Source organism: Ranitomeya variabilis, chromosome 6 (assembly GCF_051348905.1).
Source record: "Ranitomeya variabilis isolate aRanVar5 chromosome 6, aRanVar5.hap1, whole genome shotgun sequence".
NCBI lineage: Eukaryota > Metazoa > Chordata > Amphibia > Anura > Dendrobatidae > Ranitomeya > Ranitomeya variabilis.
This window is the reverse complement of record NC_135237.1, coordinates 543,903,668-544,192,025: the sequence shown is the minus strand read 5'-3', so window position 1 is coordinate 544,192,025 and position 288,358 is coordinate 543,903,668. Positions and strand designations below refer to the sequence as shown.

The 288,358-nt window shown below is 45.0% G+C and overlaps 1 long non-coding RNA gene across 1 annotated transcript; it reads left to right on the top strand.

The window, feature by feature from the left end:
* Positions 1-141,695: 141,695 nt before the first annotated feature.
* LOC143781585 (uncharacterized) lies at positions 141,696-142,453 on the top strand. Its single transcript, XR_013216769.1, has 3 exons — positions 141,696-141,998; positions 142,082-142,226; positions 142,313-142,453. It is a non-coding gene; the product is annotated as an uncharacterized LOC143781585 (long non-coding RNA).
* The last annotated feature ends 145,905 nt before the right edge of the window (positions 142,454-288,358 follow it).

Here is a 288,358-nt window from a genome sequence, read left to right as displayed (position 1 = left end):
CGCCTGTCCCTCATCTCCTTCCGCCTTCCTCAGACTGTGCGGCTTCATGGCCGCGGCATGCGATAAGGGATCAGCTGACGCCGCACAGTCTGAAGCGGGTGTAAGGACCCGAGTGTGAGAGGCGAACATATGTACTGCGCCAGGCCATGAATCCCAGCCCCGCAGTGTTTTAACAATGTTAACACACTGGGGGGCTGGGATGTATGGTCATCGCAAACCGCAACAGCCGACATAACATGATGTCAGAGGATGGTCAGCGCTAACAGCCCAAGGCCAAGGGATAACACAAAAGCGCAGACTCCTGTGCAACAAATGACGATGCTCAGGAGGCCGCGCAAAGCACCAAGGTGGCATTTTTGCCAGCTGTACTGCGTCTCTTTATGAAGGGAACTCACGCCTCAAAATCAGTTTGACTGTGTAAGGGCCTAAATGTTATACGTGTTCCTTTCAGCGTGTGCAAGGAGCAAAATTCAAAGAGCAACCTTTGACTTGTGCAGCATTACTGCTGCATAAGCTGTGGCTCTTCTACTTTGTAACCCCTGAGGGGGGGTTAAAGGTTACCTTTGAAATTGGTTCAATTAGGCTTCGGCCTACACTCTGCTCCCCCTGCAGAGCCCGGGCTCCAACACCGCCAGTTGGGGCCCGGTACTGCTAGCTGCACAGAGAAAAACACCAGCCAATGTGTCAGTGGGGTTCAGCACCGCCAGCTGTTCCCCTGCTGTGCAGCCGGCAACGTGTCCTGCAACAGCCACGCAGGCACAACAGACCCAAAGCTGCCGCCAGTGCAGGCTTCGGCCTACACTCTGCTCCATCTCCTCCTCCTGCTGACCCCGGGCTCTAACACCGCCAGTTGGGGCCCGGTACTGCTAGCTGCACAGAGAAAAACACCAGCCAATGTGTCAGTGGGGTTCAGCACCGCCAGCTGTTCCCCTGCTGTGCAGCCGGCATCGTGTCCTGCAAAAGCCACGCAGACACAAGAACTGAAATTGAAGGGAACCTGTCCCCCCTCCCCCAGGCGTTTGTACGTTTTACAGCCACCTTGTACAGCGGTAATGCTGCATGTGTGCAAGGTGGCTCATAAACGTATTCTCCTCGCACATGTGGAACTGAAAACACGTCTGAAATGTGTCCTCTGTGTGACCATTTAACCATCCCGGTGGTGTGACTTTCCTTTGTAATGACACGCTGCAACCCCCTTGGTAGCGCTGCCCGTCTTCTGGCATCATTGTTTGGCTGCCTGCGCCTCTGCGGCCGCCCTGACCCACACAACGCCCCTCGATGTCTTATTTATTGGGACTGCGAGGGTGTGATTGATGGGCATGAGCAGTGCATCAGTTCACCTGTCCCTCATCTCCTTCCGCCTTCTTCAGACTGTGCGGCTTCATGGCCGTGGCATGCGATAAGGGATCAGCTGACGCCGCACAGTCTGCAGCGGGTGTAAGGACCCGAGTGCGAGAGGCGAACATATGTGCTGCGCCAGGCCATGAATCACAGCCCCGCAGTGTTTTAACAATGTTAAGACACCGCGGGGCTGGGATTCATGGTCATCGCGAACCGCAGCGGCCGACATTAAATGAGGTCAGAAGATGGGCAGCGCTAACAGCGCTAGGCCAGGGGATAACACGACAGCGCAGACTCCTGTACAGCAAATAACAACGCTCAGGAGGCTGCACCCAGCACCAAGGTGGGATTCTTGACATCTGTGCTGCGTCTCATTACAAAGGGAACTCGCGCCTCCAACACAGTTTGACTGTATAAAGGGCTAAATGTTATACGTGTTTCATTCAGCGTGTGCAAGGAGCAAAATTAAAAGAGCAACCTTTGACTTGTGCAGCACTACTGCTGCATAAGCTGTGGCTCTTCTACTTTGTAACCCCTGAGGGGGGGTTAAAGGTTACCTTTGAAATTGGTTCAATTAGGCTTCGGCCTACACCCTGCTCCCCCTGCAGAGCCCGGGCTCCAACACCGCCAGTTGGGGCCCGGTACTGCTAGCTGCACAGAGAAAAACACCAGCCAATGTGTCAGTGGGGTTCAGCACCGCCAGCTGTTCCCCTGCTGTGCAGCCGGCAACGTGTCCTGCAACAGCCACGCAGGCACAACAGACCCAAAGCTGCCGCCAGTGCAGGCTTCGGCCTACACTCTGCTCTATCTCCTCCTCCTGCTGACCCCGGGCTCTAACACCGCCAGTTGGGGCCCGGTACTGCTAGCTGCACAGAGAAAAACACCAGCCAATGTGTCAGTGGGGTTCAGCACCGCCAGCTGTTCCCCTGCTGTGCAGCCGGCAACGTGTCCTGCAACTGCCACGCAGGCACAACAGACCCAAAGCTGCCGCCAGTGCAGGCTTCGGCCTACACTCTGCTCCATCTCCTCCTCCTGCTGACCCCGGGCTCCAACACCGCCAGTTGGGGCCCGGTACTGCTAGCTGCACAGAGAAAAACACCAGCCAATGTGTCAGTGGGGTTCAGCACCGCCAGCTGTTCCCCTGCTGTGCAGCCGGCATCGTGTCCTGCAAAAGCCACGCAGACACAAGAACTGAAATTGAAGGGAACCTGTCCCCCCTCCCCCAGGCGTTTGTACGTTTTACAGCCACCTTGTACAGCGGTAATGCTGCATGTGTGCAAGGTGGCTCATAAACGTATTCTCCTCGCACATGTGGAACTGAAAACACGTCTGAAATGTGTCCTCTGTGTGACCATTTAACCGTCCCGGTGGTGTGACTTTCCTTTGTAATGACACGCTGCAACCCCCTTGGTAGCGCTGCCCGTCTTCTGGCATCATTGTTTGGCTGCCTGCGCCTCTGCGGCCGCCCTGACCCACACAACGCCCCTCGGTGTCTTATTTCTTGGGACTGCGAGGGTGTGATTGACGGGCATGAGCAGTGCATCAGTTCGCCTGTCCCTCATCTCCTTCCGCCTTCTTCAGACTGTGCGGCTTCATGGCCGTGGCATGCGATAAGGGATCAGCTGACGCCGCACAGTCTGAAGCGGGTGTAAGGACCCGAGTGCGAGAGGCGAACATATGTGCTGCGCCAGGCCATGAATCACAGCCCCGCAGTGTTTTAACAATGTTAAGACACCGCGGGGCTGGGATTCATGGTCATCGCGAACCGCACCGGCCGACATTAAATGAGGTCAGAAGATGGGCAGCGCTAACAGCGCTAGGCCAGGGGATAACACGACAGCGCAGACTCCTGTACAGCAAATAACAACGCTCAGGAGGCTGCACCCAGCACCAAGGTGGGATTCTTGACATCTGTGCTGCGTCTCATTACAAAGGGAACTCGCGCCTCCAACACAGTTTGACTGTATAAAGGGCTAAATGTTATACGTGTTTCATTCAGCGTGTGCAAGGAGCAAAATTAAAAGAGCAACCTTTGACTTGTGCAGCACTACTGCTGCATAAGCTGTGGCTCTTCTACTTTGTAACCCCTGAGGGGGGGTTAAAGGTTACCTTTGAAATTGGTTCAATTAGGCTTCGGCCTACACTCTGCTCCCCCTGCAGAGCCCGGGCTCCAACACCGCCAGTTGGGGCCCGGTACTGCTAGCTGCACAGAGAAAAACACCAGCCAATGTGTCAGTGGGGTTCAGCACCGCCAGCTGTTCCCCTGCTGTGCAGCCGGCATCGTGTCCTGCAAAAGCCACGCAGACACTTGCTTTTGTACCTTCTGCTCCCCATCCTGGTTCCAGTACCGTCAGCTGGTTCCGGGCAGAGCCTTTGGCTTAGGTGCCTCCCTCTGGGTATCCGAGTCCCACCAACGTCAGGTGGTCCTTGGTAGTGCTTTCAGGCACGGGTACCTCCTGCTTAGTAACCGGGTTCCAGTAACGTCAGCTGGTCTTCGGTAGTTCCATTGGCTCTTGGACCTTCGGCTACCCATCCGGGTTCCAGCACCGTCAGCTGGTTCTCGGCAGTGTCTTTTGCTCTTGTACCTTCTGCTCCCCATCCTGGTTCCAGTACCGTCAGCTGGTTCCGGGCAGAGCCTTTGGCTTAGGTGCCTCCCTCTGGGTATCCGAGTTCCACCAACGTCAGGTGGTCCTTGGTAGTGCTTTCAGGCACGGGTACCTCCTGCTTAGTAACCGGGTTCCAGTAACGTCAGCTGGTCCTCGGTAGTTCCATTGGCTCTTGGACCTTCGGGTAGCCATCCGAGTTCCAGTTCCATCAGCTGGTTCTCGGCATTTTCTCAGCCTTCTTGTACCTTCTGCTACATTTCCAAGTTCAAGAGACTAAACACGATGACCCGGAAGACCACCCCTAAGATGACGACGACACCAGAGACGACAACCACCGTGATGACGACGACCCTGGAGACGATGACCCTGAAGACCACCCCGATGACGACGACCCCGGAGACGACGACCCTGAAGACCACCCCGATGACGACGACCCCGGAGACGACGACGCTGGAGACGACGACGACCTGGAAGACCGAGAAGCAGAAGAACAAGAGGCTGCAGAACAAAGAGCAGAAGAACATTAAGCATAACACTAAATATCAGAGCAAAAAATATTATCTAAATTATAAGCAGAAGAAGACTAAGCAGTGTATGGGGGTGAGTCCGTTCCTCCTCGTGGTGCCCCTGGATAAAGCCTGATGCTGCAGGCCAAACTGAACGCGGACAAATGTAACTCTTTTGTGACAGGCAGAACGGAAGGTGTAATCTTCAAACTTTTATAGATAACAACTACGGGAATGCCTGTCACAAATAAGAATATGATGAAGAAGTAGAATATGATGAAGATAATAGTAAAATAAAAAGAATATGAACTATGTAACCAAAAAAATAATAGGTAGAAGATGAAGAAGAAGATGAATAAGGTGAAGAAGTTGATGTCAAAGAAGCTGATGATGAGGATAATGAAGAAGAAAGTGTGGGAGAAGTAAAAAAGAAGGTGAAGGGCGTGGAAGTAGTGAAACATCAATATCTGACAAAATAAAAAAAAAATTAACATAGTCAAAATCTTTCTACCGCCGAACGTCATAAAAAAAAACAAAATCCTGCTATTCTATTACATTGGGCTAAACCTCTGTGCCTTTAATGTCTCCGCCACGTCCCCCAATACATCCTACATTATTCTTAGTTGTTTTCCTTCATGTAGAATGAACCTACAAGTTTATAAAGGGTTTATTTTAATTCCGATATTTTCGTCCCATTGACTTGCATTGGGATCGGGTATCGGTATCGGATTAGATCCGATATTTTGACGGTATCGGCCGATACTTTCCGATACCGATACTTTCCGATATCGGAAAGTATCGCTCAACACTAGTCATGAGGTCTCTTAGACCTGGTTGGCTTTCCTTAAAAAAATCAGTGTAAGCATGATTGTATAATCCTGATTGAGATGAGTGCCTCTATGGAAACAATGAAGTGCTAGTGTATTCAGTCTCCACCGACTTTGCCTAACTAACAGCTGCAGCTTGTACTGAGCAGTGTGAGATCACAGCAGTAGCAGGGAGGAGGGACATTGAGGAGCTATCAATCAGGATAGGAGAGCGGAGATTGAGTTTTTCTTAGATGAAGGATAAAGATGATTGAGTTGTTTCTCAAGACCCTGGACCATCGAACATGTCAGGATTTTGTGACTGTGAACCATCTCCTCCCTGCTGGCATGAATGGCTACACTTTTAGTTAGCTGGCCAGGTGCAATGTTGTCTGTGCATCACGGCGCTAACAAATGATGTTGTACAAGGCTAGCTAATCAAAAGTGGAGTTGCAGATGCTGGCAAATTGACAGGGCTTCCATCTGGTAGTTATGGAATACTGACCTGGCCATTAGACCAGAATATCAAATTGGTGGGGGTCCAACCCCCTTTACCTATAATGATCAGCAGTCTGATGTAAACCCATTGAACAGAGCTACACTGCACAGCTCCATTCAATGTGTAGTTGCCGCTGCAGTGTGCAGCAGAACAGTTTCTATTCTTTTTGAATTAGTAGGAGCTGTTCTATAGTGCTATGAATAGATTCTGCCCGGACAACCCTATTGATATCAATTGGAATTTACTTCTTCAGTGATCTGTACATGATGAGTTTTTTTTCTCCCCACATGTTTTTTTTCAGTGTGTAAAAAGATGCAAAATGTCAATTTTTCTGGCATTTCTGCAGTTAAAAATGAAAATTTGACTACTGATTAAAAAAAAGCTGAAAAAAGCCTACTTAAACAGAAAAATCCGCACCCCCCAAAAAATGGTCTTGATTTATCAAACAGTTTTTGTTGGAACTCTGGCCTAAAACTGTTTGAAATTCTAAACAATTATGGAAATGTTGCAATTTTTAGTCATTTTTTTGTATGGATTTTTCAGCCTGAAACATCCATGTTAAAAAATTCTGTGTGAACATAGCCTTACATAGCCTGTATAGTGTGAAGTTGGGGGAGATTGTAGCTTGTGAGCCCTCGCGGGCAGGGTCCTCTCTCCTCCTGTACCAGTCGTGACTTATATTGTTTAAGATTATTGTACTTGTTTTTATTATGTATACCCCTCCTCACATGTAAAGCGCCATGGAATAAATAGCGCTGTAATAATAATAATAATAATAATAATAATAATAATCTGGTGTTGTAAAATCCTTTAAATCGGATTGGATTCGATGGGACAAGGCATTGCATCCCTTACAAAAAAGTCTCATATTTACGAGTCCTGTTAAAACGATTTTGATTTTGCAGAAACCCCTTTTAGTTATTGTTTTGTTTTTTTATAAATAAATCCAAGTATGTGATAGAAAAGTGTCTGGCAATAAAGCATTGCTGTGCTAATTAATTGCCCCCTCTCTGTTTGTAACTTTGACAGCTTTAAAACAGGACAAACATCACTGTGTGATTCCAGCCTGGAGCTAATCCGTTCTTCCCCTCCGCTGGAATGTCCTAGATTGCAGAGATATTTCCCTCCAAGTGCATGAGTATCCGGGTCAATAAATTGATTGTTCCTCTATTGACCTGTTTTGTAAGCTTTTATCTGTTATACTGTAGCCCAGCCATCACCTCTGCAGCAGCCAGCACGCTCCAGGAGATTACACGCCAGTATGACCATTACTGGTATTTCGAGTCACGGAAGATCTTTATGTTATGTTTGTTTATTGCTTGCTTGTTATCTATATCTAGTTTCTTATTTATATTGTGTGATATTATGTTAATTGTATGTAATATACAGAATGCTATAACCTGCTGACAAAGGGCAGATGGATGTGGATGGCAAAACAACAGATGTATCTCACTTTTTCTTGACTTGATCAAGGTTAATGAGAATCTGTCAGTAGGATTAACCTTCCTATGACATCTATATGGGAATGTAGGTCATGAAAAGATAAATAAAATCATACCTTGATACAGTGCAATCTGATGTCTTATTCCAGAGAAATCCACATTTTTTCTTAATATGTAAATGAGCAGTTAAGATCTTTGGGCAGGACATAGATCTCCCTGAGAATCGGCCCCCATAGCTTATTGTAAGTTACAGGGGGTGTTACCAATGTGAGACATGTAGATTAGGATATCCGATTGGCAGTTATTATATGTCTCACACTGGTAACAGATCTTTTTGTATAATTATATACAGTGCCTACAAGTAGTATTCAACCCCCTGCAGATTTAGCAGGTTTACACATTTGGAATTAACTTGGCATTGTGACATTTGGACTGTAGATCAGCCTGGAAGTGTGAAATGCACTGCAGCAAAAAAGAATGTTATTTCTTTGTTTATTTTTTTTTAAATTGTGAAAAGTCTTTTCAGAGGGTCATTTATTATTCAACCCTTCAACCCACCAGAATTCTGTTTGGCTCCCCTAAAGTATTAAGAAGTAGTTCAGGCACAAAGAACAATGAGCTTCACATGTTTGGATTAATTATCTCTTTTTCCAGCCTTTTCTGACTATTTAAGACCCTCCCCAAACTTGTGAACAGCACTCAAACATGGTCAACATGGGAAAGACAAAGGAGCATTCCAAGGTCATCAGAGACAAGATCGTGGAGGGTCACAAGGCTGGCAAGTGGTACAAAACCCTTTCCAAGGAGTTGGGCCTACCTGTCTCCACTGTTGGGAGCATCATCCGGAACTGGAAGGCTTATGGAACTACTGTTAGCCTTCCACGGCCTGGACAGCCTTGGAAAGTTTCCTCCCGTGCCGAGGCCAGGCTTGTCCGAAGAGTCAAGGCTAACCCAAGGACAACAAGGAAGGAGCTCCGGGAAGATCTCATGGCAGTGGGGACATTGGTTTCAGTCAATACCATAAGTAACGTACTCCACCGCAATGGTCTCCGTTCCAGACGAGCCCGTAAGGTACCTTTACTTTCAAAGCGTCATGTCAAGGCTCGTCTACAGTTTGCTCATGATCACTTGGAGGACTCTGAGACTGACTGGTTCAAGGTTCTCTGGTCTGATGAGACCAAGATCGATATCTTTGGTGCCAACCACACACGTGACGTTTGGAGACTGGATGGCACTGCATACGACCCCAAGAATACCATCCCTACAGTCAAGCATGGTGGTGGCAGCATCATGCTGTGGGGCTGTTTCTCAGCCAAGGGGCCTGGCCATCTGGTCCGCATCCATGGGAAGATGGATAGCACGGCCTACCTGGAGATTTTGGCCAAGAACCTCCGCTCCTCCATCAAGGATCTTAAGATGGGTCGTCATTTCATCTTCCAACAAGACAACGACCCAAAGCACACAGCCAAGAAAACCAAGGCCTGGTTCAAGAGGCAAAAAATCAAGGTATTGCAGTGGCCTAGTCAGTCTCCTGACCTTAACACAATTGAAAACTTGTGGAAGGAGCTCAAGATTAAAGTCCACATGAGACACCCAAAGAACCTAGATAACTTGGAGAAGATCTGCATGGAGGAGTGGGCCAAGATAACTCCAGAGACCTGTGCCGGCCTGATCAGGTCTTATAAAAGACGATTATTAGCTGTAATTGCAAACAAAGGTTATTCCACAAAATATTAAACCTAGGGGTTGAATAATAATTGACCCACACTTTTATGTTTAAAATTTATAAAAATTTAACTGAGCAACAAAACTTTTTGGTTTGTAAGATTTATGCATCTGTTAATAAATCCTGCTCTTGTTTGAAGTTTGAAGGCTCTAACTTATTTGCATCTTATTAAACCTGCTAAATCTGCAGGGGGTTGAATACTACTTTTAGGCACTGTAAGCTCTGGAGGCAGATTCGCAGGAAGATCTATATCCGGCCCATAGATCATAACAACTCATTTGCATATTAAGGCAAACATGCATTTCTGCAACTTCTATTTGTTTCTTCTTTATCTGAATTTCTTTTCTGGCTCAGACCTGCCGCTAACCATTCATCTGCTGTAAGCAAAACAAACTGTTATCTGTTCACATTACAAACTCTACTGCAATAGACTATATCTACATCTCCACCATCATCATCACTGCTGCCATAGGTTTTCCATTTGTTTACTGATTATCCTTTCATTGTAAGCATCGTTAACTCTTATCTGGACTTGTTCACACTACAAATGCTGCTGCAAGTCCTAGACCGTCCATATATTTTCAGTTCCTCTGTGTGTCTACACTCCTGGCTCTGTGTCTTGTGCTGTTTCTTGTGTAAGGTTCAGCCAGAACTGTAGTCATGGCCGAGGACACCGGGGCCTTTGTGTCCTGGCCTCCCCTCACAGAAAAATAACATTCTTCCATCAGCATACCAGTGTCTTCTCTTACTACGCCGTCAGGGACTCCTCTGCAGTGCTGGGGACTTTCTGTAGTCGACTTCACAAGAATTGAGACACAGTTTGGTTTATATGCAAAATGAAGAACTTTACTTGACATGCTTTGCAGCACATTCTTATCAGAAACAGCATAAACATCAGGTTCCATACAGTTCACATCCTGTAATCTCCCTGTACTCCACTTCATGTCCTCACATACATTATGGGATAATAGTGCCTTAGGTGGTACCACAGCATCATTTTGGTGCAGACTCACTACGTTTGAGGATTCACTCGTCTGTTTCGTGCCGGACCTTAGAGCTTCAGCCCAAGCAATGACCTGCCACATGGTGAACAATCTGCGCCCTGTACGTCTTCCGGACCACTTCCTCTCCTCAGCTTCCCACTGCTGAAATGCTGCTACTGAAGACTGTCCTTCTGTCCCCATAGGACTCTGGGTTCTCTTCTGTTAATATTACGTGGTTGCTGCTGTGTCCTGGGCCTAAAGCCCATATGGACTATTCGGGCGCCCGGGCCTTCTAAGGGAACATTCCTATCTTACCACACAGCAGTCCCGCCTACAGTTAACCATTTACTATACTACACCCTAGCTGGAAGCTCTGTACGCTATAATGCCCCCATCTAGTGGCCATTTCAATAACTACACTTACCCTATACACTATACCTAGCAGCATTACAACAGTATATCAATTGCACCTTATATGCAGTTTACAAAGTGGTAATACACAGATTTGTGTAGCAGTACCAATGAGGAATAATGGTAATACACATGTTCGTGTAGCAGTACCAATCTCTAGCATTAAGTGACATATTAAAGAACAAAATTATCTATTTCTCATACAGTATCTTGTACGCAAGTGGATATAACCATAACATAATGGTACCGACAGCAGGTACATCATGCATAGCCCATCCCCCTACACTTGCTCTGTTTGTTTGCCTGCTGTTATAGTCCCCCCTGTTCCATGTGCCAAACAGCTTCGCTGTGCTATTATGTTGTCATGATCCATGTTTGAATCTGTGGCAGATCTGGTTTCCCTCTGATTAAAACCTTTTTCCTTTCTGGTCATAGGGGGTTAATGCAGTTTTCCTCCCCTGGTGGCCGCTGGTGTTATTGCATTGCATTGCTGCTGGGTCAGCTGATATGGGTGGTGACCACTCCTATCATCCTTCAAAAGGTCACCTGATGCATCAGCTGACTATTGGTTATACAGGTCCTTGAGTAGGAGCTTGCTGAGTGCTGCATTTCTTCAGCTGAATTCTTATCTGGTGCCTTAATCTGCTGTGCTGTGCATTGCAGCAGAGAAAGCTAAGTGTTGTTTTCTTTTACCTTGTCTGTGTAACCTTCCCGTGATGTTTTATTAGTGCAGCGATGGGACCAGTGTTCTCACTTGCCAATTCCCTACCCAGAGATAGGTGCAAAGCGAGTGAGGGCTGAGGTATCCGGCTCCCTTGTTCACTCATATTCAGACATGCTGACATGCGCTGCCAACAGAAAAGTTAAGAGAGGACACATCTACAAAACAGGAAAGCAACAAAAAGTTGGTAACAAAATGGTCATATTTCAAAAGCCATTCCCTAGTATCCCATATGCTTTCTTTACATTGATATATTTTACTGGAAAATTGGGGAAATGTCCTGACTCTGCTGTTAGGTGACCCGGGACCAGAGGCTCCTTCCATGTCCCTAACACTAGGGGCATCCTAGCTCGCCTTGTTCCCTGGATTACTTCTGATGGTGAAGATGCCTGGGCCATGTACCTTACCTTAGCTCCTGAATTCATCCTCAGCCTGTACTCTTCCCCTACCCAGGAGGGAAGAGGGCAGTAGTAGTGAACACAATACACCAACCAGACTAACAAGGTAATAGGAACAGGGGTAAAAAAAAGTACCAAACATACAAATATACTCACACGTACAACAGAGAAATGCACCAGGGAGTGGAGGATGGTGTTAAACCAAAGTAGGAAAAGAAGGGAAATTAGCAAACACCTAAAATCAAGCAACAATCACAGATAAATCCACCAAGTGCCTTCTCCAATAACAACCTCTAGCCATTCAGCATAAGCTAGCTCTGACAATGAGAGCTAGTCAGGGCAGATATTATATAGGAGATGGGAGTGGCTAACAGTGTACAGCTGGGCCTTAGTGCAGGAAAGCTTCCAGGAGCTCTCAACTGAGCAGATTAACCTCTGCACTACTAAAAGAAACTTGCACCGTTTAATATGAAGGTGAAATGCTTCTACTCAGTGAAGGAGTAGAAGAAATCAGATGCTGCGGTCTTCTGGTTCCTCTCTGTCACGGTAAGCCTAGGACACTAGATATGTTTTGGATCTACAGCTTTGCTCTCCATAACACTGTAGTAGCTGTCTTGGATACAGAGATACAGAACATCGAACTGAGCAGAGGTGGCATCAGGATGCAAATGGAGGCCACCAACTAGATTGACTATACATGAGAGATGTATATTCACTTTTTCACTTTTCGGTCCCTGGATGAAGGGTCACTTTAACTTTTCAAAATTCAGGCTGTCTGCAGCCACAGCTAGGGATCACTGCATATTATTTTACTATCTCTATGTCTATGCAATTTATTTAAAGACATAATTTATTAAGTAAGTTGTCCAAATTTTTTGACCTTTTTAGAAAAAAAAATATTATGAAGGTGGCATTGAATTTTTAAGATGTTTTACCATCCACCAAGTAAGTGTCTGTCCAACTGAATGGTAGAACTCGCATTTTAGCATATTGGACTTAGTCGCTATAAAAATCATGCGAGCTCTGTGCATTTTAGCTCTTGAGAAAATAACTTTTAATTTGAATGCAAACGATGGGGGCTTGAGAGCACCAGTGGTGTGGCCAAGATCTTAGCGCACTGTTATGCCCTCTCGATTTGCATGTTCAGGACTTCTCCCGCTACTGCATGAATTCAGCCCACGTGTGTGAGCATGTGCACTGACACTGCTGGAACCAGACAAAGCACGCACTAAGAGTAATTTCGCCATGGACATTGTCATTGCGGGTGTGCACACAGTGTGCGGGCGCTTTCTTCTCCCTAGTTCCTCTCTGCAGATTTCTTTACTGATACAGCTGAATGTGGGATGAGCAGTAGCACATTGTGGGTGCACACAAAGTGAGTGGGAGCATTCTTCTTGGTTCGTGCGCACCCACAATGACACTGTCTGTGCACGTGTGTAGGCTAAGGCAGATCTGTCAATCAGAAACACGGACTTTTCCTAATGGCCTCCACTATTCTTCTGCTCGTAGGCAGAGACAGACTGCTGTATAATTCATGTGATGATCCCATTGCACTGCACGGACTCGCCCGCCACCTCTTCTGACCTGTTCTTGACAGCATAATCTTTTTTATGCAGCCGTCAAGCTCAGGTCAGGAGAGCAGACAGCCAGTACGAGGCTTACGTGAAGTCTTCACAAGATTTATACGGCAGTCTGTCTCTGCCCTTACTCTGCCTTTCATTTGTTGTGAGATGGACTAGTGCCGATAGTGACTGTGCTGTGTTCCTCCTGGGTTGGAGAAAGGCAGAAGAGGTTTAGACTTACCACCAGTCTTCCCATGCCTCTGGGAGGCACACACAGTGCCTTTAGCTCCATATTTGCAGTCATGTGGGCATCAAACGCATGTGACGCAAGTTAGGACTTTATTCTTGAAAATCCTTGTGCTCGACGGGTAATATCTCCCAATCAGGCGCAGAATGAGACTAGATCTGAGGCAAAGCAGAATGAATTACCTGGAAACCTAAAGATGATAATAACCTCGAGGGAGAGGAGCGTCCAATTCATCTAATTATCAGAACTAATTATGTGCTATTCCAAAGTGAATGGATTTAAGCTCCGCTCCGCAGCCCCACAGTTAATAACGGGTTATTGAATAATACCATATTATGCCGAATGGATCAGCAAAGTAATCTGACTTGATTGGCAAAGATGACGCTGAGAGGGGAATGCATAACGAGGTGGAGACGATTAAACCGGTCATTACGTATTCCCCACCAGTGCTGCTTGTGTGTTAATTCCTACCCGTCTAGAGAATAGATTGACTTACGGAAAAGTACGAAAACGCTGATCCGCGTGCTGCTGCTATCTGACCGCTATGGTAATAACCACGGTAAACAGCGAAGTATCAGCACTCTGGTTCTGAAGATTATTACTTAGTCCTCCTTTGTACATCTGTATAAAACATGCACATGAAAAACTGGTACCGGTGTTGTGCGTGTTTCCCGTCTGTGTGTCCGTGTGGCATCCGTGTGTCCATTTTTATCATCAGGGTTTTTCCGGTATGAATCAAGAAATAAATAAATTACAAAGTTTCTCCTATACTTTGCAATGTTAAACACAGGCAGCACACATACAACGCACGGACGGTACACTGATCCATGTGCTGTACGTGTTTTTCATTGGCTCTTGTAATGGACATGTCTCAGTGTGTTTTGCACAGACGCATGTTCAATTTAAAAGCACAGAAATATGCATAGCAACATAGGTTATAATAACGGGTACATGTGGTATCCATGGAAAAAATGAATACAACGCGTACTGGAAACACAGACATGTGAACGGGGCATTAATATAAGGTTTATGGAATGGACTTTTTTTGCATTTGTACAAGGGATGATACTAATGTGTTATAGTTCTGCACCTTCTCACTCTGCACTTTAATGAACTGCGCTGGTATCCTTTAGGAATCTATTGCAAAATTTGGGGTCACTGAGCCACCAACATGTCTTCACGCAGCTGGGGACTATTGTTCCAAATATGCCCATGTCAAAAACAGCATTAGGTACTAAATAGATTTCCACTTTACCAGAGACATGAGTCCAACAGCAGCCGACACATGGAGGTATTGTAAATGAAGTGAAGAGCAGTACATCTGTGCATGCACGGTGAAGAAAGGTGTACTGTCCACCGCTTCATCTACACTATGCGCATGCGTTCTCTGTTGCTGCTGGACCCTTCTCTAGTACTCATATCAATCAATTATGAATTTTTTACTACCTTAAGCCAAAATGGCCAGCTTTGGGATAGGTATGTCTGGAACACTAAATCCAGCCTGCTTAATGATATTCTGGCTGTTTAGTAGCCCCAAACTTACTGACCGCGTACCTTTAAATCTCAGCACTGTACCTTGATGGTGCGGTAATCATGTTAATTCGATGGTGGTGCCCTCTTATACCTAAGGAGAAAAGTCCATGATTGGCACCCACCACTCCCAGGAGCAGCCGAGATCAGATGATACTCTATTAACGGCTGTTTAAGATGATGCCTTAATAAACAGCGATTGGGACAGCATGACAAGAAAAGAAAGCTCTCCTTATATCCCCATAGTTGAACATTTTAGAAAAGGGCCAAAGGTCTAACATTTGGTAGCCTCTGTAGGGGTTCGCACACTGAGTACGCACTAGAATTCACACCGGCATCGTACTCTAGCGTCCAAACAGTGTGAGGTTTATTAAACTCCATAAGTTTTCACAGTTCTCAACTGAAAAACAGCCTTTTCCTGGCACAAATTATGTAGTAAAAAATAACAGTCGTTTCTCAGGGAAGGCAAAGTAACAAGAAGTTCTGACCCACACAGTAATACAGGTCCTATTTCAGGCTCAGTGTGATCATCATTATTGGTTACACTCCAACATCAACATGTCACAACCCAGCTGCCTTTAATAGGACGTGCAAGCCCTGGACTGGAATGCACAGGAGCAACTATTCCCACTCAAGCTCTTTTGGTCGCTCCTAAATCCTGGATCTAAAATCCTGTCAACTTATTGTTAACGGAGTTGTTGCGCAATATGGGGACAACCACTAGGGGTAGCGGAAGGGAGATAGCAGGAGCTCACCTGAAGTGAAGATCTGAAGAGCTGGGCAAAACTCCGCTAAGGGGCAGTAGAGAGGTTGGACAAGCCTAATCAGCAACAGCCAGGAACGCAGTATCAGAGGAGAAGACAGAAGCAAGGTCTGAACTAAGCCAGGGGTCAGAAGCCAGTAAGAGAAGGAGACGAAAACACAGCCAGAAAACACGCCAAAGATCAGAGCCAAACGGGACAATCCAAAACAGGAACGCAAGATGGCAGGGCATGTTAGAAGTCAAGCTAGGTCTGTGGGGAACAGACACACAGGATGCACTAAGTCAGAGGTCAGGTATGGGGCAAATACAAACACGGGCAGACGGGTAGCAAAGGACACACTCAGGGTATGCTAGGTCAGCTGCTCTAGCTGAAGACATGAACTATCACTGACATAAGCTGCCAGCAACAGAGCAGGGAAATAGCCACCCATAAACTAGAGAGAGGCAGGAAAGTTTAAACCGCGCATGACCAGGTCAGAAAAGAGATAGCCTGAAGTAAAACCTGACCTGGATCATGACAGGAACCCTCTTTCCAGGACTCTCAAAATTGAGGCCAGCCACCTCATTAACACATACCTGCCATATAGGACTTTACCTCCTGCTTTCCAACACCACCCTAGAGAAGATTTGAGGGGAAAACCAATAAGGCTTTGTTCAAAGGTGGCAAAATTGATGCAAAAAATTCTGAGTTTAAAATACTTTGATTGCAATTAAGGCCCCACAGTTGATTCTGAAATCTGCATCTAGTGCAAAAGGTTATAAAACAAAAACATCTCCAAAAAGTGTAAATGTTCTTATATTTACACACCTCAGACAAGAAATATACACACAAGCAACAAAATTGTTAGTTAGAAAAACATTTTGGATCTTTTGCTGCTAAGAAATGTTTTTGAGAGTTTAAAGTTTTCAAATTGAGTATTTTAAATTGTACATCCAGTAGTCACATTCCTCTCATGTGTTTCAGTTCCACAGTCTCACTGCTCATAGGAGAGTCCTTTTGGCCTACCAGGCCCAACTTAGGCATAAGCATTGCAACTAAAGGTAACCCAATAAATTTGCACGACCCTGATCCAGTAGTGAGGTTAGTACTTAACATTCGCCCTCCGAGGTGTATCTAGGTTTTCTGGCACCCGGGTCAAGAATTCAGTTTGGCGTCCCACCCTACAAACTCCCAGCACATATGCGATTTTCACACTTAGTCACGTGCCGACAAACAGCGTCGGACTGGAGCACCTTGGGCCCACCAGAGAAAATCATTCTTGGGGCACGCTATGTAGCTAGTATAGAAATAAATACAAGACGACCAATTGTGCGGTACAACGCGCTAATATCAGGGTATTATATAAAGTAGATTAAATGAATATCACAGTACATCCACAGTTGATCATACATCCCCCATCTCACATATCAATATATAGAAAAATATATATAAAAATAATATAGAATTGACCACCGGGGTGCGCTGTGCAAAACTGCAGTGGAAACCACTGCATAAGATGAGTTAGAACCGATGCAATACAGTATGGATCAAAATCCAAAAAAGCTATATATATATATATATATATATATATATATAAACATACAAATTTTATGCAACATAGGATTATAAAATAGTATATAATTCCCAGCAAAATCCCCGCCACAATATCAGGATTTTCAAATTTATGCTGTACGTAAAAAGACTGCACTAAAAAATAAAAAAAAGGGGGGGAAGGTATTATATATATAAAAAAATAGTGCAAAAAATATGTAAAAACAAATAACTTTAGTGCACAATTATAGCCGTATCACACAATAAAGTGACCAAGTGCATAATATCAGAAGATAACTGATTTAGATGTATGCCACTCAACATATAACGTGCAAGAACCTATCAAAAGGTTAACGGATAATGTGTCAGCGCATGCTGAAAACAAGTGACTCAATGTAAAATAGTGCAGCAAGACTACGTTGCATATATACCTGGGGGGGCCGAATCCTGTGCCTGCGTACCCGACGCGCGTTTCGGAAAGTATTTATCCTTCGTCAGGGGCCTTGTTGCATACAATTTGTATGTTTTTTATATATATATATATATATATATATATATATATATATATATATATATATTGTAATCATTGCCATTCCTATTAATAAAGTTATATATTCTAATATTCCCATGCTTATATAGCTTTTTTGGATTTTGATCCGTACTGTATTGCACCGGTTCTAACTTATTATATAAAGTAGTACATGTATTAATTATGTGGCAGGGATTGGGTTAGCCCCCTCATAAAATATAAAGTAGCCCCCTCATAGTATATAAAATAGCCCCCTCATATAGTATAATGCAGCCCCCCTCACAGAATATAATGCAGGACTCATAAAGAACATAATGTAGCCCCCTCATATAATGCAACCAGCCTCATAGAGTATAATGCAGCCCCCATAGGGTATAATGTAGCCCCCTTAGAGTATAGTGCAACCCCCTCATAAAGTATAATGCAGCCTCCTCACAGAATATAATGTAGCACCCTCATAGGGTATAATGCAGCCCCCCATAGGGTATAATGTAGCCCCTCATAGGGTATAATGCAGCCCCCTTCAAATAGTATAATACAGCCCCCCACAGAATAAATTTTAGCCCCCTCAGAGTATAATGCAGCCCCTCATAAGGTGTAATGCAGCCCCTCCATAGAATGCAGCCCCCACAGAATATAATGTAGCCCCCTCATAGGGTATCATGCTGCCCCCCTCATAGGGTATCATGCTGCCCCCCTCCAAAAGCATATCATGCTGCCCCCTCATAGGGTATCATGCAGCTCCCCTCATAGGATATCCTGCAATTCCCTCCCCCATAGGGTATGATGCAGCTCCCTCCCCATAGGGTATCATAAAACTCCCCCATAGGGTATGATGCAGCTCCCTCCCCCATAGGGTATCACGCAGCTCCCTCATAGGGTATGATGCAGCTCCCTCCCCATAGGGTATCATGCAGCTCCCCCTAAAGAGTATCATGCAGCTCACTCCCCATAGGGTATCATGCAACTCCCCCATAGGTATCATGCAGCTCTCGCCCCCCTACAGGGTATCATGCAGCTCCAACCCATAGGGTATCATGCAGCTCCCCCCATAGGCTATGTTGCAGCTCCCCCGCATAGGGTATCATGCAGCTCCCTCCCCATATGGTATGATGTTGCTCCCCTCATTGGGTATGGTGCAGCTCCCCCCATTGGGTATGATGCAGCTCCCCCATAGGGTACGATGCAGCTCCTCCCATAGGGTATGATGCAACTCCCCCCATTAGGTATGATGCAGTTCCCCCTATAGGGTATGATGCAGCTCCCCCATAGGGTATGATGCAACTCCCTCATAGGGTATGATGCAGCTTCCCCCATAGGGTATCATGCAATTCCCTCCCCCCATAGGGTATGATGCAGCTCCCTCCCCCATAGGGTATCATGCAGCTCCCCCATAGGGTATGATGCAGCTCCCTCCCCATAGGGTATCATGCAGCTCCCCCTAAAGAGTATCATGCAGCTCACTCCCCATAGGGTATCATGCAACTCCCCCATAGGTATCATGCAGCTCTCGCCCCCCTACAGGGTATCATGCAGCTCCAACCCATAGGGTATCATGCAGCTCCCCCCATAGGCTATGTTTCAGCTCCCCCGCATAGGGTATCATGCAGCTCCCTCCCCATATGGTATGATGTTGCTCCCCTCATTGGGTATGGTGCAGCTCCCCCATTGGGTATGATGCAGCTCCCCCATAGGGTACGATGCAGCTCCTCCCATAGGGTATGATGCAACTCCCCCCATTAGGTATGATGCAGTTCCCCCTATAGGGTATGATGCAACTCCCTCATAGGGTATGATGCAGCTTCCCCCATAGGGTATCATGCAATTCCCTCCCCCCATAGGGTATGATGCAGCTCCCTCCCCCATAGGGTATCATGCAGCTCCCCCATAGGGTATGATGCAGCTCCCTCCCCATAGGGTATCATGCAGCTCCCCCTAAAGAGTATCATGCAGCTCACTCCCCATAGGGTATCATGCAACTCCCCCATAGGTATCATGCAGCTCTCGCCCCCCTACAGGGTATCATGCAGCTCCAACCCATAGGGTATCATGCAGCTCCCCCCATAGGCTATGTTGCAGCTCCCCCGCATAGGGTATCATGCAGCTCCCTCCCCATATGGTATGATGTTGCTCCCCTCATTGGGTATGATGCAGCTCCCCCCATTGGGTATGATGCAGCTCCCCCATAGGGTACGATGCAGCTCCTCCCATAGGGTATGATGCAACTCCCCCCATTAGGTATGATGCAGTTCCCCCTATAGGGTATGATAAAGCTCCCCCATAGGGTATGATGCAACTCCCTCATAGGGTATGATGCAGCTTCCCCCATAGGGTATGAAGCAGCCCCCCATAGGGTATCATGCAGCTCCGTCCCCATAGGGTATCATGCAGCTCCGTCCCCATAGGGTATCATGCAGCTCCCCTCATAGGATATCCTGCAATTCCCTCCCCCATAGGGTATGATGCAGCTCCCTCCCCATAGGGTATCATGCAACTCCCCCATAGGGTATGATGCAGCTCCCTCCCCCATAGGGTATCACGCAGCTCCCCCATAGGGTATGATGCAGCTCCCTCCCCATAGGGTATCATGCAGCTCCCCCTAAAGAGTATCATGCAGCTCACTCCCCATAGGGTATCATGCAACTCCCCCATAGGTATCATGCAGCTCTCGCCCCCCTACAGGGTATCATGCAGCTCCAACCCATAGGGTATCATGCAGCTCCCCCCATAGGCTATGTTGCAGCTCCCCCGCATAGGGTATCATGCAGCTCCCTCCCCATATGGTATGATGTTGCTCCCCTCATTGGGTATGATGCAGCTCCCCCCATTGGGTATGATGCAGCTCCCCCATAGGGTACGATGCATCTCCTCCCATAGGGTATGATGCAACTCCCCCCATTAGGTATGATGCAGTTCCCCCTATAGGGTATGATGCAGCTCCCCCATAGGGTATGATTCAACTCACTCATAGGGTATGATGCAGCTTCCCCCATAGGGTATGAAGCAGCCCCCCATAGGGTATCATGCAGCTCCGTCCCCATAGGGTATCATGCAGCTCTGTCCCCATAGGGTATCATGCAGCTCCCCTCATAGGGTATCATGCAATTCCCTCCCCCATAGGGTATGATGCAGCTCCCTCCCCATAGGGTATCATGCAACTCCCCCATAGGGTATGATGCAGCTCCCTCCCCATAGGGTATCATGCAGCTCCCCCTATAGGGTACCATGCAGCTCCAACCCATAGGGTACCATGTAGCCGACTCATAGGGTATCTTGCTGCTTCCACCATAGGGTATCATGCAGCTCCTACCCCCTATAAGGTATCAAGCAGCTCCAACCCATAGGGTATCATGCAGCCCCCCATAGGGAGGGTATCATGTAGCTCCCCCATAGGGTATGATGCAGCTCCCTCCCCATAGGGTATGATACTGCTGCCCCTGTAGGGTATCATGCAGCTCCCCCATAGGGTATCATGCAGCTCACTCTCCATAGGGTATAATGCAGCTGCCTTACAGGGTTTCATGCAGCTCCCGCCCCCTAGAGGGTATCATGCAGCTCCAACCCATAAGGTATCATGCAGCTCCCCCTAGGGTATGTTGCAGCTCCCTCCCCCATAGGGTATCATACAGCTCCATCCCCATAGGGTATCATGCTGCTCCCTCCATAGGGTATCATGCAGCTCCCCCATAGGGTATCATGCAGCTCACTCCCCATAGGGTATCATGCAGCTCCCCCATAGGGTATGATTCAGCTCCCCCATAGGGTATGATGCAGCTCCCCCCATAGGGTATCATGCAGCTCTGTCATGATTCTCAATGGCGAGAGAACATAGCCCAGCATATATGAGAACTAGCTCTTGGAAGATGGAAACTATACTGACCATGAACTAAACCTGCCGCACAACTAGAAGTGGCCGGGTAGCATGCCTACGTTTTTTTTATCCCTAGATGCCCAGCGCCAGCCGGAGAACTACCTAATCCTAGCAGAGGAAAAGACAGTCCTGGCTCACCTCTAGAGAAATTTTCCCAAAAGGCAGACAGAGGCCCCCACATATATTGGCGGTGATTTTAGATGAAATGACAAACGTAGTATGAAAATAGGTTTAGCAAAAATCGAGGTCCGCTTACTAGATAGCAAGAAGACAGAAAGGGCACTTTCATGGTCAGCAGAAAACCCTATCAAAACACCATCCAGAAATTACTTTAAGACTCTAGCATTAACTCATAACACCAGAGTGGCAATTTCCGCTCACAAGAGCTTTCCAGACACAGTAACGAAACAGCAGCTGTGAACAGGAACAAAATGCAAAAACACACAAGGACAAAAGTCCAACTTAGCTGGGAGTTGTCTAGTAGCAGGAACATGCACAGAAAGGCTTCTGATTACATTGTTGACCGGCATGAAACTGACAGAGGAGCAAGGTTATATAGCGACTCCCACATCCTGATAGGAGCAGGTGAACAGAGGGGATGATGCACACAAGTACAATTCCACAAGTGGCCACCGGGGGAGCCCAGAATCCAATTTCACAACACAGCTCCCTCCTGTCCATTACAACAAGGTCAAACAGCAGACATTGAAGCCGACAAAGCTATAGACCGGCAGAGGGCGAAAACGACTCTCCACTGACCAGAATGACCGGTCACTCATTCTAATGTCACTCAGCAACCATAGGATGACATCAAGTGACCTACAAAAGGAATGACAAATGGCAGTTGGGGTGAAGAGCATGGCAAGAGCAGTTTGTAACAGGCTCCTAGAGGCAGGACTCAAGTCATATATAGCTGGGAAAAAGCCTTTCATCAATGAGAAGCAAAGGAGAGCCAGGCTGAAGTTTGCCAAAGACCATAAGAATTGGACCATAGAGGACTGGAGTAAGGTAATCTTCTCTGATGAGTCTAATTTTCAGCTTTGCCCAACACCAGGTCGTCTATTGGTTAGATGGAGACCTGGAGAAGCGTACAAGCCACAGTGTCTTGCACCCACTGTGAAATTTGGTGGAGGATCGGTGATGATCTGGGGATGCTTCAGCAAGGCTGGAGTTGGGCAGGTTAATCTTTGCGAAGGGCGTATGAATGAAGCCGCATACAAGGTTATCCTGGAAAAACAGTTGATTCCTTCTGCTCAGGCAATGTTCCCCAACTCTGAGGACTGTTTTTTCCAGCAGGACAATGCGTCATGCCACACGGCTAGGTCAATCAATGTGTGGATGAAGAACCACCACATCAAATCCCTGTCATGGCCAGCCCAATCTCCAGACCTGAACCCCATTGAAAACCTCTGGAATGTAAGCAAGAGGATGATGGATAGTCACAAGCCATGAAACAAAGAAGAACTGCTTACATTTTTGTACCAGGAGTGGCATAAGGTCACCAAAAAGCAGTGTGAAAGACTGGTGGAAAGCATGCCAAGACGCAGGAAAGTTGTGATTAAAAATCATGGTTATTCCACAAAATATTGATTTCTGAACTCTTCCTGAGTTAAAACATTAGTATTGTTGTTTCTAAATGATTATTTACTTGTTGTTGTTTTTTTTGCATTATTTGAGGTCTTCAAGCAATGCATATTTTTGTTATTTTGACCATTTCTCATTTTCAGAAAATGCAAAATGTACTGCTTGGAACTTCAGAGACATGTTGTCAGTAGTTTATAGAATAAAAGAGCAATTTACATTTTACTCAAAAATATACCTATAAAGAGAAAAATCAGACAAACTGAACATTTTGCAGTGGTCTCTTCATTTTTGCCAGAGCTGTGTGTCACTTCTTCATCCCCTTACAAAGCCACGACTAGAGGGAGCTAACACTATGAATGTTGGGTGTTGTCCACCTTTGGAGACATTTTTTTTTAACTTTATCGCATGTCATTTGTTTCTAAAAATCAATGATTTTTCAATAAGGTTTCATTAAAAATGTTGTAGTTTGCCTTCTATGGCGCCTGTATTGCATTGTCAATTGCGAGCTGCAGAATCAGTTAACTGAGAATCTATCAGTCAGCCCGATACGGTGGACAGAAGGGGAGTGCATTTGTTTTATCTGTCTTTTTCTGAGCTATTCTCATCTGATTTAGGACCACAAATGACAGCAGAGTTGAATGTGCAGATAAATAAGGAGCCTGTAAAAGCTAAATGGTGTAAAATTGTTAGTGAAGGTCAAATGCAAAAATGATTTTTTTTAAGCTCCAAATACATGGATATAAGTAAAAAAAAAAAAGTATGTATAGTAGCGGCTTTGTCAGGCAGTTTTGATACAGTTTGTTCAAGGAGACACAATGAAAACTTGTCACCGGCCTTGGGATTGCGGAGCACAAAAGTTACATACAAGTCAGTAACAAATAATCCTGATGAAATATTACCATAAAGATGCCTTTGTGTTTTCTCCTTTCTTCCAGTAGATGCCATTGTGGCTGCAGTGTGCGTATTTTTTTGCCAGGAGAATGTAACATGTGGGAGTGGGGGGTTTGCGCTTTGTAAAACCTTTAAATTAACGTCTTTGAATCCGGCGTGCCGCACGCTGTGCTTTTATATTTGATTTTGAAGATTAAACTAAGATTATTTTTAGCATGTGATTCTTGTGAGGAACATTTCGTCTCTCGAGGCTTTACAAATATAACAGATGCAGGTAACCGCAAACAAAGGCACGACGACCTTCCACCGGCCAGTTGATATCACTGCCTGAACGGAAAACCAAGCGACAAATTCTGGGGCAGATTTGGAGAAAAAGTTGAAAAATACAATAATTCGGAACTAATTAGCAACAAGTTAATACACCGAAAAAAAATATATATATTATGGTTTTACAAACTCAATGTAATGAAACAAAGTTTTACAAGCTCAAAGTAATGAAAAGTTCTGAAACTTTCTATTGGGCTGTACGACCACTATGAGCTTTTGGTGCGTTTTTGACTTTACATATTTTTTCTAAAAATGCAGCATCTTACAGTTCCAGCAAAATGGAGGAGAAATATAGAAATCTCCTGCCCATTGTGCTTTTTCTTCACAAGTTTCAAATCCACAACATGTCAATTTCTCTTGAGGGTACGAGTTTTATGTGCGGACTTTTCCCATAAATTTGCATTAGAAGCGGAAAATCCGCAGGTTAAAAATTCATCACGTGGGTTTTACTCGTAAGTAAATTTCCTTACCAGACTATGTCCACACACTACGTTTCTGTTGTGTTTTTTTTTCTACAGCCAAAAACTGATCTCTTGGCAATAAAAAAAAAACTGTGGCCAAAAGGTTGGCTTTGCTGCGTTTTTTGTTACATTTTTTGCTGAGTTTTTCAGAATTCCGAAGTTCAGCTTTGATTCCACCTATTTTCTGACTAATGTGAAGCCATAAATCATTTTTTTGAGAAAAGAGAAAAGTTGATCAAAAGTTTTAGAGGAAAGGTTTTTTTACGTGTATTAGGTAGGACATTGTTTACTTTTAACACATATCATTCATTTACTTATCGCAAATTCAATCAAACGATGCTTCGAGTGGGGAGAAAAAAGAATTGCTTTAAAACAAAAAAAAGTCTGACAAAATAGGGACTAATTCTGAATGAAAAATCTGGATTCATGCAGTGAACTAAGTTTATACGAGTGCATGAAAAAATACACAATTGCAAATGTAAAAGTAGTGGGGGAAGTTGAATTGGTCGGGCATTGTTTACTTTAACACATATCTCTAATTTAACTAAACTGTGCTTGGAACAAAAGGATGACTTTATGAAAATTAAGTGCAAATTACATGAAATAAAAAATACTTTAACCTAGAACATCAATGCTCATACCAAGACATAGCTTTCTATGGGTGGAAAAACGCTGCAAAAACGCAAATAATTGACACATTACATATTTTAAAAAAACACACAGCTGTTTTCCAAGGCAGTAAAAAAAACAAGTGTGTGATTGAAATTTCCAAAATCTCATAGGTTTTGCTGATACTGCTCAGAGTAGTCAATGGCTTCCTGACAGTGATTCGACTACTCTTCATCAACAGAGCTGCTCTTCCTCTTCCATGCTGCTCTGTCAAGGGGGCGTGACTGCCGATGTCACGCTGATTGACAGCCGATGTCACGCTGATTGACAGCCGATGTCACGCTGATTGACAGCCAACTCTTCACAGTTGTGCAGCAGGGAGCCAGTTGTCAATCAGCATGACAACGGCAATCACTCCCAGTCAACAGAACAGAGCAGAAGAGAAGCTACTGCTATGTCGGCATGACACCACAGAATCGCCAGCAGAAACGGTCAGTGACTGCTCTGTGCTGGCAGAGATCTGCTCTGGGCAGAACAGGTAGGTAATTAGCAACTACCTGCCTGATAGTTCCTAGATCCACAGTAAAAAAAAATAATATAGTCCTAGTTAACCCCTTTTATTATGATGGAAGCAGTAAGGGTGTAATTAATTTTTCAGACATTGCTATTACATTTTTGCCCAATTTTTGGTAGATAAATAATAACAAAGTGGAGTGTATCTTGCATTGTTCACTTGAAGTTCTATTTGCTTGATTTTAAAACCTTCTGAGAAGTGGATTTTGTTTTCTTATTATGATCTGCTTTGTACAGTACAAACTAGGAACACATCTACAACCAGAATGAATATAACGGGCCTGGTAACATCAAATATACCAACAATGAAATTGACCAAAGACCAAGTAGGCAACAAAAAAATAATCTTTATTGAAACAAATATAAGAAATGTAAAAATATGCCCAAAAAAAAATGAGGCAGCAAAGTGAGGTGGGAATACCTGGATATCTATTTGAATATCACCTATATTACCGCAAAATATATCATATATTGTATGTGATAATGTGAAACATATAGTGACATCCAGCTGGATAATAAAATGTGCAAAGAGCAATAATGGTAATAAGTTATTGTCATTATTGCTTTTTGCACATACAAGTGCTTGTCACAAAATTAGAATATCATCAAAAAGTTAATTAGTTTCAGTTCTTCAATACAAAAAGTTAAACATATATATTTTATAGAGTCATTACAAACAGAGTGATTTCTTTCAAGTGTTTATTTCTGTTAATGTTGATGATTATGGCTTACAGCCAATGAAAACCCAAAAGTCATTATCTCAGTAAATTAGAATAATTAACAAGAAACACCTGCAAAGGCTTCCTAAGCATTTAAAAAGGTCCCTTAGTCTGTTTCAGTAGCTCCACAATCATGGGGAAGACTGCTGACTTGACAGATGTCCAGAAGGCAGTCACTGACACACTCCACAAGGAGGGGAAGCCACAAAAGATCATTGCTAAAAAAGCTGGCTGTTCTCAGAGTGCTATATCCAAGCATATTAATGGAAAGTGGAGTGGAAGGAAAAAGTGTGGTAGAAAAAGGTGCAAAAGTAACCAGGATAATTGCAGCCTTGAAAGGATTGTTAAGAAAAGGCCAATAAAATTTGGGGGAGATTCACAAGGAGTGGACTGCTGCTGGAGTCATTGCTTCAAGAGCCACCACACACAGACGTATCCAGGACATGGACTATAAGTGTCACATTCCTTGTGTCAGGCCACTCATGAGCAATAGAGAGTGATAAAGAAACAAAAACAAAAGACGTTTCGGTCCCAGTTCAGGACCTTCATCAATCACTGTAAGATGTATACAAACATATACAGTATATAAATAACAAAAGTGGGATAACAACGAAAAAAAGAAAAGAGAAAAACAAAGTATATACAAAATATATATAAACAATAAGCTCATACAAGTATATGGTGGCTTCATACCAGATCAATAGGGGGGAGAACCATAAAGAGGAAGGGCACATCTTAGGGCACAATATAACACATATTAGTTGAAAAAAAAGAGAAACAATTCCTCAGCACTGGTTTATATGCAGATAAGGATCGCAGCTGCACATATGCATATTACCAACATTTACAAAGTCAAGGCTCCAGGACAGGCAATCTGCTGACCCGATGATCACTCCAAAGTCTGATCTGAAACATCTCCAAGGCTTTGTCTGAAAGAAATGGAAAATGTTTTGCAATAATCAAATGCCATTATTCAGAACAGAAATCCATAGGGAGGGGGAAGAGTCAGCCATCATATTTGGGCCTTAGTATCCCAATAGGCCAAAAAGCTCCCTGTCTCATCAGAAGACACAGGTACTAACTAAAGGGTTTTTCTACTTTCAACAACGTAGCTCCCAAACAATTGCAGTCATTAGTGTTGAGCATTCCGATACCGCAAGTATCGGGTATCGGCCGATACTTAGCGGTATCGGAATTCCGATACCGAGATCCGATACTTGCCGCGTATCGGATACCGGAATCGGAAGTTCCCAGATTCAAACTGCACAAATTCAGCCAATGAGAATGATTCTAAGTGTGGGCACATCCTGTTCAGCATGGAGGGCATGAAACTACTGGCAAGGCTGTGATTGGCTGCTGAAATGATGTCATGATGCAGTTTAAAAGTCGCTGGCGCCATTTTGCGCTCACTCTGCTGTGAATTCAGTTAGTGACAGGACGCTGTTTGCTGACTGAGGGCCAGTTTAGAGATAGCGATTTGCTTCTTTGTGCTTTTCAAAGGCTAATTTAGCAACCGCTGTGTTCACCTACTATTCAACTTGCTTTTGCCTTGTAGCGCTGTTTTCACAGCGATCTGCAAGGTCTGTGTGTGTGTGTGTGTGTGTGTGTGTGTGAGTGCAGCCCACTCTCTAGTCTGAGTGCAGCCATAGGCCATCCATAGCTGGTTGTATTCAGTTCAGGGAGGGTGGTTCATTGCCTCATGAACTTGTGGAAAAACACTACATAGGATAAAGTAGAGGAGGGTTTTTGGGCCTTGCAGCGCCGTTTACGGCTGTCTGCACGGTCTCCGTGTGACTGCAGCTCGCCCTGTAGTCTGTGAGCAGCCATAGCCTGGTTGTCTCCAGCTCAGGGTTCTTCACTGCGTCATACCGTAAAATCAATTTTCCTTTTGTTTTAAGTAGTGTAGTCTGCTGCACATTTTTTCAAAAAATTCCTATTAGTGTCTTTCCACCCGTCTCCAGCTAACTTGTGGAAAAACACTACATACGATAACGTAGAGGAGGGTTTTTGGGCCTTGCAGCGCCGTTTACGGCTGTCTGCACGGTCTCCGTGTGACTGCAGCTCTCTCTGTTGTCAGTTCAGTCCCCAAAAAATAAATAAATAATAAAGTTCACCAAACACACCAGTGACACCACTTAACATTTGTGTAGGCCACATTAGCGCATATTAAAGTCTAGTCCACACTTTAGAAAATTAGTGTTTCTTATACCTGTTAGGAGTTGTTCAGGAATAAGCACACAAAGCCGTTAGTACTTTTCTGCTTATCTTTATCAGTCAACCAAGATGAAGAAGGCAGTGAGTAAGGCACGTGGGTGTGGGCGCGGAGCAGGGAGAGGACGTGGGGATTCTGTGCCTGCTGCAGGCACCGGTGACTCATCAGTACCCACTTTCACCAGGGAACAGTCCTTCATGCGCAGCTTTGTCGCAGAGCGCCGTACACCGCTGCTGCGTGAAGAACAAATTGAAGCCGTTGTCGGATGGATGGCAGCTAATGCATCAACTGCAATTAGTGCCACATCCTCTCAGACACAGAGCACTGGAGAGCAGCCATCTGTCTCTTCACCACCTGCCAAATTGCCCAGGCAGACAGAGAGCCCAGGACAGGAGCCGTCTCTACTTCTGTTCTCTGAATCTCTTGGCTTGGAAACAGGGGGCCAGCCAAGCAGCATTGGAGAAATGGAAGAAGAGGCAGGGTGCAGTGATGCCCAACAGCTTTTTCTCTCTTCCTCTGAAGAGGCGGGTGGGCCAGTGCTTCCGGTCACCACATCGCAGGCCGCATCCGCTGATGATGACACTCAGGTGCCACTTTCTGGTGCGTGCTCTGCTGCTGAGACTACCCAGGAGGAGCAGTTGGGGGCAGAGGGTAGTGTAGATGATGAGGTCCTTGACCCATCTTGGCGTGAGGGACAGGAAGGTGGTGGGAGCAGCTCTGAGGAAGAGATTCCCCGTACGGCCCAAAGAGGGAGAGGGAGGGGGAAGACTGCGGATCCTGCAGCCTCCGCTTTGGCACCCGTTAGGAGCATGTTTCTTCCAAAAGCCAAAAAGGGCGCTCCCAAGACTTGCAGTGCCTGGTCCTTTTTTGACACAGTTGCAGATGACATTTGCTATGTCAAATGCAAGGTGTGTCATCACAAAGTCAAAAGAGGTCGAAATGTCAGCAACCTCAATACCTCCAACATGTGGAAACATGTGCGCACCAGGCATGCGGCGGAGTTAGAAAGACACACTGAAGAGCTAGGCCAACCAACAGCGGCAGCTACCACCTCTTCAGCTCGTGTTGCCTCTTCCTCCAGCTCACACGCAGCTGGTTCGGCTTCCTCCCAGGATCGCCATGGAAGAACCTCTGGCCCTGTTGTCCAGAGACCCGCTGTAATTCCACCCGCAGCACCACTTTCCCAGTCATCCACACACTCCCAGCCCAGTCTACAGCCATCGGTAGTACAGGCATGGGAGAAAAGGCGGCCTTTCTCGTCAAACCACCCACGAGCACAGGCTCTGACTGCAGGCATTGCCAAACTTCTGTCACTGGAAATGCTGTCATTCAGGCTGGTGGAGACTGACAGCTTCCGTGACTTGATGTCATTGGCAGTCCCACAGTACAATGTGCCCAGCCGCTTTTACTTCAGCAGGCAAGCCGTCCCTGCCCTGCACAAGCATGTGGAGGGACACATAAAACATGCGCTACTGAATGCCGTCAGTAGCAAGGTCCACCTCACCACCGATGCGTGGACCAGTCAACATGGACAAGGGCGATACCTTTCCCTCACTGCCCATTGGGTTAATGTCGTTGAGCCGGGTACAGATCGTGCGAGTGGCGCAGGACGTGTCCTGCCCACTCCAAGGATTGCAGGAATCCATTCTGTACGCATTGACTCCTCCTCTTACACCAGTTCCTCAGAATCATCGCTGCAGGAGCCGTCACAGTCCACCTCCACATGGACCCAAGATGAACGTTTACCTGTTACGACCGACATGAGCACAGCCGTGGCCAAACGTCAACAGGCCGTCTTGAAATTAATTTCTTTGGGGAATCGAAGCCACACAGCGCAGGAGCTCTGGAATGCCATCAAGCAGGAGAGCGATGTGTGGTTTGTGCCAGCGAATCTCCAGCCAGGCATGGTAGTGTGTGATAATGGCCGAAATCTGGTGGCAGCTCTGGGCCTCGGCAACCTCACTCACATCCCATGTCTGGCACATGTGCTCAATTTGGTCGTGCAGAGTTTTTTGAGGGACTATCCGGATCTTGATGCACTGCTGCACAAGGTCCGCCTAGAGTGTGCTCACTTGCGGCGTTCCAGCACGGCAAAAGCGCGCATTGCGGCTCTGCAGCGCCGACACCACCTGCCGGAACATCGCATCATATGTGACCTACCTTCCAGGTGGAATTCCACGTTACATATGTTGGAGCGGTTGTGTGAGCAGCAGCAAGCTGTAATGGAGTACCAGCTGCATCAGGCGCAAAGAAGTCGCACTCCGCGCCGTTCAGACTTCACAACCACAGAGTGGGCCACTATGAATGACTTCTGCCAGGTTTTGCGTCCCTTCGATTATTCCACGCGGATGGCGAGTGCAGATGATGCACTAGTCAGCATGACTGTCCCCCTTATCTGCCTGCTTGAAAAATCACTGCAAGCGCTAAGGGATGATGTTGTGGAAGAGGTGGAGGATGAGGATTCAACATTTCCATCATCTTCTGGACAGTCAGCGCCACGTGGTTCCTCACAAACGCGTAGGCAGGGGACAGTTTGTGAGGAGGATGAGGAGGAGTCAATGGAGGAGGAAGACATCCGTCCAGAGGAGGGAGTTACACAATTGTCCAGTACTCAGTGTGTACAGCGAGGGTGGGGTGATGATGAGCGGGCAGAGATCACGCCTCCAGCAGGGGACAGCGTTTCTTGGGCAGTTGGCAGTCTGCAGCACATGCTGGATTACATGCTGCAGTGCCTGAGAAACGACCGCCGCATCGCCCACATTCTCAACATGTCTGAATATTGGGTGTTCACCCTCCTCGATCCTCGCTACCGGGACAACGTAGAAAGCCTCATCACACCGTTGAACCGGGAGCGAAAAATGCGGGAGTACCAAGACACACTGGTGAATTCCATCATCTTCTCCATTCCAAGTGAGAGAAGTGCTGCTAGTGCATTACAAAGCAGCTCAGTGCGTCCAGGCAGTGGTGGAGGCTCTGCACAAAGAGGGAGCAGAAGCAGTGCCTCTGCCCAAGGCAAGACCAGTATGGCCCAACTGTGGCACAGTTTTCTGTGCCCACCACAAAAGTCTACACCATCACAGACGGCTCCAGTCAGCAGGAGGCAACGGTTCCGTCAGATGGTGACAGACTACATGTCTTGCCCTCTTGCTGTACTCCCAGACGGCTCTTCCCCTTTCAAGTTTTGGGTCTCAAAGCTGGATACATGGCCAGAGCTAAGCCAGTATGCATTGGAGGTGCTGGCTTGCCCTGCGGCTAGTGTATTATCGGAACGCGTCTTTAGTGCTGCAGGTGGTGTACTAACTGACCGTCGCATGCGACTATCCTCCGATAACGTTGACCGGCTTACTTTCCTGAAAATGAACAAGGCCTGGATCTCACAGGAATTTGCCACTCCTCTTCCTGATTAAATAATTAGGTGACTGTCTACGTTATCCAGGTCTCCTGTTGTGTTCATCTTTCTACCATCTGAACTTAAATTCCTGGGCTCCAACACCGCCAGTTGAGGCTCAGAAGTGCCGTCTGCACAGTCAAAACATACGACCCAGTGTTATTGGGTTTCAGTAACGTCAGCTGATCCCCAGCTGTGTAGCCGGCAATGTGTCCTGCGACCGCCACGCTGACACAACAACTGAAATGTAAGGGAACCTGTCCCCCCCCCCCAAGGCGTTTGTTACTGAAAGAGCCACCTTGTGCAGCAGTAATGCTGCACAAGGAAAAGGTAGCTATTTTTGTTTAGCTCCTTGCACACGCAGAACTTAACACTTATAAAATGTGTCCACTGATACCGTAAAACCGTCCCGGAGGTGGGACTTTCCTTCGTAATATGACGCAGCACAGCTGTCATTCCTACCCCCTTGGCGCCGTGCCCCGGCTCCTCAGCGTTGTTTAAATCTGTCCCGGAGCCTGCGCTGTTATGTTATCCCTTGGCCAGGCACACTTAGCGCTGCCCATCTTCTGACATCAATTGGTGTCAGGCTGGCTGCGCCTGTGCGGCCGCGCTGGCCGAGAGCCCGCCTCGCATTGTCTTCTGATTTAATCCCACTGGGAGCCTGAGATCCATGGACATGCGCAGTGCATATCTGAACCTCCGCCTCTCACTCATCTCCCTACGCCTTCTTCAGACTGTGCGCCGTCAGCTGATCCCTAATAGCATGCCACGGCCGTGACGCCGCACAGTCTGAAGAAGCCGTAGGGAGGGGAGTGAGAGGCGAGGATATGCACTGCGCATGGCCACGGATCCCAGGCCCGCGGTGGGATTACATTAGACAACACTGCGAGGCGGGAACTCGTCCAGCGCGGCCGCACAGGCGCAGCTAGCCTGACACCAAATGATGTCAGAAGATGGGCAGCGCTAAGTGTGCCTGGCCAAGGGATAACATAACAGCGCAGGCTCCGTGACAGATTCAAACAACGCTGAGGAGCCGGGGCACGGCGCCAAGGGTGTAGGAATGACAGCTGTGCTGCGTCATATTACGAAGGAAAGTCCCACCTCCGGGACGGTCTCACGGTTTCAGGGGACACATTTTATAAGTGTTTAGTTCTGTGTTTGCAAGGAGCATAATGAAAAGAGCCACCTTTTCCTTTTGCATCTTTTGTGCTGCACAAGCTGGCTCTTTCAGCTACAAACGCCTTGGGGGGGGGGGGTTAAAGGTTCCCTTTCGACTTTCTCCAATCAGGCTTCGGCCTACATTGTGTTCCTCTGCTTCTCCTGCTGTCCCTGGGCTACAACACCGCTAGTTGTTGCCTGGTAGTGCTGTACGCACAGTCCCAACAGTCCCTCCTCTGTTATTGGGGTTCAGTAACGTCAGCTGTTCCCCAGCTGTGTGTGTGGCAATCCCTCCTATCTCCTCCACCTCCTCCTCCTCCTCCTGTCCCTGGGCTCCAACACCGCTAGTTGCTGTCCAGAAGTGTTGTACGCACAGTCAACAGTCCCTCCTCTGTTATTGGGGTTCAGTAACGTCAGCTGTTCCCCAGCTGTGTGTGTGGCAATCCCTCCTATCTCCTCCACCTCCTCCTCCTCCTCCTGTCCCTGGGCTCCAACACCGCTAGTTGCTGTCCAGAAGTGCTGTCCGCACAGAGCCAAACACCTCGCCAATGTGTTAGTGGGGTTCAGCACCGCCAGCTGTTCCCCTGCTGTGTATACGGCAATGTGTACTGCGACCGCCACGCAGGCACAACAAGTTAAATTTAAGGGAACCTGTCCCCCCCCCAGGCGTTTGTTACTGAAGGAGCCACCTTGTGCAGCAGTAATGATGCGAAGGGAAAAAGTGCCTCTTTTCGTGGTGCTCCTTGCACATGCTGAACCTAACACTTATGAAATGTGTCCCCTCCTACCGTGATACCGTCCGGTAGGTGGAACTTTCCTTTGTGATGTGAAGCAGCACAGCCGTGATTCTTACCCCCTTGGCGCCGTGCGCCGCCTCCTCAGCGTTGTTTGAATCAGTCCCGGAGCCTGCGCTGTTAGGTTAGCCCTTGGCCATGCACACATTTTGCGCTGCCCGTCTTCTGACATCATTTGGTGTCAGGCTGGCTGAGCCTGTGCGGCCGCGCTGGACGAGATCCCGCCTCGTAGTGTCTTCTGATTTAATCCCACTGGGAGCCTGAGATCCATGGACATGCGCAGTGCATATCTGAACCTCCACCTCTCACTCATCTCCCTACGGCTTCTTCAGACTGTGCGGTGTCAGCTGATCCCTAATAGCATGCCACGGCCGTGACACCGCACAGTCTGAAGAAGCCGTAGGGAGGGGAGTGAGAGGTGAGGATATGCACTACGCATGGCCACAGATCTCAGGCCCGCGGTGGGATTACATTAGACGACACTGCGAGGCGGGATCTCGGCCAGCGCAGCCGCACAGGCGCAGCCAGTCTGACACCAAATGATGTCAGAAGACGGGCAGCGCAAAATGTGTGCATCGCCAAGGGCTAACCTAACAGCGCAGGCTCCGGGACTGATTCAAACAACGCTGAGGAGGCGGCGCACGGCGCCAAGGGGGTAAGAATGGCGGCTGTGCTGCTTCACATCACAAAGGAAAGTTCCACATACCGGACGGTATCACGGTAGGAAGGGACACTTTTCATAAGTGTTAGGTTCAGCATGTGCAAGGACCATAATTAAAAGAGCTAAGTTTACCTTTTCCAGCATTAGTGCTGTACACGATGGCTCTTTCAGCTACAAACGCCTGGGGGGGGGGGTTAAAGGTTCCCTTTCAACTTGCTCCAGTGCAGGCTTCGGCCTACACTCTGCTCCCTCTCCTCCTCCTGCTGACCCTGGGCTCTAACACCGCCAGTTGGGGCCCAGATGTGCTAGCTGCACAGAGAAAAACACCAGCCAATGTGTCAGTGGGGTTCAGCACCGCCAGCTGTTCCCCTGCTGTGTAGCCGGCAACGTGTCCTGCAACAGCCACGCAGACACAAAGCTGCCGCCAGTGCAGGCTTCGGCCTACACTCTGCTCCCTCTCCTCCTGCTGACCCTGGGCTCTAACACCGCCAGTTGGTGCCCGGTACTGCTAGCTGCACAGAGAAAAACACCAGCCAATGTGTCAGTGGGGTTCAGCACCGCCAGCTGTTCCCCTGCTGTGTAGCCGGCATCGTGTCCTGCAAAAGCCACGCAGACACAAGAACTGAAATTGAAGGGATCCTGTCGCCCCTCCCCCAGGTGTTTGTATGTTTTACTGCCACCTTGTACAGCAGTAATGCTGCATGTGTGCAAGGTGGCTCATAAACTTATTCTCCTCGCACATGTGGAACTGAAAACACGTCTAAAATGTGTCCTCTGTGTGACCATTTAACCGTCCCAGAGGTGTGACTTTCCTTTGTAATGACACGCTGCAAACCCCTTGGTAGCGCTGCCCGTCTTCTGACATCATTGTTTGGCTGGCTGCGCCTCTGCGGCCACCCTGCCCGACACAATGCCCCTCGGTGTCTCATTTATTTTGACTGCGAGGGTGTGATTGATGGGCATGAGCAGTGCATATCTTCGCCAGGCTGTCACTCAGCTCCTTCCGCCTTCTTCAGACTGTGCGGCTTCATGGCCGTGGCATGCGATAAGGGATCAGCTGACGCCACACAGTCTGTAGAAGGTGTAAGGACACGAGCGAGAGGCGAACATATGTACTGCGCCAGGCCATGAATCCCAGCCCCGCAGTGTGAAACACTGTAAAGACACTGCGGGGCTGGGATTCATGGGCATCGCGAACCGCACCAGCCGACATGAAATGATGTCAGAAGACGGGCAGTGCATGGCCAAGGGATAACGCAACAACGCAGACTCCTGTACATCAAAATGCGATGCTCAGGAGGCCGCACCAAGCACCAAGGTGGTATTTTTGCCAGCTGTGCTGCGTCTCATTACGAAGGGAACTCCCGCCTCCAAGACAGATTGACTGTATAAGGGCCAAAATGTTGTACGTGTTTCATTCAGCTTGTGCAAGGAACAAAATTAAAAGAGCAACCTTTGACTTGTGCAGCACTACTGCTGCATAAGGCGTGGCTCTTCTAGTTTGTAACACCTGAAGGGGGGGGGTTAAAGGTTACCTTTAAAATTGGTTCAATTAGGCTTCGGCCTACACTCTGCTCCCCCTGCAGAGCCTGGGCTCTAACACCGCCAGTTGGTGCCCCGAAGTGCTGGCTGCACAGAGAAAAACACCCGCCAATGTGTCAGTGGGGTTCAGCACTGCCAGCTGTTCCCCTGCTGTGTAGCCGGCAATGTGTCCTGCAACAGCCACGCAGACACAAAGCTGCCGCCAGTGCAGGCTTCGGCCTACACTCTGCTCCCTCTCCTCCTGCTGACCCTGGGCTCTAACACCGCCAGTTGGTGCCCGGTACTGCTAGCTGCACAGAGAAAAACACCAGCCAATGTGTCAGTGGGGTTCAGCACCGCCAGCTGTTCCCCTGCTGTGTAGCCGGCATCGTGTCCTGCAAAAGCCACGCAGACACAAGAACTGAAATTGAAGGGATCCTGTGGCCCCACCCCCAGGTGTTTGTATGTTTTACTGCCACCTTGTACAGCAGTAATGCTGCATGTGTGCAAGGTGGCTCATAAACTTATTCTCCTCGCACATGTGGAACTGAAAACACGTCTAAAATGTGTCCTCTGTGTGACCATTTAACCGTCCCAGAGGTGTGACTTTCCTTTGTAATGACACGCTGCAACCCCCTTGGTAGCGCTGCCCGTCTTCTGACATCATTGTTTGGCTGGCTGCGCCTCTGCGGCCGCCTTGCCCCACACAACGCCCCTCGGTGTCTTATTTATTTTGACTGCGAGGGTGTGATTGACGGGCATGAGCAGTGCATATCTTCGCCAGGCTGTCACTCAGCTCCTTCCGCCTTCTTCAGACTGTGCGGCTTCATGGCCGTGGCATGCGATAAGGGATCAGCTGACGCCGCACAGTCTGTAGCAGGTGTAAGGACACGAGCGAGAGGCGAACATATGTACTGCGCCAGGCCATGAATCCCAGCCCCGCAGTGTGAAACACTGTAAAGACACTGCGGGGCTGGGATTCATGGGCATCGCGAACCGCACCAGCCGACATGAAATGATGTCAGAAGACGGGCAGTGCATGGCCAAGGGATAACGCAACAACGCAGACTCCTGTACATCAAAATGCGATGCTCAGGAGGCCGCACCAAGCACCAAGGTGGTATTTTTGCCAGCTGTGCTGCGTCTCATTACGAAGGGAACTCCCGCCTCCAAGACAGATTGACTGTATAAGGGCCAAAATGTTGTACGTGTTTCATTCAGCTTGTGCAAGGAACAAAATTAAAAGAGCAACCTTTGACTTGTGCAGCACTACTGCTGCATAAGGCGTGGCTCTTCTAGTTTGTAACACCTGAGGGGGGGTTAAAGGTTACCTTTAAAATTGGTTCAATTAGGCTTCGGCCTACACTCTGCTCCCCCTGCAGAGCCTGGGCTCTAACACCGCCAGTTGGTGCCCCGAAGTGCTGGCTGCACAGAGAAAAACACCAGCCAATGTGTCAGTGGGGTTCAGCACCGCCAGCTGTTCCCCTGCTGTGTAGCCGGCATCGTGTCCTGCAAAAGCCACGCAGACACAAGAACTGAAATTGAAGGGATCCTGTCGCCCCACCCCCAGGTGTTTGTGTGTTTTACAGCCACCTTGTACAGCAGTAATGCTGCATGTGTGCAAGGTGGCTCATAAACTTATTCTCCTTGCACACGTGGAACGGAACACGTCTACAATGTGTCCCCTGAGACCATTAAAACGTCCCTGAGGTGTGACTTTCCTTTGTAATGACACGCAGCAACCCCCTTGGTAGCGCTGCCCGTCTTCTGACATCATTGTTTGGCTGGCTGCGCCTCTGCGGCCGCCCTGCCCGACACAACGCCCCTCGGTGTCTTATTTATTTTGACTGCGAGGGTGTGATTGACGGGCATGAGCAGTGCATATCTTCGCCTGTTGTCACTCATCTCCTTCCGCCTTCTTCAGACTGTGCGGCTTCATGGCCGTGGCATGCGATAAGGGATCAGCTGACGCCGCACAGTCTGTAGCAGGTGTAAGGACACGAGCGAGAGGCGAACATATGTACCGCGCCAGGCCATGAATCCCAGCCCCGCAGTGTGAAACACTGTAAAGGCACTGCGGGGCTGGGATTCATGGTCATCGCGAACCGCACCGGCCGACATTAAATGATGTCAGGAGACGGGCAGCGCTAACAGCGCAAGGCCAAGGGATAACACGACAGCGCAGACTCCTGTACAGCAAATAACGACGCTCAGGAGGCCGCGCCCAGCACCAAGGTGGGATTCTTGACATCTGTGCTGCGTCTCATTAAGAAGGAAACTCCCGCCTCCAAGACAGTTTTGATTGTTTAAGGGGCTAAATGTCATACGTGTTTCATTCAGCGTGTGCAAGGAACAGAATTTAAAAGAGCAAACCTTTGACTTGTGCAGCATTACTGCTGCCCAAGGCGTGGCTCTTCTAGTTTGTAACCCCTGAGGGGGGGTTAAAGGTTACCTTTAAAATTGGTTCAATTAGGCTTCGGCCTACACTCTGCTCCTCCCGCAGATCCTGGGCTCTAACGCCGCCAGTTGGTGCCCCGAAGTGCTGGCTGCACAGAGAAAAACACCTCGCCAATGTGTCAGTGGGGTTCAGCACCGCCAGCTGTTCCCCTGCTGTGTAGCCGGCAACGTGTCCTGCAACAGCCACGCAGACACAAAGCTGCCGCCAGTGCAGGCTTCAGCCTACACTCTGCTCCCCCTGCTGACCCTTTGCTCCAACACCGCTAGTTGGAGCTCTAGGAAGATAACCTTGAATAGGTCCCCATCCTGGTTCCAGCACCGTCAGCTGGTTCCGGGCAGAGCCTTTGGCTTAGGTGCCTCCTTCTGGGTATCCGAGTTCCACCAACGTCAGGTGGTCCTTGGTAGTGCTTTCAGGCACGGGTACCTCCTGCTTAGTAACCGGGTTCCAGTAACGTCAGCTGGTCCTCGGTAGTTCCATTGGCTCTTGGACCTTCGGCTACCCATCCGGGTTCCAGTACCGTCAGCTGGTTCTCGGCAGTGTTTTTTGCTCTTGTACCTTCTGCTCCCCATCCTGGTTCCAGTACCGTCAGCTGCTTCCGGGCAGAGCCTTTGGCTTAGGTGCCTCCTTCTGGGTATCCGAGTTCCACCAACGTCAGGTGGTCCTTGGTAGTGCTTTCAGGCACGGGTACCTCCTGCTTAGTAACCGGGTTCCAGTAACGTCAGCTGGTCCTCGGTAGTTCCATTGGCTCTTGGACCTTCGGCTACCCATCCGGGTTCCAGTACCGTCAGCTGGTTCTCGGCAGTGTCTTTTGCTCTTGTACCTTCTGCTCCCCAACCTGGTTCCAGTACCGTCAGCTGGTTCCGGGCAGAGCCTTTGGCTTAGGTGCCTCCTTCTGGGTATCCGAGTTCCACCAACGTCAGGTGGTCCTTGGTAGTGCTTTCAGGCACGGGTACCTCCTGCTTAGTAACCGGGTTCCAGTAACGTCAGCTGGTCCTCGGTAGTTCCATTGGCTCTTGGACCTTCGGGTAGCCATCCGAGTTCCAGTTCCATCAGCTGTTTCTCGGCATTTTCTCAGCCTTCTTGTACCTTCTGCTACATTTCCAAGTTCAAGACCCTAAAGACGACGACCCGGAAGACCACCCCTAAGATGACGTCGACACCAGAGACGACGACCACTGAGATGACGACGACCCTGGAGACGATGACCCTGAAGACCACCCCGATGACGACGACCCCGGAGACGACGACCCTGGAGACGACGACGCTGGAGACGACGACGACATGGGAGACCGAGAAGCAGAAGAACAAGAGGCTGCAGAACAAAGAGCAGAAGAACATTAAGCATAACACTAAATATCAGAGCAAAAGATATTATCTAAATTATAAGCAGAAGAAGACTAAGCAGTGTATGGGGGTGAGTCCGTTCCTCCTCGTGGTGCCCCTGGATAAAGCCTGATGCTGCAGGCCAAACTGAACGCGGACAAATGTAACTCTTTTGTGACAGGCAGAACGGAAGGTGTAATCTTCAAACTTTTATAGATAACAACTACGGGAATGCCTGTCACAAATAAGAATATGATGAAGAAGTTGAATATGAAGAAGATAATAGTTAAATAAAAAGAATATGAACAATGTAAAAAAAAAAATTATAGGTAGAAGAAGAAGAAGATGAATAAGGTGAAGATAGTTGATGTCAAAGAAGCTGATGATGAGGATAATGAAGAAGAAAGTGTGGGAGAAGTAAAAAAGAAGGTGAAGGGCGTGGAAGTAGTGAAACATCAATATCTGACAAAATAAAAAAAAAAAATAACATAGTCAAAATCTTTCTAACGCCGAACGTCATAAAAAAAAAACAAAAAAACCTGCTATTCTATTTGTTTGGGCTAAACCTCTGTGCCTTTAATGTCTCCGCCACCTCCCCCAATACATCCTACATTATTCTTAGTTGTTTTCCTTCATGTAGAATTAACCTACAAGGAAAGAAAGGGTTTATTTTAATTCCGAAATTTTCGTCCCATTGACTTGCATTGGGATCGGGTATCGGTATCGGATTAGATCCGATACTTTGACGGTATCGGCCGATACTTTCCGATACCGATACTTTCCGATATCGGAAGGTATCGCTCAACACTAGCAGTCATGTAAAACAACAAACACAGATAGTACTCACCGTCTCCGGGTCTAGTGCCAACTCTGACATCACTGCTGCAGTCAATCACTGAGTTCAGTAGCTGTACTAATGTAGAAAGAACAAGCTTCTAAGCTCAGTGATTGGTTGCAGTGGTGATATGAGCTGTAATTATGATGTCATTACTGCAAGAAATACACAGGCACCAGAGCAGCATTGAGTGCTGGACTCAGGGAGGGCGAATACTATCTGTGTTTGTTGTTTTCAACAATCATTTGGGGACAACCAATTTAGCCAATTTTGCACCACAGCCTTGAAACAGTCTACCCACATGGATCTACTTTGAGAGCTTTACTTTTGGTATACCTAAAAATCACTCCCTCTGTCTACACCTTCTTACCTTAGTTTATTTTTGTGATTTTTCTGCTACCTTTTGTAGGATTTTGTATTTTGTATTTTGAACTTACTTGGGTAGTATGATAGGATGTTTTAAAGATGAGGTTGTACCTTAGGATGCTTTATTCTAGAAGGTTGCTGCTCTAATTATATCATAGAATCCTAGAATGTTAGAGTTGGAAGGGACCTCGAGGGTCATCGTGTCCAACCCCCGGCTCAATGCAAGATTCACTAAACCAACAGACAGATGTCTGTCCAGCCTCTGTTTGAAGACTTCCATTGAAGGAGAACTCACCACGTCTCGTGGCAGTCTGTTCAACTAATTGATCACCATCACTGTCAAAAAGTTTTTTCTAATATCTAATCTGTATCTTCTCCCTTTCAGTTTCATTCTATTGCTTTTCGTGTGTCCATGTGCAAATGAGAATAATGATGATCCCTCTACACTGTGACAGCCCTTCAGTTATTTATAGACATCTATTAAGTCTCCTCTTTGCCTTCTTTTTTGCAAGCTAAACATTCCCAGATCCTTTAACTGTTCCTCGTAGGACATACTTTGCAGTCAGCTTACCATCCTGGTAAAACTTACTCCAGTTTTTCAATGTTATTTTTAAAATGTGGTGCCCAGAACTGGACACAGTATTCCAGATGAGGCCTGACTAAGGAGGAGTAGATATCATAGAAAAGGAATAAACCTGAAAGGGACAGATAGTGCAATGGGGTTTTATCTGGATAGACAGTGTGGAGGAGAATACATGCTGTCGCGCTCACCTGATGAGGTTGTGTGCATACAACTGAAATAAGTTTAGGCTGCTGCACACCCAAGAGGAAGGAATCAAAGGTGCTGGAATGGGGTGGGTTCACCTACATTGCAGTCAGTAGAAGATAAGAAGGCAGGATTCTGAAAATCAATTGAACCGGTTTATTTGTCAACGCATTTTCAAGTTTCAAACTTCTTCATCAGGACCCACAGCATTCTAGAGTAAGCAGGTTGCGAGATGCAGTGATGGACAGGAGGCAGAGCAAGGGTTAACAAGTTTACTTAACAGGGGAATACTTAATAGGAGAACAAAAACAGTTCAGATGCAAAAAGATGTGCAGAGTCAATGAAAACAAGGGAAAATATAGTGGCAGTTCATGTTTGATCAACTTAGCCAGTCAGTCATCTTCCAGGCCGTGGCAGTTACGGAGCAGGCGATGACACCAACAACGGCTGGCACGATGCTGTTCCAATGGGGTCCTGAAAACAATGGTCCGTCTTTTGGCGGCAGTGGTCGGCGTCCGGTACCTTCCACTGAACCCCTAGTCCATGACATATGCGGCCGGAGCAAACAAGGCTGCAGCACAATCAGGATCTCCCGTGGGTGGGAAAGTATATGCTGGTAAGGTGGGTTACAAAAGTCTATGCAGTTCTCTGTTCTCTCTTTGCGGCACATGCGCTGTACTCGCATTCACGAAGCACATGGCACCTCGCTCTCTGCCAGCTGCCGGGCACGCTTCACTTTTCTCTCTATGCTGCGTGCTGCCTGCTCCCGACAAGACTTATGCGGCCGGAGTAAACAAGGCCGCAGCACAGTCAGTGTCTCCCGTGGGCGGGAAAGTATATGCTGGTAAGGTGGGTTACAAAAGTCTATCCAGTACTCAGTTCTCTCTGTGCGGCACGTCCGCTGTACTCATGGTCACAAAGCACACGGCACCTCGCTCTCTGCCAGCTTCTGGGCACGCTTCACTTCTCTCTCTATGCTGCGCGCTCACTGTTTCAGCCAAGACTGAAGCACCAACAACCACTGGCGCGCTGCTTCTCCAGCGACTTCCTGCGGACCATGGTCGACAACGAGGGCAACAGCGAACAGTCCTGAACTCTGCCCTGGCTCTTAGGCTGGCGTTCGGCGCTTAGCTGAAACGGGCTCCCGACTCTCTTTATTACTGCGGTGGGCTCCTGCACTGTCTGAGCCCAACATGGCCCAGCAGATATACCCTGGTGAATCAGGGCGCAGATGGCAGTCCTGCACCCGATCTCTCTCTACACCACACGTCTGTGTGTTGCAGTTCTTCGCAGCGCCGGCAGTTCGGGTGCAAAGCGCGCTGCCTGCCCTGCTGCTCGTACACTGACGGCGGGGGCCTCTCTGCAGTTTCGCATGCTTACTCCCTCAGCTTCCGGCTGGTTCTCTCTCTAAACATGCCCCCTCTTCCTGGGTCATGGGGCCAGTCCCCTATTTCTTCCCCCAGGAAACAGAGGTTGCAGCCTTAGCGGTTCCGGACCCGGCTCAATACAGGTACTTGCAGCCTGGTCTTCCTCCTTACACTAGCACCTCTAATTATATCATAGTTATCCGTGTGGTGGCATGTCAACTTTATTACAAGTCATGGCTTTGAAATTTGACATATGCAAGTTAATGAATTATTTAGATGGTTTTAAAATCATTCGTGTCTGATTTTAGTTGCATGTAAATCATGTGTCACTAATAAAACATATTTTTTGTATAATTGCAAGTTTATCACCCTGCCTTGACGCAGGGGTTGGCAACCTAAATGTGACAAATGAATGGTGCCTCTGTAACGGTGCCCAGGGTTGTAGCCATGTTCACTTGTCCTGAGTCCGACACCCTGGCACGCTACAGAAAACAGGGGTCTTCTTCGTGTGTGTGTGCTGCTGTTGTGACTGTGGACACCTCTGAGTCCTGACTGATCTGGTTCGTCACACTTAGCGTGGCCGTTATTCCCTGCGACCCCCAAGGACGGGAGACCACAACAGTGTATATTAAAACAAGTTCAACTTTGCTGTTCGTTTTAGTCATCAACAAAGCACAGCAGGAGATTGATACATCTTTCTTTGGGTGAAAGGGCAGTGCCATGTCTTCAACAAACATTTTTGGCGCACAGTTGACACTTTAGCTGCTCTTTCCCTGTTCTCACTATTTTCAGCCCATTTTTCAGGAGCCACGTTAATGAAGATCCTGTGATGAACTTCTTTACTGTATGTGCCCCCAGCCTCGCTGCATTGTCTCTTCTCAGACCCACAGCTCTCAGGACTTGGCTAACACTTTCCATTGCTGGAGTCCCATACAGACTCTCACAAAGTTGCTGGACCAATGTTCCCTTCACTAACTCACCTGCTAGAGGTATTTCAAGGTCACCACTCGAGCTCCTTTCTTTGGAAGTTTTCCTTCTCTGCTTCTCTGTTCTACTCTCTTTCACACACACACACACTCCAGTGGGCATCACTTAGACCAAAGGGATGTCCTTGCTTCTCTCTTTGTCCAAACCATTTACTAACTGATCACTACTTCCAGCTCTTGACATTAACCTGAGATTCCCAAACCTCCTCCCCACAATGGGCTGGCCTTAACTCTTGCACTGTCTCTGTGCCTGCTGTGTTGCTGGCAGACTTCACCTTTCACCTACATTCTAAACAGTGACATCTTGTGACCGTGAGTTAGCACTGCAGCCTCCAGGACAATTAACAATTGTTTTCATAAGGAAACATGTCAGGAACAAAACATTTTCGCTCTATACCACAGCAGCATTGATTTCTTCAGGGGAAATACAGCAGATGGTCCATCTCCTTAAACCTTTACTCCTTCTCGTTTGATCCTGTTATAGTCCCTTATTGACCCTATACAATAGCAGTCCAAATTGTAGGTAAACAGAATTGAGTACAGGAGGAAAATATGTAATGATGCAAAAATGTCCTCTTTCTCCTTAACAGATTTGGGTAAAGCTTCTTGTTTCTTCACTATCAGGGTGCCAATTCCTGAGGCAAGGTAGGGTGAGACAGATTAGGGATAAGAGGGTCAGAAATACCACCCATATCTCTCGCTACCTTCCACCATACAATCTTTATTCACTATATTTTTTTCTATCCACCACTAATTTTGTGTGTTGTTCATAGTTATAGGAATAATAATACATTTTATAGGGGGTTTTATGTTTTGTTCGAACGATGGAGCCCCGAAGAATCATATCTTGCTTGAGTATATTGCAGATGCCTTTACTGGTATACCTTTTTCTCTCCACTTGTTGGCCATAAATATCCTTGCACCAGTCTCTGGAGTACTCTTCCTTTGTAAATGTATGGTGCCCACCATAGCACATTGGTTGAACCAGTTCTCTAGGATGGCACATTCATTCATTCCATCAAAGGAAGATTTGCTGTGTCCCACAACACAGTCTCAAGAGCAAGGATCCCCAACCTGTGGCTCAGGAGCTACATGTGGCTTTCAGGACCATGGTGTGTTGCTCACGAGTCACGACTGTTTGCCAGCTTAGTGCAATAGCACAAGGTCTAGCAAACAGCTATGAAAATAAGTCTCCTCATGGTGACTTTTGTGAGTTGACCTGCATAGAAGAGCACTGCTGGATATACATAGGCGGCGGGATAAGTAAAGTTGGAGATAGGATAATACTATTAGTGAAAGAGACATTGCAGATGTATGCTACAATTTGGTGTGAGTGTTTCCATGAAAGAAGTTCTAAATGGGGTCAAGTTGAAACCTCTAGATGTACGTATGCTGCCTACAATAGACGGGGCACAAGGTGCTTTCTGTTGGAAAGCTTTAGCTTTTATTATACTGGAAATGGGGGATTTGGGTGAGACAGTGGTTGGAGAGGATGGGAACATTGGATGTGGCTCGCAACCATCTCTCAAAACTTAATGTGGCTCTCAAAGTAAGAAATGTTGGGGACCATTGTTCAAGAGCATGGAGCAGATGCAAGCGCATGGGCTATTGCAAAAGGAGAACCTGTAGGCTGTAGAAGGGCATCAACCCAACAGCAGGACTGGTATATGCTACTTCACACAAGGAGGAACATTAAGAGCACTGCCAGGACCCTACAAAATGACCTCCTCTGGCTACTGGTGTGCACGTGTCTGGCCAAAATGACTCCATGAAGGTGACATGGGGGTCTGATGTCCTGTTTTGAGAACTGTGCTCACAGGGTGGATTTTCAATTTTATAAATACAATGCTAGGGAAAGAAGTTGATTGCCCTCCACTTGCAGAGAATTCTCTTCCTTTTAACACTTGCGACGCTGTCGGACAGCAGGTGGACAAAAGCCGATTCCAGAATGAAGTTGTGTTTGTCCATTAAACATATGCTTGTCTGTGGGCCAGATAGATGGCGTTGTCTGGTGGGATACAGAATAATGAAACATTGGCAGGCATGACTGTAATCAAAATCATTATTCTGTTCTAATGCCCAAAACTATTTGGACGACATGGATGTTTCTCAGTAATCATGATCAAGCTTGTCTGGAATCTATTAGTCAGATGTGTAAATGTGCAATGTGTTTAATACAAATAGGATTAGTCATTACCGTTTTTTGTATGTTATGGAAAAATGAACGATGTGATGTTGGCTCTGCTGCTAAGTGTCCCAAAAGTCCCCATACACATTAGATAAAAGTCCGCTGAACCCTCCATTCCTCTAATGTGTGTGGCGGCCTCCTCCAGCTGTCCCCCCAATACACTAAGTCTGGACACTTAGGGATCAGGCAGTTGGAATTCAATTACTCGATTCTTTTGTTCTCCAAGCAGATAAGTCATCTCTAGATGATTCAGGCCACGATTTACTCCATTCTCCCCATAGAGAATACAGGAGTGGTCAGCCGAGCCGAGTGTTACATCACATGAGGGAGTCAATGGGAGAGAATGCTGTCGGCTGAACTACCGCGCGTACAGGACTCATGCATTTTTTATGCATTTTCGCAATGTTTTTTCCATGCAGAAATGGGCCAAAAACGGTATGGAAACCTTATGCAAGCTAATTCAATGACAATCCTGAAGTGTTGTGCACATGATCAGTAAATTTCCTTTGCAGTGCGTTTTTCTCTGCAGCATGTCAATTCTTTGTGCGTTTCTTCATTTTCCACACATTGACTTCAGTCACATCCGCAGCAAAAACGCAGGTATTAAAATGTGGATTTGCTGAGTTTTTGTTTGCGTTTATACTGGCTTCCCATGGTGTTTCCCACATTGTCATCTGTGAGACAGCGTGGGAAACACTGGTGCGGTGGTTCTTATTGGCGGTAATGCTACTGCCGGAAAGACTGTTGGTCAGAGTGCTGCGGGGTCATGCTGTCAGATGTCAGCATGACCCCGCAGCTGTGACTGTGAACCACAGCGGTGACCCATGGTAAAATGCATACCGCAGGTCAGCAGGCATAGGCTGATGAGACTCCTCCTCTCATCAGCCTACATCTGCTGTCACTGTTAACAGTGATGGCAGGAGCCGCTGATGGGATACGTAGTCTCTCATCAGCCGGCACCTGTGCTCACACTTAAAAGAAAAAACACAACATGTAAAATGATTACATACATATTCACATAAAAATAAAAAACATATTATAGTCACCTAACACCCTTGAAAAATGTAAAATAAAAAAACAACATATACTAACCTTAACGCCCAATCTCCAATGCCCGTGTCTACTAGAAAAAATAAAAAATAAAAAATAAATAAACCACTATATACTCACCTGTCCGCCATAGTCCACGTAATCCCCAGTGTTCCACAGTGATCTCACATGTAGAACAGTCACATCGGGAGATGTGACTGCTCTATCCAGCTGCCAGCGATACACTGACAGGAGGTAATCGCTCCCACAGTGTATCACTGAGCTGCCATGAGAGAGTTCACTGGAGTTCATCAACTGATCAGCTCTGGTGATCTCCCTTACGGCACCACTGCTGCGTGAGAAAATTCTCAAGCAGAGGTGGTGCCGTAAGTGAGATCACTGGAGCTGATCAGCTGATGAACTCCGGTGAACTCTCTCATGGCAGCTCATTGCTATACACTGTGGGAGCGATTACCTCCTGTCAGTGTATCGCTATTGGACGGGTAGAACAGTCACATCAGTGACTGCTATCAAAGTCATCAGGATTGTTGTGGGACATTATGGATTATCTTCTCTGCGGACAGGTGAGGAATTGGCTTCAGTGGATTAGGCGATTGGTGAGTATTGTTTAAATTAGATTCAATAAAGGAGTCGGTGTTATTATTTCAAATCAATGACTTTATTCTGGGTGGGTGGGTGTTTTTATAATATCATTATGAAGTAAGTAATGGGGGCGTCTAACCTGTGGGCTTGATGTCACCTGATAATGCAAAGGTGACATCAACCCCTGCCAACCATTACCTCACTTGCCACCAATACAGGGCTAGTGAGAAGAATGAATCTAAGCACCAGATTTGCCTTTTCTGGGGCGGCTGAGATCTGATGTTTTTAGCCTGAGGGGGCAATATCCATGGCCACTTCCTAGGCTATTAATATCAGCTCTCAGCTGTCTACTTAAGCTTTGCTGGTTACATTTTATAGGGGGAACCTATGTCAATTTTTTTCTGGAGTCTCCTGTAAAGTAGCCAGATGATATTAAAAGCCCGTGAACCTTTATGGCTATTGGCTCCTTCCCAGAATATTAACATCAACCCTCAGCGGTCGACTTTCCCTTTGCTGGTTATGAAAATTATGAGGGAGCCCATGCAATTTTTTTTCATTTTTGTTTTTTTTTAATTAAGAGTTGCTGTTTGGTTACAGCCTATGTAGGTTCATTCTGTTAACGCTCCTACATAGGCTGCTGACATTGTGTGTGTGTGTATGTTTGTGTGTGTTTGTGTGTGTGTTTGTGTTTACTTACCAGTTTAGTAATGAGGGTGTCGAGCTGACACCTTTTCATCACTAAGCCTAGGGCTTGGTGTCAATTACAGCTGTTGACATCAAGCCATAATCTCATTACTCTGATGTTACTGCATCAGAATGAAAAAAGGTGGTGTTGAACCAAGAAATTGCATCACAAAACTTATTTTTTAATATATCTATTTATTTAGCTCAAAAAAGCCTTCATTGCTGTACAAAAATGTGTGGGAAAAAAACAATACAAAACTGTGGCAAAAATGCACCAAAAATTGTGGCAAAACGCACGTTTTTGCTGCAGTGTTTTTGCTGCCAAGAGATGCAGCAGCCTTGCAGAAATTTCTGCAAGCAAATACTCAATGTGCGCATATTGCCTTAATGTATTGGTCTTTGTGTACAAAGAGTTTTTAAGAAGTCCTTTGGAGTGAATCTGCTCAAAAAAAAATCTGTAAAATCACTAAAATACTTGAAAAAGTCTTTCTATTCATTTTTACTTGCTAGTCATACATTCAGCTTTCTGACCAAGCTTTTATTACCTTCAGGTTTCCAAAAACATCAAGCATTTAAAAGAAATAACCTGACCATTCTGGAGGTATTTTCTGCCATGAAACTGTAGGTGGAATGATATATTAAGTTTATACTCTTGCCTTTCTCTTTTGTTCCGGTGCCGTATATTATCAGTGTTTGTATATTTGTTACCATATGATAATACTGCTACACGATTTAGTGTATTACCACTCCTATACAATGGTACTGCTACACTGTTATGTGTATTACCATGTCTGGCTACTTGTATATATGTGTAATGTTATACTGTTGTAATGCTGCTGTGTATTGTCACGGGGAGCCAAGGGAAGTTAAGGCTGATTACCCAGGACCCTGCGATAACCCTCAGACTAGGGGAAAACCCTGTCTGTCCCTCTCCCAGAATTTACACTAATGGTGTGCTTGTCTGGGCCACAAGACCTGGCCCTAACTCCTGTTTCAACCCTATGCTGAAACCGCCACCCGCCACCCAGTGAAGAGATAACACACCAAGTACCACAGAAAGCACTGACAGGGAAAACTTAAAACGCAACACGCCGCTGACGAACTGGAAAACACAATAATGTGCTCAGGGTTAAACAAATAGAAATATAGGAAGGAGAAATAAAACAAAGGAAAATACACCACAGATACTATACTCTTACTGCAAGACCACCACTCCAGACCGGAAACACTAGGCACGAGGCACAAGCTATAATCGGCAACGCCCAAAATCCAGCATGACTATTTAAAGGCCGTGGGATTGACCCAGTCTCCAACCCGAGTACCAGCCAGATTAACCCCGGACAACCTGGATAAAGTCTAGCCAGCGCCACTGAGCGTATAGTGGACGTATGTGGAATTACTGCTGTCTGTCGGATGCCCTAGTGTGAATAGCATCCGACATGACATGTATAGTGTACAGGGTAAGTGCAGTTATTGAATAGGCCATTAGATTGGGGCATTATAGTGTACAGAGCCTCCAGCTAGGGTGTAGTGTATGAAATGGTTAACATAGGAGGGGCTGCTGTGTGATAAGGTTAGGAACATTTCCTGGTACAGGGAGAAGGGCCTGGGCACCCGAATAGTCCACATGGGCTCTAGGCCATGGACACCACAGCAGTCACGCAACGTTAAAGAAGAAGAAGAGAGGTATAGCCATTTGGAGTCTATAGGACAGAAGTATGGTGTCAAGCAACAGGATTGCAGCAGTTCATAGCTGGAGGAAGGAAGCGGTCCGGAATAGTACAGGGCGCAGATTGTTCAACATATGGCAGATTATTGCATGGGTCGATGCTCTCAGAACCAGGGCAAAACGGACTAGAAAATCCCCAGTGCAGTGAGTCTGAACAGGGAGAACACTGCAGTACCGCCTAAGGCACTTTTACCCCGTAATGTACTGGAGGACGTGGAACTAAGTGTAGGGAAAGAGCAGAATGAGAACTGCATGGGACTTGTTGTTGATGTTGTTACTGACAAGAAAGTGCTGCCAAGTTGTTCAAGTAAAGTTTCAAATGTTGCATTTGAACCGGACTGTGTCTCCATTCTTGTGAAGTCAGTTGCAGAAAGGCCTCAGCGCCACAGTGGTATCCCTGATGGCACAGCGGGAGAAGACACATGTATGCTGGTGAAAGAATGTTGTTTTCATGTAAACGGAGGCCAGGGCAAAGATACACCGGAGTGTTCGGCCATAACTATGGCCCTGGCACTTCCTTACAAAACTACGCCATACTTTATGACAGAAGTCAATGGGAAAGCTACAAACACGGCTGAAAGATGCCTGGGCGCCTTTTTTGAACTCCTTGTAAGAATTTTTTTCTGTGTTTTTGCATAAAAAAAACAAACATTTTATTCATTCGTTAATTGATTTCCAAAGACTTGAAATAATTGCCTCCAAAAATTATTGAAAAAAAAGTTTACATACAAGACCAAAGGAAGTGTTAACAAAATGTTTCACAGAACGTTAACAGCAACGATTCAAGATAACAAAAAAATGGTCAAGAAACTTCAAGTCTTTCCTTTTGATTTACCCTCTTCATTTTTGACCACCTCATAAAAACATTGTGTGAATGTACCCTTATATGTTTGTACAATCTAGACCATACTGGGCTTATATGGCAAACGTTTTGTGTCGTATTTGTCTGCCCATGCCTATATTATGATTATGGTTTATGACTATCACTATATCACAGATTCTGTATAGAAAAAACGTGTGAGCCCCAGCCACACAGATTGACAATGTGGACAATCCTCGTGCAAATTTGCAGAAAATCAGCAGCTCATTCATGGTAGAAATCCAATCGTCACCATCCAATTTCTGCAGTCCATCCTCTTGAAAAATACACATTGAGTTTGCCATTGTCACATCTGCGACTCGTGAGCATAGCCTCACCTTCTCATGGGCTTGTAGACATATTTTCTTCTTATTAGAGATGTCAGCATCCACAAGAGTATGTTTTCCTGAGGCTTCGATGGCAGCTTTGCTGTTCTTGCTGCATTTTTGAAGTCAGCAACTTTCACTCCATGTTGGGAAGTATAGAGAGCGGGCGGCTTCCTAGCAGAGTTTTTTAATCTAATTGCATTTGTTCAATCTTTTGAGCCTTCCCAATAGGGGATGTGTGCATGACGTCTTTAAAAAAAATGGTGCACCCACTGAGGTTTTCCTAGCCCAAGCCATTTTAGGAAAAAAAAACACCTCTTTTTTTCCTGAAGCAGCTTTGTGAACAAAAATTTTAGCGGCTGCTCCGGCATTTAAAAGATGCCATGTGTGCATAACCACTTTCCGCTCTGCAATTTCAGCAAAAAGATTCCCAGTGCCCATAAATTTAGGCTATGCATGACATGGCGTCGGGTAGATTCCACCTAAAATCCAGAACAAGTGGAACTAAAGTGCTGTACAGAATGAGCATAGTGCACAGCAATGTAAAAACAACATTGCCATGCACGTATTCCGTTTTATTTTACTTCTTTTAATTGCTTCAAAGTTTGGAAAGCATGAAACTGCAAGAAAGCCACCAGCAAGGTCGCCTCAGGAAAGCAGCCGCCAGTGTTTTGCTCAAGCGGCTTTACCTGGAAAAACTCGGCAGCTTTGAGAGCATCTTAGAGACGCTGAATACACATATTCATTGGGAAGTTTTTGGAGAAGTTTTTATTTCCTGAAGTGTTTTTGCAGCCTTCTGATTGGACAATAATTAGTTTGGAGTGTCTTGAACTTTTTTTTCATTGTTACCGAGTAATCTTTCTAAATCGGAAGCTGAAAAAAATGCTCTAAAGACTAATCATATAACCGGTGGTTTTACAATAGCAATAGGTAAAAATGGAGTATGTGTACATGATGTCTTTAGCCCCTTTCCGACATGTGGCATAATAGTACGCACATGTCGGTCTCCCCCTGTTTGGTGCGGGGCTCCGGCGCTGAGCTCACACCTCGTGGTCGGCGCTCTTAGCAAGTGAGCATTTCTGCTACACACAGGCAATCTGATCATGACCTGTGTGTAGCAGAGGTGATCGAAGTAGTGCAGCTTTTAATCTCCCTTGGAGACTATTGAGGCATGCAAAAAGTAAAAAATTTATGTTTTTAAAAATACTAAAAAAAAAAAAATTCAAACCGCCCCCCTTTTGCCCCATTCAAAATAAAACAATAAAAAAATCAAATATACACATATTTGGTATCGCTGCGTTCAGAATCGCCCGATCTATCAATATTAAAAAAGAATGAACCCGGTTGCTAAATGGAAAAACGAGAAAAAAAATCAAAGTGCCAGAATTGTTTTTTTGGACGCCGCTACATTGCAATAAAATGCAATAACGGGCGATCAAAAGAACGTATCTACACCAAAGTGGTATCAATAAAAACGTCAGCTCGGTGCACAAAAAATAAGCCCTCACCCAACCCGAGATCACGAAAAATGGAGACGCTACAGGTATCGGAAAATGGCGCAATAAGTTTATTTTTTGTGACAGTTTTGCAGCAGAATCCAGATGAAAATGACGTCATGTGCACACACCCTTAGGATTTCCACATAATTAAGTGTCAGATTGAAAGATATCTCCTGTACGGTGAATATAATTTTAGGATTCGCTAAGGTAAATCTACGGTTTCCCAAAATGTGACCAACATCTCTCATTTTCTTCCACTTGACTCTTGATTTTTCTCCGTCGTTTGGCCAAGATAAATATTTTTTCCTATGAATTTATGAGGATTATCAAGCATTTGGTGGACAGCTCATAACCTGATGACTGAGCCACGAGAAATCCTTCATCTGTATAACAATGAGTTGTATACACAGGGAGTCGAGAAAGGTTTTTGTTTTTTCTTTTGTTGCCTGTGACGCTATCTGCTGTATAGACTGATATCAGAATTGATGGTGTGCCATGAAGAAAACCCATTACAAAGTGCTATTTGTATCAGACACTTATTATTTCGAGGCAATGAAAAATAGCTGCAAGAATCCTCTCAAGGAAAGAAGTTAATCAGATTAAATCAGAACTTTAATACAGAGTTTAAAAATGATACTGATAAAAAATACATTATGCTAAGACCTGCAAAAACGTTATCGGAAACACCTGTCAAAGAGCGCCGACCGGAAATGTGTATAAAGAGCTTGTCGCTGCTGTCCGGGAACTTAGTCATATCATTAACCCCTTATTTTATGGTCTCAATTTATATCATAGGATTAGAAAATGTTTTTCTTTTTTTTCCCAACAGCTCCACGCCTGTCCACAGGTTGCGTGTTGTATTGCAGCACAGCACAAAACAGGGGGTACTCTGAAAAACAGCCTCTGTGGGGGTATTCAGCCTCTGTGGGGGTACTCTGCAAAACAGCCAGGGCTGGCATCAATCACCACCTGGCGGACCCGGGCAAGTGCCGGGGCCCTGGACGAATGTGGAGGGTACACATTGTCGTGGACGCTGGCACACTATGGGGTCTCTTAAGTTGGGGGAGCCCAGTGCCAGTGCCGGTACTAGGCTCCCGCCTCAAATAGTCACCTCTCCCTATTCCAAGCTGCTCAGGTCTCGTCAGCATCTTCTAAACAATACAAAACCCGGCACTCAACTTAATGGTGAGAAGAAATTACAAATTTATTGTATCCCAAATCCAACAAAACGTTTCGGTCTCACAACGGGACCTTCATCAGTAACATAAATTGGGATAATGTTGGGAGCAAGTGACTATATGACCTGTCAGGAGAGCTCTAATCAATATAGTGTAGAATGTCCAGCAAAGGAAGAGAGGTTACAGCCTATACGCAGGCTGTCATCGCGGCGTCCACCGCTGAATGGTCGGTGACAGCCTGCTGTAACCTCTCTTCCTTTGCTGGACATTCTACACTATATTGACTAGAGCTCTCCTGACAGGTCATATAGTTACTTGCGCCCAACATTATCCCAATTTACGTTACTGATGAAGGTCCCGTTGTGAGACCGAAACGTTTTGTTGGATTTGGGATACAATAAATTTGTCATTTCTTCTCACCATTAAGTTGAGTGCCGGGTTTTGTATTGTTTATCGATTACGGTTTGGGAACCTACCTGTGCACCAGATTTGGTTGTGCACACGTTAACCTAACCATATCGTCAGCATCTTCTGACGCTCTGTGACATCTCAGGTCAGAGGGCGTGATGATGTCACTACAGAGCGCCCTCTGCCGAGCAGTGCAGAGAGTCAGAAGACGCTGTTGTGACCACAGCAGCTGGGAATGAGGAAAGGTGAGTATCTATGAGGCCATTATACTGTATGGAGCACTATATGGGGCCATTATACTGTATGAATAACTATATGGGTCCATTATATACTATATGGAGCAATATGTGGGGCCATTATATGCTGTATACAGAACTATATGGGTCCATTATATACTATATGGAGCAATATGTGGGGCCATTATATGCTGTGTACAGAACTATATGGGTCCATTATATACTATATGGAGCAATATGTGGGGCCATTATATGCTGTGTACAGAACTATATGGGTCCATTATATACTATATGGAGCAATATGTGGGGCCATTATATACTGTATACAGAACTATATGGCTCCATTATATACTATATAGAGCAATATATGGGGCTCAGTATACTGTATGAAACATTATATTCAGCCCATTACACTGTATAGAGCACTATATGGAGCCATTATCTACTACTGTATATAGAGCCATATATGGGGCCCATTATACTGTATGGAATCATCATTAGGCTAGGTCTAGATCAAGCTGTGCAATACTGAGATCACAGCGTTACATTGCAACAGCGCATCTAATGATCTCCTATCATGTCACATTACAACCCGTGAATGTATGTGTCTGCAACACTGGATCACAAATACTTCCAAATCTGCTAACATTTCTGTAACTGGTTCAAAGCGTATGCGATTTCCTTACCATAGACTTCAATAAAAGTCACAGACATCTGAGATTTGGCTTATTTTATTACAGCCGAACTGCACCTTTAAAATAGTCACACGACAGCAAGTCACAGATAAGTTTCACAAGTGTTTTTGGTGGCATGACTTGTCTGAGAATTGCTGCTGAGTGACACGTGCCGTTGCGATGTATCTACTAGAAGGGAGTAAATCTGATACAATTCGAGTTTGGGAGATTTGTTCTAATTCAACCAGGAAATTCAATTTGCATGAAATCTATTCAGAGTGAATCGATTCTGATGAGAAATGGGTTAAAATAAATCCTTTTCCACACACCTCTATTTGGTGCTCCCCATACCACTCCTGCTGCTGCCAGTCCTCTATCTTCTTCTGTCTCCATGAACCCAGCACTTTTTCCCTAGAATCCACATTGTCATCTGGAGAACAAAACACATAATGTTGTGTGTTGTGCCACAGGTCACTGACATTGGAGAATTGGAGAAATGCATTGTGCTGCACATCATTGACATTGGAGAAGTATGTTGTGCCACAGGTCATTGACATTGGAGAAATGCATTGTGCTGTACGTCATTGACATTGGATAAGTGCGTTGTGCCACAGGTCACTGACATTGGAGAAGTGCGTTGTGTCGCACTTCATTGACATTGGAGAAGTGCGTTGTGTCGCAAATCACTGACATTGGAGAAGTGCGTTGTGTCGCACTTCATTGACATTGGAGAAGTGCGTTGTGTCGCAAATCACTGACATTGGAGAAGTGCGTTGTGTCGCACTTCATTGACATTGGAGAAGTGCGTTGTGTCGCACATCATTAACAATCGAGAAGTGTGTTGTGCCACACGTCGTTGACATTGGAGTAGTGCATTGTGCTGCACGTCTTTGACATTGGAGAAGTGCGTTGTGCCACACGTCGTTGACATTGGAGAAGTGCGTTGTGCCACACGTGTTTGACATTGGAGTAGTGCATTGTGCTGCATGTCTTTGACATTGGAGAAGTACATTGTGCTGCACATCATTGACATTGGAGAAGTGCGTTGTGCCACAGGTATTTGACATTGGAGAAGTATATTGTGTCGCACATCGTTGACAATCGAGAAGTGCATTGTGCCGCACGTCATTGACATTGGAGAAGTGCGTTGTGCCGCATGACATTGGAAAAGTGTGTTGTATCGCATGACATTGACATTGGAGAAGTGTGTTGTGCCGCACGTCATTGACATTGGAGAAGTGCGTTGTGCCGCATGACATTGACATTGAAGAAGTGCATTGTGTCATACATCATTGACATTGGAGAAGTGCATTGTGTAACACATCATTGACATTGGAGACGTGCGTTGTGTCACACATCATTGACAATCAAGAAGTGTGTTGTGCCGCACGTCATTGACATTGGAGAAGTGCGTTGTGCTGCATGACATTGACATTGGAGAAGTGCATTGTGTCATACATCATTGACATTGGAGAAGTGTGTTGTGTCGCACATCATTGACAATCGAGAAGTGTGTTGTGCCGCACGTCATTGACATTGAAGAAGTGCATTGCATTGTGCTGTACGTCATTAACATTGGAGTAGTGTATCGTGCCCCACGTCGTTGACATTGGGAAAGTGTGCTGTGCTGCCGTCATTGATATTGAAGAAGTGTATTTTACTGTACGTCATTCACATTGGGGATGTGCGTCATGCAGCATGTCATTGACATTAGTGAAGTGTGTAGCACTGAAAATCATTGGCATTGGATAACAGCACTGCGCTACATGTCATTGTCTTCAAAGATGGGTGTTGTGCCCCACATGACTACATACCTCGTGCCCCACATGAGAGAAAGAAGAGAAAAGTCAGAGGAGCTGAATAGAGGACTGGAGGTGGAAGAGGTATGATGAGGGCCAAGGAGAAGTATAAGTATGAATGTAAGTTGGAGTATAAGTTGTGGGAGTTTTTTTTAACATCTTTCCGGCATTCAGAATCCAGCATTTCGCTGTAGTTCACACCAATGGAAGGTTGTGGAATGTTGTGGAAGGTTAGGGTCAGCTATTCATTACTATTGAAGTATCAGGCCCCCTGTATTATAGTATGACTTAGTCCTATATTTTATTATTGCAGCACATTGTTGGAAGGGTTTTGTGCTCATTTAAGGTGTAGGATTACCTGGTGACGTACAAAGAGGCACGCCACATATTGTTCATTAATGTAGAAGCACCGATTTAATCACCGACATCAGGATGTATCATCAAAGCTCTGTTTTCTATGTTGGTAAGTTCTGTCCTTTTCTCCGACTGATGATGTCTCTAGGAGATGGCATCTGAAATCTTGTGATATTTAGAAGTGGAAGGAAATTGATCCGTGAATTTTCTGTCGCTTTGAATGATGCATTTTATTGTGTATTAATCATGCAGATCTGCGAGGAGTGTACCGAGAACGAATGTAATGTCTCACGCTGGATTACAGTGTTACATTATTTATCACTGTTATGACTTCTTGAGAAATTCAGAGACTGTACTTAAAGAGCCGTTCCGGGAGGTCCCCATAGACTGCAGTTACCGATGCGGCATTGCTTACCCATGATAATAATACATTTTATTACAAAAATTATTTGATTTATCATTGAATCTTGCATCATCTACTGAGATATTCATCGTATAATTCCTGGTTTGAGCATAGAATAGAAAGTGAAACACTGGAGAGGGAGGAAAGAGAGAATGTAGTCAGATGGGGTGACAGAGGAAGCCCCCTCCCTCTGTCGAAACACTCAGCCAGAGTTATCTCTAACCCAGGGTATCGAAGAAGGAGACAGAGAATACAGCCTGCTCATGATTACCATTAATGCACCCTACATATGCAGACTTTTAAGAGAAATTCTTCTCGACATCACAGTATAAACACTGCTAAAACAAATTAATGAAAAACTCAGGTTGAAAATCTCTTCTGATACAAATTTTCTGATTTGATTTTTTAAATGGTGTACCAACAATAATTAGAGGAAACCAAAATCATAAACTAACAGAGGGATGGATTCCAAATTCCAAAAAGCAAAGTAGAAAACTGAAATCACAGACAGATTCAGCGATGTGAATTTTATCAGGACAATTCCTAATGTGACCCAGTAGTGTATTTCCCCCCATATATTTGTGTGCACTACCGACAACGTCAGTGTTATTGATGAGAAGTTGGATGTCCTGGGTGATCTCCTTCCAGACCTGTATCAGTGGTTCCTGAACAGTCTGGGGCCCTACTTGGTGACATCGAATGCACTGATACATAATGTCCCATCCTGGAACTTCCCACAAGCTAAGGTTTTGTCTGTTAAGTGGCCAGTGTGAACATTCGCCTAAACATTGCATGCATGCCAACTTATATTCGAGTTCATTTCTTTAAGTTTTTGTTCTGTCAAATAAGGGTATGACCTCCCTTTTTCTTTGACTTGGACATTACACATATATAGCACCCCATGGTTGGGTGGCCATTATTTGGGGTCTCAGTCCTGCTCGGCCCTTATTCACATTTATGTCATTTGACATATAGTAAGGTTTTAATACTACAGGTTAGGACCATCCCAAGTAGGGTCAATGTGATGTGGTGGTATGGCCTTTTATGATTTTTTTAATCAAAATTATGCCAACTAAGTGCCCTATGCTATTTTCATGCACCATTTCTATTCATTTATTAACTGCAGAGTATTTGCTCACTTTGTTTTTATCGTAGGTTTTGTACTACTACAGAATATTGGGCCATCATTACAGCAGTATCTGCTGAAGGTCAATTTGTACAGCTCTGGCGGTGCTCCATATAAAGAAGAGGATACCAGTCCTGAAGTTAGGTTAATGCCCTTCTATGTTCTCACATAACGACCCATGTCCTGATATCTGCTTCTTGTTCGTGAAACTATGCTGGCATGACGACACCTAAATCCTGTAAAGACAAAGATACACTCCAATTTTCTGTAGAGACAAAGATCTGTCCCACTTCTTGCATAAAGACAAAAACTCATCCTCTACTTCCTGTACAGAAAAAGATCAAATGCAAATTCCTGTAACAAAGATCTTTCCCACTTCGTGTAGAAATACAAAGTCTCGCTCCCCTACTTCCTGTAGAAACAAAGATCCATCTCAACTTTCTGTAGAGACAAAGATGTGTCCCACTTCTTTTAGAGAGAAAACAAGTTAAGATATCATAGGATCTTTAATCAATATAGAAAAACAAAAACAATAAAAGACCTAATAAATGACTTTAATAATATATTTAAAAGTTAAAAAAAAAAAACCAAACAGAGAAAAGAGAAAAATGGAGGGTCCAATCTGATGCTAATTAAGCATAATTATCTCCACAAGCAATATTGTTCAAACATATACTTGTTCAAGTAAAAAAAGGTCAGAATTCTGTTATTTCACAAATTAAGGAAATGAGCTAGGGAGGATAGACAGTGCCTTCCCCTATCAGTGTCCCTTCCTTGCAGCGGAGGTTGGCACCCTGGGAAACGATATGGTGCCCCCCGCTCAACATAGACTGACCCTGAGAGATCTTCCAAAGGAATCCATGTCAAAGCCACCACCAAATACACAAAATATAAAGTGCCGTTAGTGCTAGTATTGTTGATCTGTATGTGCTCTAAGAAAAACCTCTTGAGCCACTATAATAGAGACTCCATCATATTTGGAAATACCTTTCCTCAACAAGATATTTCGTAATGGTGTCTGATAGAAGAGGATATATTTTGTGTAATATCTTTTGGCAGTTGATCTGTACTATTTGATATCCTCTTCTATAAAACACCAGTACGAGATATCTATCTTTTAGATCTTATTTTGTTTTTGTTTTTCCCACTTCTTTTAGAGAGACAAAGACCCATCCCACTTCCTGTAGACTCGAGAGACAAAGACCAAACCCCACATCTTGTAGAGACATAGACCTAGCCTATTTCCTGTAGAGATAAAGAAGTGCCATAACAACCACGTCCCAGGATGTGCACGCTTATCCACCCATATTTTGCAAAAAGGTTTCATTACATGTTAAGCTTGGTTCCTAACTCTCCCCCATTTTCATTTCAGGCCTGTCTGGGGACATGGAAAGGTGAGTCACTAGACTTAGGCACCATCCATATTGAGGTATACCTTGCCTTGATTGGATGGCTTTATGCTTTTTGATAAAAAAAAATGTTTAATAAGTACCTCCTGTTTTTTACATGCATAGCAATAATGGAATTCTTGTATTCATTACTGTACTGTATATATTTCCTGTAATCCATCTTTGCATCTTTGTTGCAAGAGACGGATTGTACTTGACAACAGGCATTGGACAGCAAGTTATACTGAAGGAAGATTGCTAGTGACTAACACTTTGAAGGGATTACCAGGAGGTAAGAAAATATCATTTTTAAATTAGATAAAGTTGTCTGAAATTATAGGGACCATTATTCATGGTGCATTCGTCCCAGCCATTCATAGTAATCCCCTACTCTACATATACAGTATCTATAGAATGTTAGGGTACTGCACCATTGATAGAATGAGACATTGATGCCAGACCTAAAACATTGCCTGCGTGGATCGGAGACCAAACTGTAGCTGAACTGTAATTGAGCAGTCTCATTTTTCTCACAGCGAGGACCGATTCCATTCCGTCACGCTGTGAGTCTTTTATTGCTATTGTCACATCAATAAATTGCTCCTAATGGATAGAGTTGTGTGCGCCTGCATTCTGCGCCTCCGATTGTCAGTCTTTATTACCGTGCCTGAGTCGTCCTAATGTGAAATGCATCATTCTTCCATTATTCTTCATCATTTGCAAATGTGTATCTAACAGGATTTTTACCTTCTTAGTCTCCTACCTTCTCATTGGCCGCTCCTCGGACAAGACGGGAAGGGGTAAGTGCCCAGGAAGCTAGACGGTCTAATTGGGATTCTTGAGTTTCCTGTCGACCTGATGAAGACTAAGGACAACATAATTGAGGTTGAGTGGAGTTATACGGCTGGATTTTGCTTGTTGGGTAAGATCATTGAAGGTAAAAAATGACTTGTGCAGCTGGTGTCCCCATCAGAAATGCTCCGGAGAGAGAGGCCCCCAATGGTGTAAGTTAAGATGAAACTTTAAAGCAAATGTTGACCCTTAACCACCATTTTTTACCCTACAAAAAAATTACAAAATTCTGTGCAGACTTAGTGATATCTGTTTGAGGTCTATTTTTCTCACACAGACGCCAAAGTCTCATAAGGTTTCATCTCTTTCTTGGTTTTCCCATCCCTCTAACCACACATTTAGTGTCTCATTTGTATTTTTATTGTATCTGTATAAATAAAGATTATTATTTTTATCATATCATTATTTCTAACCCCTTCACACCACGGCCATTTTTCATTTTTTAGTTTTTTGGGTTTTTTTTCTTCTTCCAAGAGCCATACGTTTTTTATTTTTCCATCAATATAACCGTATGAGGGCTTTTTGTCTTGCGGGACAAGTTATACTTTTGAATGACACCATTCTTTTTCCCACATACTAAATTTAGGAAATTTTGGAATTTCCGTAATTCGACAATCATGTTGTTAGTTCATTTTTACCATACAATGAGTAATGTACAAATAACAGCCAAAAAATAATGTGACTTTTTTTAACCTCTTCATAGCTCTTGGAATTTGTTTCCCTCTTTTCAGTAGGCTACATAGTCAAGTTAATAATGTCATTCAAAATTACGACTCGTCCAACAACAAAAAATAAGACCTTGAAGCCCAGACATATGGCTATGCCAGCAAAAAATGACAAAGGGGCAGGAAAAAAAAAAAAAAAAAAAAAAAATATATATATATATATATATATATATATATATATATATATATATATTTTACATCTACCCAGGAATTCAGACTTCAGTCTTAGAGAGGTATTCACATTGGACACGTTAGGACCCAGCAGTTTTGAGACCACCTTGTCGTTGGTTGTTTTGCATGCATGAATTGGCCAAATTATGTGCTAAGCGTCTCATTTTTTCCTAGTATCCAGAAGAAGTATTGTTATTCATATTTCATATTGATATGCTTCAGCACTACAGTGTGCAACTCTTTATGTTTAATGCATTCAAGGATAGGGATGGGCCCATGCATACAAGGATAGGGACAGAGCCATGCATACAAGGATAGGGACGGAGCCATGCATACATGGATAGGGACGGAGCCATGCATACATGGATAAGGATGGAGCCATGCATATGGAGTGCCCGCTAGGAACTCGGGGTACTCGTGCCGGGTCCAGTGGTCATTAAAGGGGAAGTCACGGTGGCGGTGACCCAGTCCGTGGCCCTGGGCGTCCAAATTAAAAGGAAGGTTTTTAAAGGGGTTGTTGTGAATAAAGAATGTTCATGACGCCACTTGTAGTATTCGGTCAGGGATGACCAACGCTGCTTAAAGGGGTCGACTGGGGGTGATGTTATTGCAGCAAGGATGGTATGGCTTCCCACAGGTGAAGCTTAGTCCCCAAGGCTCCTGGTGTAGTAGGGAAAGATGACAGATGGTGTAGTGCTGGAAAGAATTGGAGGACACAAGGTTGCAGTCTCTTTAACTTTTACTGGTAGTATGCAGCCACAGTCCAGGGTACGGATCACAGATGATGGCGAAGTCCGGGCAGCCTGGAAGCGATTCGGAATCCCCTTAACCAAGTGGGGTTGGAAGCCTTCCTTACTGCGCTGTGTTGTAGACCCTTGCTGCCTAGGGCTTCACACAAGGTCCTCATTTTCTCTCTGTTCTATTAATAGGACAATATCCATATGGCAGACAATTCGAGCCTTTTTACAGGTGTCCTTACTTGCGGCGACTCCGGGCTCTATATGCGGCTGTGCCTTCGGATGTAATGGTGGACAGGTAACTTGAAATCTCCTGCCCGCCGATTTCTGCTGTGGGGCATACAGTTACCCCCACAACCTCGGAATTCCGGTATTCTGCACTGATTCTGGAGTGAGCCCACTCACAGCTCCACTTCCAGTATCTTCCCTCTCCTTTGTTTCTTCTCCCCTCACAGTCTCTTACAGACAGCTCTGTCTCTCTCTTCTCTTTCCAGGAGCTGCAGAACCTCGTGCCCCAGCTTTTCACTCCTCACTCCTCTACTAACTCCTCCAGCCAGAATATATAGGAAAGTTCCCCTGAATTCGGGTCTCGCGCTCCCCCTTCTGGCCTGGAGTCAGAACAGTCTTGTATGTACTTGTTACCTGTTAAAGGGATCCTCCTCTCTTCCAAGCATGGCATCACCCTCCCCATGAGGAAGGCAATACCTCTGTAACAACCGGTTACCTGGGGTGTTACACATACAAGGGTAGGGTTGGGCCATGCATACATGGATAACGATGGGGCCATGCAAACCAGGATGGGGATGGGGCCATGCATACCAGGATAGGGATGAGGAGACAATGCATACCAGGCTTATACTCGAGTCAATAAGTTTTCCCATTTTTTTGTGGTAAAATTAGGTGCCTCAGCTTATACTCGGGTATATACGGTATACATGTTTTGGATTGTTTTGCCTAAAATACGAAGAAAATGTAACTTTAAGCCTTTTAGAGATAATTCCATCTTCAACTTAACTGTTTACAATAACAGTAATTTTGACCAGGGGTGCCCAAACTTTTACATGCCACTGTATATAATATCTGAACCTTGAATGGGCCATATACAGAAAAGCATCAAAGTCATGGTCAGTGGCATAACTTCAGACTCCAGGCCTCTCCATTCTGCACGGCCCTACATCTACTCCATTTTGTCTATTACACTGCCTGGGTTCTCATTATCCAAATCTCTCAATCCTGTTTCCAAGACTTTTCTCAAGCTGCACCAGTTCACTGGAATAAGCTACCATTGACCACCATCATTTTAATAGAGTGTAAGTAAAACTCAGTTCTCCAGCTTCTCCACCCAAAGCCACTGACATCAGCCTTGCAGAAAATAATGGACCCTGGGAGCAGCAGCGGAGACTTGATGCTGGACCTGGGAAGGATGAGTTAAGCTTAATTTGTGTGTTTATACAAATGAACTGCAGGTGCGGGAGAGGGACTTTCTGAAACTGGAAAGCCTCTTTAAGTGTGCTTTTGGGTGCAATGCAGAATATGTATCAGAGGTAATTATAGGTTTTCCAGTGACCTCTTATGTGTGATGATATACACAAACTTCATATAAACAGAATTTCCAAGATTTTTACTTGTTTATTTCATAGATTTGCAGACATAAAATATCAAACTCAGTTATCCTCAGCCTGTGCAAGCCAAGCGCTGCCTCTCCACTGCTGTTCTGGTCTTTATTGACAAGCTGCAGTGTTGAACTCGTGACTACAGGTCACACAATTGCTGCACCCAAGCACTAGACTCAGCCTTTTTGGACTACCTCGACATTACCGCTGCGCTCAGTGATTGGCTGCAGCACTGATGTGAACTGTTGTTGTGATTTTACTGGAGCGGGTCAGTAAATAAGTGGAAAGGCAGCGCTGGATCTGCGGACCGGTGGGCATAGCTGAAACAAAGATTGGAGAATCCTTTCACGGGTCTGTACATGCAGCAAAAACATTTACATTTACCAATATACACTCCCTGACAGAAGTTATGTCGCCTATCCATGCTATGTAAATAAAAGCTTATAACCTGACGTTAAATTCATCCATTGGTTGTATAAATTATTCTTTTGAAAGCTGAAACCCTCCGAACTGTGGTTTAGGTTAAAGGCCACTGTCACCCCCCCAGCCGTTATAACTAAAAGAGCCACCTTGTGCAGCAATAATGCTGCAGTCTAACAAGGTGGCTCTTTTAGTTTTTGCTTCTGTTATTCCCTCAATAAAGCGTTTTATAATTTTCCCCAAATACCTGTCTTTGTACCTGGAGGCGGGTCTGAAGCCTCCTCTGTGAAGCGCCCAACTGCCGTCACTCATCTCTTCTGGGGCGATGGTCGCCGCCCCCTGAGCGCTGTTATCTTCTGAAATCCGGCGACTGCGCTGTGCGTGCCTGCCTGGGGCAGGCGCATTGAGAATTGCCCGTCATAGCTCAGATGCCGGGTTCCGTTCTGCGCCTGTGCGGGCAGTGCGGCCAGCCTGTTGCTGAATTCCCGCCCCGCACTGTGTTATGCATTATGCACAGTGCGGGGCTGGGATACCTGGGCATGCGCACTGCGCTGTTCAGACGCTCCCCCAGGTCCCCCGCCTTCCAGCGTTGTTCTGTGCGGCTGTTCCAAACGCCGGCAAGGATACCTGTATATTACGGCAACGCAGGAAGGTGGGGGACCGGGGGAGCGTCTGAACAGCGCAGTGCGCATGCCCAGGTATCCCAGCCCCGCACTGTGCATAATGCATAACACAGTGCGGGGCGGGAATTCAGCAACAGGCTGGCCGCACTGCCCGCACAGGCGCAGAACGGAACCCGGCATCTGAGCTATGACGGGCAATTCTCAATGCGCCTGCCCCAGGCAGGCACGCACAGCGCAGTCGCCGGATTTCAGAAGATAACAGCGCTCAGGGGGCGGCGACCATCGCCCCAGAAGAGATGAGTGACGGCAGTTGGGCGCTTCACAGAGGAGGCTTCAGACCCGCCTCCAGGTACAAAGACAGGTATTTGGGGAAAATTATAAAACGCTTTATTGAGGGAATAACAGAAGCAAAAACTAAAAGAGCCACCTTGTTAGAATGCAGCATTATTGCTGCACAAGGTGGCTCTTTTAGTTTATAACGGCTGGAGGGGGTGACAGTGGCCCTTTAAGAAAATAAATTGGCATCAATGCAGAAATATTGATCAGTTAATGGACCCAGAATGGTCAGACTTTTTTGCAAGACAAAAGTTTTGTCGCCTGGTCATATAATGCACCCAATCCTAGTTTACATCCTCACCTGTGTTCAGTAAATGATCAGTTAATTAGTGTGTGTATAAAAAGAAACCCAGCACCCCAGGCCTTCACTTAAACTGCAACTTGAGCTCTGACAACATGCCAAACATCCACCCTGCGGCCAAAGCCTGGATTATCAAAAGGCTGAAGACGAGATCCACTGCAGAAGTGGCTGGCATCTTTAATGTGTCTCAGCGTCAAGTACAAAAAATTAAAAAAAGATTTGAAGAGACTGGAGATGTGTTTGACAAGCCCAGGTTCGGTAGACCCCACAAGACAACTGCTCAGGAGGAAGGTTTGTTTGTTAGAAAATCCACAGCAAGCCCCTCTTCCACTGCAGCAGAGCTCCAACAGGCCTGGTCACCTCAAGTACCTGTGTCAACTAGAACAGTTTGTAGGATTCTGTCTCGAAATGGCCTCCATGGTCGAATCAGGGCCCAGAAACCAGCACTAAACAAAAGGCAAATAAAAAACCGTGTGGCATTTGCAAAGTCCCAAAGCCTGCTAAACAGATGGACACTGGAAAAGTGGCAGAAGGTGGAAATCTCTGATAAATCTTCAGTAGAATTACACCACAGCTGCCGCAAATACTCCAGGAGACCTACTGGAGCCCGTATGGATCCAAAATACACCCAGAAAACAGTTGGTGGTAGAAAGATCATGGTCTGGGGTTACATTCAGTATGGGGGTGTGCGAAACATATCCAAGGTGGAAGGCAAGAAATATTAGCTACACTCTTATATTCCAAATCATTAAAGGGGTCAAATTCTGCAGAAGGATGGTGCTCCATCTCATACATCCATCTCTACAACTAAGTCCCTCCAGGCAAAAAAGATCAGGGTGATCAAGGACTGGCCAGCCCAGTCACCAGACATGAACATCATTGAGCATGTTTGGGGTAAGATGAAAGAGGAAGCTTGGAAGACAAAACCAAAGAATCTAGATGAACTCTTGGAGGCATGTAAGACTGCATTCTTTGCTATTCCTGATGACTTCATTAATAAATTGTATGAATCATTGTTGAACCGCATGGATGCAGTTCTTTAAGCGCATGGAAGTCGCACAAAATATTAAATATGACTCTACACCGTGTTCCAAGTTATTATGCAAATTGGATTTAAGTGTCATAAAGATTTATTTGTTTTGTTTTTCAAATATAGTCATTGATGGTATTGTGTCTCAGGGCTCAATGGATCACTGAAATCAATCTTAAACACATGTGATAATTAGTTTTCCAGATGATTCTAATTAAAGGAAAACTACTTAAAAATGATGTTCCACATTATCAAGCAGGCCACAGTTTTCAAGTAATATGGGAAAGAAAAAGGCTCTCTCTGCTGCCGAAAAGCATCAAATAGTGCAATGCCTTGGACAAGGTATGAAAACATTACATATTTCCCAAAAACTTAAGCGTGATCATCGTACTGTTAAGAGATTTGTGGCTGAACCTGAGCACAGACGTGTTCGTGCTGATAAAGGCATAATGAGGAAGGTTTTTGCCAGGCAAGTTCATCGGATTAAGAGAGCCATTAAAACCAGCAAACATATATTTGAAACTGCTGCTGCGTCTGGAGTCCCTCGAACCTCAAGATGTAGGATCCTTCAAAGGCTTGCTCTGGTTCATAAACCTACTATTCGGCCACCCCTAAACAGTGTTCACAAGCAGAAATGGTTGCAGTGGGCCCAGACATACATGAAGACTAATTTTCAAACAGTCTTGTTCACTGATGAGTGTCGATGTTCCAGATGGATGGAGTAGTGGATGGTTGGTGGATGGCCACCATGTCCCAAAAAGGCTGCGACGTCAGCAAGGAGGTGGAGGAGTCATGTTTTGGGCCGGAATCATGGGGAAACAGCTGGTAGGGCCCTTTAAGGTTCCTGAAGGTGTGAAAATGACCTCTGCAAAGTATATAGCGTTTCTGACTGACAACTTTCTTCCATGGTATAAAAAGCAGAAGCATGCCTTCAGGAGCAAAATCATCTTCATGCTGACAATGCACCATCTCATGCTGCAAAGGATACCTCTGAGTCATTGGCTGCTATGGGCATAAAAGGAGATAAACTCATGGTGTGGCCACCATCTTCCCCTGACCTCAACCCTATAGAGAACCTTTGGAGTATCATCAAGCAAAAGATCTATGAGGGTGGGAGGCAGTTCACATCAAAAGAGCAGCTCTGGGAGGCTATTCTGACTTCATGCAAAGAAATACAAGCAGAAACTCTCCAAAAACTCACAAGTTCAATGAATGCAAGAATTGTGAAGGTGGTATCAAAGAAGGGTTCATATGTTAACATGTAACTTGGCCTGTTAGGATGTTTTGGAGTTAAACAGCTTTTTTGTTCAGTGAATGTGACCTCCTAATGCTGCAAATTCAACATATGAGATTTTTAAGTTCTTTAAAACATATCAAATGTTTAGAAATTCTACTGTGCCTAATAATTTGGAACAGTGCATTTTCAGTTTTTATTCATTTTGGAGAGTAAACTATTGTCATTGGGAGGTTTCTTCAATAAAATTCGATGTATACTCTAACGGGTGATGACTTTTATGTTATGCAACATATATTTGTATTTTAAGTTAATTATTTGTTTGAATATCATATTACTTTCTGTGGGCGACAAAACTTTTGTCTTGCCAAAATCTGACCATTCTGTGTCCATTAACTGATCGATATTTCTGCATTGATGCCAATTTATTTTCTTACCCTAAACCACACTTCAGAGGGTTTCAGCTTTCAAAAGAATAATTTATACAACCAACAGATGGTGGCCCGATTCTGACGCATCGGGTATACTAGAATATGTATGTAGTTTATTTATGAAGTTTTCAGAATAATGCAATTTATACACAGGATTCGGCCAGTCGGGCATGACCAATTAGCGAAGCGTGGTTCAATTTCCACGCCAATTCGCAGCCGGACTGCACCTGTCGCTGATTGTTCGCGGCCGGCCAGGCGTGACCAATCAGTGAAGCCAGGGCCGGCTCCAGGTTTTTGAGGGCCCCGGGCGAAAGAGTCTCAGTGGGCCCCCCTCTTTAACACATACCACGATTCATGATGCACAGATACAGCAGAGAAATATACCACAGCCAAGTAGCATATAACAGCCCACATAGCATACAACACAGCCCACATAGAATATAGCACAGCCACGTAGCATATAGCACAGGCCACATAGTATATAGCACAGGCCATGTAGTAGATAACACAGCCCACGTAGTATATAGTACAGCCGACAAAGTATATAGCACAGCCTAAACAGTATATAGCACAGCCCACGCAGTATATAGCACAGCCCACGCATTGTATAACACAGCCCACGTAGTATATAGCACAGCCCACGTAGTATATAGCACAGCCCATGTAGTATATAACACAGCCCACGCAGTGTATAACAGCCCACGTAGTATATATCACAGCCCACGCAGTGTATAACACAGCCCACGCAGTATATAGCACAGCCCATGTAGTATATAACACAGGCCACATAGTATATAACACAGCCACGTAGTATATAGCACAGCCACGTAGTATATTGCCCAGCCTTGTATATTGCACAGCTATGTAGTATATAGCACAGCCCACGTAGTATATAACACAGCCACGTAGTATATAGCACAGCTCACATAGTATATAGCACAGTTCATGCAGTATATAACACAGCCACATAGTATATTGCCCAGCCACGTAATATATTGCACAGCTACGTAGTATATAGCACAGCTCACATAGTATATAACACAGCCACATAGTATATTGCCCAGCCACATAATATATTGCACAGCCCACATAGTATATAGCACAGAGAAGCAGTATATAACACAGCTCATGCATTATGTAACACAGCCCACGTAGTATATAGCACAGTGATGTACTATATAGCACAGCCCACATAGTATATAGCACTGAGACGTAGTATATAACACAGCCCACGCAGTATATAACACAGCCCACATAGTATATAACACAGCCCACGCAGTATATAGCAATGTGGGCACCATATTTCTGTTAAAAAAAATAATAAAAATAAAAAATAGTAATATACTCACCTTCCGTCGGCCCCCGGATCCAGGCGAGGCGTTTAGCGATGCTCCTCGCGATGCTCCGGTCCCAAGAATGTATTGTAGTTTTGCGAGATGATGACGTAGCGGTCTCACAAGACCGCTACGTCATAATCTCGCGAGACCGCAATACATGGCCCGGAGCATCGCGAGGAGCGGGAAAGGCGATGGAAGGTGAGTATATAATGATTTTTTAATTTTTTTTTATTATTTTTAACATTAGATCTTTTTACTATTGATGCTGCATAGGCAGCATCAATAGTAAAAAGTTGGTCACACAGGGTTAATAGCAGCGTTAACGGACTGCGCTACACTGCGGCATAACGCGGTGTAACACAGCCATTAACCCTGTGTGAGCGCTGACTGGAGGGGAGTATGGAGGGGCACTGACAGAAAGTAGGAAGGGGCGAATTCGCGGCCGGACCGTGCCCGTCGCTGATTGGTCGCGGCCAGACGGCTGTGACCAATCAGCGACGCGGTATTTCTGTGACAGACAGACAAACAGACTGACAGACACACAAACAGACGGAAGTGCCCCTTAGACGATTATATATATAGATGGATGAATTTAGCGTCAGGTATAAGCTTTTATTTACATAACATGGATAAGCGACATAACTTCTGTCAGAGAGTGTATTTAAACACATATACACACTAATAGACTCTAATATAACACCAAAACACTGATATATAGAAACAGACAGATTATATGTTGTTTATTCAGTAGAAGTATGCCTGAGATGGATAGCATGACTTATGAGCTCCAGTCTCGCATCTGTGTTCCTTGAGACCTTGCCACTCCGTTATTTATAGCCAGATTGATATTTCTGTGCTTGAAAAAATAAAAGCTGCAAGACAAGCAAATGAAATAAACAGGACTGATATAAAAACCTATTTCAGACAATCTCCCACACTTACAGTGAAAATTGTTATTATAAAGGGGTATAAGGACAAAGAGCAAAGTATACAAGATGCTAGATGATGTGTAATCATAAAAGATATATACTCCATGAAGACTGTCTTTGATCCTATACTACATCCACTATTATATTATACTATTGTGTAGCATTACCTATGGTTTTCCAGAGATTATAAAGCTCTAACTACAGCATATTTCATCAGCCAGAGACTTACAGAATGCTGAAAATTGTAGTTTCACAACTGTTGTGCCCTATTAAAATATCACCAGAACCATCATCAGTACATGAATGCCACACCGGAACCACTATAAGTATACTACTATAGCATCAAAACCATTATTAGTACATGCATACTTCACCAAAACCACCATTAGTACATGAATTCAGCAGCAAAACCACCATCAGTTCATGAATACAGCACTTGAACCAACATAACTACATGAAGGCAGTATAGAACCACCATCAGCACATGAATACAGCACCTGAACCAACATCAGCACATGAATACACTACCATAACCAGCATAAGTACATGAATTCAGCACCAGAACCACCATCAGTGCATGAATACAGCAGCAAAACCACCATCAGTTCATGAATACAGCACTTGAACCAACATAAATACATGAAAGCAGTATAGAACCACCATCAGTATATGAATACAGAACCTGAACCAACATCAGTACATGAATACATCATCACAACCAACATCAGTGCATTAATTCAGAACCAGAACCACCATCAGTGCATGAATACAGCCCCACAACAACAATCAGTTCATGAATAAAGCAGCAAACTTAATACAGTGATTAATTGCAATGACAGGTCAGCCACATATACATTTGTTTTGAATCAACCTACATCTTCCATTATGTCCTTGACAATGGTAAGAAGATACTTGGAGTTGTTTTTTACCAGCTCTCATCAGTCAGCGGACCATACAGGTACCAAAATACTGATTAGATGCAGATGGTATCAGAAATAAGCATTTACATTATGTACCTTATAGGTACTTTCTTCTCTGATTGGAGTCTTTTCTTTCTTTTCTTCTTCATCTTTTCTGCCATGATGACTTTGGACATCCACATCACATCTCTGCAGACTTCCGCCTTCTCTTGTCTTTAACAGACTTGGTTCTTCAAGTTTTAGTCCTCTTAATATTTAGCAACCATCAGATTATTTAGCACTGTGTACTTACAATTGCTCATATTGCCTTTCTACCCAGATAATTCTTCTTTTTTCTTTGCTCTATGTAGAAACAGGAAGTTTCTTACCCCTGCAATTATCATTGACCTCATCAACTCCTGATCCAGATGCTTCCTTCTCGTCCTGCCACGGACTTTTGCAGTGACTCATGACTCATACAGGGAAAATTAACTTCTTGTTTATACATAAAGCTACATTCAGCTCGTCAGTTATTAATCACGTGATGTCATAGACCTAATGGAAGAGAGAGTAATCAGCTGGGTAGAAAGGCAAAATGAGCAATTGTAAGTGCACAGTGCTATATAATATGATGACTGTAATATATTAATAGGATAAAAATTTGGATGGGAGGAGGAGGAGCAGGAAGAGGATGAGGAGAAGGAGCAGGAGGAGCAGGTGTGCTCCTTTAAAAATAACCCTGTCATTATAATGTCACTGAATAAAATCTATGTGTCCTATTGTGGGCCCCTGAATCATAATTGCTCCTTACTTTGCTCCCTGCTCAAAATATGTATCTGCCACACACTAACTCAGCTCGGCTACCTAAACACTCATACTCAGCTCGGCTACACATTCAGCTCTGCCACACACAGCTTTGTCCCACACACACTCACTCAGCTCTGCTACACACTCACTCAGCTATGTCACACACACTCAACTCTGCCACACACACTCAGCTCTGCTACACACTCACTCAGCTATGTCACACACACTCAACTCTGCCACACACACTCAGCTCTGCTGTACACTCACTCAGCTTTGTCACACTTACTCAGCTTTGTCACTCACACACTCAGCTCTGACACACTCAGACTCAGCTCTGCTGTACACACACTCAGCTTTGCTATTCATGCACATAGCTTTGCCACACACACACACACTCAGCTCTGCTATACACATACTCAGCTCTAATGTACATGCACTCAGCTCTCCTACAAATACACTCATACAAACACTCGCGTGTGTCCTGCTCCTCTTCCTTCTCCGATGCCAGTTATGTGATCTTAAGTCTTTTCATAGTCTGGTCAGTGGAGGAAGGACCTGTCGGCTCCGTGCTCCACCCTTATATTCAGCTGCCTTTGGAGCACAGATGCAGCTGAAGTTAGGACATAGGACATACCTCAGACTGCTGGGAGATGCTTGTCAGCCTCCTTGCTGACTGCGCCTGCAACAAAAGCCCTCCGCCACTTTTGTTACTCCTCCGGTCTATTTAGTACTGGTCTATACATATGTAAGGCAAGCAATCATTAGCTGGATCTCTCATTCCTGTCTCATAAGACTTTTCTCAAGCTGCGCCAGTTTTCTGAAATGTGCTACCCCAGACTACCATAGACCACACCCTACATCCAGTCATCTGGTCTGATCACTATCTCCATTTACCATACAAATTGGAAGCATACAGTGGTGAAAAAAGTATTTAGTCAGCCACCAATTGTGCAAGTTCTCTCACTTATAAAGATGAGAGAGGCCTGTAAGTGACTTCATAGGTCGACCACAACTATGAGAGTCAAAATGAGAAAACAAATCCAGAAAATCACCTTGTCTGATTTGGTAAGATTTATTTTGCAAATTATGATGGAATATAAGTATTTGGTCATTAACAAAAGTTCATCTCAATATTTTGTTATATATCCTTTGTTGGCAATGACAGAGGTCAAACGTTTTCTGTAAGTCTTCACAAGGTTGCCACACACTGTTGGTGGTATGTTGGCCCATTCCTCCATGCAGATCTCCTCTAGAGCAGTGATGTTTTGGGCCTATCCCTGGGCAACACGGACTTTCAACTTCCTCCAAAGGTTTTCTATGGGGTTGAGTTCTGGAGACTGGTTAGGCCACTCCAGGACCTTCATATGCTTCTTGCGAACCCACTCTTTTGTTGCCCTATCGGTGTGCTTGGGATCATTATCATGCTGAAAGACCCATCCATGTTTCATCTTCAATGCCCTTGCTGATGGAAGGAGGTTTGCACTCAAAATCTCATGATACATGGTCCCATTCATTCTTTCATGTACATGAATCAGTCATCCTGGTCCCTTTGCACAGAAAAAGCCCCAAAGCATGATGTTGTCACCCCCATGCTTCACAGTAGGTATGGTGTTCTTTGGATGCAACTCAGAATTCTGTCTCCTCAAAACACAATGAGTTTTGTTTCTACCAAACAGTTCTACTTTGGCTTCATCAGACCATATGACATTCTCCCAATACTCTTTTGGATAATCCAAATGCTCTCTAGTAAACTTCAGATGGGCCAGGACATGTACTGGCTTAAGCAGGGGGACACATCTGGCACTGCAGGATCTGAGTCCCTGGCTGCGTAGTGTGTTACTGATGGTAGCCTTTGTTACGGTGGTCCCCGCTCTATGCAGGTCATTCACTAGGTCCCCCCGTGTAGTTCTGGGATTTTTGCACACCGTCCTTGTGATCATTTTGACCCCACGGGGTGAGATCTTGCGTGGAGCCCCAGATTGAGGGAGATTATCAGTGGTCTTGTATGTCTTCCATTTTCTTACTAATGCTCCTACAGTTGATTTTATCACACCGAGCTGCTTGCCTATTGCAGATTCATAACCCTTAAAAAATTTCATCAGACCAAAGAATCATTTCATAAAAATAATATTTTTATTCGAATACAGTCACAATAATATCACCAAAAACGTATATATATACAGAAATCTTTATTAAAAACAGGACCAATTAAAATAAATAACTATATTTATTAAAAACACATAAAGTATACATATCCATATCAGTCTATCTCTCTCCTCAATTGAGGTTTTCTGGGGATTTAATATTTTAACATTTTAACAAAACCCTGTATGTGCAGGACAGGGCAAACCCAAACTGATTGGCATACGATATATACAAAAATAAATATATTCTATTGTGTAAATATAACATCAATATAATTTGACTAGCAGCAAATAAATTGAATTGAATTGAATAAAGAGTGAAAAAAATATAATTATATTTATATAAATAAATAATGTAATAAAAAATATACGTAACGTGTATATAACAAAAAAATATTTAATTACAATAAAGTGCCAATGTGCTATAAGTTAAAAAATATAAGTTGTATACAAAACGCAATACGTGATAAATTCAATCAACAAGTGTATGAAAAATCCATCACCATAGTATAATCATATTTTGAATCACAAATGCTGCCAATTGTGCCATAAGCTGTAGTGCAAAATAATATACCAACCAGTATAGGGATGCCACTGCCCCGCACACACCACTCCAACGCACGTTTCGCTCGCCGCCGCATCACAGGGAGTGATGTGAGTGGGGCAGGAGGGCTCATATATAGCTAGATAACAGCTGCAAAATATATATAATTAGGAGACGCCATAGTTACATGGCGCCGAGATACCGCATACAGCCGCCGCCATCACCGCGACCAGGACCCGGAAGTGTGTCATCGAGGGCGTCACCTGACACAATCGACAACACACACTCCGGGAATCCAGTCACAGGACGGGAGCGGCGCATGCGCACATCGGCGCACAGCATCCCCGCAGCCATTTTAGGAAAGGGCAAAGAAAGATCATCTCAAAACATATAATAACTTTAGAACCATACAAAAATAATCATGCGAAATGCTACCCATTAGTGTTACTGCAATATAATAATTACAAATAAAAATAAATGACATTACTATATAAATAGATAAATACCGTATATACTCGAGTATAAGCCGACCCGAGTATAAGCCGACCCCCCCCTAATTTTGCCACAAAAAACTGGGAAAACTTATTGACTCGAGTATAAGCCTAGGGGGGAAAATGCAGCAGCTACCGGTAAATGTCAAAAGTAATAATAGATACCAATAAAAGTAAAATTAATTGAGACATCAGTAGGTTAAGTGTCTTTGAATATCCATATTGAATCAGGAGCCCCATATAATGCTCCATACTGTTCATTATGGCCCCATAAGATGTTCCATATTAAAATATGCCCCATATAATCCTGCATAAAGGTTAATAAAGGCCCCATAAGATGCTCCATAGACACATCTGCCCAATATAATGCTGCACAAATGCTGATTATGGCCCCATAAGATGCTCTATAAAGATATTTGCCCCTTATAGTGCTGCACAAACGTTATGGCCCTATAAGATGCTCCATACAGACACTTGCCCCATATGCCGTAGTGCCCTACAAACGTTAATTATGGCCCCATACAGACACTTGCCCCATATAGTGCTGCACAAACATTATGCCCCTATATAGTGCTGCAGAAACGTTATGGCCCCATATAGTGCTGCAGAAACGTTATGGCCCCATATAGTGCTGCAGGAATGTTATGGCCCCATATAGTGCTGCAGGAACGTTATGGCCCCATATAGTGCTGCAGGAATGTTATGGCCCCCATATAGTGCCACAGGAATGTTATGGCCCCCATATAGTGCTGCAGGAATGTTATGGCCCCATATAGTGCTGCAGGAATGTTATGGCCCCATACAGTGCTGCAGGAATGTTATGGCTCCATATAGTACTGCAGGAATGTTATGGCCCCATATAGTGCTCCAGGAATGTTATGGCCCCATATAGTGCTGCAGGAACGTTATGGCCCCATATAGTGCTGCAGGAATGTTATGGCCCCATATAGTGCTGCAGGAATGTTATGGCCCCATATAGTGCTGCAGGAACGTTATGGCCCCATATAGTGCTGCAGGAACGTTATGGCCCCCATATAGTGCTGCAGGAACGTTATGGCCCCATATAGTGCTGCAGGAATGTTATGGCCCCATATAGTGCTCCAGGAATGTTATGGCCCCATATAGTGCTGCAGGAATGTTATGGCCCCATATAGTGCTGCAGGAATGTTATGGCCCCATATAGTGCTGCAGGAACGTTATGGCCCCATATAGTGCTGCAGGAACGTTATGGCCCCCATATAGTGCTGCAGGAACGTTATGGCCCCATATAGTGCTGCAGGAATGTTATGGCCCCATATAGTGCTGCAGGAACGTTATGGCCCCATATAGTGCTGCAGGAATGTTATAGCCCTCATATAGTGCTGCAGGAACGTTATGTCCCCATATAGTGCTGCAGGAACGTTATGTCCCCATATAGTGCTGCAGGAACGTTATGGCCCCATAGATGCTCCATACAGACACTTGCCCCATTTGCTGCAATAAAAAAAATAAATCACATACTCACCTCTCCGTCGCTCAGGCCCCCGGCACTTTCAATAGTCACCTGCTCCTCGTTCCGGGCGCCGATCTGTCTCCAGCACTGACGTTCAGCAGAGGGCGCGCACTGAGCACGTCACCGCGCCCTCTGACCACAGCGTCACTGCTGGAGACAGATCGGCGCCCGGAACGAGGAGCAGGTGACTATCGCGCAGCGCTGCGCTCCCCTCCCCGTATACTCACCTGGTCCTGCCGCTGTGTAGATCCTGCTTCCCTGACGCCACAGCGCTTCATCCTGTACTCAGCGGTCACATGGTACCGCTGATTACAGTAATGAATAGGCGGCTCCACCCGTATGGGAGGTGGAGCCGAATATTCATTTACTGTAATGAGCGGGACCATGTGACCGCTGAGTACAGGAAGAAGCTGAAGCTGCTGCTGCCGGCGCCGGGGAAGCAGGGACTGCGCCTGGACTAGGTGAGTATTTTTAGACAGCCCCCGCTCCCCCTCCCCTGCCGACCCCCGGTATGACTCGAGTATAAGCCGAGAGGGGCAATTTCAGCCCAAAAAAGTGGGCTGAAAATCTCGGCTTATACTCGAGTATATACGGTAATTAATTATAAACCAATAATATAAGAATTAATGAATATAAATGTGAAGAATGAAAATGATAAAAAATAAAAAATAAAAAAATAAAAAAACATTCTATACAGAAGGGTATTTAACCATACATACATACATTGTCATGCAAAACTCCTAAAAGGACATACACCCACCTATCCAAACCATACCATACACACATATATACTCCATGTATGACTGCACATATGCATGTGAAGTGCACAACCTATGAAACCAAAACACACCCACACACTCACAATAATCATATATGCCATAATCATATCCATATTTAACACTCACATCTGTAAACCATACATATTGTGACCTTATACACACACACACACACACACACACACACACAATCAACATACCTGAACCACACACCATACCACGACCTATGGATATATACCCCATATACATCTGACCCAAAATGTCCAATATACACTCTAGTCATCCAGAAATCATACCATAATTACCTATATATTGCTCTTTATACCTGTTCATATTGAAATCACGCATACATATGCATGCCTACATATATGGTAATATTTACCTATTGTATATATTGAGCTATATGTGATATTATAAAAATGACCTAAATACTACTCTACCCTAAACCCAAAAAACACCCATATATAATATATATGAATGTGAAACCTGCCGAATAGTACACATATTATTAGTCTGAGCCTCAGCCCCACCACTCAAACTACCATAATATAACAAAAAAGATATTCTAAATAAAGGATTTAATGCATGTATAATCAATTAAAAGGAGATAAATAACCTACAGAAAACTAGAAAACCCCCACTGTTCATTGAGACCCTTGGGATTCATACATTGTAGGAGCGTAATCCACCTACATTCTTTTTGCGCTAAAATTCGACTAAAGTCCCCTCAGTCTTCCCAGCCTGGCGCAGGGCTACAATTTTGTTTCTGGTGTCCTTCAACAGCTCTTTGGTCTTCACCATAGTGGAGTTTGGAGTGTGACTGTTTGAGGGTGTGCACAGGTGTCTTTTATACAGAAAACAAGTTCAAACAGGAGCCATTACTACAGGTAATGCGTGGAGGACAGAGGAGCCTCTTAAAGAAGAAGTTACAGGTCTGTGAGAGCCAGAAATCTTGCATGTTTTTCGGTGACCAAAAACTTATTTTCCTCCATAATTTGCACAATAAATCTTGCCAAATCACATAAGGTGATTTTCTGGATTTGTTTTCTCATTTTGACTCTGATAGTTGTGGTCTACCTATGATGTCAATTACAGGCCTCTCTCATCTTTTTAAGTGGAAGAACTTGCACAATTAGTGACTGACCAAATACTTTTTTCCCCACTGTATCTAAGTTAGCGGCAAGTATAATAGCCTAAGTGGCAAGAACATGTATTTTCCTCTTTCTGCAAGAACTTGCAGCCTTATATACAAGCCGTAAATTCACCTCATTTAACCCATTGTCGCTGACAGCCAATCTGTGACTGTGCCCCTCCATGGCACTTGATTAAACATCCGCAGATGTTACCCATCTATGACACTTCATGGAGCATCAGCTTATTTTTGAGTAGTAAAATTTTATTGTCTTAGCGGGATATTACCTTTTGCATATTTAATGGGACATCTTAGCATCTGCTTGAATCGAATTCTTGTGACTATGTGCAAATCATTTGCAAATGAAAACTAAAGCCGCTATTTTTATTTTTATCTTTTTATATACAAATCATTTACTGTTACAGAAACGAGAATTAAAATCTGAATATTACTCCGACAAAGGAAAAAGTATAAGGATGGAAGCCCGAAAATCCATGTTCTATAGTGTGAAAGGGCTTCAGTGCCCCCTACTGGTGATTTATGTGAATTGCTATGTAGCAAATCCATTTTTGACGGAAGTATGGAGAAGATGGGCTACTGTTAAATAAATGCACTTATATGTTGGGGCAGTTTCTGAACGCTTCACCTCACTATTGCTCAGTGTCAAATCTTCCTGATTTTTCTGTTGATACAAAATGGTCTTCTTTTTCTGCTAGGAGATCGATTAAGGAAACCTCTGCCCTATCTCTGAAAACATTCGCAAAAGATAAGGATATAAGAAGTTGCCAGATTTATTGTAACAACTGGCACCTGCTTCTAACAGCATTAAATGTGTTCCCATTGCAGCTGGGAGCCTTGAAGAATATGGCATTGCCATCCTGGTGCACTTATGAAGCCTAGCCACAAGCTGAGCTTCACAGGAGATTTTTTTTTGACAGCCGGTAAATAGTACAAACATTCAGACAATCATAGATTCAATTCCCCTAGGAGTAAAAATAAAGTCAAATGTAATAAAAAAAAATATTTTCAAAAATATTTAAAAAAAATTGGAATCACTCCCATTTAATAAAACTAAACTACAGACATTAAAAAAATGTATTTCAAGTCCTCTGACAGGTCCATTGATGGAAAAATTTAAAAGTTACAAATCTCAGAAAAAGATGACACAAGTCAGTAAAATATATATATTTTTGCAAAGTTCTGAATTATATAATTTTGGAATTACCATAATAGTACTGACCCAGAAGAATCAGACCATTTTAATTGAAGAATTAATGCCATAAAATGAAAAATCCTCAAAAAAATTGATAAAGGTTTTCGTCATTTCTTTTACCACACTTTGTTTTTTTTTTCCCCCATTCTTCAGTATATTGTATGATAAAATGAATGGTGTCATTCAAAGCTGAAGAAAAAAAACAACCAAGCCCCCATATGGCTGCATCGATGGGAAAATAAAAAGTTATATGAACTGAAAAAAGGGGAGAAAAAAATGAAAAATGGTAAATAGAAGAAAATCAATGTTGGAACAAAAATGCAGCTGTTCACATAGTACGTCTTCAGTTGAGACAAGGTAGTAAAAATCGAATTGTGTAACTGCTTGTTTGATTCAGCGATTGAGAGGAATCCTGACAGTGTGTGTGTGTGTGTAATACACACACTGTCAGGATTTTATCATTTGTAGTCACGTAGAATAACTTAAAAAATATAGCTGAATCCTGAAAAAATCCCTTTAATTGATTGTTTTTGTCTAATATATAGTTTGATTAAGGAGTTCCAATTAAATTAGACAAAAAAAAAAGACAGGGAAAGGTAACAACTGAAATCAGAAAAGATGTCACTTGTGAGCAGGGGAGGACTGGCCATCGGGCATTTCTGGCAAATGCCAGAAGGGCCAGTGGCAGTCGTGGGCCGCATGCCAACGCCAACTCCCACCCCCGCCAGCGCCGCCGCTCCCTCTCCCATCATTCCCCGCTCTGCCTCTGACACTGCGGGTGCGCGATGACGTTATATCATCGCGTACCTGCTGTGTGTCAGGCGGGCAGACTGCAGCTGCTGAGACCGGAGCCAGGAACAGCGCGGGGCACGAAGAGAGGTGAGGAGAGTGTTTTGTTTTTTTTTTAAATATATCAATGAGTGATAACTGGATTGTGGGGCTATTGGGGGGGCTGTATTACATTCCATGGCGGCTGTGCTGTATTACATTCTATGGGGGGGATTTATTACCAAATTTATTTATTGCCAAAGTGTGAGCACCCTCAGGATACGTGCAGACATTTTTTTTTTCAGGAGATCAAAAGCCATATGTTTTCAAGCAGAAACCGTTTCGTGGGACTCGCCTTTTTTAGAGGAGTTTTTGGAGCAGTTTTTCTTTTCCTGAAGCGGTTTTGAAGCGCTTTTCCCTGAATTGTTCCCTGGACATAATGCCAGATGTCCAGTATAGAAGGGTCTGAATTACCTACATGTTGTATTGCAAATGCCGTTTTAGTAGATAATTTATAGATCTAATTATCCTTATCCCTTATCACGAGTTACATTCTGTACTATACCCCAGAGCTGCACTCACTATTCTGCTGGTGCAGTCACTGTGTACATACATTACATTACTGATCCTGAGTTACATCCTGTGTTATACCCCAGAGCTGCACTCACTATTCTGCTGGTGCAGTCACTGTGTACATACATTACATTACCGATCCTGAGTTACATCCTGTATTATACTCCAGAGCTGCACTCACTATTCTGCTGGTGCAGTCACTGTGTACATACATTACATTACTGATCCTGAGTTACCTCCTGTATTATACCCCAGAGCTGCACTCACTATTCTGCTGGTGCAGTCACTGTGTACATACATTACATTACTGATCCTGAGTTACCTTCTGTATTATACCCCAGAGCTGCACTCACTATTCTGCTGGTGCAGTCACTGTGTACATACATTACATTACTGATCCTGAGTTACATCCCGTATTATACCCCAGAGCTGCACTCACTATTCTGCTGGTGCAGTCACTGTGTACATACATTACATTACTGATCCTGAGTTACATCCTGTATTATACTCCAGAGCTGCACTCACTATTCTGCTGGTGCAGTCACTGTGTACATACATTACATTACTGATCCTGAGTTACCTTCTGTATTATACCCCAGAGCTGCACTCACTATTCTGCTGGTGCAGCCACTGTGTACATGCATTACATTACTGATCCTGAGTTACATCCTGTATTATACTCCAGAGCTGCACTCACTATTCTGCTGGTGCAGTCACTGTGTACATACATTACATTACTGATCCTGAGTTACATCCTGTATTATACCCCAGAGCTGCACTCACTATTCTGCTGGTGCAGGCACTGTGTACATACATTACATTACTGATCCTGAGTTACATCCTGTATTATACTCCAGTGCTGCACTCACTATTCTGCTGGTGCAGTCACTGTGTACATGCATTACATTACTGATCCTGAGTTACATCATGTTGTATACTCCAGAGCTGCACTCACTATTCTGCTGGTGCAGTCACTGTGTACATACATTACATTACTGATCCTGAGTTACATCCTGTATTATACCCCAGAGCTGCACTCACTATTCTGCTGGTGCAGTCACTGTGTACATACATTACATTACTAATCCTGAATTACATCCTGTATTATACTCCAGAGCTGCACTCACTATTCTGCTGGTGCAGTCACTGTGTACATATATTACATTACTGATCCTGAGTTACATCCTGTATTATACGCCAGAGCTGCACTCACTATTCTGCTGGTGCAGTCACTGTGTACATACATTACATTACTGATCCTGAGTTACATCCTGTATTATACCCCAGAGCTGCACTCACTATTCTGCTGGTGCAGTCACTGTGTACATATATTACATTACTGATCCTGAGTTACATCCTGTATTATACCCCAGAGCTGCACTCACTATTCTGCTGGTGCAGTCACTGTGTACATACATTACATTACTGATCCTGAGTTACATCCTGTATTATACCCCAGAGCTGCACTCACTATTCTGCTGGTGCAGTCACTGTGTACATACATTACATTACTGATCCTGAGTTACATCCTGTATTATACCCCAGAGCTGCACTCACTATTCTGCTGGTGCAGTCACTGTGTACATATATTACATTACTGATCCTGAGTTACATCCTGTATTATACCCCAGAGCTGCACTCACTATTCTGCTGGTGCAGTCACTGTGTACATATATTACATTACTGATCCTGAGTTACATCCTGTATTATACCCCAGAGCTGCACTCACTATTCTGCTGGTGCAGTCACTGTGTACATACATTACATTACTGATCCTGAGTTACATCCTGTATTATACCCCAGAGCTGCACTCACTATTCTGCTGGTGCAGTCACTGTGTACATACATTACATTACTGATCCTGAGTTACATCCTGTATTATACCCCAGAGCTGCACTCACTATTCTGCTGGTGCAGTCACTGTGTACATATATTACATTACTGATCCTGAGTTACATCCTGTATTATACCCCAGAGCTGCACTCACTATTCTGCTGGTGCAGTCACTGTGTACATACATTACATTACTGATCCCGAGTTACCTCCTGTATTATACCCCAGAGCTGCACTCACTATTCTGCTGGTGCAGTCACTGTGTAGATACATTACATTACTGATCCCGAGTTACATCCTGTATTATACCCCAGAGCTGCACTCACTATTCTGCTGGTGCAGTCACTGTGTACTTTCACATTTTGCACAGATCCTAATTCTGAGCCTGTGTAATACTGCAGAGCTGTAATCACAATTCTTTTCGTCATCACTGGATTCATTCTTCAAGTTTGATGTTGGACTCTCCCATATCAGCCTGCACTGTTGTGGCATTCAGACATTTTGATTACTGTATAGCATCAGGTGTAAAGAGTACGGCCGGGGTCACACTGGTGACTTAAACGGACGAGTGCAATGCGATAAAAAATCGCATTGCACTCGGACCAATGTTAATCTATGGGCCACCTCCCAGCAGCTGATTTTTTGTCTGCCGTTTTCCTTGGGCCCAGAAAATTGCAGCATGCTGTGATTGTCACCGGTTATCGGATCGGACTCGCCAATGCAAGTCTATGGGTACGTCCTCGCATTCCATTCGGATGACAGACGGATCAATGTTCAGGAAACATTTGTGCAATTCTTGTTCGTCTAAAACGAACCGATTTTTTCTACGTTGTGTGTGACTCCAGCCTAATGAGTATCTTCTGACACAACTGTAGAACGTCATGGACTATTCATGAAGGCTTTGGAAACGCATCAATAACATTTTCATTTTAAAATTGACTTAATCCAGTAAATTCCCAGGAATGACAGCAATGCGCCGATCCTTTCATTCACTCTCAGCATCTCGATAAGAAAATAAATGTACACATGTTTCTGGCCATAGTTCATCATCATCCATGGTGTTCCGGGGGCCTGAGTGAATAAATGTAGCTACTGTGCCGTACAAGAAGGCGACATTGTTTGGACAGAGTCAACATTGTTAGACTGCAGTAATGAGAACAATACCCCGGACTGTGCCGAAAATAAGCCAATTCATATATATGGAATTTACCCTACGAAAGCTGCAACGTACAAACTGTCCCTAATGTTCATAGCCTATCCCTAAAGTCAGTGGCGTGACTCAAAGCACAAGGGCCACGATGCAAAAGATCCAACGGGACCCCCAATTATTACAAGGCTTTAATTGTATTGGTCTTTTCATATAGTTCAAAGGGACTTTTTGGGACCCTTAGGCTCCAGGGCCAGGGTGCGATTGCAACCCCTGCACCTATTGTAGATATGCCCCTGCCTAAAGTCAACCATTGTTATGTGATCTGTTGGGTTCCTACCCTGCACCTTTGAAGATCAGCAGGTTGTGGTTGTGCCTGGTACTGTAGCTCACAGATGATTGACAGATGTGCTAGGACTGAAGCCTACACTGATACAGTCCATTAATAGTATAGCCTTGGAAAACCCCTTTAATTTAATAATATACAGTATCTTTGCAGAGTTCCGAGCACCCGTCTAAGTTTTAAAGGGGTTGCAGCATTTTTAAATAGGTAAAATTGGTAAAAGTTATTGGAAAAATAAGGAATTCAGTAATTACTTAGTGATTACTAAAAATCCCCTCCAATCTCAAAAACAGAGGGATTTAAAATTTTATGGAGTCTCCTAGTTGCTTAGGTTACCGTCCACCTCTGCGGTGTAACACAGGTGGGCAGTTTCTTAGGCAAGAAAAGCTTGCTTGCTAAATATTTGCTTTGTGCTCCTCTGAAAAGAAAAAAGCTGACTTTGCTTGCAGCATCAGAGAGAATTTATTTCGGACCATCAGATCAGTCATGCTACTGGTCTGAGCTGTCAATCATCAGGAACGCACAACAAGCAGGAAGGGGAGGCAGGTGTCACGCTGTGACGGTCTTCGGTAAGGTAGGGGAGCTTTAAACTGTCACTGGAAATGGGACCCTAACTATCCCTATCACAGGGGTACTCTTGAAGGTAGAGAGGCCTGGGTCTCTGACCATACTATGCTCCTGTTAAACCCTGATCTGTCCCCTTCCCCACCCCATGATGTATGGGACAGAAATGTAAGGTAACCAAGACACAAAGACAAAACAGGGATAACAGAAAGCAACAAACATACAAACACTCACCAAATGGTAAAGAGGCATATAGGGAAGGATAGGAATGTACCAACCAAATTTGAATAGGACAATGAGGAAAATCTCCAGTAGCCATAACAATCTACAACTCAGCACAGCTTCTCCAAGGAGCTAGGAAGCAAAACTTTCACAGAAAAGGCAAAGAAGGTCTGGCCAGGTTTTATAGGGAAAGGTAATGACCAAATCAGAAGCAGCTGAAAATGGAGCTGCAAGTTTTTGACCAGCACAGGAAGCACCAAAGGAAACCAAATCCATTTAATATGGGATACAAACACACAGGCTAAATGGAAGATCTGTGATTCACAATATGTAGTGATCCTCTGACCACAGATCTTCCGGAAGGACATGACACACTTGTGACAGCAGGGAAGCATGCACTCATGAATGAAGAACATAAGACAGTCACTTTAAGTATAGTCAGAGCCTTATACACAAACATTTTGATTCTTTGCGACCAACAATAAGGAGACCTAATGATGCCAGGTGTTCAAGAATAAAAAAAGAAATCTGTCCTGATACAATTAATTGTAGATTGAAAAAGGACCTGTCACTTACTCAACTAAAATTGATTTCACTATTTTGTAATGGTAGGTGCACACATTGAGTATTTGGATGCAAAATTTACTGCACCATTTCTGCATCTCTTGGCAGAAAAAGCTTAGTGGCAAAAAGCACGATTTTAATGCATTTTCAATGCGTTTTTGGACAGCTATGCATGCCATAGAGATAATAGATAGAGATATAATAGATATAGACATAAATAGGCATAGACAGTCAGACATATAGACAGACCGACAGACATATAATTGAACAACTCCCCTGACATATCATAAAATTTCCCCCTGTGCAGCTTTTTATGATTAAATAAATAATGAATGAAAAAAAAACAACATGGGGTTCCCTCATTATTTTGTAGCCAGCAAAAGTAGAGCAGACAGCTGTGAGCTGATATTATCAGGCTGGGAAGGTTCCTGGTTATTGGGTCCTTCTCAGCCTAAAAATACCATCCTGCAGCCACCCCAGAATTGGCGCATCACATGAGGTACTCCAATTCTAGCTCTTTGCCTTTATTCTTCCCGAAGGCCCTGGTGCATTGGCAATCGAGGTAATGGGGTTTGGGGTTGATGTCAGCTGTGAATTGTTTAAAAACACAGCTGACATCAAGCAGTTGTGCTAGTAATGTAGAGGTGTCTATCAAACTCCCACATTACTAATTCAGTAATAAAAAAGCATAAACACAAAAAAATGCTTCATTGAAATAAACACCCCCCTTTGCCCTGGGTCACGCTTCCCTCTGAAGAGCGTTGATGTCAGTCACGTCAGTAATGTCACCGCTCTTCAGACATTCCAGGTCACTTTGCGCTCTGGATTCTGTCCAATTTGGTGAACGACGTCGGACTTTCTTGGGAACTTTTTTTTAAATAAAGCAGTGAACGAGGGATAGTGTAAGGGAGTGTTTATTTCAATAAAGTATTTTTCTGTGTGTGTGTTTTTTGTTTTTCTTACCGGGATAGTAATGAGGGTGTCTGATAAACACCTCTCCATTGCCAACGCACCAGGGCAATAGGGATGACTAAAGGCAAGGCGCCAGGATTGGTGCATCTAATGTGATGGGTCATTTCTGGGGTGGCTTCGGACTGTTTTTTTCTTAGGCTGTGAAGCCCCCAATAACTATGGACCTGCTAATCAGCTCGCAGCTGTCTGCTTTAACTTTGCTGGTTATGGTTACCAAAAATGGAGTGACTCCACATCATTTCATTCATTTATATATTTATTTAATTATTCATAAAAAGCTGTCCTAAGCTCCACAAGGTGCAATTTTAGAATATGTTTTGGGGTTGTGCAGTCTATATGTCGGTCTATATCTCTGTCTATATGTCTGTCTATGTGTTTGCCTGTATGTCTATATGTTTATATCTATTATCTATCTGTTATCTCTGTAGCATTCAATGATGTCTAAAAATGCATGCAAAAAATGCAAGCAAAAACGCAGCAAACACGCAGCAAATCAGCAATCATCTTTAGACCTGCATTTTCATAGCATTTTTATCTGCGTTCATTGATGTGAATGGGTGAAAAAACACTACTGTAGGTTGCAAATAAGGAACGTGTACATAACACTTTAGGATTCGCATTCATTCACCCTTCAGGTCTTGTGACAAATCTGAGTGGCAAAAATGCAGCAAAATCGCGACATGTGCAGACAGCCTTAAAATCCTGAGCTCCCCCGATTCAGCTGCTTTTTTTTCTGTTATGCGGTTTGTCGATCCATTGCAGAGATATTCACATTTGTTTATTTTTGGAGCGCGCTGTGATATCTCATCTTGCAGTTCAACTGGGAGTTTCTTTAGAGTCCTCAACGGGGTGTGAGCTTTCACCCCTCCCAGATGCTGCCAATCACAACTAGGCAGCTGATCTTGAAGTTGGAAAGTACTGGCAGCATCTGGGAGAGAGTTGTGAAAGCGCACACCCCAGAGAAGGCTCTATAGAAACACCCAGTTGAATTGTATGGAGAGATTTCACATATCACGCTCCATAATCAATAAATGTGAATATTTCTGCAATGCAGTGAAAAATGGAAAAAAACAGCAAAATCAGGAAGGCTCAGGGACTTTATACAAGCCATTTCACTCAAGTTTTTTAGCACATACTCAGCCTTCTCCATTGGAACACATTGTGCTTGCAATTTGCACTTGTGACATTTGGGAATTTAGTGCAGGTGCAACATGTTTTAAAAGAGGAGGCTAAGTAACGTGTCTGGTCTCCCAGACTCCCATGTGGACAGAGGTCAGTTCTTTACCAATATGGAAAGTGAACAGAATTCTTAATGTAGCTTTGGATGTGACTGTAGAAAATGTAAGCAGAGATTTCACATATCGCCCTTCATAACTAATAAATGTGAATATCTCTGCAATGGAGCGACGCAGCACAAAACGGAAAAAAGCTACAGAATCAGGGGAACTCAGTGAATGTAGTTCAGGTGCAACATATTTTAAAGGAGGATGTTCTTTTTGAACAATTTAAATTTACTGCCTTGCTAACCCTTTTACACCCCTACTGATCAGCTGATACTAGGTCCAGAAACCTTTGGAAGTATTCAGTGTACGGAACCAGAAAACTACAGTTCCCTACACTGTATAGTGGCTATTTATGGGTACTGCAGCTCAGCTCCTATTGAAGTTAATAGGAGCTGAGCTGCAGTACCCAATAACGACCACTACTTTGTGTACGGAGCTGGTTTTTTTACAGCATCATGCACTATTCACTTCATGCCATGGCAGGACCTGCAGATTGGTGTCAGTTGTCGGACCCCAACAATCTGATCCTAATAGGCCATCAATATCAAAATTCCGGATCACCCCTTAAACATTTGGTGTAGATATTATTGGCGGCGATGACTATTACTGTTTTTCATATTTTTTAGTGTACATTGAAAGGGAAGGGGTTAACGCAATCTTTGCTACATGTATGATCTGATGCCGAAATAGTCATGGAACATTCAGTACATCTGTCCTTTGGCATTGTGTACATAAACACTCAGAAATGTACTGTACCACGAGCAGATCATGAAAGCATTAAGGCTTCCATTATGTTGTTTTAGATATTAAAGTCTGTGACTAACGCTTGCGCCTTTGGCATCACAATAAAAAATGCGGGATGACTCATTCTCCTTTTCCCAGTCTCATGATCGGTGATTTTTTTTCCTGCATTCAGTACAGAAGGCCTCATCAGTAGGACCATGTGCACTCAGCTATTTCTCTATATAACTAGGAGGAATGCAGAACCAAAGCGCACAACAGTATAGTGTAGGCTCCGGAGTCCATCACGTGCAGATGTGTCCTTCCTTACTGCAAATTTCACTAACGACTCCAATTTATAACAATCCAACTTCAACGCGAAATGGCAATATTCTAGAAAAGCACTCGACAGGCTGCAGTTCCCATCACAACCACTAGTTGGCCACATGTAGCATAAACATCTCCCAACAGAGTATCTCAAAACCTTTATTTCTATTCTGATCCTCTTGAGATGCGATATGTCATGCCAAGAGAAAAGGTAAGACATATTTATAAATTTAGAATTACAACTTTTACGTGGATGGGATTTATATGGTGGAGCAAAAAGCATTGCTTCAAAAATAGAAGATTTGGGAACAAAAATTAGAAAGTGTTTCCTAAGTGTCAATGATATACACTTCTGAGTAGTGACATAGCGATCGTTGGTGCAGAGGTTGGCGTTGGACCCAAGTCCCAGTACTTTCTGGCGCTCACTTGGACAAATGGATGTTTTAGAAATTCTCTACTTCTCGTGGATTCCTCTATAAGTCCAAACGGAAAAGAATTTTCTGCTTCTGCCCTTGTCAGTCCATACCTACCAAAATAAGACTGTATGGGCGCATAAGGATTTTGTTAGGAACGTGAAAACAAGTGGGAACTACAGTTTCCTGAAATTAGTTTTCGGTTCAAATTGTTCAAATCAGCTCAAAAAATTAAATTAGCTGCAAATCGAATTGGCACAAATTGCCCTTAAAAAACATGTGTTACTCTCTTTTTTTTTACCAGGGTCTAAGGGGTAACGTCTCTCCTTGTGGAGAGTGACATGCCAGTGTAAGGAGACTTATAGGCCATGAAATGCACCTCTGAGAAATTAAATAGGAGATGACTTCAACCTATTGGAATAAGTAATCCTAAAAGTCAATATTGACCATTTAATGAGCCTAGGATAAAAGTTAAACCAGTAACTCAGTTTGCACCGGAACCAGGTGAACCCAGATAGGTTGCACTTATACCAACAGATATGCCTGACCATTCTTTCATTTTTCCTATAGCACACCATGTAATCCTACATTAATATACTGATAAATGTTCCAATATGGAAAGTACAAGTATATACTATATTGTATAAAACGTGTACAATTTGGTACCAAGACTGCATCAGTACCCGGATATTCTTACCCGCAGGATCTTGTGTTGCGCTGCTGTTCCGTGTACCACTTGTCACATAGTCATAACCATTGTTAGTAACTGAGTCATTATAAGGGGAGACGCTTGACAAGGCCGAGATATAAATTATACCGCCCCCTCAGTACCCAAGGCTGGCACTATAGCGCTCCATGATACCTTACGTACAAATAGTTTCCTGTGCTCAGCCACATCACAAGCGTTTTATCAATAGAAACTTTTACCTAATCTTCTAACAAAAAAGCAAAAGGTTAAAAAAAAAATTAAATATCTGTATCCTTGTGCAAAATTTGGAAAATACTAATATGCAATAATGTTAGATGCAAACCCTAAAAATATAAAAATCGCTTTATTATTAAATGATAGTGGGCTTTTGGTCCTGCGGTTTCAGGACTGGTGGACTGTAGCATTGTGATGGTATTATTTTGCCATGTGGCATTGCTAATAATATAGTTGTTTTAAAGGGAATCTGTCAGCATTTTTTGCTATGTAATCTGAGAGCAGCATGATGTAGGCGCAGAGACCCCATTTCCAGCGATGTGTCACTTACTGGGCTGCTTGATGTAGTTTTGATAAAATCAAAGTTTTCTCTGCTACAGATCTAGCAGAGCTCGAACGCTGAGCTGTGTATAACCCCGCCCACACCATTGATTGGAAGATTTATGTGCATAGCCCCGCCCACACCACTGATTGGCAGCTATCTGTGTATAACCCCGCCCACACCACTGATTGGCAGTTTTCTGTGTATAACCCTGCCCACACCACTGATTGGCAGCTTTCTGTGTATAACCCCGCCCACACCATGTCTGTGTACACTGTGAATAAGCAGAAAGCAACCAATCAGTGGTGGGGATGGGTTTACATAGATCAGGAAGACTACTTGGCAGAAGACGTCTAATCCTCTAGTGATAATCTCCTGCTGATAAAACACTGATTTAATTGAAACTCAATATATGTTGGTATTATTTGCAAAGCAGTTTTATTTGGGCACCATATGGTGTTTGGACAGTCTAAAATTCTAGGCATTATTCAGTACTGTGCACTGTCTGGCGCTACTATTTGGACTCTGCTCCATACTTTTATTTCTACATAGTATGATGCTTTTAGATGATTACAATTACCTGTCTATTGTTGTTGCTTTTTTGGATCCCATAAAAATAGATCCTACCATTAGGGATGATTCACACAAGTAGTTAACCACGGGCTATTTTATTTTGTCAATATCTTATGTCATTATTTGAACACTGTATTACAGTATTATTTATGCATCATGTGGTTGTTGTTTTTTTCTCAGTTGCTACCTAGCTCTGGGTTGTGTTCTGTATGGTAATATTTGATACCGAAAACAATTCTTCTATCCTGCCAAAATCCATATGAAAATCTCCTACAAAAAAAAGCCCCATTGTTACAATAGGAAAACCTCCTCCCGTTCATACCGGCGTTTGCCCCTTTGTGGTATCCAAAGAGGCTTCACTGATTGACATCAGTTTACTGGAGAATTTTGTCTGCCGGAAAACTACAGAGTGTAGCGGCATTTAGATTAGCTCCACTGAACGGGGCAGACTCATTGTGGGCCAATGGTACATTAACCCCTTAACACCCGGTGCCTTTTTTGGTTTTGTGTTTTCATTTTTCGCTCCCCTTCTTCCCAGAGCCATAACTTTTTTAATTTTTCGTCAATATGGCCATGTGAGGGCTTATTTTTTGCAGGACGAGTTGTACTTTTAAATGACATCATTGGTTTTACCATGTCGTGTACTAGAAAACGGGAAAAAAATTCCAAGTGCAGTGAAATTGCAAAAAAAGTGCAATCCCGCAGTTGTTTTTTGTTTGGCTTTTTTCTAGGTTCACTAAATGCTAAAAACTGACCTGTTATTATAATTCTCCGAGTCATTACGAGTTCATAGACACCAAACATGTCTAGGTTCTTTTTTATCTAAGTGGTGAAAAAACATTCTAAACTTGGTTTAAAAAAAAAAATTCCGCCATTCTCCGAGACCTGTAGCGTCTCCATTTTTCGTGATCTTGGGTTAAGTGAGGGCTTATTTTTGGCACACCGAGCTAATGTTTTCAAACATATCATTTTGGTGCAGAAGCGATCTTTTGATCTCCCGTTATTGCATTCTAATTCAATGTCGCAAAAAAACTTAATATTGTCGTTTTGACTTTTTTCTTTCTACACCGTTTAGCGATCAAGTTAATTATTTTTTTTATTGATAGATCGGGAGATTCTGAATGCGGCGATACCAAATATGTGTATGTTTGATTTTATTTTTATTGTTTTATTTTGAATGAGGCGAAAGGGGGGTGATTTGAACTTTTATATTTTTTTATTTTTTTCATATTTTTAAAAACTTTTTTTACATTTTTTGGCATGCTTCAATAGCCTCCGTGGGAGACTAGAAGCTGCTATAACTCGATTGGTTCTGCTACATAGAGGCTATGGTCAGATCGCCTCTATACAGCAGATTTACTGACTTGCTATGAGCACTGACCATATATGTATACATATATACAGTTATGTGTGTGTTTGCCCCCTTCCTATTTCCCTATTCTCTTGCATGTTTTTCACACTTAAATGTTTCAGATCACCAAAAAGATTTAAATATTAGACAAAGATAACACAATTAACACAAAATGCAGTTTGTAAATGAAGATCTTTATTATTAAAGGAAAAAGAAATCCAAACCTACAGAATCCTGTGTGAGAAAGTGATTGCTCCCTAAACCTAATAACTGGTTGGGCCGCCCTTAGCAACAACAACTGAAATCAAGTGTTTGCAATAACCGAGTCTTTTACAGTGATCTGGAGGAATTTTGGTCACTCATAGTTGCAGAATTGTTGTAATTCAGCAACATTGGAGGGTTTCTGAGCATGAACCACCTTTTTAAGATCATGCCACAGCATCTCAATTGGCTTAAGATCAGGACTTTGACTAGGCTACTCCAAAGCCTTAATTTTGTTTTTTCTTAAGCCATTCAGAAGTGGACTTGCTGGTGTGTTTTGGATCATTATCCTGTTGCATAAACTAAATGCACTTCAGCTTGAGGTCAAGAACAGATGTCCGGACATTCTCCTTCAGGATTTTTTAGTAGACAACAGAATTCATGGTTCTATTTACCACAGCAAGTCTTCCACGTCCTTAAGCAGCAAAACAGCTTCAGACCATCACACTACCACCACCATATTTTACTGCTGGTATGATGTTCCTTTTCTGAAATGCTGTGTTACTTCTACGCCAGATGTAATGGAACATACACATTCCAAAAAGTTCAACTTTTGTCTCATCTGTCCACAGTGGATTCTCTCAAAAGTCTTGAGGATCATCAAGATGTTTTCTGGCAAAACTGACATCAGCCTTTATGTTCTTATTGCTCAGCAGTGGTTTTCTTCTTGGAACTCTGCCATGCAGGCCATTTTTGCCTAGTCTCTTTCTTTCGGTGGAGTCATGAATAGAGATGAACGAATATCTTTGGCTCACTCCTTATTCGGCAAGCTATAGATCTTACCGAAGAAGCTACAGCGGGCACCCGGATACCTGGAGCGCTCCCGATAATCAGGTGTCCGGCACCGCAGCTGCATGTGAGTCGCCCGTCAGGGCCATGGGGTACTCGGTACCAGGTCCGGTACTTAAAGAGGAATGTCATGTTGGCGGCGACCTGGTCCGTGGCCTTGGGTGCCCAATTAAAGGGGAAGGTCTTTAAAGGGGATTTAAGAATAAAGTTTGTTCGTGACGCCACCTGTGGTAATCGGTGAATATGGACTGATGCTGCTTAAAGGGGTCCTCTAAGGTGATGGTATGGCAGCTAGATGGTATAACTTCCCACAGGTGAAGTAGGTCCCCAGGGCTCCCGTGTGTAGCTGGAGATGGTGAGTGGTGTAGTGAAGAACGAGGACACAAGTTTGCAGTCTTTTACCTGGTTTACTGAAGCCTTCCTCAAAGCACGGTGGTATTGTAGTCCCTTACTGTCTATGGCTTCTGATAAAGTCTTCACAGTTCTTCTCTGTCCCCCATATAGGTTAGGACACAAACCCATATGACAGATGACTCGAGCCTTTTAATATTGTATCTATCACGACCCGGGCTCTATACATCACTGTACCTCCTGGGTGTAAAGGCGGAAAGGTAGCTTGCAGTTCAGCTGTCCTGCCAGTTTCTGCTGTGCCTCTTAGAGTCCGACATGGCCTTGGTCTTCCATCTACCGGAATCTGCGCTAGCCAGGGAGGTAGCCAAATTGCTGCTCTGCTCCCCTGGTGTCACTCTCCTGTGCCTTTTCTCTCTTGAACACTTTCCATAAGTTGTTCTTTCCTTCTGTTCTCTTTCTCCAGGGGCTGTAGTACCTCAGACTACAGGGCCCCTTCAGACCTTCTGACACTCTATTTCTGTCTGCACTCTCCTCTGTCTGTCTCAGACTGCTGTCTGGCACTAACAGAGCTCTTTCCCTCCAGACCAGAATGTATTTATAGGGGAGTTCACCCTAAACCAGGTTTAGAGCTCCCCCTTCTGGCCTGGAGTATGAACGTGTTGTATGTAAGTGATCACCTGGTGAACATTATCCTTCATCTCTTCCAAGCATGACATCACTCTCCCTGTGAGGAAAGCAATACCACTGCGATGACCAGGACCCTGGGGCGTCACACATATGTTGCAGCTGTGTGATAGTCAAAACACACAGGCTCTCCATGCATGTGTTGTGACTTTCTCACACAGCTGCGACACAAGAAGCTGCGGCGCCGGACACCTGATTATCGGGAGCACTCCAGGTATCCGGATTCCCGCTGCAGCTTCTTCAGTAAGCGCTATAACTTGTGACCTCTTGGATGAGTCGTTGCTGCGCTCTTGGGGCAATTTTGTTTTCGCTATTTGTGGATAATGGTTCTCACTATGGTTCGCTAGAGTCCCAAAGCTTTAGAAATGGCTTTAGTACTTTTTCCAGACTGAAAGATCTCTATTACTTTGTTTCTCATTTGTTCCAGAATTTCTTTGGATTACTGCATGATGTCTAACTTTTGATGATCTTTTGGTCTACTTCACTTCGTCACGCAGGTCCTATTTAAGTGATATCTTTATTGAAAACAGGTGTGGCAGCAATCAGGCCTGGGTGTAGCTAGGGAGTTTGAACTCAGCTTCCCAAAGATCTGATAAACCACAGTTAAATTATGTTTTAAGTAGGGGGGGATATCACTTTTTTGCACAAGGCCCTGTAGGTTTGGATTTCTATTTCCATTAATAATAAAGACCTTCATTTAAAAATTGCAATTTGTATTTTCTTGTGTTATTTTTATCTAATATTTACATTTGTATGGTGTTCTGAAATATTTAAGAGTGACAAACATGCAAAAAAAAATAGGAAATCAGGAATAGGCCAAATACTTTTTCACACCACTGTATTTGTAAGATAATTGTAGAGGTAGGCCTCATACACATCCAGTAAAAATTATGAAGGAGGGCATCATATACACCCAGGAATATTTTAGAGCGTGGGTCACCTGTTTCCCCTCTAAAGGTTTTGAGTCAGGATCGCTTATTTGTCCTCTCAAGATTTTGAATTTGGGCCGCTTGTTTACCCTCTCAAGATTTTGAGCGATGATCGCCTATTTACCCTCAAGATTTTGAGAGATCACTACTTATTTACCCTCAAAAGATTTTCAGCTAAGGATGATTGTTTACCCTCTCAAGATTTTGAATGAGGGCCGCATGTTGGGTGTTCCCCAGTCTGATGCTTTTTTAAAGAAAGTGCATACAATAAAATAATGGTTATTTGCAACCTGTGCCATACCAAAATCAGCAGGCGCCTGACCACTACCAGCCTGACCACCACTAGCATGCTCAGGCACATGTCATCAAAGCACCCAACTAGGTGGGGCGAACGCCTGAGTCCACAATCAGTGTCTGCGGGTGACACCGCTGTCTTTTCCACTGTGCTACGTTTCTGCTAATCCCCTTACAGTAGAAGTGTTGTGGATGAAGAATTGTAAGAAATGCTGAAAAGAAAATCTTCAGCTCTGCTCAATTTTAAAATCTGTAGCATGTCAATTTATTCAACGGATATTGCAGAATATTGTAAATCTGGAGTCTCGCGTAGACATACCTTCAACATATGGTAGACCAGATGCCGTGTTCCCGCCTGAAGACATCAGTGCTACTGTAGTATAAAATACGTGAGATGTAATGTGTCAGTATTCCGGGTTTTCCAAATCACCTTGTGAATAATCTTGCCCTTTGTTAAGATGGAGTTTGCTGTTTTTCTCTGCCCTACTTCCTGTTCGTTTGTTTAAAACCTGGTTTAGGTGCCAGCTTCTTTGCTGGAGTATTCTGCTTCTGTTCCCCTTCAGCTCAGCTGCTTGCTCTGAGTGTGCCTCTACCTCTGGCTCTGGACATTCTCTGCATATGTAAGCTACACTCTCCTTGTTATCATTAGTCTGTTGACTTTGGAACTTAACCCTTGGTTCACTCCTCCTGGTAAGAACTCTGTTTTTGAACTATGTTTCTGGACTGTGTGTTGCTACTTAATTCTTCATTTACTCCCTCCGGTGGGAGCTGTTGGAAACAACACCAGTATAATACTTTAATGTGAACCTGTTTCTGGACTTACTCGTGTTTATGCCACATCTGGGATCAACTTGTGAACTAGTTTCTGGACTTACTCGTGTTCATGCCACACCTGGGATTAACTTGTGGACTTGTTCTGGACTTCCCTGTGTTTACTTCATACCTGGATTTGACTCTTTCTGCACCAACAGTGTTTTGGATCTGCACCATGTCACCTGTCACACTCACCTTTGATCACCTCGCTGAGGACTCTGCCTTAAGAACTCTGCCGATTTACTGAATATGTTTCAAGGACTTGTTTCATTGCAGGTCACTGTGGGTTATCAGTATATTGTTTTGGGTGTTATTGCTGTTGTACAAATACACTATTTGCACTAAAGAAACCTGTCTCTGTCTGTTCATTGCCCCATGCTATCAGAATCCTCGAGTTCCTACAATAGTATTACATAATGTTAATGTAGGAAAGTAATGCAAGTTGTGTGTTAGAATTAAGGTGAAAGGTTAAGTCTGCCCAGCAACAGACTGCTGGGAAAGACATAGTTAATGTTGGGACTAGCCCATAGAGGAGGAGCTAGCCTGCAGGGAAAGGTGACAGTGTTCCTTTTAGAGGAGTATATACAGAGAATACGAAAAGGTTTAGTGTGGTGTGAGCTCGAAGGCACATGGCAGCAAGAACCATTAAAGAACTTTACTGGTGACTGAGATCCAGTTCAGCAGGCAAGTGGGAGAAACCTATTAGTGGGAGAATTAAAGGAATAAGTGGGTCCAGAGTTGGGCAGACGTAGAGGACCCTATGAGGGAAGGTTGCTTCCAGCTGAGGACACAGAAGAGGGAAATGTCTCTAGGAACGGACCTTGTAAGGGATCACAGACTGATGTTTGGGTTCACAGGGTAACATATTGACCAATGTGTCCCTGCCCTGGGAAAATGGAGGTGTATCTGATTTGTTCTGCTTGTTTACCGTTCACATGTAAAATACCGCCATTCAAAACCGATAACAATGTACCCCTGTAGGAGACAGAAGAAACCATGAAGTGTGCTGTCTGCTGCCCTGTGTACTTAACGGTGTTGTCAAGTAATGAGAGCCTTGTTTTTATGAAAGTGTTTAGTGTCCTTGTTCTGAAGCCCAATGGACCTGGTGAGGAGTGGAACAGGACTGGGTGGAAGGTGAGGGTACTAGTAATAACACTGCACATCCACACACAAACACATCCATACACACACACATCCAGAAATCTCAATATACTGTCGCGTTTCAGGATGCAGAATATACAGCAGTCGCCCACGGTTACCACCCCGTGCCACTATACATTATGGCAGTGAATCCTACAATTGATCTATATATTGGAATATTTTCGACAAATTAACCAAGCGACTTTCAAATCCATCCACAATGTAAACTGTTAATTATAACCTTGCTTGATTCACTGCCGTGCTCTGAGCGGAGCCTACTCACACCTACACCCTCAGACGGTGATCTCACCGCCAGCCATGTGCCCGACTCCTGCTCGGTGCACTCACTCATGAGTCTTGTCATGATTTCCGGATGTCATGTCGTCCTGGATATGACTTACATGCCATTTAAAGGCTTAAAATAACACAGAAAATTATACTATGTACTAAGATGTCCCACACTGGGTGGAGTGAATTTATACATACAGTATATACATTACTAAGTTTAAAAAAAAAACAAGACAAAAATCACACATATAGATTTTAATAAGTTGTTGTTTGTTTAAGCTCAGCTCTACGAACCCTTATCACATTCTGTCTCAACAGCTACCACTAAACTTTACGCGGCAGCTTTGATCAGTCAGACTGGCTGCTGTCTATAATTGCAGGACCACCACATATCATAGCAGACTTGTGGTCATAGACAGCCATAATTTATATAAGCGGTTCAGCAACATGTTTAATGCAATGACATACTAACTCTAAAATGCAGGTCACTAAACAACCACTATCTCTGCAAGTTATCACCTATTGAAAGGTTACATAACTTTCATAATACTGCCCCCTATGTACAAGGATATAACTGCTATAATACTGTTCCTTATGTGCAAGCATATAACTACTATAATACTGCCCCTATGTACAAGAATATAACTACTATAATACTGCCCCTATGTACAAGAATATAACTACTATAATACTGCCCCTATGTACAAGAATATAACTACTATAATACTGTCCCTTATGTACAAGAATATAACTACCGGTACTATAATACTGCTACAATGTACAAGAATATAAATACTATAGTACTGCTCTTATAATAGTTATATTCTTGTTCATAAGAGCAGTATTATAGTAGCTATATTCTTGTACATGGGGCAGTATTATAGTGGTTATATTCTTGTATATAGGGGCAGTATTATAATAGTTATATTATTGTACATAATACTGCCCCTATATACAAGAATATAACTACTATAATACTGCCCCCTATGTACAAGAATATACCTACTATAATACTGCTCCTATGTACAAGAATATAACTACTATAATACTGCCCCTATGTACAAGAATATAACTACTATAATACTACTCCTATGTACAAGAATATAACTACTATAATACTGCCCCCGATGTACAAGAATATACCTACTATAATACTGCTTCTATGTACAATAATAAAACTACTATAATACTGCCCCTTAGTGTTGAGCGATACCGTCCGATACTTGAAAGTATCGGTATCGGAAAGTATCGGCCGATACCGGCAAAATATCGGATCCAATCCGATACCGATACCCGATACCAATACAAGTCAATGGGACTCATGTATCGGACGGTATTCCTGATGGTTCCCAGGGTCTGAAGGAGAGGAAACTCTCCTTCAGGCCCTGGGAACCATATAAATGTGTAAAAGAAAGAATTAAAATAAAAAATATCGCTATACTCACCTGTCCGACGCAGCCGGGACTTCAGCGAGGGAACCGGCAGCGTTGTTTGTTTAAAATTCGCGCTATTACTTGGTTACGTGAATTCCCGGCTTGTGATTGGTCAGGTCGGCCATGTTGCCGGGACGCGGACCAATCACAGCAAGCCGTGACGAAATTACGTCACGGCTTGCTGTGATTGGTCCGCGTCCCGGCAATATGGCCGCCCTGACCAATCACAAGCCGTGACGTCACGGGAGGCTGGACACGCGCTCATTTTAAAATGGGCGCGTGTCCAGCCTCCCGTGACGTCACGGCTTGTGATTGGTTGCGCCGCGGTCAACCAATCACAAGCCGGGAGGCTGGACGCGCTCATTTTAAAATGGGCGCGTGTCCAGCCTCCCGTGACGTCACGGCTTGTGATTGGTTGCGCCGCGGTCAACCAATCACAAGCCGGGAGGCTGGACGCGCTCATTTTAAAATGGGCGCGTGTCCAGCCTCCCGTGACGTCACGGCTTGTGATTGGTCAGGGCGGCCATATTGCCGGGACGCGGACCAATCACAGCAAGCCGTGACGTAATTTCGTCACGGCTTGCTGTGATTGGTCCGCGTCCCGGCAACATGGCCGACCTGACCAATCACAAGCCGGGAATTCACGTAACCAAGTAATAGCGCGAATTTTAAACAAACAACGCTGCCGGTTCCCTCGCTGAAGTCCCGGCTGCGTCGGAGAGGTGAGGATAGCGATATTTTTTATTTTAATTCTCTCTTTTACACATTTTAACATTAATGTTGTTGCGATACCCGATATCCGATACCACAAGAGTATCGGAATCCCGGTATCGGAATTCCGATACAGCAAGTATCGGCCGATACCCGATACTTGCAGCATCGGAATGCTCAACACTACTGCCCCTATGTACAATAATAAAACTACTATAATACTGCTCCTATGTACAAGAATATAACTACTATAATAGTGCCCCTTATGTACAATAATAAAACTACTATAGTACTACCCCTATGTACAAGAATATAACTACTATAATACTGCCCCCTATGTACAATAATAAAACTACTATAGTACTGCCCCTATGTACAAGAATATAACTACTATAATACTGCTCCTATGTACACGAATATAACTACTATAATATTGCTCCTAGGTGCAAGAATATAACTATTATAATACTGCTCCTATGTACAAGAATATAACTACTATAACACTGCCCCTATATACAAGAATATAACTACTATAATACTGCCCCCTATGTACAATAATAAAACTACTATAATACTGCTCCTATGTACAAGAATATAACTACTATAATACTGCCCCTATGTACAAGAATATAACTACTATAATACTGCTCCTATGTACAAGAATATAACTACTATAATACTGCTCCTATGTACAAGAATATAACTACTATAACACTGCCCCTATGTACAAGAATATAACTACTATAATACTGCTCCTATGTACACGAATATAACTACTATAATATTGCTCCTAGGTGCAAGAATATAACTACTGTAATCAGGGCCGTATTTAGAGTTTCTGCTGCCCTAGGCACTTTTGGTGCTGCCTCCCCCTTTGGTGAGTATGACACTATCGGCAGTGACTTTGGCAAGAATCGCTGATGTGAAAGTCGCCTTTTGCAGCAGATCTGCATCTGCCGCGTAATGGATCACTTACGGCAACACTGCGTTCGGCCTCATTCATTCCCTATGGGATTTGCTGCACTTGCCATGATCTGGCAAATGTGGTACCATACCTCCCAACTTTTGAAGAAGGGAAGGAGGTATAAAGTTTGCGGCGCGAGGAAGTGCGCCGCGGCAAATTTTAGGCCACACCTCTGACCACACCCATTTCACAACTAGTCACACCCATATCCACGTCCCAACCACAGCCATTTAGCACTGCTGATCACACTGTTTTATATACAATAATTATAAACAAAAAAAATATGGCCACACATGATGCTCCATACTGTATAATGGCCACACATGATGCTCAATACTGTATAACGGCCACCACACATGATGCTCCATACTGTATAATGGCCACACACAGTTCTCCATACTGTATAATGGCCACACAGTGCTCCATACTGTATAATGGCCACACATGATTGTTGTGAATTCGCTTTTTGGGCTCCCCTGGTGGTTGCTGGTGGTACTGGTGACTTGTGTGTGCTTTGCTGTCTCAGTTCACCTGCTCCCATCAGTGTTTGGGAGTTTCCTATTTAGCCTTGCTCTCCAGTCATTTCCTTGCCGGTCATCATTGTAACCAGAGCCTTCGGTTGCATGTTCCTGCTACTAGTCTGCTGATCAGCTAAGTGGACTTTGTCCTTTTGTTTTGTATCTTTTGTCCAGTTTGCAGTTTTTGTTATTCTCTGTAGCTGGAAGCTCTTGCGGGCTGAAATTGCCACTCCTGTGTCATGAGTTGACACAGGAGTCTTAAAGTAATTTCAGGATGGTTTTTTGAAAGGGTTTTCAGTTGACCGTGAAGTCCTCTTTTGTATCCTTCTGCTATCTAGTAAGTGGACCTCTCTTTGCTAAATCTACTTTCATACTGTGTATGTCTTTTCCTCTTAACTCACCGTTATTACATGTGGGGGGCTGCTATCATCTTTTGGGGTATTTCCCTAGAGGTAAGCCAGGTCTGTTCCTTCCTCTACCAGGCGTAGTTAGTCCTCCGGCTGGCGCGTGGCATTTAGGAAGTCGTAGGTATGCTCCCTGGCTACTATTAGTTGTGTGGTAGATTTAGCTCACGGTCAGCTCGAGATTCCATCACCCAGAGCTCGTCCGTTATTTTTGTGTTCTGATGTTTCCCTGCCATTGGGAATCATGACAGTATGACCGGCCGCTGTTAAAGTTATTGGCAGAAGAAAGGAGAGAAAAAAAAAGTCTGTAGATTTTTTATTTTTTTTTCCCCTATGCTTGCTCCATAGTTGGATCAGTTGTATTTCAGCTCTAATTACAGCCTTTGCCTTTCTCTCCTTCTAATCCTTGAATGGCTCTGATCTCACCTGTTTAAAGATGGACCCTCAGAGTTTGGCTGTAGGTTTAAATAATCTTGCTACCAAGGTTCAAAATTTACAAGATTTTGTTATACATACTCCGATGTCTGAACCTAAAATTCCTACACCAGAGGTGTTTTCCGGAGATAGATCTCGGTTCCTGAATTTCAAATATAATTGTAAATTGTTCCTTTCTCTCAGACCTCACTCCTCTGGAGATCCTGTCCAGCAGGTTAAGATTGTAATCTCTTTGCTGCGAGGTGACCTGTTGTGAATTTGCTTTTTGCTCCCTCTAGTGGTTACTAGTTTTTTGACTCTGGTTTTTCTGTCATTCCTTTTATCCGCACCTGGGTCGTTAGTTAGGGGTGTTGCTATATAAGCTCCCTAGACCTTCAGTTCAATGCCTGGCAACGTAGTTATCAGAGCTAGTCTGCTGTGCTCTTGTCTACTGATCCTGGTTCCAGTTATATCAGCTAAGTCTGCCTTTTGCTTTTTGCTATTTGTTTTGGTTTTGTATTTTTGTCCAGCTTGTTCCAAATCTATATCCTGACCTTTGCTGGAAGCTCTAGGGGGCTGGTGTTCTCCCCCCGGACCGTTAGACGGTTCGGGGGTTCTTGAATTTCCAGTGTGGATTTTGATAGGGTTTTTGTTGACCATATAAGTTACCTTTCTTTATTCTGCTATCAGTAAGCGGGCCTCTCTGTGCTAAACCTGGTTCATTTCTGTGTTTGTCATTTCCTCTTACCTCACCGTTATTATTTGTGGGGGGCTTCTATCCAGCTTTGGGGTCCCCTTCTCTGGAGGCAAGAAAGGTCTTTTGTTTTCCTCTACTAGGGGTAGCTAGATTCTCCGGCTGGAGCGTGTCATCTAGAATCAACGTAGGAATGATCCCCGGCTACTTCTAGTGTTGGCGTTAGGAGTAGATATATGGTCAACCCAGTTACCACTGCCCTATGAGCTGGATTTTTGTATTCTGCAGACTTCCACGTTCCTCTGAGACCCTCGCCATTGGGGTCATAACAGTTTGCCAGGCCAGTATTAAATGTTTAATGCGTTGCAGAAGAGGGATTATAAGAAAGAAGATTCTGAGTTTTTTTTTTTTTTTCTTTCTTCTTCCCCTTTACCTCAGAGTGGCTATGCTTGCTGCAGACATGAATGTCCAGACCTTGATTACAAGTGTGGACCAGCTGGCTACTCGTGTGCAGGGCATACAAGACTATGTTATCAGAAATCCTAGGTCAGAACCTAAAATACCGATTCCTGAACTGTTTTCCGGAGACAGGTTTAAGTTTAGGAATTTTGTGAATAATTGTAAATTGTTTTTGTCCCTGAGACCCTGTTCATCTGGAGACTCTGCTCAGCAAGTAAAAATTGTTATTTCGTTCTTACGGGGCGACCCTCAGGATTGGGCTTTTTCGCTGGCGCCAGGAGATCCGGCATTGGCTGATATTGATGTGTTTTTTCTGGCGCTCGGTTTACTTTATGAGGAACCCAATCTTGAGATTCAGGCAGAAAAGGCCTTGCTGGCTATGTCTCAGGGGCAGGACGAGGCTGAAGTGTATTGCCAAAAATTTCGGAAATGGTCCGTGCTGACACATTGGAACGAGTGTGCACTGGCCGCTAATTTTAGAAATGGCCTATCTGAAGCCATTAAGAATGTTATGGTGGGTTTTCCCATTCCCACAGGTCTCAATGATACTATGGCACTGGCTATTCAAATTGACCGGCGGTTGCGGGAGCGCAAAACCGCAAATTCCCTCATGGTGTTGTCTGAACAGACACCTAATTCGGTGCAATGTGATAGAAAAACCGCAAATTCCCTCATGGTGTTGTCTGAACAGACACCTGATTTAATGCAATGTGATAGATTCCTGACTAGAAATGAGCGGAAAATTCATAGACGCCGGAATGGCTTGTGCTACTACTGTGGTGATTCTACACATGTTATCTCAGCATGCTCTAAACGTATAGCTAAGGTTGTTAGTCCTGTCACCGTTGGTAATTTGCAACCTAAATTTATTCTGTCTGTAACTTTGATTTGCTCACTGTCGTCTTATCCTGTCATGGCGTTTGTAGATTCAGGTGCTGCCCTGAGTCTTATGGATCTGTCATTTGCTAAGCACTGTGGTTTTACTCTTGAACCATTAGAAAATCCTATTCCTCTTAGGGGTATTGATGCTACGCCATTGGCAGCAAATAAACCGCAGTATTGGACACAGGTTATCATGTGCATGACTCCTGAACACCGCGAGGTGATACGTTTCCTGGTTTTACATAAAATGCATGATTTGGTTGTTTTAGGGCTGCCATGGTTACAGACCCATAATCCAGTCCTGGACTGGAAGGCTATGTCAGTCTCAAGTTGGGGCTGTCGTGGTATTCATGGGGATTCTCTGCCTGTGTCTATTGCTTCTTCTACGCCTTCGGAAGTTCCGGAGTATTTGTCTGATTATCAGGATGTCTTCAGTGAGTCTGAGTCCAGTGCACTGCCTCCTCATAGGGACTGTGACTGTGCTATAGATTTGATCCCAGGCAGTAAGTTTCCTAAGGGAAGACTGTTTAATCTGTCGGTACCTGAACATACCGCTATGCGTTCATATATCAGGGAGTCTCTGGAGAAAGGACATATTCGTCCGTCTTCTTCCCCCCTTGGTGCGGGATTCTTTTTTGTGGCAAAAAAGGACGGATCTTTGAGACCTTGTATTGATTATCGGCTTTTAAATAAGATCACTGTCAAATTTCAGTATCCTTTACCGCTGTTGTCTGACTTGTTTGCCCGGATTAAAGGTGCCAAGTGGTTCACCAAGATAGACCTTCGTGGTGCGTACAACCTTGTGCGCATTAAGCAAGGTGATGAATGGAAAACCGCATTCAATACGCCCGAAGGTCATTTTGAGTACTTGGTGATGCCTTTTGGGCTCTCCAATGCGCCTTCAGTTTTTCAGTCCTTTATGCATGACATTTTCCGGAAGTATCTGGATAAATTTTTGATTGTTTATCTGGATGATATTTTGGTTTTTTCTGATGATTGGGATTCGCATGTGGAGCAGGTCAGGTTGGTCTTTAAAATTTTGCGTGAAAATTCTTTGTTTGTCAAGGGCTCAAAGTGTCTCTTTGGTGTACAGAAGGTTCCCTTTTTGGGGTTCATTTTTTCCCCTTCTGCTGTGGAGATGGACCCAGTCAAGGTCCGAGCTATTCTTGATTGGACTCAGCCCTCGTCGGTTAAGAGTCTTCAGAAGTTCTTGGGTTTCGCTAACTTCTACCGTCGTTTTATCGCTAATTTTTCTAGCATTGTGAAACCGTTGACGGATATGACCAAGAAGGGCTCCGATGTAGCTAACTGGGCTCCTGCTGCCGTGGGGGCTTTCCAGGAGTTGAAGCGCCGGTTTACTTCGGCGCCTGTTTTGTGCCAGCCCGATGTCTCACTTCCCTTTCAGGTTGAGGTGGATGCTTCAGAGATTGGAGCAGGGGCCGTTTTGTCGCAGAGAGGCCCTGGTTGCTCTGTTATGAAACCTTGTGCCTTTTTCTCCAGGAAGTTTTCGCCTCCCGAGCGAAATTATGATGTGGGCAATCGGGAGTTGTTGGCCATGAAATGGGCATTTGAGGAGTGGCGTCATTGGCTCGAGGGTGCTAAGCATCGTGTGGTGGTCTTGACTGATCACAAAAATCTGATGTATCTCGAGTCTGCTAAACGCCTTAATCCGAGACAGGCCCGCTGGTCATTGTTTTTCTCCCGCTTTGATTTTGTTGTCTCGTATTTACCAGGTTCAAAGAATGTGAAGGCCGATGCTCTTTCTAGGAGCTTTGTGCCTGATGCTCCTGGAGTCGCTGATCCTGTTGGTATTCTTAAAGATGGAGTTATCTTGTCAGCTATTTCTCCGGATCTGCGACGTGTGTTGCAGAGATTTCAGGCTGATAGGCCTGAGTCTTGTCCACCTGACAGACTGTTTGTCCCGGATAAATGGACCAGCAGAGTCATTTCCGAGGTTCATTCCTCGGTGTTGGCAGGTCACCCGGGAATTTTTGGCACCAGAGATCTGGTGGCCAGGTCCTTTTGGTGGCCTTCCTTGTCAAGGGATGTGCGGTCATTTGTGCAGTCCTGTGGGACTTGTGCTCGAGCTAAGCCTTGCTGTTCTCGTGCCAGCGGTTTGCTCTTGCCCTTGCCTGTCCCGAAGAGACCTTGGACACATATCTCCATGGATTTCATTTCTGATCTTCCGCTATCTCAGGGCATGTCCGTTATCTGGGTGATATGTGATCGCTTCTCCAAGATGGTCCATTTGGTTCCTTTGCCTAAGCTGCCTTCCTCTTCCGATCTGGTTCCTGTGTTTTTCCAGAACGTGGTTCGTTTGCACGGCATCCCTGAGAATATTGTGTCAGACAGAGGATCCCAGTTCGTTTCTAGGTTCTGGCGATCCTTTTGTAGTAGGATGGGCATTGATTTGTCGTTTTCGTCTGCTTTCCATCCTCAGACTAATGGACAGACGGAGCGAACCAATCAGACTTTGGAGGCTTATTTGAGGTGTTTTGTCTCTGCTGATCAGGACGATTGGGTGACATTCTTGCCATTGGCTGAGTTTGCCCTTAATAATCGGGCTAGTTCCGCCACCTTGGTTTCGCCTTTTTTCTGCAACTCTGGTTTCCATCCTCGCTTTTCTTCGGGTCATGTGGAGCCTTCTGACTGTCCTGGGGTGGATTCTGTGGTAGATAGGTTGCAGCGGATCTGGAATCATGTGGTGGACAACTTGAAGTTGTCACAGGAGAGGGCTCAGCGCTTTGCCAACCGCCGCCGCGGTGTGGGTCCCCGACTACGCGTTGGGGATTTGGTATGGCTTTCTTCCCGCTTTGTTCCTATGAAGGTCTCCTCTCCCAAATTTAAACCTCGTTTTATTGGGCCTTACAAGATATTGGAAATCCTTAATCCTGTATCTTTTCGTCTGGATCTTCCTGTGTCGTTTGCTATTCACAATGTATTTCATAGGTCCTTGTTGCGGCGGTACATTGTGCCTGTAGTTCCTTCTGCTGAGCCTCCTGCTCCGGTGTTGGTTGAGGGCGAGTTGGAGTACGTGGTGGAGAAGATCTTGGATTCTCGCCTCTCCAGGCGGAGGCTTCAGTACCTGGTCAAGTGGAAGGGCTATGGTCAGGAGGATAATTCCTGGGTGGTCGCCTCTGATGTTCATGCGGCCGATTTAGTTCGTGCCTTTCATGCCGCTCATCCTGATCGCCCTGGTGGTCGTGGTGAGGGTTCGGTGACCCCTCACTAAGGGGGGGGTACTGTTGTGAATTTGCTTTTTGCTCCCTCTAGTGGTTACTAGTTTTTTGACTCTGGTTTTTCTGTCATTCCTTTTATCCGCACCTGGGTCGTTAGTTAGGGGTGTTGCTATATAAGCTCCCTAGACCTTCAGTTCAATGCCTGGCAACGTAGTTATCAGAGCTAGTCTGCTGTGCTCTTGTCTACTGATCCTGGTTCCAGTTATATCAGCTAAGTCTGCCTTTTGCTTTTTGCTATTTGTTTTGGTTTTGTATTTTTGTCCAGCTTGTTCCAAATCTATATCCTGACCTTTGCTGGAAGCTCTAGGGGGCTGGTGTTCTCCCCCCGGACCGTTAGACGGTTCGGGGGTTCTTGAATTTCCAGTGTGGATTTTGATAGGGTTTTTGTTGACCATATAAGTTACCTTTCTTTATTCTGCTATCAGTAAGCGGGCCTCTCTGTGCTAAACCTGGTTCATTTCTGTGTTTGTCATTTCCTCTTACCTCACCGTTATTATTTGTGGGGGGCTTCTATCCAGCTTTGGGGTCCCCTTCTCTGGAGGCAAGAAAGGTCTTTTGTTTTCCTCTACTAGGGGTAGCTAGATTCTCCGGCTGGAGCGTGTCATCTAGAATCAACGTAGGAATGATCCCCGGCTACTTCTAGTGTTGGCGTTAGGAGTAGATATATGGTCAACCCAGTTACCACTGCCCTATGAGCTGGATTTTTGTATTCTGCAGACTTCCACGTACCTCTGAGACCCTCGCCATTGGGGTCATAACAGTGACCCTCAAAATTGGGCATTTTCATTGACACCAGGGGATCCTGCGTTGCTCAATGTGGATGCGTTTTTTCTGGCTTTAGTGTTGCTTTATGAGGAACCTAATTTGGAGATTCAAGCTGAAAAAGCTTTGATAGCCCTATCTCAAGGGCAAGATGAAGCTGAGATATACTGCCAAAAATTTCGTAGATGGTCTGTGCTTACTCAGTGGAATGAGTGCGCCCTAGCGGCAAATTTCAGAGAGGGCCTTTCTGATGCCGTTAAAGATGTTATGGTCGGGTTCCCTGCGCCCACAGGTCTGAATGAGTCCATGACAATGGCTATTCAGATTGATCGGCGTTTGCGGGAGCGCAAACCCGTGCACCATTTGGTGGTATCTTCTGAAGAGACGCCAGAGAAAATGCAATGTGACAGAATTCTGTCCAGAAGCGAGCGGCAGAATTATAGGCGTAAAAATGGGTTATGCTTCTATTGTGGTGATTCTGCTCATGTTATATCAGCATGCTCTAAACGTACAAGGAAGGTTGACAAGTCTATTTCAATTGGCATTTTACAGTCTAAATTTATTCTGTCTGTAACCTTGATTTGTTCATTATCAGTTATTACCGTGGATGCCTATGTGGACTCTGGCGCCGCTCTGAGTCTTATGGATTGGTCCTTTGCCAGGCGCTGTGGGTTTGATTTAGAGCCTCTGGAAGTCCCTATACCTCTGAAGGGTATTGATTCTACGCCTTTGGCTTGTAATAAACCACAATTCTGGACGCAAGTGACTGTGCGTATGACTCCAGACCATCAGGAGGTGATTCGCTTCCTTGTGTTGTACAATTTGCATGATGTTTTTGTGCTTGGATTACCATGGTTACAATCTCACAACCCAGTCCTTGACTGGAAAACAATGTCTGTGTTAAGCTGGGGATGTCGGGGGGCTCATGGGGACATACCTTTGGTTTCCATTTCGTCATCTATTCCCTCTGAGATTCCGGCATTTTTGTCTGATTATCGTGATATTTTTGAGGAGCCAAAAATTGGTTCACTCCCTCCCCACAGAGATTGTGATTGCGCCATAGATCTGATTCCTGGCAGTAAATTTCCAAAGGGTCGTTTGTTTAACTTATCTGTACCTGAACATGCTGCTATGCGAGAGTATATTAAGGAGTCCCTGGAAAAGGGACACATTCGTCCTTCTTCATCTCCTTTAGGAGCTGGTTTTTTCTTTGTATCTAAAAAGGATGGCTCTCTGAGGCCTTGTATTGATTATCGACTCCTGAATAAAATTACAGTCAAATATCAGTATCCGTTGCCTTTGCTGACTGATTTGTTTGCTCGCATAAGGGGGGCTAAGTGGTTCTCTAAGATTGATCTTCGTGGGGCGTATAATTTGGTGCGAATTAAGCAGGGGGATGAGTGGAAAACCGCATTTAATACGCCTGAGGGCCATTTTGAGTATTTAGTAATGCCTTTCGGCCTTTCTAATGCACCTTCAGTCTTTCAGTCCTTAATGCATGATATTTTCCGTGAATATTTGGATAAATTTATGATTGTGTATTTGGATGATATTTTGATTTTTTCTGATGACTGAGAGTCTCATGTTCAACAGGTCAGGAGGGTTTTTCAGGTTTTGCGGGAGAATTCTTTGTGTGTAAAGGGTTCAAAGTGTGTTTTTGGGGTTCAAAAGATTTCCTTTTTGGGGTACATTTTTTCCCCTTCTTCTATTGAGATGGACCCTGTCAAGGTTCGGGCTATTTGTGACTGGACGCAGCCTACTTCTCTTAAGAGTCTTCAGAAATTCTTGGGCTTTGCTAATTTTTATCGTCGATTTATAACTGGTTTTTCTGGCGTTGCTAAACCTCTGACGGATTTGACCAAAAAGGGTGCTGATGTTGCCAATTGGTCCCCTGCTGCTGTGGAGGCCTTTCGGGAGCTTAAGCGCCGCTTTTTGTCTGCCCCTGTGTTGTGCCAGCCTGATGTTTTTCTTCCCTTTCAGGTTGAGGTCGATGCTTCCGAGATCGGAGCGGGGGCGGTTTTGTCGCAGAAAAGTTCCGACTGCTCAGTGATGAGACCTTGTGCGTTCTTTTCTCGAAAATTTTCGGCCGCCGAGCGAAACTATGATGTTGGTAATCGGGAGCTTTTGGCCATGAAGTGGGCATTTGAGGAGTGGCGTCATTGGCTTGAGGGTGCCAGACATCAGGTGGTAGTTTTGACGGATCACAAGAATCTGATTTATCTAGAGTCTGCCAGGCGCCTGAATCCTAGACAGGCACGATGGTCGTTGTTTTTTTCTCGGTTTAATTTTGTGGTTTCATACTTACCGGGTTCTAAAAATGTTAAGGCAGATGCTCTTTCTAGGAGTTTTGAGCCTGACTCTCCTGGGGATTCTGAACCTGCTGGTGTCCTTAAGGATGGGGTGGTTTTGTCTGCTGTCTCCCCAGATCTGCGACGTGCTTTGCAAGAATTTCAGGCGGATAGACCTGATCGTTGTCCGCCTGGTAGACTGTTTGTTCCTGATGATTGGACCAGTAGAGTCATCTCGGAAGTTCATTCTTCTTCGCTGGCAGGTCATCCTGGAATTTTTGGTACCAGAGATTTGGTGGCTAGATCCTTCTGGTGGCCTTCCCTGTCTCGGGATGTGCGTGTTTTTGTGCAGTCTTGTGATGTGTGTGCTCGGGCCAAGCCTTGTTGTTCTAGGGCTAGTGGGTTATTGTTGCCCTTGCCTGTTCCGAAGAGGCCTTGGACGCACATCTCTATGGACTTTATTTCTGATCTCCCTGTTTCTCAGAAGATGTCTGTCATCTGGGTGGTGTGTGACCGTTTTTCTAAAATGGTTCATTTGGTACCATTGCCTAAGTTGCCTTCCTCATCTGAGTTGGTCCCTCTATTTTTTCAAAATGTGGTTCGCTTGCATGGTATTCCGGAAAACATCGTTTCTGACAGGGGAACCCAGTTCGTGTCTAGATTTTGGCGGGCATTCTGTGCCAGGTTGGGCATTGATTTGTCTTTTTCGTCTGCATTCCATCCTCAGACTAATGGCCAGACGGAGCGAACTAATCAAACCTTGGAGACTTATTTGAGGTGTTTTGTGTCTGCTGATCAGGATGACTGGGTTGCCTTTTTGCCGTTGGCGGAATTTGCTCTTAATAATCGGGCTAGTTCTGCCACTTTGGTTTCTCCTTTCTTTTGCAATTCAGGGTTTCATCCTCGTTTTTCATCTGGTCAGGTGGAATCTTCGGATTGTCCTGGAGTGGATGCGGTGGTGGATCGGTTGCATCAGATTTGGGGACAAGTGGTGGACAATTTGAAGTTGTCCCAGGAGAGGACTCAGCAGTTTGCTAACCTCCGTCGTCGTGTTGGTCCTCGCCTTCGTGTTGGGGACTTGGTGTGGTTGTCTTCCCGTTTTGTCCCTATGAGGGTTTCTTCTCCTAAGTTTAAGCCTCGGTTCATCGGTCCTTATAGGATTTTGGAGATACTTAACCCTGTGTCCTTTCGTTTGGACCTCCCGGCATCTTTCGCTATCCATAATGTATTCCATCGGTCGTTGTTGCGGAGATATGAGGTACCGGTGGTTCCTTCTACTGAACCTCCTGCTCCTGTGCTGGTGGAGGGTGAATTGGAGTACGTTGTAGAGAAGATCTTGGATTCCCGTATTTCCAGACGGAGACTACAATATCTGGTTAAATGGAAGGGCTATGGTCAGGAAGATAATTCTTGGGTAACTGCCTCTGATGTTCATGCCTCGGATTTGGTTCGTGCCTTTCATAGGGCTCATCCAGATCGCCCTGGCGGTTCTCGTGAGGGTTCGGTGCCCCCTCCTTAAGGGGGGGGTACTGTTGTGAATTCGCTTTTTGGGCTCCCCTGGTGGTTGCTGGTGGTACTGGTGACTTGTGTGTGTGCTTTGCTGTCTCAGTTCACCTGCTCCCATCAGTGTTTGGGAGTTTCCTATTTAGCCTTGCTCTCCAGTCATTTCCTTGCCGGTCATCATTGTAACCAGAGCCTTCGGTTGCATGTTCCTGCTACTAGTCTGCTGATCAGCTAAGTGGACTTTGTCCTTTTGTTTTGTATCTTTTGTCCAGTTTGCAGTTTTTGTTATTCTCTGTAGCTGGAAGCTCTTGCGGGCTGAAATTGCCACTCCTGTGTCATGAGTTGACACAGGAGTCTTAAAGTAATTTCAGGATGGTTTTTTGAAAGGGTTTTCAGTTGACCGTGAAGTCCTCTTTTGTATCCTTCTGCTATCTAGTAAGTGGACCTCTCTTTGCTAAATCTACTTTCATACTGTATATGTCTTTTCCTCTTAACTCACCATTATTACATGTGGGGGGCTGCTATCATCTTTTGGGGTATTTCCCTAGAGGTAAGCCAGGTCTGTTCCTTCCTCTACCAGGCGTAGTTAGACCTCCGGCTGGCGCGTGGCATTTAGGAAGTCGTAGGTATGCTCCCTGGCTACTATTAGTTGTGTGGTAGATTTAGCTCACGGTCAGCTCGAGATTCCATCACCCAGAGCTCGTCCGTTATTTTTGTGTTCTGATGTTTCCCTGCCATTGGGAATCATGACACATGATGCTCAATACTGTATAATGGCCACACAGTGCCCCATACTGTATAATGGCCACACAGTGCTCCATACTGTATAATGGCCACACACAGTGCTCCATACTGTATAACGACAACACACAGTTCTCCATACTGTATAATGATCCCTCATGATGCTCAATTCTGCATAATGGCCACACATGATGCTCCATACTGTATAATGGCCACACAGTGCTCCATACTGTATAATGGCCACACATAGTGCTCCATACTGTATAACGGCCACACACAGTTCTCCATACTCTATAATGATCCCACATGATGCTCAATACTGTATAATGGCCACACATGATGCTCCAAACTGTATAATGACCACACATGATGCTCCATACTGTATAATGGCCATTCGCCACACATGATGCTCCATACTGTATAACGGCCACACATGATGCTCCATACTGTATAATGGCCACACATGATGCTCAATACTGTATAATGGCCACACACAGTTCTCCATACTGTATAATGATCCTGCATGATGCTCAATACTGTATAATGACCCCCCCTCCTGTATGCATGGCTCATCTCCCTCCTATCCCATATACATGGCTCATATTCCCCCTCCTGTATGCATGGCTCATATTCCCCCTCCTGTATGCATGGCTCACATCCCCCCACTGTATGCATGGCTCATATTCCCCCTCCTGTATGCATGGCTCATATTTCCCCTCCTATATGCATAGCTCATATTCCCCCTCCTGTATGCATGGCTCATATCCCCCCCCCTGAATGCATGGCTCATATTCCCCCCCTCTTGAATGCATGGCTCATATTCCCCCCTGTATGCATGGCTCATATCCCCCCCTGAATGCATGGCTCATATTCCCTCCCCTGAATGCATGGCTTATCTCTCCACCCTCCCGCTCCTGCTCTCGCTCCTGCTCCCATCTTGCATGGCGCGCCGGCTTATGTCCTCCTTCATCCCCCCGTTCCCCATACTCACCTGTCCCACATCGCACGGCCACGCCGACATCCCTCTCGCTCTGTCCCGACTCCCGGCGCAGCACCTTCTTCCTGCGTGAGCGATCACGTGATTCCGCTCATTAAGGTCATGAATATGTGCATATTCATGACCTTAATGAGCGGTACCACGTGCGCGGTGGAAAATGGTGGACTCGACACACAAAAAAAGCTACATGTAACTTTTTTTGTGGTGGCGGTCTGCCAAAACACGACGCAACACGACGCAACCGTCGCACGACGGTTGCGACGTGTGGCACTGCGTCGCAATGCGTCGCTAATAAAAGTCTATGGAGAAAAAACGCATCCTGCGGGCAACTTTGCAGGATGAGTTTTTTCTCCACAACGACGCATTGCAACGTGCAGTGCCAGACGCTAGTGTGAAAGTAGCCTCAGTCTGCTTAGCTTCTGCTGCTGCAGTTATCTCTTGCTGCAGCTCCTCTCCACATTCCTTGTGGTTCTGCTCTGCTTAGCTTCTGCAGAAATCTCTTGCTGCAGCTCCTCTCCGCATTCCTTGCGGTTCTGCTCTGATTTGCCGCTGCAGAAAACTCTTGCTGCAGCTCCCCTCCACATTCCTTGTGGCTCCGCTCTACTTAGCTTTTGCCGCTGCAGAAACCTCTTGCTGCAGCTCCTCTCCACATTCCTTGTGGCTCCACTCTGCTTAGCTTCTGCTGCTGCAGTAATCTCTTGCTGCAGCTCCTCTCCACATTCCTTGTGGTTCCGCTCTGCTTAGCTTCTGCAGAAATCTCTTGCTTCAGCTCCTCTCCGCATTCCAAGCGGTTCTGCTCTGCTTAGCTTTTGTTGCTACGCTATCTCTTGCTGCTCTTACGCTCCTATCTGCAGCCTTGCACTTCTCTTCCTGTGTGAACAGGTCCCAACCTGTTCCTTCATACTCCATTTCTTCCTGCTTGTTTCCGTACCTTCATCTCCTGTGTGAACAGGTCCCTACCTGTTCCTTCATACACCACACCTTCATACACCGAGTCTGCCAGTCCTGTGTTCTCTGCCATGCCTGCCAGCCCTGTGTTCTCTGCCGTGTCTCTGCCAGCCCTGTGTCTCAGTCGTGCCAGCCTACTCAACTGAGTTTCAGTCGTGCTCTTCTGCCAGTCCTGCCTGATGCCCGCACCAATCCTGGTGTTCCTGTCTCCCAAGTGGGATCAGCAGCCACAGCCAGACACCACCATGGAGTAGCACCTGGCAGCTGCCTGCCGCACAAGTCTGACCTCACCATCAGAGGCTCCAGTGAAAACCCAGGAAGCTGTCATAGTCACACCCCTTCCAGGGTAGTCTGGTTTGTGGCTCAGTGGGGCCACAAACCCCCCGACCTCACGCCCACCAGTCAGGGCGTGAGCGTAACATACTATAATACTGCCCCTAGGTACAAGAATAAATATACCTGACCTATCACAATTAATGACATCACGCTTTCCCCCGTACCGGAAGTCCGCTGCCTCGGAGTAACCCTTGACTCTGCCCTGTCCTTCAAACATCCAAGCTCTTTCCATCTCCTGTCACCTCCAGCTCAAAAATATCTCCAGAATCCGTCCTTTCCTCAACCGTCAATCTACTAAGATGCTTGTGCATGCCCTCATCATCTCCCGCCTTGACTACTGCAACATCCTTTTCTGTGGCCTCCCTGCTAACACCCTTGCACCTCTCCAGTCCATCCTTAACACTGCTGCCCGACTAATTCATCTCTCTCCTCGCTACTCCTCCGCTTCCCCCCTCTGCAAATCTCTTCACTGGCCCCATTCCCTCAGCATATCCAGTTCAAATTACTAATACTGACCTACAAAGCCATCCATAACCTGTCCCTATAACCATGTCCCTATATCTCTGAACTAATCTCCCGAAATCTTCCCTCACGTAATCTCCGGTCCTCCCAAGACCTCCTTCTCTCCTCCACACTTATCAGCAACTCACCCAATCACCTCCAAGACGTCTCCCGAATATCCCCCATCCTCTGGAATTCTTTGCCCCAACACGTCCGACTATCAACCACATTCGGATCCTTCAGAAGGAACCTGAAAACCCACCTCTTCAGGAAAGCCTACAGCCTGCACTGACCCCGCTGCCTCCTCACCACTACCGGAGCCACCTCCTCACCAACACCGGAGCTCCTGCAACCCTCAATCTATTGTCTCCTTCCCCACCATCCTGTAGAATGTAAGCCCGCAAGGGCAGGGTCCTCGCCCCTCTGTATCAGTCTGTAATTGTTAGTTTGCTTACTGTAAGTGATATCTGTAACTTGTATGTAACCCCTTCTCATGTACAGCACCATGGAATCAATGGTGCTATATAAATAATAATAATGATAATAATAATAATAATAATAATTAAACTACTATAATACTGCTCCCATGTATAAGAATATAAAATGGTGTAAATATGTTTTTATTTTACTTTTCATTTTCTCAAAATGTCTCTTAGAAAATGTAAACATAGCAATAGCAAAAGAATATGTACTAGTAGATCTTTTTATTACCCATATGTTACCAGTAGGTGTCACTGTTTGATATGGGGAAAAATAACATTCCATTTCTATATCAGCCATGGTTTTTGATCAGTCTTTTATCACTTTATACTCTTGTCCATTTACAAGTTACTTACTCTTGGAAATCATAGGAGGATTTTCTGTAGCAACTAATGTTATACTGTTTGTTTTTTAGCCTACAACATTCTATTTGCACTCTTATTTATGTCATAGACAAATTGTTTTGAAGATAATCTACTATATAATTGTCTAAGGGTCACTTCCATCCTTCTGTCTGTCCTTCTGTCTGTCTGTCTTTCTGTCTGTCTTTCTGTCACGGAAATCCCAAGTCGCTTATTGGTCATGGCCGTTTTGCCGCAACCAATCAGCGACGGCCACAGTCCAGCGGTAAAAGGGCCGCTCCCTACTCCCCCCAGTCAGCGCTCACACAGGGTTAATGGCAGCGTTAACAGACCGCGTAATGCCGCAGTGTAACACACTCCGTTAAAGCTGCTATTAACCCTGTGTGACCAACTTTTTACTATTGATGCTGCCTATGCAATGTTAATCTAATGTTAATCTGCAATCTAATGTTAAAAATAATAAAAAAAAATAAAAATCATTATATACTCACCTTCCGTGGGCCCCCGGATCCAGCCGAGGCCTTTCCCGCTCCTCGCGACGCTCCGGTGACCGGTCCATGCATTGCGGTCTCGCGAGATGATGACGTAGCGGTCTCATGAGACTGTTACGTCATCATCTCGCAAGACCGCAATGCACTCTTGGGACCGGAGTGTCGCGAGAAGCATCGGTAAACGCCTCGGCTGGATCCGGGGGGCCGACGGAGGGTGAGCATATCACTATTTTTTATTTTAATTCTTTTTTTTAACAGGGATATGGTGCCCACATTGCTATATAATACGTGGGCTGTGTTATATACTGCATGGGCTGTGCTATATACTACATCTCTGTGCTACATACTATGGGGCTGTGCAATATACTACATGGCTGTGGTATATATTACGTGGCTGGGCAATATACTACATCGCTGTGCTCTATACTACGTGGCCTGTGTTATATACTGCATGGACTGTGTTATATACTACGTCTCTGTGCTATATACTACATGGCTGGGCTATATACTACATGGCTGTGCAATATATTACGTCGCTGTGCAATATACTACGTGGCTATGCTATATACTACGTGGCTGTGCTATATACTACATGGCTGTGCAATATACTACGTGGCTATGCTATATACTACGTGGCTATGCTATATACTACGTGGCTGTGCTATATACTAAATGGCTGTGCTATATACTACGTGGCTGTGCTATATACTACGTGGCAGTAAACTACATACATATTCTAGAATACCTGATACGTTAGAATCGGGCCACCATCTAGTTTCTAATAGTTTTACTAAATAATTTTTATTCTTCTCAGTGTTTTCCCAGGGAGAAATGTTATGACTGCGGTGACATTTTACAATGCTAATTACTGCTCAGAAAAAAATATGAAAATATAACTATGATAATACTATTTTCATGTACAAGAATATACTTAACATATTTGCTTCCCCTCTGTAATGGAATAGTATGACGACACAGCATTTATTCTTAATTAGGCCTGGTATTTTTTAGTAGATCAGGAGACATAGACTATTGTTTCTATGAGCCTAAATGTTACCTCTTGAATTGTTGTGTTTTTCTTCGGTGGGTCAAGAGACATAGGCCATTGTTCATATGAGTCTGAACGTTGAATCTTGAATTGATTAATGTATTGTTATCTTTGGAGGGCAGGGACACTGTGTGGTTGAACAATTGATATTTGCTAATATGTTGATTACCCTTTTACACTTTAGCTTTTTACTTATATATTTACAGCAGGGTTTTTGCTCATTATGTTTCTTGTAGGTTTTGTATGTTTTTGGCCAATGCGAACATGCGTTTATCTGCTGCATGTATACGAACTTAAACCAAGCTCAATTTTTGTGCTTTTTCCTTTTTATGTTGATTAGCCACTGTATTAGTTCATTCAGTTTGGTGACCTGCAAACATTGAAAGATAAACTATGCAAATTGATTAAATACTCAAACGATGAGTTGATCTTATTGCCCCCTGACCTGTGGATGATGGCCTGATGGTTAGATATGGGTATAAAAAGAGATATTTATCCTTCGGCAGAGAGACTCTACAGATCAGCAGCCAGGACACCAACCGGAGGGATACAGTTCTGAGATACTCTACAGAAAGTCAGTTAAGGGATGACGGCCGTAGCTGGAAGAAGACAGATCTGCTCTATTGACCATCACTAAACCCATGGAGACATTCGGAGAGGCCAGGTTTAGACCATCCAGTCACCTGGCCCAATGGAGAGGTTCAGAGAAGCTAGGTTGTGACTATCCGGACACATGGCCCAATGGAGAGGTTCAGAGAAGCCAGGTTGGGACTATCTGGTCACCTGATCCCATGGAGCCATTTGCAGAAACCAGGTTTGGACAGTCAGGTTACTTGGCCGCGCACGTCAATGGACTGTCAGCTTCCTAGCTTGTCATTACCTCCTCTCTGTGGCTTCCCACCAAAAAGATGTTGCCACTGGTGGTGGTAGATGGCCCTGGAAGCCCCGAAGTCACAGCTGCTCTAATCCTGGTGAGTCAGGTGAAACTCTGTAATTTGCACTATTTTATGTACTTGCTGAGACTGTTCTATATATTAATGTCTGTTGGTGGTTCAATAAAGTATTGTGTAATAATTATAGGGGATAACTCAGGAGACTCTTTGCGTGGAACAAGACAACTACAGGACACAGTTTTATAAGTGGTAAAGTCTATATTATCACACGGTGATTCAAACAGGTGCATAGGGAAACTCAAGTCCACAACACTTGGTGCAAATATCAAATGCAGCTTAGCAGTCTATAGGAAACTTCAGAGGAAAATGCAATCACGCAGAAAGTCTATGAAGCACAATTATTCTTGAGGATACTTGACACGAATAAGTCCTTGCTTAGTCCAAAACACAGATAGATATGCTTATAAGGCAGTTCAAATAATATCTTAGCTCAACCAGGGAGGTCTGGGTAATAGTCTCAGGTTCTTGCAGAGCAGCAACAGCTTACATGTCCAGCAAATGCAGATGGAAGTAAACACGAGCAGCAGATGAAGGAGGATTACTGGAACTGGTGTATGCAGCAGGAACTCAGAGTGTCAGGACTCTGAACATTTTTTACCTTTTGTGCATTACTGCCCTTTTCCAACATGGGGTCTTTGGTCTCATGTGCACTTGTCTTCCTGCTATAAAACTCCACCCCAGCCTTCAGTCTGTGCTAGCTTATTCTGCTTTGCATCCAGCTCCTGATTACTCCCTGGCCTTGCACCTGCACCTGCTCCTGTGAACCTGTGTTGGAGATCCTTCCACTCTGCTCTGAGTTCCTGCTGCATACACCAGTGTTCAGTAATCCTCCTTCATCTGCTGCTCGTGTTACTTCCATCTGCATTTGCTGGACATGTAAGCTGTTTCTGCTCTGCAAAACCTGAGACTATTAACCAGGCCTCCCTGGTTGAGCTAAGATATGATTTGAACTGCCTAATAGCATATCTATCTGTGTCTGGACTAAGTCAAGTTTCCTCAAGAATAACTGTGCTTCATAGACTTTTTGTTTGTTTGCATCTACCTCTGAAGTTTCCTATAGACTGCTAAGCTGCGTTTATTATTTGCACCAAGTGTGGTGAACTTGAGTTCTCTCTGCACCTGCTTGAATCACCGTGTGATAATATAAACTTTACCACTTAAAAAACTGTGTCCTGTAGTTGTCTTGTTCCACGCAAAGAGTCTCCTGCGTTATCCCCTATAATTATTACAGAGAGCAGAGTAGCAGGATAACCCCACAGGTTCACAGGAGCAGGTACAGTGGGGCAAAAAAGTATTTAGTCATTCAGCAATAGTGCAAGTTCCACCACTTAAAAAGATGAGAGGCGTCTGTAATTTACATCATAGGTAGACCTCAACTATGGGAGACAAACTGAGAAAACAAAATACAGAAAATCACATTGTCTGTTTTTTTATAATTTTATTTGCATATTATGGTGGAAAATAAGTATTTGGTCAGAAACAAACAATCAAGATTTCTGGCTCTCAGATCTGTAACTTCTTCTTTAAGAGTCTCCTCTGTCCTCCACTCATTACCTGTAGTAATGGCACCTGTTTAAACTTGTTATCAGTATAAAAAGACACCTGTGCACACCCTCAAACAGTCTGACTCCAAACTCCACTATGGTGAAGACCAAAGAGCTGTCAAAGGACACCAGAAACAAAATTGTAGCCCTGCACCAGGCTGGGAAGACTGAATCAGCAATAGCCAACCAGCTTGGAGTGAAGAAATCAACAGTGGGAGCAATAATTAGAAAATGGAAGACATTCAAGACCACTGATAATCTCCCTCGATCTGGGGCTCCACGCAAAATCCCACCCCGTGGGGTCAGAATGATCACAAGAACGGTGAGCAAAAATCCCAGAACCACGCGGGGGGACCTAGTGAATGAACTGCAGAGAGCTGGGACCAATGTAACAAGGCCTACCATAAGTAACACACTACGCCACCATGGACTCAGATCCTGCAGTGCCAGACGTGTCCCACTGCTTAAGCCAGTACATGTCCGGGCCCGTCTGAAGTTTGCTAGAGAGCATTTGGATGATCCAGAGGAGTTTTGGGAGAATGTCCTATGGTCTGATGAAACCAAACTGGAACTGTTTGGTAGAAACACAACTTGTCGTGTTTGGAGGAAAAAGAATACTGAGTTGCATCCATCAAACACCATACCTACTGTAAAGCATGGTGATGGAAACATCATGCTTTGGGGCTGTTTCTCTGCAAAGGGGCCAGGACGACTGATCCGGGTACATGAAAGAATGAATGGGGCCATGTATCGTGAGATTTTGAGTGCAAACCTCCTTCCATCAGCAAGGGCATTGAAGATGAAACGTGGCTGGGTCTTTCAACATGACAATGATCCAAAGCACACCGCCAGGGCAACGAAGGAGTGGCTTCGTAAGAAGCATTTCAAGGTCCTGGAGTGGCCTAGCCAGTCTCCAGATCTCAACCCTATAGAAAACCTTTGGAGGGAGTTGAAAGTCCGTGTTGCCAAGCGAAAAGCCAAAAACATCACTGCTCTAGAGGAGACCTGCATGGAGGAATGGGCCAACATACCAACAACAGTGTGTGGCAACCTTGTGAAGACTTACAGAAAACGTTTGACCTCTGTCATTGCCAACAAAGGATATATTACAAAGTATTGAGATGAAATTTTGTTTCTGACCAAATACTTATTTTCCACCATAATATGCAAATAAAATGATAAAAAAACAGACAATGTGATTTTCTGGATTTTTATTTCTCAGTTTGTCTCCCATAGTTGAGGTCTAACTATGATGTAAATTACAGATGCCTCTCATCTTTTTAAGTGGTGGAACTTGCACTATTGCTGACTGACTAAATACTTTTTTGCCCCACTGTATATAGCCAGGGAGTCACCATAGGTCAGGACCTGGCAGAATACTCTAGCACAGACTGAAGGCTGGGGTGGAGTTTTATAGCAGGAAGACACAGTGCACATGAGACCAAAGACGCCATCTTGGAAAAGGGCAGTAATGCACAAAAAGGTAATAAAAAATGTTCAGAGTCCTGACATATTGCTTTGCTGTTTGACCCTTACTCTGTGTTGTTTGAGTAGTATTATACCCACGGGAAAGGAGAGCGGGCCTTTCAGTGTTATCAGCCCTTGTCCATGTGGTCTTTCTAAAGATAGCCAGACCAGCTAAGGAGCCACAGACCCTCGTGTCTCCATGAATAGTATTGCTATAATACTGCCCCTTTGTGCAAAAATATAACTTTCATTCACTGACGAGCAAAAGGCTAACAATGGAGCAATATTATAGTAGTTATATTCTTGTACTTAGGAGCAGTATTATAGTAGTTATATTCTTGTACAAAGGGGACAGTATTATAGTAGTTATATTCTTGTACATAGGAGCAGTATTATAGTAGTTATATTCTTGTACATAGGGGCAGTATTGTAGTAGTTATATTCTTGCACATAGGGGCAGTATTATAGTAGTTATAATCTTGCATAGGGGCAGTATTATAGTAGTTATATTCTTGTATATAGGGGCAGTATTATAGTAGTTATATTCTTGTGCATAGGGGGCAGTATTTTAGTAGTTATATTTTTGCACATAGGGGAAGTATAGTAGTTATAGTCTTGTATATAGGGGCAGTATTTATAGTAGTTATATTCTTGTACATAGGAGCAGTATTATAGTAGTTATATTCTTGTACATAGGGGCTGTATTATAGTAGTTATATTCTTGTCCATAGGAGAGGATAGACGTGTGTTTGTGAGCTCCCAGCAGGGCGGAGGCATGGCTTCTGACCCAGGTGGAGGGGAGGGAAGCTGGGCTGATGATCCAGGGGAAGCTCCCAGCCTGGAGTGTGGCCTGCAGCATGGACCTGATGGTAATGGAAACCTGGAAATGGTGGCTGGTGAGTCTTCTAAACCTGCTTGTTATGTTGCCAGAATGAGTGCTAAAGTTACAAGGCAAAGCATTATTAAGCTGGAATTGCAAATCTGCAAATTAAAAGATGAAATTCACAATGAGACTGATCCAAAGATAAAACTGATGAAAAGTGAGAGCCTGGATGACTGCAGACGAGAGCTGGCCATTCGGAAAGAAAACCTGGACAAAGATGTAAACTCTGTGCCCAGAAAGGTAACTTGGGCTAAGGAGAAAAAAAGGGGATCCAGAGCCCAGAAGGAGAGTAGAAAAAGTAAACGTTTAATTGGTAAAAAGGACATTAAAAATAAAACTGTGCAGAGTGTGGAGCAAGGAAGTCCAGAAAGAAATGCAGAACTTATATCAGCCGCACAATGTGAGGGGTCTGAGGCAGCAGATAATGCAGGGATCGCTGTGGAGGAAAGTGTGTCAGCAAACGAGGGGTTAACTGCAGTGCCCTCTATATGCAGCAATGAAGTGAGCACAGCTCCTGTGTGTGATAAAGAAAGTGCCCCCTGTACTGACTTTGTATGTGAGACCCCGCTCAGTGCTGTGTGTGAGACCCCGCTCAGTGCTGTGTGTGAGACCCCGCTCAGTGCTGTGTGTGAGACCCCGCTCAGTGCTGTGTGTGAGACCCCGCTCAGTGCTGTGTGTGAGACCCCGCTCAGTGCTGTGTGTGAGACCCCGCTCAGTGCTGTGTGTGAGACCCCGCTCACTGGTGCTCGCCTGCCTGCAACAGATACAAACACTATAATGGAGTCTGAACCCTCCATGTCAGTGAATGGAGAAAATGTTGTATATCAGTCAGCGGTAATGGAGTCTATATCATGCATGTCAGTGAATGGAGACCACACTGCAGTAATAATGGATTGTGAGACGTCAGTAGTAATGGACTCTAAACCCTCCATGTCAGTGAATGGAGACTGCATTGTACAACAATCAGTAGTGGATCTGGATGTTTTAGCAGCACAAACAGGTGTCAGTAATCATGGGGCTGGGGAAAGCTCCGGCACTGATCCACCTGCGACTGGGGAAAGCTCCGGCACTGATCCACCTGCGGCTGGGGAAGGCTCCAGCACTGATCCACCTGCGGCTGGGGAAAGCTCCGGCACTGACCCTTCTGCTGACCAACATCAGTTCAGGAGACTGTTCTCCAATGTCACAAGACCAGTGAACCCTCCACCTCAGAGGAGGAACGCAGTCAGGATAAAGTACACAGGACCAGAGGAGAAGATCCCATCCAGACTCTATATTGGAAAAGTTCTCCTGAAAGAGTTTATGAAGTTTAAGGCATCTGAGGTCTACGCTCTGATCCATGTCCCATCCAGCAGGATCTATGACATCAGCTTTAAGCTCCAGTGTGATCTAGATATGTTCTGGAACATCTATAATGACACCAGAGGAGATGAGATCTGGGATAATCTCCAGTGTATCCAGCTGTCTAAGCCGCAGGAAATAACGGCCACTGTTCTGTTCCAGTCTGAGGTGGTGGCGCTGGCTGATCTGCAGCATTGGCTGAGCCGGCAGTGCATGGTGAGAAGTCATCCCGAGAAGATCTATGATGAGGAGCATATATGGAATGGAGGATATTCTGTGAAAATCCAGCTTCTACAAGAGAATGGTGTAACCAGACATCTGCCTCACTCCTTCTACCTGGGCTCAGAGCGGGGGATATGCTACTACCCCGGTCAGCCACGTCTGTGCCATAGATGTGGGGGTAGGCACCTCGCCATGAACTGCTCTCGGATCACGTGCTCATTGTGTGGACAGTCCGGGCATACAAGGGACACATGCACAGGACCCGTTATCTGTAACTTGTGCTCAGGACCCGGACATACGTTCCGTGATTGCCCATATGCAGAACATAACAAATATTATGGCCAGACCTCCTTGGAAATGACAGAAAAAGATGTCACCAGAGGTGCAGTTTTTGTCAAAGAAGTTGGCGCTGATGAGGTGACAAGCCATAGTAGCAGCCAACATGCTCCAAAGACTGAGATATTACTAACGAATGCTGCACTACTAAGACCACCAGCCACTGAAGAAATACCTAAAGTACCACCAGCCACTGAAGAAATACCTAAAGTACCACCAGCCACTGAAGAAATACCTAAAGTACCACCAGCCACTGAAGAAATACCTAAAGTACCACCAGCCACTGAAGAAATACCTAAAGTACCACCAGCCAGAGCGAAACCACCATCAGCCATTAAAGTAAGATCTAAGCACTGGCCAGCCACTAAAGTAAGGCATAAAATGCCAGTTACTAAAGAGAGACTTAAGGTGTCCAGGAAACCTGTTGCCAAACTTCCCAAGCTTCAGCCCAGCACATCTGTAGCAGCAGATAAACTGTCTGCAGTGTCCACTGTGGATGAGGAAGGTTTTGTGACTATAAAAAGAAAAAATGCCTTTGTGGATTCTTCCAGAAAATTCACAACAGTCCAGAAAACCTCTGAGCCTCCATTGTTGGCGATAAGTCCTGGACGTTACAATGTACTGGGAGAAGAAGACAAAGAAGAGGCACAAATGGAGCAAGGTTCTTCATACATCATAGAAAATGCCTCTGATGAGATGGATCCTGATCCTCCCGTGTCCACTAAGAGATGGGGCACTGCAGGTGACAGCAGTGGAAGGAGGAAGAAGACCTCAAAGTCTAAGTAATCAGGATGCGGCTGAGAATAAGCTCCATTAATGTGAACAGTGTGAGGACTGGTAGCCGGCGGCAGGCGATTTACCAGCGTTTGTCTGATGAGAGATCAGACGTCTTCTTCTTGCAGGAGACGTATCTGAAGTGCAATGCCCAGTTGTATGCAGCCAAGAGAGACTGGAGACTGGGTCCGTCATTCTGGTCCTTCGGGATAGAGAGAAATGACGGTGTGGGGATCCTCTTTAATACCATGGATGTCCAGGTGGACAGAGTCCTGGAGATTTGTCCGGGCCGCTGTCTGTTGCTGGACTTTACATTGGATTCTATGCATTATAGAGCAATAAACATTTATGCTCCGCAGACTAGGAAAGAGCGGAGGGAACTGTTTGATCACATGAAGCCATATTGCTTTACCTCTAAAGTGTTTATATTGTGTGGGGATTTTAATAATGTCTCTTGTAATGTGGACAGATCCAGCAGTCACAAGAAACTGCGATATGATGAGACGTTTCTTAATAATATAATCCAGCAGGCCCATTTAGTAGACCCTTATGGTTCTTATTATACCAGGAAGACATACACATATCATAAGGGGGGTAATGCCAGCAGAATAGACTGGGTGTATATAAAGAGGGAGGCGAGATGTTCTCAGTACAGGATCAGCCCTCTGGAGTTCTCTGACCATTGTATGGTGAGTGTGACGCTTGATCTGGCCCAAGCTATGGTCTGTGGAAAGGGGTATTGGAAGGTGAATAGCTCTGGGATCCAAGATCCAGGGTTCAGAGAGGCCTTCACCACCTTCTATAATGATCATAGGACCACCCAATGTATGTGTGACGACATAGCCGAGTGGTGGGAGACCATGAAAAGTGATATTAAGCAGTTTATTATACGAGCAGCCAGGAAACATAGTAATATAGAGTATATGAGATATTCTGCCCTGAGACTGCAACTGAGCAGGCTATATAGCAGGATGAATGGCGGTGAGGAGGTGGACGGACGGAGCGTCAGCCATATAAAGCAGCGAATGAGGGAGCTGCAGTACGATCGCCTCAAGTCTCTCAAGGCAGAGGGACAGTTTGATAATTGGGGCGTTCATAACCCAGATCCCTTTATTGCCTGTAAAAACAGGGTCAGTAAGAAGCTAATCACTGGCTTGTTGGATGAGAATGGGGTGGAGCAGTCACAGCAGGAGAAAGTTCACAAGATCATTGGTGATTATTATAGAGCTCTTTATAAAGGGTCTCATATTAATAAGGAGGACATTAAAGCCTATCTTAGGGGGGTGTCCCTGCCAAAGCTAGATCCCGCGCTGGCAGCTAGTATGGCAACTCCCATAACTGAGGAGGAGGTGAAGAAGAGCATTGACTCCTTGAAGGCCAACAAGAGCCCGGGGCTGGACGGCCTGACCAGCGAGTTTTATAGAGAGTTCAGGGACTTACTGGCTCCGGACCTGGTGCAGGTCTATAATGATTGCCTCTCTGCAGGGAAGCTCTTACAGTCTCAGTATAAGTCTGTTCTGGTTCTTCTGGCAAAGAAAGGAAATCTAAAAGATATAAAGAACTGGCGTCCATTGTCTTTGCTGAACACGGATTATAAAATTCTGGCCAAGATCTTGTATTATCGGCTGAGTGAGGTGGCGGGTGAGCTCATCATCGCCAACCAGACGTGTGGTGTGAAGGGTCGGACGATAGAGGACTCGTTGCTGTTGGTGAGAGAAGCTGTGACGTATATTAAGCAGCACCATGTGGGGGCTTATATTGTGGGCTTAGACCAGAGTAAAGCCTTTGATAGAGTCCACCATGACTACCTGTATCAAGTGTTGTTGCAGTATGGCCTCCCAGTGCGGTTTGTGCAATGGCTGCGGTTTCTGTATAAAGGAGCTATAAGCCTGCCGCTGATTAATGGTCACTTGGCTGAGCCCTTCGCGATCATGTCAGGGGTGAGGCAGGGATGTCCTCTTAGCCCATTGTTGTATGTCTTCAGTCTGGATCCTTTTCTCAGAAGGGTCCAGGATCACAGGGATTTCACAGGGCTGAGATGCCACCTACAGAGTGTGGTGGAGGATGTAAAGTTCTGTGCCTATGCTGATGATGTGTCGGTTGTGATATCTTCTAAAGATGACTGTGTGGCTCTACAGCAGGAGATCACAGCCTTCTCCAAGGTATCTAACTCCGCTGTGAACATGGAGAAGAGCGAGGCGCTGTGGTTGGGAGGTGACCATGATGTCTTCTCTGTGCCCTTCAGAACAGTTCAGGGTCAGATAAAGATTCTGGGAGTTGTGTTTGGTGCTGTAGATGATGGGAAGGTGAATTGGGAGGAGAAGCTGGTGGTGTGTGAGCGGAAGGTGCAGAGCTGGAAACACTGGAAGCTGACATATCTGGAGAAGATCCGCCTGCTGAAGACCTTTCTGCTCCCACTCTTCCTCTATATCAGTGTGGTGTTCCCGGTGCCAGATACGTTGCTCCCCAGACTTACCAATGTCTTCTTTCACTTTTTGTGGGGTAATAGAGTGAATGTGGTCAGGAGAAACATTGTCTATCTCCCTCATAAGGATGGTGGTCTCTCCATGCCTTGTCCAGAGCTCTTCTTTAATATTTTGTTTCTTATGAAGAATTTTTCCTTTTGTAAGAATTCGGAGAAGGTGCCATGGTCTTGTTTGTTTAAGAGCCAGATCCAGCAGTTTGTGTCTGTGTGGTCAGTAGGGGACTCCATCAAGAGAATCTCAGGAAGAATAAAGAATAATGTTTCTTGGTATGGTGTCCACATAATAAGTAAGGTCATCAGATGGAGGATCCTGTATGGTGACGTCAAGCAGCTCAGTAGAAAGGAGTTGTATAAGAATGTCCTGTCTTCTCACTTCAGTGTCCAGGTACAACTGAGGGGCGCCCCAAGTGTAGGTGTAAAACAGGCTGCAAGGAACGTGCTAGATCCCAGAGTTCCTCCTCATATGAGAGATGTAGCGTGGCTGGCACTCCATGGCAAAAAGGAACGTTAGGGATAATCTAAAGTGCAGGAATGTACCAGATAGATCCTGTCCCAGAGAAGAGTGCCCCCATATACTGGAGACGATGGAGCATCTGCTGTTAGAGTGTCCCTTTAGTATGCAGGTATGGGAGTCTGTGTCCTTGTCCCTAAAGTTACCGCACCTGGTGAGACAGTCATATGGTCAGCTGCTGTACGGAGACTTCCAGCCTGAGCTCAGGGCGTATAACAGGAGCTCCCTGTATATAATAAATGTGGTGACCATCTACCACCTGTGGTGTGCGCGGTGCTGCCTGCTCATCAATAAGGAAGTCCTGTCCTGTGATACTGTCAGGTATAAGATCCTAGAAAGTCTCAAGGCTGTATATAAGCAGGATATTAAGAGAAACCCGGGTAATGTGACCTGGAGGAACATACATGTATCGGGATTTGTCAATGCTATCGTGTAAAGTCATGTAACAACGCTATTTATTTCCTTTGTTATTTATTGTCTTGTGATTTTAATGTAATATATTTGTAATATATGTTTGTCAGTTTTAAAATAAAAAGATCATTATAGTAGTTATATTCTTGTACATAGAGGCAGTATTATAGTAGTTATATTCTTGTACATAGGAGCAGTGTTATAGTAGTTATATTCTTGTACATAGGGGCTGTATTATAGTAGTTATATTCTTGTACATAGGGGCTGTATTATAGTAGTTATATTCTTGTACATAGGGGCTGTATTATAGTAGTTATATTCTTGTACATAGGCGCAGTATTATAGTAGTTATATTCTTGTACATAGGAGCAGTATTATAGTAGTTATATTCTTGTACATAGGAGCAGTATTATAGTAGTTATATTCTTGTACATAGGAGCAGTATTATAGTAGTTTTATTGTACATAGGGGGCAGTATTATAGTAGTTATATTCTTGTACATATGGACAGTATTATAGTAGTTATATTCTTGTACATAGGGGCAGTATTATAGTAGTTATATTCTTGTACATAGGGGCTGTATTATAGTAGTTATATTCTTGTACATAGGGGCAGTATTATAGTAGTTATATTCTTGTACATAGGAGCAGTATTATAGTAGTTTTATTGTACATAGGGGGCAGTAATATAGTAGTTATATTCTTGTACATAGGGGCAGTATTATAGTAGTTATATTCTTGTACATAGGAGCAGTATTATAGTAGTTATATTCTTGTACATAGGAGCAGTATTATAGTAGTTATATTCTTGTACATAGGGGCTGTATTATAGTAGTTATATTCTTGTACATAGGGGCTGTATTATAGTAGTTATATTCTTGTACATAGGGGCTGTATTATAGTAGTTATATTCTTGTACATAGGAGCTGTATTATAGTAGTTATATTCTTGTACATAGGGGGCAGTATTATAGTAGTTATATTGTTGTACATAGGAGTAGTATTATAGTAGTTATAGTCTTGTACATAGGGACAGTATTATAGTAGTTATATTCTTATACATAAGAGCAGTATTATAGTAGTTATATTCTTGTACATAGGAGCAGTATTATAGTAGTTATATTCTTGTACATAGGAGCAGTATTATAGTAGTTATATTCTTATACATAAGAGCAGTATTATAGTAGTTATATTCTTGTACATAGGAGCAGTATTATAGTAGTTATATTCTTGTACATAGGGGCAGTATTATTGTAGTTATATTCTTGTACATAGGAGCAGTATTATCGTAGTTATATTCTTGTACATAGGAGCAGTATTATAGTAGTTATATTCTTGTACATAGGGGCAGTATTATTGTAGTTATATTCTTGTACATAGGGGCAGTATTATCGTAGTTATATTCTTGTACATAGGAGCAGTATTATCGTAGTTATATTCTTGTACATAGGGGAAGTATTATAGTAGTTATATTATTGTGCATTGGGGCAGTATTATAGTAGTTATATTGTTGTACATAGGGGGCAGTATTATAGTAGTTATATTCCTATATTCTTATGTTTCTTATGTGCAGTATGAACAAGAATCTATATCATATGCTCCTTTTTGTTGTGTCTGCAGAAGAACTAATCTTATTCTCTGAGCCTTGACACGTTGTTACAAGGACAATAGAATAATAACATTATAGTATATGGAATCTGCCGCTTGCTATTCTACATACATCTGACTATACCAGGAATGTCGTATTACTGAAAATGCGGAGATAATCAGATGTACTGTAGGTGGAGAATGCAGAATATCTGCAGACTGCACAATGATGAAACGGCCATTGAAACCACACAGCACGAATCAGGCTGGAACAACACTGAGCTCTTCTTAAGCTCCTACTGTGTCCAGATACTTAGGAAGAAACAATATGTTCCTTATCCAATGATCGCTGTTTTTCTGCTGAATTCACGACTCCCCAGAATGTCTCTGAAATTCTTGGAGATTTGTAGAATAAACCTGCACCGTGAAAAGTGCAATTCAATTCTCGTGTCAACACGAATGTGTTTATGTAGTAATGTTTCATAGACTGTAAGAAGAACCTGTTTAGACAGATGGAGCAGAGTTTACTGCAGCAGCAACACAGTAGTGACGTTAAAAAGTGTATAGCAGCTAAGAATTAAAGAGTTAATCTATAGGAGAATTAGTATATGGATTGGATTCTCTGCAGGTTCTATGGCCGACATGGAAAATGTGCACAACTCAAATCAGTTCTCTTCCAGATACCCAGTGTCACCAGATCCTGGTATTCAAGGGGTCCCAGAAGCCCCTTTGCAGCGTAAGATGACACCAATATTTTAAATGGTAGGTAGGTGCCATGTGACAACTTTTGAGTTGGAGTCCAGAAGCTTAAATCAAAATTTTTACCATCTGTTTGACAATCATCATATTACATAGCACTGTGTACAATTGCTCATTTTGCCTTTCTACCTTGTAATTTTTTTCTCTTTTCTCTGCTCTGTGTAGAAACAGGAAGTCTCTTGTCCCTGCAATTATCATTCCCCTCTTCAACAGAACCAGCTGTTCCGCTCCTTCACCCTGCAAGGGACTTTTGCAGTCATTCATGGCCTGTGCAGAGAAAATTGACCTCCTGTTTCTGTATAGAACTTAGAAGGATTCAGCTAGTCCGTTATTAATTGCATGATGTCATAGACCTAATGGAAAAGAGAAGAATTAGTTGGGTAGAAAGGAAAAATGAGCAATTGTAAGTACACACTGCTATATAATATGATGACTGTAATATATTAAGAGGATAAAACTTTGGTGGGAGGAGGAGTGTTTCTTTAAAGTTACACCTCTATTGTCTGATTTGTCCCACCTGGTGAGTTGGATCCTCAAAGCCCTTGGTCTATTCATTCTCAAAATTCTTAATTCATGGGTAAAATCTGTATTCAGTGAAAACAGATTGTTTCATTACTTAGAGGCTAGAAGCAGAGCTCCTCCCTTCTCCATCTCCATAAAACCTCGTGAGCACCAACTGTCATCTCCTATCTCAGTAATGTAAAAATCTGTCTTCACCGAATACATATTTTACCGTGATATGACAATTTTTAAAATTTAATAATCAGTCCTGGCAAAGAAATAACCAGATTTCTCTGATAAGATCTAGTTGCTTATTTTCATTTGTGCTATTTATATATGTAATAAAAATTTGAAAAACGGTGACTCTTTAATGCATACCTACCTGCGAAACTGGTTCATTTATGTATTCATATCTGTCCCCAGTGAGAGGTCAAATTACTTCTGCTGCCTATAAAAGTCGATGGAAAACCAAAAGGAGGAGCTTGAGAGAGAAAGGGACTAAGCACGCATATTTAAACTGCTGAGACTTCTAGTGTCTGGGGGAAAACTGCTCAATAAAGCAGAATACAAGCCATCTAATGGTCAGAAATAGCTTTTTAGTACTTTAGACATGGCAGACTAGTCTAAGCAGTCCCATGTAATGACATAAAAAGATCATACAATATTAAATCGGACTTCTATATTTTAGTTAGCTCAAAAATTTACTACACCAAACACTTTACCTTTGTGCCTACAGAAGGAAATTTTAATGTGAACTGTGTAATACTTAATCTCACCTTTGGGGGTGCTGTGGGAAAAGTGATCACTTATTTCCAGGTTTCGCCTTGAAATTTTAGCAGCAAAACATTGTTTTATTACCTGATTTGGGGGTAAAGACCCCATTTAAGGAGTCATATTGGATATTACACTGGTTAATGCTTTTATTACTTTATGTCTACATTTAATCCATAGCACAAAGCAGATATTCTACATTGATCATGTCTGTTCTATGTAAACCACCCTCTGAGAATCGCGGTCGGCCATAATTACAATCACTGCCGCACGACTCCATATATGATGAGAATTACCGCAGTGTCATTGACACTTTTTATTTTTGACTGCAAAGTTGTTGTAATTTTTTTTTTTCCCAGAGGTCGTGAGAGAAGAGAGAATTTCTCATACGCCGTGACTACGTACGAACCGCTCTGCCCTTGGTGGAGGGACAAGGTCACGATTCATAAAGCACTTTCTCTAGAAAGAGGAAGAAAGGATTCGGATTTCCTATGGGAACACGACTCTGCGACTTGTCATAATGTCATTTATTGTGGTTTGTGTCACTTGGTAAATAGCAGGATGACAAATGCTGCACTCATTCACCTTCCAATGTCACGAGCTATAATACACACAGTAGATATATATCAGAGATGGTATGGTTACTGTAGCAGAGCCAGTAGCATAGCGCCTGGGGGGCAGAGGGTGCGGTCGCCCCAGGCCCTGAGCTCAGAGGGGCCCAACCTGGAGCTACACTGTGGTAGAGCAGGGTGAGACGATCTCCCTGCACAACCGCTCTCAGCCACGGCGGGTTATTGCAATGGCCGAGGCTCTGGCGCACACACAGGAAGGTCAGAGTCCCAGGCAGTGGCCTCATCGCGCCAAGTCAGGACCCTGTCATCATGTATTGTATGTGCGCCAGCGCCTCAGCCCGTGTATCATCCCGCCATGGCTGAGGGCGGTAATCCGGGGACATCAAAGCGTTGTTCTGCCCTGTGCACTCGTCCGTATCCTGGATTAGGTGAATATATGACTTTTTTCATTTTAAAACTTTTTGTGTGACTATGGTGCATCATACATTGAGGAGGACCCTCGAACAGTGTAAAAGGGACTCTCATATTTTAGGGGCAACTGTGGGGGCCATCATATAGTGTAGAGATTATTGTGGGTGGCCCTCATACAGTTTGAGTGCTAATGTGGAGCCGATATACAACTTGGAGATTAATGTTGGGGCCATTATATAGTGTGGGGACTATGGTGGGGGCCCTCATACAGTATGAGAGCCAATGGTGGGGCCCTTAATATAGAGGCCATCATAAAGTGTGGGGACTACTGTGAGGGCCATCATAAAATGTGGGGACTGCAAAGGGGGCCATCATACAGTGTGATGGCCATTATACAGTTTGGGGGCCATCATACAGTGTGAGGACTACTGTGAGGGACATTGAACTCTGTTTTGGGGGAGCAGTGAGGACATCATACTATGTATAGGGAAGTTGTGGGCCCATCATACAGTGTGAGGACCTATGTGAAGGGCATTATCCTCTGCTTTGGGGGAGCAGTTAGGACATCATACTATGTATAGGGGAGCTGTTGGACCATCATACTGAGTATAGGGATGTGGTGGGCCCATCATACTTTGTATGGGGATCTGTATATGGGGGGCTTAGAGGGCATTATTAAAGAGATTTTCCACTACTAATTTAACCTCATTTCATTAGTCCTAAGTTAACTCTTCCTAACACTTCTCTAAGTACGTGCCCTGCTCCTGTCATCTCATCTCTCTGTGGGTCATATATCCCTCTGTTTTGATTCTGTCTCTGTTACTTCTGATATGGGGATGAGAATTGGATGAAAAGAGCAGGCCATGTCATTGATTAGGGCGAGGCTACGTCTCGGTGAATGACAGCAGTCTACACACATGCTCAGATCAGGCTTCACTCTTCTCTCTACTTGAACGCTGCTTTTGAAGTGCCATCCATTCAGCTGAGAAGCCCTGCGATGTGCTGATCATTAGAAAGTATATCACAGGGCTTGTCAGCTAAAGGGACCGCACTTGGTCATGACTCATAAGTAGTGCCGACTAAGCTTGCTGATGTTTTGAAGTGCCGTTTCAAAGCAGAGAGGAGAGTGAAGTCTGATCGGAGCAATACGTCTGCAGACTCCTGCCACTTACCGAGACGAAGCCTCACCCCCACCAGTGACGTGACCTTCTATGTTTGTCTGATTCCGATCCCCAGATCAGAAGTAGCAGAGACAGAATCAAAACAGAAGGATATATGACCCACAGAGAGATAAGCTTTCTGAAGCAGGACAGGTAATAAAATCGTTTTCGTGCCGTGCCGTGTCTGTCGCGTCCCTCGCCTTCAGCTTCCCTGCACTGTGTAAGCGCCGGCTCTAAGCACAGCGGTGACGTCACCGCTGTGCTTTGCTTTACGGCCGGCACTGACACATTCAGTGCAGGAAGCTCTGAGCAGCAGCGCGGACGCCGGGGGACGTGACAGACATCAGAGGGGGAGTATGTAGTGGGTTTTTTTTTACTTTTACAATGGTAACCAGGGTAAATATCGGGTTACTAAGCGCGGCCCTGCGCTTAGTAACCCGATATTTACCCTTGTTACCATTGTAAAACATTGCTGGCATCGTTGCTTTTGCTGTCAAACACGACGATACACGCCGATCTGACGACCAAATAAAGTTCTGGACTTACAGCAATGACCAGCGATATCACAGCAGGATCCAGATCGCTGCTGCGTGTCAAACACAACGATATCGCTAATGTAGAGCCAAGAAAAGAAGGTGATGCGCACTCCTGGGTCCGGTAAAAAATTATTTCCTTTATTGGGACATCTGAACAATAACAGGCGGGCGGGAGAAAACGTGCAAGGAAAAGGACTACAGCTGTTTCGCGCAAGCTGCGCTTCTACAGGTCCCAGTGGCGAACGGAAATGGGGAGGTAGGATATATAATTAAATCCCAACCATTGTAACCTCCCCTTAACGTACGTCATAAGTGATACATATCCCCTGTTTTGAAACAACACATATATACATATGACAAACAGGATAAAATTAGATAGATGCTGAATATTAAAAACATGTGATATGTGCTAGGTTACTTTGAGCTTAAAGAACACAGGAAATATTTTGTTAGTAAAAGACTTGTATGGACAAATTTCTGTGAGGACACGCTATAGAAAGACCGACATGTCTATACGTTCGTTCAGACCCATTGGTCCTGTTGCGCAAGTGCGCATTATCCACCGAGCCTCACGTCTTAGAAGGAGCTGATTCAAGTTACCTCCCTGTTGTGGTGAGTACACCCTTACTACACCGGCAAAACGGAGCGTTTGAACGTTGCCAGCATGGTGTTGCCTCACATGATTAATCAGACGAGGGACACCCTTACCTGTCCGGACCGAATTGAAATGCTCTCTTATTCGGATGTACAGGGGGCGAATGGTTTTGCCGATGTAATAGAAGCCGCACGGGCAAAAGATGACATAAACTACATACGTAGTTTTACAGGAGATGAAATCCCTAATTATATGATTAATTGGCCCTATTTTAACAGTATTTCCTGTTATATGGTGTGAGCACAGGTTGCATTGCCCGCACTTGAAATTCCCTTTCGGGATACCTCTATTGAGCCAGTTTGTACGGTCAGTAGTGATGCGATTCCGCACCAACATATCTCCTATATTTTTGCTACGTCGGCTAGCAAACAAAGGCCCCTTTTGGAATCTCTCGGTTAGTTCTACATCTTTACCTAAGATGTGCCAGTTTTTCCTGATTATAGATCTGATGTACGTGTCCATTGGGCCATATTTGAAACAACGATATCGCTATCCAGGATGCTGCAACGTCACGGATCGCTGTCGTTCTCATTGCAAAGTCGTTTAGTGTGAAGGTACCTTTAGCTAGGAAAAGTTAGGACAAACGAAAGGTGATTAAAGTAGTAGCGGAAAATCTCTTTAAATGTTAAGTGGGGACTAAAGCATTATTGTTATAAGGTCACTCAGAGTACTGTGACCGTCAAAGATGCATATGGGGCATTATTCCATTCTAGGGGCAAAATGTGGGCAATGTTTTCTAGGACACTTGCACAGGGCATTAATATTTTCTATGGGGCAATTTTACCATCTAGAGAAAGGGTCTCAAACTCGGCTGGTTATTTGTGCCGCACATGAAAAAAAAATTAATTTGGGGGGCTGTATTCTTTGCAGGGCAACATGACATGTTTAGAGATATCTTTTTCTATACACCTTTTGATCTTTTTTAACATTTTTTGCCATGTTTATTTTATTTTTTTCAATGGCATCCATCGTATGGGTTAATGTACAGTTTTATGGCAGTTCATAACAAGCGTGCAGTTTATGTTAGTTTATATATGAAGATTAGATTTAATACACCGCACACTCTAAGGCCATGTGCACACGTTCAGGTTTTTTCGCGTTTTTTTCGCTATAAAATCGCGATAAAAACGTAAAAAAAACGCTTACATATAGTTCCTAATCGTTTTTATGTATTCCGCAAAAATAGTGCAAACGTTGCGTTTTTTTCCGCGAAACGTGGCCATAGTGTAGTAATTTACATTGGTGGCCAGTGTTTACATTGGTGGCCAGTGGTAAAAATCAATAAATTAAATTATCCCCCTGTCGTGTCCCTATTTTTTAATAGTCCATTAAATTCATTTTCATTGGTGGCCAGTGGTTACCTGTGGAAATAAATTATACATACCTGTCCCCGCCGATCGCCACCTAAAATAAATTAAAAAAAACAAACCCATACTCACATAAACGCCCAATTCCACGAATCCCTCGTCAGAAAAAAAGTAAAAAAACAAACCACAAAGTATACCTACCCTCCGCAGCATCCAATTAAACGAGTGTCCCACGAGGATCTTGAGTTTAGAGCAGCCACATAACATGCGGCTGCTCTAAACCGCGGCCGCCGATACAATGAACGGGATCGTAAAGCGATCCCGTTCACTGTATACCGAGTTCTCCCGAAGGCAGCTCGCGCTGTTCGGGTGAACTCGATCGGTAGTCACTGCGGCTGCACGGACTCCCCGGCTGACCGGAGGTGAACTCTGGAGCGTGGGAAATTTTTTCTCATGCTATCTGTTCATCTCCGTTCAGCCGCTGAGGCTGCGCAGAGATGAAATATGTCATGTGCAGTAATGTTTACAAGGGGACAGGTGCATTAGCACCGATTCCTTTGTAAATCATTTTTTTTTTTTTTTTTTTTTTTACCCTTGGATTACCAGTTTAATAAAATGTGGTCAAAAACTGGGTGTCTTTATTTCATTAAAATTTTGAAATAATTTGTCTGTATTAACCCTTTTCATGTGCAAGGGTTAACAATGGATAGGTGTCATAATTGACACCTCTCCATTATTAATCTGGCTTAATGTCACCTTACAATAGCAAGGTGGCATTAACCCTTCATTACCCCATATCCCACCGCTACACGGGAGTGGGAAGAGAGTGGCCAAGTGCCAGAATAGGCGCATCTTCCAGATGTGCCTTTTCTGGGGTGGCTGGGGGCAGATGTTTTTAGCCACGGGGGGGCCAATAACCATGGACCCTCTCCTGGCTATTAATATCTGCCCTCAGTCACTGGCTTTACCACTCTGGCGGAGAAAATTGCGCGGGAGCCCACGCCATTTTTTCCCGTGATTTAACCCTTTAATAGCTTTAGCGCCCAAATATGTCCCCCTCCAAATAAATGACATGGTTTACTGTATGTTATTCCATATAAGAGAAGAGAGGAGATCTAAAAACCCGGGAATGTAATTACAGGCCTTTCTGCAATCTAGCGCTGTATGTAATAGTGAAATATATATATATATATATATATATATACACACACACACACACACACACACACACACACACACACACACACACACACACACACTAGATGGTGGCCCGATATACGTGGTATGTCGCACAGCCCACATAGTATATCGCACATAGTATATAGCACAGGCCACGTAGTATATTGCCCAGCCACGTATATAGCACAGCCCATGTAGTATATTGCCCAGCCACTTATTTTGCATTTGCACATCCCATGTAGTATATAGCACAGGCCACGCAGTATATTGCCCAGCCACGTATATAGCACAGGCCACGTAGTATATTGCCCAGCCACGTATATAGCACAGCCCATGTAGTATATTGCCCAGCCACGTATATAGCACAGCCCATGTAGTATATTGCCCAGCCACGTATATAGCACCGCCACTTATTTAGCACATCCCATGTAGTATATAGCACAGGCCACATAGTATATTGCCCAGCCACGTATATAGCACAGGCCACGTAGTATATTGCTCAGCCACTTATATAGCACAGCCCATGTAGTATATTGCCGAGCCACGTATATAGCACAGGCCACGTAGTATATAGCCTAACCACGTATATAGCACAGGCCATGTAGTATATTGCCCAGCCACTTATTTAGCACATCCCATGTAGTATATAGCACAGGCCACGTAGTATATTGCCCAGCCACGTATATAGCACAGCCCATGTAGTATATTGCCCAGCCACTTATTTTGCACATCCCATGTAGTATATAGCACAGGCCACGTAGTATATTGCCCAGCCACGTATATAGCACAGGCCACGTAGTATATTGCCCAGCCACGTATATAGCACAGCCCATGTAGTATATTGCCCAGCCACTTATTTTGCACATCCCATGTAGTATATAGCACAGCCAACGTAGTATATTGCCCAGCCACATATATAGCACAGCCCATGTAGTATATTGCCCAGCCACGTATATAGCACAGCCCATGTAGTATATTGCCCAGCCACGTATATAGCACAGCCACTTATTTAGCACATCCCATGTAGTATATAGCACAGGCCACATAGTATATTGCCCAGCCACGTATATAGCACAGCCCATGTAGTATATAGCACAGCCCATGTAGTATATTGCTGAGCCACGTATATAGCACAGGCCAAGTAGTATATAGCCTAACCACATATATAGCACAGCCCATGTAGTATATTGCCCAGCCACGTATATAGCACAGCCCATGTAGTATATTGCCCAGCCACGTATATAGCACAGCCACTTATTTAGCACATCCCATGTAGTATATAGCACAGGCCACATAGTATATTGCCCAGCCACGTATATAGCACAGCCCATGTAGTATATTGCTCAGCCACTTATATAGCACAGCCCATGTAGTATATTGCTGAGCCACGTATATAGCACAGGCCAAGTAGTATATAGCCTAACCACGTATATAGCACAGGCCATGTAGTATATTGCCCAGCCACTTATATAGCACAGCCCATGTAGTATATAGCACAGGCCACGTAGTATATAGCCCAGCCACGTAGTAGCAGGGAAAAAAATTTTGTGCGTAACGACCCAAAAAACCTTCACTTACATGTATTTTCTTGCACACGGTCTTTGTGCAACTGTAGATAACCGTATATTTCTGTTCTTTCACTTTAAATTTTAATACAAATTTTCCCTTGTAATCTGTTATTTTTCAGATTGAAAAACACCCGGAGGTCTGGGACCGGTCACATGAGAATTACAAGGGGTCAAAGCGTGATGCCTGGCCCAAGATTGTAACAACTCTATTTCCTGAGTGGCCGAATCTACCTAAACAGTGGCAAACAACAATTTGTAAGTATTGATTTTTTAAATTTTTTGGGAAAAGTAAGAAAATGGGATTTGTAATATTTTATTTTTAAATTCTTTAATTTCAGTGGGCGATGTGAGGAAGAGGTGGCGGTCAGTGACAGATCGATTCATGAAGTCCCTCAAGACTCCGAGTGGCAGCTCGCCGCCAAGGAAGAGGGTGCCATATGCAGACCAGCTGCAGTTTATATTGGGAAGCCGGAGTTTGAGGAGGTAGTTTATATATAAAAATTGTTTAGCTTGACGTAATGATTGAAAATAGTATTTTTTTAACATTGTTTTTTTTCTTTGGTCTGCAGAACTGAAAGCAACGTCTGTGCCCAAACACCTCCGGACCTAGGTGACTCCACGGAGGACAATATTGGAGAGGAAGTAGAAGAATGCAGGATGGGCAGCCAAGCTTCTCCGGGGGACATGTCTTTGTCCGGAAGGTCACAAGAGGTTACTGATACCTTTGGAGAACGTGACATAGCACCTCGTGTGGGAGAAGTTTTGGACTCTAACACTGCTTCTACTTCCTCGGACGCTGCAGCCAACTCTGGTGGTGGTGTGTCGAGGCACATGGGGATGGGGGCTGCTTCTGCCCGTCCCGTGGCTTTGAGAAGGTCGGCACCAAAGAAGTCTAAACAAGCTCAAGTTATAGAAAACTTAACAAGCCGTACGCTCAATCTGCTAGACAATTCGGCAAAGCAAGATGAGCAAGACAAATTTGGGTCACTTTTGGCAGACCGCCTTAGAACACTGCCACGGGACAAGCAGCAAATGTACAGATAGCCTCCACAGATAGCCCCATACTACCAGCAGTCCTAGGTAATATCCTGTATAACCGTTCCCTGTTAAACATCTCTCTACCACCCATATATATTCTAACCTGGTGCATTTATAATAGGCAGTACCTATGTTACGCTAGACCCACCCGCTGTCCATATACCACATGAGGCTAAATCCTCTTACTACCCACAGAGCCTACCAGGTAATACTATATAGCACTGTCTAACACACTCGCTACAGGATATGGTTATTTATGTACACCCTAACTCTGTGCACTCTGAATAGGATTCGCTCTACGGCACAACAGGAGTATCGCATTCTTTGAGCTACAAACATACTATTTATTACTCTCACCAACTCTGAAAGGTAAAATAACTTTCCGATACCATCGTTTAATATGCTCTTCTATGTGTCTTGTTCCACCACACATTCCCATTCCATGTATCCCTAACAGACTATACTTGTGGTACCTTAAGGAAAGGCCACCTGCCTATAATTAATACCATTTTGTAAGGTAAATCCTCCTTATATTTTGGAATAGTTTGCCTCTCATCTACGGTCCTTACTAACACCTTTTATTCTTTATAGATACTCTTTACACTACGAGGATACTATCTATGCTATACTACTATTCACCTTGCTAAGGTAAACCTCACTTCGGTCTCTTCTCGAGCCCTCCGTCCTCTGAATTATATGAAATCACCTCCAAACCACGCGGAATGACACCTTCACCTATAGGATGGGGATTTTTTCTCACCAGAGACAGGATCGAATACCTGTACTATGCTATGTCCTATATGTATATTTGTATATATTGTTTTGTTTTTCTCTTTTTCGGGTTGTTATGTGCTACTACTTTGTATGTAAAATATGTATATATTTGATGTACAGTTGCTTACACTTGTTCTATTCTTCTTTATTCTATTCTAAAGACTCGGGAGGAGTCGAAACGTTGTCAATTTGACTTCTGGTCGCATTCTGCATTTTTGAATGATATGTTTATAGCACTTCAATAAACCTCAAGTTTTTTCACAAGTGACATACTTAGAGTGTGCAGTGTATTAAATCTAATCTTAGTGTGTTAGGACATCCTAGTCCTCTACACTAGCACCTCGCCTTATTTTAACCTTAGTGCACACCAATTTTTTCTCCAGTTTATATATGAAACAGCATTTTTAGTAGCAAAATATTTATTCATGCTTTATTTTGATTTTTTTTTTTACATTTTTACAATTTTGTTTCCCCCAAATGGCCACATACAGTAATATTGTCTTAGGCCGGGGTCACACTTGCGAGTGCAATGCGAGAAACTCGCATCAACACACGGCACTGCCACCGGTGGTCAGGACCGGAGCGTGCAGCTGCATGGAAATACATGCAGCCGCACGCTCCGGTCCCAAGTGCCGGCGGCAGTGCCGGGTGTTGATGTGAGAGACTCACATTAGTTTCTCTCATTCCACACGCAAGTGTGACCCCGGCCTTACAATTAGCACCATATAGTAATTCTGGAAAACATATTGTACTAATACGCCCCATCCTGGTCCCCATCTTGTAGTACTGCCTCACATCCTGTCCCCATCTTGTAATTCCCCGTACTGGTCCTCATGTTAGGGTAATGTCCCCATCTTGGTCTTCTTCTTGTAGTAATGCCTCATCCTGATCCCTATCTTGTAGTAATGTCTTTATCCTGTCCCCTCCCCATTTTGTAGTAATGTCCCATCCTGTTCGACTTCTTGTATTAATTTCCCCATCATGGTCCCCTTCTGGTAGTAATGTCCCCCATCCTGATCCCCTTCTTATAGTAATGCTTTATCTTATTCCCCATCTTGTAGTAATGTCTCTATCCTGGTCTCCTTCTTGTTGTATTGTCCCCATCCCAGTCGTCTTGTAATAATGTGCCCATCCTCGTCTTTATCTTGTAATAATGCCCTTTCTGGGGTACATATTGTAGTAATGTTCCCTATTGTGCCGTTCTTCCCATACACATAAAATATAAAAATAAATCAAATAAAAAAGAATGTTCTTACCTGTCCTCCGTTCCCCCGGCATAGTTTCTGCACATGCGGCCTGTAGGCACTGTAGACCCCTTGATGATCGCGGCCTGGTCCAGGGACTGCCGATGTCAGTGCTTTATTTCAGTTGAACGTGCGTCCTTGGATACACATTCAATTGAAATGTGTTAATGTGCAGAGACAAGCGCCGATATCTGATGCTCGCCTCTGATTGGTTGGTGCTTGGCATTGGTATTGCTGTGAAGAGAGCTTGACTCTGCCATCACTAGTCCTAATAAATACCTTGGTGGCTGAAGGTCTTAGAAAGAGGTGAAATATGAATGCAGAAGGGCACGAGCCAAGTGCATCCACCAGGGCCGAAGGCATAATTGTTAATGCTACTACAGTGTCCAGGGGACTCCCAGAAAAGACGAAATATCTCCTAGACTCATAAAAAGTGGACGTTTGCTTGTCTCCCAGTAAAATAAGGGCCGATCTCCCAAAAGCCTCACATTTTCATCTTTACCCCTAGTTGCGCTTCTCTCTACGTTCGGGAACCAATGTTGAGTGGTGGCCCCTGGGAGAAGGTGGACATCTCCTCTGAGGTTTATAAAGGGGCAGATTGTCTGCTCTCGGGTCTGTAAATCAGGGGGCTTTTTGCACTGACATGTGTAACCAAAGGTGATCACGATCAAGACTGGCATAAAAGGGGTCTGGTCTGAGGCCTATATTTTTTATTTTTGTTAAGTCGGTATTATCATAGTTTCTGGGGACTGGATTGCTGTCCGCATTTTGGAGTGTGTGAGAGGCGTCCTATGTAATTTTATCTATGTACCAAAATTGTGGACTAGTCCTAAATAAATGGGAACATAACGAAAAAAAAAATTTTGCATACCCAACAGTACATGCAGAAAATTTTGCTCCATCTTTGCAATCTACTTGATGACCCTTTGTAAGAGGTGGCAAAATTGGTTAAATCCAAACAAAAAATAGCTGTGACATGGCCCTCATGGCTGTCATCACAGTATCCCGAGGGATGGGGGAAAATAACAGGGGTCTATGGGGCACTCACAGATGAAAAACCACATAGGTAGACTAATAAAACATTGGAAATTGCCAGCAAGGGTCTGTTAGCAAATCCCATGGTGGAGAACGGGAAAACAGGATATATATTGATAGATAATTCTTGACATTTGGATATGAAGGGTTTAAAATCCGATGTGCAGGAGGTGTGGAAGGAGTTGTCTACATGTAAGAGGGTGAACTGTAGTCACACTGAGAGAGCACTAGGACCCTGTTGTTTCTGCCTGCTGCAGCAAGGGACAAATTCTGATACTGCCAGAATCCCGGAGACAATCTGGGCTGGTGGGTGGGGTCTGGTGTCTTCTGTGTAAAAATGAACCAAGGAAGTGAGAGAAAAAGTGCGGGAAGAGAAGACAGAAGCTGCGGTGATATTGCAAGGAGTCAGAGTGTGGACTTTACTGCGAGTGTGTAGAGAAAAGAAGCTGTGGAGAGACTTAGTCTTGCTAACGTTCCCCTGGAGAAGAGCCAATCTTTTGTTAACCTTTGAGAGACTTCGTTGCCAGCGTATTCTGAAGAAGAGCTAATCCATTATCTAAAAAGACTGAGACTTGACTAAAGACCCACTACGTGTTTGAGAGTCTGTGATTCCCTGTGCATTGATTGGAGAAACAAGTCTGACCGATTGCTGATACAGAGACTGACGGGTTGTCGTGGAAGCATTCCTAGGAGCTACAGAAGAAGAGACAATATCGTGAGGCCACTAACTAAGTCCCCGGCGTGTGGGCTCGGCATCCGCCGATCAGACAAGAGGAGCTTGCTGTAACTTATTGGCGCTGAAGATATAGACTGGGCTGCAGCCTGTGCGGATTCTTACCTGAGAGGAGATCTATCTCAGGATACGGTACCATAGCTATAGATACCCGGGTATCCCTGCGCAGAGTGTTTAATTGTTACTTTAGAGGTGTATCTAATATTAGAGTTGTGTAAGTTATACTCAGTGTGCCGTTCCAGGGACTCCCTTTATAACATTACAATCAATTTACACTTGTTCCTGTTTTAGTTTCCTTGTTAGGTAAATTTCTTACTAGTCTTTTGTAGCATACAGTTCTCAGGAGACCTTGGAGTGGCACAGTGATTTCAGCTGCTGCTGAGCTGGTGTATCTTGGGGTGCATTTACTTTAAAATTCTCCATATTACCTTTATTGTTTTGCCTTTGAGTAAATACCGTTGGAGATTTCTGCCTTAGTCTTGGTTTGTGACTCACTGGATCTTATTCGGACCTCTGGTCATTACATTTTTGGCGTAGTCGGCAGGATCCAGTGTTTGTCATGGACGAGGGCGAGGGTAGAAATGACCCCGCTGTATCCGCATCCTCCTCGGGGGTTGGGGTTCCCCTGGCAGCCGCGGCGATTTCGGGAGGGTATGTGCCTGTAGGAGCTTTACTTCAGCACATGCCGAAATACGACGGGCGCAATATGGCGTTGCAAGATTGGGCTGAGAGAATCCGGAGTATTCTGCGCATGTGTAATTTGACCCCCACGTTACGCGCTGAGCTGGCATTAAATGCACTGGAGGGCGATATTAGACGTATGGTGATGGTGCGCCCAGAATCAGAGAGGGATACGTTAGAAAAGATTTTGGAACTGTTAGAGGGGAGTTTGGGGGGCCGAGTGCGTGTGGCCCAGCTTCGGTCCCTATTCTTTAATCGCCCCCAGAGAGAGTGTGAGTCCCTAATGCAGTACTCTAATATCTTGCAAGAGACGCTGAATGAGATGCAGCGACTAGACCAGGGGGCCATGGGAGCGTTCCGGGAGGTAGACCGCTTGCTCCGGGATCAATTCATCACCGGTTTAGCTAATAGACTTCTCCGGGACAAACTGTTGGAAATGGCCCGGGCTGCACCAGAATTATCCTTCTGGCAGATTTACCGAGCTGCAGTGGAAAGGGAAGAGAAATCTGCCCATGTGCCCGAGGGGTCAGTGAACAGTGCCCAGCTGGAAGAAGGTGGGTCATCAGGGTCAGGGGGAGAGGGGCTGGTGAGCGTGGTACAAGCTTTGCGTGCTGAGGTGAAGGAGTTGAGGCTGAAATTGTCTCAACTGACAGTTGATCCCGCCTCTACCCCCTCACGGGGGCCTCCTGCCCCACCCCCTGGAACGGTGACCCCACGGACGGCCAGGTCGTCCTATCAGAATGAGTCAAGCCCTCGTCCACGAGGAGCAATCACCTGCTGGAAGTGTGGACGCCAGGGACACATCTCTCGTTACTGCCGGACGCTTGCAGCCCCAGAAACTCCGTCGCCAGCTTTAAACTTCCGGCCGCTGCCATGAGAGGGCAAGCAGCAGCGGCCCCACTCACACAAAGCCCTCGACGGAATGAGCAAGATTTGTTTGCATGTAGTCCAGTGATAGAAGCAGAATTTGAAGGGCGGAAGATGAGGTGCTTGGTTAACACGGGATCCGAATGTACTATAATGCCACTAGAAATATATGAGAGATACTTCAGTCGACTAGTGATTCCAGAGGATGGCCGAGTGATACGACTGACCGCCGCAAATAATGGTCAACTGTCAGTCAAGGGAATCGTGTGGATGCAACTAAAAATGTTTGGTCAAGAGCTGGGGCAGAAAGGGGTAGTACTGGTGGATCACCCCCCTAGAAGAGGGATGGAAGTGACGCTCGGAATGAACGTGCTGCGAGACTTGAATCACCAGATGTATGCCAGTGAAGGACCCCGATACTGGGCCCGTGCGACAAGACACCGACCCACACAGAGAATTCTACACCGTCTAGTGCTGAGTTGCGACTTGCTGAAAAGTGCGGTCCCAGGCGGCCGGGTGGGCCGGGTCCGAGTGCCATCGAGGGCCCCGATCCTGCTGGGACCAAGACAAGAGGAACTCTTAATGCTGCCTGTGGGAGCTGCACAGAGATTGAATGGGCTTGAAGTGCTACTTGAGCCCGTCCGAGAGGGTTCCTCATTCGCCAAGGTACATGTGGCCCGGTCTCTGGCGATTGTGAAGAATGGACGAGTGCCGGTCCGATGCATCAATGTTTTAGATGAAGCTGTTGCAATTCCTGCTGGAACCATACTGGCTGAACTGTTCGTGCCGGCAGAAAAGGTGCCGGAAAATGCCGGATTCGAACTGCGACCAGACCAACAGTCATCCTGGACCTTTGCGGTCGAGGTAGGCCGGGCTGAGCCTCCTACGGAGGAATGGAATGGTCATGTGATCATGGAACAGATGGGAGTGGATCGGGAGAAGCTGACTCCCGCGCAGTTGGAGCAGTTGGAGAGAGTTTTGTGGGAACATCAAGAGACCTTTTCCCGACATGGAGAGGATTTCGGGTGTACCCAGATGATTGAGCATGAGATTCCAACGGGGGATACTCCACCCATTAGAGAAAGATATCGGCAAATTCCTCCAGCGCTTTATCAAGAGGTGAAGAGCATGGTGGCCAGTATGCTGGACAACCAAGTGATCCGAGAGAGCCGGAGTCCCTGGGCGGCTCCTGTAGTCTTGGTCCGCAAGAAGGATGGGACACTCCGATTTTGTGTGGACTATCGAAAATTGAACGCCCACACCGTACGGGACGCATATCCTTTACCCCGTATTGAAGAATCCCTGTCGGCCCTGGGTCGGGCCAAGTATTTCTCAACGTTGGATTTGGCAAGCGGGTACTGGCAGGTCCCAATGGCTGAAAAAGATCGGGCCAAGACGGCGTTTGTCTTGCCAATGGGGCTCTTCGAGTTCAACCGGATGCCCTTTGGCCTCGCTACCGCCCCGGGAACCTTCCAACGCCTGATGGAACATTGCTTGGGCGATCTAAATTTTGAATCAGTCTTGATATATCTAGACGACATTGTGGTGTTCGGAACCTCATTTGAAGATCATCTGGAGAAGCTGCGTCAAGTTCTCCGGCGGCTCAAGAGCTATGGCCTGAAAATAAAGCCAAAAAAATGTCAACTGTTACGAAACCAGATTGAATATTTGGGGCATCTGGTGACCCCGGATGGGGTACTACCTTTAGACAGTAAGATCAAGGCGGTACAAGAGTGGCCACCTCCTTGTGACTTGCGAGAAGTGCGGGCCTTCCTGGGTCTAGCAGGATACTATCGGCGGTTTGTGCCTAAATTCTCACAAGTGGTGAGTCCCTTGAATGAACTTTTGAGAGGGACAGCGCTGGGTCCTCGAAATCGCCCCATCCCATGGGGGCCCCTACAGAAAAAGGCATTTGATGAAGTGAAAACCGCCCTAACGAGTGCCCCATTGCTGGCCTACGCCCGGTTTGACACCCCTTTTTTGTTGTATACCGATGGTAGTCTTCATGGGTTGGGGGCAGTGCTAGCACAGGTGCAGGACGGCCGAGAGCGAGTGATTTCTTATGGTAGCAGATCTTTAAGAGACTCCGAGCGAAATCCGGCTAACTACAGCTCATTCCGGCTGGAATTGCTGGCCCTGGTGTGGGCAATGACAGAACGCTTCGCCGAGTATCTAACAGGAGCGGAGGTGCTAGTCATGACAGATAACAACCCGCTAGCTCACTTAGAGAATGCAAAACTTGGGGCGTTGGAGCAGCGGTGGGTCGCCAGACTAGCCAAGTTCAATTACCGCATTAAATTTCGTTCTGGTCGAGAAAACGGCAATGCAGATGCATTGTCAAGAGTGCCCCTTGGGTCATCAGGGGAAGATGTTGACGAACAACTGGAGGACACTGAAACTCCAGTTTTGGGGCAGATACCTATCTTCCAAAGTGTGGTACACTCAAGTGGGGTGGCCACCGGGATGCCCTGTGTCCTGGGTAAAACATCCTCAGATTGGATAAGAGTCCAGGATGAGTGTCCGGACGTTGCACTTGTGCGCCGTTGGGTACAAAACAAGGCCTGGCCCAGTGCAGAGGACAAGGCTCAGTTGTCCATGGAAGGAATGAAACTCCTTCGACAATGGGATAAATTGTGTGTGGAACAAGGTCTTTTGTATCGTAAGGTGTACCTGCCATCGGAGCTGCAGCATCGGTACCAACTGATAATCCCTGTGGGGATGGGTCCAGTGGTCGCTCGTGAGGCGCATGAGAAGGGGGCCCATTTTGGAAGTGAAAAGACACTCCAGTGGTTGCAGCGAGTCCTCTACTGCCCTGAGTTGGGAGGGATGGTGGCCGACGCGTGTCGGCAGTGCCGAATTTGTGGGCTCAACAAAAGCCCTGAGCAGCGGGCTCCCACACAATCTATTAAAACTTCAGCTCCGCTGGAGCTACTCATGATTGACTACGTGTTGATAGGGTACTCTACGTCAGGGTACTCCTATTGCCTGGTGATGACAGATCACTTTACCAAGTATGCTGTAGCGGTGCCGACAAGAGATCAGACGGCCAAGTCGGCGGCTGAGGCAGTGTGCCGACATTTCTTCCAAGTGTTCGGGTGTCCGCAGAGAATACATTCAGATCAAGGGGCCTGCTTTCAGGGGACGCTGATGAAAGAGTTGCACCAGCTCTATGGTATCGAGCAGTCGAGAACAACGCCTTACCACCCTCAGGGTAACGGGGCATGTGAGCGTTTTAATCGGACCTTGTTGCAAATGTTGCGGTCCTTAGAGAGTCAGCAACAGACATGCTGGCCTGAGTATCTCCCCGAATTGATGTGGGCTTACAATAACAGGGTGCACAGTACTACTGGTTACTCGCCACACATGTTGATGTTTGGTAGACCTGGCCGAGACATTGAGGATTTGAACATGCCAGATCCCTCCTCCGTTCCCCCCCGGACTGCATCCGAGTGGGTACGAGAACATCGGCGACGGTTAAGGGTGGTGCATCAGGTGGTGGGCGACCGTCTTCGCCAGGTGGTTCATAGGGACACGCGACCCGTGCAAACAGATTTGTTCTCTCCAGGAGACAGAGTGTTGGTGAGGACAAAGCGACGGTCAGGAAAGCTGAGTGACCGATGGGAGGCGATACCGTATCTGATAAAAAAACAAGTGAATCCTGAGATTCCAGTGTACGAAGTTGAACCGGTGGGGACAGGGGGGCCAACCCGTAATTTGCACCGTAACATGCTACAACGGTGCTGGTTTGAAGATTCGGCGCCTATTCCCCCAGAGCCAGAGGCCATGTCCCAAGGGGCGGGAACTCTGAATGATCTTGAGTTTGATGGTGTGCTTATTCCTGCGCCTGCTTATTTGCCCCCTGTGACCAATCTTGCCTCGTGTGATGAGAATGTTGAGAATGTGGCGGATGCTGTTGAGGAGAGCGCATCAGGTCAACTGCTTGGTCCTGACGCTGTATCGCGGAACATCGAGCCGCGGAAGGAGGCAACTCCACTTGCGCCCACTAACACGATCACGGAAGAGACTTTAGCTCCCTCTAGGGTTGCACCTGTTGATGTAGGACTCAGGAGAACTACACGATCTACGGCAGGAATACCGCCTCAGCGATATGCTCAGGATGAATTTGAGTGGGAAGGTGTGTCGAGGACGCCAACCTCTAGTGGGGTGGCATGTAAGAGGGTGAACTGTAGTCACACTGAGAGAGCACTAGGACCCTGTGGTTTCTGCCTGCTGCAGCAAGGGACAAATTCTGATACTGCCAGAATCCCGGAGACAATCTGGGCTGGTGGGTGGGGTCTGGTGTCTTCTGTGTAAAAATGAAACAAGGAAGTGAGAGAAAAAGTGCGGGAAGAGAAGACAGAAGCTGCGGTGATATTGCAAGGAGTCAGAGTGTGGACTTTACTGCGAGTGTGTAGAGAAAAGAAGCTGTGGAGAGACTTAGTCTTGCTAACGTTCCCCTGGAGAAGAGCCAATCTTTTGTTAACCTTTGAGAGACTTCGTTGCCAGCGTATTCTGAAGAAGAGCTAATCCATTATCTAAAAAGACTGAGACTTGACTAAAGACCCACTACGTGTTTGAGAGTCTGTGATTCCCTGTGCATTGATTGGAGAAACAAGTCTGACCGATTGCTGATACAGAGACTGACGGGTTGTCGTGGAAGCATTCCTAGGAGCTACAGAAGAAGAGACAATGTCGTGAGGCCACTAACTAAGTCCCCGGCGTTTGGGCTCGGCATCCGCCGATCAGACAAGAGGAGCTTGCTGTAACTTATTGGCGCTGAAGATATAGACTGGGCTGCAGCCTGTGTGGATTCTTACCTGAGAGGAGATCTATCTCAGGATACGGTACCAATAGTCATAGATACCCGGGTATCCCTGCGCAGAGTGTTTAATTGTTACTTTAGAGGTGTATCTAATATTAGAGTTGTGTAAGTTATACTCAGTGTGCCGTTCCAGGGACTCCCTTTATAACATTACAATCAATTTACACTTGTTCCTGTTTTAGTTTCCTTGTTAGGTAAATTTCTTACTAGTCTTTTGTAGCATACAGTTCTCAGGAGACCTTGGAGTGGCACAGTGATTTCAGCTGCTGTTGAGCTGGTGTATCTTTGGGGTGCATCTACTTTAATATTCTCCATATTACCTTTATTATTTTGCCTTTGAGTAAATACCGTTTGGAGATTTCTGCCTTAGTCTTGGTTTGTGACTCACTGGATCTTATTCGGACCTCTGGTCATTACATAATTACGTCATAGGAAACCAAGCAATCAGCCAGGACAGAAGTAGCTTATTTCTCCTCCAGCGCCACCACAGGCGAAACAAAGCATTACACACTGATCATTTTAGTCAATGGCTGTCCATGGATGTGCCGCCCTTTGTAGCCGCTGGCAGTTCTGGCAGATAGTTTCAGGGCAGGGTTTGGATTCTCTGGATTTCCTTGTCTGACTCATCAATTGAAACTTTAAAAAAAATTAAATAAATCGCAAAATGTTTTCCACAAATGTCCTCCAGTCCCCTCCTTTATATTTTATGTGCATCTGAAATTTTTCTTGTAGTTTTGCGACATTTTAGGAGAACAGATCACTTTTTGCTTTAAAAAGTCACAACTATGTTAAAGAGAAGAAAATAAAGAGGATTTTCATTTTGCACAAAATTAAGGAACTGCATACGTCATTTAGAAATTAGCACAAAAGACATCAACAAATACAAGACAAAAAAACACCAATAAATACAGTGACTTATTTTTTTCCTTTAAGCCCTTCACCACAGGCCCAATTTTTGTTTTTGCGTTTCCGGTTTTTCCTCCCCTTCTTCCGAGAGCCATAACTTTTTTATTTTTCCATCCACGTTGACACATGATGGCTTGTTTTTTTGTGGAACGAGTTGAACTTTTGAATGACACCATTCACATAGTGTACCGAAAAATGGGAAAAAAATTCCAAGTGCTACGAAACTGTGAAAAAAACCCCACAATTCTGACAAAGCAAAAAACAGGAAAAAGGATCGGTACTTGAATAAAACTTATGTTTACTTCATTTGTTAAAAACAGGGATATCCATGATTAAAAAAATACAGAGTGATTCTTACGCGTTTGTGGCATAACTGCCTTTAGTCATTAAATATATCCATTCTGACATTGTTTTTTGGGGGGATTGTTTTTACGCTGTAAATTTTGTGGAAGAAATGACATAGCAATATGATTCTTCTCATCATTACGAATATGACGATACCAAATATGTGCAGTTTTTTTATTAATATTAGTTTGGTGAAAAAAAATTTGAAATTTGCAAAAAAAAATTTGAGGGGTTGTGTTGCCATTATCCGAGATCCGTAACTTTTTTATTTTTTGGTCGATGGAGCTCTCTGATGGCTTATTTTTTGTGGGGCGAGACAGCGTTTTTCTTAATACAATGTTTGGATAGATGTGACTTCTTGATTGCTTATTAGTTATTACAGCATTTTTTGGGGAATTGCGGCAACCAAAGAAACATCATTTTGGCGTTCTTGAATTTTTTTTCACTTACGGTCAGTTGTTTTTATATTTTGATAGATCGGACTTTTCTGACCACATGTATTTTTGAGTTTCTAATATCTTTATTTTCATTGGGTTGATTTGAACTTTTAGGGGGGAACAGCTGCCGGGAACCCACCTGTCCTACTAGTCTCCCGTTAGGCTCGGTCTCTAGCGGCTATTAAAGTATGATTTCCTCTGAAATGCCACTGCATTTCAGAGGCAAATATATATGACCGGAGGCGTGCAGCCCATGCTGCCCATGAATCAGCTCTCAGGTTTCCTTTAGACTTTTTTTTGAGCAAAAAGTCACATGCTCCTCTAAATTCTTGCAGAATTTGTTTGAAAATTTTCAGACATACCGTACATAAAATCACTCCAGTGGGGAAGCCAAGGGCGTAACAATCACAGTCACAAAGAGTTCCACTGTGATCGGACCCAAGTGGTTTTGGAAAACAGAACGGACATTATACCCGGAAAGGGACCAAGATGGAAGAAGACATTACACCAGGATGGGGTTCATTTTATTAGGAAGGGCTCAGGAAGGGAGTCTTTTTTACAAGGAAGGGGCCCAAGATGGGTGTCATTATACCAAAATTGGGGACATTATTATCGGAAGGGGGACATTATACCAGAAAGGGGCCCATGATGTGGGACATTATACCACAATGGGGGGACATTGCTACAGGAAAGGGCCAGGATGGGAGACATTATTATAGTAAGGCGCCCAGGATAGGGACATTATACCAGGAAACAGCCCAGGATGCGGTAAATTATTGGAAGGGGTTCAGGATGGGGGACATTACACCAGGAAGGGGCCCATGAGGAGGAACAATTATACCAGGGTGGGAGACTTTATACCAGGAAGGGGGGGGACAGGGGATATAATAACAGTAAGATGCCTAGGAGGACAGATATTATTACAGGATGGGGTGCACTATTACAAAAAGAGGCCAGAATGGGGACTTTATTACAGAAAAGAGTCCAAGATGGGGGACATTATTACAGGAAGGGGCCTGGATGGGGGACAATATTACAGGAAGGGGACAGGACCGGGGAAATTATTACGGTAAGAGGCCATGGTAGGGACACTATTCCACTTATGTCTTTATAGGATCTAGAAAGCTACAAAGGCACATAGATCTGACCAACATGGAGGTTGCGGTCAGGTTTTGAACCGGGCCCTATGGGACTCTAGTTACACCACTGGGGGAGACTGTAGTTCATTTGCGCAAAAATCTTGAGACTTTTGTAACAGTCAGCCAAAGCCATCAGAAAAATCCCAAACCCTGGTAACAATGACAAACATAAAAATAACAAAAAAAGGGAACAGTTATAAAATAAAATTCCAGAAAGTTAAAATTGAAAAAATTATACACGATTGAAAAACAAGTTAAAAATGTCAGGTGAAGACCTTCGGTAACCACTACCCCAGCTGCAGAGGATGCAGAAAGGGAAATGCAGAGGACTCTTACCTGCAGGTACAAGGTTGAGGGTCCGGTGTCTATAGTTGGTATCAGCAGCCAGGAGCCAGGACCTGAGGAGAGTGGAGGTGCTCTGGAATACTTTGCACCAACAAGACCTGTGGTCACGTGACCGCACTTCAGAGAAGGGGGTGGAGCTACTGCAAAGCCGCACTGGGAGCCGACAGCAGCGCAGGAAAGAAAAAGTGAAGAGGAGGAAACAGTAGTCAGGTCTGCAAAGCAATAATGTCTTACACTGAGAGGGCGGTGAGGTACAGCAGGAATAGTCGGAGGGAGGTCAGGATGTAGCCGAAGGTCATACAAATTAAATAAACGAGCTTTGGGCAAGTTGGCCCCTGGAATAAGATCAATAGTACAATCAAATGGCCTATGTGGGGGTAATGCCTCTGTCTCACTTTCAGAAAACACGTCCTCAAAGTCTTTTAGGCACTCCGGAATACCCTCCAGACCGACAGAAGACTCTGAGACAGATTTTACAGGTGTCACACAAAGGACAGATTTATAGCAACAGTCAATACATTTGAATCCCCATCTAACAATCTCCCCTTTTTCCCAGTCAATCACCGGATTGTGCCGTTGAAGCCACGGCATGCCCAGTACCAGCCCCGCAGGCAATTTGTCCATAACAAAACATTTTATCTCTTCCTGATGAGATGGACCGATTTGCAGAAAAAAACTTTCCGAAACACAAAGGATCCCAGTACGGGTGAGGGGGGAAGAATCGATGGCCACAATTTTTAGTGGAGTCTCCAGCCTGACTGTCCCTATCTTGTGTTGGGAGACGATACAGGAGCTGACCAGATTGAGAGATGTCCACCAATGCTGTAGAAAAAAAACAACAATTGTCTACCAACAGTTCGACCTTAAGCAAGACTTTAGGGCATGAGGAAAGTAGTACCTGAAGTTCTGGGCAGCCTCCTCGACCATTACCCAGACCTAGTCATTTCCCTTCGCCTTAGAGGGTGACGGACATGATGGGCAATCCCTTCTCCAATGTCCAGACTCTCTGCAATAGAAACAGAGTTGTTTCTCCCAATGACATTTTCTCTCCTTTTCTTTCAGCGAGGTAACCCCAATCTCCATGGGCACGGGAGTGACATCAGACTCCCTACTACCAGAAAATAGTGATGATTCCAAGTGCATGACTCCTCTAGCCTGTAACCGGCGATCCATTCGCACGAACCTGAGTAATTGCATCTTCCAGAGTGTCAGGTGGTGGATGTAAGGCCAAAGCGTCCTGAAGGCATTTGGATAGGCCTCTGCCCGAAGGGCGGCATCATTCCAGGAGACTTCCGCTGCCCACCGTCGGAACTCCGAACAAAACAACTCAGCTGAGTGTTGACCCTGACGTGCATTCATTACCATATCCTCAGCCAACCGGACCCTGTCTGGTTCATCATAGATTTGACCCAGGGCCTCAAAAAAAAAGTCAACAGTCATTTGTTCAGGAGCAGAGGAAGCGAGAGAAAAAGCCCAGGCGTGTGGGGCACCCCGAAGAAGAGAAATAATGACCCCACTCTCTGAAACTCATTCCAGAGATGAACGGGGCCTCAGGGAGAAAAACAACTTACCTCCCTCCCTGAAAGCCCTGAATTCCTTTTTGTCTCCAGAGAAGGGGTCAGGCAGTTTAACCGGAGACTCGGGGGACATAAGTGATACATCCCTACCCCCAGAACCAAGAGCCCCGCATAAACAGCCCCCTGCACAGTGTCCACCAGCTGCTACTGGGTTTGAGCCATTGTGCACTGTTCTACGTTTAGTTTCTGGAACATTTGTGTCAGATGTTTTACTTGATCTAACAACACCTGCATGGGATCTATGATACAAGTTCTTTTTTTCTTTTTAGAGAAAAAAAAATGTAATGGACGTTTATAATGTCAGGTGAAGACCTTCGGTAACCACTACCCCACCAACAGAGGACGCAGAAAGGGACCGCACTTCAGAGAAAGGGGCAGAGCTACTGCAAAGCCCTACTGGGAGCTGACAGCAGCGCAGGAAAGAAAAAGTGAAGAGGAGGAAACAGTAGTCAGGTCAGCAAAGCAACAATGTCATACACTGAGAGGGTGGTGAGGTACAGCAGGAATAGTCGGAGGGAGGTCAGGATGTAGCCGAAGGTCATACACAAAGAGGGCGGCGAAGTACAGCAGGGACAACCAAAGGAAGATCAAGATGTAGCCAAAGGTCATACACAAAGAGGGCGGCAAGTGTTGTGAATTTGGATTCTGGGCTCCCCCGGTGGCTACTGGTGGAATTGAACTTGTGACATCATCTTCCCTGTTCACCTGTTCTGATTAGATCTGGGTGTCGCTATATAACCTGGCTTCTCTGTTAGATGCTTGCCGGTCAACAATGTTATCAGAAGCCTCTCTGTGCTTGTTCCTGCTCCCAGACATCTACTAGATAAGTTGGACATTCGTCCATGTTTTGTTTTTGTATTTTGGTTCCAGTTCACAGCTGCAGTTTCGTTACTGTGTCTGGAAAGCTCTTGTTGATCAGGAATTGCCACTCTGGTATTATGAGTTAATGCCAGAGTCCTAAAGTAATTTCTGGATGTGTTTTGTTAGGGTTTTCTACTGACCATGAAAGTATGCTTTCTGTCTTCTGCTATCTAGAAAGCGGACCTCAAATTTGCTAAAACTATTTTCCTGCTGCGTTTGTTGTTTCATCTCATATCACCGCCAATATATGTGGGGGGCTTCTGTCTCCTTTTTTTTGGGCATTTCTCTAGAGGTGAGTCAGGTCTTATATTTCCCTCTGCTAGCATTATTTAGTTCTCCGGCCGGCGCTGGGCATATAGGGATAAAAAGTAGGACATGCTACCTGGCTACTTCTAGATGATGCGGTAGGTTTAGTTCATGGTCAGTATAGTTACATCTTCCAAGAGCTTGTTCCTATAGAGGCTTATGCTAGTTCTCTGGCCATGGAGATCATGACAGTTTGACCGGCCCACTAAAGGGTTAAAATCCTTGGCTGAGAAAGGAGAGAAATAAGAAGTCTGCTGAGAGTTTTTTTTTTTTTTTTTTTTTTTTTTTTCTGTGCTCTTAATTGGATCACTTGCCAGTCTGTCTATGCTGCAGTCTTTCTTTTTTTTCTCTCTCCTTATAATCTTTGAATGGCTTTGTGTTCACCTGTTAATAATGGATCTTCAGAGTGTAACTGCAGGTTTGAATAATCTCACCACGAAAGTACAAAATTTGCAAGATTTTATTATTCATGCTCCGGTATCTGAGCCGAGAATTCCTTTGCCGGAATTCTTCTCAGGGAATAGATCTAGCTTTCAGAATTTTAGAAATAATTGTAAGCTATTTTTGTCCCTGAAATCTCGTTCTGCTGGAGACCCTGCACAGCAGGTTGGGATTGTGATTTCCTTGCTCCGCGGCGACCCTCAAGACTGGGCTTTTGCATTGGCACCAGGGGATCCTGCGTTGCGCAATGTGGATGCGTTTTTTTTGGCCTTGGGCTTGCTGTATGAGGAACCTCATTTGGAACTTCAGGCAGAAAAAACTTTGATGTCCCTATCGCAGGGGCAAGATGAAGCTGAAATTTACTGCCAAAGATTCCGTAAATGGTCTGTGCTTACTCAGTGGAATGAGTGTGCCTTGGCGGCTACTTTCAGAGAGGGTCTCTCTGATGCCATTAAGGATGTTATGGTGGGGTTCCCTGTGCCTGCGGGTCTGAATGAGTCCATGACAATGGCCATTCAGATCGATAGGCGTCTGCGGGAGCGCAAACCAGTGCACCATCTGGCGGTGTCCACTGAGAAGACGCCAGAAAGCATGCAGTGTGATAGAATTCTGTCCAGAAGCGAGCGGCAGAATTTTAGACGGAAAAATGGGTTGTGTTTCTATTGTGGGGATTCTACTCATGTTATATCAGCATGCTCTAAACGTACTAAAAAGCTTGATAAATCTGTTTCCATTGGCACTTTACAGTCTAAATTTATTGTCTGTGACCCTGATTTGCTCTTTGTCATCTATTACTACTGACGCCTATATCGACTCTGGCGCCGCTTTGAGTCTTATGGATTGGTCCTTTGCCAATCGTTGTGGGTATGATTTAGAGCCTTTGGAAACTCTTATTCCTCTGAAGGGGATTGACTCCACCCCATTGGCTAATAATAAACCACAATACTGGACACAAGTGACTATGTGTATTAATCCGGATCACCAGGAGACTATTCGTTTTCTAGTGCTGTATAATCTACATGAGGATTTGGTGCTGGGATTGCCATGGCTGCAGTCTCACAACCCAGTCCTCGACTGGAGAGCTATGTCTGTGTTGAGCTGGGGATGTAAGGGGGCTCATGGGGACGTACCTTTGGTGTCCATTTCATCATCTATCCCCTCTGAAATCCCTGAGTTCCTGTCTGACTATCGTGACGTCTTTGAAGAACCCAAGCTGGGTTCACTACCTCCGCACCGTGAGTGCGATTGTGCTATAGATTTAATTCCGGGTAGTAAATACCCAAAGGGTCGTTTATTTAATCTGTCTGTGCCTGAACATACTGCTATGCGAGAATATATAAAGGAGTCCTTGGAAAAGGGACATATTCGTCCATCGTCATCTCCCTTAGGAGCCGGTTTTTTCTTTGTGTCAAAAAAAGACGGCTCTTTGAGACCATGTATCGATTATCGGCTTTTGAATAAAATCACTGTAAAATATCAATACCCATTGCCGTTGCTGACTGATTTGTTTGCTCGCATAAAGGGGGCCAAGTGGTTCTCTAAGATTGATCTCCGTGGGGCGTATAATTTGGTGCGGATCAGGCAGGGGGATGAGTGGAAAACCGCATTTAATACGCCCGAGGGCCACTTTGAGTATTTGGTGATGCCTTTTGGTCTTTCTAATGCCCCTTCAGTCTTCCAGTCCTTTATGCATGATATTTTCCGCGATTTTTTGGATAAATTTATGATAGTGTATCTGGATGATATTCTGATTTTTTCGGATGACTGGGACTCTCATGTCCGGCAAGTTAAGAGGGTTTTTCAGGTTTTGCGGTCTAATTCTCTGTGTGTCAAGGGTTCTAAGTGCGTTTTTGGGGTTCAGAGAATTTCCTTTTTGGGATATATTTTTTCTCCCTCTTCCATTGAGATGGATCCTGTCAAGGTTCAAGCTATTTGTGATTGGACGCAGCCCTCTTCTCTTAAAAGTCTTCAGAAATTTTTGGGCTTTGCCAACTTTTATCGTCGATTTATTTCTGGTTTTTCGGATGTCGTTAAGCCATTGACCGATTTGACTAGACAGGGTGCTGATGTTGCTAATTGGTCCCCTGATGCTGTGGAGGCCTTTCAGGAGCTTAAGCGCTGTTTTTCTTCTGCCCCTGTGTTGCGTCAGCCTGATGTGACTCTTCCTTTTCAGGTTGAGGTCGACGCTTCTGAGATCGGAGCTGGGGCAGTGTTGTCGCAGAAAAGTTCTGACTGCGCCGTGATGAGGCCTTGTGCCTTCTTTTCCCGTAAATTTTCGCCCGCTGAGCGGAATTATGATGTTGGGAATCGGGAGCTTTTGGCCATGAAGTGGGCGTTTGAGGAGTGGCGCCATTGGCTCGAGGGGGCCAGACATCAGGTGGTGGTATTGACTGACCACAAAAATTTGATTTATCTTGAGACCGCCAGGCGCCTGAATCCTAGACAGGCGCGCTGGTCATTATTTTTTTCTCGGTTTAATTTTGTGGTATCGTACCTACCAGGTTCTAAGAATGTTAAGGCGGATGCCCTTTCTAGGAGTTTTGAGCCTGATTCACCTGGCAACTCTGACCCCACAGGTATTCTTAAGGAGGGAGTTATCTTGTCAGCCGTTTCTCCAGACCTGCGGCGGGCCTTGCAGGAGTTTCAGGCGGATAGACCGGATCGTTGTCCGCCTGATAGGCTGTTTGTTCCTGATGATTGGACCAGTAAAGTCATCTCTGAGGTGCATTCTTCTGCGTTGGCAGGTCATCCTGGAATTTTTGGTACCAGGGATTTGGTGGCAAGATCCTTCTGGTGGCCTTCCCTGTCACGAGATGTGCGAGGCTTTGTGCAGTCTTGTGACGTTTGTGCTCGGGCCAAGCCTTGTTGTTCTCGGGCTAGTGGATTATTGTTGCCCTTGCCTATTCCTAAGAGGCCTTGGACACACATCTCGATGGATTTTATTTCAGATCTGCCTGTTTCTCAGAAGATGTCTGTCATCTGGGTGGTGTGTGACCGTTTTTCTAAGATGGTTCATTTGGTTCCCCTGCCCAAATTGCCTTCTTCTTCCGAGTTGGTGCCCCTGTTTTTTCAAAATGTTGTTCGTTTGCATGGTATTCCTGAGAATATCGTTTCTGACAGAGGAACCCAATTTGTGTCTAGATTTTGGCGGGCATTTTGTGCTAGGATGGGCATAGATTTGTCTTTTTCGTCTGCTTTTCACCCTCAGACTAATGGCCAGACCGAGCGGACTAATCAGACCCTGGAGACATATCTGAGGTGTTTTGTGTCTGCTGACCAGGATGATTGGGTTGCTTTTTTGCCATTGGCGGAGTTCGCCCTCAATAATCGGGCCAGCTCTGCCACCTTGGTTTCCCCGTTTTTCTGTAATTCGGGGTTCCATCCTCGATTTTCCTCCGGTCAGATGGAATCCTCGGATTGTCCTGGAGTGGATGCGGTGGTGGAGAGATTGCATCATATCTGGGGGCAGGTGATGGACAATTTAAAGTTGTCCCAGGAGAAGACTCAGCTTTTTGCCAACCGTCACCGTCGTGTTGGTCCTCGGCTTTGTGTTGGAGATTTGGTGTGGTTGTCTTCTCGTTTTGTCCCTATGAGGGTCTCATCTCCTAAGTTTAAGCCTCGGTTCATCGGTCCGTATAAAATATTGGAGATTCTTAACCCTGTTTCCTTCCGTTTGGACCTCCCTGCATCCTTTTCTATTCATAACGTTTTTCATCGGTCGTTATTGCGCAGGTATGAGGCACCGGTTGTGCCTTCCGTTGAGCCTCCTGCTCCGGTGTTGGTTGAGGGTGAGTTGGAGTACGTTGTGGAAAAAATCCTAGACTCCCGTGTTTCCAGACGGAGACTCCAGTATCTGGTCAAGTGGAAGGGATATGGCCAGGAGGATAATTCTTGGGTCACTGCATCTGATGTTCATGCCTCTGATCTGGTTCGTGCCTTTCATAGGGCCCATCCTGATCGCCCTGGTGGTTCTGGTGAGGGTTCGGTGCCCCCTCCTTGAGGGGGGGGTACTGTTGTGAATTTGGATTCTGGGCTCCCCCGGTGGCTACTGGTGGAATTGAACTTGTGACATCATCTTCCCTGTTCACCTGTTCTGATTAGATCTGGGTGTCGCTATATAACCTGGCTTCTCTGTTAGATGCTTGCCGGTCAACAATGTTATCAGAAGCCTCTCTGTGCTTGTTCCTGCTCCCAGACATCTACTAGATAAGTTGGACATTCGTCCATGTTTTGTTTTTGTATTTTGGTTCCAGTTCACAGCTGCAGTTTCGTTACTGTGTCTGGAAAGCTCTTGTTGATCAGGAATTGCCACTCTGGTATTATGAGTTAATGCCAGAGTCCTAAAGTAATTTCTGGATGTGTTTTGTTAGGGTTTTCTACTGACCATGAAAGTATGCTTTCTGTCTTCTGCTATCTAGAAAGCGGACCTCAAATTTGCTAAAACTATTTTCCTGCTGCGTTTGTTGTTTCATCTCATATCACCGCCAATATATGTGGGGGGCTTCTGTCTCCTTTTTTTTGGGCATTTCTCTAGAGGTGAGTCAGGTCTTATATTTCCCTCTGCTAGCATTATTTAGTTCTCCGGCCGGCGCTGGGCATATAGGGATAAAAAGTAGGACATGCTACCTGGCTACTTCTAGATGATGCGGTAGGTTTAGTTCATGGTCAGTACAGTTACATCTTCCAAGAGCTTGTTCCTATAGAGGCTTATGCTAGTTCTCTGGCCATGGAGATCATGACAGGCAAGGTACAGAATCAGCAGACGGAAGACTTTAACAGGGACGAGACCAGATCAAAAACCAAGCAGGCATACAAAGATAGGCACGAAGCACAGGCAGAACAGACACACTCAGCTCAGAGTATAAACAATGACCCCACAATGAGGCTATAGAAACCCTCCCAAGATCCCAAAGAGAGGCCATCCACATTAACTCTTAAACCACCTAACCTGCAAACCCAGCGAACCATGACAAAAACTAGACATAAAAATGATGCATAAGGTACAAATGAAAAACAGGCAAAAAACATCAAAAATAGATGAAAATAAGTGGAAATGCAATAATGAATTGAGCCCTAATGGCATCATTAAGAGATGCTGATCTGTCGACAGCAATTTGTTGATGGCTTCCTTCATTCTTATGACAATCTCAGGTCAGCTACTTGTTACACATAAGAATGTATAAAGTTTTCTAATGTGTTTCTAGCCGCATATGTTAATATTTTCTTTGTTCCTTATCCAAAAAGAACTGAAAATTATTTTCTATGAAGCAACAAGATTATTACAATCTGTACTGGGTGTCTCTAATGATGAAATAAAGAAGTCAAAGCAAAATATTACCATGATAATAATTGTGTTTGTGAAACATTTAACAAGTTGGCTGGTGCGGAGCAGGTAATCTGATAAATGCCAGCATTTGGCAATGCTGTATGTGTTTAAATGCCAGTCGTGTTGTGTAACCCAAGCCTTGCCTTGTGATCCCATGCACTCGGATGGGCACCGCAGAGCATTGCGCGACTTGCAGGATCTGTCACATCGCAAAATCCTTGACGAATGCAAACAAAAGTTCACTTAATTAGATTTCTTGCGGTATCAAAAAATATTCTTAGATAAAAGACATTTCACCAAGGAAAGTAACGCTGTCTCCTCCCCTCCCTGTGTTCTTGGCTCCATCGCTCTCCCGGCTTCCTGTATTACTCATGTTTTTCGGTGTCCTCAGATTCCCTGCTTCTACACGTGTACTTAATTATTGCGAAAGAAAGGCCTTGAGATATTCCATCTGCCTCCCCAAACAGTAACACTCTTATTGGGGCTCCGGCAGCGGCTTCCAAAACATTCTCTCGTTATTGACGCTGCCAACAGCAATTTTTTGGTGGAATTTCTGGCAGGTTTTTTTGTCGTGTCTAACGATTAGGAAAGACAATCAAACCTTTGATTTCCTGAGTGTTATTTTGCAAGCGAAGATTAGGCCAAACCAGTTAGTGGAAAATCCTCTAAAATCCATAGATGAAAAATCTGGGTCATCCTTCTAATGGGTCGTCCTTCCAGTGCACTTATATCTAATGATGACTGGGAAATGGAATCCGAGAAATGGCCCCATCTGACCATGGTGATGAGTTCATAAAAGTGTGCCTCTGGAACACATGGTCCCTTTAAAGAGAACTCGTCACTTGCCATAAAAATGCTAAATTTGTTAACCTGGTGTAAATGCCGCTGTTCACCTAAATCAGCGCAAACAACAGATAGCGGGAGCAGTGGTGGAAACTCAATGCTGGACATGGGTAACAGGAGTTTTCAGATACCAGAAAAGACCTTTATTTGAGCATTGAGAAATGATTAGAGACATAAACCAACCCAGAGACTCATTTGCAGTTGTTGTTAGTTTCGACTTTTTGCCCCTCTACAGCACATCAGGTCACCAGGTAAGTGGGCACTCCCTTCCAAAAATTAGACTGGTTCATACTAGACCAAGATGCAAAGTCTCAGGGACGGTGAGGGACTATACACCCTTGGCTGCCCCAAGGAGCTTTGGACTCTACTACGCAGAGTTCCCCAGATCGTGGTCTTTGATGTAGCTTCTGATCAATGGAAGGAGGAATTGGAGCAGAACATAGTCATAGTCAGGAAATAGTGAATGGAGTTAGTTGGGAGAGCAATCAGGAACAGAAAAGGTATATCAGACCGTAATCGGAGACATAGATAAAGCCAAAGATCCAAATTTGAAGATAAATTGTGCATAGAGACCAGGGATGAATCAGGTGATAACCTAAAGAATGTTAGCGGTAGAAACAAGCTGCCCGCAACATAGGGCTGGATGAGGTCATCTATAGAGAGAGGTGAGTAATAGTGAGGATCTGGTTGGTTAAGACATTAATTTACCTACCTACCTGTAGGTGGAACTAGAGAGACAGTTTTCTTCCTTCTAGACTCTACAATCTAGAGGATCGCTATTTTGCATTATTTTTCCATGGTGCATTGCACTTGCCCTCTAAGCTGGATCTTCATAAGGAGAACCTGAATCTTCTGAAGATGCCCACATCATTGGGTTAGCCATATGATAGAACCAAATGTTGCCTGAAAAAAGTGACTAAATTATGACCGAACATGGTATTAATTATCAACAATAGCCCCAGTATACACGGAAGGGAAAATGGGTGACTCAATTTTTTTTCAGAACCCTACAAAGTAGATGTAGTTTTCTGCTCCTGAACTATGGTCCACACCGCAATCACTGTGGCATATTAATAATTTCCCGGTTAATAAGTTCCAAAAAGAATTATACAGTTGTGATGCTCTTGTTTGGAAATGGTGCATAATGGGATCTAAATAAATTCTAAATAACGGTTAATGAAGAAATCTTGTCCAGTCCCATCATTACTGGAAAGCGACATGATGACTGGTGGATAATGCCTCACCATAAGGTTTCACTCACGCAGCCGAATGCTATCCGATGTTTTATCTGATAGCACTTGGGCCAGTGTTATACTATGGGGTAGTGCAGATCTACGATTATTTTCACATGCTGCGTGTGGCTCTGATATTCGGATCACGAGCATCCATATAAGTCTATGTGTGCATGTGAAACATTGGACAGTACATGGATATCATACGAGTGCAGTCCGACATGGAGAAGGCAATGGAGAAGATGGAGAAATTAAGTTCTCCAACTCCTCCGACTGAATCGGAGCACACTCAGATGACACTGGGCGAGTGTGAGCGAGTGTCATTGGCATACTCGGCCCGATTCTCTAGCATGAGAGAATATACGCCAATATGAGCGAGCCCTTACATCGGGTTCTGTCCATTTTTGAGATTTTCATCCTACATTTTATTACGTTCCACCAGTTTCCCATCTATGAGATGTACCAAGACCTGACGATTTTACAATCTATATACGACGCTGGATTTTATTGGTGTTAAACAAGTGGTGCTGCATGTTTATTTCATTGTACAGACTGTGATGCAACCACTATACTGTCATTGTATAATATTTTATAATCACATGTACTGTTTGCCTGCTCCTCCTATGTCATTATAAAATGGGCACAGCTGAGATTTTACACGTCGACGTGTGGTTAATACTTGCCTTATGCATTACATATACTTGTTGAAAAGATTTCACTCCAAAAGCGTTAGACTTCTCGCTTTACTCCAGGTTGCAATCACAAGTCGATCCTCACGATTACAAAAGACCTTAACTGGGGACCTGACATTAGTGACGTCAGCTCTGCGGAAGTCCACCTAGTTGGGCCAGTACCCATCTTTCCTGGTTAACCTGAGTTTTTCAAACATGTCTTGAGAACCTTGTTACCATGAGTAGTCACCTGGGGTCATGGTAGTGCTCTCGCTCCATGGCTTCGTTGTGAAATCTGTATGATACCTACTGTACAGAGTCTTTGGGTCACATCGGCACTTCCACCCCAACACTCTCTCCTCCAGTCAACCTTAATAAGAAGATTTATTTAAACTGATTATCGCTTCCAATTCCAACGTCTCCACTGATTCTGGAACAGTTTTACTTTTTCTTCTGTGACCCTTCGTTCCAAAGCTATGCCCCCAGTATTAATAGTGCATACTTTTCCTTCAACAAATTGGCTGTATACCACAGTACTTTTCTGTGGGCGTTTGCCTTTTCTTCTCTCATGTTAGCCAATCAAGAAATGGCCGCGCCCACTCTGTGTTATAAGTCTTCCAGTTGGCTGAAGGGAAAATTAGCATTTTTATTTCTAGGGGTCATAAATTTGGAACGGATGGGCACAGAAGAAAAAGTGTTACATATTCAGCGTAGCTGTGGCAATTGGAGGAGTTAATCATTTTTAAGTTGAAAAATCCAGCAAAATATCCCCTTTAAGACCTCCTACTATGTAGAGTACAGGCGACAAACACTCATGACTAAAGCAATGGAAAATTCTCAGCATAAACCAGTTGTGCCAGATTGGTCATTATTTCTGTATGCAGTTTATTGCTTATACGGGTGGGCAGGGCCGGCCTTTGCCCTGTGCGACCTGTGCGGCCACACAGGGCGCCAAGGCTCGTTAGCATACAAGGGGCGCATTTATTGAGCTCAGTAGATTAATGTCACATTACATCACAATCAGGGGTGGGATTCAGCCGGTACGACCCGGTACGGGGCAGCCGTTTTCTAAAATTTCCATCTGCCAGCGTTCCGGTTACCACGCCCCCGGTCATCGGGCCCCCCCTGGCAGTGGCGTAGGAAGGGGGCGGCACAATGCGGGGGGCGGCACAATGCGGGGGGGCGGGTCGCCGGCGGCACAGAATTTACCTGGCTGTTCGCTTCTCGGCTTCAGAAAAATGGCCGCCGCGATCTCCATCTGCGCATGCGCGGCATCCCGCGGCCATTTTCCTGAAGCCCCGGGCAGCAGAGCACTCCACCTGCGCACGCGCGGCCTCAGGAAGATGGCCGCCCCCACCGATAAGCAGATAGAGCAGGATCGCGGTCAGGTAAGAAGAACTTGTTGTTTTTTTTTAATTATTATTGAGAGCGGCGATCGGGAGGGGGGGGGCAGGGCAGAAAGCTGGACACAGGGAGGCAGAACGCTGGACACTGGGGCAGAAAGCTGGACACTGGGGCAGAAAGCTGGACACTGGGGCAGAAAGCTGGACACTGGGGCAGAAAGCTGGACACGGGGGCAGAACGCTGGACATTGGGGCAGAACGCTGGACACTGATGCAGAACGCTGGACACTGGGGCAGAAAGCTGGACACGGGGGCAGAAAGCTGGACACGGGGGCAGAACGCTGGACACGGGGGCAGAAAGCTGGACACTGGGGCAGAAAGCTGGACACGGGGGCAGAAAGCTGGACACTGGGGCAGAAAGCTGGACACTGGGGCAGAAAGCTGGACACTGGGGCAGAAAGCTGGACACTGGGGCAGAAAGCTGGACACTGGGGCAGAAAGCTGGACACAGGGGCAGAACGCTGGACACAGGGGCAGAACGCTGGACATTGGGGCAGAACGCTGGACACTGATGCAGAACGCTGGACACTGGGGCAGAATGCTGGACACTGGGGCAGAACGCTGGACACTGGGGCAGAAAGCTGGACACTGGGGCAGAAAGCTGGACACAGGGGGCAGAAAGCTGGACACAGGGGCAGAAAGCTGGACACTGGTGCAGAATGCTGGACACTGGTGCAGAATGCTGGACACTGGTGCAGAATGCTGGACACGGGCAGAATGCTTGACACAGGGGCAGAATGGAGACACGGGGCAGGATGACAGACATGGCGTCATGACTGGAGACACTGGAGGCAGGATTGGAGACAGATGGGGCAGGATGGATACGATGGAGACAGATGGGGCAGGATGGGAAGATCATATGGGGCAGGATAGATACTCATTAGGGCAGGATGGGAGAATATATGGCTGACGCCAGGAATGAGACACACGGGGGCCAGGATGGCGAATATTATTACCATAGGGGCTAATTAAGGGATATTATTACTGCAGTGATGTATTTATTTTATTTTTTGAGTATACTGTTTTAAATGGAGGGGCGGTCCTATTACTGTGTAGAGTGACACTATGTCGCCTTCTTCATGTGGTGTAATGTAGAAGTTGGGAAAATTAAGTAATGTGTTCTGCAAGTGGAACTCGAGATAACTGTGTTATTTCCTGCAGAGACGAGTCCTGGCTGGATGAAGTGATGGCGGTCTGTGCGGGATGAAAGATGAAGGACTTCACCTAGAGATGTCACTGGTGAGTCAGTGTGTTACCTATACACTGACACTATACACTGTATACTATATACTGAGGTCCTGTGTATGTCACCGGTGATCACTGTATTACCTATACACAGACGCTGCATACTAAGTACAGATCTCCTGTGTATAATGGCACTTATGGTGATAGTATTGTGGGTTTTTTTATTATTGATCAGTATTGTAGTATTCAGTCACTATGTGGTGGTAATATGTGGTCTGGTCATGATGTTGTGGTATTCGTTCCTTGTATTTGATATTATTCGATCACTGTGGTGGTAATATGTCATCTGGTCATGGTGTGGCAGTGTTTGGCCTTGCAGGCCGCCGCTCTGCACTCTGATTGGCTGTCAGCCCATATGGCTTTGGACCAAGCGTCATTTTTTCCTTTTGGTCCGCTTTAAAGCACTTTATAATTCCCGTTATTGCAATATTAGTGTTTCTTCAAGTGTTTTGCAGGGAAACACAAGTTTTCTAAGTAAACGTGTTGTTGTGAATATTAAAGAGTTATTGTTTTCTTTCAAAGTTTGGAGGGGGGGGGGGCGCCGTCCTGCAGTCTCGCACAGGGCGCCTTTTGGGCTAAGTCCGGCCCTGCGGGTGGGTAACAGTGTTTGCATCTCTGATTGAAAGCGAGGTTTTATTACACTGTGAGTTTGTATACTGTATATCCCAATGTCCAGAATGGGCAAAAATTAAACTGTAGTTGTCTCTTTTTGCTTGCTATTGTAGAAGCCCATTCACACATCTCCAAACTATAGCTTCCAATTAGAGTAGTTCTCTCTAGATGTCCATGCGGCTCTTGCCACATTCTTATCATTTCCTTGCTCCCTTTTCAAGTTAAATGTAGACTTAAGGCCCCGTCTCACATAGCGATTTACCAACGATCACGACCAGCGATACGACCTGGCCGTGATCGTTGGTAAGTCGCTGTGTGGTCGCTGGGGAGCTGTCACACAGACAGCTCTCTCCAGCGACCAACGATCAGGGGAACGACTTCTGCATCGTTGAAACTGTCTTCAACGATGCCGAAGTCCCCCTGCAGCACCCGGGTAACCAGGGTAAACATCGGGTTACTAAGCACAGGGCCGCGCTTAGTAACCCGATGTTTACCCTGGTTACCAAAAAAAACAAACAGTACATACTCACCATCTGATGTCCTCCAGGTCCCTTGCCGTCTGCTTCCTGCTCTGACAGTGCCGGCCGTACAGTGAGAGCAGAGCGCAGTGGTGACGTCACTGCTGTGCTCTCGCTGTACGGCCGGATCTCAGTCAGAGCGGGAAGCAGACGGCAAGGGACCTGGAGGACATCAGATGGTGAGTATGTACTGTTTTTTTTTTTTTTACATTTACGCTGGTAACCAGGGTAAACATCGGGTTACTAAGCGCGGCCCTGCGCTTAGTAACCCGATGTTTACCCTGGTTACCAGTGAAGACATCGCTGGATCGGTGTCACACACACCGATTCAGCGATGTCAGCGGGACCTCAGCGACCAAAAAAAGGTCCAGGCCATTCCGACACGACCAGCGATCTCACAGCAGGGGCCTGATCGCTGGTACGTGTCACACATAGCGAGATCGCTACTGAGGTTGCTGTTGCGTCACAAAACTTGTGACTCAGCAGCGATCTCGCTAGCGATCTCGCTATGTGAGACGGGGCCTTAACAGCTACATCTGAACGATCCCCTTCCTAAACTTCTCATCTGTCACTTAAGGTCAGGGTATCAGTGCCAATTCTAGAGGTTTGTGGAGATATTCTGCCCTAACACTGCTTCTCCACTTCTTCTGCTGGCTCTGAAACTACTGTCTTGTCACAAACAATATTCTACCTACTTTCCCCAAAAAGGAGCAAAGCCAAAATTAGAAGGACTTAATAGAACACATCAGGATGAAATAAAAGGACATGGAAGACAACAAAGACAACAGGTAGATAGATTATGGAGGTACAGCAGGAGTGAAGTGTAGACACAAGCAGGTCACTACAATTTTCTTAGGGGTCCTATTTCTTGCACACTGTTCACAATGCACCACAACTTTTGCCATGAAATTGTGAGAATGACTGTACCACATTTTACAGATACAATTTTAAGCGAAATTTCAGCAGAAATCATTCCAATTTATTATCAGGTCTAAGGCACAGGAGAGGATGCAGACTCACTGGCGTAGTTGGAGCTTTTGCCGCCCGGGGCTGTTCCCGAGTTTGGCGCCCCCCCCCCATTGCCGTCACTCAACGCCGGGCACCGCCCCCTCAGCGCTGTTTACCCATGAAATCCGGTGCCTGCGCTGTGTATCGCTGTTTGGTGCAGGCGCAGAGAGCTCTGGCCGTCTGACGTCACAGCCAGGCTTGCAGACTGCGCCTGTGCGGCCACCCACCTTGGTAATCCCAGCCCCGCAGTGTGTTATGCATTATGCAGAGTGCGGGGCTGGGATTCACAAGCAGGGCTGCCGCACAGGCGCAGTGTCCAGCATTGCCCCAGTGTGTCCAGCAATCTGCCCCAGTGTCCAGCAATCTGCCCCAGTGTCCAGCATTGCCCCCAGTGTGTCCAGCAATCTGCCCCAGTGTCCAGCATTGCCCCCAGTGTGTCCAGCAATCTGCCCCAGTGTCCAGCATTGCCCCCAGTGTGTCCAGCAATCTGCCCCAATGTCCAGCATTGCCCCAGTGTCCAGCACTGCCCCCAGTGTGACCAGCAATCTGCCCCAGTGTCCAGCATTGCCCCCAGTGTGTCCAAGAATCTGCCCCAGTGTCCAGCATTGCCCCCAGACAGTGTGTCCAGCAATCTGCCCCAGTGTCCAGCATTGCCCCCAGACAGTGTGTCCAGCAATCTGCCTCAGTGTCCAGCATTGCCCCCAGACAGTGTGTCCAGCAATCTGCCCCAGTGTGTCCAGCATATTACCCCCAGTGTGTCTGAGTCAGACATAAAGAAAAAAAAAAAAAAAGTAAAATCCTCACCTCTCCCGTTCCCAGCGTAGGTCCGGTGCACTCAGCGTCTCTCGGGCTCTGCAACGCTCAGGACAGAGAGGCTGAGCGCGCAGTGATGACGTCATCGCACCCTCTGCCCTGAGATGTCGCAGAGTCAGAGGGCGCCAAAGACGCTGCAGCTGCCGCAGGAACCAGTAGAGGTGAGTACTAGAACGGGGGCCCAATGCCAGCGCTGTAGAAGGGGGGCCCAATGCCAGCGCTGGTATCGGGGGGGCCCTGGTCGTGGCGGCGGTCGGCGCCGCCTGAAGATTTAAAGGGCCCGCGTCTCTTTTTTTTTTTTTTCTTCCTCCTCCTCCTCTCTGGGTCGGAGCCACCCCCGGCATTGTGCCGCCCGGGGCGGCCCGCCCCCCCCGCACCCCCCTTCCTATGCCACTGTGCAGACTGCACCCTGAAGAGCAACACACATGTCACAAGCAGTGTGCAAAGTTACTTAACTTGGGCAGAGCAGAGGTTACATTTTGGACAAAGATCACTCTGATATAGAGAAATCCAACCATAAGAAAATATGGGTTTTTGTGGCCAAACAGCCAACAGCAATGAGGACTTACTCTGCTGCCATAAGGTGAAGCTCGGAGACAGTACATACTGTGATGGCTTTAATATCTCGCAACGATCTCCATATACATGCACATGTCTGTGTTTAATCATTGTACTCCATATACATTATGTCATCAGTTTATTATCTCTAGATCTAAATTCCATACCACAAATTCTTTGACATGTTCTTCCTTCAGCTTCCTCATGCCTTGAAATTTTTGTCAGACACAGGTGGCTGAATATGGAACTGTTACACTGATTGAAACAGATCACGAAAGGCAAACTGGGAAAATACTATATATATACATGCAGTGCCTGAGATGAGAAGGTGGGAAAACCTTCTGAAAATTTTGTTGGATGCTCCATCTACTGTCAAGGAAATGTCATACTTTCTGAGCACAGAAGTGTTTTCTTTCTTGAACATTGTGTAGGTGATTAAGAGCATTAGAAGATTCTCAGAGGCTTTAGATACACAGGCACCGGAAGTCAATAGAAGAGCCATGGGCAAGTCAAGAATGAAGACATTGGACAAGGTCTTCAAATCAAGGAACATTTCACTGGTGACAAAAACATGGCTTGTACATAGTCTGGTCTCCTCTGTGATAACATATGGATGTGAAACCTGGATGATGGAGAAACAAGACAGAAGAAGAATTGACGCCTTCAAAATGTGATGCTCGACAGGATGTTATCCACACTATGGAAGGCAGGAAGAACAAACAAATCAATTTTGGAACAAATCAAGCCAGACATGTCACTCCAAGCAAGGATCACCAAGCTATGACTTGCCAACTTTGTACACATCATACGAAATGAGCAATCACTGGAGAAGGACATCATGGTCGGAAGAATGGAAGGAACAAGGCAAAGAGGAAGACCAGCAACCCGATGGCTTAATACTATAGGGATAATGGTGGAAAAGAGCCTGGTGGACCTATCTAGGCTTTCACAAGATCGATCTTCCTACAGGGCATTCACCCATCAAGTCTCCATGGCTCGAGACTGAGCTGAAGGCCGTTAAATAAATAAATCAGATACACAAATGGACATCAGTCTAGTTACATGCAGCTGTCTAGATGGGTGAAGTTCTTCAGCTAATTAATGTTTGAGATTGTGCTGGGACTTCCTGCTGGAGAGGTGGAGAGGGAGCTGCTTCACCTATATTCTGGACACAGAGTTGTGTATATTGTTACTACATACTTTCAAATACTGATAACTAAAAAATAAAACCTTACAGTGTTGTGAAGGACTGGGAAGAGTCCACACATTGTACATGTCTTTATGCTGCTATACCACTCTAAGTTATTTTTTTCCCTCAACTACCCATTACTTGGTTATTCCCATCTTTATGAATGGGTAAATTCACTGCTTACTAAAAGTGTTAGCCGTTTTGAGATATTAACACTTTCATTGTGTTTAAAGGGAACCTGTCACCCCCAAAATCAAAGATGAGCTAATAATGCTGTAGATAAGCCCCCGATGTTACCTGAAAGATGAGAAAAATAGGTTCTATTATACTTACTCAGGGGTGTTCCCGCTGCAGTCCGGTCCGATGGGTGTCGCCGTCCGGTCCAGCACCTCCTATCTTCATAGGATGACGTCCTCTTCTTGTCTTCATGCGGTGGCTCCGGTGCAGGCATACTTTGTCTGCCCTGTTGAGGGCAGAGCAAAGTACTGCAGTCCGCAGGCGCTGGGCCTCTTTGACCTTTCCTGGCGCCTGCGCACTGCAGTACTTTGCTCTGCCCTCAACAGGGCAGACCAAGTATGCCTGCGCCGAAGCCGCAGCGTGAAGACAAGAAGAGGACGTCATCGTAAGAAGATAGGAGGCCCCGGACCAGGCCGTGATGCCCATCGGATCAGACCGCCCACCCGATCGGACCGCCCACCCAGGTGAGTATAATATAACCTTTTTTTCTCATCTTTCAGGATACATTGGGGGCTTATCTACAGCATTACAGAATGCTGAAGATAAGCCCCTGATGCCGGTGGGCTTAGCTCATCTTCGATTTTGGAGGTGACAGGTTCCCTTTAAAGCTCATAGCCTGGGAGACCGACCACCGCAGACAGCAGAACATGCACAGTGCTAGTGCAGTGCCCCAGAGTCCTGGTCGTTGCAGTACTGACGCTCCGCCACTAAGGGGAGTGATGGTACGTCTGATGGCACTAAAGGAGTTCACCTGACCAGGTATCACAGTCACACATTACACTTCACACTCCGGCCACCAGGGGGAGCAAAGGGTTCTATGTATTAGGCCACTCCTCACACTCTGGTAAAACTGGGGGCTGGATAGGAAGTTAGGGAGAAAAAAAGCAGCTGACCGACAGCACAACAGATAAACGGATGCACGTCCTAGTTCCACTGGACCCCCATGGAAAATGTACATACCAAATAAGAAAGGAAAGGCCTGGAGTTATTTTATAGGGACCCTAGGGACACCCCTCTCCCAACCTAATTAACTGTCCTGCCGCTGTTTGAAGTAATGCTTGGAGCCCAATACTTCCTTGGCTGTGCGGCGGTGGGCGTACATTATCTCCCTCACTATGTTGCGTCATCACTCATCAGTGATGACGCTGCTGAGGGCGGAGTTATGTGCGTCCACACGCCTGCACGCTGGTGTGGAGCACCGGCTTCCAGTTCTTGAGGCTGATCGATCGATTGGAGGAAGTGCACATGTTGCCGGTATGAGCGGCTCAACTATTGGTAAGAAGGTGTTAGTAAACATTACGCACTTTTGCGGTATGATTGGTGGATGCAGGGCGCATTGCATTCTGGATGTTGCGTGCGATTGGTGTGACATGGGTCGGTTGCAGATTGGTGGACTCCATGCATGTGACCGAATATGATACCAAGTTAGATCTGATAGGCAGGGCGGTAATGCACTGGTTGTAACACATTCAATCATTGGTTCATGGTTACTATGGGTACATGGACGGATTTATAATGAGGCTGTTGTGGGTGATTTTGGGTACTATATTGCCATATATGAAATGCTTTTTTTGATTCTGCCCTGATAGATGTTATGTATATGAGATGTACTATTTGTATTTGTATTGTTGTATTGTTTTTTATGATATTTATGATGTAGGTGGGGTCTTTGTGGGGATTGGTGTATGGTAATCCACTCCCTATAAAAATCCACCATTACCAATCTTTTTTATGCTTGATAAAGACCCATGTGGGTCGAAACGTTGCACTTTGGCAAATAAAGGAATTCGTTTTTTAACACTTTCACCTGGACTGGATGCTGTCCTTCCTTTCTTATTTAGGAAGTTAGGGAGAAGCTGACTGGGTTTTGCCCAGGCAACATCCTGTGGCAGAGGGTGTTACGGGGAAGATTCAGGGGGGTCTCTGTCAGGGGTGGGATCCTGACAGCGGCCTAGCAAAAAGGACAGAACTTTACGGAGCCGCGCCTGCACCCGTTACAGTGGCATCCTAAGAAAGGACACGAAGCGAGGTTTATTGTGGAGAAGTGAGAAACGAGATGACAGCAAAAAGGAGATAAACCAGTAGGAGTCGTGCCTTAAGATCGTGGCAACATCCTACTGAGGCGCGTAGCCAGTGGCCGGAACGCCGAGGAAGTATTGGGCTCCAAGCATTACTTCAAACAGCGGCAGGACAGTTAATTAGGTTATCTGTCTCACCTAAATCACCTAAGCAGACATAGGAGGCAATTGTGGGAGAGGGGCATCTCTAGGGTCCCAGAATAACTCCAGGCCTACCCGTCATACGGGTGCGTCCTAGCCATATCATCTGGGGGACGGAGAAGAACATCAGAACAGAAACGATAGTTGTGAGGAAGAACATCAGAAACAGACACAACAGTTGTGAGGACTATCCCGTGGTGCTCAGCAGGGAGGTACTACAACACACAGGCGCTAGAAGGTAGGCACTGATTTCCACCTGCAAAGGAAACTCTGGATGTGCCTTCGGACCGGCCGGTCTCAGCCAGCCCTGTTAGCAGTGCTCTGGATTGTGGATCCTGAAGCCTTCAGTAAAGAGGTAAAGAGACTGCAACCCTGTGTCCTCGTTATTCATCGCACCTTGCACCACGCACCATCATCACATCTTTCATTGGTCGCCCCTTAGCAGGGTCACGGACCGGGTCTAGCCACCGTGACAACCCCAGGACTGAGACAGAGAGGCCCGGTACCGAGTACCCCGCGGCCCTGCGTCTGGGGGCGCTCCAACTTACATGTTCTTTTCTATTTATTTAATGCTAGCCAGGATCACTGGAGCACACTATAACTTCCTAATTCTGTTCTTCATCAGGGATTTGCTTACAAGTTAGACAACAGCGGTCGTCGGTCTCCTAAGAAACGAGCTGAAAACATAAGAAAAGTGTTAATATCTCAAGAACGGCTGCAAAGTTTAGTAAGCAGTAAATTGCAAAAGTGCTTATTTTTTGAAGCTGAATCCGACCCTATAATAGTTTGCCAATATAGCATAGTTGTTGCAGACACAGTTCATTTTTCAACTGGATTTGGACAAAGTTCTTTTATTCACTACGAACACCCACATTAGAATAGCATATTAGCTGCAAGGTACTCACCTAATTGCAATTATCAGGATCTTCTATCAGAGGCAACTGCACTACAGGAACTTGCTGAGAAAGGCAAGGTATAAGTGAGGTCAAGCCTAAAGTCAGCTGGCATCGGTACCCAGGAGCAGATGAGATCATGGTTTTAGCCAAAGGTTGGGATTGGAAGTCATTGGTCAAGGCATCACAGTGAGAAACACAGGAATAGGGATAAATACTGAGACGAGGCTGGCGCAAGGTCTAAGACAAGAGAATGTACAAAGACTAAGCCAAGAGGATGGTACAAAGACTAAGGCAAGATAATGATACAAAGACTAAGGTAAGAGGTTGGTATAAAGACTAAGCCAAGAGGTCGGTACAAAGACTAAGGCTAGAGAATGATACAAATTCTACGGTAAGTGATTGGTACAAAGACTAAAACAAGAAGTTGGCACAAAGACTAAGGCAAAAGAATGGTTCAAAGACTAAGGCAAGAAGTTGGTACACAGACTCTCAGGAAGTGTCACCAATGCATGGCTTAAATCTCCCAGCAGAGTGACGTGATTAGGCAAACTTTTTTCCAATTTAACTAGTCAAAGCATATGTTGTGTGGGATAGTGCGACACACAGGGTAACAGGGCAACAAGTGCCATTGAAGCACAACTTTTGCAACCTTCTAGAGGTCAGGGGAGCACGTATAAAGGAGCATTGGGTCGCAATGCATGAAGCCTATGGGTGTCACAAGAAGGCACCAGTGCTATAAATGGCAAAAAAAAAGTTTGCTGAATTGTTGCAGATTTTGCTTTGAGACCTGGAGCTTCAATATACACTTCAGAAAGAGTTAATGGAATAAGGTTAGTCAACCCTTTCTATTGGCCACTTAGCATCAAGAGTTTGCATGGATCTATGGCTTATACACCTATTTCATATTTCTAAGAAAACTTTGGTGGAAAGAAAAAAATACTGTTGTTAAATGTGGATGTCCTTCAATGACTCCATGTACCAGAACATCTCCGAAATCACCGCTTCCCTATGTGTGGGATCAGACTGTTAGTTTTGTGTAAATAGATGGAAAATAACACATTACTTTATTGTCAGATGTGAAGTTTCACAATTACATTGGCAAATAATTAATATGTCAAAGTTCATCAAAAGCTCAAAACAGTTCAGAGGAACGGGGTGAATGGGGCGGCAGCAGGAGCTCAAAAATGGAAGGAGAGAAGTGGAACAATGTTCTGGGCAGCACACCACGAGAGGTGGTGAGTTCTCCTTCAATGGAAGTCTTCAAACAGAGGCTGGACAGACATCTGTCTGAGATGGTTTAGTGAATCCTGCATTTAGCAGGTGGTTGGACACGATGACCCAAGAGGTCCCTTCCAACACTAACATTCTAGGATTCTATGATCTTAGTAGGGGTCATGCATCAATATTGGCTCATTGTCAGCAGCTTTTGCTCAGACCCTACGGGGTGGCACATAGTGCCCCACCAAGTGGCACCAACCTACAACGCCACATTACAGACATATTCTCTGAAAGAAATGCTTCTACAGGAAGAATGCCTTCTTAATACCACATCTACTGAGGCACACCGACATTTATTTGGAACTTACCTTTACAAGAAAATAACAAAAGAAGGGTCCCGTACAGTAGGCTTCTGTAGAACATGACTTTGATGCATGCATGAATTGCAGTACTTGGTACTTACCTGCAAAGAACTTATAATCTGCACACGTCACCCCATTTATACTCCATCAGTGCCTAAAACAGTACTGGGCCCCAACGGACCATACCTTCAAATCAAATAAGGCTACGTTCACATTTGCGGTGTGCGCCGCAGCGTCGTCGCCGCAACGCACAACGCAAACAAAAACGCAGCGAAACGCATGCAAAACGCTGCGTTTTTTGGAAACGCAGTTGCATTTTGAACAAAAAAAAGCAGCGTTTTGCGCCGCATGCATTTTTTGTGCATTGAGTCATTCTTCATTCCCCCCAAAAAAAAAAATTTTTATTGGAAAACGCATGCGTCGTACAACGCACCAAAACGCATGACAACGCATGTACATGCGGCGCCATGCGGCCCCAATGTTAAAGATAGGGCCGCACGACGCATGCGTTTTGTTGCGGCGACGACGCTGCGGCGCACACCGCAAATGTGAACGTAGCCTAATCCTCCTGATTCCCCCTACACCTACCTCGGATACCACTGGACAGGCACAGACATGATGAGCGCTATTCCACGCAGCAGAAATAAACATATACAAGTGATTCTATATTAGTTTTCTACAGCAGCACTTACAATCTATTTTTCTATCATGTGAAGAAATTATGATTCTCGCTTGTTCCAATGAACACAGATTGAATTGTCTGAATAGTGGATAGGCTTCATAAAGAAAACAGAACAGGGAATGAAGGTGTCTTCCATGGAGTGTTGTTACAACATGTATGAGGTCTGTGGATGTCCACGTAAAAACATTGCACCACTTCTCCAAATGCAACTGGAATAAAGCTAAAGCAATGTCCTAATAATGCCACCATACTGTACACAAATAATAGTATCACAGAGTGCAGAAATACTACTGTCATAGAGTGTACAGTGCCTTTCCGAAAGTAATCAGCCCCTTGGATCTTTTCAAACTTTTCCCACATATCATGCTTCAAACATAAAGATACCAAATGTAAATTTTTGGTGAAGAATCAACAACAAGTGGAAAACAATTGTGAAGTTGAATGAAATTTATTGGTTATTTTACATTTTTATGGAAATTCAAAAACTGAAAAGTGGGGCGTGCAATATTATTCGGCCCCTTAACTTTCAGTGCAGCAAACTCACTCCAGAAGTTCATTGTGGATCTCTGAATGATCCAATGTTGTCCTAAATGCCAAATGATGATAAATATAATCCACCTGTGTGTAATCAAGTCTCCGTATAAATGCACCTGCTCTGTGATAGTCTCAGGGTTCTGTGTGAAGCACACAGAGCATCATGAAGACCAAGAAACACAACAGGCAGGTCCGTGATACTGTTGTGGAGATGTTTAAAGCCGGATTTGGATACAAAATGATTTCCAAAACTTCCAAAACAGGGCTGGGAATCTTGGGCATGCGCAGTACTTATCTACAGCTCTCCCTCATCTACCTCCGCCTCTTTTCTACTGTGCAGCATCAGAGGAATCGTCAGATATCGTCGGATTCCTATGACGCTGCACAGTAGGAAAGAGGCGGAGGTAGATGGGGGGAGCAGCAGATAAGTACTGCGCATGCCAAGGATTCCCAGCCCCGCAGTGTGAATAAATCAGAGGAGACTGCAGGGCGGGATCTCAGTCCACGTGTCCACGCAGATGCAAGAAGGACGGGCAGCGCTAACTGCGCATGCCCAAGAAAAATGATTACAGCGCAGGCGCCAGGAACATGCCTGTTATGACCCCAATGGCAGAGGGTCTCAGGAATAATGCTAAGTCAGTAAATACAGAAAACCAGCTCATAGGGCAGTGGTAACTGGGCTGACCATATAACTAATCCTAGCACCACAAATACCAGCAGCCGGGGAACGTTCCTACGTTGATCCTAGACGTCTCGCGCCAGCCGGAGAGCTAACTACCCCTAGAAGGGAAAAGAAAGACCTTTCTTGCCTCCAGAGGAAATACCCCAAAAAGTTGGATAGAAGCCCCCCACAAATAATAACGGTGAGGTAAGAGGAAAAGACAAACATAAGAATGAGCTAGGAATTTAGCAAAGAGAGGCCCACTAGCTAATAGCAGAATATAGAAAGATAACTTATATGGTCAGCAAAAAATCCTATCAAAAATATCCACACTGGAAATTCAAGAACCCCCGAACCGTCTAACGGCCCGGGGGGAGAACACCAGCCCCCTAGAGCTTCCAGCAAGGTCAGGAATCACATTTAGTACAAGCTGGACAAAAATGATAGCAAACAAATAACCCAAAAAACAAAGAAGCAAGACTTAGCTTAATTTAGCACGAACCAGGACCAGCAAACAGGAGCAAACAGAATGTGTCTGATAACACCGATGCCAGGCACTGGACTAAGGTTCCAGGAGGTTTAAATAGCAACACCCCTGAAGTAACGACCCAGCTGGGTGCAAACAGAGGGAAGGAAATCCCAGAGTAATATCACTAGTAACCACTAGAGGGAGCCAAAAAAGTCTAATTCACAACAGTACCCCCCCCTTAAGGAGGGGTCACCGAACCCTCACCAAGACCACCAGGGCGATCAGGATGAGCAGCGTGAAAGGCACGAACCAAATCGGCCGCATGCACATCAGAGGCAACCACCCAGGAATTATCCTCCTGACCATAACCCTTCCACTTGACCAAATACTGAAGCCTCCACCTGGAGAGACGAGAATCCAAGATCTTCTCCACCATGTACTCCAACTCGCCCTCAACCAACACCGGAGCAGGAGGCTCAGCAGAAGGAACCACAGGCACAACGTAGCGTCGTAACAAAGACCTATGGAACACGTTGTGAATGGCAAACGAAACCGGAAGATCCAAGCGAAAGGACATAGGATTAAGGATTTCCAATATATTGTAAGGACCGATGAAGCGAGGCTTAAATTTAGGAGAGGAGACCTTCATAGGAACAAATCGAGAAGACAGCCACACCAAATCCCCAACACGAAGTCGGGGACCCACACCGCGGCGGCGGTTGGCAAAACGCTGAGCCTTCTCCTGTGACAACTTCAAGTTGTCCACCACATGATTCCAGATCTGCTGCAACCTATCCACCACAGAATCTACTCCAGGACAGTCAGAAGGCTCCACATGTCCCGAGGAAAAACGAGGATGGAAACCAGAGTTGCAGAAAAATGGCGAAACCAAAGTAGCGGAACTAGCCCGATTATTTAGGGCAAACTCAGCCAACGGCAAGAAGGTCACCCAATCATCCTGATCTGCCGAAACAAAACACCTCAAGTAAGCTTCCAGAGTCTGATTAGTTCGCTCAGTTTGTCCATTAGTCTGAGGATGAAAGGCAGACGAGAACGATAAATCAATGCCCATCCTAGCACAAAAGGATCGCCAGAACCTGGAAACAAACTGGGATCCTCTGTCCGACACAATATTCTCAGGAATGCCGTGTAAACGAACCACATTCTGAAGGAACACAGGAACCAGATCGGAAGAGGAAGGCAGCTTAGGCAAAGGCACCAAATGGACCATTTTTGAAAAGCGATCACATACCACCCAGATGACAGACATACCCAGAGACACCGGGAGATCAGAAATGAAATCCATGGAAATATGTGTCCAAGGTCTCTTCGGGACAGGCAAGGGCAAGAGCAACCCGCTGGCACGGGAACAGCAAGGCTTAGCTCGAGCACAAGTCCCACAGGACTGCACAAATGACCGTACATCCCGTGACAAGGAAGGCCACCAAAATGACCTAGCCACCAGATCTCTGGTGCCAAAAATTCCCGGATGACCTGCCAACATCGAGGAATGAACCTCGGAAATGACTCTGCTGGTCCACTTATCAGGAACAAACAGTCTGTCAGGTGGACAAGAGTCAGGTCTACCAGCTTGAAATCTCTGCAACACACGTCGCAAATCAGGAGAAATGGCTGACAAAATAACTCCTTCTTTAAGAATACCAACAGGTTCTGTGACTCCAGGAGAGTCAGGCACAAAGCTCCTTGAAAGAGCATCAGCTTTCACATTCTTTGAACCTGGTAAATACGAGACCACAAAGTCAAAATGGGAGAAAAACAATGACCAGCGGGCCTGTCTAGGATTCAAGCGTTTAGCAGACTCGAGATACATCAAATTTTTGTGATCAGTCAAGACCACCACACGATGCTTAGCACCCTCGATCCAATGACGCCACTCCTCAAATGCCCACTTCATGGCCAGTAATTCCCGATTGCCCACATCATAATTCCGCTCAGCAGGCGAAAACTTCCTAGAGAAGAAAGCACATGGTCTCATTACCGAGCAACCAGGGCCTCTCTGTGACAAAACGGCCCCTGCCCCAATCTCAGAAGCATCCACCTCGACCTGAAAGGGAAGTGAGACATCAGGCTGGCACAAAACAGGCGCCGAAGTAAACCGGCGCTTCAACTCCTGGAACGCCTCCACGGCTGCAGGAGCCCAGTTAGCAACATCAGAACCTTTCTTGGTCATATCCGTCAAAGGTTTAACAACGCTAGAAAAATTAGCGATAAAACGACGGTAGAAGTTAGCAAAACACAAGAACTTCTGAAGACTCTTAACTGACGTGGGTTGAGTCCACTCATGAATAGCTCAGACCTTGACTGGGTCCATCTCCACAGCAGAAGGGGAAAAAATAAACCCCAAAAAGGGAACTTTCTGTACTCCAAAGAGACACTTTGAGCCTTTAACAAACAAGGCATTCTCACGCAAAACCTGAAACACCATCCTGACCTGCTCCACATGTGAGTCCCAATCTTCAGAGAAAACCAGAATATCGTCCAGATAAACAATCATAAATTCATCCAGATACTTCCGGAAAATATCATGCATAAAGGACTGAAATACTGAGGGAGCATTAGAAAGCCCAAAAGGCATCACCAAGTACTCAAAATGACCTTCGGGCGTATTAAATGCAGTCTTCCATTCATCACCTTGATAAATGCGCACAAGGTTGTATGCACCACGAAGATCTATCTTGGTGAACCACTTGGCACCCTTAATCCGGGCAAACAAGTCCGACAAGAGAGGCAAAGGATACTGAAATTTTACAGTGATTTTATTCAGTAGCCGATAGTCAATACAAGGTCTCAAAGATCCGTCCTTCTTAGCCACAAAAAAGAATCCCGCACCAAGAGGGGAAGAGGATGGACGGATATGCCCCTTCTCCAGAGACTCCTTGATATATGAACGCATTGCGGCATGCTCAGGTACTGACAGATTAAATAATCTTCCCTTAGGAAATTTACTACCTGGAATCAAATCTATGGCGCAGTCACAGTCCCTATGAGGAGGCAGAGCACTGGATCTGGACTCACTGAATACATCCTGATAATCAGACAAATACTCAGGAACTTCCGAAGGAGTAGAGGAAGCAATAGACACCGGCGGGGAATCAGCATGAATTCCCCGACAGCCCCAACTTGACACAGACATTGCCTTCCAATCCAGGACTGGATTGTGGGTCTGTAACCATGGCAGACCCAAAACGACCAAATCATGCATTTTATGCAGAACAAGAAAATGAAACACCTCCCTATGTTCAGGAGTCATGCACATGGTCACCTGCGTCCAAAACTGCGGTTTATTTTCCGCCAATGGCGTAGCATCAATACCTCTAAGAGGAATAGGATTTACTAACGGTTCAAGAACAAAACCACAGCGCTTGGCAAATGACAGATCCATAAGACTCAGGGCGGCACCTGAATCCACAAACGCCATAACAGGGTAAGAAGACAAAGAGCAAATTAAAGTCACAGACAAAATAAATTTAGGTTGCAAATTACCAATGGCGACAGGACTAACAACCCTTGTTAGGCGTTTAGAGCATGCTGATATAACATGTGTAGAATCACCACAGTAAAAACACAACCCATTCTGACGTCTATGATTTTTCCGTTAATTTCTAGTCTGAATTCTATCACATTGCATTAAATCAGGTGTTTGTTCAGACAACACCACCAGAGGATTAGCGGTTTTGCGCTCCCGCAAATGCCGGTCAATTTGAATAGCCAGCGCCATGGAATCATTCAGACTTGTAGGAATGGGGAAGCCCACCATCACATTCTTAATGGCTTCAGAAAGGTCATTTCTGAAATTTGCGGCCAGAGCACACTCATTCCACTGAGTAAGCACGGACCATTTCCGAAATTTTTGGCAATACACTTCAGCTTCATCCTGACCCTGAGAAATAGCCAGCAAGGCTTTTTCTGCCTGAATTTCAAGATTGGGTTCCTCGTAAAGCAATCCGAGCGCCAGAAAAAACGCATAAATATTCGCCAATGCCGGATCTCCTGGCGCTAGCGAGAAAGCCCAATCCTGAGGGTCGCCCCGTAAAAAAGAAATAACAATTTTAACTTGCTGAGCAGAATCTCCAGATGAACGGGGTCTCAGAGAAAGAAACAATTTACAATTATTCTTGAAATTCCTAAACCTAAATCGATCTCCAGAAAACAATTCCGGAATAGGTATTTTAGGTTCAGACATAGGACTACTGGTAACAAAATCTTGTATACCCTGCACACGAGCTGCCAGCTGGTCAACACTTGTAATCAAGGTCTGCACATTCATGTCTGCCGCAAGCACACGCCACTCAAAGGTAAAGGGGAGGAAGAGAAGGAAGGAAAAAAAAAAAAACCTCAGAATTTCCTTTCTTATTATCCCACTTCTGCAATGCTTTAAACATTCAATATTGGCCTGGCATACTGTTATGACCCCAATGGCAGAGGGTCTCAGGAATAATGCTAAGTCAGTAAATACAGAAAACCAGCTCATAGGGCAGTGGTAACTGGGCTGACCATATAACTAATCCTAGCACCACAAATACCAGCAGCCGGGGAACGTTCCTATGTTGATCCTAGATGTCTCGCGCCAGCCGGAGAGCTAACTACCCCTAGAAGGGAAAAGAAAGACCTTTCTTGCCTCCAGAGGAAATACCCCAAAAAGTTGGATAGAAGCCCCCCACAAATAATAACGGTGAGGTAAGAGGAAAAGACAAACATAAGAATGAGCTAGGAATTTAGCAAAGAGAGGCCCACTAGCTAATAGCAGAATATAGAAAGATAACTTATATGGTCAGCAAAAAATCCTATCAAAAATATCCACACTGGAAATTCAAGAACCCCTGAACCGTCTAACGGCCCGGGGGGAGAACACCAGCCCCCTAGAGCTTCCAGCAAGGTCAGGAATCACATTTAGTACAAGCTGGACAAAAATGATAGCAAACAAATAACCCAAAAAACAAAGAAGCAAGACTTAGCTTAATTTAGCACGAACCAGGACCAGCAAACAGGAGCAAACAGAATGTGTCTGATAACACCGATGCCAGGCACTGGACTAAGGTTCCAATAGGTTTAAATAGCAACACCCCTGAAGTAACGACCCAGCTGGGTGCAAACAGAGGGAAGGAAATCCCAGAGTAATATCACTAGTAACCACTAGAGGGAGCCAAAAAAGTCTAATTCACAACACATGCCATAACGCTGAGGAGGCGGCGCCCAGAAGAAAGGAGGAAGTGACTGATGGCTGTGAGGTGTCTGTGCCGGGGGGGGGAAGACCTGCCCCCCTGACAAACTAGAGGTATGAGGGACAAATTATTAAAACGGTGGAAGGGACCCGAACTAAAAGAGCCACCTTGGCAGAATGCAGCATTAGTGCTGCACAAGGTGGCTCTTTTAGTTAAAAATGCCTGGGAGGGGTGACAGGTTCCCTTTAAAGGGGATGAAGTGTAGTGGCAAATAAAGTCTATGGAGAAATGTTTGTGACGCCACCTGTGGTACTCGGCCAGGGATGGCTGACGCTGCTTAAAGGGGACCATTGGGGCGGATGGTGTTGCAGCAGAGTTGGTATAGCTCCCCACAGGTAGAGTTTAGTCCCCAGGGCTACCGGTGCAGTTGGTGAGGGATGATAGACAGTGGAGTGAATGACTGAGGGTGCAGGAAATAATTGGAGGACACAGGTATTGCAGCTCCCTTTACCTTTTATTGGTGAAATTGCAGGTGCAGTTCGGGGCACAGGTTACAGGTGTTGATGGGGACCGGGCAGCCTGGGAGCATCTTGGGATCCACCTAGCCAAGTGAGTTTGGAAGCCTTCCTTTTGTGCTGTGCTCTCTGTCCCTTGCTGCCTGAAGCTTTTACACAAGTTCCTCTTAGTTTCTGTTTCTCCTAACCCATATGGTTGAAAGCATGTGCCTTGCATGGGCACTGTCTTCTCACTGGCAGCCCCAGGCTCCTGACCTGCTGTGGTGCCTCCAGGTGTTAGATGGGCCAGGAGACCTGCAATCTCCTGCCCTCCGGTTCTAGTTGCTGGGCCTTTAGTACCCGTGCAACCACAGACTCCGGTGTCTGGTTTCTTTTGTGCTTAATCCTGGGGAGAGCTCAATCACAGCTCCACTCCCAGTCTCTCTCCTCACACGCTTCCTCACCCTACGCAGTCTCACACTGAACTCTCTAACCCCACCTCCAGACCAGAACTTGTAGGGAAGTTCCCCTGAAACCGGGTTTAGAGCTCCCCCTTCTGGTCTGGAGTTTGGAAGGTGTTGTATGTTTGTGTTACCTGCTAAGTGGATCCTTTCTTATCTCCCGGCATGACATCACCCCCTGTGAGGAAGCCAATGCCATTGTGGCAACTGGACTCCTGGGGTGCCACATATATATATATAATCATAATACATAGCACAAGTAATAGTGACACAGAATGCAGAAATAATACCGCCATAGAGTGTATATACAAAATCATCATACGGTAGCCAAGTAAGGGTATGTGCACAAGTTGCGGAATCATCATACGGTGCACAAGTAATAGTGTCACAGAGTGCAGAAATAATACTGCCTTAGAGTGCACATATATAATCATCAAACTGTGTACCAATACGTGTCACATGATATATTAATAATATCACCATAAAGAGCACATACTAAATATAAAAAAAACCATTATACTGTGCATAATAGTGTAGAGATAATACTGACATAAAATGCATGTATAAAGCCATCATGTGTTCCATAAATAACTGTTACTGAGTGCACAATTAATGTTGCCATAAAGTACACATATAAAACAATCATACAATGCATAAATAACACTGTCATGAATAATACCACCATACAATGCACATATAAAACAATCATTTTGTGCACAAATAACAATTTCACAGAGAGTTAATAAGGCCACCATGTATTGTAGATATGAAGCAATTATATTGTGCATAAATACCACGGTTGCTGAGTGCACAAATAATACCGTAATACAGTGCACATATAGAAACATACCATACAGTGTCCATAAAATCATCACACATTGGTCATGCAAAACCATTATAGCATACACAATTCGGTTTCAAAGGGTGCAAAACTAATGCCTCCATACAGTGCTCATATAAAAATATCACTGCCACACATTGCTGGTATAAAATCATTATATCGTGCACAAATAATACCGCCATTCAGTGCATATATAAAACCATTATATTTCTAACAAGTTCTAACAAGTGTCACCGAGTGCACTATAATACCGCCAGAAATGTCACACAGTGCAGTAATAAGAATATGATTTCTATAAGTGTCCAGAAAAGGGGCTGTAGGAACGGAGTTAACGGAAGCCCCCCATGACTGCGTTGCCAAGGGAACGCAGGGGAGCAATTTTTAAAATAAGGATGTATGGGAGGTGATTGGCTTAGGGGATGGGGGAGGAGTAGGGGGGTGGCCTGGGAGTTATGGGACGGGCTATAGGAAAGTGCGGGAAGGGGGTCCATTACTGTTAGTCATCTGACCTGAGAAGACGTGCAGGATGGCCTCCGTCGATGATATACTCGGGCAGCTGCGGGTGATGGCGAGATCGCGGCGTGGAGGCTGGCTGGAGGACCAGCTGGCGACGTTGCTGGGCAGTCCGGGTGCCCAGGGGACTAGATCCAGGAGGACCCGTCCCCCGGAGCGCCTGTCACCGGAGCTGGGACGGCGCGGCAACCGCCGGCTACGGAGCCCCTCCCGGGACCCTGCGGATGGTGTGGGCCGGTCACCTGCCTCCTCCGGTCCGCCCTCCGGCAGGAATCCACAGGCCGGCGCTGCTGGCGCTGGACGTCGGCCGGGAGCAGCGGCGGCGCAGGCCCAGAGTGATGCACACGCCGCACCGGAAGTGACCGCAGGAGTTCCGGGTCGCGGATCCAGCATGGCGGCGCCCAGCAGGAGAGATACCCGGCGTGCAGCGGCGGTGTCTGCGGCGCCGGCGGTGTCACCAGCGACAAGAAGCAGAGGGCAAGGTGCGGCGGCGGGGCAAGTGAGGACCAGCGGAGCGGCGGCGGGTCCCTCCGGGTTGGAGCCCCCCCGGGGGCCTGGCAGGGGCGGCGTGACGAGAGGCAGAGCAACGGGCAGGCGCACCTCAACAGCACAGCCTGGCCCAGCACGGCGGGGGCGATCTTTGGCTGCGGCTGGGGCTCGTGGCAGAGCCCGGCAAGAAGATAGGTCGGGAGTCGGGCTGGCGGCCGCCAGGTCCAGGTCACCCAGAAGGTCCAGGGAGAGTTCCAGTTCATCTGCTCCGGTCCCCCCTGGTGACGAGGAGGCCAGGGGCGCGGGCCTGGAGCAACACAGCGGCGCGGAGGATTCCGGTTCCAGGAGCGACCCGCGGGAGTTCGGTGATCGCACGGCTGGCGGGGACACAGCACCCGCGCAGCTTAGTGAGTATGAGAATAATTTTGTTGTGGGGGGGGATAGTGGTGCTCGGGCTGGGGATAGTTGGTATGGGGGGGTTGCTTTGGCAGGGAGTGGGGGGCCTAGCTCCGGGGGGGTCCCGGGGATCAGGGAACTCTTGGCGGGTATGTCCCAGTTTTTGAGGAGATTGGACGGGGAGGGCCGGGATAGTGTGCGGCCCCCCCCTTTAGGTGCTTGGTTGCCGGCTTCAGGTACGGGTTCGGGAGTGGTAGTCGGATCTGGTAGGGATAGTGAGCAGGTGTCGGCGGCAGGGGTGTCGGTGTCGGTACAGACCGACAAGGATAAAGGGGACAGGATTAAGTTGGATGATCGAGCTAAAGGGGAGGTGTTCGTGTGTTTTGAGGGGCCATTGGGGGCTCATTTAAAGAAAGAGGTAAAGGAGAAAATATGGAAAGACGAATACGTAGAGATTTTCTCCCTGTTGCCCCTGGAGAAGTTCAATCTGGATAAGGGTAAGAAGGAGGACAGTAAGAAGGAGGAGGAGGAGAGGAGGCGTTGGCGACTGATACCGCAGACGTTTACGAATTGGCAGCAGGCCTTTTTTATTTTGGCAGGTGTCATAGGCGAAAAGTTTCCGGAGAATTGTGCGGGTTTGTTTTGCTACGTTGATGCTATAGGGGAAGCTTACAGGGCGTACGGAGGCCAGGCGTGGTTACGCTATGACGAGCAGTTCCGACAGAGGAAGGCGATTAGACCCGAGATAAAATGGGAGCAGAAAGACATAGGTTTGTGGTTAAAGGTGATGGCTCCGACGCGGTTTGGGCAGTCCTTTCATGGGGGAGGAGGGAGTAGCGGTCAGCAGTCAGGGCAAGGAAGTGGGGGACAGGGGTCACAAGGGGTTAAGGACAAAACAGGGACGTGTTGGCAGTTTAATGATGGCCAATGCAAATACGGCAGTACATGCAAGTTCAAGCATGTCTGTTCCCACTGTGGAGGGGCCTCACATGGAGTGGCCAAGTGTTTTAAAAAAGCAAGAGGCAAACCAGCAGTGGGAGGCGGTCATGGGGGTGACTCCGGTGAAGGTTCTAAAGATGGCCCCCTATCTAAGTAGGTATCCGGATAGACAAAAGGCTACGTTGTTGTGGGATGGTTTTTCGGAGGGTTTTAGGATTCCTCATCCGTCTTATGCTATCCCGTTTTCAAAGAAGAATTTGAGGTCGGCTAACCTTCAGGCAGAAGTGGTTACGGCTAAGTTGACGAAGGAAGTTGAGTTAGGGCGCATGGCGGGTCCGTTTAGCGTTTTACCTGTGGAGGGTGTGGTTGTGTCGCCTCTGGGGGTTGTTCCAAAGAAAGAGCCTAATAAGTTTCGCCTTATTCAGCACCTGTCTTATCCGAAGGGCCAGTCAGTTAATGACGGGATAGCGGAGGAGCTTTGCTCTGTGGTTTATACCTCTTTTGACGCTGCGGTGCAGTGGGTTCGTAGGTATGGCAAGGGTGCTCTAATGGCTAAGACTGATGTTGAGTCGGCTTTCCGTCTACTTCCGGTTCATCCTGACAGTATCCCGCTGTTGGGGTGCTTTTGGAACGGGGGATTTTATTTGGATAGGTGTTTGCCTATGGGTTGTTCAATTTCTTGCTCGCTGTTTGAAGCTTTTAGTACTTTTTTGGAGTGGGTTGTTCGGGATGTTTCTCAGGTTCCGTCTGTTATTCATTATTTAGACGATTTTTTGTTTGTGGGCCCCGCGGATTCTTTGTTGTGCGGTAATTTGTTGGCCGCAATGGAGTGGGTGGCAGGACACTTTGGTGTTCCCTTGGCGCGTGATAAAACAGAGGGACCCGTTACGGTGTTGAGTTTTTTAGGCATTCTCATTGACTCTGAGAAGATGGAGTGTCGCTTGCCTGAGGAGAAGCTGTTGGCTTTAAAGCAAGAGGTGTTGAGATGTGAGAAGTTGCGCAAGGTTACGTTGAAAGAGCTTCAGTCTCTGTTGGGGCGGTTGAACTTTGCGTGCCGTATTATGCCGATGGGCAGGATATTTTGCAGGAGATTATCAAGGGCTACGGCTGGAGTGCGTTCAGCGCATCATTTTGTACGCTTGAACAAAGAGCACAGAGAGGATTTGGCGGTATGGAGGCGCTTTTTGGGAAACTATAACGGTAGGGCCCTGATTCAACAGGAGGATTTGAACGCTTTTGATTGTGAAATTTTTACGGATGCGGCTGGCAGTGTTGGATACGGGGCTTATTGTGCCGGAAAGTGGAGTGTTGGGACATGGCCTGATTGGTGGCGAGAAGCGGGTTTTACAAAAAATTTGGCGTTGTTGGAGCTGTTTCCAATTGTTGTTTCAGTGTTCATTTGGGGCAGTATTTTTAGGGACAGGCGGATACGTTTTCATTGCGACAATTCGAGTGTGGTGTCAGTGATAAATAGTCTGTCGTCATCATCTCCTCCGGTGATCAAATTGGTTAGGGAGTTAGTTTTGCGGTGCCTGGAGTTGAATGCATGGATTTCGGCTGTACATGTTCCCGGCATTCAAAATTCTTTAGCCGATGCTCTGTCTCGTTTACAGTGGGAACGTTTCCGGGAGTTGGCTCCAGAAGCGGAAGATGCAGGAACGACATGCCCTTCTCATTTGTGGCAGATTGTTGCGGACGAGGAGGTCGGCTGATACAGTCTTCAGTGTCCGCGAGGACGTGGTCTGGTTATGAGGCGTCTTGGCATTTGTGGGTAGGGTGGTTGGAACAGTTGGGTTCAGTTGAATCGGATCTTGACAGGGTCATGGCTATTTTGCGTTTGATTGGATCGGCGGCGGAATGGGGTTGGTCAGTGTCAAAATTGAACAAGTTTATAGCTGGTGTTGCTTTTGGTTTTAGGCTCCAGGGTTCCGCTGATGTCACTAAGGATTTTTTGATTCGGCAGGCGTTAAAAGGTTTTAGGAGGGGTTTTTCAACTTGCGATACTCGACGGCCCATATCTTTCGGCATGTTGGAGCGTCTGGGAGTAGTATTGGGGGACGTTTGTGTTTCTGATTATGAGGTTGTTCTGTTTCGTTTGGCGTTTTCATTGGCCTTTTTCGGGGCGTTGAGAATAGGGGAGTTGGTTTCCCCCAGCAGGTTTGCGGCTGGGGGTTTGTTGGCGGAGGATATTGAATTTTGGTCAGGTGGGGTTGCCTTTTGGATTCGGCGGTCAAAGACCGATCAGTTTGGGAAAGGAAGACGTGTGGTGTTAGGAAAAGTGATTGGGGGGGCGATGTGCCCCTTTCGGTGTTTGGAAGATTATTGGGGTTTGGGTCCAGATAGGTCTGGCCCACTTTTGCGGCACCGTCGGGGTGAATTTTTATCGCGGTTCCAGTTTACGGCAGTTTTGAGACAGGCGTTGACAATGTTAGGCCTGGATCCCTTGTCATTCGGGACGCATTCATTTCGAATTGGGGCAGCATCTGAGGCAGCTGGTTTGGGGCTGGGTCCGGAGGTTATTCGTCATATTGGACGGTGGTCGTCGAATCGTTATTTATCTTATGTGCGGAATTGATTCTGTGGGGGGTATTAATTATCGTTGTGTTTTGCAGGTCGGACCCCACTTCTGGCATGGATTTTCGGACATTCTTTTGTGCATTGGGGGGCGATTCGTGCCGATGTTAGACAAGATGGTAGGCAATTGGGTTTTCAGAGGGAGGTGGTGGTGGTCCGATGGTTGGGTTTTCGGGGCATGTCGTGGCGAGGGTTTTTGACCGAGTTTTCCAGATCGGTTGGTTTGGATCGTTCCCCGGATATTGTAGTGGTACATTTGGGCGGTAATGATTTGGGTTCTAAGCCGGTGAGAGAATTAATTCGGGACATACGGCATGATTTTTTACGTTTGTGGGTATCCTACCCTGGATTGGTTACAGTGTGGTCTGATATAGTGCCCAGGAAAACGTGGAGGGCGGTTCGCTCTATGAAGGGTATCAATAGGGCCCGTGTTAAGTTAAACAGGGCTGTGGCGAGTTTTGTTTCTCGCAATGGGGGGGTGGCGGTTCGCCACTTTGAGTTGGAAGCTGGTGTTGGAAATTATTGGAGAAGTGATGGCGTTCATTTGAACGATATTGGTCTGGATTTCTGGTTGTTGGCAATTCAAGAAGGGTTGGAGAGGGCCATGGCGGTGGTGGGGCACTCGCGAGCCTGAGGTGTTCAGTGCTGCTCGTGGTTGGCGGGGGGCGGGGTTCTTGGAGTTGGTTTCAGGGGGTTGATCTGGCTTTGGTTTATTGGCTCTGGACGGGGATGTTACCTCGGGAGCTTTGGGATTGGTTTGCCCGGTAAACGGGTTACATGGTGCCCTCGAGCTGGTGGTTACGGCTGAGGGTAAAGAAGGGTTTTCATGTTTGTTTTTGGGCTTTTGCCTATTATGTGCCAGATTTATTAGCTCCAAGAACCCTCCCCTCAAGGTTTTTATGCAAATGTACAAATGGTTGTTTATGTTTGTTATTAATAAAATGGCCGCTGTGGCCAAATTATCCAAAAGAAATAATTGTTGTGTTTTTAATTTTGGGGGGTATTAATAATTATGGGGTATAGGGATCAGGGGGTGGGAGTGAGGCCTGGTATCTCGGAGGTCCCATCTTGGAATGCGCAGTCAAGAAAAGGGGCTGTAGGAACGGAGTTAACGGAAGCCCCCCATGACTGCGTTGCCAAGGGAACGCAGGGGAGCAATTTTTAAAATAAGGATGTATGGGAGGTGATTGGCTTAGGGGATGGGGGAGGAGTAGGGGGGTGGCCTGGGAGTTATGGGACGGGCTATAGGAAAGTGCGGGAAGGGGGTCCATTACTGTTAGTCATCTGACCTGAGAAGCCCACCCACCCTCCCTTGTTTTTCGTCCTTGCTTTGGGGCGTTTTTTGTAAGGGCAACGGAGGTATAGTTGGGGAATTAAAGGCTATTTTGTGTTTTGATGGGGTTTATTTCATACTGTTGTCACAGTGGCTGGTTGGCGGGGGGCGGGGTTCTTGGAGTTGGTTTCAGGGGGTTGATCTGGCTTTGGTTTATTGGCTCTGGACGGGGATGTTACCTCGGGAGCTTTGGGATTGGTTTGCCCGGTAAACGGGTTACATGGTGCCCTCGAGCTGGTGGTTACGGCTGAGGGTAAAGAAGGGTTTTCATGTTTGTTTTTGGGCTTTTGCCTATTATGTGCCAGATTTATTAGCTCCAAGAACCCTCCCCTCAAGGTTTTTATGCAAATGTACAAATGGTTGTTTATGTTTGTTATTAATAAAATGGCCGCTGTGGCCAAATTATCCAAAAGAAATAATTGTTGTGTTTTTAATTTTGGGGGGTATTAATAATTATGGGGTATATGGATCAGGGGGTGGGAGTGAGGCCTGGTATCTCGGAGGTCCCATCTTGGAATGCGCAGTCATGAGAAATATATTTAACAGGAGATCTGCCAGGATCTCCTCTGACAACGGCTGGTCATTCTCTCGCCACCTTCTTTATCGTGGTCCTGCATTGTGGCTCTGGTGGGCCGCATTCGTAGGGTTATTGTTTACGGCTTTGATCTGACCTGGATGAACGTTCTCACGGCAGAGCGACAACATCTGCAGAGAATGTTTTACATTCATATCTGCTCTCATAAACCAAGTGACTCATCCTTCAATGTCAAAGTCCATGACTTCTGCCAACTCTTTCCTCACAATGGGCTGTCTGCAGTTCACTAAGATGATTTACTCTCGAAAAATCAGCACACATTCCCCAGCAATCATTATTCAATACACGATAATGTGAGAACATCCACAACCCCACCAACTTCCCAAAACATCTCGAAAGGGAACCTGTCGTTAGATTCTGGCTGCCCAAACCATGGGCGGCATAAATGGCTGCCTGATTGTAGCCAGGTATATTTCATATGGAAAAGCTGTGGCTTTTCCGAAAAAACCTACTTTGGGAAGCCGGATGGGGACCATGCTGCTCCAGTGACTAATCCGAGGCCACTCCCAGCTCCACTCCAGGTGATTGACAGGTCTCCCCCTATGTGTTCATAAGCAGAGACCTTGTTTCTACTCGTTTTTACGTGGTACATTTAGAATAAAAACATTTTTTAAATAAGCCTATCACATGTTAGGGAGAGCAGGCAACAGACTGGATTTCTGGTTCTTTTCACAAGTGTTTATTTCTGTTAATGTTGATGATTATGGCTTACTGCCAATGAAAACCCAAAAGTCATTATCTCAGTTAGGTTCAGATTGCGTTAGTGCAATCCGTTTAGCGCGAGCGCTAGCGGATTGCGCTAACGCAATGTCTTTTTCGGGGCTGCGTTCAGGGGTCGCGTTAACGTCCCCGCTCTCGCAGATCCCCGATCTGCGAGAGCGGGGAACGGACCTCTGGCGCGCCGCGGACGCTGCGAGCAGCGTCCAAGGCGCGCTACAAAAGACCGGCACATCGCTAGCGCGTGCCGAAAATGACACGCGCTAGCAATGCGCTCTAACATTGCCGGCAATGGGAGCGCTAACGGACGCGGTGCACGGCGTTAATTTCGCCGTGCAACGCTGTCCGTTAGCGCTATCCCATTAACGCAATGGGAACCTAGCCTAAGTTAGAATTCTTTATAACACCAGCTTGAAAAAATTATTTTAACATCCGAAGTGTTGGCCTACTGAAATGTACAGTATGTTCAATAAATGCACTCAATACTTGGTCGGGGCTCCTTTGCATCAATTACATTGTTACCCTGCTCTTCACTGCTTATACCAGGATGATGCAGGGATGAGGGACATATATCAGGATGAGGGATATATATACCAAGGTGGAGGGCATATATACACTGCTCAAAAAAATAAAGACGGGCCATAGGAGGGCAACAACCCAGCAGCAGGACCGCTACCTCTGCGTTTTTGCAGGGAGGAACAGGAGGAGCACTGCCAGAGCCCTGCAGAATGACCTCCAGCAGGCCAAAAATATGCATGTGTCTGCACAAACGGTTAGAAACCGACTCCATGAGGATAGTCTGAGTGCCTGATGTCCACAGATGGGGGTTGTGCTCACAGCCCAACACCATGAAGAACAATTGGCATTTGCCACAGAACACCAGGATTGGCAAATTCGCCACTGGCACCCTGTGCTCTTCACAGATGAAAGTAGGTTCACACTGAGCACATGTGACGGACGTGACAGAGTCTGGAGATGCCGTGGAGAGCTTTTCTACTTCCTGCAACATCCTTCAGCATGACCAGTTTGGCAGTGGGTCAGTAATGGTGTGGGGTGGCATTTCTTTGGAGGGCCGCACAGCCCTCCATTTGCTCGGGAGAGGTAGCCTGACTGCCATTAGGTACCGAGATGAGATCCTCAGACCCCTTGTGAGACCATATGCTGGTGCGGTTGGCCCTGGGTTCCTACTAATGCAGGACAATGCCAGATCTCATGTGGCTGGAGTGTGTCAGCAGTTCCTGCAAGATGAAGGAATTGAAGCTATGGACTGGCCCGCCCGTTCCCCAGACCTGAATGCGATTGAGCACATCTGGGACATCATGTCTCGCTCCATCCACCATTGGCAGATGCTTTAGTCCAGGTCTGGGAGGAGATCCCTCAGGAGACCATCCGTTGCCTCATCAGGAGCATGCCCAGGCGTTGTACAGTAGGGAGGTCATACAGACACGTGGAGGCCACACACACAATACTGAGCATCTTTTCCTTGTCATGAGGCATTTCCACTGAAGTTGGATCAGCCTGTAATTTGATTTTCCACTTTGATTTTGAGTATCATTTCAAATCCAGACCTCTATGGGATATTAATGTTGATTTACATTGATATTTGTTATGTTTTATTGTTCTGAACACATTCCACTATGCAATGAATAAAAATTTGCAACTGGAATATTTCATTCAGAGATATCTAGAGCTCCCTTTATTTTTTTGAGCAGTGTATATACCTGAATGGGGCTAGGATGCATGATGTTTTAGGATGGAGGATATATATAGATGTATATTTGAAAAAGCAGGCAGCACTCCGATATTACCAAAATATAACGAGGACTGTATTCAGCCCATATGGGGTGGTGAGTGACGTTTCCATTCCAATTAACCTTTATAATCCAATATATATACCAGGATGGGGTGGGGATGCCCAGGTCCAAATTTTGCACCGGGCCCATTGGACTCTAGTTTCGCCACTGTCCAAGACTGTTTTTCCAGGCCACAACCTAGCACTATATTGTAGCCAGATACCATTGTAGTTTTTACAAATCTACAGAGTTTGAGTTCACCACCCTCACTTTCCACTGGTTCCCTAAGCTGACTATTTCCCATAGCCCCAGCAAACTCTGCAAAGCTATCCACTTGGACCAAGCTATAGCTTTTCTCAAATATCAATCTAGCACCACCCAAGCAAAATTGTCATCCCTCCCGCCTAAAACTAGCCTCTCTGCATCGATGACAGCAAACTCAGCCCACTACTCCCAAGCAGCCAAATATCTCTTGGGCTACGTGAACACCATGTCTTTTTCAGTTTATTGAACCTGCAGAGTATTTCAAGAGGAAGACACTTCAGGATACACTGGGTATTTTTCCCTCTAGCGCCTTTTTTAGTGTATTCTATTTTGCAGGTTCCTAACCATTAAAGCACTACTCCAGTGTTTTTTTTATTGCACCTGCTGTCACTTTCATTGTTTTCCATTGTCGATTGAGTCGGTCGACCTTCCGACGCGCTTCAGTGTTTCTATACAAGTCTATGAGAGCCTCATTCGGGCCTTGTTCTGGCTCTCATAGACTTGCATTGAGAGCTTGTGACGTAGCTTCTGACTTCAGGTGAGTCAAAATCAACTGTCACAAGAAGGTGCCGCGGAATTGGAGCAGTGCCAAAAAACGGTGAACACGCCGGAAGGGGAGTATAAGAATTGGGTCAGTGGACTCATGGACTCACATTCAAAGTGCCACGCCATTTTGCGTTTATGGGGTGTTTTCTTTATGGTTTCGGGGTTTTTTTTTACTCCACTAAACAATGAAGAAACCTCTCGAGTTTTTTCTAACAAAAACACTGACAAAATGCTCAAAAAGATAGATGGAAAATAAATATGTTTCTGCAGCGCCCCAGAGTCCTGGTCGTTGCAGTACTGTGGCTCCGCCACTATGGGGAGCTATGGTACGTCTGATGGCACTGAAGGAGTTCATCTGATCAGGTATCACAGACACCAATACATTTCACAGCCGGGCCTCCGGGGGGAGCTAAGGGTTCTATTCACTAGGCCACTCCCCACCATAGTGGGTAAACTGGGGGTCAGGCAGGAAGTTAGTCAGAAGCTGACTGGGTTGGAACCAGGCAACACCTTGTGGCAGAGGGTGTTGTGGGGGAAGATACAGTAGGGTCTCTGTCAGGGGTGGGATCCTGACAGAGGCTTGGCAACTTGAACGAACGTAACGGGACCGTGCCTGCTCAGGATAGCGGCGGTGCCCAAGGAAGGATCAGAAGCGAGATAGATTGTGCTGAGTGAGAAACGAGATCAAAGCACTAGGAGAACACCAGTAGGAGTCGTGCTGTAAGACCGAGGCAACATCCTACTGAGGCGCACAACCGGTGGCCGGAACGCCGAGAGAGTATCATAATATCCAGCTTCAAGCAATACTCTAAACAGCAGCAGGACAGTCAGTCTCAGGCGGGCTGTCTAACTTAAATCACCTATGCAGTCTTGGGGGGCAACTTGTGGAGAGGGGCGACTCTAGGGTCCCGGAAGAGCTCCGAGCCTACCCGTCAAACGGGTGCCGTCCCAACCAGAACATCAGGGAGGGACGGAGGATTAGCAGAACATCATCTAATCGAGTTGTGAGGGAACTTAAGAAACAGACACAACAGTTGTGGGGACTTTCTGTAAGCACAGCAGGGAAGGACCACAACACATAGCGCAAGCAGGAAGGCACAGATTTCCACCTGTGAAGAGAACTCTGGAGGTGCCATTGGACCGGCCGGACTTGCGCAGCCTGGTGAACCGTATTCCGGACTGAGGACCCAGAGATCTTCAGTAAAGAGGTAAAGAGACTGCAACCTGGTGTCCTCGTTATTTACCGCGACCTGCACCCCACAACTGCACCGCTACACCACCACTTATTGCACCGGACGTCCCCCAATGACAGACAGGGCCACGGACCGGGTCTAGCCACCGTGACAACCCCAGGACTGAGACCCAGAGGCCCGGCTCCGGGTACCCCTCGGCCCTGCGGCGGTGTGGGGGCGCTCCATTTCAGCATTTAGGTAGCGCTTTTCCTGGCCTCCAGATTTTGGAACTGGATCAGCCTGAAAAGACGTTGTATGTGCATAAGCTTACATTGCTACATAGGTTGAAAAAAAATGTCAATGTTTTGTTGACCAAGTTCCTTAGTTATCACTAGGTCTCCATCATGCTGGAGAGGGCATCGTCGTCACCACATTGCTCCTGGATGATGGGAGAAGTTGTTCTTGGAGGAGGTTTAGATCCCTTTCTTTATTCACTGTCGTGTTCTCAGGCAAAATTGTGAGTGAGCCCCCTCCATGGCTGAGAAGCCCCCACACATGAGTGGTCTCAGGAGGCTTTACTGTTGGCAGACACAGGACTCATGGTATTGCTCACCTTCTCCTCTCTGGACAATCAATCTTCCAGATGTCCAAAATAGTCGGAAGGGGTGTCATCAGAGAAAATATCTTTGCTGAAAGACAGGGCTTGAACTAAAGAGGACTGAGGTAAAGTTGTTTTCTCTGATAAAGCCCTCTTCAGACTGTTTGGGACATCTGGAAAAAATATTTGTAGAGAAGAAAAGGGAAGTGATACCACAAGTCCTGTGTCATTCCCCATCATTATGATGGATGCTGCTGTTCTGCTCTTTGAGGGTCTTCTTCTCTGCCTCACCTGCTAATTCCACTGCTGCCTGTTCAACTCTTTTTTCCGTTTTCTACTCTGGTCAAAACGGCCTTGCCTATAGCCTCTTTCCCCCTAACCAAACATCCTTCTCGTCTGGTAAATGAGTTCTTCTGCCACCAGGTAAAAAAAAGTCGGCATTGACTGCTCCTGGAGCTCTCGCCTTCTCGGCACTGCCCAAATGCAAGCAAAATTAATATATCCCCATCACAATAAACAGTGAATGAACTGGCGGGAGATCTCCTCACCCAGGACATGAAAGTTGGATGTAGCATTCCATTCACCCACCTATCTTACAATGTTAAGCAGCTTTATAATGCTTGGGGGCTGGGAGGGGCAGTGCACTATTCTGATTTTTTGGTAAATGCAGGTTCTCTATTTTCTCCTGTGTCTGCTTTTTTACTTTTAGTCCTTCTTCTCTCCACAAGGTCCTGGTCATCTACCTGGAATTCACTTCTTACCAAGGCATTAGAAAAAAAAAAAAAAGAATGAGCTTATAGAATTTAGACTAGGACGACCGCCATGGTTATGTGAAACATCACGGCAAAACATAAACATCTGAAATCCTGAGTAGGCAAAGCTCCGGCTGTCAGATATTTCTGGAAAGATGTGTGAATACATTACTCTATATTACAACATACTCTGCCGCTTAATGAGAAAAAGTCTCGGGTGTGTCTGTATTTTCTCTCCAGCGGTAACTATTCACTTGGCTCGGTTACTAGTGCAGTCATTTCATGATTCATTCATCAAATTATGGGTCACTTAGGCATTCCAATATATGCAAACAAAATAAAAATCATTTTTTCTTTTGTCTCTGGGTTTGTAAGGTAATATCCACAATAACATTTTTGGATTGCACTCCCCTTTCCCAAAACAAAAAACATATCAACTTATTCTGACTTCATATATAGGCTGCGAGTGTGGGCTCTTGAGACAACTTTTCTATGGGTGTCTCTGTGTACTAGTACTCACACATAGTGATTTCATCAGATAGCTTGTCTCGACTGCAGAGGCACGTATGAAGATTCCAGAAGAAGGTTTATTTTCCAGCTGAATTCTTGTAGTTAGGCACAAATACAGTAGATAAAAAAGACTATTCTCAATCAGTGCTGTGTAGAAATGATGCTTGCAAGATGGATGACAAACACTGATTGGGGAAGAAGAAGGGAGGGGTTACTTACATCAGAAGCACAGGGAGAGAGGAAGGACAGACTTCTAAAAGGCAAACTGATTACACAGCAGTGTAACAGAAACAATACAATGACAATAAAATACAATACTGTATGATTCCCCTCGTGGGACATGGCATTACTTTTTGGACGAGAGGAAGGTGAAAATCCATGGCTAAATTATCCATCATCATCTGCTATATTTTATAATAATTTACCTTTGGTCAGAGTACGTACCGCAAAGTACTGTAATGCACATGCGTGGGAAAAGGTCAAAGCGGGCCAGAAAGGCAGATAGAAGTATGCCAGCACAGGAGCGTGATGTAGGAAACTGTGTAGATGACGTGGGGCGCATCATCAACACGAAGCAAGGTGAGGAGGCGCTGGATCAAGACCAGCAATGTCCATCGGACCGGATCGCCCCGTAGGTGAGTATAATGAAAGCTGCTTTTTTCTGTTATGCAGAACATATTAGGGGACATATAGACAGCGGTCAAGAATACTGTATATGAGGGTGCTGGCCCTATTTTACCTGGCAAAAACCTGGTGGCAGGTTCCCTTTAATAAATCCAATTTGATATGGGAGCTCGATTTTCTTGGTTCCTCTTCATTGCTACACGCAGACCGTGCGAGCCGTGCACCTGGTGGTGAGTTAGCTGGACTTTCTTATTCTTATAATTAGGAAGAGAAAGACACAGATTTCTCTGATAGGATATATTATAAGGTTTCTTATTTTCATATGTACTATTGATTCATTGAATAAAAACTAAAATGACGGTTATACTTTAAAATCAGTATACCCAAACCTTTCCCGTCACGGAATAGCCAGAAGGCCCCATACACACCAGATACTCATCAGGTTCCACCAAAATCGGCACATAGTGTTCAATTTGGCTTCATTGGTCCCACCATTGATCATGATTCTGATGTCCATTCTCCATCTGTCCGGAACACACACTTCATTGTCATCAATAAGATCTGATAAGTTATTTGTGAATTGCACCATAATAAATAGATCCTAGTGGCAATTGGTTAACTCCAAAGTCTCCTATAAATGACCCTTGATGACCAGTTATTCAACATTTATGTGTTTCTGGCCTCACCTATGATGTGGCCCCTAGTTTTTGGTGAGGCACAGATGTGGAGGCAGTTTTCATAGGAGTCAGAGGTGGACATATCATTGGTGCAACCTGTGCGGTCGCACAGGGCCCCAAGAAGTAGGGTATCCACTACTCCCTCCAAAGCAAGGGGAATTGTCTATTATGATGAGCTATTGGGCCACAAAGGGCCCATATACTGTTCTTGTACAGGGGCCCTCTCCTGACTGTGTCCGCCAGTGATAGGAGTAATCATATTATTGTTATACTGGGTTCACAAAGCAAAAAAAAGTATAATTAGGAGATATTTTTGATCTTCCACTATGGATAATGAGGCCCCGGCATTATCTTAGTTAGTCTGGTGAAGCACCAAAAGAAAAAGCTTGAGAAGAACTCTGACAGATCCGTCCTACCATAGCGCCATTCCCAGTTATTAGCCATCAGATAACATCCGCTCCAAGTATGATAAACATTTCAATATTTCAAGAAAAATAATACAAAAACATCCTCAAAAATGTCTTAAGATTTTGAATTCTTTACTACATATAGGTCTAGAACCAAACTGAGCGTGAAGCTTTCATAGCATACATAATGTGTGCAGATGGCCTGCAGTCTAATGACATATGATGTGTTCACGTCTATAAGTAATCGCCAGGAATCACACATGGATGACTCACTCTCCCTTGCTTAAAGTAATGTAAAGGCTTCTCCCAGAGATGAATCATGAGGGATTTTTTGGTATATACAGCATGTACAGTGACAGATGGTGAAGACTAAAGACAGAGAAATGTGAATAGATCATTTTTATTTTAAAGGTTTGGGGTATTTTCAGCCTAAATGTATGTGACACAACTTTATAGGCATGATACACACTTTACTCTTCTTGTAGCACCTCATGGGAGGGACACATTTCCATCATTTTTTTGTCCTATAAAATACAGCAGTTTAAAACATTCTGAAGTTATTCACTTTTATTGGTTCCAGGGCCGAACTTGGCTCCCTTCCCTTATGGCCACCGCTCTTTGTTGTCATCCAGCCTATGTTTTTCAAGTAGATGGGCAAATTCCTGTGACATCTTCACCTTAGGCCTTTTAAGGCCAACTCAGACATCTGTGTGAGTCTGAAAATTCTGTAAGCGTTGTGTTCAGGTGTCATGGGCTTTGGAGTTAGCCTCTCTCCAGTTCCCTTAGCTGGCAATCATCTGTTTAGCAAACTCCTGTTATGCTTTTCTACAATCTGTATTTACTTCCTGGCTTAGGCCTGTTGATTAACCCATCAGCTGCTATAAGCATTACGGACTCATCTCTGCTGTTCACGTTATTAACATAGCTGCAACAGTGTGTATCTTTTCTGCAAGTAAGAATTCCGTCTGCTTGTTCATCTCTGCCGCCTTCTTCTGTGTCAAGGACTATCTGCCTGCTGATTGCATACAACTCTTCCATTAACCATTTGTTTGCTGCAAGTCCTGGATTGAATATACATCCAGCGTTCCTGTATTTGTATACATTCCTGGCTCTGTGTCTTGCAGTGTTCCCTGCTCCTCTTGCCTTTCTGACGTCCTACGTATCCTGCTGTCCTTGTTCTCACTTATCACTTTGCCATCCAGCAAGCAGAGGTAGCAATATCAGAGGAGCACAATGACACTGACGTTAACTAGATCCAGCATTCCAGCCATCTTTAGATCAGTACTTACAAGCTCTATGGAAAAATAAATTGCAAAACTTGATTGTTTTTACAAACACTTTGTAATTGTAACCATTCATAATGATGAGACATTCATGATGTCGAGGAGGTGGCGCTGCTTAATTGCCTATGCAGAGCCCAGTAGGCAAGCTGACTTTTTCATTGGCTGCTACTCTTTGCACATTGAACACTTAGGGTTCATTCACACTAAGGCCTTCTTATTGATTTTTTTTTAATCTCTTTTCTGCACCCTAGAAGTGTTTATCATCTCTTACGAATGTCCATTAGGTATGTCCATTAGGACCTCTTGCCAAGATTGTCCCAGATTTATAGTCATCAATGGCTTTAATATACTAGAATTTAAGCGAATGTTACAGTGTGGTTCCATTTTTTTTTTTACTTTAGTAGTTATTGTGTTATTGGTCTTAAGTTGCCTTTTATTTAACAAAATGCTTGGAAGTTAGTGGTGTTCTAGAAAAAGGAAAAAAAATGAAAAAAACAGCTGAAGGCAAAATTTTCCTCTACGAGTATATTTATTCCCAATACAATTTGCTCTGAGACTACAGGTCTTTCCATGAATACATGTGAAGCCATAAAAAAAGGTTCATAAGGATCTAAAAAACAAAACAGACCAGTCTCGTATTTAGTATGTTTCTATACTGACCGTTGATATATTTTCACATGTAGAGAAGTGGAGGTGATATCCACACAGCCCCTCTTGAAGATCTGTGTTGTGATATAATGCATTCAACTGTCTTTAATTTGATTTTGTCTGTTCAGTAATTTTCATGCACTTAGTTGGGTACAGATGGAGTTAACATTTGGGACTAGCCCAGAATAGGAGGGGCTATGTGGGAAGACAGAAGACAGCTTCCTGATAGTGAGTTAGTTAGAGCCCAGTGTTTAGTAGAGACAGACCTAAGGTCTGATAAGATGGTAGACTGACATGTCATAGTGTGTTGTGTGTGAAGAGGGAAGATCAAAGGTCATCAGATAATGCATCTTAAGGACCAAGGAAACGAGACAGAGAGATTTGATGGAGATTTGACTGATAAATTGGACAGATTCGAAGACAGGCCTGAGAGGTTACCTAAACGGTACAAAACTTAACTCAGGGGAAGTAGAAGGTCAACTTAAAGGGGATTGAATGAGAAAGGATTGTATCAGAAGGATTTTAGTGAGCAGTTGTCTAAATAGAAAGGGTATTGAAAGTAAGCAATGGTCACTATATTGGGACTCTCCTTCAATCTCACTCAGAGAACAGTGGACTTTCAAGGTTCAAGAAGTCGTAGCGACTTACCTCAAGCAAATGAGTCCTCATTAGTCATTGGCTGCCGATGGGAACCCTGTGAATGTCCTCCTACCTGCCAGCTTCCGCTGCCTCTCTTTTAATTAGCCGGCATAGCAATGCCATTACACCAAGCCTACAAATCGGAATAGGCACCGGGGAACATAGAAGGTTGTTTACATGACCTCTGTTTGTTATACACAGAATATTGACGTTGTCGCTAGACCAAGGTCTTAAGAATCAATTATCTAATACAATGCAGCATGACATAGCCCAGAGTAGACTCCAAAATCAATGCGCACACCAAACAACACTTTCTCCTGTACTGCCTTAGACCACCAAGAATAATGGAATTAACCCTTCCCTGTTCTCGACTCCCAGATATATTGATATTACCATCGTCATTATCCTAGACTACTAGGAATAGAGACTGTACTAGACCAGAATGTTTTCTAATATTGTACCTTACCTGGGTGCTATGTGGTCCTGTATTTCTGGATGCTTTATAGCTATAAGGTAGCAGTTCATTACTATTTATTTTCTACTGTTCTACATTGTCAGGTTAAGTGGGTACAAAGGCTTAGAAGAAACATTGCCAGCGATGCAGCTCAAAGTTGCTGGTGGACGTGAAGAGAAGTTGTGTTGAGGAAGGAGGAAGGTGACCAAGCTGAATGTCTGAACCAGAACATAAGAGCCTTTGGCTTCACCCTTGCCCCATACTACACCTCAAAAATTAATTCACACGATATACTGAGATTCCAAAATTAAGACTAAAGATCAGATCCCAAAACCAATCGAAACCACAGGCCAAAATGTATTTAGACCCCAAACTTAATTCTGATCCCAGAATAGACCCTTCAAAAATTCAACATAGATCCTAAATCATCCCCCTTTCATTTACTGTACTTACCACTCTTCTGCCCTCCCCATGGTACAATAGGTCCTGGAATGTGTTGTTTTCAGTGTTCAGATCAGTGTTCTTCTCCAGGTGGGTGCGATGTTGGTCTAAAAATGAGGAGCAGTAACACTATCCATTATTTATTGGATTGCATCCCTTAGATAACAGCCAGGCCTCCTTGAGTTCATTGACTATGTACCAGCTGCTATTGTAGTAGATTTACTCCCAAACTTGAGTCAATAATAGCAGAAAGCGTTAGAGTCTGTTAGCAGAAAATTAGTGTTTAAACCAAGCACAGGTGGTCCATGCACCGTTGATGTGGTCAAATTCAACGCATCTTTCCACCTAATTGTTTTGCATCTATCTCCACCTGACCCTTCCTTGATAAACAGCTCAGGCTTTGCACGAACCCAAAAATGGCAGGGGTTAGATGGAAAACAAGTAGGTGGAAGGGCACACTGAACTGCTTGGCCATGACAAGGGTGAACCGAGCTCCTCGGTTTGTCATTTTCTGCTGCCAGACTTCCTTTAATAACCTCTGACTGACAGCACTATTGACTAATGCACAATTACATTCTCATATAAGGTTATAAATTGCGTCTGAGTTCTTTGTCACATGAGGAAAATGTTCTTCATCGAGGGAGGATGAGTCTACTCCGTTGGACTGGTGTCACAGTAGACGATGGCAAGGATTTTCCATGTTTGTGCCGTGGATTACAAGGAGCTCTGGGGAAGTGGCATTCTTGGCATGCCTTTGGTTTATATCATCTTGAGAGCTCAATGTGAGGACGAATTTGATTCCCAGCAGTAAAGAGTGTCTTTCTTTAGACCTTAAAGATCATGAAAAGAGACAGACCACAGCTTCCTGAGCTATGGGAAAAATCGGATTTTACAGCCAGGGTGTCATGGCTAGATTCTCGTAACCTGAACACATCATTGTATATGGGTAGGGTAAGGACAAATTAAATTGCAGGTCTAAAAGTCTGATAGACGAAAGTAAAACAAGTGGTAGCCATGTAATGTTCAAAAGACCCATAAATCCCAAAAATTACAGTTTTGGAGGTCAATGTTGTGACTGTGATAGTATTAAAACTGGATGTCCCACTCAAAACAACCACAGAAAGTGGGTGCAGTCAGGAAAAGGAGCGCCCTAGCCGAAAAAATCCAACATTTAGAAGAACGACAAAATGTTTTCACAGGTAGTCCGCCAAACCAAGAAGCAAAATATCGAGAAGATTGTTAGACTATAAAATTAGCTTTATTATTCATGTTTTTCTTTTTTTTATAGCATGCCTATCCACTTGTTAGTATTGGATAAAAGGGGTATGGCTTTACAGAAATGGTGCACGTTCTTGTTTCATCGCTAACACCTTTGGCTTCCAACTTGTTTTCAGCTGGAGAACATGGCTTGTGCTACCACACGTGGTCCACCTCCTAAAAGACTCATGTATCTACACGCACACGCCGGTAACTGGCTAAAAGGAATTCATATCTGACAATTTGAACTAAAATTGCTAAATGAATCAATTAAGTACTGTATATAGCACTATTGCAGCGCCATAACATTTCCGAGTTGTGGGTGATGAAGCAAAGATGGCGCTACCGTAAGGCCTCATTTAGACATTCATTATTAACATATATTTTCTTTTCATGGTTTTCAGCATCAGAACACATACCCATTGTAGTCTATTAGGCTGTTCACATGTCTGTGTTATTTTACAGGTTGTGTCAATGCTAAAATCCGAGAGACATGTCCATGAAAATCGCAATGGCATTATGCCATCCGTGTGCTGTCTGTGAGTATCATTGCAGTGGATAGGAGAATCTTTGTAATAGATTTTTTATCCATATGTAAAAATCTCTAATGAAACACTGATGACACTGGGATACAAAACATGGAAGACATTTGGACCATTTTTTGCCTTTGTGAACAAACACATACATCAAAACGAGACCTGCTGGCAACTGTGCACCTGTAAATAAGTGGAGACTTAAAGAAGACCTAACATTTGCTCAAAAAAATGAAGATTAATACCTTGAAATTATCCCTGAGCTCCCCTGATTCTGTTTTCCGTGTTGCTCTTCATCGATCCATTGTAAAAATATTTCAATTTTTTGCTTTTTGGAGAGCAATATGTGAAATCTCTACTTGTAGATCAATACAGAGTATTCTTTGGGGGTGTGTGCCTTCTTCCTTAGCCTACCAGATGCTGCCAATCACAGATCAGATGCCAAGCTGTAATGGCCGATTCTAGCTTTTTTGTTGCCTGAGGCAAAAATTTAATTGCCGCCACTCCCAGCAGTGAAATATAAATGTGCTGTAAATAAAAAAAGAACAATTTCAGCATTGTTTTGAGGGTTTTTATTTTAAGGTATTCATTGTATGGTAAAAAGAGACCTATAAACATGAGTCATCAGATCAGTACGATTACAGCGAAATCAAAGTTTCATAGATTTTTATATTTTTTTCTAAATAGTTGGTTTGTGCTGCCAGCATCACCAAAGCCACTATCAGTACATTAATATATAATCAGCCATGAGTACATGAAAATAGCACTGGAAACACCATCAGTACATTAATACAGCACCAGAACCAACATACGTACATGGATACAGTACCAGGACCAACATCGGGACATGAATAAATCGCCCAAATTCACATCAGTACAGGAATATAGCACCAGATCCACCATTAGTAGATGAATACAGACCAAGAACCATCATCTGCACAGGAATACAACACCGATAGCACCATCAGTACAAGAATACAGCACCAGAAACACTGTCAGTACAGAAATACAGCACTAGAACCAACATTAGTACATGAATAGAGCACCAGAACCATCATCTGCACATTAATACATTATCAGAACCACCATCAGTATAGGAATACAGCACCAGAACCATCAGCAGTACAGAAAAGCATCACCGGAACACCAACCGTACATTACTACAGCACCAAGCTTAAACGGGTTGTCACTTTTGAGCGAATTCCAGTCCCAAACACAGTTCATTATAAAAGACAAACAAGCAATCAGCTGTTTTCTCATCGTCCTTGGGTGCACTGATGAGTTATCACAACTACTCCAGTGTCTGGGTTGGCTGCAGTGCTGACGTCATGTTGACAGTGCAGCAGTTTGGGAGCTTTGTAGCTGTGACAGTGTAGATAGATACACTGAGCTCACTGAAGTGCTACCATGCTGTCAATGAGACATCAGTGCTTCTGCAAATTCCAGACACTGGCAGCAATGGCAGAGACTCAGCGCTAAAACCAGAGATGTTGAGTAAAGCTTGGTTTGTTTTCAATACTTTGATCAATTGGAATTTAAGGTCAGCCCCACCATATAAATTTGTATCTCATGAACCCACAGCTCCCACTATGTTCTTAACAATAATAAGGAAATACTGGAAGTTGTGTTTACTAGTAGTTATCATTCCCGCCATATTTCTCCCCACATCCTGCCTCCTCCATAAGTCCCCACATGCTCAATCTCTCCAAACTGTCCCCCACATGCAGCCATCCTCCATAGTGTCCACAACATACTGTCAACCCTCCATAATGTCCCCCACAAGCTACCCCTCTCTATACTGTTGTCCCCAAGCTGCTGTTCTCCTCCATATTGTCTCCCTCATGCTGCCTCTCTCCATATTATCTTGCATATGCTGCTCTCTCTCCAAACTATTCCCCACAAGCTAGCTCTCCATACTGTCCTCGACAAGCTAGCCCCCTCCATACTGTGCTCCACATGCTGTCCTCCTCCATAATGGCCCTCATATGCTTCCCCCTCTATACTGTACCCCACATTATTCCTCTCTCCATACTGTCCTCAAAGTGCTGCTCCTCTTCATAATGTCCCCCTCACGCTGCCCCCACCATGCTTTCCTCCACACACTGCCCCATCCATACTGTCCCTTACAAGTTGGCTCTCTCCATACTGTCCCCCACAAGCTGCCCACCTCCATTCATACTGTCTCCCACGTGCTTCCTCCTCTCCATACTGTCTTCCATATGCTACCCCTCGGCATGCTATCCTCCACACGCCCCCCCCATGCTGTCCTCAGCATGGTGCCCCCTCCATACTGTCCTTTATAAGCTGCCCCCTCCATGCAGTCTCCACATGCTGCCCACTCTCCATACTGACCCCATCGTGCTGCCCCCTCCATTCTATCATTCACATGCTGCTCCCCTCTATAGTGTCCTCCACACACTACCTCCTCTCCATACTGTCCCGCAAACTCAACCTCCCTCCATACCTTTCCCCCCGTGCTACCCCCCTCAATACTGTCCACCACATGTTGGCCATATGACTTGTGCAAGGATCACATTGCAGTCCTCAGACTGGCCAGCTGCTCTCCTGACCTGAATGTGATAGCTGCCTGGAAATACATGTGGTCACGTTCAGGTCAGAAAAGCCGATGGCCAGTCCAAGGATTGCGACACAATCTTAGCAAGAGTAATATGGCTGTTTGACTGCGCCCTTAGTCTCTGTGCCATATGTACATCTCCAACACAGTGCCCCACTAATGAAGAAGTTAATTAGAAACTGATTCAAAACAATTTACTAATCATTTATTAACAGATTCCATGTGCTTCCCAGCATGAGAAACAAATAACACTGCAGTAGACCTGGCAGGAGGAACTATAAGGATTCGCAGTTCCAATGATCTTACCCGGTCTATGGCTGCCAGTTATTCTAATAGTTAAGCAAAACAATTGCTTTTTTTGTGGACTGAAATAACATGCACATATTTACTGTTCTCCAAGTGGATGGCTGGATTGTTAGAGTGTACAACAGCTGCAGGCTTATGGCGTGGCAGAAATCAGATGTGTTCATTGTTGGAGTTTGTTAATACTGCTCTGTGGGACTTCTCTGCTGTGTCTGTGTCCAGTTTCTCTTCTTGAACCCCCCTTGTTGAGGTGATGCAGATAATGGCTGCTGTATGTCCTAGGCAAACAGTTATTTCTCCCACAATGACTGAATGCTGATGATTCTGCTGAAAGCTGAAATCTACAACAGGACTCGCCGTCTATGCTTCTCTCATCCTCCGAGGATCCAACACTGAGTCTCCACTGCTCCACCCGCTGGCTGTTATTGTCTGCAGCTTTGACATCATGTTGACAGCGCTGCAGCTAATCAGTGAGCTCAGCGGCTCTAAGAGGCAAGTGCCATCTACTCAAGCAGAGCTGCTGAGCTCACTGACTACCTGCAACACTGTGGACAGCAACGGCACCCACAGCACAGGCGGAGAACAAATGGGGGTGAGGAAAGCACAGTTTGCTTGAAACCAATTGCAGCTGGGGGACAGTGGTTTTCAAAAACTGGAAAACTCTTTGGATACAGATGCCAGTTTAGCAACTTTACTCACAATGAGGCATCAAGCGTGAATGTTACAGCTTCTAACATGAGGCAACAAGCTTAGTAGTTGTACCAGTCTCATTAATAGGAACAACTTACAAAAGTTGATTAATGGTAGAAAGTCCAATGAGATGATGCTTATAACACTTTACTAACAGTCGTGGCAATGTCTTGTTCATCCTTAAGCAATGGCAAAGAAAATGGCTGTTGTGTTGGGAGCTCAGTGGTGCCATGAACATAAGTGTAACATTGGGGATTTGCTTACAGCAGTTGAAAACATTGTGTGACACCGTCTGGTGATCCAAGGAAGTTTATTACTTTGCTCAGGTCACTGGCAGCTAAATTTATTATCTGGTGCCCAATCAAGGAGTCTGCAAGTAGACATGTAGGGTATGTGCACACGTTGCGGTTTGGCCTGCGGAATTTTCCGCACAGAATCTGCATCTCTTGGCAGAAAACGCAGGCCAAAATGCTTGCGAATTTAATGCGGAATTGATGCGGATTTCTTGCGGATTACTTGCGGATTATTATTATTATACATTTTTATAGCGCCATTTATTCCATGACGCTTTACATGTGAAAAGGGGGCAAATATAGACAAATACAACAAACATGAGCAAAAAACAAGGCACTAACAGGTACAGAAGGAAGGAGTACCCTGCCCGCGAGGGCTCACAGTCTGCAGGGGATGGGTGAGGATACACTAGGAGAGGGTAGAGCTGGTCGTGTGGCAGTTCAGTAGGTTGAGGATCACTGCAGGTTGTAGGCTTGTCGGAAGAGGTGAGTCTTCAGGTTCTTTTTGAAGGTTTCTATAGTAGGCGCGAGTCTTATGTGTTGTGGTAGAGAGTTCCAGACTATGGGGGAAGCACAGGAGAAGTCTTGGATGCGGTTGTGGGAAGAAGAGATGAGTGGGGAGTAGAGAAGGAGATCTTGTGAGGATCGAATGTTGCGTGTAGGTAAGTACCGGGAGACCACGTCACAGATGTATGGAGGAGACTGGTTGTGGATGGCTTTGTATGTCAAAGTAAGGGTTTTGAACTGGAGTCTCTGGACGATTGGAAGCCAGTGAAGGGCTTGGCATAGGAGAGAGGCTGGGGAATAGTGGGGTGACAGGTAGATTAGTCGGGCAGCAGAGTGTAGGATGGATTGGAGTGGTGCCAGAGTGCTAAAGGGGAGTCCAGAGAGTAGGAGGTTGCTGTAGTCAAGGCGGGAGATGATAAGGGCGTGCACGAGTGTTTTTGTGGTTTTGTTGTCGAGGAATGCGCAGATCCGGCAAATATTTTTGAGTTTGAGACAGCAGGAGGAGGCAAGGGCTTGGATATGTGGCTTGAAAGAGAGAGCAGAGTCGAGGATCACCCCGAGGCACCGAGCATGCGGGACTGGGGAAAGTGAGCAGCCATTGACATTGATAGATAGGTCTGGTGGAGGGGTAGAGTAAGATGGGGAAAGATGATGAATTCTGTTTTGTCCATGTTCAGTTTTAGAAAGCGAGCAGAAAAGAAGGCCTAGATAGCAGACAGTGTGGGATTTTGGTGAGTAAGGAGGTGAGATCAGGTCCAGATAGGTAGACCTGATTGTCATTGGCGTGGAGATGGTACTGCAAACCGTGGGATTCTATGAGCTGTCCCAGGTCGAAGGTGTAGATGGAAAAGAGCAGGGGTCCCAGAACTGAGCCTTGAGGGACACCGACAGACAAGGGGCAATGTGAGGAGGTGGTGTGGGAGATGGAAACACTGAAAGTTCAGTCTGTTAGACATGACGAGATCCAGGATAGGGCCAAGTCTGTAATGCTAAGAGATGAGAGGATCTGTAGCAGGAGGGAGTGGTCCACAGTGTCAACAGCAGAAGACAGGTCCAGGAGAAGGATGACAGAGTAGAGTCGCTTGCTCTTGGCAGTTAGTAGGTCATTGGTGACTTTAGTTAGGGCAGTTTCAGTTGAGTGATGGGGTCAGAAGCCAGATTTTAACCGGTCAAAGAGGGAGCAGGAGGAGAGGTGGGAGGAGGTGGGAGGATTGTCATGCGTTTTTTGATGAGCAGATTTGCCTTACTGAAAGTATAGTCAATGGGTGCAGAAACGCTGCGTTTCCGCACAAACAATTGACATGCTGCCTAAAAAAACGCAGCGAATCCACACTTTTGTTCCGCAGCATGTGCACAGCATTTTTGTATTTCCCATTGATTGACATTGTGTGCACAACGCACTGCGGATTTGAGGCAATTCTGCGGGTCCAAAAATGCTGTGGAAACGCACCAAAATCCGCAATGTGTGCACGTACCGGTACAGTTCATGATCACTGCATGGCTAGTGGCGAATGCAACCACTTTCTAACCAAGTGTCAATGTGTGTCCTTCACACTGGACTGGACTGTAGCACATGTCAATGAAGGCTAGTGACCATTTCTTTGGCACACATGATTTAGGTCACTATGGAATAAAATATTATCCCCTAAAAACCAAGAAAAGAGGACACCAAAGTCAATATTAACCACCAGGGAAGTTTTAACGAGAAATACATTATTACCCCCTATTTTCAGCTGTCTAAATGTCCAAAAATGAGCCCCAAAAAACCAAAAAGGTAGGGAATACATTGTGCATCTTCTTTGTTCCTTTTTACCTTTTATTGCTTTGTTATTGCCTGTCAGATCTTTCCTGGTTACTCACCTTCATGTAACCGCAGTTATAAAACGATCCCATTTGCGATATGCGAAATCTGAAACGCCCTGATTAAAAATAAAAGACTTACAGGGACGTCTGCTGAAGTTGCTTTAACTACTAATTCCATCTCTTGACCTTTTCGTTTTATTTCCACCGCCGTATTTTTAGCCTTTTTATAAATCTATTACATAAATGACTTATAATTCAGCTTGCAGCTGGTTAGTATGAGTAATATGCATGATGGGATCTTTAAAAAATAAAAAAAACCATTTATGATAGAGGAGACGCCGACACAGACCAGACCATCTTCAGTTTGTGTCTTACATAAAGCCTGGTTCATCGAGGATTATATGTCTGCCACTAACGGAGTCTATAGAAACCTTCTATGATCGATGAAAAAGACAAATATAGCAGTACAATCAAATTATTATTTATCATTTTTTATTATTTTTATTTTGTAATTATGTTTAGTTTACATAACATAAAAATGAAATATAATCCAGATTCCTCTGCTAAACCAATAGCTCTCACTGCGGCTGTTTTGCTAAAATTGCATGCAATTACGACAATCGGTCCTGAGCCAATATAACATGTACAATGTTGAGAAGATAAATGAAGGGTAAAACCACCAAAGGGGAGGCCAACAGGAACGTGAGTGATAGAGGTATGGCTGGTTTCACACTTCGAATATGTAGGAAAGGGATTTACGGCATTCCAGGTGAGCGACTCTGGTGCCCAAGTAGCGTTCCAACCCATAATCCAATAGTAGCAATAAAATTGGCACACAGAACTGTATAAACGTAGAACAGATTTATTGGCAATCCACAAATTATCGTTTCGGTCTATTTAGATCTTTATCAGAACTGATCATCAGTGAGAACGGCCCCAGTTCTGAGTGCCAAGTTCATTGCCAGCTTTGGTTTCACACTTCAAACCTTCACAGCTAGTGTGGACCATGATGTCCAGACTGGATCCGGAGCTCATGACCCAAATACGCTGATATGAGGCCATTGAGTTAGAGTCAGGAGTCCAGTGGGTGATCCGTACATCATGGTCTGTACTTATTAAAGTGGATGGGACCCATTGGAGGTAGTATTGGGTAGGTTTGTTCCGGAGGGGCCAAGGAGTCAGGCTCAGAGGAATCAGTAGTCAGATACCTTGGACAAATTTTCTTAATATTGCGGGTAATACAGCCATTGAAGACAGTTTGTCAGTGCTACTGACATTTTTGGGGGGATAATTTTGTTATATATGTCTATGTTCATAATGTTATTATGTGTGGCGTATATGTATGTACTTCACCAACCAGGTGTGGGTGTACAGAGTGGGCTCAGGAGCTGATCCTGTGCAATACCTGGGAGTCCTAGTCTTAGTATACAGCCGGCATTTGCTACTACCAGCAATAACTGGAACTGGCTTCAATCGCTGCTGTTTATCCTATTAAATGCCGCTCTCATGCATATGCAAATTGCCTCTTCTGAGAAAAAGAGGACTTAAACTCTATAGCGCCACCTGTTGGAAGTAGCGATCCTACAAGTCACAATCAACCCTCTAACACAGTCGTGCAATATGACTTAGGATAAAAGCCAAATCAGTATCTCAATTCGCAGACACGGTGTTTCGGGCTGTTGGCCCTCGTCAATGCGAAGCATGAGAGCCGATTTGGCTAGGTGAGAGGCTCTGGACTGGGGTCTAAGGGGTAACATTTCTCCTTATGCATTTAAGTCATGCAATCCCCCTAGCATACGAAATCAGGCTCCTATCGTCCTTCATTCTGCAATATGATTTGCCACGGCAGCTGTTGACTTGCTGAATACCTTCTCCCCCATGGCTGCCATGTTGGTGTTCCCGTGAAGCCCAACCACAGTCTAGGCTTCGTAGGAGACCCGTGATTTTTGATATGTATTGCTATGTGGCACTACAGTATACAGAACTAGGGATCCGATGATTGAAGGTTCAAACTCCCTAAAAAGGAAGAACAAAAAGTTTTTTAAAAAAAGTTTTAAAATCAGACTTCCTTTCCTCCATTTAAAAATAATGATATCTTAAAAACAATTGTACAAAATGTAAAAAGCCACCTCCTCAAAAGTCCAATCTATCAAAATAAAAAATTAATTAATGTGTACTGCTTTACTGTAAAAGCCACAAAGCAAAAAAACTATTTAAATATATATATATATATATATATATATATATATATATATATATATATATATATATATATATATATATATATATATATATATATACTTGTATATATATACAATACAGGAAAGTATTCAGACCTCTTCAAATTTTTCACTCTTTGATTCATTGCAGCCATTTGGTAAATTCAAAAAAGTTCATTTTTCTCATTAATGTACACTCTGCACCCCATCAAAAACAGAAATGTAGTAATTTTTGCAAATTTAATAAAAAAGAAAAACTGAAATATCACATGGTCATAAGTCTTCAGATGCTTTGCTCAGACACTCATATTTAAGTCCCATGCCGTCCATTTCCTTGTGATCCTCCTTGAGATGGTTTTACTCCTTCATTGGAGTCCAGCTGTGTTTAATTAAACTGATAGGACTTGATTAGGAAAGGCGCACACCTGTCTATATAAGACCTCACAGCTCACAGTGCATGTCAGACCAAATGAGAATCATGAGGCCAAAGGAACTGGCCAAGGAGCTCAGAGACAGGGCCTCAATGGAGAACTGGAGAAGATGTGGATGGTGAAGGCAACAATGATTCCAGTGGTGATAGGAGAACTCAGAGCAGGGACCCTCTAAGTTGGAAAAATGGCTACAACAGATCCCAGGAGCAACATCTGAACTCTCTGTCCAAAAAAAGCGCAATGCTGGGAACAGCTAAGATCCTGCGCAGAACCCTCAAACTCCCTGGCATCTGGTAGAGGACCCGAGAATGAGAAAGGACAAAAAAGAAAAGACCACCCCCATAGGGGGGTGAGAAGGAAGGTTTTTTTTGTAAATATATATATAATGGTCAATAATTGCCTTTTTTACATCGCTCCACCTTTCCTCCAAAAAATGTCATTAAAAGCGATCAAAAGATCTAATGTACCCAAAAACCGTATCAATAAAAACACAATCAACAAGCCCTTAATGATGTAAAATAAAAAAAAGTTACAATATCCAGAAAATGATGACACAAAGCAATTTTGTTTACAAATTTCAGAATTTTTTTTAACCGTTTTATTAAAAAATCCGGTTCAGATTTGTCATTGCCGCGATCGGAATGGTTTGGAGAATTATATTACAAGGTCGTTTTTATCGAACAATGAATACTGTAAAAACAAAACACACATATTAAAAAAAATAATAGAATGGAGTTTTTTTCACCATTTGACTGCAGGGGTTTTTTTTGCAATTTTCCCCCTAATTTTCCAGTGCATTGTATGTAAAAGGAATATTGTCAGAGATGCAGCGAGAGATGCCGGATACGTTCTCGATGGCCAACATCTACAGAGAGGACCTCTCCCCCGATGTCACTACGGAAGCATAAATAATATGCACATACACAGAGTACATAGAGAAGAATGGAGGAAAGCGGCTGTGAATCGCTTCCTTTCTTCTGCCCTGACATATTGCTTTGTCCTTTCAGTCCTGTGAGTAATCCGTATACCAGGCAGTAGCCTAGTAAATTCTCAGAAATAGTGAATGACACTGGCTTCCAAGAGACATTTCTCCCTCAATTATCACGAATCTGGAAAGAATGTCTCCCTGCGACTGTAATGGGCAGCACGGCTTTCCCTTTCAGAAAAAAAAAATATCTATATCTAGATAATCCAGGTGTTAGAGGAGGTAATTGTTGTGGCGCACCGGCGGGCCGTACCGTACGGCTTGTTCTGCAGCAACGCGTCAATTATCTCACCCAACCGGAAAGTAGGAAATAAAATCCTAATTATTGTTTTATTTTATAGAGCGGATCTAGCTTTACTCGTAGCCTCGGGAGGAATTTCTCATGCTGTGCGTCCCAGCCCGGCCGTGCCTTCACTGTACTGCAGCTCTAGGAATCAGGAGAACGAGATTTAGTCAAGGTCGTGGTGACCTTGACATTAGGCTCCTGCAGCCACAAAAATATTAAATGCAGATGCTGAAATTATAATTTTCCACCCGCAATGATAAAAATGAGGTTGGGGACTCTATCACTAGCACACCCCTATCATGAGGTCCCGGTGTCTTTTGATCCCAGTTTTATGTTTGCCTTACCCCTCTCTCTAGACATCCCTATATGTATGACACATCAGGAGTGTGGACCCCAGGGTGATGTTTAGACCTGGGTCCCCCATCACCGCCAGCATTTTGCTCAGATGCATGAGCCCCAGTGGTCTTGCTAGTCTAGAAGGTTCATGTATAACATCTCATTTCCCCAATAAAAAATTATAATAATAAAAACATAATATATAAATCTCATAAAAAACACAGATTTTGGATAATTTTATAAGTAATGGTACTTAATAACACACTCATACAGTTACCAAACAATTAATACTATCCCCATACTGGTGCTGAAAAAAACGGTAGGTCATATAAATGTATGCAGAACACGTAAATCCAGTGACAGCTACAATAAACCTAAAGGAACTCATTTTGTCATTTCTTCTACATCCGGCGCAGACCGCTATCACAACGCCTTCCAGCCAGGACTTGTCTCTGTACAGTCGAATAATCTACTTTTGTCACGCGAGTACAGTTAGAATATCCCTCTTTGTCATTCCCTCTTTTTGTGCCCTAAGTAGCTGTTTCCATTTTTATTGCCCCCTTACAGTAGTAATATTCCCCTTTATGCCTCCATATAGTACTAATGCCCTGCCTCTGCGGACCTCATACATTAATAATATCCCCCTATTGGCCCCCATTCAGTAGCAACTCCCCCTTTTGTTAGTGGCTGAATGTACATCGGATAATGAAGATGCAGTTGAAGATATCACCTTCCTCTCCCGACGCTGTTGTGGTTAAGCCCCTACGACCATAGTCACATGTATCTGTATATGTTATGGTTTATTTTCCATTGCACCATATGGAATATTCCATTCTTATCTTTGATTTCCTGTAGTCACTTACCTTTGCTCCTCTTAATTCTCTTTTCTGCTGCCTATTATAGTCTATGGTGATTAGTGTTGTACCGACCATTGCAAGTAATGTCGTAGATGTAACTGTACCTGCAACTGGCACTAGGGGGCTCACTGCATACAGATCCATAGAGTATGTTGCACAAGTGACAGCTTTCGTCAGGCGGTGGCATTTATTCTGAATATTGCTTGGAGGCCCTGATATCTGCAAAACTATGGTCAAAATTGTAAAACGTTAATAAGTAACTGCCGCTCATACATATTTTAGTCGGGATATGTGAGAAAAAATTTGTAGGGGGAAATTTGTAGGGGGAAAAATCTGATTAACTTTTATTTTGCACATTTAAATCTCTGCTGCTGCTTCTCAGATTAAGAGTCCAGTGGGCGGTCCTAATCAGTGATTGACAGTCTAGAAAGAAGCTTCCAGAATTTTATTGCTCATATCCCGCAGCTTAATAACATCCTGCTGGTAAACGGCATTTTCATGGTAGTAAAAGCAGGTGACTAGAAGCAACAGCAGAGACACCAGGTGGAGAGAACAATTTCATTATTGGATTAACAATATGAAATAGAAACAGAAACACTGAAAATGAGAAATCACAAAAGGACAATATTTATAGAGTACTGGACAATCAATTATATAACAGAGGTATATGGATTAGTATACAGCAGGAGACTCCAGTATCAGCTCCAAGTCTGCAGTCCAACCTAGTTCTAGTGATGGAAGCCCAGTTTCTCTGGCTGTCTGGGCCTCTTACAAAGTCTATTAGCAGCTCTAGCATCAGTCGGCCCCCGTCCGGTCCTCAGCCCTCCCCTTGCCCATGCCCGGTACCAGAAGTCCATGCTGGAAGTGACGGCCCTTCTTAGACATTTCCTTTTATCATTCGCCTAGGCTGGAGTCTCTTCCAGGCATTCCCAAGGCCTCTTCGGTGTTTGATCGTCGATGAGCATCTTCTCGGTCTGTATTGGTGGGGCTGGTCCTCAACTGTTGACCGGCGTTGTCGTTCAGTTCTTCGGTGTTTGACCGCTGATGAGCGCATTCTGGGCCTTGACTGGTGTAGCTCTGGTCTTCGAAGCTTGACCATCGCAGTCTCGGTCTAGGCCAAGCTGGTACCCACAGCTGCGACCTACTATCTAGGCTGCTGTATCTGCAGCGAGAGTGTCTATCAACTCTACTGGCATCAAATCACTTCTCGTTTTGGTGCACTGACCTTTTTATATCGAAGGCTGGGTTTTTCACTGTGACCTGGGCACTACCTAATTCTTTCCCTTCTGCAACTCTTCTCCTTGACAATAGTTCCGCACGGCTTTGCAACACTTTGTCTTCTATGCTGCAATCTCCTACGGTAACAAGAACACTTTAAAGTAAAAACTGATACTCTATGCTATTACTAGATCAGGTCCTCAGGGTTGAAGCATGACATAGGAATGAAAAATGAAGGTCCCATAGTGATTGGGAGAACATACAAGTCAGAACATCAGAGTCGCAGTGCACAGATGTAACCGCATCACTCTGCCTGTGCTTGGGAAGGAGAAGACTCAGCCTGTGAGCTTGTCATGGACTTGGAGTAATTATCATTTTATTTTATTGGGCATTACTTTAAAATAGGCGATCAGAAGTCTTAATTATACTTTAGGGGCATTTACAGCCTTATTCATTGTTATAGAGGCACTAAGGGGTCATTATTAAATAGAACACTTAGGGGCATTGTTAATTTTTGAGGCTTTATCACTTTTTAACTGGAAGTTGGGATAATATTACTTACTAAAGGGGCACTCGGGTCATTATTATTTATTTAAGGGGCCCTATTTGCAGAAACTGAAGTTTGTTTAGATTGGGACTAGAGGGTGATAGTGTTGGAAATGTGAGACGTGAAAAGTGACAAGTTGTGGCTGAAAGAAGTCATCATGATGGTCTGGGCCGGATGGAAAATAAAAGGTAAAATGACTGGATGTCACCATATATTGTATATAGTTGTTCTGTAATTAGTTATACTGTCTGCAGGACTAGTATCTACAACTGTATGGTCACGCTCTGGCAGTTATATAGGTGATGGTTTTTGTATAGTGATTTTCATTCAGTATCAGCACAATCATCTGCTGAGGTGCCCACTATATATTTAGGATTATCGAAGAGAGTTCTCAATACCTGAGTGCAAATTTGTGGCAAGTGACACGGAGGTCCAGCTCATACTTGCCTCGTGCACAGTGTCTCAGCGCAGCTCCGGCATTGCTGCAACAAGTTCACAAAACAAAGGGAACGTATCGTGGGTTTACATTAGGGTAACAAACACATGAGTCACCGGGAGGACGGAGGTTTGTTAGGAGTAAATATTGTACTTTCATTAGAGGGCAAGAATGGAGGATCGTTACACAAGGAATGTAGAGACGCACACAAGGATTTAATAGTATAAGCAAAAGGTAGATCCGGGCGCCAAGTGTGCACCCCCGAATAATCCCCATGGGCAGGAAAAAGTGCAAGTTGGGGAAAATACAACGGTGCCTCCATTCCTCCAAACATATCTATCAGAATAATTAGTTCTGTGTCCATATCAACCAATTAAAGCTGAGTTTTATTGTTTTACTTTTAAAAAAAAAGGGTATCCAGGGAGGTGATCATCTCTCTGTGCGGAGTTACATAGTTCCGCTCCGCAACTGATCCCTTCTGGTCGCCACCGGCACCAAGAACAGGTGATCAGCAGAGGTCGCACCGCCACTGATCTGATACTGATGACTTATTCTAAGGATAGGTCACCAATATAAAATCCTAGACAACCCATTTAATTAGGCTAGCAATTTGTGGACAACTCATTTAAGTTTTCAACACCTTTAACATAATATTGTATTTAAATCCAAAAACCCGCACTGATTACTTTTAGAATATATTCCTAAAGTGTCAGGAAATCCATTTTTCTGATACAGATTTTCAAACTCCCCTGTGCAATCATAGGTTAGTACCTGCAATCAACAGCAGAGTCTTTAAGCCTTTTTTACAATTGGTGCAAATCAATTTACAGCAGCCACAACAGTAATCTGTGGCTGTCGGACAAGAGCCCTGAGAACCGCCTCCAACCTGATGAAGTTGGATCGCCCCCAGTAGGGCAGCGGGGTACTCGGTACCGGGCCCTTCAGTTCTCAGTGGGGATGTCACGGTAGCTGACCCGGTCCGTGGCCCTAGGGACGTCCAATGTAAAATGGGGAAAGGTCTTTAAAGGGATAATGTTCCTGACGCCACCTGTGGTATTCGGTCAGGGTGACCGACGCTGCTTAGGGGTCCGCTGGGGTGATGTAATGGCAGCTAGATGGTATACCTTCCCACAGGTGAAGTGTATCCCCAGGGCTTCCCAGAGTGTAGATGGTGGATGGTGAGAGGCGCAGTGAATAACGAGGACACAAGGTTGCAGTCTCTTTACCTTTACTGAGGGCTTCAGCGTCCACAGTCCAGGGTACAGACCACAGGGTAGGCAGAGTCCGGCCGGTCTGAAGGCAAATCCAGAGTCCACTTATCCAGGTGGAAATCAGTAGCCTTCCTCTAGCGCCTGGATGTTGTAGTACCTCCCTGCTGAGCTTCTCGGTAAGGTCCTCACAACTGATATTGGTGTTCTAGATGTTATTTCTCTTTCTCTCTTTCCCCCTGATGGAATGGATAGGACAAATCCGTATGACTGGTGGCCTGAGGTTTTTTACAGGGACTCTATCACGCTTCAGCCCCCACAAGTTGCCACCGTGCCTCCTGGGTATGGGTCGGGCAACCAATATGGAATTAGCTGTCCTGCCGGTCTCTGGAGCAAAGCTTGGAGATGATTACTCCCTCGGTGTTCCGGCTACCGGATCCTGTGCCTCAGATGGAGGCAACCTTTTGCAGGGCAGAACTCCTTCTGGTTTCCTCTCCTTTTGCTATGACTTCGTTTCTCACCCTCCGCAATACAATTCTCTTCTAATGTCTCTTTCTTAGAATGCTGCCGCACGTCGGGCAGGCGCAGCTCCGTGGTCTTCTGTCTAAGCCTCAGACAGGATCCCACCCCTGTCAGGGACCCACTACCTGAGCGGAGCTCAGATAGCAGCTCACTGGGAGAAGCCCAGCTCACTTCTGACTAACTTCCTATCCAGACCACCAGTTTTACCTAATTGTGAAGAGTGCCCTCATAGATAGGAGCGTAGCTCCCCCTGGTGGACTGGAGTGTGAAGTGTGTTGTGTGGTATGTGATACCTGGTAAGAAGATCTCCTTTATTGCCTTCAGACGTAACATCACTCCCCCCTAGAGGAGAATGACATTACTGCAACGATCAGGACCCTGGGGCGCTGCAGCATCAGCAGCTCCTCTTTTGATTAGCCGGTCCAGCCCGATGACATCGTTTTAGAATGACACGGATGTGACCATGCCGGCTAATCAAAAGAAGTGTCGTAGATGTTGGCAAATAGAAGGTGGTTCTCAGGGCTTCTATCAACGAAGCCCTTGCCAGTCCGGGTATTTGATGTGTTTTATCTAAAGCACCTGTTGTAAGTAAGTAATGAAGCCCTTCATGTTTGTGTGTGACTATATTCAGAAGTTTGAATAATTCTGAGACTCCAGTGGACAGTAAAAGTGGCATTTTGTTCTGAATTTGGAGAAACCACTAGTTGTATTGATCATTTTGAGCTATTTACATCTTTCTTTTTTTATGGATTTGTTGCAAACTGCAGAAAGTTAGTAAATTTTGCCAATAAATCTAATTTGCAATGTTTGGGGTGTTAATGATTTTAATTCCAACTCTACATGTCGATCTCAGTTATGTAACCCACATGTATTGGACAGTTTTGGTATCTATCGAGGTGTGCCCACTAGTGGTCTACAGACCTGACAATGGCGAGCATGATCAAAGACATCATTTTGCCAGGAATATTATCGAATATTGTGAGGTTCCCATTGGTCACCTGATCTTGAGTCACCTCAGTAACTGATATAGTCATCACCCAGGGCATGGAACAGGGTGTGAAAACATTGATTTAGCTGTTTGCACAGGTTTTTTTTCGGGGGTTGTTTGCTCACGATCACAGAAAAACACTTAGTATTTGGATCAGACCCACAGATTACAAAGCTCAATCAGGTAGGAGAAATGTTTGCACAAATTTTAATGTTGTTTGCATTTTGTAATACGTTCATGTCAACACAATCTGACACAGTGGAACCGCACTGGGGCTGCACGTTGATTTTGGCCACGACGCACATGACGCAGCCAGAGAACGCGCTATGGTGATGCTACCTTGCACCACAACAAAAGTGAGAGCGGTCATTTTACCAGTTTTGGCTTCTTGCAAATTACATGTTTGCTGTAGTTGTTGTGCATCCCGGTTGACCCCATTTCTTCGATGCTTCTCGTTACTCCAGGGCCAGCAGGACTAGAACCCTAAAGTTATATTCACTCAGAACTTTTTTGAAGATCTGCTTCAAAATCTTTTAAAAAAAAAAGCTTAAAAAACTTTTTATATTTGTTCCTTGGTGGAACTCCATTTTGCTGTTCAAAAGAGGAATATTTTGAAAATAAAAATTCTGATGAGGTTTTGAAAAATTCAAGATGGAAAAAATAAAGTGCGTGTCACTTTGAAGCAGATCTTGAAGACATCTAACTAGTGACCAATCAAAAGGCTGCTAGGAATGCTCCAGGAAAAAAAAAAAACTGTTCAGGAAAATATTCAGAAAATAGATAAACTCCATCAAAAACTCCACCACTTTCCACTGGAAAAGCTCATAGTTTTTGAATGGTCCAAAAATTCAGTGTGAAAATAACCTAAGGGTATGTGCACATTGAGCCATAATTCTGATGGCAAAGCGGCAAAAGTGTTCCTAGGCCAAAGGTCTTTCTCCTGGAGCAACTTCCTTTTTCTTCCTAGCCTCTTCATGGTTTCTGATCCCTGAAACAGTTAAAATAAGTAACAAAGCACTGAACATGTGAACCACAATGTGTTATGTTATTTTTGCAGAAACATCAGAGTTTTGTTTTAGGAGACTTTTGGAGTCGTTCCACTAAAAAAAAACGCTTGAAAAATTAGTAAATAAAATACTTGAAGGACTCCTCCTATTCATTTGTTTTGTAAAACAACTTGCTGGTTATATTTTCAGTGTTTTGAGCATTTTTCGTCCAAGTTTTCGGAGCAAGAACTCCAAGCCAATGAGGAATTCTGCATTTTTGAGGAGGATTTTGAGAGTTCTCGTTCGCTGGAGATGTGCGCATGGCGTCTCTTACAGACAAATTCCATCCTGAAATCAAGCTGAAAAATACTCTGAAAATCCACTGCAAAAAATGGACATAATGTGCAGCAATGTAAAAACAACATTGCTGTGCACATGTAACATTCATTCGGGAGCAGCCAACTTTCTTAACGAAGATATAACGGAAAAGAGGCCAAAGCCAATTTGCATGGAGAAACTACTTTCTACTCGCTCTATTGCACTGGGGGTAGGCACAGAAAGCAAAACTTATATAAACCGCTGCCTGTTCCACTCATTGATCACCCTCACTGTCAAAAAGTTTTTTCTAACATCTAATCTGTATCTTCTCCCTTTCAGTTTCATTCGATTGCATCTCCTTTTTATCTGCTGTACTATGCCCCCCGGGGTGAGGATATGTGAGTAACCAGTCCCACCCATCTCTTTGCTGCTTCTAAACCTGGCCTTTACAAGCCCTATTAACTCTCTCAGCACTATAGGTGCTGGAGCCTGCTTTCCCAGGGCTTACATCACTGAGGCTACTAACCTCAATGATACATATCTCCCCTCGAGTACCAATCCGGCGGCCATTTTACAATTTCAATAGGCAGCTACTGTATGATATGATCTCTCAGAGCATTAACAGTACATCAGATTCTGGCAGGTTTTTTTTCTTCCAAATTTTTATTGACTTTTCCATACAATACGAAGAAAAACATAGCACACAGTGGTGTCAAATAGCATAAAATTGCATTTTAATATCACATTTCATTGATAAATGATACATTTCAAATACCAAAGCCAAGGCTAGGTTCAGGAAGCAAAGGAAGGCAAAGAAGTGGCTCATAAGTGGAGAAAGGAGCAGATTTCTCTGATAAGATATATTAGAAAGCTTCTTATATTCACTTATACTGTTGATTTATGGAAAGGTTGTTGAAACGACCATGATTAATTCCGTTTGTTGGGGGTTTCAGCTGCCAAATTGAAGAATGCCCCCCATTCATTGACTACAAGCAGAGGTGAGCAGAGACGATGCACATGGGACAGAGGCTAGCAGCGTAATTTATGCAAATGACATGTAAATGAAGAATAATTATTTTACTCTGCGCTTTCGCTCAGCAGCTGGTGAGAAAAACAATCCGTGCGCGGCATCAATCATTTCACCGACATTGCAAACAGTTCACAGAAAGCGATTGTGCTTGCGCAAGCGCTGCTGATTACACAGGATTACGAAACCATTTCCAAACATTAGAGCACAAAGGAACAAGGCCGGGATATAAATACATGATATTTTCTTTCTCAGGTAGGCTGATTTTTTGGAACTCGCCCTCTAGTGTGATGTGTCATGATTCCAGGAGTGGGGAGTGGTCTGCAGCTCTGTTGTGTCACCACGCCGCACCCCGTGTTTATCTGGACGTGACTCATTTCTCAACTCTGCAACTATTAAAAAAAGTCATCTTGTCTGACCTTAGCTGCTCTTTGCCCATGGAGGAGCCTTTTTTTTTTTTTCTTTCTACAGTATCTGATTCCATGTCTGCTGGAATGTGAAGTGTTGTGGAAGGAAACAAACTCAGGCTGTGGGATGTTTGTGCTCGGCAGTTCCTGGAAGGCTTTTTCTGAAATTCACCCGCATGATTCTGAGAAACGAAGGAAAGCATGGTGGACAGCGCCAGGTCCAGTTAAATCATCGTCACCAGGAGTTACCGGCGGTCATTAAAGTCATCTGCTGACCTTAGGAGAGGGGAAACCTTAGTGATCACTGGAGATGCAACCTCCGGAACCTCCAACATTCCGAAGAAGGCGCACTGGAACCTGGGAATTGGACACCGCAGAGCCCCATCTTCCCATGTGCATGCTCTATTCATGGTCAATGGGACAACTAGAAAAAGCCGAGTATAGTGTCCCGGTGTTTCCGGTCGTACGATAGACAATGAATGGAGCAGAGGCCAAGCGCACCTCCACTATGTTCAAGACTGGTCGTGTCTCGGGATCAGTAGAGATCTCATTAGCCCATGTTCTCATGGTCCTGTCTCGGGATCAGTAGAGATCGCATTAGCCCATGTTCTCATGGTCCTGTCTCGGGATCAGTAGAGATCTCCTTAGCCCATGTTCTCATGGTCCTGTCTCGGGATCAGTAGAGATCTCATTAGCCCATGTTCTCATGGTCCTGTCTCGGGATCAGTAGAGATCTCATTAGCCCATGTTCTCATGGTCCTGTCTCGGGATCAGTGGAGATCTCATTAGCCCATGTTCTCATGGTCCTGTCTCCGGATCAGTAGAGATCTCATTAGCCCATGTTCTCATGGTCCTGTCTCGGGATCAGTAGAGATCTCCTTAGCCCATGTTCTCAGATGTCATGAATGTTACATTTTTGGGGCAGGACATTTGTGATGTCATGAAAACTCCTACCCAATCTGTGCCGAAAAATGCTACAGAATTGTGCATCTTTTACTGGTTTTTTTTCCCTTCAGGTTTTTTAGGGTTTTCTTTTCTCCATATTCTATGGAGAGTCTGACAAAAATGCATGTCAAAAAACGCAATTGCGTTTATAAGGCAGAATCCTAGCATTCCTGGACTTTAAAAAAAAATGCTGCTTCAAATGTGCACCAAAATGGCAGAAAAAAGGAGAACGTTTTTGTAGCAGATGGCTATGACGCAGAAAAAAAGATGAATAAGTTGTCTAAATCCTATGAATAATGGGTAACAGCTCTTGGGAATTGGATTTGCTATTTATATCTCAGAAACAGCGCCACTCTTGACTATAGGTTGTATCTGGTATCGCAGCTCCACCCACGCCAAAGAAAAATCGCAGACTCAGTTTCCTCATGTCATCTGGCCTAACTTGACAAGTTATTGGCGATCCGCATGACAGATGACAACTTGCTGATCACTGAGGATCCATCTGCACGGACCCCCATAGAAAAAGAGAAGGGAGGTCTCCTGTGCCCTGTTAGAAATGCATGGTGTCCATGCATGTACGCGACTGCTCCATTCGTTGCCTTTGGGACTGCCAGGGACAGCCAAGCAATATCCCACTGAGAATGGATGTGCTGGAGATATCTGATGCTTTACCGAGATAGGAAAACCCTTTAAACCCCTTTGCTTCGCTTTTAACGTCTGCACTGGAGGACCACATGTGGATGGAGCTTCCTCCAAACATGGCTATACTAGAGTGTCGCCATCTGTCTATAACAGCCACAGCCGGAGCTGCTGTTAACCATTTAAATGCTGCTATTAGAGACTAAAATTATGACGAACCTCAGAGATCTGCCCCAGAGCAGGGGTCGCTTGCATGGCTCTCTCCAGTAATTTTTATGAGAGTAATACTGGTTTTACACTTCCGACATTTGTGATCCGGGTACAGAGCGTGACTAGCCGCAGGACCCCTGTCCCAAACTTCGTAGCTTTATATATGCCTATGAAGTGGTTGAGTTTGAATTAGAAGACCCACAGCCCATCCGGACTTTGCGGTCAAGAATCAAAGAGAATATGACATATGGCTTTGGGAAAACAGCTGAGAATATGCGAGCAATGCAATATGGAGTCCCAGGGTAAATAATGACAAACTGTGCATGGAACGTGCCATACAGCACTCATTTATTGCATGCACTATACAGATATTATATAGCCCAGGGGCGGACATATCATTGGTGCAACTTGCGCAGCCACACAGGAGGTAAGGAGGGTCATTTCTACCTCCAAACATGTGAAATTGTGCATTATTATGAGCTATTGGACTGCAAAGGGCCCATATATTGTTCTTGTACAGGGGTCTGTGTCTGTGTCCGCCAGACAGTCACGCTCGCGAAGCGCGCGTCGGGGTGAGTGGCCGCTCCCTGGACTGACGGGAGAGATCACTACTATGGGTAATTAACCCGTGATTTACATTTAAGATCTTTGTTTTTGGTACAGCATTTCAACATAACTTACCCAATGGCTGTTTCAGCCTATTTCAGCCACATGCTTTGATTAGGGTTGCCTCACTTTATTTCCCTCACTATATGTGGGTGAATGGCTTATGATTTATTCCCTGTTGTCATCATGTGACTGTATACATATGCCTATTAGGATACTAATTCTGGTGCTGCACCATTTGGGTTCGGGTCTGCGGCTGCTCAATTTTTTGTCACTTTTGAGGATCACACTTTTATCCATACATATGTAATATCTATTGAATTTGTATTGAGTATTATCTCATATTTTTGTATTAATAAACGCTATATTTTATTATATGAAGACTCAGGTTCTCCTATTTTCTAAGTGCTATATCAGAGTCAATATATTGGTGAATGTTATATTAATTTGTGGCTGGTAATTGTATTTCATGCTACCAACATAGTGCTGTAATTTACCAGCACATACACATAGCACATATAGTGCTGACAGGGTGACAAATGAGTACCACAAAGTGCTCTAATTAACTGGAAGGGGCCATACTTTGCAAATATTAGCAGATCGCAAATGGAGCCTGTGAAGCCTAAATGGAGAGAGAAGACAAGACAATGCCTTAATGTTGGAGGGGTGATTAGCCCGGGGGGAACCTGTGGTGGAGGAGCAGTAGGCTTCATGCCCCACCACCATCCATCTGGTAGGCTGCAAGCTGCGGTAGACCTACAAGACGTCAGCACCCTGGCATAGGGGCCGGTACAATTACGTACCGTAACTGCATTGCGTCATCTTTGCAGGGGAGCAGATGATTTTTTTTTGGAGTGGCGCAAAGGTGGCACTACTTTTTTTAGGGGACATTAATACTTAATATAAAAGGATCTCTCAGGTGCTCAGGTGAATTATTTGCCTTAAGGGAGCACTCAAGAGTTGGGGGGAGAGCACAAAACTTACCTTGCAATGCCCTGCAAACATGAACATGGTAAACATTAATGACCTATCTGCAAAAAAGACCACCGTTGTGTCAATGAGAATAGAAAATAGTAGACAAAAAGCTACTCTCATCCATGTGGTTGCATCTGGCGCTGCAACTCGTCCCAGCACCGCCATTCATTTTAAAGGGCCTGGGCTGCAGTACTAGATACATCCATAAAGACAAGAGTGGCGCCATGTAAATTACTGAAGGATTGGAATCACAGCAATGGCTTCACCTGCTGCCGAGTTGAGTTCAGGGTCCTCACCGGTGGTCTATTCTATGCATAGCTCCTTTTAATAAAATCGTTTGTGCATGGTTGATATAACTACACTTCCTTCTGCCACTTGTGGCTGATCGCAGAGGAACACATGGCCGTCTTTAGTACAAAGGAACAGAAATGAGTAAGTCATTTGGCAAACAAATTGCAGGGTTTTTTCTGTAAATAAAGACTCACAATACAGATGAATCATCGAGTCACAACACAGGGCCGCGGATTTAGGAGGAGAACACGTGAGGTTGTCAGTGTACATGCTGTGTGTTACCAGAAGCTTGGGAACTAAGGACAAATAAAGACGCCACATAAATATGTTGATGTTTGGTTTGTGTAGGTCAAATTGTAATTAAATGGACAATGGATTCATGAGAACTATTAGTTATGATAAATCAGATCCATTATTGATGGTCTCGGAAGTGGCAGAACTACCATTGCGGATCATTGATTCAGCAAACGCAACTTTATTGGGTTCATCATAAATGAGCCGCAAAGCAAAGAAAAACGTCCACAGAGGAAAATACTGGAAAATCCTCAGGCAAAGAAAATGCCCAAGCCTGAGGATCTCCACGAAGCAATGACTTAACAATACCAACTCAATGACTCTCTCTCAAGGTAGGTTGGAAACGAAAATACAATTTACAAGAAGCAAGTAAGATGGAAAACTTACTTCAGTCCACGTCAAAACATTCCGGTACATCTACTTTAGGCTCAGAGAGCTGATTAGGGTGGAGTAGAACCTGTGCAGCATGGAAAATGCAAGCTGTTGTTGCTGCTTGATGTCCACCACTTCCAAAGACAAAGACCACAATTGGGCGGTCAGGGTGTCCATGATGACTTCTCGGCACACAACAAATGGAGTGGGCCGGTGATAATGTAATGCCTGCAAGCACATATATAAAGCACATTCACATGGGTAGCATGCAAACCAGGGGGACAAATACCTGAACCTTACACATCCCTGTTCAGACTAGGAGAAAGCCCCTCTGACCCTGGTCTGTCCTTGTCTGACCGTGGAGGTTGGTACCCTAAATTAACGCAATGGCGTCCCCACTCAATGGTGGTTAGCCCTTAATGTCCTTAGCAGCTCCTGGTATCACTAGAGTAGCAATTCCCTAAGGAATCACTCACGAAACAACTGCAACCAGCATAAACTACAGCACAGTGAATTAATCTAACAAATACTATCACCAGTAGGAAATGCCAGGAGGGGAAAGTAAATAACGCTGCACCTGAAAGGTGATAGGACAGACAAAGTAAATGAAAAACATCTGCTACCCAAAACCAACAGAAACAAAGATAACAGACTTAAAATATGCAAAGAAAAGGTGTATCTGTTGTGGGTGAGTGGAAAGAGACGCCAACCACAGAACACAGGATCAAAGGTTCGAATCCAGACGCATGATAGTTTAGACACAGCCCGAATCTTTCACTTACTCATAGAACCCCAATATAAAGTTATGGGACCCAGGAATGATCCAGTAAAGATTGAACGTGATAGCTTCACCAAAATACCCTGTCCCAAATTTGCTGGGATTGTCTCAAAATTGTTTTAACAAAATTCCAGAAAATGTGGGCATAGCTCATGTTCAAAAGTAGTAATTAACTCAGTCCCCTCAAAAAAAGAGGGATTCTGCCTGGTTTTCGTTGGGCATTTTGCTGACATTTCTGGGGCTGAGGTGTAAAATTAGAGAATGGTGCTGCAATGTTAACACTAAAGATGACCAAATCGATTTGATGTGAATCAAATTCAGGCTAAATTATGGATCCTGCAAATTTAAACATTTTAGGATAATATTTGCATGAATTGCAAAAATTAAAATTTCCATCACCAACTTAAAAAAGCAGAAGATTGTATGAGTCAGAGAGCTCAGGTGTAGCCTTGCTTGCTTCTCCATAATGCCTTGCAGCTATCATATTGCATGGTGTATCACATGGTGTAGTGCAGCCAATCAGGAGGGACTATCATAGTCAGTATAAATGCAGAGGCAGGGAATGAAGCAGCCATTTTTTTGGTTGAATAAGGAAAATGAGAGTTCTCAGCTCATAGCTGAGCCATAGAGATAGGAAGATGAAGCCATAAAACACTGAAAAAACATTACAGATTGCATGTGACAGGACAGCAGTGAAGAACGATTACCGTCCGTTTACCCACAGCCATATATGTGGAGGTCACTTAGACTTTATTAAAGCTGTGTTTACATTAAAAAGCTTGAGAAATATTCAATGCAGTCCTAGAAGATCTCAGGGTGTTACACATAGCTTTTCAGGGCATTAAAAGGCTTTAGAGTGCTTGTAACTTATGGCAAATTGATTCACTACAAATCATATCTGGATGAAAATTTCAAAAAATCTGGCAAATTTGAATTTCAAAAGATTTTCTTATCTCTAGTTCACATCTACTGTCTGGATCTAACCAGAGACTTTAAAAAAAAACAATGTGACCTATGATAAAACGTGTCATTCGTGATACTTGGTATTTCAGTGCTTCTTCTCCATCATCAAACTGAGACCATTGATACAGCTGGAAGGTATGATAGACAGATCTCTGCTGAGATGCACCCAATTTTTGTGCAAAACCCCCCAAAAACTCTAAAATTTTTGTGTAAAAGATAAAAGTGCCAAAATGTGCAACTTCTTTGCCAAAATTCTGGGGCAAGCTGCATAATAATAGTGCACCCATATGAACACAGATAGTGATTGTCACTATTTTTATGGTATTTTTAGTACAGTAGACTTTTTAAAGACCATGTAGCAGTACTATACCAAGAGTAAATGTACGCCATTGTGTGATGGGCACCTGAAGAAGCCCGGCACATGCTGTGGATGTGCCATCCTTCCTGACTGATTCTTCTCCAGTTTTGCATTTTGCTTGTGTCTTTGTCACTACTGGTAGTATATGGCGGCACCTGCAAATCATTCAGGATGCTCAAGAAGTCCAGGTCCTCCAGGATGGCACACAGGGGTGTAACTATAGTGGGTGCAGGAGTTGTAGTTGCACCAAGGACCTGGAGCTTAAAGGGAACCAAGAGGTTCCTTTGGCCCACATGGAAAGACCAGTACTGTTACAGTCCCATGATAGTTGGGTGCCCTGTTGAAGATTTTGCATTGGGACCCACAAGCTTCCAGTTACACCACCAACGGTACATCCATATGGGCCATCACGGAAAGGTTCTCATCATCTTCCAGCACAAACTCAAGAGCATGGAGCAGATGTCAGGATTTGGGCTGTTACAGAAGGAGAGTCGGACATGGTTGTATACGTGTATCAGTCCACCATCAAGACCAGTTGTGTGAGGAGGAAAAAGAGGAGTATGGCAAGAGCTCTATAAAATGACCTCCAGCTAATGGTGTGCATGAAATCCATGAACATAGCATGGAAGCCCAAGGTCATGTAGTGTGACTTGTCTTCATAGGTCAACACCGACTGCTGCTCAGTTCTCGGATGAAATCCTCAGATTCATTGTCACATCTTGCCATAGGTTCCTCCTGATGCAAGACAATGCTTGGCTTCATGTGGCCAGTGCGTGGAGGCAGCTCCAGGATGATGAAGGCGCCGACAACCCTCACATTACCCAGACCTGAATCCAATAGAGAATCAATCCCATGCCGCCAAGTAGCGCCACAGACTGTCCAAAAGCCACTGATGCCCTGAACTGGGAGGAGATCCCCCAGGACTCCATCCTCTGTCCCATCAGGGTCATACACAGACGTCACCGTGAGTGCACACAAACGCATGGCAGCTATACACAACCCTGAGTCTCAATATGACCAGGATCTGCCTGTGATTTCTATCTTTCGCTTTGATCTTTAGGGCCAATAGTTGGTAGATGATTTTGGTTACCATTCATCGCTGATAATGGAATTACACATATTATACCGGGAAAGATTTTATACTTAAATCTTTCATTCTTCGAGATCCGAAGTGCGATTTACACATAGGAGGAAGATGAATAACTTCTTAGTTATATTTACCAGCAGTAATCCCTATCAAACATTATATAAAAATACGGAAAAGACAAGTCAGATTCCAGTATGACTCCTCGCTGTGTTTTTCAGAATTTCTCTGTATAAAACAGAAGTTTAATGACACGAAGTCTCCATTGTTGCGAGAAACCTGAATTTCAGCATTTTCTTTCACAGTTTAATTTCAGCAAAGCTTCGTTTCTTAAGCTGCAGTTACTTCACCGTGATTTCACGTTCTTTTACCTCACACGCCATGTTTACACAAACCCGTGATGTTGGCGTCACCCGGGCGGTGTCTCCCCCAGCCTCCCCTATATCATGAAAAGAAGGGGGGTATTTCAGAAGACAAACAGACGATGCGACAGATTAACATACAAGGTGCTGTCACATCTCTTCACGTCCCCCCTGATGTAAGACATTGCACAGCGTTACAACAATCCTGCAGGGTTAGGTCACAGCGAGCTGATGCAGTGGTGTAATGGCAGAAGAGGCAGAGGGGGAAATGCAATAAGCTGTAAACTGATGAGGGGTCTCACTCACTGATCAGCCTGTTCCCCGGGCCAGTGGATTAAATAACATTCCTTTGCGTTGTAAATGTCCATTACCATGTTCATAGCCTTTTATAGAAAGTGATTGACCATAAGGAATTGATATTTTGGCTACTGTTGCATTGGTTAGAAGACATTTTCTTTAAAGTTTACCTTAAGATAACTCATTTTGAGTCACATCTATACATTGTGCCCATCTTTAGTGTCTTGAATTGGGTCTGAAAGGTGCGATTTACGTGAAGAATATTCATTAGTAAATTACAAGGCAATGTAAAAACTAAAATGAAATGTATACACACCACCACATCCCACCTACAGGAGCTTTTCTGACCTCCCATTATATCTCCACAGCATTAATATGGAGTCGGTCCATTTGCTTCCACTCTTCTGAGAAGGTTTTCTACAAGATTTTGGAGGCAGCTTTGGGAATTTTTGCCTTTTCATTCAGAAGAGCAGTTGTGAGGTCAGACCCTGATGTTGGGGAGAGGACAAACTCACAATCTTGGATCTAGATCATCCCAAAGGTGTTGGACGGGGTTGAGGTCAGCGCTCTGTGCGGCCCGTCAATGTCTTCTCACCAAACTCCCCCATCCATGTATGTATGGAGCTTGTGCACTGGGCACAGTCATGGGGAACAGGAAAGGGTCTTCCCCAAACTGTCCCACTCCCCACAAAGTTCGAAGCTACAATTGTCCACAATGTGTTGTGCTGAAGAATTAATGTTTCCCTTCACTAGAACTAAGGGGCAAGGCCGACCCCTGATAACAAGCCCATATCATCATTCTCCTCCACCATCTGTACAGCGGGCACAATGCAGTCAGGCGGTAACGTTCTCCTGCCATTCACCAAATCCAGGCTCCTCCATTAGACACCAGATAGAGAAATGTAATCCGTCACTGTGAAGCGATGGCCGGGGGACCACCACGGTGCAGGAAGACTACTGTACACAAGATGAGGTGCAAACAACAAAGGGTAGATTTATTGGGAGGCAAGGAATGAAGTGGGTGAGGAAGATGCAAACAGGGGTATGCAATGGCAAGAGACACTTTACAAGAGTTATAAACTTTATCTTGTCTGTAAAATAGCACGGTGCTCCCACTATTACAGACTCAAAATATGTCTCACAAGCAAATTTAAACAATAAACAAATAACGATGCTACTCTACATATAACCTCCCTGGCCTTTACTAAGCAGGCCCCACAGCTGCCGTGTACTGACTACTGAAGCCTACACTAGGCCCTAACAGGTGCACCAAACAGGAACAAACTCACGGTGATGTTGGGGAATCAGCTCCAGTCCCAGGGGGGCCCCCAGCAGTCTAATACGGTGGTGCGCACGGCTTTCTGTCAGCTCTGTGAAGCGTGGTCTTCTCCTTGCTTCTGGGTCCTAGGGATGCTCCTGGAAACTGTAAGTCCCTTTCTCAGTATCTTCTGGCTTCACAATCTAGCACAGAACAGCCACCTTTGCTGTACCTGGAAAAGTCTTGCAAATTTCACAAGTACACTCCGTCCCAGGCTGTGGGACCTTTCTTGTAGCAAACAGCACAAAGTCTCTCTGTAGCAGCTTCAGCTCACACACACAGTTCAGAGTCAACTCCTTCCCTTATTCTAGGGCAGTTCATCTTCACAGTCTATAGCAGGGGGAAGCAGAACATTCCATCACACCAGACAAGGGGGTGCTGTCTCTTAAAGTGGCAGCGTATTACTGTCCATAACAGCACCACCCTCTTACAACTGCATAGGACACATCTCCTCCAGAGTCCAGTGGTGGCGACTTTACATCACTCCATCCAACGGTCGGCATTATGCTTGGTGATGTATGGCTGTGTAAGAAGAGGGACCAGACCGGGGGTACCTTTCTTGCACTGGTTCCAGAACTGTCGGGACTGTCACCTTTGTTGTCTGGGGGAAAGCTTAGAAATCCAGACCGACCTTTGCTCTCGACAGCAGGGGTGTAGCTAGGATAAAAAGGGCAGAGCGTGCGAAAAGGGGGTCAGACATGGTGGGAGCATGCAGAGCGCATTAACGGAAGTTTGGTGCTCCGTCCTCTGAGCACCGTGACAGCACAGGCCTGGGCTATATTATCCCTGCTGTCACTTACAGAGACTGTGACCGGAGAACTGTATTTTCCCGCTGGCTCCCGCTGCTCAAGGTACCCAACGCTACGGGCCAGTAAATAACGTGCACGTGCCACCTAAGAAACACCAGGTGACTTACCGAGAACTGTTCCCTTTCTCACCCGCATACTTCTGCCGAGCTTCGTCAAGCCCCGGCAGTGTTGAGACTGCTCTTCACTCTGCAACCCAAATCCTGGACCCAGGACTTCATGCAAAACGTCAAGGACTCATCGTCACTGCCGGGAACCAGATCATCAATGCCTGCAGGATGACACCGGATTCATCACGTGTTGACCATGTCGGCACCACCGTTAGAACCTAAGACTCTGCAGTCAGGAAGCCGTCAGATTGATAAGTTTACCCTTAATGAACAGTTGTTATACCTTTTGCCCTCATAACCTCCCTCAGCACACTGATTGTGCTCATATCACCTGCCATATTCCTGCCTCTACTTTCCCTTCCCTGTGTGGAGTATACCCTTGTTTTAGTATACTTAACTTTAACCCTTGCTCTGCCTCCTGTCCGTTACTGCATCCCGCAACCTGCTCACAGCTGCATGCAGCTGCTCGGCCATGACGCTTCTGGACTCTGCAGTTATGGGATCAACAGAGCGTTGGTGACTTTTCTGCCCTTTGCTCCTCAGCACTTGGCCCTCCGCTCTGTAACGTTAAGGGGTCTCCACTTTGTGGCTGAGTTGCTGCGGTTTCTTCCATTTCTCAATAATATCACTCACAGGTGATGGGAGAAGATTTAGGAGGAAGAAATGTCAGGAACAGACTTGTTAACCTGGTGGCTCCTATTACAGGACTGCGCTGGTATCAATGAGCTCTGCACCACCGGCCGTTATGTCACATGTTAATAAAGGCAGATGGCATGGCGGGGTGCCAGATGTTATAGACCAGAGGTGGAGGGGGCTGGATGATATATACCAGGGCGAGGGGCCAGATATTATATACTATGGGCAATTGAGCCAGATGTTATACATTGGGGGCATTGGGGCTGGATGTTATACACTGGGGACAATGTGGCCCTATGTTACACACCAGGGGCAATGGGGTTGTATGTTATACACAGGTGAAATGGGGCCAGATGTTTTACACTGGGGGTATTGAGGCTGGATGTTATACACTGTGGACAATGTGGCCCTAGATTATACACCAGGGGCAATGAGCCCAGATGTTATATACTTGGGGCAATGGAGACAGATGTTATATACTGGGGGCAATGGGGCCAGATGTTATATACTGGAGGCAATGGGGCCAGATGTTATGTACTAAGGCAATGAAGCCAGATGTTATATACTAGAAGCAATGGAGCCAGATGTTATATACTGGGGCAATGGAGCCAGATGTTATAGACTGGGGGCAATGGAGCCAGATGTTATATACTGGGGGCAATGGAGCCAGATGTTATATACTGGGGGCAATGAGGCCAGATGTTATATACTGGGGGCAATGGGGCCAGATGTTATATACTGGGGGCAATGGAGCCAGATGTTATATACTGGAAGCAATGGAGCCAGATGTTATATACTGGGGCAATGGAGCCAGATGTTATATACTGGGGGCAATGGAGCCAGATGTTATATACTGGGGGCAATGGAGCCAGATGTTATATACTGGGGGCAATGGGGCCAGATGTTATATACTGGGGGCAATGGGGCCAGATGTTATATACTGGGGGCAATGGGGCCAGATGTTATATACTGGGCAGTGGGGCCAGATGTTATATACTGGAAGCAATGGAGCCAGATGTTATATACTGGGGGCAATGGGGCCAGATGTTATATACTGGGCAATGGGGCCAGATGTTACCGTATATGCTGGAGGCAAGGGGGCCGGTTGTTAAGCACCAGGGGCAGTGGCGCCGGATGTTATACACTGGACGCAATGAGACTGAGAAACCTGAATTTAATGATTAAGACATGGGAGCCAATACTTTTCTCCATATAGTGTAGATGCAGCGCCCCAGAGTCCTGGTCGTTGCAGTACTGTGGCTCCGCCTCTAAGGGGAGCTATGGTACGTCTGATGGCACTGAAGGAGTTCATCTGATCAGGTATCACAGACACCAATACATTTCACCGCCGGGCCTCCAGGGGGAGCTAAGGGTTCTATTTACTAGGCCACTCTCCACACACTGGTAAAACTGGGGGTCAGGCAGGAAGTTAGACAGAAAGCTGACTGGGTTGGAGCCAGGCAACACCTTGTGGCAGAGGGTGTTGTGGGGGAAGATTCGGTAGGGCCCCTGTCAGGGGTGGGATCCTGACAGCGGCTTGGCAACTGGACAGAACGTAACGGGACCGTGCCTGCTCAGTATAGCGGCGGTGCCCAAGGAAGGATTAGAGGCGAGATAGATTGTGCTGAGTGAGAAACGAGATCAAAGCAAGAGGGAGAATACCAGTAGGGGTCGTGCTGTAAGACCGAGGCAACATCCTACTGAGGCGCAAACAACCGGTGGCCGGAACGCCGAAGGAAGTATTTCTATATACAGCTTCAGGCAATACTTCGAACCTACGGCAGGACAGTCGGTCTCAGGCGGGCTGTCTCACCTAAATCACCAATGCAGTCTTGGGGGGCAACTTGTGGAGAGGGGCGACTCTAGGGTCCCGGAAGAGCTCCGAGCCTACCCGTCAAACGGGTGCCGTCCTAACCGTAATATCAGGGAGGGACGGAGGATTAGCAGAACATCATCTAATCGTGTTGTGAGGGAACTTAAGAAACAGACACAACAGTTGTGGGGACTTTCCGTAAGCACAGCAGGGAAGGACCGCAACACTTAGTGCTAGAAGGAAGGCACAGATTTCCACCTGTAAAGAGAACTCTGGAGGTGCCATTGGACCGGCCGGACTTGCGCAGCCTGGTTATCCGGATTCCGGACTGAGGACCCAGAGATCTTCAGTAAAGAGGTAAAGAGACTGCAACCTGGTGTCCTCGTGATTTACTGCACCGCACCACCACCACTATAGCTTCATCCATCATATCTATCACTGTGCGCCCCTCAGCAGGGTCACGGACCGGGCCTAGCCACCGTGACAACCCCGGAGCAGAGACTCAGAGGACCGGTACCGGGTACCCCTCGGCCCTGCGGCAGTGTGGGGGCGCTACATTTTTTGGCGTCACGAACAGGATGTACTTAAGCCTGAAGAATCAGGTCATGTGTGCCTTGGAACTGTGATTTACTGTGCTTGGACTGTACTTTATTGAAAAGACTGTGTGCTGCCATTACTACAAGGATTGCCGCCAAAACCGCCGCCATTGCTACCCTAAGGAAGAAGGAGGGCGTGCCATGGGAGGAGACTACCAAAGTGGCGCCAGAAGCGGCGACCGCCCCCTGCGCCTCTTGCTGCAAAGCGAAGACCTGCCTCAAAGCAGGGGACCACCTCTTGATTTGCCGCGGCGGGAAGCGGGTGACGGAGAAGCTCGACCCCAGAGAAATGGCGGAGCCAGGTGCATGCACTGCCACCGACTATCAGGCAGCGATGATGAACAGCAAGTGCCTGAACGAGGAAGGAGCAATCCCGGCTTGCCCTCATCAACCGGAGGCGAACCCACGTCCATCGCAGCGGAAGGACCTGAACTCCTTGGAACCGGTAGCGGAGCCGAGCCTACCCATCCCGACCTCGGAGCCAGCGAAGGAGGAACCGTGGTGGGAGGAGCCGCGGTCCGAGCTGCAGCCGACTCCAGCGTCCTCGTCAGTGGACCGGATCGACATCGGTGGAATCACATCAGGCGCAGGTATAGAAGATGCCCCTGCTCCCCCGCTCGATCCCGCCCCCGCGACCGACCCTCACCCCAGTAAGAGCCGGCTTCTCTCGGCGGAACTAGTGGTGTTACCCCCCCGACGCTATAGGAAAGCTGGTACCGCCGCTGCCGACTAGGATGGGAGAACCCATAGACGTGGGCCCAGATGGGGTGATCCTCCAGTGGGACACCCCCCGGATTGGGCCAGATGGGGCTCGGGAGGAAGGGTTCACCCTTGCTGTGCTTACCTGGGAACAATACAAACAATGCTTGATTCTACATTGGAAAAGACAAAAAGAGGCGGAACTGACTGACTCGCCGAGAGTACAACAATCACCACTTGCGTGTGGTGAGGAGGACGTGGTAAAGCGGGGAACTGGGTTGGCCTTCCACCCGAAGAGGGGATGGGGTTCCATACAGGAACCGGGGCTACCCACTGACGTTTTCGTTGCCAGTTGCAACGTGAAAACTCCCTGCTGCAGCCGAGATGGTGACCCATTGCAAAAGGGGGATCAGGTGACCTACACCCGTCATCGGAATGCATACGGATGGTACGCCCGGAACGTTCGCCGCTGTGAACTTGGGAGAGTGGCATCTGTTGCTTCAACCATGATGGAACTGGATGTGACAGATCTTACCAACATTGCCGCCGTACGTCTTATTGCAGCAACTGAGCTGGCAGCTAAAGTCCGCCTTCAGGTTCAGACATCAGGTGGTCTGACTGCACCGGGGAGATCCACCAGTGACACTGGTGCGACATCGGCCATGGATCAAGGATTGAAGCCTGCACAGTCGGAAGGTGTCCACTTTCGGCTGATGTCTTGTGATTTACTATGAGAATAAACCTCGATACCACGAGAATGTAAATAGTTCCTTGCCTAACTGTTTCTACTGTTTTGCTGCTAAGCCCATTTAGGGTTAACTCTTAAAGGGATCCCTTTGTTGACCCGGGATCCCTATTGTTTTGTTTACTTTTTCCAAGTTTTGCAAAAGTTTCCAGAACTGCCGCAATCATGAACAGTGCATGATACAAACTGCTTGTAAATAGTTTGCACCTTCTTAAAGGTGCTCCCTACTGGTTTTACTTAAAGAGAGACTCTTTGCGAAGATACCGCACCGGAGCCTTTGCTGAGTACGGACTGGTAGCCTGAGAAGATGTGCTACCTCATAGAGACTTGGTCCCCTCTTGAAGGGGATGTTCACGTGTTGCACTTAAAGAAACGGTATTGCTTTAAGACAGACAGATAGCAATAATGTCCTGACGAGAGAAAGTGATGATAATGCTCACATGTAAAAGTTATATGTATCCAACTAGTTAATTGTAAAGAAATGCTGATAATGTTCTCTGATAGAAAGTGAAAGCTAGAAGAAAGATGCAGTAGACCCGTAGGGATAGACGTAGTGTCCTGCATACCTGTCAGTAAGGAAGTTTAATGTTTTATAGAAAGTGTTTAATAATGTGTTAGAGAACGAGGACAAGAAGTGAACCCGTAGGGGTTAGTGGTGAGTCCTCCTAGGAGCCATATAGAAATGGCTCATTGATCCTAAACTGAAAGTAATGTTATGTTCTATACTGTGTATAGTAGTTGAAAAGACAGAAGGCTCGGGCTGAAAGGAGCGGTCCTGTAAGAAAGGAGAGGCAGTAGGTCTGGCGCTGTTAGGACAGGCGGTCCTGCAGATTTAAAGAAGGAGAATGTAAAAGTTAAATTGCCTTATAATATGATTATAAGAAGGTCTTTAGCGGATTCAGAGTGTACGTCCTTAAAGGCAATGTTAAATTATTGTTCAAGAATTTGTACTAAGTAGAATACCCGGTTGGGTAAGAAAAGTTACTTATAGCATGTTGCTATGATATTTAACCATGTTTGTAACGTTCAAGTGTCCTCACCTCCCATAAAGGGAAGCTCTGTTTAAATATGCTTATTGTTATTGCACTCAACAAATTGTATGTCTTTTTGCTAATCTGTATTGTTGTTTTCTTCCCAGTCCCGGAGTACTGGATTTAACCGGGGGGGAGTGCAGCGCCCCAGAGTCCTGGTCGTTGCAGTACTGTGGCTCCGTTGCAGTACTGTGGCAACTGGACAGAACGTAACGGGACCGTGCCTGCTCAGCATAGCGGCGGTGCCCAAGGAAGGATTAGAGGCGAGATAGATTGTGCTGAGTGAGAAACGAGATCAAAGCAAGAAGGAGAATACCAGTAGGGGTCGTGCTGTAAGACCGAGGCAACATCCTACTGAGGCGCAAACAACCGGTGGCCGGAACGCCGAAGGAAGTATTTCTATATACAGCTTCAGGCAATACTTCGAACCTACGGCAGGACAGTCGGTCTCAGGCGGGCTGTCTCACCTAAATCACCTATGCAGTCTTGGGGGGCAACTTGTGGAGAGGGGCGACTCTAGGGTCCCGGAAGAGCTCCGAGCCTACCCGTCAAACGGGTGCCGTCCTAACCGTAATATCAGGGAGGGACGGAGGATTAGCAGAACATCATCTAATCGTGTTGTGAGGGAACTTAAGAAACAGACACAACAGTTGTGGGGACTTTCCGTAAGCACAGCAGGGAAGGACCGCAACACTTAGCGCTAGAAGGAAGGCACAGATTTCCACCTGTAAAGAGAACTCTGGAGGTGCCATTGGACCGGCCGGACTTGCGCAGCCTGGTTATCCGGATTCCGGACTGAGGACCCAGAGATCTTCAGTAAAGAGGTAAAGAGACTGCAACCTGGTGTCCTCGTGATTTACTGCACCGCACCACCACCACTATAGCTTCATCCATCATATCTATCACTGTGCGCCCCTCAGCAGGGTCACGGACCGGGCCTAGCCACCGTGACAACCCCGGAGCAGAGACTCAGAGGACCGGTACCGGGTACCCCTCGGCCCTGCGGCAGTGTGGGGGCGCTACATAGATATATTTTTGTTCTGTACTCTCTTACATGTCTATACTTCTAAAATACTAATAAAATATGTTTTATGAAAGGGGCAATCCTTTTTAATGCAATAGATACATAGGAAGTACAAAGCAATATACGAAATATAAATGTTCCTTTTTATGCCGCCCCAGCTGCCACAATACCCCTATGACCTTCCAGCTTGGACAACTACCCTGATCCCCCAATCTTTTCCCTATGCACCCAGCATTTGACCGGCTTCCCCATCCCTCCGTTAAGTAACATTGCAAGATGGAGTCCAGCCCCACGACCATTGCAGACGCTGAAGGGATGTCGGTTCTGGATTCTAGGACTGAACTCTTTTTTTTCCTCAGGGTTCTGAACTTTAGGAGAATGTTTCATGAAGATGAAGCGTCATCCTCCGACCGTGCTGTGCACAAGTCCCCGAGGTCTACGCTGAGCCGCTAATATCCATGTGCTGTGCCAGCAGGACATATCCTGTTCTTCATACCGCACACATTTCCATTTACACAAAGCTGCGAGCACAAGATGATCCTTTCTTTCTACACTGACAGTAATACATTCCAGCGAAGGGCAACATGAGTCATACGATACAAGCAAGTGCAATGCAAAACAATGCAAAGTTATATTCTACCGCCGCTGAACCACCGCCTGCCAACCATACCCGCCATGACGGCATTAATGGGGTTGCCTTTTTCATGTTATTTTCCTATCACATATGTACCCTTAAAAGTGTAACATCTTAGCAGACCATCTTTTAATGTCTGTCTTTGCCGCCTCTACTTCTCCTCTTCCTTTTACTGTTGTGGGCCCTCAGCGTTTAGTCCTCGATCTTCTCTTATTTTCCTCTACGCTGATCATATTTAATTATATTCTTCTTCTCTTGGCATTGCACAGATGGGGGGCGCTATTACTATAAGGAGACACTAAGGAGTTACTATGGGGACACAGAACAAAGTGTTACCATGTGAGGGACAGACGGGGGCACTCTTACTGTATAGGGGCACTATAGATGAATAAAGGGGCAGTATTAACATGTGAGGCACAGATGGGGCACTCTTACTGTATAGGGCACTGTAGATGCAAAGAAGGGGCACTATTACCATGTGAGGCACAGACGGGGCACTATTACTGTATAGGGCACTGTAGATGCAAAGAAGGGGCAATATTACCATGTGAGGCACAGATGGGGCAGTCTCACTGTATAGAGCACTGTAGATGCAAAGAAGGGGCACTATTACTATGTGAGGCACAGACGGGGACACTATTACATTATATGGGCACTGTAGATGCAAAGAAGGGGCACTATTACCATGTGAGGCACCACAGACGGGGCACTCTTACTGTATAGGGGCACTATAGATGAACAAAGGGGCACTATTAACATGTGAGGCACAGATGGGGCACTCTTAATGTATAGGGTACTGTAGATGCAAAGAAGGGGCACTATTACCATGTGAGGCACAGACGGGGCACTATTACTGTATAGGGCACTGTAGATGCAAAGAAGGGGCAATATTACCATGTGAGGCACAGATGGGGCAGTCTCACTGTATAGGGCACTGTAGATGCAAAGAAGGGGCACTATTACTATGTGAGGCACAGACGGGGACACTATTACATTATATGGGCACTGTAGATGCAAAGAAGGGGCACTATTACCATGTGAGGCACCACAGACGGGGCACTCTTACTGTATAGGGGCACTATAGATGAACAAAGGGGCACTATTAACATGTGAGGCACAGATCGGGCACTATTACTGTATAGGGGCACTGTAGATGCAAAGAAGGGGCACTACTAAAATATGAGGCACAGATGGGGCACTCTTACTGTATAGGGCACTGTAGATGCAAAGAAGGGAATTATTACCATGTGAGGCACAGACAGGGACACTATTACTGTGTAGGGCACTATAGATGCAAAGAAGGGGCACTATTACCATGTGAAGCACAGACGGGGGATCTCTTACTGTATAGGGCACTGTACATGCAAAGGAGGGGCACTATTACCATGTGAGGCACAAATAGGGGCACTCATACTATATAAGGGCACTACAGATGCAAAGAATGGGCACTATTACCGTGTGAGGCACAGACGGGGACACTATTACTATATAGGGGCACTGTAGATGCAAAGAAGGCGCACTATTACCATGTGAGGCACAGACGGGGACACTATTACTGTATAGGGGCACTGTAGATGCAAATGCAGCGCCCCAGAGTCCTGGTCGTTGCAGTACTGTGGCTCCGCCACTAAGGGGAGCTATGGTACGTCTGATGGCACTGAAGGAGTTCATCTGACCAGGTATCACAGACACCAATACATTTCACCGCCGGGCCTCCAGGGGGAGCTAAGGGTTCGATTTACTAGGCCACTCTCCACACACTGGTAAAACTGGGGGTCAGGCAGGAAGTTAGAGAGAAAGCTGACTGGATGGGAACCAGGCAACACCTTGTGGCAGAGGGTGTTGCGGGAGAAGATTCAGTAGGGTCCCTGTCAGGGGTGGGATCCTGACAGGGGCTTGGCAACTTGAGCGAACGTAACGGGACCGTGCCTGCTCAGCATAGCGGCGGTGCCCAAGAAGGGACTGGAAGCGAGATAGATTGTGCTGAGTGAGAAACGAGATCAAAGCAAGAAGGAGAATACCAGTAGGGGTCGTGCTGTAAGACCGAGGCAACATCCTACTGAGGCGCAAACAACCGGTGGCCGGAACGCCGAAGGAAGTATTTCTACATACAGCTTCAGGCAATACTTCGAACCTACGGCAGGACAGTCAGTCTCAGGCGGGCTGTCTCACCTAAATCACCTATGCAGTCTTGGGGGGCAACTTGTGGAGAGGGGCGACTCTAGGGTCCCGGAAGAGCTCCGAGCCTACCCGTCAAACGGGTGCCGTCCTAACCGTAACATCAGGGAGGGACGGAGGATTAGCAGAACATCATCTAATCGAGTTGTGAGGGAACTTAAGAAACAGACACAACAGTTGTGGGGACTTTCCGTAAGCACAGCAGGGAAGGACCACAACACATAGCGCTAGAAGGAAGGCACAGATTTCCACCTGTAAAGAGAACTCCGAAGGTGCCATTGGGCTGGCCGGACTTGCGCAGCCTGGTTACCTGGACTCCAGACTGAGGACCCAGAGATCTTCAGTAAAGAGGTAAAGAGACTGCAACCTGGTGTCCTCGTTATTTACTGCACCGCACCACTACAGCTTCACCACCACCACCACCATTTACACCACTCACTCACTGGACGTCTTCCACTGCCCAGCAGGGTCACGGACCGGGTCTAGCTACCGTGACAACCCCAGAACAGAGGCCCGGTGTCGGGTACCCCTCGGCCCTGCGGCAGTGGGGGCGCCGCACAAAGAAGGAGCACTATTACCATGTGAGGAACAAATAGGGGCACTCTTACTATATAGGGGCACTACAGATGTAATGAAGAGGCGCACTATTACCATGTGAGGCACAGACGGGGCACTATTACTGTATAGGGGCACTGTAGATGCAAAGAAGGGGCACTATTACCATGTGAGGCACAAATATGGTCACTCTTACTATATAGGGGCACTACAGATGCAATGAAGAGGCGCACTATTACCATGTGAGGCACAGAGGGGGACACTCTTACTGTATAGGGGCACTATAAATGCAAAGAAGGGGCACTATTACCATGTTAGGCACAGACAGGGGCACTCTTACTGTATAGGGGCACTATAGATGCAAAGAAGGGGCACTATTACCATGTGAGGCACAGATGGGGGCACTGTTACTGTATAGGGGCACTATAGATGGAAAAAAAAGGGGCACTATTACCAAATTACAAATTACTTGGCAATCTGATTTACCAGGTCAGTATGAAGCTGCTTTACTATTATTATTATTATTATTATTATTATTATTATTATTCAAAATTCAGAAGAAAAAAAGTCTTCTCAGACCTGTAACTTTTTGTATGTGCACATGTTAAGTATTTTTTCCACGTAATTTTGTGTAAAAAAGTGAAAGGTTTTAAGAACCAGAAGAGTGAATGAGATTCCATGTTGCTTAAAGGGGTCCTCCGGTCCAAAATGAAAAGTCTGCACTACGCGCTGTGAGGATTCTCCAACGTCGGCACTGGGTATGGCCGAGATGTGTCCACAAGTACACGATATACATACTCCCAGCCACATAGGGGCAGAGATGGGGTATTATTACCTCATGGATGGAAAGAAGGGGCATCATTACCATGTGAAGGTACAGAGAGCGTAATATTACCGTGTGAAGAACAAAAGGACTGTGTGTGGCCAGATGGGGACAAATGTGGGGAAGCCGCTGGTAAAAATGATGAGCCAAAGATGTCTGTGGTTTACATTCTGCAGAGGCGAGTCATTGATGGAAGAAGTCATTGTGACAATCAGGGCTGGATGAGTAAAGAAAAGGAAAATGAACTACTACTATGAAGGAGTTTGCAAGTTTCCTCTTCTTTCTTGGGTTTGATCCAAGACTCTAAAAACATACTGATAGGTTTATTGACGTCCTATGTAATTGGCCCTGGTGCATGTATAAAATGAGAATGTCCCGATTGTGCACACAGTAACAGTCTCTGGAGAATAAGTTGGAGTGACTCAGAAATAATAATATACAGTACATAGTTAAGAAAGAATTGCCATTTTCAGATTTATTCTTGCATTTTGTCCCAAGCCAAAAAGTCAGATATATGAGCTTTGCTATTTACCTGATGTGGATGTGTGTTGTGAAATTGGATTTTGGGCTCCCCCGGTGGCCACTGGTGGAATTGAACTTGTGTGCATCATCCCCTCTGTTCACCTGTTCCCATCAGGATGTGGGAGTCGCTATTTAACCTTGCTCCTCTGTCACTTCCATGCCGGTCAACATTGTAATCAGAAGCCTTTCTGTGCATGTTCCTGCTACCAGACAACTTCCAGCTAAGTCGGACTTTTGTCCTTGTTTGTTTTTTGCATTTTGTTCCAGTTCACAGCTGCAGTTTCGTTTCTGTGTCTGGAAAGCTCTTGTGATCTGAAATTGCCACTCTGATGTTATGAGTTAATACTAGAGTCTTAAAGTAATTTCAGGATGGTGTATTGATAGGGTTTTCAGCTGACCATGAAAGTACCCTTTCTGTCTTCCGGCTATCTAGTAAGCGGACCTCGATTTTGCTAAACCTATTTTCATACTACGTTTGTCATTTTCATCTTAAATCACCGCCAATATATGTGGGGGCCTCTGTCTGCCTTTCGGGGAAATTTCTCTAGAGGTGAGCCAGGACTATATTTTCCTCTGCCAGGATTAGTTAGTCCTCCGGCCGGCGCTGGGCGTCTAGGGATAGAACGCAGGCTACGCTACCCGGCTACTGTTAGTTGTGCGGCAGGTTTAGTTCATGGTCAGTTTAAGTTTCCATCCTTCCAAGAGCTAGTTCCTATGTATGCTGGGCTATGTTCTCTTGCCATTGAGAACCATAACAGTTTGACCGGCCCACAAAGGGTTAAATTAATTGGCAGAGAAAGGAGAGAAAAAAGAAGTCTGCTGAAAAATTTTTTTTTTTTTTTCCTTCAGTTCTGAGTGTGCTTTCAATTGAATCACTTGCAAGTCTGCCTATATTGCAGCCTTCCTCTCTCTCTCTCCTTCTAATCCTGGAATGGCTCTGTGTTCACCTGTTTAAAATGGATATTCAGAGTTTAGCTGCAGGTTTGAATAATCTCACCACGAAAGTTCAAAATTTACAAGATTTTGTTGTTCATGTTCCTATATCTGAACCTAGAATTCCTTTGCCTGAATTTTTCTCGGGGAATAGATCTTGCTTTCAAAATTTCAAAAATAATTGCAAGTTGTTTTTGTCCCTGAAATCTCGCTCTGCTGGAGATCCTGCTCAGCAGGTCAGGATTGTGATTTCCTTACTCCGGGGCGACCCTCAAGATTGGGCTTTTGCATTGGCTCCAGGGGATCCTGCGTTGCTCAATGTGGATGCGTTTTTTCTGGCCTTGGGGTTGCTTTATGAGGAACCTCATTTAGAGCTTCAGGCGGAAAAAGCCTTGATGTCCCTATCTCAGGGGCAAGATGAAGTTGAAATATACTGCCAAAAATTCCGTAAATGGTCTGTGCTTACTCAGTGGAATGAGTGCGCCCTGGCGGCGAATTTCAGAGAGGGTCTCTCTGATGCCGTTAAGGATGTTATGGTGGGGTTCCCTGTGCCTGCGGGTCTGAATGAGTCCATGACAATGGCTATCCAGATCGATAGACGTCTGCGGGAGCGCAAACCTGTGCACCATTTGGCGGTGTCTACTGAGAAGACGCCAGAGAATATGCAATGTGATAGAATTCTGTCCAGAAGCGAACGGCAGAATTTTAGACGAAAAAATGGGTTGTGCTTTTATTGTGGTGATTCAACTCATGTTATATCAGCATGCTCTAAGCGTACTAAGAAGCTTGATAAGTCAGTTTCAATTGGCACTTTTCAGTCTAAGTTTATTCTATCTGTGACCCTGATTTGTTCTTTATCATCTATTACCGCGGATGCCTATATCGACTCTGGCGCCGCTTTGAGTCTTATGGATTGGTCCTTTGCCAAACGCTGTGGGTATGATTTAGAGCCTCTTGAAACTCCTATACCTCTGAAGGGGATTGACTCCACCCCATTGGCTAGTAATAAACCACAATACTGGACACAAGTAACTATGCGAATTAATCCGGATCATCAGGAGATTATTCGCTTTCTTGTGCTGTATAATCTACATGATGTGTTGGTGCTTGGATTGCCATGGCTGCAATCTCATAACCCAGTCCTCGACTGGAACGCTATGTCTGTGTTAAGCTGGGGATGTAAGGGGATGCATGGGGACGTACCTTTGGTTTCCATTTCGTCATCTATTCCCTCTGAGATTCCTGAATTCTTGTCTGACTATCGTGACGTTTTTGAAGAACCTAAGCTTGGTTCATTACCTCCGCACCGGGAGTGCGATTGTGCCATAGATTTGATTCCGGGTAGTAAATACCCTAAGGGTCGTTTATTTAATCTGTCTGTGCCTGAACATGCTGCTATGCGAGAATATATAAAGGAGTCCTTGGAAAAGGGACATATTCGTCCTTCGTCATCTCCCTTAGGAGCCGGTTTTTTCTTTGTGTCTAAGAAAGATGGCTCTTTGAGGCCGTGTATTGATTATCGGCTTTTGAATAAAATCACGGTTAAATATCAATATCCGTTGCCACTGCTGACTGATTTGTTTGCTCGCATAAAGGGGGCCAAGTGGTTCTCTAAGATAGATCTCCGTGGGGCGTATAATTTGGTGCGAATTAAGCAGGGGGATGAGTGGAAAACCGCATTTAATACGCCCGAGGGCCACTTTGAGTATTTGGTGATGCCTTTTGGCCTTTCAAATGCCCCTTCAGTCTTTCAGTCCTTTATGCATGACATTTTCCGTGATTATTTGGATAAATTTATGATCGTGTATCTGGATGATATTCTGATTTTTTCGGATGACTGGGACTCTCATGTCCAGCAGGTCAGGAGGGTTTTTCAGGTTTTGCGGTCTAATTCCTTGTGTGTGAAGGGTTCTAAGTGCGTTTTTGGGGTTCAAAAGATTTCCTTCTTGGGATACATTTTTTCCCCCTCTTCCATCGAGATGGATCCTGTCAAGGTTCGGGCTATTTGTGATTGGACGCAACCCTCTTCTCTTAAGAGTCTTCAGAAATTTTTGGGCTTTGCTAACTTTTATCGTCGATTTATTGCTGGTTTTTCTGATGTTGTTAAACCATTGACTGATTTGACTAAGAAGGGTGCTGATGTTGCTGATTGGTCCCCTGCTGCTGTGGAGGCCTTTCGGGAGCTTAAGCGCCGCTTTTCTTCCGCCCCTGTGTTGCGTCAGCCTGATGTTGCTCTTCCTTTTCAGGTTGAGGTCGACGCTTCTGAAATCGGAGCTGGGGCGGTTTTGTCGCAAAGAAGTTCCGACTGCTCCGTGATGAAACCTTGTGCTTTTTTTTCTCGTAAATTTTCGCCCGCCGAGCGGAATTATGATATTGGGAATCGGGAGCTTTTGGCCATGAAGTGGGCTTTTGAGGAGTGGCGTCATTGGCTTGAGGGGGCTAGACATCAGGTGGTGGTATTGACCGACCACAAAAATTTAATTTATCTTGAGTCCGCCAGACGCCTGAATCCTAGACAGGCGCGCTGGTCGTTGTTTTTCTCTCGGTTTAATTTTGTGGTGTCATACCTACCGGGTTCTAAGAATGTTAAGGCGGATGCCCTTTCTAGGAGTTTTGAGCCTGACTCCCCTGGTAATTCTGAACCTACAGGTATCCTTAAGGATGGAGTGATATTGTCTGCCGTTTCTCCAGACCTGCGGCGGGCCTTGCAGGATTTTCAGGCGGATAGACCTGATCGTTGCCCACCTGGTAGACTGTTTGTTCCTGATGATTGGACCAGTAAAGTCATTTCTGAGGTTCATTCTTCTGCGTTGGCAGGTCATCCTGGAATCTTTGGTACCAGGGATTTGGTGGCAAGGTCCTTCTGGTGGCCTTCCCTGTCACGAGATGTACGAGGCTTTGTGCAGTCTTGTGACGTTTGTGCTCGGGCCAAGCCTTGTTGTTCTCGGGCTAGTGGATTGTTGTTGCCCTTGCCTATCCCGAAGAGGCCTTGGACGCACATCTCGATGGATTTTATTTCGGATCTTCCTGTTTCTCAGAAGATGTCTGTCATCTGGGTGGTGTGTGACCGTTTCTCTAAGATGGTCCATTTGGTTCCCCTGCCTAAGTTGCCTTCTTCTTCCGAGTTGGTTCCTCTGTTTTTTCAAAATGTGGTTCGTTTGCATGGTATTCCGGAGAATATCGTTTCTGACAGAGGAACCCAATTCGTGTCTAGATTTTGGCGGGCATTCTGTGCTAGGATGGGCATAGATTTGTCTTTCTCGTCTGCTTTCCATCCTCAGACTAATGGCCAGACCGAGCGGACGAATCAGACTTTGGAGACATATTTGAGGTGTTTTGTGTCTGCAGATCAGGATGATTGGGTTGCTTTTTTGCCTTTAGCGGAGTTTGCCCTCAATAATCGGGCCAGCTCTGCCACCTTGGTGTCTCCTTTTTTCTGTAATTCGGGGTTTCATCCTCGATTTTCCTCCGGTCAGGTGGAATCTTCGGATTGTCCTGGAGTGGATGCTGTGGTGGAGAGGTTGCATCAGATTTGGGGGCAGGTGGTGGACAATTTGAAGTTGTCCCAGGAGAAGACTCAGCTTTTTGCCAACTGCCGGCGTCGGGTTGGTCCTCGGCTTTGTGTCGGGGACTTGGTGTGGTTGTCTTCTCGTTTTGTCCCTATGAGGGTTTCTTCTCCTAAGTTTAAGCCTCGGTTCATCGGCCCGTACAAGATATTGGAGATTCTTAACCCTGTGTCCTTCCGTTTGGACCTCCCTGCATCTTTTTCTATTCATAATGTTTTTCATCGGTCATTGTTGCGCAGGTATGAGGTACCGGTTGTGCCTTCCGTTGAGCCTCCTGCTCCGGTGTTGGTTGAGGGCGAGTTGGAGTACGTTGTGGAAAAAATCTTGGACTCCCGTGTTTCCAGACGGAAACTCCAGTATCTGGTCAAATGGAAGGGATACGGTCAGGAGGATAATTCTTGGGTGACTGCCTCTGATGTTCATGCCTCCGATCTGGTCCGTGCCTTTCATAGGGCTCATCCTGATCGCCCTGGTGGTTCTGGTGAGGGTTCGGTGCCCCCTCCTTGAGGGGGGGGTACTGTTGTGAAATTGGATTTTGGGCTCCCCCGGTGGCCACTGGTGGAATTGAACTTGTGTGCATCATCCCCTCTGTTCACCTGTTCCCATCAGGATGTGGGAGTCGCTATTTAACCTTGCTCCTCTGTCACTTCCATGCCGGTCAACATTGTAATCAGAAGCCTTTCTGTGCATGTTCCTGCTACCAGACAACTTCCAGCTAAGTCGGACTTTTGTCCTTGTTTGTTTTTTGCATTTTGTTCCAGTTCACAGCTGCAGTTTCGTTTCTGTGTCTGGAAAGCTCTTGTGATCTGAAATTGCCACTCTGATGTTATGAGTTAATACTAGAGTCTTAAAGTAATTTCAGGATGGTGTATTGATAGGGTTTTCAGCTGACCATGAAAGTACCCTTTCTGTCTTCCGGCTATCTAGTAAGCGGACCTCGATTTTGCTAAACCTATTTTCATACTACGTTTGTCATTTTCATCTTAAATCACCGCCAATATATGTGGGGGCCTCTGTCTGCCTTTCGGGGAAATTTCTCTAGAGGTGAGCCAGGACTATATTTTCCTCTGCCAGGATTAGTTAGTCCTCCGGCCGGCGCTGGGCGTCTAGGGATAGAACGCAGGCTACGCTACCCGGCTACTGTTAGTTGTGCGGCAGGTTTAGTTCATGGTCAGTTTAAGTTTCCATCCTTCCAAGAGCTAGTTCCTATGTATGCTGGGCTATGTTCTCTTGCCATTGAGAACCATAACAGATGTGAGGGATGTACCAGAGAAGATCATGTACTCAAACTTTAGGATCATTCAAAGTCAATGACTTAAAAAAACAGTACTGGGGGGCGCTGTTTTACTAGTCTCTATGGGAAATGTATGCCATCAGTAGTGGAGACAAGTGGTACTGCAAGGATAATACTGTTTTGCAACAAAGCCATAAAGGGGGTCAGTCCATCTGATGTCATTTGTGTTGGATTGTCAGAACAGATGCGTGACATCCCGGGACAGCGCTTGTATTCTGGGATTAGCCTACTATATCCAGAAAGTATAATTTAAGCAAAGAATCAAAACAATTTTTAGGACCTTGTGCTGGGTTTGAAACGCGTGGGCTAATAAGGATATTTTTATATTCACCCATGTGATTTTAATTGAAGATGGAATAAACTTTATTTTATACTTATTTCTCTACATTTCCTTTGGAGCTGGATCTACTCCTACTAATATTTGCTTTGCTAATTACCGTGGAAGCCGGCCTAGTGATCGGGGCACCAATGTCACCAGTTACCGCATAACCATCAGCTTACTATCGGAACTGTGAGATGATTTTTCTGCTTCTTTAGATGCAATTTGAGCCGTGCGTTCAGCTTATTCATGAACTGTAAACCTTTCATCACCTACTAGTCCATCATTAACAACAAACTTCTTAACAGCATGGATATGAAGAATGCTGTCAGTCACCTTTTTGTAAAGTAAGGCCTCCAGTCCAGAAATAAAGCTAAATGTGGGCGTGAAACGCGTCTATTTCCATAAAACTCCCCAAAAACAACTCAAGACTTGGCCTGCACCTGATATTATTTCAGGTGAGATGCTCATATATTTGTGCCCCTGGGGACGGTTTCTTAACCTTTACAGTATGAGGACGTTCCTCAGATTTCAGTTAGAGATACAGCAGGATACGGTTGAGCGGACGGTGCTGAATGCAGACTTCTGTATGATTCATGAGCTCATTTTGCAATCCTCCCCAGCTCCATGTAATTCTCTCTCTGTCACAAAGCCCTGTGATCAAATTCTTTGAAGCTCACTGCTGACTTGAGATAAAACTTTCGTAGAATATTTTCCTGGAGGGCTCAACAGTTAAGAAACAGTTCATTAAAAAGGACGATTATATACAGATGTGTCTACTAGGGATGAGCAAATCAGATTCCCCACATTCGACAAATTTTCTCAAGAAATTCGAATGGCGGTGAATCGATTCAAATGTCAAAGCCTCCAATTGCCCTTAAAAATGCGTAAGACACTTCTCATTTTTATACACGCCAATCTTTTTCCCAGCTGTGCTGTCACATACTATGTGTACAGTTTATTCAGTGTTTTATGGTTTTCTCTCAAAATCTCCAAAGCCTTCTATACATATTAGATGGCTGTCGGACGAATGATGCTTCGGATGATCGGTCATCTCTCCCATAGACAGAAAGGCTTTCTCAGCTGAGTTCTCAGCCAAGCTCTTATGTGTTTCCTATGAGAAAGCTGCCGACAGACATCTCTGCCGGTGGCCTATTCTCGAGGGAACAGATTGATCGGCAGCACGAAATCGGACATGCCGATTGACTTCTCCTATGACTATTATTTGGCCAGTGTAAGCCCCACCCATTGATATTGGCGGTTCGGTATTGCCCCATAATCTTCTTTTCTCGTGATACCATCTAATTTGTGAAGTGCACAAGTCCCTCGTGCAGCAAAACAACCCCACAACATGATGCTGCCACCCCCATGTTTCACAGTTGGGATGGTGTTCTTACACTGCCAAGCTTCTCCCTTTTTCCACCAAACGTAATGATGGTCATATGCCCAAAAAGTTCAATTTTAGTTTCACCAGCCCAAAGGACAAGTATCTAAAAATTAAGGTCTTTCTTCCTGTGTGCATTTGCAAACATTAATCTGGCTTTTTTATTTTTCTTTTGGAGTAATGGCTCCTTCCTGGCAGAGTGGCCTTTCAGCCCATGTTGATACAGTACTCGTTTCACTGTGGATATTGAGACAATCTTACCAGCTTCCTCCATCATCTTCACAAGGTCTTTTGCTTTTGTCCTTGGATTGATATGCACATGTCAGACCAAAGCACTTTTATCTCTGGGACACAGAACCCGTCTCCTTCCTGAGCGTTATGATGGCTGGACATTCCCATCTTGTATGTACTTGCATATAATTGTTTGAACAGATAAACGAGGCAACTTCAGGTATCGTGAAATTGTACCCAAGGATGAGCCAGACTTGTGCAAGTCCACAATTCTCTTCCTGATATCTTGGCTGAATTCTTTACACTTTCCCATGGCGCTACACAAAGAAGCAGTGTGTTTCAGGTGTGCATTAAAATGCATCCACAGGTGTGTCTCTAATTAACTCAGATGTAACCCCAAAAAAACTATCAGAAGCTTCCAAACACATGACATCATCACATGGGCAGTCCAGAATTGTTTAAAGGAACAGTAATTGTAGTGTATGTAAACTTTCGATCTTGCAGTAAGTAATAAAAATGCCTTAAAACATTTTCTCTCTCTCTTATTATTCTGGCATTTGGCAAATATTAACCCCTTCATGACCTTGGGATTTTCCGTTTTTCCATGTTCAGTTTTCGCTCCCCTCCTTCCCAGAGCCATAACTTTTTTATTTTTCCGTCAATATGGCCATATGAGGGCTTATTTTTTGCGGGACGAGTTGTACTTTTGAGCAACATCATTGGTTTTACCATGATGTGTACTAGAAAATGGGAAAAAAATTCCAAGTGCGGTGAAATTGCAAAAAAAAGTGCAATCCCATGTGTGTTTTTTGTTTGGCTTTTTTGCTAGGTTCCCTAAATGCTAAAACTGACCTGCCATCATGATTCTACAGGTCAGTACAAGTTCATAGACACCAAACATGTCTAGGATATTTTTTAACTAAGTGGTGAAAAAAAATTCCAAACTTTGCTAAAAAAAAAAAATTTGCACCATTTTCCAATACCCGTAGCGTCTCCATTTTTCATGATCTGTGGTCAGGTGAGGGCTTATTTTTTGCGAGTCAAGCTAATGTTTTTAGTGATACCATTTTGGTGCAGATATGTTCTTTTGATTGCCCGTTATTGCATTTTAATGCAATGTCGCAGGGACCAAAAAAACTTAATTTTGGCGTTTCTAATTTTTTTCTTGCTACGCCATTTAGCGATCAGGTTAATCCTTTTTTTTTATTGATAGATCGGCCAATTCTGAAAGTGGTGATACCAAATATGTGTATATTTGATTTTATTTTTATTTTGAATGGGGCAAAAAGGGGGTGATTTAAACTTTTATTTTTTTTTATTTATTCATATTTTTTAAACATTTTTTTACTTTTGCCATGCTTCAATAGCCTCCATGGGAGGATAGAAACTGGAATAGCCTGATCAGCTCAGCTACATAGCAGCGATCATCCGATCGCTCCTATGTAGCTTAATTACAGCATTGCTATGAGTGCCGACCACAGGGTGGCGCTCACAGCAAATCAGCATCAGTAACCATAGAGGTCTTAAGGACCTCTATGGTTACTATCCTGACTCATCACTGACTCCCGATCATGTGACGGGGTCGGCGATGCGCTCATTTCCGGCAGCGCGGCCGGAAGCGATAATTAAATGCCGCTGTCAGCGTTTGACAGCGGCATTTAACTAGTTAATAGCGGCGGGTGGATCGTGATTCCACTCGCCGCTATTGCGCACACATGTCAGCTGTTCAAAACAGCTGACATGTCGCGGCTTTGATGTGGGCTCACCACCGGAGCCCTGCATCAAAGAGGGGGATCTGACCTCGGACGTAGTATACCGTCCGAGGTCAGGAAAGGGTTAATAATTATGGTACTCCTAACTGACCTAAAACAGGAATGGTTTATTCTGATTTCTTGTCAGATATTGAGAACAACATGCAAATGTGTCTTTTTATATAGTGTATGGAAACTTCTGGTTTCAACTGTTTATAATGTAGTGCAGCAGGGTTGGTGCAGAGTGACAGGCAGTGACCACAGGGAAAGTTCACAGCAAAACGTGTTTAATATCAAAAACTCGCACAGTGTACAGCACATGGTATCTTCCGGATCGCAGCCAGGAAACGAGACAGTCCACAAATGCATCCGGTGGCCGAGGGCGACTGCACCACCGTATCATGATGCAGGGTGCCAGGAGTTCGCTCTGCTGGGCTCTGTGTTACTCTCACACAGGCTGAGCTTTTGCAGATCCTCTGCACTGCTCACTGCAAACCACTCTGACACTGACACACCCAAACCCTCTGCTTCAGGTTTTTTTTACAAGCAACCTGTGGCCATAGGCCACCTGGAAAACCCGACCTGGAAGGAAACAGACTGCCCCACTGCCATCCTGTAGTCTGTTTCAAAAATAAAAGCCCAGCAGGTTTTCTGAAATCTGCCCTGGACAAATAGGATCTAGATACGTTTGAACAATGGGCATCAACTAATAAAATGGTGTGAAAAGTGCTGGGGAATAAGATAGCTCTATATAATCAAAGCATAATAATAATAATGTTTAACAGGAAGAAATGCAAGATTCTACATCTGGGAAAGAAAAAGAAAAATTACATCTACAATTTGGGGGGAACAGAACTAAGCAACAGCATGTGTGAAAAAATACTTGGTTACACAACCAGATAACAGACTGCACATGAGTCAACAGTGTGATGCAGCAGCAAAAAAGACAAACACAGTTTTGGGATGTATTATGAGAAGCATAGAGTCTAGATCACGTCAAGTAATTTTTCCCCTCTACTCTTCCTTGGCCAGGCCTCATCTGGAATACTGTGTCCAGTTTGTAAGAGGGTGAACTGTAGTCCCACTGAGAGAGCACTAGGACCCTGTGGTTTTTGCCTGTTGCAGCAAAGGACAGACACTGCGAGACTCCCAGAGACAATGTGTGCTGGTGGGTGGGGTCTGGTGTCCTGTGTGTAAAGTGAAATAAGGAAGTGAGAGCTGAGAAGAGAAAGGTGGGAAGAAAAGCAGAAGCTGCAGTGATATAGAAAGAGACTGTGTGTGGATTTTACTGCGAGTGTGTTGGAGAAAAAGAAGCTTTTGAGAGACTTTTCGTTACTAACGTTTTCCTGGAGAAAAGCTAACCTTTTGTTCAACTCTTTGAGAGACTTTTTGTTGTTAACGTTTTTTTCTGGGGAGGAGCTAACCTTTTATTTTGAAAGACTGAAACTTTACTGCAAACCCACTACGTATTTGAGAGTCTGTGGGGTCCCTGTGCATTGAGTGGAGAAACAAGTTTGGACAGACTGCTTATATAAAGACGGACGGGTTGTTGTGAGAGCATTTCTAGGAGCTACAGAAGCAGAGACAACATCGTGAGGCCAATACACTAAGTCCCCGGCGTTTGGGCTCGGCATCGGCTGACAAGACAAGAGGAGCTTGCTGTAACTTATTGGCGCTGAAGATATGGACTGGCTGCAGCCTGTGCAGATTCCTGCCTGAGAGGAGATCTATCTCAGGATACGGTACCATAGTCATAGTCATAGATACCCTTGTTCAGAGTGTTTAATCGTTACTTTAGAGGTGTATTGAAGATTAGATGTGTGTAAGTTATACTCAGTGTGCCATTCCAGGGGCTCCCTTGATAACACTACATTCAATTTACACTTGTTCTTGTATTGAGTTGTTCTGTTAGGTAAATTGATTATTAGCCTGTTGGAGCCTACAGTTCTCAGGAGACCTTGGAGCGGCACAGTGATTTCAGCTGCTGCTGAATTGGTGTATCTTTGGGGGTATATCTGCCTTCGTATTCTCCATATCACTTTAGTTATTTTGCCTTTGAGTAAACAACTGTTGGAGATTTCTGCCTTAGTCTTGGTTTGTGACTCACTGGATCTTATTCGGACCTCTGGTCATTACATTTTTGGCGTAGTCGGCAGGATCCAGTGTTTGTCATGGACGAGGGCGAGGGTAGAAATGACCCCGCTGTATCCGCATCCTCCTCGGGGGTTGGGGTTCCCCTGGCAGCCGCGGCGACTTCGGGAGGGTATGTGCCTGTAGGAGCTTTACTTCAGCACATGCCGAAATACAATGGGCATAATATGGCATTGCAAGATTGGGCTGAGAGAATCCGGAGTATTCTGCGCATGTGTAATTTGACCCCCGCGTTACGCGCTGAGCTGGCATTAAATGCACTGGAGGGCGATATTAGACGTATGGTGATGGTGCGCCCAGAATCAGAGAGGGATACGTTAGAAAAGAGTTTGGAACTGTTAGAGGGGAGTTTGGGGGGCCGAGCGCGTGTGGCCCAGCTTCGGTCCCTATTCTTTAATCGTCCCCAGAGAGAGTGTGAGTCCCTGATGCAGTACTCTAATATCTTGCAAGAGACGCTGAATGAGATGCAGCGACTAGACCAGGGGGCCATGGGAGCGTTCCGGGAGGTAGACCGCTTGCTCCGGGATCAATTCATCACCGGTTTAGCCAATAGACTTCTCCGGAACTGTTGGAAATGGCCCGGGCTGCACCAGAATTATCCTTCTGGCAGATTTACCGAGCTGCAGTGGAAAGGGAAGAGAAATCTGCCCATGTGCCCGAGGGGTCAGTGAACAGTGCCCAGCTGGAGGAAGGTGGGACATCAGGGTCAGGGGAAGAGGGGCTGGTAAGCGTGGTACAAGCTTTGCGTGCTGAGGTGAAGGAGTTGAAGCTGAAATTGTCTCAACTGACAGTTGATCCCGCCTCTACCCCCTCACGGGGGCCTCCTGCCCCACCCCCTGGAACGGTGACCCCACAGACGGCCAGGTCGTCCTATCAGAATGAGTCAAGCCCTCGTCCACGAGGAGCAATCACCTGCTGGAAGTGTGGACGCCAGGGACACATCTCTCGTTACTGCCGGACGCTTGCAGCCCCAGAAACCCCGTCGCCGGCTTTAAACTTCTGGCCGCTGCCATGAGAGGGCAAGCAGCAGCGGCCCCACCCACACAAAGCCCTCAACGGAATGAGCAAGATTTGTTTGCATGTAGTCCAGTGATAGAAGCAGAGTTTGAAGGGCGGAAGATGAGGTGCTTGGTTGACACGGGATCCGAATGTACTATAATGCCTCTAGAAGTATATGAGAGATACTTCAGTCGACTAGTGATTCCAGAGGATGGCCGAGTGATTCGACTGACCGCCGCAAATAATGGTCAACTGTCAGTCAAGGGAATCGTGTGGATACAACTAAAAATGTTTGGTCAAGAGCTGGGGCAGAAAGGGGTAGTACTGGTGGATCACCCCCCTAGAAGAGGGATGGAAGTGACGCTCGGAAAGAACGTGCTGCGAGACTTGAATCACCAGATGTATGCCAGTGAAGGACCCCGACACTGGGCCCGTGCGACAAGACACCGACCCACACAGAGAATTCTACACCGTCTAGTGCTGAGCTGCGACTTGCTGAAAAGTGCGGTCCCAGGTGGCCGGGTGGGCCGGGTCCGAGTGACTTCGAGGGCCCCGATCCTGCTGGGACCCAGACAAGAGGAACTCTTAATGCTGCCTGTGGGAGCTGCACAGAGATTGAATGGGCTTGAAGTGCTACTTGAGCCCGCCCGAGAGGGTTCCTCATTTGCCAAGGTACATGTGGCCTGGTCTTTGGCGATTGTGAAGAATGGACGAGTGCCGGTCCGATGCATCAATGTTCTAGATGAAGCTGTTGCAATTCCCACTGGAACCATACTGGCTGAACTGTTCGTGCCGGCAGAGAAGGTGCCGGAAAATGCAGGATTCGAACTGCGACCAGACCAACAGTCATCCTGGACATTTGCGGTCGAGGTAGGCCGGGCTGAGCCTCCTACGGAGGAATGGAATGGTCATGTGATCATGGAGCAGATGGGAGTGGATCGGGAGAAGCTGACCCCCGTGCAGTTGGAGCAGTTGGAGAGAGTTTTGTGGGAACATCAAGAGACCTTTTCCCGACATGGAGAGGACTTCGGGTGTACCCAGACGATTGAGCATGAGATTCCAACGGGGGATACTCCACCCATTAGAGAAAGATATCGTCAAATTCCTCCGGCGCTCTATCAAGAGGTGAAGAGCATGGTGGCCAGTATGCTGGACAACCAAGTGATCCGAGAGAGCCGGAGTCCCTAGGCGGCCCCTGTAGTCTTGGTCCGCAAGAAGGATGGGACACTCCGATTTTGTGTGGACTATCGGAAATTGAATGCCCACACCGTACGGGACGCATATCCTTTACCCCGTATTGAAGAATCCCTGTTGGCCCTGGGTCGGGCCAAGTATTTCTCAACGTTGGATTTGGCAAGCGGGTACTGGCAGGTCCCAATGGCTGAAAAAGATCGGGCCAAGACGGCGTTTGTCTTGCCAATGGGGCTCTTTGAGTTCAACCGGATGCCCTTTGGCCTCGCTACCGCCCCGGGAACCTTCCAACGCCTGATGGAACATTGCTTAGGTGATCTAAATTTTGAATCAGTCCTGATATATCTAGACGACATTGTGGTGTTCGGAACCTCATTTAAAGATCATCTGGAGAAGCTGCGTCAAGTTCTCCGGCGGCTCAAGAGCTACGGCCTGAAAATAAAGCCAAAAAAATGTCAACTGTTACGAAACCAGATTGAATATTTGGGGCATCTGGTAACCCCGGACGGGGTACTACCTATAGCCAATAAGATTAAGGCGGTACAAGAGTGGCCACCTCCTTGTGACCTGCGAGAAGTGCGGGCCTTCCTGGGCCTAGCAGGATACTATCGGCGGTTTGTGCCTAAATTCTCACAAGTGGTGAGTCCCTTGAATGAACTTTTGAGAGGGACAGCGCTGGGTCCTCGAAATCGCCCCATTCCATGGGGGCCCCTACAGAAAAAGGCATTTGATGAAGTGAAAACCGCCCTAACTAGTGCCCCATTGCTGGCATACGCCCGGTTTGACACCCCTTTTTTGTTGTATACCGATGGTAGTCTTCATGGGTTGGGGGCAGTACTAGCACAGGTGCAGGACGGCCGAGAGCGAGTGATTTCTTATGGCAGCAGATCTTTAAGAGACTCCGAGCGAAATCCGGCTAACTACAGCTCATTCCGGCTGGAATTGCTGGCCCTGGTGTGGGCAATGACAGAACGCTTCGCCGAGTATCTAACAGGAGCTGAGGTGCTAGTCATGACAGATAACAACCCGCTAGCTCACTTAGAGAATGCAAAACTGGGGGCGTTGGAGCAGCGGTGGGTCGCCAGACTGGCCAAGTTCAATTACCGCATTAAATTTCGCTCTGGTCGAGAAAACGGCAATGCAGATGCATTGTCAAGAGTGCCCCTAAGGGTCATCAGGGGAAGATGTTGACGAACAACTTGAGGATACTGAAACTCCAGCTTTGGGGCAAATACCTATCTTCCAAAGTGTGGTACACTCAAGTGGGGTGGCCACCGGGATGCCCTGTGTCCTGGGTAAAACACCCTCAGATTAGACAAGAGTCCAGGATGAGTGTCCGGATGTTGCACTTGTGCGTCGTTGGGTACAAAACAAGGCATGGCCCAGTGCAGAGGACAAGGCTCAGTTGTCCATCGAAGGAATGAAACTCCTTCGACAATGGGATAAATTGTGTGTGGAACAAGGTCTTTTGTATCGTAAAGTGTACCTGCCATCGGAGCTGCAGCATCGGTACCAACTGATAATTCCTGTGGGGATGGGTCCAGTGGTCGCGCGTGAGGCGCATGAGAAGGGGGCCCATTTTGGAAGTGAAAAGACACTTCAGTGGTTGCAGCGAGTCCTCTACTGCCCTGAGTTGGGAGGGATGGTGGCCGACGCGTGTCGGCAGTGCCAAATTTGTGGACTCAACAAAAGCCCTGAGCAGCGGGCTCCCACACAGACTATTAAGATTTCAGCTCCACTGGAGCTACTCATGATTGACTACGTGTTGATAGGGTACTCTACGTCAGGGTACTCCTATTGCCTGGTGATGACAGATCACTTTACCAAGTATGCTGTAGCGGTGCCGACAAGAGATCAGCCGGCCAAGTCGGCGGCTGAGGCCGTGTGCCGAAATTTCTTCCAAGTGTTCGGGTGTCCGCAGAGAATACATTCAGATCAAGGGGCCTGCTTTCAGGGGACGCTGATGAAGGAGTTGCACCAGCTCTATGGTATCGAGCAGTCGAGAACAACGCCTTACCACCCTCAGGGTAACGGGGCGTGTGAGCGTTTTAATTGGACCTTGTTGCAAATGTTGAGATCCTTAGAGAGTCAGCAACAGACATGCTGGCCTGAGTATCTCCCTGAATTGATGTGGGCTTACAATAACAGGGTGCACAGTACTACTGGTTACTCACCACACATGTTGATGTTTGGTAGACCTGGCCGAGACATTGAGGATTTGAACATGCCAGATCCCTCCTCCGGCCCCCTTCGAACTGCATCCGAGTGGGTACGAGAGCATCGGCGGCGGTTGAGGGTGGTGCATCAGGTGGTGGGCGACCGCCTTCGCCAGGTGGTCCATAGGGACACGCGACCCGTACAAACAGAGTTGTTCTCTCCGGGAGACAGAGTGTTGGTGAGGACAAAACGACGGTCAGGAAAGCTGAGTGACCGATGGGAGGCGATACCGTATCTGATAAAAAAACAGGTGAATCCTGAGATTCCAGTGTACGAGGTCGAACCGGTGGGGACAGGGGGGCCAACCCGTAATTTGCATCGTAACATGCTGCAACGGTGCTGGTTTGAAGATTCGGTGCCTATCCCCCTAGAGCCAGAGGCCATGTTCCAAGGGGCGGGAACTCTGAATGATCTTGAGTTTGATGGTGTGCTTACTCCTGCGCCTGCTTATTTGCCCTCTGTGACCAATCTGGCCTCGGGTGATGAGAATGTTGGGGATGTGGAGGATGTTGGGGAGAGCGCATCAGGTCAACTGCTTGGTCCTGACGCTGTATCACGGGACATCGAGCCGCAGGAGGAGACAACTCCACTTGCGCCCACTAACACGACCACGGAAGAGACTTTAGCTCCCTCTAGGGTTGCACCTGTTGATGTAGGACTCAGGAGGACTACACGATCTATGGCAGGACTACCGCCTCAGCGATATGCTCAGGATGAATTTGAGTGGGAAGGTATGTCGAGGAAGCCAACCTCTAGTGGGGTGGCATGTAAGAGGGTGAACTGTAGTCCCACTGAGAGAGCACTAGGACCCTGTGGTTTTTGCCTGTTGCAGCAAAGGACAGACACTGCGAGACTCCCAGAGACAATGTGTGCTGGTGGGTGGGGTCTGGTGTCCTGTGTGTAAAGTGAAATAAGGAAGTGAGAGCTGAGAAGAGAAAGGCGGGAAGAAAAGCAGAAGCTGCAGTGATATAGAGGGAGACTGTGTGTGGATTTTACTGCGAGTGTGTTGGAGAAAAAGAAGCTTTTGAGAGACTTTTCGTTACTAACATTTTCCTGGAGAAAAGCTAACCTTTTGTTCAACTCTTTGAGAGACTTTTTGTTGTTAACGTTTTTTTCTGGAGAGGAGCTAACCTTTTATTTTGAAAGACTGAAACTTTACTGCAAACCCACTACGTATTTGAGAGTCTGTGGGGTCCCTGTGCATTGAGTGGAGAAACAAGTTTGGACAGACTGCTTATATAAAGACGGACGGGTTGTTGTGAGAGCATTTCTAGGAGCTACAGAAGCAGAGACAACATCGTGAGGCCAATACACTAAGTCCCCAGCGTTTGGGCTCGGCATCGGCCGACAAGACAAGAGGAGCTTGCTGTAACTTATTGGCGCTGAAGATATGGACTGGCTGCAGCCTGTGCAGATTCCTGCCTGAGAGGAGATCTATCTCAGGATACGGTACCATAGTCATAGTCATAGATACCCGGGTATCCTTGTTCAGAGTGTTTAATCGTTACTTTAGAGGTGTATTGAAGATTAGATGTGTGTAAGTTATACTCAGTGTGCCATTCCAGGGGCTCCCTTGATAAAACTACATTCAATTTACACTAGTTCTTGTAGTGAGTTGTTCTGTTAGGTAAATTGATTATTAGCCTGTTGGAGCCTACAGTTCTCAGGAGACCTTGGAGCGGCACAGTGATTTCAGCTGCTGCTGAATTGGTGTATCTTTGGGGGTATATCTGCCTTGGTATTCTCCATATCACCTTAGTTATTTTGCCTTTGAGTAAACAACTGTTGGAGATTTCTGCCTTAGTCTTGGTTTGTGACTCACTGGATCTTATTCGGACCTCTGGTCATTACAAGTTCAGGGCACCGCATTTTAAAAAAAGACATTGAAAAACTGGAGCAAGTTCAGAGAAGAGCTACCAGGATGATGAGCGGACTGCAAAGTATGTCCTACGAGGAACGGTTAAAGGATCTGGGAATGTTTAGCTTTCAAAAAAGAAGGCAAAGAGGAGACTTAATAGCTGTCTACAAATATCTGAAGTGTCACAGTGCCACAGTGTAGCGGGATCATCCTAATTCTCATTTGCACATGGAAACATGAGAAGCAATGGGATGAAACTGAAAGGGAGAAGGTACAGATTAGATATTAGACAAAACTTTTTGATGGTGAGGGTGATCAATGAGTGGAACAGGCTGCCATGAGAGGTGGTGAGTAGTGATGAGCGAGTATACTCATTACTCGGGTTTGCTCGAGCATGCTCAGGTGGTCTCCGTGTATTTTGGCGTGCTTGGACATTTTTTTTTTGTCGCTGCAGCTGCATGATTTTCGTCTGCTAGACAGGCTGAATACATGTGGAAATTCCCTAACAAACAGGCAACCCCCACATATACTCAGGCTATCTGGCAGCCGCAAATCATGCAGCTGCGGCGACGAAAAGTAAATCTCCGAGCACGCCAAAATACTTGGGAGATCACCCGTGCGTGCTCGAGCAAACCCGAGTAATGAGTATACTCGCTCATCACTAGTGGTGAGTTCTCCTTCAATGGAAGTCTTCAAACAGAGGCTGCACAGACATCTGTCTGAGATGGTTTAGTGAATTCTGCATTGAGCAGGGGGTTGGCCACGATGACGCTGGACAACTCTAATATTCTATGATTCTATGATTCTACATGTCTTCGATTCTTTCACTTGTGCCATCCTAAATGGATACTGATATTCAACACAAGTACAATTCCTAATTCTGGAACATGTGAAACGTACTTGTAAAGGGTCGAGATGTCCTGGAAGACAGCCCAAAATAAAAAGATAACGTACGAAGTAACAAAACGATATCAGAACATTTTCTAATCACGGGAGTCTCGTGGTTATCTCCGCTCCGACTTCTGACCTTGTGGGATTCTGGTTAGAATATCTGAATTCTTGGTTTTTAATGATTCCATCATGACAACATCCTCTGGCTGCAGTGTCCTGTAGTCTCATTGCTGTTACAGTTGAGGGTCCTCAAGCTTCACATCTCTTGCAGAAGAAAACTCCATAGTCTTATCGCTGTTACAGTAGAGTTTCCTAAATTCCCATCTCTTTCAGTAAAAAGTTCCATTCTCTCTCTGCTCTTGCAGTAGATAATTCCATAGTTTAACGGTTCTTACAGTAGAGTTCTATTATTTCACATATCTTTCAGTTAAAAGTTCTGCAGTAGTAGAGAATGACATTTACTACAGTAGAAAGTCCTATAGGCTCACATCTCTTACAGTAGAGAATCCTTTAATCTCAGTGCTCTTAGAAAGTTCCATAGTCTCACTGTTTTACATACGGCAATACCCAGAAACACCGTGTCTGCAGATTGACGTTCTGATTTGGCTTTTGCCCTAAGTCACATTTCAAGGCTCTTTAAAGGGTCAATACTGATTTGTAGGATTGCTGCTTCAATGCGCTATGGAAGTCAAGTTCTCTTCCTCTCTGAAAAGGTAATTTGCTTTTAAATAGAAAGTTTCATAATTTCATTGCTCAATTTCATTATTTACTTGATCTTACAATACAAAGTCCTATAGCCTCACATTTCTCACAGTAGACAGTTTTATAATCTCACTGCTCTTACTTAGAAAATTCCATAGTCTCATGATCATTACACAGAATGCTCCAAAGTTTCATAGTAGAAAAGAATTACATTGTTTAACTGCTCTTACAGTAGAAAGTCCAACAGGCTCACATCTCTTACAGTAGAGAATCCTTTTATCTCAGTGCTCTTAGAAAATTCCATAGTCTCATGGTCATTACACAGAATGTTCCATAGTTTCATAGTAGAAAATAATGACGTTGTTTAACTGCTTTTTCAGTAGAAAGTCCTATAGGCTCACATCTCTTACAGTAGAGAATCCTTTAACTTCAGTGCTTTTAGAAAGTTCCATAGTCTCATGGCTCTTACAGTAGAGAGTCCTATAGTTTCACGGCTCTTAAAGGGCACCTGTCACCCCGTTTTTTCGGTATGAGATAAAAATACTGTTAAATAGGGCCTGAGCTGAGCATTACAATAGTGTATTTTGTGGACCCTGATTCCCCACCTATGCTGCCGAAATATGTTACCAAAGTAGTCGTTTTCGCCTGTCAATCAGGCTGGTCTGGTCAAAAGGGCGTGGTGTCTTCCCCCAGATTTTGCTTAGTTTTCCGTTGGTGGCGTAGTGGTGTGCGCATGCCCAAGGTCCCGAATCCTCTGCCAGGGGATTGAAAAGAGCGCGATGTTCGTTAATTTCATTGGTGATCGGTGGGCGCGGCCATCTTCCTTTGGCCGCGCATGCGCAGAAGCAGCGCTCTGCTGGCCGCGGCTTCAGGAAAATGGCCGCGGGATGCCGCGCGTGCGCAGATGGATATCGCGGCGGCCATTTTCCTGAAGCCGAGATGCGAACTCTGCTTCAGGAAAATGGCCGCCGCGATCTCCATCTGCGCACGCGCGGCATCCCGCGGCCATTTTCCTGAAGCCGCGGCCAGCAGAGCGCCGCTTCTGCGCACGCGCGGCCAAAGGAAGATGGCCGCGCCCACCGATCACCAATGAAATTAACGAACATCGCGCTCTTTTCAATCCCCTGGCAGAGGATTCGGGACCTTGAGCATGCGCACACCACTACGCCACCAACGGAAAACTAAGCAAAATCTGGGGGAAGACACCACGCCCTTTTGACCAGACCAGCCTGATTGACAGGCGAAAACGACTACTTTGGTAACGTATTTCGGCAGCATAGGTGGGGAATCGGGGTCCACAAACTACACTATTGCAATGCACAGCTCAGGCCCTATTTAACAGTATTTTTATCTCATACCGAAAAAACGGGGTGACAGGTGCCCTTTAAGTAAAAAGTTCCACAATCTCACTGGTCTGACAGTAGAGTTACATAGTCCTGCTTATCTTACACACAAAGTTCCATAGTCTCACTGATCTTACAGTAGAAATTCCAACAGTCTCACTGCCTTTACATAGAAATTCCTACTGTATATTCCCATAGCTCTTGCTAGCAAAACCCTTGACTGTCTGCAACTCACCTCACAGCCACTGGGTGGCTATACATATATATATATTCAGCATAAACATCTCCAGAAAGAGACTCACAGAATATAAATTAGAATATCATCAAAAAGTTCATTTATTTCAGTTCTTCAATTCAAAAAGTGAAACTCATATATTATTTAGAGTCATTACAAACAGAGTGATCTATTTCAAGTGTTTATTTCTATTTACGCCTCTCCGTTACTAACCTATGGCTTGATGTCACCTGACAATACAAAGTGAACAACCTCCCTACCATCACCCCAATTACCACCGCTACAGGGCAAGTGGGAAGAGCGAGGCTAAGTGCCAGAATTGCCACATCTTAGAGATGCGCCTTTTCTGGCTCGGCTGAGAGCTGATGTTTTTAGCCTGGGGGGGCCAGCATTCATGACCCCTTCCTAGGCTATTAATATCAACCCACAGCTGTCTGCATAGCCTTTCCTGGTTATTACGGTAATTATAAGGGGACCCTACGTCAGTTTTTTTTAGGGTCCCCCATTTTAATAGCGATTTAAGGCTAAGAATACAATTGTGAGCTGATATTAAGAGCCAGGGAAGCTCCATGGGTATTACCCTCTTCCCAGGCTATAAACATCCAGCCATCGACTTTCCCTCTGCTGGTTAAGAAAATTCCGTGGGAGCCCACCCCATTTTTTTTCAGAAAAATAATCTTTTATTAATTAAATGCATGTACAGTAAGCTGCACACACACTGTACTCATTATATTTGTCACTGACCACTGTATATCTACCTATTCTATGTGTATTTACTGTATGTATTCCAACTATTCTATGTTGTCGGCTCCTGCTGTGATGTTACAGTATGCTGCTGAATTGCTGGCTTTATATACAGTACAGACTCAAAGTTTGAAGTTTGGGCACACCTTCTCATTTAAAGATTTTTCTGTATTTTCATGACTATGAAAATTGTACATTCACACTGAAGGCACCAAAACTATGAATTAACACATGTGGAATTATATACGTAACAAAAAAGTGTGAAACAACTGAAATTATGTCTTATATTCTAGGTTCTTCAAAGTAGCCACCTTTTGTTTGATGACGGCTTTACACAATCTTGGCATTCTCTTCATGAGCTTCAAGAGGTAGTCTCGGTTGGGAGACTCCGATCGATTTTTCATATGTTTAGTGTGACACTAGCCTTAGTCTTGTGCTACCTGGTGTGGAGTGGAACTGTCGGTTTTGGAAGAGGCGATATGGAGAGTTGTTCTGTGAGGGTATGTGCAGACGTTCAGGACGTGACAGCAATTTGGACGCAGGACATGTCCGCTGCGTGCAAAGCGCTGCCAGCTATTGAACACAGGTGAATCCGCAGGTGTTCATGCAGCCAGGTGAAATCACCATGTCCAATATATTGTAAGGGTGAAATTTATCTTGCGGAGGCTCGCGTCTCATCAAGATAAATAGACATGCTGCGGTCTGGAAAGACGCGTTGCATGTCCGTCTCCACAGGTGATCTGTGGGCCTCTCTTGAAATCCCATACACTATGCTGTAACATCTGGACGCTGCGGGTTGGATGCTGCACAAGTACGCAATGTCCAATCTGCCGCATTTACTGATCGTGTGCACCTACCCTGACTGGCGCTTGGTGTTTCGGCTGTGTGCATAGTCCCCATAGTCCTCTACTTTGTTGTTTACCTTCTAATCCCTCCGGTATGTCCCTCTGTTTTCTGTGAATGCATATTCTGTATAATTGGTATTTTTGAGAAAAACCTCTTACTTTTAATTTTTTTACAGGAATGAAGACAAATCCCCCCCGTAAAGGGATTTGCAAAGTTTCATAATTTTTCATTCTGGAAAAAATTATAAAAAAAAAAGTTTAGCTACTCTTAAACACTGTTCCGCAACGTACTATAAAGTTCTAACTCTGCATTGTTTCAGGTCTCCATATTCAGTCACATGATGCAGAAATCTTGAATCGGATAATAGAGACCAAGAGAGACGAGAACAGAGGGATGATTATGGCTCGCACACTAGTGAAGGCAACGTGGGAACATCTGAATTTTCCTTTCATGCCTCCTACGTGGTGAATGTCAGCCACAAGATGCTGTTCCCACTCATCCAGACACTCCGTACACATCATGTGTCATTACACAAACCTTTATTATGGGTTATTTAGTACATGGTGTGAAGAAAAATGTCCACTTAAGCTCAAATTTTTCTATTGGGTGCTTTCCTCACCATAGTGCGTAGTCCTAAGGAGGAAGACCTGCTTGATGTGCACCACGGGGCAGTAGGTACTTGTCCATTCCAAAAAATAAAGCACACGTTCTTCATCCCAGCCACCCATATAGGCACATGATGTGCACACCGTGGGATTGTAGCAACAGAGTCTGAAGACACATCCCGGCAATCTCACATCTCAGGCTGCGTGAAGTAATGTGCAATGGGGAAACTGCTGAGTTGATGAAATATAAACTGTAGTCAAAGCAGAATGATAACCAGCCATAAGGAATATGGAGAGGTCCTCTACAGCTGGGACTTCAAAGGGGTTTACTGGGGAGAGGTCATCAATATCTTGTGACAGGACAAATCCATTAACTACCGTATTTAACACCCAACTATGTGTCCATCTTTGCCTTTACCAGGGGTGCATCAAGGGGGTGCCATCAGGCCTCTTGATGTGGTGGTCCGGTGTGTCTCCCAGGCAGATGCATTTTGCCACCCACTTGAGTGGGATTCAGCCATTCTCTCAGCCAGCTGTCGGCTCAGAGAAGGTGTAACACGCCAGCATTCGATTTCAAGTAATTTCAGGCATAAGTACAAATGAAGGTCTGACCACCGAGACATCCAGGTGACTGCAGTATAATCACATAATCTGAACACACTGTTGATGTCACTCTCCAGTGTCGCATAAGCACAGTGAGTGTCTGTACTGCAAGAGCTCCAATGGATATGAAAAAAAACAAAGATTTATTGGAATGGTGAGGGGACAGTATGGAGGGGAATTTGAGGAGACAGTGTCAGGTGAGGAAAATGTGCAAGGAAACAGTATAAGGAGTGTGACATTTAAGGAAATGAGGAGACAGTATGGGGAGTGGGGGATGTGTGAGGAGACAATACGGGGGAGAAAAGTGTGAGGGGGCACAGTATGGAGACTGAGTGGTGGGGACAGTATAGAGAGGGGGCATTATGTGGGGACAGTTTGAGCTTGGAGGGGGGAGTGTGAGGAGGGGGCACAGCATGGAAAGGAGAGGGCAGAGACGAAGGCCTTTACCATAAGAGGGATAGTGAGGTGGTCATATTTTGCGTAGGAAGCACAATGGAGGCCAATTATTTAGGAGCACAGCGTAGGGCAGATATTTTTATTCACGAGCATTATAATCACGTTGTTATTTTTAAACTCTTAACCCCCGGAGGTATTTTCGGTTTTGTGTTTTATTTTTTTGCTAACCTTCTTCCCAGAGCCATAACTTTTTTATTTTTCAGTCAATATGGCCATGTGAGGGCTTGTTTTTTGCGGGACAAGTCGTACTTTTGGACGGCACCATTGGTCTTAATATGCTGTGTACTAGACAACGGGAAAAAAATTCCAAGGGTGGTGAAATTGCAAAAAAGTGCAATCCCACACTGATTTTGTTTGGCTTTTTTACTAGGTTCACTAAATGATAAAACTGACCTGCCATTATGATTCTCCAGGTCATTATGAGTTCACTAGATGGTGGCCCTATTCTAACGCATCGGGTATTCTAGAATATGTATGTTCACGTAGTATATTGCCCAGCCACGTAGTATATTGCCCAGCGACGTAGTATATTGCCCAGCCACATAGTATATTGCCCAGCCACGTAGTATATTTCCCAGCGACGTAGTATATTGCCCAGCCACATAGTATATTGCCCAGCCACGTAGTATATTGCCGAGCGACGTAGTATATTGCCCAGCCACATAGTATATTGCCCAGCCACATAGTATATTTCCCAGCGACGTAGTATATTGCCCAGCCACATAGTATATTGCCCAGCCACGTAGTATATTGCCCAGCGACATAGTATATTGCCCAGCCACGTAGTATATTGCCCAGCCATGTAGTATATTGCCCAGCCACGTAGTATATTGCCCAGCCACGTAGTATATTGCCGAGCGACGTAGTATATTGCCCAGCCACATAGTATATTGCCCAGCCACGTAGTATATTGCCCAGCCACGTAGTACATTGCCCAGCCACATAGTATATTGCCCAGTGACATAGTATATTGCCCAGTGACATAGTATATTGCCCAGCCACGTAGTATATTGCCCAGCGACATAGTATATTGCCCAGCCACGTAGTATATTGCCCAGCCACGTAGTATATTGCCCAGCCACGTAGTATATTGCCCAGCCACATAGTATATTGCCCAGCCACATAGTATATTGCCAAGCCATGTAGTATATTGCCCAGTGACGTAGTATATTGCCAAGTGACGTAGTATACAGTACAGAGCCACGTAGTATATTGCCCAGTGAAGTAGTATATTGCCCACTGACGTAGTATACAGCACAGAGCCATGTAGTATATTTGGCAGTCAGGTAGTATATTGCCCAGCTACGTAGTATATTGCCCAGCCACGTATGTCACAGGTTAAAAAAATAAAAAATAAACATATACTCACCTTCCGCAGGCGCGTTGTAGTTCTGTCGCCTGTGTGGGGTGCAGGTGGCAGCTTCCGGTCCCTGGATGTGATGACGTCACGGTCACATGACCGTGTCGCGGTCACATGACCGTGACGTCACGGCAGGTCCTTCTCGCGCAGGACCTGTGATGACGTCGCGGTCACATGACCGTGTCGCGGTCACATGACCGTGACGTCACGGCAGGTCCTTCTCCCAGACCATCCTTGCCACCGGAACGTGCCGCTTGCATGGACCGGCCGGAGCATCGCGAGGAGCGGGAAAGGCGGCGAAAGGTGAGTATATAATGATTTTTTATTTTTTTTATTATTTTTAACATTAGATGTTTTTACTATTGATGCTGCATAGGCTGTTTCAATAGTAAAAACTTGGTCACACAGGGTTAATAGCGGCGTAACCGAGTGTGTTACCCGCGGCATAATGCTGTCTGTTACCGCCGGCATTAACCCTGTGTGAGCGGTGACCGGACAGCGTATGCGGGCGCCGGGCACTGACTGTGGGGAGTAAGGAGCGGCCATTTTCTTCCAGACTGTGCGTGTCGCTGATTGGTCGTGGCAATGGTCGTGGGCGTTTTGCCACGACCAATCAGCGACTTGGATTCCATGACAGACAGAGGCCGCGACCAATGAATATCCATGACAAACAAGTCTAGGTTCTTTTTTATCTAAGTTGTGAAAAAAAAATCCAAACTTTGTTAAAAAAAAATAAAAAAAATTGCACCATTTCCCGATGCCCGTAGCGTCTCCATTTTTCATGATCTCGGATTAGGTGAGGGCTTATTTTTTGCGCGCCAAGCTGACATTTTTATTGATACCATTTTGGTGCAGATACGTTCTTTTGATCGCTCGTTATTGCATTTTAATGCAATGTTGCGGCGACCAAAAAAAGTAATTCTGGCGAATTTACTTTTTTCTCACTACGCCGTTTAGCCATCAGGTTAATCCTTTCTTTTTTTCTTGATAAATTGGGCGATTCTGAACCCGGCGATACCAAATATGTGTAGGTTTGATTTTTTTAATTGTTTTATTTTGAATGGGGCGAAAGGCGGGTGATTTGAACTTTTATATTTTTTATATGTTTAAAAACATTTTTTTTTACTTTTGGCATGATTCAATAGCCTCCATGGGAGACTAGAAAATGTCATAATCCGATCGGCTCTGCTACATACAGGTGATGATCAAATCGCTTCTATGTAGTAGAATTACTCACTTGCTATGAGCGTCGACCACTGGGCGGCGCTCACAGCAATCCAGCAGTGACAACCATAGAGGCCTCCAGGAGACCTCTGGTTGTCATGCCAATGAACCGGTGACCCGCGCCACATGAGCGGATTTCCGGCCCGATGGCCGGAAGCACGAGTTAAATGCCGCTGTCAGCATTTGACAGCGGCATTTAACTGGTCAATAGCTGCGGGTGGATTGCGATTCCACCCGCTGCTATTCCGAGCACATGTCAGCTGTTCAAAACAGCTGACATGTACCGGGAAAGATATGGGCTCACCGCCGGAGCCCACATCAAAGGGAGGGAGTCCGACATCGGCATACTATTATGCCCGATGTCGGAAAGGGGTTAAAGGGCACTGTGTTGGGATGTGCTGCAGAAGACCGGAGAAGATGGTTAGGAAGGAAGAGCTGTGGTTATGAAAAGTCATCATGGAGACTGGACAAGATGGAGGGAAAAAAATAGAGAACAACTTCAATCAGAGAAGACATCACCTATAAGGTACCTGAATGTAAATGTGTATTTGTGATACTGATTATTTCTCCTCAGTAGTGTGGTTTCTGTATGGTCCGCAGTCTGATGATGGCTGATGTATTCATGTACTGCTGGTGGTTCTGGTGATGTATTTCTGTGCTTTTATTGGTCCTGATCCTGTGCACATATAACAATCCCTAACCTGTCAGATTAAGTGATACATGGCTACAGTATGTTACAAAAGTATTGTGACAAGTTAAGGGTTATTACATTTGTATTTATGTTAGTAGCATTAAAGGGTTTGTTCAGAATCCTGACAGTGCACACATTGCTCGTTGTTATGATTCTATGGTGCCAGTGGTGAGAGCGGGAGTACATGTAAACACAAGTACATGAATTACTTATATACGATCACGTGACAACTAGACATGTGCTGCTTTGTTCAATTCACTTTTATTGAGTGGGGCAGTGCACGTCTAGTTGGTATGTGGCCGGAAGTATGCAAATCATTAACTTTCAGTCATTTGACCATCCGCTCTTTGCTCCAGCATGGTAAAATGCTGACAGGATACACTGTACACGCCATGAGGACATAGAGTGACTGCAGATTTTCATCACAAACATGAACAATATTTTTAATTATAACATTAAGCACTGTAACATGCCCAATAATAACAGGGAGTAATATACTCACTGTCAGGATTCGGCTCTTCTTGCCAGTTTGCCATTTTTATACTTATGGTCTCTAGTTTCTCTTTCTGCTTCTCTCAATGAAGCAAGAACTGCAGTATTTCACTGAACATTGAGAGAATTATGAAGAGAAGCTATTCTGTGTGTGACCACGTCACATACGAGCGGTCACTTGACAACTACTCAAACCGCTTGAACTGTGTATAGAAGGAGGCGCCTTTACTTAAACTCAATGCATTATTGCAGCAGGCTAGTAAAAAAGTTTCGACAGGCTGCAACTCTCTACCCAACCACTGGGTGGCCAGATATAGACACATATAGCATAAACAGACTTTACTGGACCACAAAATCATGTTGTAGGTTTGTTTGGTTTTTTTTTAAAAAAAGCTGCTCATCATGCTAATGCTCACTGCACTGATAATACTGCATACCATTTTTCTTGTAAATTATGTGGACACAAATTGTATTGCCTACATCTTTTTAAAGCTATTAATCCCACAATACTCAGCTCGGATTATGTCTAGTTAGGATTAAAGGCAAAGATGGATATTGTAAATTGACAAACACAGCTAAAATTCCTGATTAGTTGTGTTTGACCCTCAATATCCCACATTGATTCTGACTTCATATTGTCATGTCCCTATCAGTCGGGCATTACAACTTTACAGGGAGGCTACCATGTTTCATTCATGTTCTTACAAGATACCTCTTCATTTGGTCTCTAAGAGGGATCTGGAGCAGGGAAAACCCTTTAAATGCCTTACACATCATTGTTTCATTTTTTTTTCAAAAGAGTAATGACAAGACTTACATATTGTCTTAAACCTAGTGCAGGTTCTGCAGGGGCGGAGCATGATACAGAGACTCTCTCATTGATCTGCTTTGTTTTCATGCTCCACCCCTTAGGACCTGCACTTCACAAAACAGAATATTGGTTTCTCTGTTCTTTTAATTTCACTATTTATTTTTTTCACTATGACTCTCAAGATATGAAACGTTGGGAAACAATTTATTATTTGTATTTTTTTGGCATCTTCTCTAATATTTACCGCGAATTAATATCTTGGGAATGTGCAATATATTCACCCATTATATCTTATGATATCTTGTGGTCAATATCTTCCTATGTCGCATTTCTTGCATGATATTGTATCTGTCTATTTGTGCTGCGTGTATGGGGACTGTTACTTTTCATATAGGTGCCGATGTACAAAATACCCTCTGAGTACATTATGCACAGTAGACTGTACCCTGCACTATACCCTGGAGGGCAACCTGTATGATACCCTTCTTAAATCAGCTTTACCCCGTGAAGATAGACACCTTAGACACAATATATTCTTCTATCTATACATCTAATGGTAGGGCAGACTAGGGACAGACGACGCAGGAGCAGGGGCTGTATCTACAGTATATGGTTAGTGCTTACTCCCATGGTCATGGTTACATCTATTAAGGCCCCGTCTCACATAGCGATTTACCAACGATCACGACCAGCGATACGACCTGGCCGTGATCGTTGGTAAGTCGTTGTGTGGTCGCTGGGGAGCTGTCACACAGACAGCTCTCTCCAGCGACCAACGATCAGGGGAACGACTTCGGCATCGTTGAAACTGTCTTCAACGATGCCGAAGTCCCCCTGCAGCACCCGGGTAACCAGGGTAAACATCGGGTTACTAAGCGCAGGGCCGCGCTTAGTTACCCGATGTTTACCCTGGTTACCAAAAAAAACAAACAGTACATACTCGCCTTTCGGTGTCCGTCAGGTCCCTTGCCGTCTGCTTCCCGCTCTGACTGAGATCCGGCCGTACAGTGAGAGCAGAGCGCAGCGGTGACGTCACTGCTGTGCTCTCACTTCTCACTGTACGGCCGGATCTCAGTCAGAGCGGGAAGCAGACGGCAAGGGACCTGACGGACATCAGATGGTGAGTATGTAGTGTTTGTTTTTTTTGGTAACCAGGGTAAACATCGGGTAACTAAGCGCGGCCCTGCGCTTAGTAACCCGATGTTTACCCTGGTTACCAGTGAAGACATCGCTGGATCGGTGTCACACACACCGATTCAGCGATGTCAGCGGGGCCTCAACGACCAAAAAAAGGTCCAGGCCATTCCGACACGACCAGCGATCTCGCAGCAGGGGCCTGGTCGCTGGTACGTGTCACACATAGCGAGATCGCTACTGAGGTCGCTGTTGCGTCACAAAACTTGTGACTCAGCAGCGATCTCGCTAGCGATCTCGCTATGTGAGACGGGGCCTTTACAGTGTGAGACTGATTGTATGTGCTGTTGGTGGTTCAGAATAGCAGCGCAGCATTACTCTAAAAATAATGAAGGCAGAGATAGCACTGCCTCCCACTCTCACTCTCACAATTATGTAGACACTGATAGTGCTGCCTGTATGAACAATATACGCAAAGATAGTACTGCCTCCTTGTCTCTGTCTGTAAATGGCTTAGGCATAAATATGATTGTGTTCCTGTTTTGCCTTGTAAACTATATAGGCACAGAAAAGGCTGCTTCCTTGTCTCTTTTTGCATGATGTAGGCACAGATAATATTATCTCTGTCTTTCTCTTTAATCTGTGTAGGTACCGATAGTTCAGCAGGTACCGGTCATGCTTGCTTCATCTTTTCTTGTAAATAATGTAGTCACAGATAGTACTGATCACTTGTAAATGGTGTAGATATAGATAGTGTTGCATTGCTGACTATGTAGGTGCTGGAAATATTGGCTCTGTAAATTGTATAGGCACAGATAGTACTTCCTCTCTCTTCAAATAATGTATGTACAGATAGTACTGCCTTCCTCTCTCACTTTGCCAATAATGTAGGCATAGATATTACTGTCTCGGTCTCTCACTCTGAAAATTATGTAGGCACTGAGAGTACTGCCTGATTGTCTCATTCTGTAAATGATATAGGCAAAGGTAGTACTGCCTCCTTGACTCTGTAAATGGCTTAGCCATAAATAGAATTGATTTAATTTATTGTCTTGTAAATTATGTAGGCACAGATAGTACCTCCCCCAACTTCTATGTAGGCAAAGATAAGGCTGCCTCCTTGTTTCTCTGCATATGATAGAGGCACAGATAACACTAAATCCAACTTTCTTTTCAAATTATGTAGGCACAGATAGTACTGCCTCCTGCATTGTAAGTGATGCAGATACAGATTGTATTAGCTGCTTATTTCATGGTATGTGGTGAAGCCACAGATAGTACTGCCTCCTGCCTTGTGAATGATGCGAATACAGATTGTATTAGCTGCTTATTTCCTTGCATGTTATGTAGGCACAGATAGTACTGCCTCCTGCCTTGTAAATGATGCGAATACAGATTGTATTAGATGCTTATTTCCTTGCATGTTATGTAGGCACAGATAGTACTGCCTCCTGCCTTGTAAATGATGCGAATACAGATTGTATTAGATGCTTATTTCCTTGCATGTTATGTAGGCACAGATAGTACTGCCTCCTGCCTTGTGAATGATGCGAATACAGATTGTATTAGCTGCTTATTTCCTTGCATGTTATGTAGGCACAGATAGTACTGCCTCCTGCCTTGTAAATGATGCGAATACAGATTGTATTAGATGCTTATTTCCTTGCATGTTATGTAGGCACAGATAGTGCTGCCTTCCTGTCTTTTTGTGTCAATCTGAATTGCCTCTCATTTTGAAAGCTAACATATATGGGAAATATAGGAGACGTTTTGTTAAAACAAGCTATTATCTTTCAGTAATTATTGTCAAATTGGAGGGGCTTTAGCACCTTTGCAACGGAATGCAATATTGGAATATGCCAACATTACGTGCCACCATTGAACTTTGTAGCACATGAAATTTAAAGGGACTCTATGGTGCAATCTTTTGTGCACTGATATCAGTCACTTATATCACTTTTTCGGCACAGTTTTATTCGGTAAGGGCCCTTTCTGACATTGGAGTCTGTATGATCCATAGCAGGACCATGGAGCAGAGGTGCCAAGACACAGCAATTTGCACAGGCAGAAATTTTGCCTTTCGTAAGTGTGCTCATTTCTTACCGTTTTGCAAATTTCCCTGGTAAAATAAACTCCTCGGAGATGTTTTACTTTACACCTCCCACATTATTTTGATATGAAATCTATGTTTTTACTCAGTCTGGGCAAATTTCTGTTTACACTGAAAGAAATTCCAAACCTACTCATTTCACCTGCTTATACAGCACTTAATGTCAGAAAGGGAAAAGAAATATTGCCTCTGACAGAATTTTCTTGCTTTTCTTTTCCTCCAGGCGCAAAGCTTTGTTAAAGGAGTATTCCCACAATCCTCTATCCATTAGTGATTGCTGGTAGCCCGATCATTGGGACTTAGAAATCTGAGAAAGGGGCTCTGCGATCCTGACATGCATGGGGTGGAGGTGCGCATGTTTTGGCCACCGGTCAACTGTTGACCATGGGACCACCAAGTGCTTCACTTGGCTACACCCATAGGCAATTAATAGAGCGGATGCCATGAGTGTGACCCTCCACTCCATTAATGACGCACTATATGGCCCCATTCTTGGCGTCCTAAAGCCCCAAACTTGGAAACAGACCTCAAGCGATCAGTACATTATCCCCTACCCAATTGCTTTTTTTACGAGGAATAACCCTTTAAGCAGTGGCATAACTACAATGGGAGCAGGAGTTGCAATCGTACCCAAACACTGGAGCCTAAGTGTCCCCAAAAGTGCCCATACCATAAAGGATTTGCAATAATTGGAGGGCCCGTTGGAGCTCTTAAATTGGGGCCCATGAGCTTCAAATAATGCCACTGCCTTATGTACAAGATATTGACACATGAATACAATACTAATCAATAATCATATATAAATTTGTACAAAATTACCAGAAAATAACACTGTAGGTCATCATTGCTGCTGAATATGGACCCAATGCACCATTATAAAACCAAGCTTTAGTTAATTCAGTTCTCTTCTTGGTCCTCCGTCAATCTTGACCTTTCAGAGTTTTCTTTTTGTCCACCGTTACAGTCTTTTTGCTTTTTATTGCACTGTTCTGATATTTTTTGCAGTGTTGCTGTGAATTAGTAATATTACCTCTTTCCTTGCATTAGGGGATAACATTGACTCTCATTTCCTTTTTCTTTTGGTCTGCTTCCATTTTCTTTGCAAAAAGTTTCACTGTAAACCAACGCATCAGAGTTTTTCCTCTTCTGAACCATAAAGCTTGAAAGAACTTGCCAGATTACTTTAGGATATTTTTCTTTTTTTTTTTAATCTTTTGATCAGATGATGTATCTATTTAATAAAGGGTGAAGGAGGGTACTTCTTGGTTCCAACCCGTATTGGAGAGGTTGGAGCAAAGGGGCATTTCTCTGAGGTTGGCTCATAGCATTTTGCAGCATTTTAACGATATGTTCATTGGTGTTTCTAGCTGCTTTTTTAGAAGGATTTGAAGGGTTTTGATGAAGGTGGACTTTTTCTGGCATTTTTTACAAAAGCCTACTCGAAGTAAAAACTATTAAAATGTTCAAAATAATGTGCTGTTTGTATATATCTCATATCCAATAATTTATTTATCAAATATAAAAAATAGCAACACCATGGAAAATGTGTGATGTAAACATAAGCCCTTATGGTAGATTAAAAAAAGAAAATGGGCAGCACTCTGATTCAAGAATTTACTGGCATAATTCAGAATTCATTTTTCCAGTAATGATGTCAAGCAGTCGGGCACTGCCATACACACCATTGTTGTTCAGTGTGCTCCTGTTGGTGGACTTATGAACATTTACCTTAGCTAATGTGAGATTGGCCTTTAGTTGCTTAGAGGTTTCCTTGGGTTCCTTTGTGACTTTGCAGACTATTATACGCCTTGCTCTTGGACTGATCGTTGTTGGTCGATTACTCCTGTGGACGGTAATAATGGTTTTGAACTTCATCCATTTCAACAAAATGGATTGACTGCAATTTTCTGGAGGCAAACTCTTTACAGGTAGGTTTGTAACCTTTTCTAGCCTGATGAACATCAATAACCTAACTTCTAAGATCTTTATACATTTTCTTCATCCATGCCATAATACACTTTCATAAACATGTGTTGTGAAGATAAGACATGAAACGATATCTGTTCTTTAAATAAAAGAGGTCGTCCACTCACACCCGATTGTCATCCCATTGATTGACAACACCAGACTCTAATTTCACTTTCAAATCATTTGATCATCTGAACGTTTCTAATCCTAAAGGTTCACATACTTTTGACAGTCACAGACAAGTGATATTGGATCCTTTTTCTAATTTTAAAAAGACTAATATTTTTTATTCACTTGTTTGATTTGGTTCTTTTTCTCTGCTTTTAGGACTTGTGTGAAAATGTGAAACTCTGAAGGGTTTATAAACTTTCAAGCACCAGTGTATATATATATATATATTTTTTTTTTTAACTTATATATATAGATATATATATTCCTCATATCTATTTATTTATCTATCCATCTATCGATCTATCTAAATCTATCAATATCTCACTATTATCCATCTAGCTAGCTAGCTATTATCTGTCTATTATTGACCGAATATTATCTATATATTATCTATCTAGCTATCTATCTATTATAGCTATTATCTATCTATCTATTATCAATCTATTATCTATCTATTATCTATCTATATATCTATTATCTATCTATTATAGCTATTATCTATCTATCTATTATCTATCTATTTATTATCTTTCTGTCTATCTATTATCTATCTATTATCTATCTATCTATCTATCTATCTATCTATCTATCTATCTATCTATCTATCATCTATCTGTCATCCATCTATCTATTATCTATCTATTTATTTATCTATATGTATCTATCCATCTATCTATCTATCTATCTATTATCTATCTTGTATCTATCTATCTATCTATCTATCTATCTATCTATCTATCTATCTATCTATTATCTATCATCTATCTATCTATTTATCTATCTATCTATCTATGTATCTATCTATACATCTATTATCTATCTATGTATCTATGTATCTATCTATCATCAATCTAACATCTATCTATTTATCCTTCGCTTACCATGTGTTGTGGGTTTTCTTATCACCCATTTTTCTGCATTGTCCTGAAAAAAGAACAAGAGAATGGGAATGTTTTCATGTCTGGTGCTGGCATCCTGCTTTCCTGCCTTGTGATCGCTGATTACAGGAATCCTTTCCTCTCCATCTCATTGAAATAAACTGATTTGTTTACTTGTTGTTTTTCATTTGGCTAATGAGTCTGTAATAATCACTATGTGCTACTGAGGATGGAAGAAGATCCCTAACCACAGGGAACAAAGAAGTTGCTGATTGATCCTGCAGATAAGACGCTGCTTCTTCTTCCTTCTCCTTCTGATGATGGTTTACAATTTCACGTACAAAGGTGCAAAATCCTAGAATGAAGAGAAAATATAATTCTTTGATCCGTGCACTGCGCAGGATAAATAATATTACTAAAGACATTGCTATATACAGTTATATATATTTTATGCCTCCTAATAGTCTACTAATAAAAAAAACTATTTATATTAAGAATGTGGGCTGTCATGTGGCCAATTCATCCTCATCCGGGGTAACAAGTCCGTTTGTGACATTTCTTCCTCATAAATGTTCCCCCATCCCCTGTGAGTGATATTACTGAGAACTGGAAGGATCTCAGTGCTGAGGAGCAGAGGGCAGAAAAGTCACCAACACTCTGCTGACCCCATAACTTCAGAGTCCAGACCTTCTGGTATAACATCAGAACAAACACTGCCCCCCGCCGGGAGCTTCATGGCCGAGCAGCTGCATTCAGCCGTACATCACCAAGCACAATGCTGAGCATTGGATGCAGTGGTATAAAGCTGCCACCACTGGACTTTGGAGGAGACGTGTTCAGTGCAGTGACGGATCACACTTCTCTATCTGCGTCCAATGGGGGAGTCTTTCTTTGGTGAATGCCAGGAGGACGTTACCACCTGACCGAATTGTCCCCCTGTAAAGTTTGGTGGAGAGGGGATAATGCTATGGGCTTGTTTTTAAGAAACATTGAGAAATATTGAAAGAGTCTCCCATATGAACAAAAAACAACTACTGAGATAGGTTTTGAGAAAAGAACCAAAGAAAGGATCAGTGATCGCCAAAAGTGTTAAAACTGTGCTGAGACGCTGCAGTGGCCACTACAGGAGACAAGGGGTACTGCATCCCGTTCAAATGAAAAAGCAGCTATAAAATGAATAGTCAGTCTGAATTCTACAGAGAGGGAGCAGATCTATGCAGCAGTTCTTCACTCAGGCAGAATATTATAGAAAGAGGTCTCTATTTATTGTGCATATATCCACAGCGAACATATAGATTAAAGACCTAGCGTCCAACTGACCCACCGACCAGCAGGTACAGAGTATTGCCCTAACTAACAGAAATTGCCCTAATGTAATGGGACATCTTCTTTGACATTGAAAGCCTCTTCTTCCCCCTATTAGCGCCATTTATTTATCGAGATCTGCATGTACTGTATCAATTAATGGATACCTTGGGAAGTGTTGAGTGCACCGGACACCCGGCCGGAGATGACTCAATCAAAGAATTCCGCTTTCTGAATCATCCTCAATACAATTTACCATTTGTGGTTGGATATTTGGGAGGCCTGAGGCGATATACACTAAGAGGACACCTGGTGCCAGCTGCCAGCACACGAAATCTCCATATTAACATAGGGTTACAGTAAATTACTGCAGGATGTAATATAAAGTCAGATCACGGCACGGTCATGGCTAGATTTCCATGTGTCCAGACTTTATGACATGTGTTCAATCAACTATCGGGTTCTTATGTTATGGTATCGATTCTATAAACTAATAGGGGACAACTGGTGGCCACATACAACCATTGGATGTATTCCAGTGGAAGTCTTCTGTCTGTGCGTGCTCCATTGATCTTCTGCAGACATACACGGCTCCGTAATCACATGGCGCAGTGTGTGCAGTGCAGAATACATACGCATGTAGAGATGTGTACTGTCTACGGCAACACAAGCCCAGTCACACTACAGTATTCTACACTGGAGTTATAAGAATATAACTACTATAATACTGCTGCAATGTACATGAATGTAACTACTATAATACTGCCCCTATATACAAGAATATAACTACTATAATACTGCTCCTATGTACAAGAATATAACTACTATAATACTGCCCCTATGTACAAGAATATAACTACTATAATACTGCTCCTATGTACAAGAATATAACTACTATAATACTGCTGCAATGTCCAAGAATATAACTACTATAATACTGCCCCTATGTACAAGAATATAACTACTATAATACTGCTCCTATGTACAAGAATATAACTACTATAATACTGCCCCTATGTAGAGGAATATAACTACTATAATACTGCCCCTATGTACAAGAATATAATTACTATAATACTGCCCCTATGTACAAGAATATAATTACTATAATACTGCTCCTATGTAGAAGAATATAACTAGTAAAATACTGCCCCCTGTTGTGAATTCGGTTTGTGGGCTCCCCCGGTGGTTTGTTATGGTAGTGTCTCTTATGTGCCTTCTTCCATCTCTGATTACCTGTCGCCACCCTCTAGGGGAGTTTCCTATTTAAGGCTGCTTGGCTGTTAGTCATATGCCGGCCAACAATGTGCTAGTAGCATTCTGTTGCATTCACCTGCTTCAAGTCCCAGTTCAGCTAAGTTGAATTTTGTTTCTTGTTTTGCTATTTTTGTCCAGCTATCTGCAATGTGACCTTTCAGTGCTGGAAGCTCTTGTGGACAGAAAATTACTACTCCAGTGGCATGAGTTGTCACTGGAGTTTAAAGTAGTTTCTGGATGGTGTTTTTGAATAGTGTTTTTAGGTTGACCGTGAAGTAACACTTTCCTGTCCTTCTGCTATCTAGTAAGCGGACCTCACTGTGCTAAATCTGCTGTTCATCCTACGTATGTTATTTCCTCTGAACTCACCGTCAATATCTGTGGGGGCCTACTATCATCTTTTGGGGTTCCTCACTGGAGGTAAGGCAGGCCTGTATATTCCTCTTATAGGGGTAGTTAGATCTCCGGCTGGCGCGTGGTGTCTAGGGCATCGTAGGTACATCCCCCGGCTACTGTAAGTGTTGGGTCAGGTTCAGGTCACGGTCGACCTTAGTTTCCATCACCCGAGAGCTAGTCCGTTTTGTATTTTTATTCCCCTGGTCATTGGGGTAACCATAACAGTTTGGCCGGCCTGTAAAAAATCTATGTGTTAAAATATGCACTAAAGCAGGAAGGAGGAGAAAAGGTTTTTTTTTTTTCTGTGTTTGAAAGTGCACCTTAGTTTGCTCATTTGTATTCCTTGCTTAAATTGCAGTCTTCAGCCTTTTTTTTTTTCTCTCCTCTCCTCTTAACCTCTGAATGCTTGGGTTACACCCATTTGAATCATGGATTCACAGAGTTTAGTTGCAGGTTTGAATAACCTTGCGACAAAAGTACAGAACCTACAAGATTTTGTTATACGTGCTCCAA